At 42.1% G+C, this 237,962-nt stretch overlaps 5 protein-coding genes across 15 annotated transcripts; 1 reads left to right on the forward strand and 4 right to left on the reverse strand.

Annotated features, from left to right (window-relative positions):
* Positions 1-5,969: 5,969 nt before the first annotated feature.
* On the reverse strand, positions 5,970-145,776 carry LOC133462280 (ryanodine receptor 3-like). Of its 9 annotated transcripts, XM_061743437.1 has the most exons (105): positions 145,470-145,776; positions 119,993-120,112; positions 114,919-115,023; positions 114,234-114,254; positions 112,085-112,099; positions 111,545-111,619; positions 111,344-111,422; positions 110,518-110,630; positions 104,260-104,359; positions 104,017-104,110; positions 103,075-103,149; positions 102,470-102,626; positions 101,770-101,934; positions 101,286-101,407; positions 98,631-98,811; positions 97,088-97,223; positions 94,918-95,013; positions 94,535-94,653; positions 90,784-90,917; positions 87,899-88,140; positions 87,503-87,695; positions 81,617-81,833; positions 81,441-81,545; positions 78,288-78,391; positions 76,170-76,253; positions 75,852-76,011; positions 74,558-74,705; positions 74,099-74,301; positions 73,841-74,015; positions 73,262-73,470; positions 72,974-73,173; positions 72,736-72,802; positions 72,492-72,652; positions 72,238-72,403; positions 69,838-69,924; positions 68,748-68,974; positions 66,585-67,389; positions 65,987-66,187; positions 62,762-62,864; positions 60,718-60,849; positions 49,902-50,175; positions 49,669-49,783; positions 49,353-49,485; positions 48,932-49,035; positions 47,860-47,995; positions 47,535-47,721; positions 47,270-47,378; positions 47,057-47,177; positions 46,440-46,609; positions 43,746-43,966; positions 43,398-43,488; positions 42,843-42,983; positions 42,319-42,482; positions 42,081-42,159; positions 41,578-41,667; positions 41,337-41,483; positions 40,240-40,302; positions 40,004-40,079; positions 39,616-39,739; positions 39,372-39,487; positions 39,225-39,292; positions 39,024-39,145; positions 38,850-38,899; positions 37,665-37,725; positions 36,625-36,863; positions 36,134-36,215; positions 35,927-36,057; positions 35,524-35,847; positions 34,477-34,717; positions 34,284-34,371; positions 34,102-34,194; positions 33,468-33,482; positions 32,870-33,040; positions 31,616-31,675; positions 31,401-31,535; positions 30,882-30,994; positions 28,828-28,924; positions 27,900-28,009; positions 27,578-27,629; positions 27,448-27,501; positions 27,096-27,353; positions 26,944-27,020; positions 26,727-26,800; positions 25,711-25,728; positions 25,032-25,112; positions 24,786-24,874; positions 24,575-24,703; positions 23,471-23,575; positions 22,021-22,102; positions 19,831-21,146; positions 19,661-19,719; positions 19,286-19,460; positions 17,906-17,992; positions 17,644-17,838; positions 17,309-17,439; positions 17,176-17,218; positions 16,939-17,066; positions 16,770-16,830; positions 16,491-16,637; positions 13,980-14,114; positions 13,726-13,882; positions 13,468-13,532; positions 9,606-9,706; positions 8,952-9,003; positions 5,970-7,017 (listed from the first exon to the last, which is right to left on the reverse strand). In XM_061743437.1, exons 1-105 carry the CDS (start codon positions 145,515-145,517, stop codon positions 6,922-6,924), a joined length of 14,772 nt encoding a protein of 4,923 aa, XP_061599421.1. In that variant the 5' UTR covers positions 145,518-145,776; the 3' UTR covers positions 5,970-6,921. The 9 variants fall into 9 exon arrangements, with proteins under 9 accessions (XP_061599421.1, XP_061599424.1, XP_061599422.1 ...); XM_061743440.1 differs by lacking the exon at positions 114,234-114,254; XM_061743438.1 differs by lacking the exon at positions 33,468-33,482.
* Positions 145,777-155,523: 9,747 nt separating this feature from the next.
* LOC133462783 (formin-1-like) lies at positions 155,524-214,151 on the forward strand. Of its 2 annotated transcripts, XM_061744223.1 has the most exons (19): positions 155,524-155,599; positions 157,072-158,713; positions 166,167-166,327; positions 171,715-171,835; positions 176,472-176,533; positions 178,008-178,717; positions 180,445-180,586; positions 188,196-188,283; positions 191,505-191,566; positions 191,651-191,739; positions 193,207-193,336; positions 193,428-193,574; positions 193,681-193,740; positions 193,835-193,955; positions 201,317-201,409; positions 206,278-206,329; positions 210,301-210,450; positions 211,792-211,873; positions 211,962-214,151. In XM_061744223.1, the coding sequence occupies exons 2-19, from the start codon at positions 157,186-157,188 to the stop codon at positions 212,004-212,006; spliced, it is 3,843 nt and encodes a 1,280-aa protein (XP_061600207.1). In that variant the 5' UTR covers positions 155,524-155,599; positions 157,072-157,185; the 3' UTR covers positions 212,007-214,151. The 2 variants fall into 2 exon arrangements, with proteins under 2 accessions (XP_061600207.1, XP_061600208.1); XM_061744224.1 differs by lacking the exons at positions 155,524-155,599; positions 157,072-158,713; positions 166,167-166,327 and adding an exon at positions 168,711-170,979.
* Positions 214,152-214,431: 280 nt separating this feature from the next.
* Positions 214,432-217,406, reverse strand: grem1b (gremlin 1b). The gene is made up of 2 exons (XM_061743262.1): positions 217,187-217,406; positions 214,432-216,482 (listed from the first exon to the last, which is right to left on the reverse strand). Exon 2 carries the CDS (start codon positions 216,479-216,481, stop codon positions 215,915-215,917), a length of 567 nt encoding a protein of 188 aa, XP_061599246.1. The 5' UTR covers position 216,482; positions 217,187-217,406; the 3' UTR covers positions 214,432-215,914.
* Positions 217,407-218,690: 1,284 nt separating this feature from the next.
* arhgap11a (Rho GTPase activating protein 11A) lies at positions 218,691-227,548 on the reverse strand. Of its 2 annotated transcripts, XM_061744225.1 has the most exons (12): positions 226,860-227,548; positions 225,421-225,488; positions 225,230-225,326; positions 224,894-225,150; positions 224,577-224,740; positions 224,331-224,471; positions 224,021-224,095; positions 223,519-223,692; positions 223,306-223,435; positions 221,584-221,692; positions 220,814-220,928; positions 218,691-220,718 (listed from the first exon to the last, which is right to left on the reverse strand). In XM_061744225.1, the coding sequence occupies exons 1-12, from the start codon at positions 226,986-226,988 to the stop codon at positions 219,262-219,264; spliced, it is 2,916 nt and encodes a 971-aa protein (XP_061600209.1). In that variant the 5' UTR covers positions 226,989-227,548; the 3' UTR covers positions 218,691-219,261. The 2 variants fall into 2 exon arrangements, with proteins under 2 accessions (XP_061600209.1, XP_061600210.1); XM_061744226.1 differs by lacking the exon at positions 224,021-224,095.
* Positions 227,549-229,519: 1,971 nt separating this feature from the next.
* Positions 229,520-233,639, reverse strand: LOC133461939 (actin, alpha cardiac muscle). Its single transcript, XM_061742966.1, has 9 exons — positions 233,508-233,639; positions 232,252-232,403; positions 232,029-232,157; positions 231,733-231,843; positions 231,550-231,634; positions 230,427-230,588; positions 230,147-230,338; positions 229,855-230,036; positions 229,520-229,764 (listed from the first exon to the last, which is right to left on the reverse strand). Exons 2-9 carry the CDS (start codon positions 232,378-232,380, stop codon positions 229,621-229,623), a joined length of 1,134 nt encoding a protein of 377 aa, XP_061598950.1. The 5' UTR covers positions 232,381-232,403; positions 233,508-233,639; the 3' UTR covers positions 229,520-229,620.
* Between the last annotated feature and the right edge of the window lie 4,323 nt (positions 233,640-237,962).

Consider the following 237,962-nt stretch of genomic DNA (forward strand, 5'->3'; position numbering starts at 1 on the left):
CATTTCATTTCCCACTGTTATTTCTTTCTTGATAATCATGGTGCAGAGGTCTTAAAAATGTATGTGTCAAATATGATACATCTGGCATTATAGGGTTAACTTACTGGGATACATGATGTATTTTAGCTGAAAATTGTTACGCGGCTGTGACAAAGTTTGTACCGTCTTCGTCTCCAGATACGACAGTCCCAGCCGTCGATGGCAGGATCTGGTTCCAACTGCGGCAGCAAAAACATTTCACGTCTTTCTTTCCAGTCCTCGAGGGCTGCTGTCAGACTTGATGACGGGGTGATGATGGTCCACTATTCTAATTCAAGTGTTAGAACAGAGAGACACCTAAGTGCTGCAGGCAGTCGCTGCACTCAGGAACTATAGTGTTCTGCCAAATTTTAACTGAATTTCTTTTTAGTTATAGTTATCTGTTTTCACAGTATAAGCTCTTAAGAGTTTACACAGTGCTTGTAAAAGAGATGAATGTTGAGTATGTACAATAACAAGTTGTGAATTATTTATAATTTTAAGCAACACAAATGTTTTTCTTCATATTAAAATATCTGTTTCAGTTTCATCAGAAAATATTTGTTTACATGTGGGACTCATTGTCTCGCCGATATGGTCTTATGTCTCTGTTATTGGCAAAATAAAGACAAAAAAACAGCCAAAGTAACTTCACAACACTGTCCCAGTTGTCTTTTGGAACAACCGCATATCGCTTACGGCACTATATCACAGATCAACAAAGATTAATTTCGCTCACAGTGCAACAGTGGACATCATGGTAGAGACAGCTAAGAGACTCCAAAAAAGTTGCTAGGGTTTCTTTTGCCACTGATACATCTTCATTTGTGGAAACAATAACAATTGGAGGCACTCTCTAGAGGGGGGGAAAATGTGCTCACTAACTTTTAATGCATGATAGCATTAAAAATAAAGTGAAGACATATTAATGTGAGACAAAGCAGATGTGACGACTAACACAGTCATTAAGTTTGCTAAGCTGACATGCAAAAACTTAAAGCTCACTTGGCTCTGTGTAAAAGTAAGAGCATCCACTGCGGTACAACTAAGAGACAGAAGAGCTGTTAACTCACAAAATTAAGGATTTCTGGGTGGATAGTCCTCTTTTATCCTTAGCAATTTTCAGCAAAGCTAAACCTTCCTAAATGTAGCTACTGATATTTAGTTGATATCTCTGCTGGTTTTGTACTTTTTCTTGTCTAATTCATGGCAAGAAACAGAATATGGAATATATCCACAAAGCATTATTATAATTGAGTCATCAATAATAATAATGAACATATTTCGGTTCTATTTCGATTTTTACACATGAACCAAAACAATGTGTTAATATATCCCTCGAGAAGCAGTTGAGGAGGAAAATGAAAGGCCTAAACTTCGACTGGGCAATAGGAAACAAGAAATTAATGGGTAAAAGTTTGATGGTTTAATTGTTGTTATTATATGCCGAGAACAACTTCCCACAGCTTTCATTATGTGAAATTGCTAGGAATGAACACATGTTTAAAAATGCACATCACTGCCTTCTGCAGCTCTTTTTATGGCCATATAATATGCTAAATAATCCAGGAATGTATTTGCTTGATAGAACTTAGAACATAGTATCTGAAAGTTTACTTGGTTGTCCTTAGTTTTCTTTAGGCAAGGGAAGGCAGTAGTATTAGTATAACACATTTTATGTACAAGACAATTCAAAGTGCTTTAGATTTTTTGCGCATTTTAAAAATTCATTAAAAAGTATAAGAGTTTAAAATCTGAATTAAAGACAGACAGACAGACAGACAGACAAAAGTTAAAAAGAAATAAAGAGAGTTTGTAGTGCCCTGTGTTAAATTACTGAAGTGCAGCAGTAAATAAAAAGGTTTTCAACCTTGACTTAAATCTAGCGAGAGTTTCAGCAGCCCTGATGCATTCTGGGAGTTTGTTCCACAGGTGAGAAGCATAAAAGCTGAACGCTGCCTCACTGTGTTTGGTTCTAACTCTGGGTACAGGAAGTGGCCTTGACCATGAAGACCTGATGGTTCCGGTTGGTTCATAATGGACCAGGAGATCAGAGATGTATTTTGGCCTGCTGCCATTCAGAGATTTATAAACCGACAGCAGGATTTTAAAATCTATTCTGTGACAGACAGGAAGGCAGTGTAAAGACTTAAGCACTGGAGTTATATGGTCTCTTGGTCTTAGTGAGGACTCAGGCAGCAGCGTTCTGGACTAACTGCAGCTGTTTGATGGATTTTTTTAGGGAGACCCGTGAGAGCAGCATTACAGTAGTCCAGTCTACTGAAAATAAAAGCATGGACAGGTTTTTCTAAGTCCTGCTGAGACATCAGTCCCTCAATCCTTGATAAGTCCTTTAAGTGATAATGGGATGACTTCCCTACTGTCTTAAAGGGATTGTGACATGAAAAACAAATTTTTCTTGATTTTTTGTGTTTTGTTGGGTGTCTTGACATCAATTACACCCAAAAAACAACAGACTTTTAACATTCAGTGTATTGTGTGCTTTCTGGGATTTTCCGCATAACTATGCAAAAACGGCGCATGTGTTTTGGTGGCGGATCGTTACGTAACGATCCGCTAAATCACCGCCCCCTCCACCCAGCTCCCTGCCTCCTCTCCTCTCCAGCGCACCATAAAGGCTGATTTATGGTCCGCGTTACACATACGCAGAGCCTACGGCGTAAGGTTACGCGGCGACGCGCACCATACGCTGAACCCTACGGCGTAGGCTCTGCGTCGATTTAACGCGGAACCATAAATGAGGCTTAACAAGGAGCTGTTTAGAGCCTCTTTTGTTCTAATCACCGGAGGAAAACTGCTAAGAAGACCCGCGGCCACTGACTGGACTTAAGATAAGGGGACAGTGCTGCTTGCATGCCTTTATTTTTATGATTGTTTGCTGTGGTTCGCCCTCCTGCTTTTCCGTGCATGCTTCGCCTGTCGCTCCCGGCTTAACTCTCCGACGCCGCTGTGAGCGTATGGCTGGAGGAGGAGGAGGTTTGGAGGAGGAGCGGAGCAATGATTGACAGGAAAGGGGGAAAGGAAGCATTTTTCACGGCGCAAAAAAACACTGTAATAAAAAGCCAGGAAAAGAGTACTAGAGTGAAGTTTTTCTTGTTACACTCTTTTAGACACATTTGAGGGATGTTGGCCAAGACTTTTAATAGTGTTAAAAGCATGTTAAAAATGATGTCACAATACCTTTAATATTGGCAATATGTTCATATTCAGGTCTGAATCTAGAACCACTCCCAGATTTCTGGTTTAGCTATTGACTTAACTTTACTGCTTGAAGCTGAGTGCTGAATTTTAATCTTTCTTCCTTGGCTTCAAACACTATTATTTATGTGTTGTCCTCATTTAACTGAAGAAAATTCTGGCACATCCATTTTTGTATTTTATCAATGCATTTGTTCAATGTTTGAATTGGATTATAGTCTCCTGGTGAGATAGTTATATATATTTTGTGTGTCATCTGCGTAGTTGTGGTAACACTTTTTTTTTCTTCATGATTTTAGCGTGTGGGAGCATATAGATGTTAAAAAACAGAGGCCCAAGAATGGAACCTTGGAGAACTCCACATGTGATTTTTGTTAGCTCTGATTTGTTGTTACCTAAAGACACAAAATAGTCCCTGTCTTTTAGATAGCACTCCAACCAGGCAAGTGCTGTGCCAGGAAGTCCCACCCAGTTCTTCGACTGGTCTATCAAGATCTTATGGTCGACCGTCTCAAATGCAACACTGAGATCCAGTAAGACCAATACTGAAATGTTGCTGCTATTCGTATTGGAGCGGATGTCATTAAGGACCTTTAGAGCGGTCTCAGTGCTGTGATGTGGCCGGAAACCTGACTGGAAGACATCCAAACATCGTTCAGTGTCAGGACAGGAGGTCATACAGCTGTTGAAAAACAGCTTTTTCTAGTATTTTACTAAGAAAGGGGAGGTGTGATACAGGCCTATAGCTGTTCATACGTGGCTAGACTATTCTTTTTTAAAAGTGGCTTAATGACAACTGTTTTTAAGCACTGAGAAAACATACCTGAAAGAAAAGATGCATTTACAATGTCTAGACCAGGGGTCGGCAACCCGCGGCTCCAGAGCCGCATGTGGCTCTTTAGCACCGTCCTAGTGGCTCCCTGGAGCTTTTTCAAAAAATTTTGACCTTTTTTTTCCTTTTTTTCCCCCCTTTTTTTTCTTCTTTTTTTCTTGTTTTTTTCTTTTTTTCCTTTTTTTCTTTTTTCTTCTTTTTTCCTTTTCTCAACATTTTGACTTTTTTCTCGAAATTTTGACTTTTTTCTCAACATTTTGACTTGTTTCTCGACATTTCGACTTTTTTCTCAACATTTTGACTTTTTTCTCGACATTTTGACTTTTTTTCCAACATTTCAACTTTTTCTCGACATTTTGACTTTTTTCTCGAAATTTCAACTTTTTTCTCGAAGTGCATAATGAAAATAAAGCTTCCCCCCAGTTCTTACTAATATAGAAACATGCAGCATGTGTTGTCTTCATTCTAAGGCTGATACAAGACTTTTCATTTTTTGCGGCTCCAGACATATTTGTTTTTTGTGTTTTTGGTCCAATATGGCTCTTTCAACATTTTGGGTTGCCGACCCCTGGACTAGACTCTCTGGACGGCCGTACAACGTGCAATACTTTTAAAAAACCCTGTTGGGAGAGTATCAAGGCAGCAAGTGGTGGAATGCAGGTGATGTATGATGTCATCAAGGTTTTTAAAAGTTAGACAAATTAGACAAAATTGCATTATCGTTTCTCTCAGTGGACACACATATCCTGCGGCTAGCATAGGAGCACTGACTGGCTGTCTGATTTTCAGATTTTTGCCAGTAAACAAAGAGGCAAACTCACTGCAGGGACGGCTGGAAAAAAAAATTCAGGGTCCACTGACTCAGGGGGTTTGTTAACCTGTCAACAGTAGTGAACGAAATGCCTGCATTATTATTGTTTTTGGCAATGATATCAGAAAAATATGATTGCCTTGCATTCCTCCTCAGAGTATCTCTTTATAGATGTCATAATGAACCTGTCATTTAGATTCCTGCCATCTGCATTCAGCTTTTCAACACTTTCAGCTTTTTTTCAGCTCTGACCTGTCCAACATTTCTCCATGGAGGTTTCTTTCTACCAGTGATAACCTGCACCTTGGTGGGAGCAGTGGTATCAAGAATACTAATAATTTTACTATTGGATTTACTCACAAGCCCATTCCCTGAGGTTGAGTGGAGGAGGGGTGAGGAGGAATAGATCCACATAAACATTTCACAGGTATTTCCATCTATGTGCCCTTTTTTTGCACTAAACAAAATGAATATAACTTAGTTTGTTGTTGTTTAATGTTGGTAGCTTTTCTGTGGAAGATTAATGGCACTGGGTCACTTTGGATAAAACATTTTTACTTGCTCTCTGGGACCATCAGAAGCATGGCAGAGGGGCTCTCAGCAGCGAGCTGCAGCACTGTGTGGTGCCTGAGGTGTGGTGACATGATGTGTGCTGACAGCTGGCACCATGGGTAATAGGGCTAAAACTCTCATCACGCTGCCTGTTGAGACCCCGTCCTACCTCTCTGCTCAACCAAACGTGCTCAGCTATTCAACCACTGCTTTTTCATTACGGCATTATTACCAAAGCCTGCAGGAACGCCACGGTCGCGATGCTGCTTTGAGGTTTGGGGTTGAGATTGATTTAGAAAAAGTTAAACTTAAAGGCTGTGTGCACACCGTAGGTATTTTATTGTGATAATATCTAAATTAGCAACCGAAACAGACGTTATATCCTGCTGATTTTTATAGACCATAAATAAATGACTGTCTCAGAGCTTCAAGATGTGTGAAAATCCTCCAGTTCGAGCAGTACGTACGTACCAAGAGCAGAAAACAATGCAGACAAACTGTTCTTCAATTATTTCTTTATTTTTTTTTCCATCAAAAGAAATGCACGGATCAACAAAGCTGTTACATACAAATGGCCATACAATAGCGATTCTCTTTTTTTTTTTTCATTTATCTTTGAAGGGTGTCATTAATGTCATCTATACATTGTATCTTGAACATTTGCAGGTATGCTGTATTCAGCAGCAAAAATTAGAAACATAACAATGCTGTTCTTTCATGTTCAAATAAACATTTTCAGCCACAAACTACATACTGTATCTGGCCGGTTGCGGGCTCCCGCTCCAGTAAGATCTACTGTAAGTACATACAATAAAGAAAAAAACTCAAGTTTTGCATAGCTTCATTGTAATGTAGATACAGTACTGTAAGGCACTTCATGATAAATTATAGGCTTTTTTTCTTCCTTTTAGTCAATTCATTTCACAAACCTTACCTTAATATGCAATGTTACAACATCTGAAGAAAACATTTTTTTTTCTCTTTTTCATAGATCACATTTTTGCGCACTGCATGTCTACTTTACATCGTTGCTTTTCTTTTGGCATTAAGTCTCAAGTTCAACATTCATACATTGTGCATAATATGACTGACACATTGTCTCATGACCCCACACAACCCAGTATTTTTTTTAAAAAGACAAAAAAGAAAAAAAGAAATTGTGCAATGACTTTGGGTTATGTGGAGTTAAAGGCAACACGCTGTCAAAAACAAATCCCGAATCTAAAAAAGAACCGATAAGTCTGAGCAGGTTACAGGTCCTTTTTCTTCGTTGACTGGTACTGTACCGACAGTGACAAGGAGGAGGAAGAGAAATTCCCTTTTTTTTTTCTTCTTTTTGTTTTGATACAAAAGCAGTTTTTGTCATGTTTCTCCTCAAAGAAGTCCAAAGCGATGCTGGGCTGATTCTGTGTTTGTATTGTTGCAGCTATAGGTAGGATGCTTCAGCAGCTCATTTCACGTGGATAGAGGTAAGGAGGATGCGTCTGCTTCATCCAAGCTGATCTTCATACTGCTTACGGAAGCAATCTCCAGCTGGGAAGAAATCCCAACAGCGCTCCTGGTACATCTTCCACACGTAGGACTCCTGGACACAGAGAGATGAAGCTTTGTCTTAGAAATAATATGCTTCCTGAAAGCAAACATATTTAAGTTATCTAAGGACATCTCTTCTTTAGTGTTTATGACTATTATGTTCAAGCAGGTGGTTTGAAAAGTTACTAAGACCATGTGAAGGGGAATAATTCTCTCCCACCAATTACGTTGGTTTATGGACTACCTGAAACAGACGATTGGTTGAGTTTTCATCTACTGTATGAGATGTGAAAGTTACAAAAATCACTTGATAAAATGCACATGACTCGGAAAACAGACGAGCGAAAAGTGGTGTAAAGTGCAATCAGGAATGATAAAGTATTTTATTTTTCACAACACAAAGTTTCCAATCATAATTTCAAGAAAGAGGCCTTAAAAGAGAAAGTAATAAAGATTGTAAAATGGAAGTGATGAAAATACTTGAAGATAAAATATATATGAAATGAAAACATAAATTGAAAAATAATGATACATTTTCACTGACCTTTAATACTGTTCTGCTCTCATAATCTCCTCTAATTTCTTGTTTTTAATCGCTGCAACACTCACTGCTCACTTTATTTATTGTTGCAACACTCTGGTCAATTAACGTCATCACATTTCATTTTTGTTACTGCCGCTCCAAGAAGCACAAAGCAAAAAATAAGCGACATCTTTCTTGAGACGGTAATGGCAACTTTGTGTTGTAAAGGATAAATCACCCATCGTTTTAACAATTAATTTTTTGATCCTTTCACCCTTCATATTTCTTCCACATCGCCATGTAACACATCCTCATAATGTTGTTTCATTTTGTAGCACAATCTGGAGAATCTATTGACATTCCTTTTTCACCTTCACCAACTATAGTTCTGCACAATTGTTGCTACTACTTAATCCAGAAAAGCTGCCATCAATGCTCATTTAAAGTTGACCAAGGGGTAAGTGGAAAACTGGCCTGTGGTCAGAAGGATCAAAACTTCAAATATTTGGGGGATAAATGTGGAGTGTGCGGTGGAGTGAAGAGAGGGTCCATCTGGCTTGTTGAAAAGCCTGCATTACTGATGGTACGGAGGTCTGTTAGCGGCTTTTAAATGTGCTACTTGCACATCTTTAAAAGAAACTTCAGTGCTGAATCTTTACAACAACATGGTGCCAGATGGTTATTTTCATGGACGACCTTGCATCTTTCAGCAAGACAATCCTAAACTGTGCACTACATTCATTTCAAAGTCTTCGCTTCATAGTGGAGGTGACCAGAGTCCAAATCTTTCACCAGTTAAAAACATTTGGCACATTTTGAAATAAAGAGTTGGAAAAAGAAGAACCAGGACAAAAAACACTGGGTTTGTATGTGTATACAGTATATATGTATGTGTATGCGTATATATATGTATATATATTAAATATAGCAACAATGCACATATATATATGCCTTAGGTTTTTACCAGCATGGTAATAACCATTAATATGTGTGCAGACAAGGTGAAAAGGAAAAAAAAAAAGAACATTTGGCACATTTTGAAATAAAGACTTTGAAAAAGAAGAACCAGGACTGTTACGCTGATTGAGTTCTACATCACATTCTACATCAGAAGAATGGGCCTGTATTCCTGGTAACCAGACAGGTAAACATGAACGAGTGTAAACAGAGCCGTCCCACTTTCTTGAGCTTTTTGTTTTTGCTGCTGTCAAAACCACGTCTGGAGTTACTCAGTTTAAACATTTCAAATGTTTACTGTGCTCTGTTGTGAATAAAATATAGATTTGTTAACCATTGCCTACTGTTTCATTTACATCTTACACAGAATCCCAAACATTTTAGAACTGAGATTATAATTCAAATAGTCTTGATTTGAATGAATTATGAATCAATGTATTCAACTATAAATAAATAAAATGATACATTTTTTTAACTCCCCAGATTCTGAAAATCTGATACTCCACCTGGCCAGTGTGCTCTGTTTCATCCTTGTTGATGAGGTACATCAGAAAAAACCTGGGAAAAAAAATGTCATCAGCAAGTTAGTTTCAGTCATTAAAGAATCTAAAATCAAAGTTAAAACACAGAACAGAGAGAGAGAAGCTGTACTGATGCATATTTGATCTCTGCAACACTGCTCACATAAACCTCACGTTGCCTGTCACCAGGAGGTTTCACAGATTCTGACGCAAGTGTCTAAACAAAGTAACATGGGCCCATCTCCATCAACATCTAACCGGTTGTTTCCTAAGTCAAGTGTAAATGGGATCGGGCCTCTGTATCTCTGCCGACATCTCAGAATGCCAAGTCCTGATGAATACTGTATGAGAGTACACAATCATAAACCTACTGGCATTAAACCACGGCATTAAATAGTAATGAAGCAACGTAATGAGGTCATTCGTGTTTCCACCAGCCAACTGACAGCGAGAACAAATGGACCGAGACGTTTCTCCGGGAACACCAGTTAGGCTGGGAGAGGAGGGAAGACCATAGACAGAAAGAAGAAATAGTGGAATCATTACAGCTAAAGCTTTCTATTATCAGGTTGAACTACAAAAAAAAACATGAAACATGACCTCAGTTAAGAGCATTTTGTATTAAATAGTTGTACTTACAGGTAATTGGCCAAGTTGTGCTCTTGTAAGGTGTGGGTTTCGAAGCCGTGGGGCGTTGTGTCAAAGTAATCGTTTCCAATGCCACAAATGAAGCATTTGGTCTGAGGACAGTAAAAAGAAACATGATTAAAGCCTGTAATTTTTTTTCTATATTTTCCACAGATGTGTTGGCCACAGTTTGATTAGAATTTGGACATATGGCCTTATTTATTTGCTATGGTTGGTTGTTGCTACTCAGCCTGTTCACTGAGGTTTAATCAAGCCTGAGGAAATATTGTGTGCATGAAATAAGATGTCATTGGGGGGTTAGCAGGGCTAAGTGAGAGCAGTGCCCTGCCATTTTTTTAAACTCCGGGTTGAATTAATTTATAAAATAGATCCATCCATCTTCATCCGCTTATCCGGAACCAGGTCGCGGGGGCAGCAGTCTGAGAGATGCCCAGACTCCCCTCACCCCTGACACTTCCTCCAGCTCTTCCAGGGGGACTCCTAAGTGTTCCCAGGCCAGTCGAGAGATTCAGTTCTTTCTTCACTACGACGGTCCGGTACACAGACCGCATAACTGCAACCGTTTCATACTTGGCTGCAAACTGCTGCAGGTCCTGGCCTGATGAAGCCAACAAGACATCGTCTGCAAAAAGCAGAGATAAAATCCTGTGGTTCCCAAACTGGATCCCCTCCGGCCACTGGCTATAACTAGAAATCCTGTCCACAAATTTTATGAACAGAATTGGTGACAAAGGGCAGCCCTGCCAAAGTCCAACATGCACTGGGAACAAAACTGACTTACTGCCGGCGAGGAAAACCAAACTCCTACTCTGGTCATACAGAGGCCTAACAGCCCGAACTGCCGGTATCCGTTGACTGCATCAGTGATCTCAAAGGCCAACATGGCCTGATACGACTCCTTCTTCAGCCTAACCGCATCCCTTACTTCTGGTGTCCACAAGTTCTCTCAGAGATGAAAGTTGAAGACTTTCCTGACAGAGGGCTCAGCCAGATGTTCCCAACAGACCCTGACAATATCTTTGGATCTGTCCGGTCTCTCAAACCTCCTCCTCTGCCAGCGCATCCAACTCACCACCAATTGGTAATCAGTTGACAGCTCAGCCCCTCTCTTTATCCAAGTGTCCCAGACATACGGCCGAAGATCAGACGAAACGACAACAAAGTCGATCATTGACCTCCAGCCTTGGGTGTCCTGGTGCCACGTGCACTGATGGACACCCTTATGCTTGAACATGGTGTTCATTATGGACAAACTGTGATTGGCACAGAAGTCCAACAACAAAACACCGTTCAGGTTCAGATGGGGGAAGCCATTTCTCCCAATCACGCCCCTCCAGGTATCACTGTCATTACCCACAGGAACGTTGAAGTCCCCAAGTAGAACAACAAGTAGTCCCTGATCAGAGCACTATCAAGTACTCTTCCCAGGGACTCCAAGAAGGCTGGGTACTCTGTACTGCTGTTTATCCCGTAGACACAAACAAAAGTAAGAGACCTTTCCCGACCCAAAGGCACAAGGAGGCCACACCAGCTCACCCTGGGCAACTCCAGAGTAGTGGAGGGTCCAGCCCCCTTCAAGGAGCTGGTTCCAGAGCTCAAGCTATGTGTGGAGGTGAGCCCGACTATCTCTAGCCGGTATCTCTCAACCTCCCGCACAAGGTCTGGCTCCTTCCCCCCCAGCGAGGTGTCAATCCATGTCCCTATTGCTAGAGTTTTGGTCCAGGGATTGGGTCATCGAGGCACCCTGCCATGACTGCCACCCAAACCACATGGCACCAGCCTATCATGGTCCTTCCTGTGGGTGGTGAGAATACCGGAAGGTGGGTCACGTCTCTTATGAACCGCTCTTAGTCTGGCCCGTCACCTAGGATCTGCTTGCCATGGGAGAGCCTACCAGGGGCGTAATGCCCCCGACAACATAGCAGAATAGTAGAATCATTCGGGCAACACAAACCCTTCCAGGACAATAAGGTGGCGGTTCAAGGAGGTGTTATAAAATAGATTTCACCAAAATAATGATTTAGCCACTCAAATTAAATATATGAGCTGCTAACACTAAAATTATCAGAAAAGTCCACTCTGACATTATCTTGAGATGAAAATATACAAAGATTTAAAGCCATCCTATATTGCAGTACCACATCTGACCACATGGAGGCATATAGCTCTGCTTTGCAGATAGAAGAGCCACAAACAATACTGCATCAATGAGCGGGGATGTTATTCGTTTAGTCTTATGCCCCAGGCTCACACATTACTTTTTCTTGTAATACACTCTCCCTCATGGTTAAATGTAGTATTGCTCCATAGATACAAGATTTTAGAATTTAAAATGTGTCAAAATCAATGAGAAACAGCCTCTTTGATTCCATGTTAGGCACAGATATAATATTTATGCAAGAGCCACCGAAAATACGCTGCTATGGGTGGAGATTGTTCAGTAGGCCATTTAATGCCACTTTATCCCACTAGAGGTGAGTTAAACCACTCCAACATTTGATCCACTGTCTCACATTCAAATGTAGCAGAAGAAGTTACACACTGGTTGAGGGCGTATTCCGCTTGCATGTCAATCGTACAGGGAGTACCAACTAGATAAACCATTTAAATCAGCTTACAGACTATGTACTGTAGTGCCAGACCAGTGAGCAGTCAGCTGTCACCCGTCTGCACATGAACATGATGTAACAAACATAACAGCTTTTACCGCTGTTTCTTCCCTTGGTCCTTTTTTTTTCATGTTTAATTTCCTAATTTTCCGTGCATTAGTTGACAAAAATGATTTAGAGATCATTTAAATAGGTGACCGAGTTGCTGTCAAATGGTGTAACGGGTGACCCCAGTCAGGCTGCAAGGTGGATAAGCAATGCTGAGGGCAAACGGACTGCCTCACCACTACCAGCATCCTCCAACATCGCCATCACTATTACTTTGAGTAAAAAAACGAAATTTAATACAAAACCGGAAAAAATGTCTTCCAGATTGGTAAGTAGGCTTAATTATTGTTGTGTAAATGTGCTAAAATTTTTATTAAAATTTACATGCCAATTGTTTTTAATCACTGTACTCTAAGTATAATGTGCACTTTGTTGCGTATTATCAGAATCAGAATCAGCTTTATTGGCCAGGTTCGAACATTGTCCAACAAGGAATTTGACTCCGGTAATTTCGCTCTTTGGTTGTAAAATAAACAATAAAACAAATGTGGAATTTCTATGATACAGAATAAACAGAATAAACATTTAAGGTGCAGCAGTTTGAGGTAGAGAAAGAAAAGAAAAGGGACAATTCTGTATAAAAATAAAAAATAAAATAAAAATAAAAATAACCTATTTACAATTTTACAAGACAATTATACAAAAAAATACAAAAAGATTATAAAAATTATACAAAGAAGTACAAAGTGAAGGGTGCAGCAGAGTGAGGCAGACATGGTTATCAAGGAAGGTGCTAGATGATTTTCTTTATTTATTTTTTTATTGCACGTGATTGGTTACTATGAGACTATTAGTTATGGGAGTTCATCAGAGCATATAACGTGATATTTAAAAAAAGATTATGTCCCCATTTGGTCTGACGTGTATCACTACGTAAAGTTCCTTTAACAAAGCTGGATAACCTTCAGAAGAGAGCCTCATCACAAAACTCCAGATATTAAATAAAATACTCAATAAAGTAATCCAATCTGTGTGTTATATTGCTGCAGTTTAAAATAAGCACACTACTGTCCATAAAACGTATCATAATCCACTGAAGGTCAAACCCCGTATCTTCTTAATTTCCATCTGCCCCCTTTGAGTCGCCTCTCATCACATCTTGTGCATGTTTGAGTGAAAATGACATGTCCCCTCACCTCCATGTCCTCTTTGACTTGTTCCTGCTGGTCTCTCAGCTCTCCAAAGGCATCAATGATCAAACCTGGAGACAAAAAGAAACTACTCTGAGCACACACACATACAGTACATATATATATATATATATATATATATATATTAGAGAGAGACACTGAGGTTGCAGTATAAGGCTGTTTTATGTAAATGCTGGCAGAGTTCTGTTGATAAAATGTCAAGGGTTTTTGAGAAGAGTGTGTGGTTAAAGTGCACACACTGACCCTGTATGATGGCCAGGAGAATAACAATGACAAAGAAGAAGAAAGTGATGTCAAAAAGGATGCGGTAGAGCTCATAGGGGTCACCAGCTGGGTCCTCGATTTCATCCCCGATGCCACCTCCAGCTCTCACCCCAACGTACATGTGGAATAAGTAGCACTTTGGAAACACAAAAAAAAGATAGTCACCTCTAAAGGGAAGCTGAGAGAAACACAGAGGGTGAACTTAAGTAGAGGGAAAAAGGACTTCCATTTACCGTCATCATGTCATCACACTTCATGTCTGGCTCATCGTCGTCCTCACTCTTGTTGTAGAACTTCCTGAAGAAATTAAAGGCCACCACTGTGTAGAGATAGACCACGACTGCCAGCAGGCCCACTGTTAAAACCAGCTGCGGAGGAACACAGACAGCAGCCCTCATGGACCTCCACTCTCATGTATTTACATATTTTGATAAGAAACACAGCAGACACAGCAGGGACAGAGCTTCTGGTTTTCCATTTGTGTACAGCCCTCAGGAGGAAAATGATGGGATTGCAGATGAGAGAGGATGAGCAGGTTGGTTCAAATGCAAATCTCATGGATTAGTTGTTTTTCCAATAGTAAATAAAGTCAATCACATATTATCACTTTACATCTAATAAATAAAACTCCATAAAGATGAAGTGCAGACTCTTTAGTTATAAACTTAAAGGGCTACAACACTGGAAGCAGCAGTGGACTGCATTTGGATTGACAGCATGATTGATCTGCCCAGAGGCCGCTTGAGTCCGTTAGTTGTCTGCAATTCCTTGCGGCTTTACCATCTTGTATTTTCACCCTCAGAGACTGGGGAGACCTTAAATATATATTTAGCCTGTGGGTAATTTAGATGAGAATTTTAGCAAAAATAGCTTTAAATGAAGACAGTTGAGCCTCTTGAACTCAAACTTCAAGAGATATTTTGCAAGAAACTGAGGTAATCAAGGCCACTGCTAACATAAAAGGTTGATCTATTGCTGATCAAAACAACAACAACAGCAACAACAAACAATGAAAATGAAAAAGAAACACGCTTGAGTACATCCTCTCTTGGGAGAAACCTCAATTAGAACAGACAACTTTAGCACCGATCCCTGAGGACAACCACTCCTGTGACTGCTGTTGTCTTTTTAATAATACTTACTGGGCTAACTGCTTCAAACAAGCTCACACATTCAATTTACTTCACTTCCATTAAGTAAGTCTTTATTAGCCCTGAAAGGAAATTACATTTTTTGTGCAAATGAAAGTCAGTCAGTCTGTATTGTATTCACTTGAAAGAGTCCTTGTAGAAGGTTAGAGTTATCATCTCGACATTAGTGAACCTTAAGAAGCTTCTAACTGAAACCACAGTTATTTAATCACTGTTGTACGGAGGATGTTTTTTTTTTATTTTGTTTTCAAATGTATAAAGCATTCTACTTCGTTAATGGAAAATATAAAAACACTTCCACTTAATGTTTTGAGTTTAGTTTTTTACGGTAACTACTGGGTTTCATAGACTGTTTACCCCCTAACATTTAAGCATTTAAATTTAAACCATTAAAATGCAGATATATACTACTACTGACCACATGGGGAAATACATTTTGTGCTCATTAAGGGGCAACTATTCAATTTCATGGTTGAATCCAATGCAGAACAAAGAAAAGTCACCATTGCTTAAGTGACCACTAGGGGCTCTAAATCCAAGTCTATCTCCATATAATCCAAGCAGAAATAAACATCTACAACCTGGTTCAAAAACTGTTTTGGTCTCCGTAGGTAGATTTTGCACCAATGACCAATTTTACGTACCATATTGTGTAAAATTATATGAATCAACACCTTTATGTATAATTAGGGGGGTGGTTTTTAGATTGACAGTGCGCACAGCCAATGGCGTGCTGACATCATGTTTGCTACTCAGCACTAAGGGTAGCTTCAGAGTGATGAAAAAATGTATTCATTCATCCATCCATATTTCAAATGATCACCTTTTGTTCTGTTTTATTAACAGACTGCTGTGATTGGCTGTGGGTTGGCCTGGGAGGGTCCAAGGATGAAGTCTAGCTAAGCAGCAGGCAGCTTGTGCTAACTGCGCATCAGTTTAATCTAGCAGTAATTCCTGACACCGACATGACATTTAAAATGGGGGTCGCACTTCGAATGTTCACCGGCAGCTCCGCTCCGAGTCACAGCGAATCATATTAGGACCCTTCCAAGCAGAAGTCCGTAACATGCAACATGGCCCTGTGCATTACAACTGAGAAAGAGTCTTAAAAAGCATTCATCAGGCAGTTAGTTCAGTTCCTCTTATACAGTCTATGGTAATTCCTGACACATGCCCCCATGTGGACACAGGTAGTATTGCTACTTTGAGTGGTTTTAAAAACAAATCAAATACATTATTATTTTTTTATTCCCTTATTTTATTAAATATGTATGACCAAAAGAATTGTAGACAAAGATCAAGCCTTTGCGTGTGTTGAAAATATATTTTTTGGAGTTTATTTAAATTCTAAAGCTTTCGCTCACTGCAATCCACTTACTGATTATCGTTCACCCCATCAGTGAAATGTAACATATATTATCAACATGTGGCCCGTGTGACATATCTGTGCTTTTGTTTTCCTGATTGTTGCTTTTGAGGAAAAAGCCTGAAGGGTGAGTCCTCATTTACGCTCAGGAATCCAGCAGCCACCGTCTCCCCTGCACTGCCCCCTGCTGTTTGAATGGAGCCATGTATCCTGCTACTCCCCCTCACCTGTTTGCCGTTATGGGTGACGGAGGAAAGGATGGTGCGGAGGGTCTTGAAGCCCATGGCGATGTCCAACAGGTGGGCAGCAAAGAAGAAGTTATTGTAGTGTCCCAGAATGGACATGGTGGTGTACCAAACCAGATACAGGAAGGACTAATAGAGACACAAAAACAATCAGAATTCATGTGTTCAAAAACATTTTACATTTTCACTTTTGAAAATATTATCTCACCCATTCTAAACATGAAAAGATAGAGATTAGTCAGCAGCTTGTGTCAAACTTACATTGTCTGTAAACACCACCCCCAATTTCCATACGTGATACTTCGTATCGATTGAGCTCAACCTGGCAAAAGAGAAATGTTGACATAATGAGCTCATATTTTCAGTTTGACCTCTATTTTTACTTCAAGCAGTTCCTGCCTGGAGTCTATTTATTGGCTTTATCTCTCACCATGACACCAGTGATGCTTCCTTGGCAACAGCTTCCTCCGTAGGGTTGAAATCCAGGGCACTCTTGTCCAGCCCCAGCAGCTCTGCTATCCTCTCTGCTCCGTACAGGTCTCCATACTTCTTTATCACCTGCGAACAGCAGACGCAAAACCCACAAGAGACAAGGACGCCGTTGCTGATATTTGATTTATGCTTCTACACAATTAAGATTTTACTCATTTTACATCGAGCAAATTACCTTGCGTTTCACAAATTTATCCCAGTAGTTGTTGGGAAAGGAACTGATAAAAACAGCAAAACAGAGCAAAATTAAAAAGTGTTGGTAGGGGATAATGACTCAGAGTCTCATAAAAGTGCTGTCGATGACTCACGGAGTGTTGATGACCAGTCTGTCCCACTGTCCCTTGATGTCGTCGTCTGAAGGTTGATCTGTGATGTAGAGGCCAGCAAACTCTAACTTCCTCGCTATTTCTTTCTCTCGTTTGAACACCACCAGAGGAACCTGGACACAAGGGATTTGCATCAAATGGGATCCGAACATGCAACTTCTAATAAGTATTATTGGCAATAGTTTATATACACAACATTCTTGTAAACTGTGCAAAATAGGTATATACTATAGTGTTCCTATTTAAATTCTAATAAGAAATATGTCCTACACATTGAATAAACCGTATATTTTGACTTTCATTGGATATCAGTTTACCTTCAGATAGTAATACCCCACTACACACAGGAAGGATATGATAGTGTGTAGTATCGCCAAACAGCGAAGCGTTGGGGCCATGTAGCCTGTGCTCTCCTGCAGGACGAAGTACTCAAGCGCCCCTTCGTCTTCCTCCTCTCCAGCTCTGCCTCGACCGTTCCAGGGGTCTTCGTCCTCCGTGTAATCGCCGGTCACCTGAAGCGCAGTTTTAAAAGCGTCGGCTGAAATCGTCACTGTACAAACTCACAACGCAAAAACATACCTTGTAGAAGAGGAGAATGAAGTTGATGGCAAACGCAACGAAAAGTGCCAGGAAGCGGAGGTTGTAGAAGTTCCTGGCCAGGTAGTTCTGAGAGAAACATGATCAGAACGACCTCTGAATGAGTTGATTACAGTACGTGCAACAACAAGAATGTTAATTTACTTGCAATCACTTTGATCAGTTATGGTTTCAGAAGAAGAAAAAAAATATGCATATACTTTAATGTTACGGTCGGTAAATGTATTTTTGTCATATTTGCTGAATTACCACTATTTTCTGATAATATGACATAAACTAAGTAATTTGAGAAACAAACCCGCTCCTTTGGCATCACCTGACCACTCCAAACGCTCTGCTCTGACGCCTCAGGTTTCTATAGTAACGTAACTTTTTAACTTTCCCAACAGTAGCTTCAAGTATAAAACCTCATTTTGACTAAGAAATGTTGCTTCAAACGTAGAAAAGATTAAAGTAAGCATGCACCTTCATAACCTGCAGGTTATGTAGATGTACAGTAAAACTTGCCACAAAACTTACAAACAATATATTGGAGGAAGTGTTGAAGTCACAAATGTTCAAGTCGAGTCTAAGGCTTTTAAGAAAAAGTCCACTACTGATGTGCGTCAGGTCTAAGTTGAGCCCAATCCAGGCGACAAAGCTGTCAGCTTTTAAAACTCATGCAAGACTTTATAAGACAAGCATCTGTAGTCAGACTCTTTCTTGTTACGTTCCAAAAACAACGCTGATTAAGATGTTAGCTAACCTCTACACAGCGCTTCTTCTCTGAATACCTGATAGCTTCCTTGATTATATGTTGACAACATGCTTCTAAGCAGCTGCTTACGTTAACGTACATGTGAACAGTTTACTGACATATAAAAACAGCTTGAGAGTGGCTAGTACCCACTGGCTGAATGGAAAGAAAGCAAGTTTTAGCTCCAGCTCATAGGTCAGCAAGCTCCCTGCTCATGGTTCATCAAATTAAATTAAATTACATTACTGGACTACGAGTCTAGATGCAGTTATTGATTCTGAGTCCAGGCTATTGTTTTTTCTTTGGGTCACACAATTAATTTTTGTATTATCTGCAGCAGTTTGGTCTTTTAGTCCCACCTCATTGATTGCTGTAGTAACACAGTCTCAAGCTGAGTGATTAAAAATGTGCTCATAACCCATGGGGGTTCCTGAGCAGAGCCTCACTTCAGCGGGGATTATGCGAGGTAATATTCGGGAGGATTCACACCTGTGGTCCACAGACCGCAGGTCTGGAAGCTACATGCAGGATTCTTAATAAATCAGACATTGTCAATGGTACAGAAGTCCAAGTCAAGAATATTATATGAATGAGGTGTTGAGAGTGCTCTAGGGGAAACATCTGACCAGCATCTTTGTCTGGTAGATTTCCAAGCCAGCAAAGAAGCTGGCCATGAAGGCCTCTGGTGGCTCTTTCCTGACGCCCAGCCTCTTCTTGGGGGCCTTCTTCTCCTCCACCGCAGCCTCCGGAGGGCCTTCGTCTTTGCCCTTGTCGTGGTCTTTTTTCTCGCCGTCCTCCGAGCTGCCAGCATAAATTCTCTATTAGTGACAGTCTGCAAGGACTATTTTTTTTTTTTTTATGTTAGCAATACGGATAATGTTTATACTTTATATAAAAGGAGTTGCACACACTTGCAAATGTACATGTAGTCAAATTTCCAACATTTTTATAGTCAAAGTCTCTTTTTGAAGAAGTTGAACCACTAAAATCATTCTGCTCACTCTGCTTTCTCTGAGTCAGATTTGTGGTCCCCATTTGCAGCTCTCTTCTTTGCAGCCAACTAGAAAATAGACAGAGAGAAAGAGATATCGGAAAATATTTGGAAGATTTTTTGCATTTAAAGAAAAAAAGCCTTTATTTGTGCTTAGATGTATCTCCATCAGTTACTGACCTGTGCCTTCTTCTGCTTGACGGCGCTGGCTATGGACGGCGCGTCTCCCACCACCACCTCGGCGACGTCCCCCAGACCGGGCTCAGCCCCGTGCTTGCCCTCCCTCTTGGGCTGAATGTTGAGCAGCTCGGCCATCAAGTCGGCCTCTGTTGCGTCACCCTGAGCCATCTGACCCATTGCCGCCAGTGCAGACGCCTCATTCGTCTCCATCTTCTCCGTCTCCAACACATCTCCGTGGATCCCGAACTGAGTCGGGTCCGGCATGTTTCCTAAAATGTCTGTCACCTTCATATTTTTTGCTCCTTCAACGAGGCCACCCCCAAACAAAGTGGTCCATAAGATGTGGAAGAAGCCCCAAATGAGGCTGTAGACGGAGTGGAAGAGGCCTGTGATGATCATCCAGAAGAAGGAAAAGAAGCCCCGCACCATCTCCCTCACATTCATCTTCCTGAATTTCTTGTACTGCCGCCTCACGCTCTTCAGAGTGAGGAGCTGGCGGAAGTGACAGAGGCTCTTCCTCATCGATATGCAGGCCATTGTGAATGCTGAGGAAGACTCCTGAAGTACGCTCTCCTCCTCCTCCTCCTCTTCCTGATTCTCCACCACGCTTTGGCTGTCATCTTCATCCTCCTCTGGACGTTCGACGGGGTCGGGCTCGGAGATCTGGGAGGCCAGCTGCATCTCAAAGATGGTGTCCTCACAGAATTTGACGAACAGTTCCATCTTCTCGCTCTCGCCACCTTCGTTGACCACGTCAAATATGAACTGCCGCTTGGACTCTTTGACCTGAGGCTTTTCCCACTGCGTACGACTCGACTCGCTGATCTCAAAGTAGACTCTCTCGATGCGCTTGGCTCCGCCCATGATCTCGATACGACCCAAGTAAGGCTCGAAGTAGCTCAGGAGGCTCTCCGCCAGGTCGAGGAAGGTGGAGAGGCGGGCGTCGTGAGGCATGTGCTCCGACAGGTTGGTTAACAGCACAGCCACGTTGAAGCCGATGTCCTTTGCCGGTTCGTGAAACCTCTCCACAAACTGCTTGTAGCTGAACATGTCGTTCTCATCGGCCTCAGCACAGGAGAGAAGAAACTCAATCTCAGACTGATTGTACTGTTTCTGGTTCTCCATGGACTTCTGGAAATCCTTCTTGGAGATGACCCCTTTGCTCTCAAGGTCATACTCCTTAAAGTTATCTGAAGTGGTCAAGTCCTTCAGCTTGAGGAACATGTCAAAGAATTTGAGGATCATTTCCACATTACTGGAAGACTCCACCAAGGTGTCCACCATCTGTTTGCCAATAGTTCCATTGACAACATTACCTGCGACGAGTACAAAGACAGAAGCAAAGGTGCTCAGGAACCATATCAACCATTAGGGGTGGGCAAAAATATCGATATGGCAATATATCGCGATACTTTTCCAGCCGATTCAATATCGATATAAAAAATTTGAATATCGTTTTTTTTTTTTTTTTTTTTTATCCCCGATTTTTTTTCCATTATATCACCCAGTGCCCCTACCTGAGTGACAGTCCTGGGCATTGCCACTCTCTACCAACCCTGGGAGGGGCCTGCACTGAGCTCAGGTTTTATTTCACGTTTTATTTCATTTTATAATTTATTTTCTATATAACACAATTGCCTGTCCTTAAAAAATGAAAAAATAATGGACAGAGGTTTATTTATTTATATCTATACTGACTGATCACTGTGCCTGTCCTTGGTTTTAGTACCCATCTTTCTTGTGTTTATATCATTTGCCAAATAATTAAAGCAACCTCATACTAAATTTAATGTTAATTTCATATGATGTAAATAATATGAAAAACATATACAGATATGTTGTAACTTTAGCTTGTATAGTTATAATAAAACATTGTTTTGACTCAGTTTGTCCCATGAATTGTCACTATAATCTGATGAACGTGCAACTCGGATTTTAAGATCCATCACTATCATCTGATGTACATATATACAACTTGGATTTTAAGATGTATAATGCATTTTTAAATTTTTCGGTGAACTATGTAGAATATAATAATCGGGATATCGCATAATCGGGATATCGCAATGTGTATCGTATCGTGGCTCAAGTATCGTGATGCGTATCGTATCGTGAGGTCCTTCCCAATACCCACCCCTATCAACCATACAAGCAAAAAGCAACCAAATCTGTTAGATGAAAGTCTCAAACCTTCAAGGAGGGAGAGCATCATGACGATCATGTCTTTATGCAGGTCCAGCAGCTCCTTCAGTAATTTGATCTGACTAGAGTCCTGATGAGGGAAACAAAACAACGGAAGCTCATGGGGGGCATCACACAGACCCTTGATGCTCTCGCTATGACAGCCCCCCCTCTTTGATAAGCCTGATTTTAGAAGAAAACAAGGCTACTTCAGGTTCTGCTGGGGACAAAAAGGTACCTTTATGTGACATCCATTCATCATCACCAGGGTTGATGTTATTTCACTGTCTGGGAGCAGATGGCTTGGTTGATTTGATTCATTTAGGGTCTCCACAGAGCCTGTACTCAACATGCCATAAATCTAAACCATATTCCGGCAGGCTAAACTCAACCGCTCCACCTGCTCTCCTTTGTCCTGGCTTTAACTGTCACACCTTCGTCAGGACCACGAGACAAGGTTAGATCGATGTTTCCATCCCACCGCTGGCTTGCTAGGAATATTGTAGATTTATTCATTGGAGTTTTGTTTAAAAAACATATAAACTCTGGAGATTTTACTATTTCCATCATGGTCAAGACAGACATGAACTCAGCAGAAAGGTTTTTCCAGGACAAACATGCACAGAAGAGTCACTCATAACATTTACAAGCAGGTCAAATTTGCCTTCAGTACTTCTCAAATTTGACTGCATCTCTTAAATTAGACCAGTTTCTTGGGTGCACGATGAGTAGACTAATGTGTGATTGTGCTGCAGTAGCCTCAGGTCATCCTTGAGGCTGCAGTGACCTCTAGTGGTGTTTTATGAAATGTCAACGCTGCTCAGGTTTCTGGCTCTGAATAAAATCCATTTAAATCAAACATCCCTGTAAATAAAACATCACCTCACACAAAGCTGTAGCAGCGGTTGAGCTGATTAAATGTTTGTCGAGGTTTGGTTAAAGCCGAGATGATGAACGCCACATATGTCTATAAATAGATGTAATTGCAGCAGACCACGTGAGCACACTGACATCAGCAAACATCTGGCTTGTTTTTTCCACATTCTGGAGGTTTTCCAGACAGGAGACTCATTTTGATTTTATAAAAGTACAAGTTTGTGGATGCTGCTTGTTTTTGTACTAATTCCACCGGTAATCAGCAAAGCAAATACAAAAAGCTTGAATAGGGACATCTTTACATTGATAGTGGCCATAATAAATTAAAAGAAATTAAAAAAACACCATGTTTGTTTCCAATGCGGGTAAAAATAGCTAAATATTTTATCATATGTGATAATAAATTTTAAAAGATGACATAATCATCTTCAAAGTTGCAGCCTTTGAATAAAAAAGTAGGCTTTGAGCAGAAATAATTTAAGATGATAACCCAGAGAGCAGTGAGTAAAACAAATCTGTTACTGTCCAACAAATACATGTACATTACAGCCATTAAGCGATATTGCAAACCTGAAGCACTTACCTGAGATAACTTCATCTGCATGTTGGCAAAAACATGCAGGAATCCCACCACTGCATCCCAAAGCCTGCTGTGAGCCAGACTCTGCTGGTTACCGATGCACGGACCCTGAAACACAAAAACAACACCAGGTCTGACATATTTAAGTCTGTTTGGTTCTTTACCAAGGCTGCTTTTTATTATGAATGGACATTATATTAACTTTTAATCTGCACTCTTTTGGGATTATTTGATTTAAAGGGACTCAGGGACAGCTTCTTCCCCAAATCCGTGAACTTTCTCAACCAATAAACTACCTCATACTGTGCAATATTTTCTATTTTCTATCCATAATGTTCCAATATTCTCTACTATCTATGTGCAATACTCTTCCATCCTTTCAAGTGCAATATTATTCTTATTCTTCCATTTCATTCAAGTGCAATATTCCTCCACCCATCCATGTACATTTTCATCCTCCCATTCACTCTTTTTTATAGTGTATATATTTATTTATGTTTCCTGTTTTTCATTTTGTTGTTTATAGTACTTGTTTACTTAGTCTTTGCATGTGTGCACTTTGACGGAGCTGCTGCCTAATTTCATTGTACCAGTAAAATGAAAATAAAGGCTTTCTATTCTATTCTAAATAAACCACAATCAACTGGACCGATTTAGACAGTACTTCATTTTATTGTATTGTTTGTTTTAAGATGACTTTCGTTGAAACTAAAGGGCTTAAAGGAGCTTGAGGCAGGATTTATGAAAAAAATGCATATACGTTTTAAGTTTTCTAGTAATAATGTCAGATGAAGCGTTCCAAACCAAAAAGAATGAGCCCTCTAGCGTATCTCTCCGTTGCCTTGAACAGGCTGTGTGCTGCAAAATGTGCTGCAATTCTGGGCCCGAATTTCCCGCGCTGGGCTGCGGATGTGATGTCAAATGACGCTGCATGCGCGTTCTCCCCGTTCTCCCGTGCCGGCTTCGCTGTTGGCTGCAGTACCCCCGACGGCCGTCGTAGCGCTAATGAGTCTCATTTCTTATTCTTGCCTCATGCTCCTTTAAACATTGTTCCTATCAGCAACATGTGAGATTGTAATTGTAGAGCATTATGGTGTCATAACGTACCTGAATATACTCAGTTAAAGAGTTGAAGACCTGTTTGGCCACTGCTAGTGCTCTGGAGAAGTTCCTCTGCCCCGCCTCATCGATCACATCTTTACCAGAATAGTACCAGTAGAAATCACTGATGGATTCCTAACAGAGGAGCAAACAATTCACGGAAATATATTACTGAACCTTTTGCTAAATAGACGATCAGTGTGGTTCAATGTAATACCTGGAGTCTGAGCAGGTAGTCCACAGTGCTAATGATGATGTTGACTGTGGTTGTATTTCCTGTCTGAGTCCTCAGGAAATTTTGAAAATCTAAAGTGAAAGTAGAGTAATGATTTAGAATAAACATGAGAATTGCTACAGAAGCACCTCACTGAAAAAAAGGGCCTCTGTAACGTTGCTCCTCAGAAACATGCAGCTGGAGGGAACATCGTTGTGAATTTTGTTGTGTGGAGAAGGGTTTACCTACCGTTATTGTGGCCCTCACAGAGAAGCTGCAGAAACCTAAACAGATCCTTAGTGAACTCATCGTTCTGCAGAACCTTGGAACCTGAGAACAGGAAATGAGATTACCTGTCCCTCTTAGTGATGACACGGCAAGATCCATCGTTTTAATGTCTATACAGGCATGTACAGCTTGTTTAACTTTTATCTCCTTATAAAGCTTCTATTTGTCCAAAAGTGAGTCAGGACAGACACAAACAGTCAAGCGGATTATTTAGGAAATAAAAAATGAGGTTAAATATAGGAATAAAACAGAATTTGTTATTTAACACCAGCAAAGCTTTGTTGTTTTGTCTAAACAAAGCTTCGGGGGATTTAGTTCTTAACACACGCTGGTTAGTATCGTCAAAACGTGTATGTATATAGAGACGGGTCTCACAAAAATAACAAGCATTTATAAAATAATAAGTGGGAAGATTTGCGTGGCTTTCAGCAGCCTGACCGTGGACTGATATCGAAAGAGCATGCATGTATTTCTTTTCTTTCTTTCTTTTTTTCAGTCCAGGAGCCAAAGATGGTGGCATTCAGAGGTAGGAAGAAGGGAGGAGGAAAGAGAGGTGGACTGACAGGAAATGAGCGGGACGGAGAGCAATCAAGATGTCAGCATTGCAGAAAAATGAGTAGAATCTAAACCGTGTATTTACCCCGCTCACTCACGTTGACTGCGACCGATGACATAAAAACATGATCAGAAGGAAACAAACAAACAAACAAACAAACAAAACAAAAGCAGACATAAGCAAAGGAGAACACACTGAGATTCAATCAGAAGAAGTAGGAACAGGAGAGAATGATAGGGCTGCAATTATACGCTTTACACACATCGGTCTGCGACGGCAACATACTTGAAGAGCAGCCTGCTCACTCAGCAGGCAGTTTAAAGTTGGACAAAGTCAAATTTACCATCACTTATGCCTGAGCGTATGACGTGGAAATGAGCTGGAGTATGCATGATAAAAACATATTTATATACTGTATGCAACCCATCAGTTTGAATAGAGTTAATAAGCAATTGTGATTTAGTTGTGACTGTGATTTTTGGTTTAGTTTTTTTGGTGAAAGACAAGACCCAGACAGGACTTGGACATACAGTAGCACAGGCTTACCTGCAGGATGACATGACGACATGAAACGAGAGACGCACGTGAAGTGGAGATGGGACTGAGCAACAGCAAACTAAACAGCAAACTCATTCAGCCTTGTTTATTTTGTGGACGTTTCTGTGCCAATATTAAGAGTCAGAATGAGAAACCCCCCCCTTAAAGTGAGGTCGGCCTCTTTGGTAACAGCTGGGGTAAACTGCACCGTGAGCAAGGCCTTGGCTGTCCAAAGTATCCCAAAATGGTGAAATACCCCACATGCTGCACAAATAAAGCTACAAATGTGATCATCTATGTTTGTTCAAAGTCAGTTTATGAAGATACTCATACTGAAACTACAGGGTTTTGTCTGGAGTGCCATTTCTTTTTTTAAACTGTGATATAAGCACATCCTATATTCTCTTGGATTTCATTTTATTCTGCTACATTAAACTGACGAATATACCATTTACTGTGATATTTCCATGAAAATCCTCAAGGATCTCGGAGCTGAGAGGAAATCAAGAAAGAAGAAATAATTAGAGCTGCAGAGATCAGCTACGTTCATCACCCCCACTTACTTGATCCCTCCTCAGTGACCATCCCGAGACCTTCAGCTTTGTTTTGCCTCTCAAAGGCATTCAAGTCCAGGACGCTGTCGGGAAAACAAAGCAACCGGCTGAACAAAACTATCCTGTCTGTATTTCATCAGTAGACAACACCTTCCTGCACATTTCAAGTGTAATTGGAGTCTTCGTTTAAGCTACAGACAGTCATCATCGCTCATGGCTCCTTTACCTGCACGACATCATCAGTCCGGACAAGCTTTTGAAAAATCCAACGTCTCTTTTTTCCTTCAGATAGTCCAGCATTTTCTGCAACAACATAAAAATGAAATGAATAGCGACGCTGGGGCAGTGGAGCCTTCATCACGGAGGGTTTCTTCGTACCTGCTGCACCAGTATGTTTCCCCCGTTGAGAACGGAGATGCCAAGCTTGAGGGTGAAAGTCACAGTCGCGCCGAGACGACCTGACGGACACATGTCAGAGATGCTGACACCTGCGACATCCTTCAGGACCGCCGACAGGCGCTCGTGCGTTTCTCCACCTTTGCTGGCGCTGATCATCTGAAGCACCATCTCTGCAGCCCCTCGGTCGTGCAGCCGGGCTTGCTGATAAAGCATCTTCTGTTTCTCCATCTCCTTTTCCTACAGAGCATCCGAGCGACATTTGGGAAAACATGGTTGAAACTGACACCAAATCAAGCAAATGCAGAAACCTTTTCTTGAAGATAAAAAACACCTCAAAGGTTTTCTCTTTCCCTTCTTCTTCCTCCTCTTCACCCTCAGCGCAACTCTGAAAGACAGTGTGAATGTCAAAAGTGCACGTCATGGCAAGGAAACATACAAGAGGAAAGTCGAGAACTAGGTACCTTCGCCATCATGTCCGCGTAGGCAATATACAAGGGATCTTCTTCCAAGGAGCTAAGTAAGAAAGAACATGAGTTTCTAGCGGTTAAACTTATGGGATTGCCTACAATTTCATTTGAAACTTTGATGATTTGGACTAAGACTACTAACAAATACCAAAAAGCTGCTTGTTTTTCCTTTTTTTTTAATATAATATATGGCTGCAATTTATGCTTAATGTTCTCTTTATTAGCTGAGAAGCACGCCAAAGCAATTATGCAGCACAGATGGCCCGTAACTCTGACGATGCTGGTGCCAAGTGGACAGGGGGATGTGTGTCTTTACCTGCATTCGGTCAGAGCGTTGTGGCTGAAATGCAGAATGAGCTGGTGAAGAGGGTCTGGCTGCGTCATGACCTCTTCCTCCTCCTCCTCCTCCACCTTAGGCTGCGTCTTCTGAACAAAGCCACACGAATCAGCGGTCAAACCGAAGCAGGCGCTTCCAAAATCAGCTACAAGGTGCAGTGACATTTAACCGTGTCCCAACAGAATAAGGTTTCTTAAGGAAAAAAAAAAAGAATGCAAATGACGTGCGTGCAAAAAAATACCCAGGATCACGAGCAGGTGCATGGACACATGATGACAGGCGCTTTCACACACATGCGGATACACACAAGGACACTCCAACACCGTAGATGCATGACGTTTGAGGTTTTTCCAACTTCCTCAAGGAGCATTCTTTTCTAAGATGCTTCTCCATTGCTGTGATCTCTGAGCTCATCTGGTCCAGTGCTCTCCACCTAACTTCGTAGGATGACTATAAGGAAATAAACAGTCCACAAATCTAAATTAAAAAGCTACTTTTTGTCTTTAAAGCAAAACTATTCCTGAAGAACCTTTGGAAAATAGAGTGCATGACTTAAATGTGCAACTGCGAAGCTTGATGACTGTAAAAATTTAGGAAAGACAAAAGAACTTTCATAAATTTCCCTGGTAAGTGAAAGCATTAGGAGAGGATGCTTTCTTACCTATGTGGATGGGACACAGTGGTCGAGTCACTGGCTCTGACATCATCGCTGATGTCATGCTCACCAAAAATAGGTCTGCTTGAAACCCACCCGGTATGGATGACTGACAGTGACTCGAGAGTGGAGTGTGTTTCACACTTTTTTTCACGGACACAAGTAGAGAAGAGGAGTGCGTTGGAGGCTCAGCTCCCTGCGGTATCCGGGTACCGACATGACAACACTTGACGTCGGGGGTGAAGTACTTACTGCAAGATCCTGCACTAGCTTCTCCTCAAAAGAGTACTCTTCTGTTTCTATCCATATTCTCTGATAGGCCAGGAGGAAGAGGTTAATAGAGCGATGCCTAGGGAGGGGTGAGAGGAGATTAGCCCGGGTTAGGTAGGAGAAGTGCAAAGGATGGGAGAAGTCCCTTGGGAGGGGTTAATACCGGTTAGTTCGGGGTAAAGGCACATCCAACTGGTCATCTCAAATGTGCAGACGTCCTGCCAGACGGTTGACTGAGCAAATATTCTTTTTTTTTCTTTCTTTCTTTTAATCTTGTTAATGAGAGTTAATCTTAACTCTCATCATCTGGAGGTGGAGATCCACTCGCTGCTAAGATTGAGAGCTACAGATCTTACATGATTTAGTTATTAATGTGCAGGGATGTTTAACAGTTACAAGGAATAGATTGAGAGCATCTATTGATTATTAGTGGTTAGTTAAGAAGTATCTTCACGGAAAAACACAGCAGATTAGGAAGTTGCTGAACCGGGCCAAGAAACTCAGCACATAACGCCTGCAGAGAAGCGGTTCAATGCTTTTCTTTTTTTGTGCAATACCAACAAAATACGTTAACTATGGAGCTTTTCCAAAGGGACGAAAAAGTACTTTCACAAGTAGTTTTATAAATCTCCTTTCTGGAAAAGTTGGGATGTTTTTCTCTGAGCCGTTATTTACAGCGGCACACAGGCATGTCTGCAGTCAGGAAGTCTCCCGACAGGCATGAAGGTCCAGCCCCTTCTACAACACCGGCTGAGATTTATTCCCGTTCGGTCAGTCTTTCATTCTCCCTCTTTCTCACTACTTTCTCTTGCCTTCAGTGTGCCTGTATATTGAGGCAATCACACGAGTCCTATTAAATGTTATTAAATTGCACAAATAAATGTAATGTGTCCATGACACGGCTGACTTGCAGTTTTGGGATGGCTCCACTGATGCTGAAGTGTATATTGGAATTTCGTAACAATGTGAGGCCATGAATGCAACATCATTTTCTATTTGTAGTTATTTCTGTGTAACAAATGTTCAAATTAATGAACATATTACAAATACTACAATGTTTCTGCTGCCTGTTACAAAACCTCCCATCTTTTCTGGAAATGGGGTTCAGAAGGCCGAGTTTGTTGCATCCCTGCAAACGTGTTGACCAGTGGAGATCCCAGTGAAAATGAGAGTTAAGACCTCTGGCAGAAACACGGGCCCGGAGGAAAGCGAGCAGTACTTAAAGACGGGGGACGGCAAGTCAAAGAGCAGCAACTCTGGGTGGGCTCTACTTTACCGTCAGCACTGAGAGCAGACTGTCATAGTCTGTGTTCTCATGCATTATCTCCAGCCAAATGTGTCGGTAGGCATTCAGGAAGTAATTATTATTTTTGTGCCTGAGGAGATGAGGCAGAGGTACAAAAGAGTGTGACACTGCGGACAGAACAAAGACTGAACAGAGAGACAAAAGAGAACAGATTACATCTGAATGCCACACATTTGTTACCCAGAACCTTCCCATTCTTACCTCTTCATTCAATCTCCAAAAAAAACCCAGTCTGCTCCTGCACTGCGGATCCCGTCTAGTAATTATTAGCTGCGCTTCGTCATATCTCACAGTACCCAACTCTCGGTAAATGAGTCATGCTGGCAGGCAAGCCGGCATCTGCTTGAGCACAAATTGAAGACGGCCACCCCGAGGTTGAGCCACATAATTGTTTTCCACCACACTGAAACACACCCCCAACTTTGTGTGACTCAGTTACAGAGCAGCAGGCCATGAAATTGCCATGTCCTTTCTTTTGTATTCTTATAAATAGATAATAGCTATAGGTCGGACATGTGTCCTACAAATCGAGCCCAGGAAGAACTATAGGAGGTATGTGGGACAGACGCAGGAAGAAAACAGCGTGGTAGCTGATTCTCCCGTACATGCTGGACTTTTTTTCTTTGCGTGTGTTGGTATTATAATAGTCTTCAACTGTAATAATCATAAAACTGTTTGAACTGAGGCTGTGCAAAAAAAAAAAAAAGGGGGTTGACCAAGAACATAATACCTTGGCAAATTATAGAGGGGCGCCATCCTGAAGCAGGCCACAACCGCTCGCTTCCTCTGCTTGGACAGCAGCTTCTGCCACACGCATTTTTTGGATCTGAGCGGCTGCTCCACCTGAGGGCAACAGAAATGTTATTAAGGTTTTATGACCGACACCGTCCACCAGGGAAACCAGAGAAACAAGGGAGCCCTGAGAAACGGCTCTCTCATCGACTGCACGGGCATCTCCTCAGCACTAACGCTTTATATGTTGGTGACTCACGCTGAACCTCACAGGAGCTTAGTCATATCTGATGAAGTAGAAAGTGCATTTTTATTTCTATACCAATAATAAGCTGAGATATTTTTATTCCAAACACCAAAGCAAGATTATAGTTTCCTCTGCTGTCCTGGCTGCATGTTTGAGTGAATGTATGGTTGGAATAAAAGACATCTTCATCAGTAATCCTACACCTTTACTAGTATGATATGCAGAATATGTTGATATCGAGTGCTGCTTTGAACATAAATGAATGTAGACCTGCTCCAGGTTGAAGATGGCCGCAGAGATCCTCTGGATACGATCCACCACTCGTTCGGGGTCAGGAGGCCCCTCGGTCCTCATCACTACGTCCTTGTACAGGTTCAGCTGCCACCTCACAGCAGGGTCCTCCGACTGGGTTAACAAGTCACACATGGATCAGATGGAAGCCGTTACTGAGCCACGACAGATTTACTTCAGTCGGACTTGCTCACCTTTTCCCGGAGGTGGAGGTTCTGGCGAATGTGGTCTTTGACCTCTTCATCTGTATCTTTCTGTTGGGCAATGAAGAAACATATCAACTTTCTATCCCAAACAAAAAAAGAAAAAAAGTTAAGTTTCTATAACTCTACAAGCAAAGGGTACTGTGGTATTTTAGAAGTATTTAAATCCTTTACACAAATAAAAGCCCCATCTGCACACTGTCAAAAATATAGTTATAAAGTAACCTGTACTGGGAATGTTTCTGTTGCTGTTATTCCTTGTTAATTGTAATTTTTAATGCTATCATTGTCATTTGGATCATTTTCCAGTTTTAGTTTTGTGTTGTTTGTAGAGGGCTGTGAAATGTAACCTAGTTTGAAACTACAACTTTTAATTTGAAATGCAGGTATGCCACTAGGTTATGAAGCACACACGATAGAGCTCAACAAAAATAAGTTGAGTTTCTCCTTCCATCATGTTTCCTCCCTATTGTTTACAACACTTTTACAACACTTAAAAAACAAAGGATGCTTGTCACAACACTATACTCAGACGTATCAGATACGGAACGACATGTCGGCTTGGCATTGAAGCTCAAAAACAAACTTCCAAAGTCAGGGAAGACAGCTATAAAGGTGATATGGATTAAAGAGTAGCTATCCTGACAAGCAGCTGTAAAAAAAAATATTTTAGTGCGCTATTTTACACGTCCTTTTCCTCAGAATACGATCTGTTACCATCAGGTAAAAGATACAGGCAGTGAGACACAAAAACAATAGATTTAAATTCTCCTTTGTTCCAGTGAAAGCCACCATACATTGAGAGGGGCTTTCTTATCTTTATATTAGTGGCTTCCATCTTTTCCTGCGGCTGGATTATTATACCAGTGGGGCATCTTTCCACAGGCAGGACAAACATGCTGATGGCTACAACTTTTTTTCTTTCTTTTCAGCTGCTCTTTTGGATTTTTGTAGGTTTTGGTTAAAACTAACTTTCTTGCAGCTTCTTTATGGTTAATATTTGCCCAAGTGACACCAACCTATTTGGAGCTGTCCAAAAAAAGTACTACTGTATATTTGCTTATAAGTTGTAGTGTAGAGGAAGTTAAGTACAAGAAACACTGCTTAACTTCACTAATTAAGTCATTTTTACATTCCAGCAGTTTTTTGTTTTGAAAGTAGTAAGAGTGTAAAGACAATGATTTTCTTATGGCAGCAGTATTCTTATGAATGGTTGCAGGTTTTTCTAAACACATGCTTTCTCACCATGAGGTAGCGTGTCTTGGCTAGAGAGATGAGCTCCTGATCCCCGGGGGTACACATGTTGAGGCCGATTGGCAGCATCTTCTTCAGAGCAGCCACAATCAGCGACGTCTGGATGGAGTAGAACTCACCGCGCCGCTTCTTGTGTTTCCTCTCCTGGTCTTGTCCTCCAGACTGAAAAGTTCACCATAGTAACCTCAGAAAACACACACTGGTGAATAAAACATAGGAACTGCTGCCTGTGCATACATATATATTCAAACGTTGTAGGTGCACACACTCACACACACATTGACCACAACGACATACAGTATAGACGTACTATAACTACCGGCCAAACTGACGAGAATATCACAATCAATCTACTGCAAACACACACAATCACATGTTTGGCTGGGGAACGGCTTGACTGGTCGAGAAGAGACACGTTACACTCATAAGACGGCGACAAATGACCAACGTGACCATGGTAACGTAATATTCAACTATATTAGGAGCTATATAGCACGGTGGCACAAGCTATTGGCTGTGCTGCTTGGCGACTGAAGCATACAAGCCAATAAGCTGGCAAGTCAACGGCTCATGCACTGCATCACTCTACCTTCTCCTTAAAGGACTGTAGATAAATAGGGAGAAAAAGAGAGAGGAGCAAGTAGAGAAAAAAAAAAGGGGTGAGAGGGCAGTTAATGAAGGCGGGGAGTTCCCACATGGTCGTGCACTGGAGTCAAATCCATTTTTATTTTGTTTGTTTAAAGTGATAAATCTGGCAGACAAGAGATTAAATGCTCCGACCATGTGATGACGGCTGAAATATGAGGTTAGTTTGTGTTTTCGGCCCTAACAACCATGCATGTATACATACACATATGTACAACTGAATATTATTTCTATCCTCCAGTCCATTTCAAATTTGAAGAAAAGCATTTAAGGAGGTTTTTTTCTTTCATACAAGTGTGTATGTGTTCATGTATGTGTTCACACATGGGTCCGTGGGAGTAGTCCACATATTAACATATGAGCGCATGTACAAGCAAGTTAAGGAAATGTTGACATGGTTTGTCCAGCTGATCCCATTTATAGGATTTTTTTCATCCATTTCCAAGAAACATGGAGATTCTTAGTTGCCACAATAGGTTTTACTGTTAAGGGTAATTGAAAGATAATTAATCCCCTTCAACATCAGGTGTAGAATAAGTCTGTTGTTGTTGGGTGGGAGGGGATGAGAATAAACCTACCTTGGACATCTTTGTTTTGTTGTCTCCAGTCAAGAAAGAGAGGTTGTTGATTTCATTCTGCACTACAAAGTTCTGCTCTTCTCTTTTAAAATTCTATAAGAACAAAAAAAGAAGGTAATTAATAGTGAATCAGTGATGTTGATGCACTAATTTATTAAAACATTGGAGACGTGATCCCTTACATGTGACTTGCACCAGAGGATGAATATCTCCGCGACCATTCTGAAGAGCTCATTGGAGTCTGAATCTGGTTCTTTGAGCCATCTGGACCTGCAGCACCAGAAAAGAAAATCACTTCTTCTGCAGACGGTAACATTTTCTCCACCATATTCCTGACGCTCAAATATGTCAAATACGGCAGCTCACTCAGCTGACCTGTTGTTGTCCACGTAGCGGATGAGCATGGGGTAAAAGGCGTACAGGTCTCTGCAGAGCACAGCAAACTCGTCCAGGATGAGCAGCTCGGCCTCCTGCGTGTCTCCTTTACCGTCGGCCTTGAGAAGCTCTTCTTCTGCCACCACCTTCACCGTCTTCTTCTTAAGTTTCTCCAGCGTGGGGAGGAAGTGGCTTTTCAGCAGGTCTGCTCGAGCCTTGCTGATGATGGGTTGCACATAGACTAGACGACAAATGATTTAAATAATTATCATCAATATCATCCAGAGGTGTCAAAAGTATTCACATTCATTACTCAGGTAGAAATATAGATACTAGAGTTTAAAAATACTCCTGTAGAAGGTGAAGTATCAACTCAAGTTTTTTACTCAAGTAAAAGTATAAAAGTACTGGTTTCAAAACTACTTAAAGTATAAAAGTAAAAGTAATGTAAGGGGGAAAAAAGCAATTAAGGACAAAAGCCATTGAAAATGAATGCATCTTAGTATAATGCAAATATATTAAAGAACCATATATGTGTACTATTGAGCATTAACATGTGTTTCAGAGAGCAGGAGATATGATGACTAGTTGCCTATAAGTATTGTAATGGTGCAAAAAGTCAAACTTCAGAGGCGTGTTATCATTTATCCTAACCTTTATTGGAATGTACATCCAAGTTTAGTTGCAGGAATCTGAGGCAACGGATGTAAGAACAAAACTGGACAAGAACATCTGAAACAACCACAACCAAATTCACTCTATCCGGATGGAGCAATTTAACTGGATAGTTTTTTTTTAAAGGCCGAAATGAAATAGAGTAACGAGGCTGTTTTTAAAATGTAAGGAGTAAAAAGTACAGATAATTGCGTGAAAATGTAAGGAGTAAAAGTAAAAAGTTGTCTGAAAAATAATTACTCCAGTGAAGTATAGATAACCAAAATTTCTACTTAAGTAAGGTAACAAAGTATTTGTACTTTGTTACTTGACACCTCTGATATCATCATATAAGTAACGTTCCCGACACAGATAAAACTGTCTGCCACCCACCTGCAATTCTCTTCATCCATGAGGCCTCATCAATACCCAGGTTGTTGTTGAGGATCTTCAGGATGTTGCCGAGGATGAGGCTAAGGTGCTCTGAGGTGACGGTGGTGCAGCAGACGCTCCCCCCGCTGGCGGGTTGGTTTTCAGGCCCCCTCTCCCACCAGTAGGAGAGGTAGTTACACAGCATGGGCAGCACCACTTCGATCACATGAGGCATCTCTGTGTACCTCGCGCCAGACTCGGCCATGTCGTTGATGTCCTTCATGAGGCCGTCCAGCCGCGGCATCCCCGGACACATCTCCTCCACGGAGTCTCGTATTCCTAGGACTGAAAAATTACGCAGGGTAACGGTCATGAGGATAAGAGTCTGGTAGCTTTTACTTTGAAAGAACTGGCTGTAACTCACCAGCTCGATCTCTGGCACTCTTGGTGTTGAACACGGAGCAGGGGTTGTACGTGTTTAGCAGAGGTTCCAGGAAGGCTACAGGCATGGCCCCGGCCAGCGTCGCCAGACACTGGCCGATAGCCGGCAGCTGCCTGAGAGACACGAATTGTATTAAATGGGAAAAGGTTTCTTCGCTAAAGTTCTGCACAATTTTAAATCTTCAGATACCTCTCCACATAGATGTTTTTCCCAGTGCCCAATGCGTAGAGACTGGTCAGGATTCGATAACAGGACACTTGGACATCATCCACTGGGAAGATGAAAAGAGAAAATTAGGAAAATGGTTTGACCCTTCGAGCTGGTATCAAGACAAACTTCCAAGCCACAATAAATAGGCAAAAACTTAAAAATGCATCAATCCAGGACTGTGTCTTAAAAAGACATCTGATATGAGGAGAGCAGCTTGTGTATGAGGGATGCCAACCCCTGAGAAATAGTCCAATAGCTTGAGTAAACGTGGCTTGCAGTCACAAGCACTTATATCATCATTACTTCATCAAAAAAAGGCTTTTGATGCCAGCATTTTTGCACACACGTCACCCTCTATGGCAGAGCGGGACTGATTTAAGTGTTGTGGAAACCAGCGTCACACTTCACTCTAGGTTTCCGCAGCCTTTCAAGCAGCTACGTTTGATCATCCCCGTGCTGTTCAGACTCACAGAGCAGGTCTACTCCAAAGTGGTGTTGAGTGATGTGCTCAAACAGAGCAGTTAGGATGGGGAGCAGCGCCACGGTGGTGTAGTTGATATTCTGTGACACGCCTTTCATCTGTGAGCGGGAGTGCGTGAACTTCCCCAGCTTCAGGTTCTCAAAGGTCTTCTCCAGGTCCTCCGCAGCATTTTCAAAGAAAGTCCTGAGCCCCAGCCTCACCTGCTCCGACCCCGACTTCATCACTGTCCTGTTGGAGTGGATGAGAGCATGATAAATGACGGAAAACAAATGAGTATGCAAGCCCAGTGGATATTCCTCGTCACGCAAATATTTAGCGTCTCACAGTCTGGAAACATTTCAGTCATGAGCATCAATGTGACCTTGCAATAAAATATGAAATGCTCATCTAATGAACAAGGAGAACATCTAAATTCAAAGTCAACGCTCAAGCTTAAGGACAATATGAAGCAGCACACTATATTAATATGATTAGTGAGTTTGTTTTCAGCATTTCACAGTTCATAACAGTATAAATGAATTACCTAGTGTTGAGCCCTGATGTATCATGGAAAGGAAGGACAAATGAAAAACAGTCTGCAAGCATCAGCTGGAGCTCTTCAGAACAAACAAGACACAATAATGCACTGTTGATTTGGCCTCATTACAGTATGTGTGCGGCGCTTTCACAAACAGCGCACTGTCTCCAAAGAACACGGCGAGCCTCGGGCAACATGTGCTGCATGAAATCCGTGCTGCATATTTAAAATGCCAGAGGAGGCTTTTTTGTTAATGCCAGTGCATCCCATAAGAATGATGACTGAAAGGAAACACTCACAACTAACAAGTACCTCTTTGGGTTCCAGATGAGGCCCGGACGACTTGACGGCGACGGGGCTGGAAATGGCTTGCAGAAATAGCTCATGTTTGTCTGCCGTTAGCGTCAAACTGAGGGGCACTTGAACTTTTTTATTTAAAAATTAAATAAATCAAAAAACCCAGTCGTGCCAAGTTCCTTGTGTGCACTGGACTCTGCCTAATTTGCACCCACCTGGTGTCCAGAGTGTGTGCCAGGATGTGCAGACAGCTGACCATGGTGGTGGAGTCGCTCCCTACGAAAGACACAGGCACGTCAGTATGACATCAACACTGGTGAAACACAAATCTACTGACTTTCCTGACTTGCATTGATCCTCCCTTATGGCAGATCTGAGCATGCAGCAATGTACCACCCACCGCTGATCAGCATGCAGTCCATCACCTCAGCTGGATATATGATGCAGTATGCAGTCAGGTTACTCACATATGTTTAAACTAACAAGGTCTGTTTCACCAAAGCCTTTATATACATCTCCATCCTTATCGGCTTCTTCTGTGATAAACCTCGACATACAGGTGTCAACAGTACTCGAGTTGTAAAAAAAAAAAAATTAGGGGGGGTGGTGGATTTTATCATATGGGGACAGATAATTTGTGCTGAATATAAATAATATAATATATTACAAATAATAGCACTGACCAAAACACCTGCAGAAATACTGCAGGAATGACATAGCAGCAGTTAAATGCAGCCTTCTGTAAGCTTTAAATATCCACCGGGCTTACATCAAATACATCAAAACACAACAATAAAAAACAGTTTTCTGAACTTATCAATATGACTCTGTCCTTCACAGGATAAGTAAAATGGATCACTGCAAAAACCCAAAACCCAAAAGAATATTTGTCTTATTTCCAGTTAAAATGTCTCATTTTAGTAAAAAAAATCTCATTACACTTAAAACAAGACTCATCACTGGAAAAAACAACAATTTTCATCTATTTCAAGTAGATTTTCACTTGAGATAAGTAGAAAAATCTGCCAGTGGAACAAGAATGTTTTGCTTGTAATAAGAAGATACATCTTGTCGCACTGGCAGATTTTCCTACTTATTTCAAGTGAAAATCTACTTGAAACAGGTGAAAATTGTCAAATAAGTGCATGAATCGCTACATTGCAAAATAGTAGTAATAACACATTCATTGATGAAATGATATAAGGGATGGAAAGGGGGGATGGCAGTTTTACAGGAGGGATGATTTGGACCGTTTTTATTTCAGGGGGGATGATTTGGACTGTTTTTATTTCAGGGGGGATTCCATCCCCTCTCATCCCCCCTCAACTCGAGTACTGGGTGTCAACCTTAAGGCAAGAGCCATACCAACACACATCCCCACACATTCCCGACCTCCTTACCAAAGAGGGAAATCCTATGTCTGACAAGAGCTGCCAGTTTACAAAACAGGCTGGAGACGTGAAGAAGGGAAACAGAGAGGAAATCAGAGTGGGTGCATTCATGAATAGAAGACTTGTTTCTCTAACTTTAGTATCGTGCAGTGTTGCGGTGTGTGTATAGTAGTGAGGTGCTACCTGGTGACCATCTCCTTCTCCTTGTTGGAGGCGTAGCCACTGCTGCTCAGGTTCTTGTTGGGGGATGAGAGGAAGTACAGAGAGTGGTTCTTGAAGTATTGGTCGATGAGAGGGAGGAGAACCTGAAGGAGAGCAAAAAAAAAAGTTTAAGTAAAAGACCAGATCAGGTCAAAGGAGGAAAAACATGTGCCACTTTCTTACTTTGGCAAAAAACTTAATTTCTTGCTCGTGAGGTGACCTGTCTGTTTTTCCACTGGCGGCCATGGCCTCTGGATTGAGAGGAGGGGTTTCGCATTAAGCAACAAGCTTTCTGAAAGTCTATTTTGAGTCTGTGTCATGTTGTTATACCTAAGTGGGCAATGAACTCCTGAGCTGAGTCAACATACTTGAGCAACTTCTTGAGGAATTTATAGGCAAACCTTTTCTCCATGGAAGAGGAGTCCTGCTCCAGGTCCTTCAGACCTCTGCAACATTAGAACATATTATCTTCAAATTAACATCATCCGGGCATAGCATCATTTGATAAAGCACTCCACCAAACACTTATTGAAGGGCTGCATTAACATCAGGAACATGCTCTGCGCGTACTGACCTTGTGATGCTATAGCCGTTAATTTGCAGGAAGCGGAAAAGGTCCTGAGCCTTCTCTCGATCACGGGCTTTCTCCTTGGCTGTCAGCGTGTCGTAGGGAACCAGCAGGTGATGCGTTCCCCCACCTGAAACCACAAACAACCCTGAGCCCAGACATGATTAACTCCGTCTGTCGTCCGAGTGGCCGTGTTGGGGCAGAGATGAAGTGGAAGCACCTCAGCCCATACTATTCAACTCAGACCAGCTGGAGACACACGCATGCATGAAACTTCATTAAAAAGCAGCAACAACACCTATGCTGCTAGCAGTTTATTCCACCCACACGCAAACATAAATAGTCAATGTCTCTGTGCAGTATTCACTCCCGATTGACTTCATTCACCATTCACCTCTGCTTCCGAGGTCACTTTTTTTCTTCTTGGCCCAAATGTTATGGTAATTCTCAGCTACCGCCTCCACCATCCCCTTAGACCAAACACAACAAGAGACAAACTCAGTGAGGAGCGCATCTTACCCACATTACCCATTCATGAAACATCCCCCTTTTATCTTGCATTCACTAGAGAGGCCCTTTGAAATATAAAAAAGAAGGAAGGACAGAGACAACAAATCTACAATCACTCACCTGCAGCTCTCTGGATAGAACAACGCTACTTGTGTCTATCGGGCTCGGATTAAAGCCGTTGGCCTGGGAATGGAAGCAGACTTACGATGAGACACTCCTTGCTCTCAGCTGTGAATCAACACTTTGATAAAACAACATTTCTGGTTCGGCAGCTTTTTTTTTTTGTTCTGCAAAAGATTACGAAGTGTCTTATGAACTTCTGTTCCTTCTGAAAGAAGATTAGCAAGAGAAGTACTTTTTGCTCCAAAATAAAGCAACTACTAACAAGTGGCACTGCTAAAACTCAGAACATGCAAAGCGATAACAGCTGTAAGCTTTGAATGATGATTTTCAGACTCGGCTTAAGCTATTACAAATAAGCTGTGGATAAATACTTGAAAACTGGAATTGTTCTCTCAAAAACATTTTAACAGGGATTCATTTGAGCATGAGAGAATATATTTGTGTGTCTGAACTCAAATACGGTAAAAGTGCAACAGTATCACTTTATTTGGAATCTACATGGTCTGAAGATGTCACATTTGCAGGTTTCTGTCATGCCACAGGCCAGCTTAAGGCAGAATTAATCATTATTCTAATATTATATCTTCAAATCATGCTCCGCTGTAGTATGTAGTAAGTCAGAAGTAAACAAGACTCCTGATTTTATTGAAGTTGGAAATTTAAAAGAAAAAAGCTAAGTATGTTATCATAAATGTTCTATTCCTGCGGGGTGATGCTTGAACTACCTGTGCATGAAGCAGGGAGCCGTAAGAACCTTTTTTTGGCTGAACATCAGCAGGAGAAATCTAGATATTTGAGAATAAACCTTTAAGAAAAGTATATTTCTATCAGTTTAGTGTGTGCTGATGTGAGACCAGTTTGCTGGGTGTACTGTAAGATGCTGGACATGAACTTTACCTACAGCTTACTCGTGCTGAGGATTGCACTCAGTCCTTTGGTAAGACGTCCTCCAGGGGACATGAATAGTAATTTTGGACCGACATACATTTGCATTGTCATGTAAAGCTGGAAACTGATCTCAAAGTTGCCACAACCCCCCTGGAAGAAACTGGAGTAGCACACTGCAACTTTACTGAATACTTTGACTTTCTTACCTGTGAAGCCTGAGATATTTTTCTCATTTTCTCATTCTCCCTCTGCAGAGACATGCTCTCCCCATCCTTTGTCCTGTCCATGCTCCAGCCCATTGCCAGCATGCTCTTCAGGGATTCCCTGATTGGCCATCTGTAAATCTCCTTCTCCTGGAGCCAGTTAACAGAAATGGAAAAGGAACAATAAACTAAGACTTAAATCTTCTATAAATCATCTATTCAGCAGGGCACACAATTACCGTACCTTCTCCGTCAGAGCTTTGTAGGTCCTGAGCTGAGGGTGAGTCTTCGCCTTCTCGTCCACGCAGTCTCCATACCTCCAACCCAGCAGCACCTTAAACACAAGGCGGCAGGGATGCACAACAGTCAAAACTACCCAGAATATTTTGATGCCTCCTGCTTATTGTGTCAAAACCTAAAAATTAGCTCAACGATAAAAAATAAAGGAGTCATGAAAAATGTAGCTTTTGCCCATCTCAGCTCCTGTTATTCTTAAATATCCAAAGACTAATTACTACTTTAGTGATTACTGTATCCCTTTTGGTTATAACATCAAGTAAGCATCACTGAAGGGAGACTTTTTACTGAAATGTCCCCCAGCTGTTTTCATGTGCTGTATTTCTTCAATGCCAGACACTTTTAGTGCCCTGTCCTTTTCTTTCAACACTCATGGCCTGCTATGAGTCTGATACTGCTCCATTTACTACCCACTGTGACCCTGGTGGACGCTTTTATCTTTGACCTTACCTTCTCTGCAGACCATTTCTCATGACAATGCTCAGCATATTTGTTGACAAAATGCTCCAACTTCTCTGGAAGAGCAATACTAAAGGAAGAAGAACAAGAAAAAGGGTGACAGTGACTAAATGCAATTGAGTCCAAATGCACGTTGGTGCAGTCGTATACACATATATTGGGGATTCAATGTATTTTGTCAGGTTAATGGTGCATCTTTCACAGATTTCTGGATCCAAAGGGGTCTTACTTTGCAGTATTGATGGGTTTAGGGTCAAAGTTTCCCTGAGCGTCTATAGAAACAGGCTTTTCCAAGGTGGTCATAATAGAGGCATCAACGTAGTCGGGTGGCAACGCTCCAGCTATGGCACTGAGACAAGGCATGGCCATCTTGAATAGTTCTGGGTCATACTTCTGCATGGGGAGACAAAAAATTGCTGTTAACTATGTAATTGATTCCCTGAGACGTTCTGTATGAGGCATTTTACTCTCAGTGTGATCTGATGCCAATTTAATCAGGATCTCAATAAAGCTGTACAATTATTTTTGCCCACCACTTGTAAAGGGCGAGCATTAACTGCACCGCTTACAAGTTATTTGTGAAAATGATCCCCTTGTGCACAAGTGCATATTCAAATCAATGAGATTTGTGAGTTCTGTAGAACTGTTCACTTCTTTTGAAGCACTGTTGCAGTTATTGCGGCAAGTAAATGAAAATGATTATGCAAAAATGAACCCAGGGGAAAAAAGTGGCAAACTTTCAAGGTGCCTCACCCTCTGGGAAAGAGAATCAAACACGCCCCAGAAAATCCTCTTGGTGAGCAGCAGCTCGTCGTCTGATGCTGTACCGAAGCTGCCCCAGCCCGACGGGAGACAGTAGTACTTCCAATTCTGCTCGTAGTGGTTGGTCAACAGCTAGAAGAGGCAGAAAAGTCATAGGGTAACATTTAAAAACAATAAATATACTGAATTTATGAAATAGACAGTTGGTAACAGGAAATAGCACACCAGATTATCAAGCCCACCACTCTGTTATACTCCATGCACCTCTGAGTGTGGAAGTGTCAAAAAGTAAGGACGCCTGTATTAATATATTACATATTATATATTATAGTGATAACTCCCCATCAAGCTCACAGGAAAAGCAGGAATGAAGAAAATGAAAAACCTGAGACTGAAAGCAGTTAAGAGACATACAGGAAGACACTAAAACGGAGCTGCACAGACATGCGGGGAGGGCAGTATGAGACGCAAGACGATGAATGCTAAAGCAAAGAAGAAAAAAAAACGCATTTAATAAAAGAGAGGAAGGAAGAAATTTCTGCCAACCCTCAGAGGCATCTTGCAGTATTCAGTCAGCAAGGGCACATCAAAGACGAGGCGGCACAGGAGCTGCTGCAGCATAGAGGGACGAAGGTGCCTGCAGATTAGGGTGAAAGGAGATAAGACTGCTAGTGCCCCTGGGCATCGTCAGATCTTCAGACTCTGACCGAGCCTGTCACACTGACTTGAAAGGATATTTAGAGAAATCTGGCTGTGAGTTATATAAGAATGTTCCTCAAAAGCTGATAAAAAATATATAAAAAATGTGCTGTTCATCTTTGCTTTTCCTGCCTGCTGAGATAGAGAAACAAGTTTTATCACTGGCTGTAAAAACTTTAACCCTGTGCTCCTCACATGCAAATAGACAGCAGGCACTCCTCAATGGCGTCTCTCTGCGCCTTGGTCAGCGAGCGGCCCTTGGAGAGGCGGTAGATGGTGTGCAGGGTGGAGTCGATGAGGGTGGCGTGGTGCTCCGTGCCGGCGAAGAGAGGGGCGCAGCGAGTGAGGAGGGAAAGCACGGCCGAGCCGATGTATCGATTCATAGCCAGGGCCGTCTCGGTGGTGCAGAGACCCTCCTGCAGCGTGAGGAAACACAGGTCATACGGCAGTGAGGGAGAATATATGAATGTAAGGGAAATAAAGAAGGTAAAAGAAGACAAAACCCTGCACTGTTGCTACCCTAAAGACTTGTTCACATGACAGGAGTAAATTAAGTGACTGTCAGTGCAATCAGGACGACTTCATGCCTGACAGGAGACACGCTAGCCGCAGGTTGAGTGATATTCTTAGGTGTTGCTGAAATAACACGGTTGCTGAGGCCAGATGACAGCCTCAGGGACTGTCGGATCAGATCAAAGATGAGTCATGTGAGATATCCAAGCAAAGAGTTGTCTTTGCTGTCAAAAAAGACGCAAAGAAACCACAAGTCCCAGAACAAATAGGCCGGAGGAAGAACGTCCATCAGCAACCACATAAAAACCTCATGCACAAACCTGACAGATGAAGTTCATCTTTGATGAATATAAATCTTGGGCTGGGAATCCTTCCGACTCTGATTTAACCACCTGAAGACACCCTTAAAGGACAAGCACACAACACCCACTGACTACAAAACCAACACGGGAACACGACAGACTCCTAATCCTTCAACCAGCTTCCTAAGATCCTCAGATCCCCATCAGATCCAGTGAGCTGCTGATGTGAGGATAACAGGGGGATGACGGGACACTGGCAGACGTCTATGGTGTCTGTTCTGGTGGTGTGGGGGACACCTACAGAATAATGTGCACCGTTTGTCTCACTGTTGGTTCTGATCCTGTTATATTGGTTTTCTATTACAGATTTCCTGAATATAGGATTTCATTTGATTTGATTTTTATTCGTCTCAAACATGCACAAGCATAAAACAAATGGTATATCGGTCAATGACGTGATGCCTATATTTTCTGAAGAACAGATTTTTTTTTTCAATTCAAAAAAGGTTTAAAGGAGCCGTCTGTAAGAAATGGCCAAAACTGGTACTGCAGTCACTTTCAAAATATTGTTGAGCGGCGTGTCCCCCCCCCCCTCCTCCCCCCGACCAGAGGTTGCCAGGTAGGCTGCAGAATGCAGCAGGAACGTAGGCTGCCATGGCTGCGATAATTAGAGCCGAGCTGGCAACCCGGATGCCGAAACAATACTGACTTGGTGATTGGGAGATAGGTGGAGGGTGGAGCTTCAGAAACAATACTGACTTTGTGATTGGGAGATAGGCGGAGGGTGGAGCTTCAGAAACAATACTGACTTGGTGATTGGGAGATAGGTGGAGGGTGGAGCTTCAGGCCAAAACAAAAAATGACAACATAAACATCAGTTGAGGCTGCAACTCCTCTTTTTAAACTGGAATATCCTGGCTTGAGTGCTGTTGTCAGTGACATAAGTATTTGAAATGAACATGATTTTTAAATGTCTGTTGACATATCGGGGTCATTTTATGATTCGTTTTATTATTGCTCTTACATACAGCTCCTTTAACCGGATAAAAAATACCATATATATGAACTACCTGTCCCACATATGGACTCACTTGAATTTTACAAAGAATACTAGTTATTTGGGATTTTGTTGTTGTTTTAAGCGTCAAAATGTCATGTGGCGCGACCGTCCGACCATGACTCTTGTTTTGAAAACTTTTTTTGAAATCACTCTAAATGTTTTTAAATCAATCTTTTGCCCTATCTGGCATGATTTACGAACTGTATTGTAGTGTGTAAGATTGCAACACATTTGTATTTATATTTCCATCATAATATACAAACAAAGTTTGACTGATGATGTCCATTTTATGAAATATCATGTGGCGCGACCATTAAAAAAACAACCATTTTTGTATAACACTGAAAACTTGTAACAAAAAGATGTCAAGATGTTAAGGAAATTAATTTATTTTAATATGAATCATGATTGCACCACATGACCTTTTTTAAGGCTAGTGCCAATTTATCTTGAAAAAAAACTCTGAAATCACTTAATTTAAAATTTGTATACGAATTTATAAAATTGACCTGTTGAAAATCCTTATTCGTCATTGACCCATATATAATAATGTAAAAAAAAAAATAGCACATTGCGATGAAGTGCAAGTTCGAGAAGGAGCTGAAGGAAACAAAGCTTATCAAGTTCAGCCCCCCCTTACATTGTCATATAGTATATAATACAATTATATATAAAATACAATTACACACACACACACACATATATACTGTATATATATATATATATATATATATATATATATATATATATATATATATATATATATATATATATATATATATATATATATATATATATATATATACATACATACATACATAAACATACACATCTATACATATATACGGCTGTGAGTTGCTTCTCCTCAGTTTGTCGTGCAAGTTTCCTGTCTAGCTCAGTTGTAGGCTCTTTGTTATTAAAGGCTTCTTTCAGAGCATTCCTGGGTTTTGTCAAGAAGTTTTAATAGCATGGTCGGCTTTTCCTAGTTGACTCTGTGACGTCAGCTCTACGTACCGTATCCAGGGAGGTGGCTGCCCTCAGGTCGGGGAGGAATCCCACCTCCAGCAGGTGAAGCAGGAAGCTTTGATCTTCGATACCGTACACCCTGTCTAAAAACAGCACTATGGGGCCTTTGTGGTCCGGGCAGAAGCTGGCCGACATGTCTGGCTCGGTCACCGACCCGTCTGAGAAACAGTGAAGCAGACACAGAAAGGCGCAGTGTTTGAACAATGTAATTCCCACAGGTGGGAAATGCCCAGGGAGCCGTCTCGGTACGGTACGGTACATAATGGCAAGTCTTTTCTGATTAGGAGGACCGTGTGTATTCATTAGAGTTCTCTGGTCCCGGGGCCTCAGCTTGCTGCCTTTTTTTTTATCCTTGCCGATAAAGCCGGCGTTGCAATGCTCACAGCAGCAAATTTAAGTGAAGAGTCTTGCCATGCTTATGCAGATCAATCAACAGAGCGGCCCTGTCTTACTCGGAACAGCAAAGCGCTGTGCTTCATAAGAAGGTAAAATGAATGAAATCAATACCTTTCTGTTTGTGAGATATCACAAGTGTGGCATGTAACTAACAAGTATGTGCTATCTGGATGAAGTAAGATACAGAAGAGCGAACATTTGATCATTACCTTTGTTGGTGATGGGCATCTTGAGAGGGATGCTGATAATCCCCACAAGGTCCTCAGTCGGCACCAGAGAGCGAAGGATGGCGCGGATACGCAGAGCTTCACCTTTCCCCTTGTTGATGAGCTAAATCAATGGAAAGCAACATGTATTAAAGAGAAATCAACAAAAAAGTTCTGGAAAAACTACGAAAATGTCCCAGCTTTGGTTAAACATACGTGCATCTCAGGCGCACAGCGCCCCAAAAGGTCAATGAGCGCGGAGTAGAATGACATGATGGCGTTGCCCATGTGGACCACCTCCTCCTCATCGTCACCGTCAGCAGATCTACGGGAGAGAAATAAAGTCCGGGGATGAGGAAGCGGCCAGACGAGTAGAATAACATTTTTAAAGGTCATCCCAGCAAAGATGCAAGCGCAGACGGGTAAACAGGCCGGCCCGCAGCATCAACGAGAGGAGATTAATTTGATTTTTATTGCTTACACATCCGAGCTGAATCCCTGCACGGAGCCCGGCAGGTCCAGCGCAGGCGTCTCCGAGATCTTAATAGCCTCCTTCATGGCAGCCAGCAGGCCGTTGCCTCCCTCGCCTCTCAGAGCAGGTCCGAAGCACTCCGGGCGACGGATGAGCAGCTTGACAACCACGCTGGAGTTCTCCTCCACGCTCTCGCCTGCAACACAGACACAATGGCACACAAGTCCGCCAGTTCAAAACAGTGCAGAATTTCCACACTTGTGAGGTTTTTCTACGTGTTTACATAAAAAAAGAGGGTGAGATGGATACATAGACTGACTTAAACATGACTTACCGTTGACGAAGACAGCAAAACGCAGGAAGGACAGATAGCGTTCTCCTTCTATCGGGTTCCACCCGATGTCTGGGTAGCGTTTAGCCAGAAGCATGGGACAACTCTGAAGGCCACAGCCAGCAAGGTAGGTGACCACCTACAGATACATGACATAGGACAAGGGTCAGCAACCCAAAATGTTGAAAGAGCCATATTGGACCAAAAACACAAAAAACAAATATGTCTGGAGCCGCAAAAAATGAAAAGTCTTGTATAAGCCTTGAATGAAAACAACACATACTGCATGTATCTATATTAGTTATAACTGGGGGAAGATATTTTTTTTCATTATGCACTCGAAATGTCGAGTAAATAGTTGAACTTTTCTGGAAAAAAGTGGAAATGTCGAGTAAATAGTTGAAATTTTCTGGAAAAAAGTGGAAATGTTGAGAAAAAAGTCGAAATGTCGAGAAAAAAAGTCGAAATGTCGAGTAAATAGTTGAAACTTTCTGGAAAAATGTGGAAATGTTGAGAAAAAAGTCGAAATGTCGAGAAAAAAGTTGAAATGTCAAGATTAAAAAGGAAAGGAAAAAGGAAGAAAAAAAGGAGAAAAACATGAAAAAAAGAAAAAGAGAAGAAAAAAAGGGGGAAAAAAAGAAGAAGAAAAGGAAAAAAAAGGTCAAACATTTTTGAAAAAGCTCCAGGGAGCCACTAGGGCGGCGCTAAGGAGCCGCATGCGGTTCTGGAGCCGCGGGTTGCCGACCCCTGACATGGGATATGTCACTTAAAGCTCTTAACAGGACAATTGAATCTTTGGTCACTTTTTTTTTTTTTTTAAGATTTTTTTGGGCTCTAATGGCCCTTTATTGAAGATGCAGACTGGAAAGGGGTAGAGAGAGAGAATGGGGACGACATGCAGCAAAGGTGCGCAGGCCGGGATTCGAACCTGCAACCGCTGCAGGAGGAGGACTGTAGCCTCAGTATATGAGCCGCTGCTTAACCAACTGCGCCACCGAGCGGCCCGAATCTTTGGTCACTTTCAACATCCCATCAAAACACTTTCCTCAAACAGAATAATGCCACGTTGTCCTACCTTATCCAGGTCAGGTTCTTCCAGAGCCAGGGCCAGGCCGTTGTTGTCCATCACGGAGGACGCAGCTACATCCAGAGGGGTGGATCCCCTCATAGCCGGAGAAGCTGCAACACCAATCACACACAGGCTCAGCTGCACGTACATCTGTACGACTACCCAGTAGCAGCGCACGCGCTCCACAAACATCTCAACTAACAGCAGAGGGGGGTATTTCCTCTCCGAAGTTGTTACCGGCAGCTCATTTCCAAACATGTGCCAAAGATTAGCATCAGCACTTTGCTCTGGATGCATTAGTCATTTTAAGCATCAAAAGGGTTCATGTGTGTGTGTTTATAAACCTGATGTTTGGATTACATTTTTGCTGCCAGCTTTAAATCTCCAAGTCCTCAGACGTAGCAGACACAACGCGGGTTTCACCCACCTAGACCCACGCTGCTGTTCTCCAGCAGGTAGCTGAGGTGGTCGAACATGGCTTTCTGGTTCTGGCGGCTGATCCGGCAGAAATAGCACAGGAAGCGACAACAGCTGGCCACCATCTTCGGGAAAGCAATTTCCTGTGGGTTTGAATATATACAAACTAAGTAACAGCTTCCCTTAGGTTTGACTTTAAAGGTTTGCTGCAGTCTGCTCCCATGCTTCCACTTTAATGCAGTTTTACCTTTAATGCAGTTTCATAATTGGGTCAAATGTAATATTTACTCATGTCCAGCTACCAATAGAAAAAACTGTTGTTATACCTGTGACTTGTCTGCTCCGAGCACGTTGACCATGACCTCCATGACGGTCTCATGCATGCCCAGTATCCTCATTAGGTTCGGATGCTGGTAGAACACCTTGTTGTTCATGATGTCACTGGAAAGATAAATAAGAAACTGAATATATTTGTTACAAAATGTGTCATTCATGTTTTGTCGCATTGCAAACGTGACTGGAAAATGAATCCGCGTCGGTGACTCGTCGAGAAGCCTACCCCAGTCCATCAATCATGAGCTTCTCCTCCTCCTTCCCCATGCGGACAGACAGCAGAGATCTGATCTGACCGAGGGAGGCCAGAAGGTTGATGGTGTCCTGGACGGAGGCGGCGCTGATGGTATAAGTCTTCCTCATGGCCCGGAGCAGCTCTCCAATGCTGTCGTACTGCCTCCTCAACAGGCTGAACATCTTGCGGACCAGCTCCGGGTCCTGGATGTGACACTCTTGGGCCCAGCTGATCATGGTCTGAGAGATGAGCTCCTTTAGATTTGCTGAGGAGCAGGTAAAGTAAAGATACGTCAATGTCATCTTATTGATGTAGCATGAGTGAAAGCAAAGTTTTCCAATGTTTGTTTGGCACTGGAGGTAAAATTAGTGAGGAGTGTACATGTTTTCAGTGGACGTCATGTCCTGACTGCAGTCAGGTCCATAAAACAACTGGAATCGTACTGTGGATTTGGCTCAATATTTGCAGAACGCACTCTCAAACACAACAAAACCCAATCAAATTAAAAGCATCAAAATAAAAAAAAAGCAAAACAATTTAGCAGTCTAATTCAAAATGAAAACACACAGCAAAACAATGTGTTCGAGAGGGAACAGGAGGAAGCAGAACGCTTATTTAGTCCTGTTCCTTCCTCACAATATCATATCATATATAACCTATAAAAAATTAAATAAAATTAAAAGAAAAGAAAAGAAACCTGAATACATCATTCAGAAGGACTAGTGCTTTTGAATCTGTCTAGTTTTATATATATACATATATATATACATATATATATATATATATACATATATATATATATATATATATATATATATATATATATATATATATATATATATATATATACATATACATATATACATATATACATATATACAGGGCCGCCGTGTGCGAACCGTGCGACACGGGGCCTCGCGCTATGGGCCGTTTTTTTTTTTTTTTTCTCGTTTTTTCCCTTATAAATATCAACAGTCACGTTCCATTACAGACCTAAATGTGTACTAGTATGTGCATATCAATAAATATATGTGCAATGATGCGCGTGTCTGTTGTTCAATACAACTGATCAGATCAAGTGCAGACACAAGGTGCTCTGATCCAGACGGTTGGAGTGTGGAACAAACTGTCACAACATGTCGAGAGAACGAGACAGATTCAGGAGTTTAATGCCTCTCTGAAAGGCTTGTTTGATAAATTTGTTGGAAAAATCACCGTTCCGACCGGGTCTCAAGCAGCCGTGGGGCGTCGAGGCAAGCCAAATGATGATGAGGCAGGGGAAGGTATCCAGTATTTTGCTAATTGGAGAGTTAAAATTGCGCATATAGACACCCGATCCGACCCGAAAAACCCAAAAGGGCCCCCCCCGGCCAATTCGCACAGGGCCTCGCAAATCTCCCAGACGGCTCTGTACATATATATATATGAAGAAGCCGATAAAGAGCCGATAGAGTCCTTCTTTTCCATTCCATCCCAAGCAAAAACAGTTAAAAAAATGAGCATTCGAGATGATCTGGATGTTCATCACTCCACATGACGTAGACAAATTCAAAATATATATATATACATGTACATACATATATATATTGATTATTTCAAACCAAAGCAAATTGTAAATATTGCTTGTATGAAACACATTACTTAAGACGGACTAAAAATAAGTGTTTTGCTTTCATAATGTGAGGGAGCGGCTAAGTTTTCCCTCCACTAGAGGCTAAAAGGTCAGATCAGTGATTGCTTTAAATGCACATTGTTTATTTTGTTTATGTGGGCATGATTTAACTCCTTTCTGTTTGAGATCTGCTTCCTAGGGGGCAGTTCATGGGTGCACACATGACTGCAGCCAAGGACCCCAACTGGGGGAACCATCATGCTGGGTGGACTTAAGGGGATGGAGGCGTTGTTTTGGTTTGTTTTCTGGAGTTTAGTTTTGATTTGTATGTTAAGTTTGAGTTGTGTTATACTTTTGATGGTTAAATGGGTTTTTGACTTATTGTTTCTAGTTTGTAAATATTGATGTGTAAGGTGTGTATGTGTGATTTGTGGGGTGGTTTGTCCTGCATGTTTATAATGGGAGTAACTGGAGTTGACAGGTGTTAATGTGGGGTCAGGTTTGAGCTACCACTAGTTGTTTTCCAGTTGGTGTTGTGTTTTTGGATTAAAAACAATCAGAGCTCTGGAAATTTTTTGTCCGTGCCTGGCTTGATTTGCTCTTCACCTTTGCTCATCCTGGTCTAAGGGTTTATTGCATTATTTCAACATTACACATAAGAAATAACGTTTCTAAACATTTCGAAAGTACCTGTTGTACTTTTTTAGATAAACATTCGGCTTAATGATTTACAGATAAATGCATTTTGTTCTATTTATATTTTGCATGGCAACCAAAAGTTTGGGAAACTGTTTTCCTATGCTTCTCTGCTTTTGAGTTACTGTTCGAAGAATTAAGAAAAATAAGGTGTTAATTTCGATTTTAGATCTTTCCATGACCTGGATGACTGAGAATCTGTACAAACACACTAAAGAATTCATTTATACTGAATAATTAAAGCCCGTAAATTACCTAAATGAGCCTACATCGTCACGCAGCTTAGGACATGGACAACAACACGAACAACACAATAAGACTCTCACGTCACACTCATGTAAGAGAAAAATAAAAATGACCACATTTAACAAAATCACATAATTAAGATTTCCATTTTGTGTCAAAGCCTCTATAACAAGTTGGCACAATTAACTTGTTGACGCTGGCGTTAGCATGAATTAAGTTTTCTTCTTAGACTGACGGCCAAGTGCAGGGAGAGAGAATCAAAGTAGGAAAGATTTGAGCCATAAAAACATAACGGTAGGTTAGAAGATGCTGAAACGATGGGGGAACAACAGAGCTGGGCCATAACCTTCACAGTGTTATTATAATAAGTTATGTGCTAAACTATATTGCCTATAAAGATCATCAAAAGTGTGCTGGAACCATAAATTGCCTATACTGGACAAATAATACCTGCATGTGACAACACAGTTGCTAAAATTTACAAGCAGGGAAATGGAGAAGATTTGATTTGGTCTTTAAGAGCTGTCCGTATTATCGTGTAATCCTTACTATCTGTTCCTAGTCTTAGGAAGAAAATTAACTGTAACCTTCTCCATTTAGTGAGGTGACATTAAGAGGAAACAACCCTCCTTACGGTGCTTCTGCCATGAACACACACACACACACACACACACACATACACACACACACACACACACACACACACACACACACACACACACACACACACACACACACACACACACACACACACACACACACACACACACACACCATGGAGACATATTTACACACAAGTCTTAAGAGCTATTGGATATTATACTGAGAGGATGTCTACTTGACTGGGTGCTCCTGTTTTTACACACCAAAGCCTGAATACTGATGATAATAACAAAAAAGACATGAGACATTAAGAAAACAAAGAAATCCAGTCGTCATGAACAAAAAGCCCAGCAGCAGGTCGGCGTCGTACAGCTCCACAAGACTTCCCCTTTTAAGGTAGAAAAATATAATATAAAACCTTTTCTACAAAGCTTGCAAGCTCATTCATTAAAAAGATAATAAAAGCTCAGCTTTTGTGGTGACGTGAAGCATTTATTTGAACAGCTTTTATGTATTGAAACTGAATCAATAGTTGGTGTGGGTGAGGGTATAGATAACAACAATGCGAAAAAAAGACATCAATTAAACAATCCTCTACCATTAAAATCCACAGACAAATATAACCCGCAAGTGTGTGTTTTAAGACGAGGTGACAGATTTGTCTGTTTCTTGACCGACAGGAGGAGCCAGCAGAGTGACAGCAGTGAACGATCCTGCAGCCGAGAGGCTCGCAAGAGTCAGAAAAACAATACAAGCCCCAGTCTGATCCAAAATGAGAGGTGACATTTCATCCTCTCAGCCGATGCTTCACAACACCTGACTCTCACGTCACGCCGTAAAACACACTCGCTTGCTAGCTCTCTCATCTTCTGCTTTATGCAAAGTTACACTGATGTAAGCAACCACTCCCACACTTTATCTCACACACGCATTGATTTCTTCAAGGCCAGTCGTCATGGCTAACCATTAAATGCCGCTGCTGGATGACCCTTTCATCCGAGGTAGAAAACCTCTGTGCTGCTTTTATTTCATTTTTATAAAATAAAAGGCCAAGGCAGTGTCGGCGCCTGCATCCTCAGGGTCTCTGGGAGGGACATGATGTGATATGTAGAAGAACCTATAGCTGGAGTTGCAGCACTAGATAAATTATGGTCTTCTTCTCCCACCATCCGGAAACCTCCTAATTTTTAAATAAAAGCGCAAATTATAAATGTTTTATACACAAAAGCTCTTCCAGTTATGATTAAAACACATTTAGTTTAGACTTAAATAACTCAAATATTGTTCTGGTAATTACGTTGTTTGGATCGACTTTGTTAGTTTGCTGATATGCTAACCTTTCTCATTTTATTATCTTAACTACCACAGGATAGATGACTTGAGGCTATTTGGAAAAAACAGCATACAGACCTCTGCATCACAAGCTCCCCCCAACGTGTTTTTAACCAACTACTAAATGTCTGATGATGTATTGCTTTACAGACACGCTTTTCTGTTTTTCCTTCCCTCTTTTCTTCTCTTGTTAACGTTCAGATCTCTTTGAGCTGCTACCGTTGGGCCCGGGGTGCGTACTCAGTAAGAAAGGATAATGTTTAAGTGTGAGGACTAAAACATAGACCCGATTCCGACCTGACTTTAAAATAAAGCAGAGGAAATCCGATCACAAGAGGCCAATGCTGTTGCAAGTGCAACAGGACAGCCACTAAGCGGCTGGATAACAGTGATAATGACTATGTAGGAGGAAATATCTGCATAGTTTTGTCCTTTATTACAACCACAAACTTACAGGAGCACCAAATCTGACACCTAAATACCTTCTTAAATAAAAGAGGTGGCCTTTTATACCTGCTACTAAACGAAAGGTCGGAAACGTTCCCTCCCAAAGAGGTTCACTTTCCCAACAACTTTAAAACAATCCACAAATTATTCAAAGTTTACAATACAGGCATTAGTAAAACCCTAAATTACTAAAAATTGTTGCAATAATAATAAAAAAACGACTGAGATACCAAACACTGACAGCAACAAAGGCTTGTCTTGGAACCTGAAGAGGCTTCAGGCCCTGGGGGGAAGCATTTTGACTGAACACCCTGGAGACGACAAAGGACAGGCGAATGAATCTCACTTACATCCAACACTTGATACCGTCAGTGTGGTTACATGCACATCTAAATCTGCTGTTGGCAACAATCTAGCTAAGAATTAAACTGGAGTTTCAGAGAAATCTGAGTATGCATGCACGAGAAGACAATCGATTATTGAGTGAGGTGCGTTCAACTCCGCAACGCTAGGTGGCGCCACACGCACGTTCACTTTCACGTTGGCATTCTTCCGGTACAATTAGTAAACAAGCAGAAACATGGACGCTAACAATGCAGCAGCTCTGTAAGTTTCGTACATACTAAGCCTGATCATGTTGCAGGTAAGATGCACACAAAGTCTCCCTCTTCTTTTTCTTTTACCTCGGTTGGTTCAGCGTGAGTTGCGTATACATGGCGGAATAACTCGGATTAGGACCGCGTTACCTGGCACTAATAGCTCGATGTCAAGAGCTTCAGTTTGTTTCGACTACAGCCCGACTTAAGTCTATACACGGCTTTTAAAACTTCAATATCAGTCGGATTAATGCAACAATTCGACTTTCTGTTCGGGCATGTAAACATAATAGCTAATCACTGACAGCCGTCAGGCCACCCAACCAGCTGTGAAACCACTGGACGTCAGAACTACATGAAAATTATACCCAATAAATTTTGAATCCTGAGGATCTGTGCAAATGTTTGTCTGTGCACATGTATGTGTGCACTAAAGTGCAGAGTAACTGTAGTGCTGAAAATGCCTTACAGCGCAACATTAAAACACCTCCCAAACACAAAGCTTTGCCACTTCAGTAACGAAGGAGTTCGTTGTTACAGCGAAGTCTGAACACATTCAGATCTGATTATCACTTGTTTTTTATCACTTTTATCACAGGTCTTTGCTTGCATTGTGTGCAGCTTGAATTTTATTATTGTATTATCCTTTGCAGAATAAAGCTGGGAAAAAATGTAGGTTGTGGTGGATTTTCTTCAGTTTGTTATTTCCAGCTTCCTCTTCTGTGTGCGTTTTCTTTCTTTTTTTCCTGCGAGTTACACCTCGTCATTATCAACTTTTGCCAAAATAAAAAATGAATTTCGGAAGCAGAAATGATGTACGTGTTTATCTGCAAACAGACGCGGAAGGTCAGATCTGATCACTCAAGTCACATTTGAGGAATATATTTTAAAGTAAACAGAGTTCGAATATGAACTCAGAGCAGACAAACCTTGAGATTAGAAACTCCAATTTTACAATTCTAGACTGGGATTTTAGCAGTTATGTTGATTCAAGTTAAGTAAATACAGGGCAACTATAAAAACAAATGTCACCACTGCATCATCATTACCATGAATAACCATGGCAACGTCAGCTAAATGGAAGCGATCCTCCTACTTGTTTCTGGCTACAACTATGATCTTTTATTCCTGACAAATTTGACAATATTTGTCTAAGGAAAAGTGGCAAAGCTGCGGTGGTAAAGGAAAGAGGTGGCGTGGGAGGAATTGCAGATAGGTTCAATATTTTATGACTTTTTAAATATGGCATAATTATATGGCATTTGGCATCAAGTACAGTAAGGCCGCGTTCAGACTGCAGGCAAATATCCGATTTTTAGCCCATCCAGATTGAAACTGGATGACTCTTTTGAAGTCTGAACAGTCCCAAACCGCATGATATCCGATTTTTGCAAACCAGATCGAAACCACCTCCGGGAGGTAGTTTCATATCCGATCCATATCGCATTTGGGCAGATGGCTCGCAGTCTGAACAGCTCCAAACACTCAGATCGGATATGACTGTCCCAGATGCTCCAAACCACCCGCCCATTTCCAGTTGTGGAGCTACTCATCCTTTCACAGAGAGCATGTACAATCTCTGATGTCACGTCAAAAACTATTATTTGTAGTTTAAGTGTTGCAAATTCACATTACAAATCATGTTTTAATAGCAGAAAAAAAGACTGCATTTCCACGTAGGTGCGGGTCGCGTACCCTACGCCGTAGGCTCTGCGTCGGTGTAACGCGGAACCATAAATCAGCCTTCAGTCGCGCTGTGAGCCTGAACCTGCAGCCCGTCAGCCCCTCTCCTCCTAGGAGGAGAGGTTACAGAGCGGGGCTGCCAGTTATTAATTGCTGGTTCGTTTTGTTAACTCTGAGCTTTGTTGGTTGGTTTGTTAGTTTTCCTGTGGTTTTGTTCTGAACACTTTTCTCTGTTTCTCATTTTGCTGGGACGTCGGGTCCCTCCGCTGAGACACAACTTTTGCGGTATGCGTTCATTGTTATGTCTAAAAATGATGCGCAGTGCCGACCCAATCAGAAACGGTACAGATATTTTGGGATTTTTTTATATATATAAAAAATTACATGACTTCACACAATACACGCGCTGGGTGACGCCTCCGCTCCGACGTCGTTGCTACGGCAACCCATCAGATCAGTCAATGATGTGGCCCAGTCTGAACAGAGCCAGATCCGATATGGACACTTGCTAAAAACAGTGTGGACAGTCAGCCCTGAAAATCGGATATGAGAAGAAATCAGATATATATCAGATTTGCCTGCAGTCTGAACGCGGCCTAAGGGCACGGACACAATTAGTGTTTTGTGTGACATCCGGAGGGATCAATCGTGTATGAGGGCTGCGGAAGTATGCAGAAAAAAATGATGGCAGTATGGGGATCTGGATAGTTCACCTGGTTGAGCAGTAGCTATAAACGGTCCTCATGCAGCCAGACCAGGTTTGAATCATGGTTTGTTCTTTGCGTCTTCCCCCTGTCTCTGCCAAATTAACTGTCTCACTTCAATGAAGGCCGCCAGAGCTACAAAATTCTAAAGAAAAACGTTTTAAATGCAGCATGCCAAACAAACTATTCTGAGCCTTTCCCGGTACAAATCTGCATTCTGACCGCCGCTACCTCTTCAGTTAATAATAAAAGTACATGTCCTTGTTCAGATGTCTGCAGAATGGGTCTCATCAGTATGATTGTTTCAGCTTTGTGTGAAGAGAAAGAGGGAACAAAACCTACTTTCAACCAGGTTATGTTTCCACAGTAAGTTACCACGGTGACAGACTGAGTTTAAGTTGCCCCAGTTTTCGAAATGGGCTTGAGGTAACCTTCCTTATTAACTCCAGCCTTTTTCCACTTAGATTTCTACCAGAAACAGAAAACCTAGAGTATCCCTCATTTTCAGTTCAACATACTCTCAGGACTTTCAGAAACAGGCCACAGATGTGAATGAACACAAGTGTGACTGGATTTCTGAGGATGCATCTTAATGGCAGGTTTAAATGAGGGAAATCAAATCCCCCTCCTCCTATGTGTGAATCCCTGACACATACATTTAAGTTCCAGTAGATATTATGGACACTTCAAACAGACTCATTTAAAAATGCGTACAGCTTGAGGTTATCACTTGTGGCCAAAAATCTATGAAATCGCTGTTTTATTTACCAATTTTTATTTTACCATTGCTTTGGTCCATCACAAGACACCTGCAAAACCAATGACACCAATTATCCTCAAATGCTGAGCAGATACACAAGTATGTGCAGCGCTTCATGCCCTTAATATCTTGAATTACTGGGACCAGCTGGTGAATGTTGAATCACACACCCTCTGCTAAAACAACTGAAAGGAATAATGAAACTGTCTCCGCCAAGATGAGACAATCAAATACGGCGTCCAAATCATGCATCACAACACAGCTATTCAAATGAAAAGATTCATTTGTAATCATCCCAAGCCATCAGATGATGCAGAGGCAGATACAATGATGCAACGCTCCTGAGCACGTCTGCCACTGAAAATGAGTCTTCTGATCCATCAGCCCCGAGTCGACACCCCCAAGAGACCGCCATTCCCCCTGACCAAAACAATTTGTTCCAGTAAAGATGCTCTATTTCCATCCCGCTCTGCTTCTTAAAATGCGCACAGTGGCTACATAAACTGTCCTGTCAGGGTCGCGGCTAATCCCCGCGGAGACTGCCTCTCCTTTTGTTGTCTGCAGTCAGCAGCAGAGATTTAGGCTTGATATTAATTCTCTATATTTCGAGTGGACCTGGACTCTTGGGACTGTTCCAGAGGAGGTAAAATAAACTATTTCTATGGGTTATCGAACGAATGTGCTGCTTTTAGTGCTGGAACAGGGACATTTATTTGTGTCTGAAAATTCCTGCAGTCGGTGGGAACACATTCTGATGAATGAATCCCATAATATCCAGCTGTGAGCAGCAGTTTTATATAAAACGCTTGCCTTTAATACTGATGGTCACAAGCAGTCACTTAAAAGTCCATGTCAGCTAGCATATTAAAGACATCTTGTTTTGTATTTATGCTTTTGTCGCACCTCAGTAATTGAGAACGGTACCCGGAATGACATCCTCATCCTTACATGTCTTTCCCATCTACAGGTGTGTGTCAATTTTCTCCTCTGTCTTTTTATGAAAATGCTGATAGATGAGCCTCTCCTCCTCTACTGCGCTACAACAGAAATTTAAATGGAAATGACTGCGATGAAGAGGCTAGGTTCATGTGTCGGCCGTCTCTCCGTCTTTCTATTCATCCATCCGTCCATTTTTTTGAGAACGGCTTGATTATGTTCAGAGTATCTTAAAGGGGATGAAGCATATCATTAGATGAAAGGAAGTGTAGAGCCTGGGGGGGTGGCCAGTTCATCAAAAAGGCCATACAAAGACAAATGAGACAAAAAAAAAAAAAATACATTATCACACCAACAGTCATCTTAAAGTCACCAAAAAGCCTTAATTTCATTTTCGGAGACTATAGGAGGAGCAAGGCACAAGGAGAACTTGTAATCTTCCCCATAGAACGGTCGAGCCAAGATTTGAACCAGAAACTTCCAGCATGTAAGGTTAACCGTCACTGTTCACGTGACCCCGCACACAATTACATGCAAGGCTGAAGCCCGGTTCGCACTTTCCATCTAAGCCCACATTTCATATCGCAGTCAAATTTGGGAGGTTGCCGAGGCACATCCGAGTTTGATAGGAAGTCATCAACTGCTGTGTCTGAAAGCTTCAAAGATGTTTGTGAAGCTCACTGGTGCTGCACGCACTCCTCCGGAGACTGCAGGGAGAGGAGCTGCAAAGAGCTACAACAAATTTGCAAAAGACGGAGTGAAGAGAAGCAGCAGCAGCGAAACCTGACGAGGAGCACAACAAACAGACCTGACAGAGAGAGGCTCGCTGAGAAACCGACATTTCTCAGCAACATCCATGTAAACAAAACGGGTTGATTAGCCAGGAGGCTTATATCAAACAAGGATTTAATTGATACCATTAGTTGTTCGATAAAGACCAGACAGTTGGTTCAGGAGGCAAAAAATGCCTTGCTAAAGAGCACAGTTTTGACTTTGAAGCATTTGAATGGCATGGGAAACAAACGTAAAGAAGTAGGTCTGCTATTTCCCAGAGATTCAGCAGAACAGACTGCCGATACGGTTGCCGCGCTCATTCTAAAGAAGGAATACGCCTCATCAGGCTAATCAGGAAACACAGTTTCGACCAGGGTCAGTTAAACTTAACCAGTAGAAAAAGCAGTGACTTCCTCACATGGTGCAGACTGTTCCTTCTCTGTGGGTTCTTCAGCTTTTTGAGGCTGACTTTTGATCTTGTTCACCAGCATGAGGAGGCGGCCTTTAATAGATGTGTCTTGCTCATCTTCATCTTCCTCCATAGGTATTCCTGCACAGCACAAAAAGACAAGCACGCTATATCCATGGAGTACAATAAAACAATCCTACTGTGGTTTCACAGGAAAGTACAGCATGAAAAGCATCCTTTTTTTTAACACATTTTTTTTAATCTTGTTGTCAATTTCAGGTCATTTCTCTTTGTTCTCCGTGAGGAAACTGCCATGACAGGTCGGCTCCACAAGGCTTAGTTGGCCCACCATCCGCTCTGTAGAACCACAGAGGGTTGGGCAATTCAATTATTCATTAAAACATCAGGATGTCAGAGCAAACGTAGAAGCGCTGAACTATAAATCCTCTGCTGGGAGTCCGAGAGAAAGATGGAGAGGGGGAAAAAAGAAGCGCTGGCACCATTCTGCTGATGGTGAAACGTCAGGTTACAAAACTAATTTAAATACCTTTGACTTTTTCTTTGTTTTGGCTTATATCTGTTTCCATGATTTGTGAATCCATCCTTGGTGGAAAACCTATTTCTCAGAAGACCGTTATGCTTTGAAAAAATTGAACATGAACCTCATTTAACATAAACTTACTGAAACTCAATATGGAAGTTTTACAAAGGCTATTTCTTTATCTCTCATTTAATTATGAGTATGCACAACTATCAGAATACTTAACTATAAATGATATAATAAAAAGGAATTGACATCAAGGCAGGTGATGAGTAACGAGTTTTACATCACGTCTACCTCTCCTGGATAACCAAGCTCCTTTTTGGTTGAAAACTAATGGTACAAAACTAACGCGGCAAGTTGGAATTGTGGCCGTTGTCATGCTTAACCAAGCTACGCAGCATTTCGCTCATCAACTGATAAGAAGAACAGAAAAATACACAATATCGTATGCTTTTTCAAAGAGAAGAACAGCAAGACAAAAGATTTGTGGCTTTAGGTAATCCACAGAAAAGATTCAAACAGGAGACTGTAAAACATGCCCAGCTGTCATATATATTCCTTGTTATCTCTTCATCTCAGCGAAGTCAAAAACGAGATCAGATTCTGATGTTTAGCGTCATATAAAGGGCTGGTTCTGAAATAATTATCTGGAGATTCAATAATACGGTAAACTAAAGACAATTATATGTTGTGATATGAACACTTTTGGCCACTTCGTAGCATTGTTCATCCATATTTATTCCTCAATATTAACATGTGATCCTATTTAATCGTGGCAATCATGGCACTGTAAACACATTTTTTAAATGTTTGCCAGGAAGGCAAGATGCTTAAGGCTACAAAGCAGCACTGTCGTCTTATAAAACAACCTTATTTCAGTGATTCAGATTCAAACGCTGTATCTGGGCTGCCCTTCGAATTTAACGGTTTGCTTTCAGGTTTTCACCCCAAAAAGGGTCAGGGACCTTTCACCAACAAAAATCACCTGGACTGGTCGTTCTCACTCACCTATTGATATGAGGTGATGCGGACTCCTACATTACAGTTACAGAGGAAGCTGGTTAGGCTTAGTTCACAGCTTATTTACTTCCAGAGTGTTGTATTGGCCTCAAGATTTAAAAAGGGATGTTTCTTTTCACTTTTTAGAGAAGGTTTCTCCGCCTGCTTCTTTTTTCCTTATTTCCTCCTTTTCATCCGAGAAGAACCGTACTTTGATGATGTGTACTGATTTACAATCAATAAATTTCAAATCTTCTCCTGAGTGAATCTGGATCACGTGAATGGTGAGTATAAACATAATCAGATAAAAATAAAAAAGTCAGTATACTCACAATATATATTTGCATCCATGCGACAAATTTATGATTTTTTTTCTTTCTTTCTTTGTAAAATGTCTCTAATTAACTAAATATTACTGCATAATCTAAAAAGAAATTATATTAATAAGTATATCAAGTATATCGTGTTATTTATTTGATATGAATAACCAATAAAAGATCTCCATCTCACCACAGTGGAGCTGCAGCTGGTGGTGGAAGTCGTAGAGTTCCTCCTGGATGTCTTGAGGACAGGGACAGTCCTCACCCGTACTGAAAGTCAGCAGCATGTTGATCTGAAATATGGATAAATGTAAAAACACACAGCTCTAAGGAATAATTCACTTACAGAAGAACTTAATTAAATGTCCCCTTTTGCTTGAGTGATTTAGTCTCCGATTGGTGTCTGATGTCCTCTTAAGGGACCATGTTGTGAAGAAAGTCTTCGTTAACATAACACAACTCTACCAACCCGACTGTCTGAGTCTAAAAAAAAAGAGCAATTCAAATGTGCATCTTTGTGTGACATCACAGCCTCATCTGATTATTATTATCCTGCTTCCCCGTCTTTTCCTCGACCCAACTTCATCATTAAATGTTAGCTGTTGCTGCATCTCTGTGGTATTTGGAAGCATGTCACAGACATTTAATTAAGACCTCAAGAATATATAAAACTTCTCTCTTTTTGTCTGTTTTTAAGGGCAAAATGCATGTCCTTTAGATTTTAAATGCCATGTGGATCAGGCTTACAGAGTACAGGACGACATGACAAGTCATTAAAATAGCTGTGAAGTGCTGCGTTCCGTCTCCAGCTGTGATCTCACAGAGATGCTGCACTGACTGTGCGAGTGCTTGTAAAGCTGAATGTGCACACTCAGTTCCTCACCGGATTACTTTGACTACAGTCACACACTCACGATGAGGACCTTTCAGGAACATTTGAAACACGTAGATGAAGTCTAACAGCTGGGAGCGTAAAGGTGCTGCATGTAAAGATGCCAAACAAGCATTTCACAGCGTAAATAGCACTTTGGATGTTCTTTTTCATGATAGCTTATTTTCTTTATATAAATTAAGGGACACAAGCGTTAATCTTTATTGTCGATTTGTTTTTGTTTTTTTTTTAATTTGCTTCAGCCTGTACAGTAGTTTGGTCAACTGAAGTTGTACTAAGGGCCTGATTTACTAAAGGTATGCGTGCGTAAAAACGTGTGCAAACTTGACATCACCCGCAAACCAAAGTGCCAGCTGATCTACTAACAGCGTGCAAAGAGGACTGCGCCTCTCAAATGAGCAAAATAGCACACGCTGTTCATTTAGTACTTTTGCCCTGATGAATAATCAATATGGGGCGTACCCGCCAGAAAGCGCTAAATACTGGGAGGGGAAAATGCAAATAGGTTCATTTACTACACGCAATGAGATTTACCAAGCCTGAAAGTAATTGCAGGGGATTATGATTGCGTCTGTATTTAATACGTTCGAAAGGAAGGTGCTAATCTGGCCAGCATTACGCACCGATGGCTGCTGTTATTGTGGCAAGGAGGCGACATCGCCAAAATCAAAGAATACGCAGAGAGAGAGTCTTTATTCTGCTGCATGCTAGTTTAAAAACGGTTGCACAAGTTTTATTAAAGGCCACTTTTTCTTTAGTTCTTCGCCTTATATCTTGCCACCTTCTTTTAACCTCATCTGCCGTTCTTTTTGTCTTACCAACTGCATTTATTCTATCGCAGGTTTTCTCCGATATTGCGTTTCTTTTGGTAATGTTTAAATTTCTTTGCTGTAGTTCATGAATGTGTTTATTTGCCTCTTCCACTAATATCTCTAACTCCAACTCGTCAAAATTTCATTTTGCGCTTGCGACTATCCTGCTTTCCATCCAGACTCTCCATGGCGCAAACCGTAAGACACGCAACACCTCATTTAAATACTGCGTTTTGCACCTGTTATCAATTGCGCAAGCATTCTTAGTTGATCACCCGCAAAACACACAACAACAGCACGCGCAAACTTTTTCAGTGCACACGCAATTTAGTACTCTTTATTTAGGATCTTAGTAAATCAGGCCCTAAGTGCGCTATAGAAATGAACGTGACTTGACTTTATTCCTCTGGGAACTGATTAAAACCATAAAAAGGGACCTCTGTTTAACATACTGTAATTACAAGTTCTATTTTTTTTCTGCTTTATTTCATAACTTTAAATGGAATATATGCAAGTCCGCCTTAACAAGCCTATCACGGTGTAACTCAACTGGACATTCTTGCCTCTGAACTGCTGCACTGAAATTAATCATAACTCTGTGTCACTTTGAAAGTAGTCAGTGTTGTTTCTTTCTTGATACGAAAGTCATCTCATTAGAGTTCTTTGCTCATTTGCATATGGGAAAAAAAACAAAGTCAATAGAGCAATGATTACAAATTATAGGTCCTCCCCGCCCGCGCAGGATACATCCCTTGATTTGAGCATCAGAGCTCTTCAGTGATGTGTGGGGGGGATAAGACTGTAATGGGGGATGAGGAGTCAGAGTTTGTGCACATCTGAGTCGGATGCAGAGTTAATACCAGGGCTGAGTTGACAACTGTGGTACAAGGAAGAGCCAGCGCGGGGGCACTCATGGCTCTAAACACGGTTGTTGTCACTCATTTCTCTCTACATCAGTACCCTATTTGCAAGCACACTGTTGGGCAGCATTACGCCACTTGGGATTTGAGAGCGTGAGCAAGCACAGGTCAGCAAGAGTGTCTTTTAGTGACTTTGTGGGGTGATTTCTGTGTCAAAGGGGCTAAATATATTGCTGAGAGTTGTGTCTGATTACTTATCTTGACATGGTCAGACGGGATAAGTGAATAAGAACCATAGGAGGAAATTTGATTTTAAACATCCGTTTGCACGAACTACTTTAAAACAAATGTGTATTTCAGTATGTGGTGTAAAATTATGGAACTCCTTAACAACTGATTTAAAGGATTGTAAAAATATTCAACAGTTCAAGAAATTGTATAAAGACCACACAATTAGACAATATGAATTTAACGGGTAAAATATATTTTGTTGTTTTTGTTTTTATATTGTTGGTGAGTTAGTGTGTATGTTTTCTTATTTTTTTGTTTTGTTTTTTTCATTATTTATTTTTTTTGGTATTATATAAGTAGTGATTGTTGAACAGACGGACAGACCATCTTCATATGAATTGTTTTATTTTTTTTGAGAAAGGGGCTTGGTATATAAGGCTTTCTTCTTCTTGCCCCTTTTCCATCATGGAATGGAACATATGTGAACTATTTCCATGATATGGAATAAATAAAAATGAAATGAAATGAAATGAAATATACTCAACACATTTATTCTGTTCTGCTCAAAAGTAGAGTATGATCCGAGGCTGTCAAAGCACGTTATTGTACTTTTGCCTCACCTGCTCTTGAGGAGGCGACCTGAACTCCTTGGTCTTCTTCGCTGTAACAGCGGCAGACATGTTGAGGGCTAGCATGAGCTCGTTGTAGCGGAACTTCTGGTTGTACTGAAGTTTGGAGACAAAGCTGTCGGAGAAGGACGCGATGGCCTCGATGCGGTGCTTCAGCTCGCAGTCGCAGAAGTAGTCAAGCAGCTCGCACATCTGGAAAGCAGACAAGGGGGAGGAGACAAACATTTACACAGCTACCGTTGTATCCGCTCTCACCGGCAAAACAGTCCAACCCCTCACGGTTTATCATCATCCCGCTTGTTAAAGAGACATTATCACTCAGGAGATCGTTTATTCAGGGAGAGACAGAGCCATTTCATGTTTGACTGACCTCTGAATGGACCTATTACAGTGACGCAGTTATGGAGCATGTGATTGAGAGGACAGCCGTGTCGCTCTTTAGCTGTAAACTCATAGTTGGGTAAGTAGATGTTCATTGATGTTCCATGTTCGGTCATTTTACCCTCGTTGCTTTACAGTAATGTCTAACACATTTAGGATGCTGCTAATGCTTCCAACCAAGTGTGTGTAATTGTGTTTCAATTATTACCTGGCGTTTGACGGGTTCCGGCAGCCTCTTCTCCAGGAGCCCCTTCATCGGCTGCTTAGCCTCTTTGGCTGCCTCCTCTTCTCCAGCTTCCACTGCCTTCTCCTCTGTCCCTGTAAGTCCTTCTTTGTCTGTGGTTCCCGTGACCGCTTCCTCACGTGTCTCTCTGAACACATTCGGGTCAATGAGCAGTAAAATCTTTTGAACATCCTCGCTGCCTAAAACTCCCATCGTCAGCAAGGTGCTAATGAGCTTCAAGATTGGCACAAACTGGTACTCCACCCCGCCTCCGACGGGATCTCGGATGTGGTGCCCGCCGCCTTGAACAGCCTCTGTCAACATCGTAATTGCTTTCTCCTTCAGGGCGTCCAGTGGGATTTGAGGACTGTACAAATGTTCCCGTTTGGTGCTGATGAAACAGGGTGGGGTGAAGTTGAGACGGGGCTTTAGAGAGGTGCTAAGCCCGACCCCTGGCAGGAGATGCTTCTTACAAGCATCGGAAAAGAGCCGGATGGAGCGCGTCTCCGCAGTAACTGGAATGATGAATTCATCTTTCATCATGAGTCGTGACTCCTTGGCCGTCTCCAGGTGGATGCTGATCAGAATGCTGTAGAAACCTTCACGCAACATGCCGGACAGGTACTGGTTGTCGATGGTGTACAGGAGCTGGGACTGGTCCAGGTGGCTGCAGAGGGCGTGGGCCACACGGGTGTTTCCCAGCGCACACAGGGCACAGTAGAGCTTCAATGTGTGGTAGTGGAACTTCTTCATGTCCTCCTGCTCGGACAGCTCCATGATGTCAACGCACCTTTTAAAGGGGACACATAACCAACATTATTACTCGTTTTTTGTTTAAGATCTGATTTTTGGGTGCCTAAAGTAACTGCTGAATAAAACATTATTGTAACGCAACCCTGCAGCTTAGTGTTGGGGAAGGCTTAGTCTTAAAATAGGTCCCTCAGTGAGCTATTGAGATTTAAAAGGTTCTGCGGCATCACAGGCCCAGATCAGAGGGGACTTATCCAATCACTCTCTCTTTTCATACGCAAGCCATCACAACTTTCAGCACTCATTGCTCCTTTAAAGTGGTTTTCAGAAAGCTGCCACGTAGATTAAAATAAAAACAAAACACAGTCGGTGGAGAAGAGGGGTGGGGTCAAGTGAAGAGGCCGACTAACCCCCTAAAACCAGATGCCATAAACAACAACGTGTTGAAAAGGCCGCTGTCTTACTCTATTTAAGCCAACACATCTCATAGACATGTCATTCAAACCTGAAGAAATGCTGAAGACTTAAAACATAAATTGATCAATAAAAGAGCCAAATATGTCCTTTCAAAGGAAGGAGCACGTGTTTTTCAAAACATTTCAATACCCAACTTTTTTGCATGTTAATGCTTTTCGCACAGCAGACTCTTTCCTCCTATTCAATGGAAACAGTGTGGCACCATAAATAGGCTTCCCATCTAAAAGGGATTTAATTTCTAGAGTGATATCAAACTTGCAAAATCCTCATTTTGTGAAGCTTAAAAAAATTGAGTGCTGCGATAATGATTAGTTCTCAATCCGACTTCTTATGCATCTGCTACCTGGGAAAATCAATTATTGCAACAAGCGCTGATGTTTACACGAAGCTCATCATCTTAGAGAAACTGAAAACTTCGTAATTTATTTTTATTCTCACATCCATCCAGGCAAACAAGACAAACAACCATGCACACCTACAGTAGATTTAGAATCTCCAATGAACCTAACGAGCATGTTTGTGGACTGTGGGAGTAAACAAAAGTATCTCCACAAGCACAACAACTCCACAAACTCCACCAGGAACACACAGCTATTCCGCTCTCATGTCTTTGAGCTAAAAAATATAGCTAGAGTTAGTAGGAAATTAACTGATGTTATCATGAAAAATGGAGACAGGTACTTATCTAATAATCACAGATCTCATTTGTTTCAGACATAAATAAGATAAGTCGTGACTTGGCAGGGAGTTATACAATGTCCTTTTGACTAGCCACTGGTTGCCAACAAATGTGTACAGTCTCCAGCTCCCTGCTGTGATCAAACATCATGTAACAACACATGCTTTGTAAACCATCAACGATCAGATAAAAGCAGACTTCGTGTATCCTGTGCAGAAAACACACTAAACCCCGTTTCATACCTGTTTTCCTCAGGTATATGCACCGCAAGCATCTGTAGGGGCTCCACGCACTGAACCACCCAGCCGTGCCTCTCGTTTACTCTGGCCGTTTCCACTTTGAGGAAGGTGTTGGGCATGCGGCTCCACAGCACAGCATTAATGGTCTGGACATCTAGTCGGGGCGGACACTGGGGAACTGGGTTCTTGTGTTCACTCTTAAAGATCGCTGATGACAGAGGCATTGCATTCTGGGAGGGACAAACACAAACAAATGATGAATGTTCAAGCTCAGGGGTCGGCAACCCAAAATGTTGAAAGAGCCATATTGGACCAAAAACACAAAAAACAAATATGTCTGGAGCCTCAAAAAATGAAAAGTCTTGTAAAAGCCTTAGAATGAAGGCAAATTGCGAAAGTCTATATGTCGAGAAAAAAGTCGAAATGTTGAGAAAAAAGTCGAAATGTTGAGAAAAGTCGAAATTTCAAGAAAAAAGTTGAAAATTCAAGATTAATGTTTAAGTACAATCTTGAGAAAAAAGTTGAAATGTCGATAAAAAAGTCAAAATGTTGAGAACAAAGTCGAAATGTCGAGGAAATAGTCAGAATTTTGTGAAAAAAGTTGAAATGTCGAGATTAAAAAGGAAAGGGAAAAGGAAGAAAAAAAAGAGAAAAAAAGGAAAAAAAGAAGAAAAAAGAGAAAAAAAAGGGAGAAAAAAAAGGAAAAAAGAAAAGAAAAAAAAGTCAAACATTTTTGAAAAAGCTCCAGGGAGCCACTAGGGCGGCACTAAAGAGCCGCATGCGGCTCTAGAGCCGCGGGTTGCCGCCCCCTGTTCTAGCTCTATGACCACAATTTTCAATCACGCTGTAGATTAAAAGGAAAAATCTTTGGAAAAGATTTTTCATGGCAGTTGTGCTTTTTTTTCACCCCTCTCATAAAGATATGACACAAGCACCCATCTTGTTGGTGAAGGTGTCCATATTTCTAGAATGTTAGTTACAATTAAGGAACTACAATACAATGAAATACAACAAAATGTAAAGTTTCTATAGAACTGCAGGCATCATACTGACCAGCAACAAAGTTGTAACAGAAAAGATGATGGGACTCTACCTTTATTTTAGCCAGTTCAAACTGAAAAAGGTTAGGGCTGGTTGGTCGCACAAACACAGCAGGAAACAGCTTTGTATTTGGTTCCACCTGGAGCGAACGAAACAACAGAAAGTCATTTAAGTGCATGAAAAGAAAGTAAACGTCAAAAACTTGAGCAGGAGCAAAAAAGCGTGACTTTGAGAAAGAAGCTTAATGACGTGTCATGAAAACGTTACTACTTAGTGACGGTGTGTGTGTGTGTGTGTGTGTGTGTGTGTGTGTGTGTGTGTGTGTGTGTGTGTGTGTGTGTGTGTGTGTGTGTGTGTGTGTGTGTGTGTGTGTGTGTGTGTGTGTGTGTGTGTGAGATCTTTCGTGACTGTTGGGTGGCAGGATGAGTCAGTGCTGAGAGAAGCCTCAACAGAATTTTAGCGAAGAAAAACGTAAGAAGATTATACTCCTTCAAAGGTTCTTTGAGATTTAGCTCTAAAAGTATATCTGAACATGCAATTTCCAAGTATAAAAAAAAAAAAAAAATCAACAAAACAGATATGCAAGAAAAATATGCAAAGGCATAAAATCAGTTATAAATGCATAAATAAGTACACCATGAGCATACAACCATACATCAGCATTTCTATAAATTAAAACAAAACAAAACCGACCTTAATCTGACAAGCTTTAGCTTGGTGGCACTGCTAGATGTAATCAAGACAACTTGTAACCCAAACATTACATGTAGTCCAAAAACAGCATTTAAATAACTGATGTAGACCAAGAACAGTTTAAGATTAAAGTTTGAAAATATGAAATGGATATGCAAATATTTTGGGATTTTGATGATTTGCCATCCATCCCAGAGTTAGATAAGAAGGTAAATACTGTCCTCATCTCTGTGCATCCAAATGACCCAGTTTGTCAAAATTACCATGTTTATCCCATTTATGTGCATGTTCAGTTTATTTCTGTCTCATTGTGTCTCATGAACAAAATGTGACTCTCATCCGTCGCAGTTTCTGGTTGGCTCAGTATACAGATTGGCCCTGCCTATTGACTATTCATGACTCTACCAACATATACCATGAATTTCTTCTTGTTTCCCTGCAGCCAACTTGAGAACATAAATTACTTAGCTTCTACTTCTTTAATTATATAAACAGTGAGTCTTATTCCTGACTGGATGCCAGACAGTTTCTAAATCTAGACCAGGGTTTCCCAACCCTGGTCCACGGGGCACACTGGCCTGCATGTTTTAGATGTTTCCCTTCATCATCACACCTGATTCTAATTAATGGTCCTAATTAGCTTGTCATCAAGGTCTTGACACTTCTGTTGATGACACAGGTACTTGTATCACGGTGTGCTGAAGCAGGGAAACATCTAAAACATGCAGGACAGTGTTCCTCAAGGACCAGGGTTGGGAAACACTGATCTAGAGGTGGGCAAAAATATCGATATGGCAATATATCGCGATACTTTTCCAGCCGATTCAATATCGATATTAAAAATTTGAATATCGATTTTTTTTATCCCCGATTTTTTCCCATTATATCACCCAGTGCTCCTACTTAAGTGACAGTCCTGGGCATTGCCACTCTCTACCAACCCTGGGAGGGCCCTGCACTGAGCTCAGGTTTTATTTCACGTTTTATTTCATTTTATAATTTATTTTTTATATAACACAATTGCCTGTCCTTAAAAAATGAAAAATAATGGACAGAGGTTTATTTATTTATGGATTTATATCTATACTGACTGATCACTGTGCCTGTCCTTGGATTTAGTACCCATCTTTCTTGTGTTTATTATCATTTGCCACATAATTAAAGCAACCTCATACTAAATTTAATGTTAATTTCATATGATGTAAATAATATGAAAAACATATACAAATAAGTTGTAACTTTAGCTTGTATAGTTATAATAAAACATTGTTTTGACTCAGTTTGTCCCATGAATTGTCACTATAATCTGATGAACGTGCAACTCGGATTTTAAGATCCATCACTATCATCTGATGTACATATATACAACTTGGATTTTAAGATGTGTAATGCATTTTTAAATTTTTCGGTGAACTATGTAGAATATAATAATCGGGATATTGCATAATCGGGATATCGCAATGTGTATCGTATCGTGGCTCAAGTATCGTGATGCGTATCGTATCGTGAGGTCCTTCCCAATACCCACCCCTATAGACCACAGTTAAAAAAATACAGACAATAACACGTGGTATTTATGTCCAGTTCAGGTTTACCAAACACACAATAAACCATGCTTAAAAAAAAAGTGAGGCAGATCATCAATATTAATATGTATTAAGAATTAATATTCTTTAAGATAAGAAGTAGTTGTTTATCTGCATCTTATAAGTAATGGTTTAAAGTTTTCAAGAAGAGACTTGAAAAGACTTTTCAGCACCTGGTAGTTTGTGGACAGCTCCTTGCCGTTGACGGTGAACGTCAGCAGGCCCGTGGCCAGATCTATCAGGCAGCCAATCTCCAGGTCAACGTTGCTGCGATTAGATGTATGGCCGGTGCTGCTCCCCTCACCACACCACACCATATAGCAGTTACTCCGCTTCACACTGTCACAGTTAACAGCAGATGTAGACATTTTCAGCACTTAGAAAGTGGCAGAGTTACAACGCTGAAGATCTGAACAGCAGTTCTCACCTCTCATGGACTCGTCCACGTTCATCACCCAGAGTTATAGTCACTGATCGGTTCTTGCTGAGGTTAAAGTTGCTGCTATAGTAATGGTAATCGGGAGTAACCCATCCAACCCACACACAGGCAGGGTCCTGACCTGCAAAGATTCTCACTGAGTGGAAGTACTGTAACACAAATAGAAAGGTTAGTGAGAAATATATAGGTGTTGCAACTTCAAATGACCATGAAAAAGAAGTGGATTAAGTACCGTGGTGATGCTGCTGTAGTCGACTCGTCTGGCCTCCTCACTGTGCCTCACAGATCTAAGTGGATACCTATGAGAGATCAAATTTAACCAGTTAATTCTATTATTAGGTCAATTTACTTCAAATTCAGTTGGGTACCATAACAAGTCTGATGAAACATAAATGTATCTGCATCAATTTTTGTTTCAACACTGAAATACTGACTGAAACTGACAATCATAACTTTTGGAAGGTCAGTACCTGTGTTTAACTTTTAGGATATCCTCCTCATGCACTCCGTTCATGTCTACGGCAGGATTGGTCTTGAAGATAGAGTGAAACTCAACAGGCATGCTGAGACGACAAAATACCATGTCAGCATTACTGTTCTGGGTGCCAAATGTTTTGTGGGTGACTTTAAGGCACGGAGGGCTGTCAATGGTGCCGTCAATCCTGGTCACCTGCAAACAGGACACAAAATAAAATCCCCGAATCCATAGCATGACTAATTTAGCTAATCATAAGTATTTCACGGCACTGTCATCTTACTGCGATGTGGTTGTGGTCCTTTGGCACATTGACAAATGTAGGAAGACGCTTGCTGAACCACATCGTGACTTCTCGGTTCATGTTGACAGCAAAGGGTTCAAATCCCTCCTGCAGACCACACATGGTGTAGTATTTAAAGGTGCCGGCATCCTTCCCCAGGTTCATGCGGCCCACCTGAGCTAGACTGAGGCTGCACACTGGGATAAAACCTGAAAGACAGCCAAAGGAAGTGAGTGGGAAAGAGACAAGCTGATGGGGGTTGGAATAAAAGCTCTAGGAACAGACGTGGCAAGAAGGGAGGGAGAATCAATCCAGCTTTTGCAAAAAAGCTATTTACAGCTGTCACGTTAAATGAGGGCAGTTTCATTACAGGGAGCTACTTATTTTTAACTTGTATCCTGAGCCTGGTCATTTGAGGTTATGGCTCCCTGCTCCGCATGTGAAGGCTTTATTAAAGTATGAACAGAGGATTGCTTATGTCTAACAACTCTGTACAATCACATTATCTTCCTAACGTTTCCTGACCTTTATCAAGAACACGTCACCCCCATCACATCACATTTACACATGCTCTCTCACCATCCTCAGTTTCAAAGTCAGTGAAGCAGAGTTCAGAGCCCTTGGTGGTAATGAGGATCTCTCCATTAAGAGTGAAGATCATAGACTTGTCCTCCATGTTGATCATGCAGCCCACTACGTCCCCAGCGTGCCAGCAGCGACCAAACAATCGGCCTCCCATGTTCAGACAGTGGCCCTGTGTGCAAGACACGCTTGTAGGAATAACTCAGTATAAACAATACAAGATATGAGACTGGCCCCATCTGCTTGACTGCTTACTCTGAATCCATCAAAAACGAAGGCGAGCTCATCCGTACCAAGCTCCACGTCAGGCTTACATCCAGGTCGGGCCCAGCCAACTCTCATGTCTCCTCCTGTCACAGCCTCAAATTCGAAGTACCACTTTCCAGTCTTCACTGCATATGTCCTCTCCACTCTGAAGAAGCGGATCTTATCAATGCTGAGCCGCTCAACCACTTGTCCTATCAATAGAAAGGGACAGATGCAGGATAAGATGAGCGATCAGTCCCCCACTAAAAAAAAAATTCAAAAACTCTTTAATAGAAATACCGATTGCCCGGTGGGTAGTTAAATGCAACTATATTAAACCCATTTTATTTGACTATAACTGGAAACAGGGTGGGAGGCAGAGTCCCATATTTGGACTGGAAAATTAATACCACATAATTTTTAACTTCAGTGCATTTTAATAAGCATAATTATATAGATGAAACTCACCGCCTTCCTGGTCTGAGGGCTCGATGTTGTACCCGTATCCAATCAGAGTTCGGATTGCCTCCCGCAGGCTGTCCCTGTTCGACTTCTTTGTTCGCTCATCCAGCAGCGCATAAGGAACGAGACGAGGGTTACGCTTACTCTTCAGATCCTGCGCAGAGAGGAGGCAGTCAGAGATAATTTCATGCACTAATCTGATGAGAACCCTTTTCCAAGCATCCCTGTTTGTTTCATCACCATTTGCTGCGACTCTGCTGTCAGTCCCATTAAAACAGAAGTTAATTGATGGGACGATATAGTGCTTTTCAGCTGTTGACTCTTATCTCTTTCCCTAAACGTCTGTGTCACTTTCATTAGCATTATTGCCGCTGGGAACATGGCAAAGTCATGTTAGCATGAGACCACTTGTGTCTACGACACATTCTTCGAAATTTTTAGTTGTTTTTATGTCAGTTGCAGCATTAAAAAGCATAACTGAAAACCTCAGGGAATAAATCAAGTTCTGGCCAGTGACCAGCGACAACTAATCTAGAAAAATTAGTTTTGCTCATACTAAGAGGAAAAGAAAGAGCAGGGAAAGATTAAAGAGGCAATATGTGGTTTACACAACCTTGAATATTTGCATTTTGATTGAATGGCTTGTGCTGGATTTAGTAAACAGAATATGTTTTTATTAATGAGCCTTTACTCACACTGTAGGAAGATTGAGTTTACTCAATTCACCCGCGTTCTGAATGATGAAAGTCTTTTAAATAAAAGAAATATAAGCCATACCCATTAAAGGGATCCTTTATTTGAAAGAGAAAAAAAAGCAATGAACGTGGCATATTTTGCATCCCATTATGGAAGAAAAAAACAATGGAAACATGACTGCAAGACTGCTTATCACATTTGTGAAAACAACAACAAAAATAGAAAAAAATCCTGATTAACAGCTCATTTCATCATGTCTAGGAGCTTATGTATAATTTTACTTCTTTTCATTTCACAAATTATCGACATGTGTTCTGTACACTGTGTTCTTTGACTTGGTGCCTTTTACAGCAGAATATCTTGTCGCATATTAAATAATGTTTTATCATAGCAGTAGTCATACACTCCACATTTCCATACTTAAGTTATACAAAGTTAGTACATTTACAGACCACTCAGGAGAACAGTGGAAATGATAAAAGAAACCAATTATTTTATATTTTAAGAAAACTAAATTGTTTTCTTCCAGCTTTTATACTTTAGATGGCAAGTTTTGGGGTTTTTTTGGTGCCAACATATTAAAGATAAATATATTTGAACACACCTGCTGAATGCCGTAGGTCCATCCCTGCTTGATCCGATCTTTGGCCCACACATTGTGTGCATTCTCCGCCAGTTTGTCTACGAGCAGCTCCTGACCTGGTGTCAGTTTTATGTCAGAGAGGTCCAGAGGGGATGGTTTATAACCGTTGGACATCATATAGCTAAAGGGGAGGGGAAAGAGAGGTTTTGACCATGTTTACAATTAACAGAAATCTTTATGGAATTGCAAATGTATTGATTGATTTATTTGATGGAAGTGTTCTGATGAACTGGGGTTATACGTGTTTAGATTTTTGCTTCTGTATTCATGCTCACTCACTTCTTGGGTAATTTTTTCTTTTTGAGGGAATCCTCAGCATTTGGATTCACCTGAACTATATGGCAGCCTAATGCTACTAAGGTTCTGTAGAGACAGAGAAAAAAAACAGTGTAAAAAATGGAAAACATTCATCGGTAGAAATTGTTTAATATCACACGGACACACACAAATATATACTGTACATCACTACTTATATGACTGTACATTAAAAACACCAGCAGCAATAGATTAAATGAAAGGCACTGATCTGGTCCTACTTCTGAAAAGCCAAACAACGCTAAGAGGAGCGACTAATTTCCTTCTCTCCTTGTCAGAGTACAAAGTGGCAGTAAAAATACGTTTCTTGTCACTCAGAAACTCATCGCAATCACCCCCAAGTGCTCTTTAAAGATTAATCACAGCATGCCTTAATCTCATAGATCATTTATTCAATTAATTACTACCGAAAAAGCTTTTAGGTGACCCACTATCAATGACATTGGCTGGTACCATAATGCATACAACCCAGTATTATATGCAGCACCGAGGTGGACAAGGATCACAGACTATCAGTGTGTATTTGGTATAAACAGATACCGACACAAATATGCACATTCTGATGACAGGACACAGGGAACGGTAACAGGCAGCTTTCTGTTCACAGGCTAACAGTTTTGCTTATGCATAAATAATATAAAGGGGAGTTTTTCCTTGCCACTGTTTGGCTTAAGGCTTTTCTCCCACTAGGGGAGTTTTTACCTGCCATTGTTTATGTAATAATTGCTCGGGGGTCATGTTCTGGGTCTCTGGAAAGCGCCTAGAGACAACTTTTGTTGTATTAGACGCTATACAAATAAAGTTGAATTGAATTGAATGGAATTGAATATAACGGTGAGCAAACACACGTGTAAAACTGGTCTAATCTTACAAACAATCTGGACGCGTTCACTGTTCAGAGTGTGGCCTGACACATGGTCTTTTTTAAGTTTATCAACATGCTGATAATCTTAGAAACATTTCTTGATCTGTATCATTGTTTCTACCTTAGAATAAACTGGTATCAAAATTAAATGGCAGCTAGTCACAGAGGTAACGGAAAATCTCAAGGCCCTGTCACACCTTGATTATTAAGCCGGAGGTGTGTCTCACGTCGGTATTTGAGTGCCATAATTCAGGACAGATTTGGAGTCCTGTGATCAAGGTTTGTAAAGGCTATAAAAAAAACAACAGGAAAACGACATTAGATTTTTTTTCTTGTAAAAAAATACAGAATAAAAATTCCTTAAGTATTATATAGTGTGTTTATTCAACGCCTTTAGTGCATTATTTCATTCAGATGGTGATTTATTATTCGTCCCTAAGAGAGACCGTTTCAGCTACGTAGTGAATGTATATCGAATATCCAACCTAAAACTAACTTCACCACGATGGCCGCCGTCGGCTTTGGCACAATAGACGCTAGCCTCTCGGTATAAATGCACAGCCCATCCAAACTTTAAGACAGTGGGTGACCAGCCTAGGCATGCTAACGCACATCAGAGACAGTAAGCGGTCCAATGAGTCGCTGGGTTCGACCCCAAAATGACCGGCCAAGTAATGTGAGTAGTCACCATCTCAATTGTCGGTGCAGGCCTATCAGTAATCACATCAATAGCTGGCTTCGGATTGAATATAGCCTCCCGAGACAAGGATGTACACACCTGGTCCATCAGGAGCGGGTCGGTACTTGTACTAAATCTTGAATTAACACTGGCAACATCAAAAATATCTCATATTTGATTTAATTTAATTTTTTATACATTGAATAATGTTGTACAATATTCTTCACTTTCTAAGACCAACTATATGTAAAAATGTGACTGTTTTATGACGAAGTCCAAAAACGTGATATAGTTATTATCTTAATAAAGTCGCTCAGTTACAAAAATCTGTGTAGATATATATATATATATATATATATATATATATATATATATATATATATATATATATATATATATATATATATATATATATATATATATATATATATATATATATATATATATATATATATTTTTTTTTTTTTTTTTATCAACATGATATGTCCTCAAAAAAAGAAGTATGGACAATGAAATTGCATCATGATGCTCAACTTACTTCAGAGTTTCTGTTGACATCTGCAGATTGTAGTTCTTTTCAGTTTCTGGCAGTCTGAAGAAATCCACCAGGCATGGATGCTGCCGTTTATTATCATCCCTTATCTGTGGGGGGGGCGGCATTAAAACATATCAACTTTTTCCAGTTGTCATCAGCATTTATCATTGGCACCACATACAAGTACAAACAATTGAAAGCTTTGCTAACAAGGCATATGAAATACACTGGCTTGGAGGTCACTGTGAACTCGTAGATGGCCAGGCATGGGGTCTGAGTACACACTGAAACTACTTGCAGTGATAAAGACAATCTTCTCTAGTGAACATGTCATGGATGAAGAACTTGAGAGCATGTTTTCTTGAGGGAGAGTAAGAAACATATGCAACTGGAATGGTGAGAGCATTTCTTAAGACTGTACTTGCCAAAATAATCCCTTTGGCAATACTGCTGAGAGTAGGCGGCATGGCAATGGCGGATGTTTGTGAAGAAAACATGCAGAGCTGTGTACAGATATGTGTGGGGGGGATCTAAAGAACACCAGCCAGCTCTTTTGTGAATAGTACAAGAACTATGGGAAATCTCTTCTTTGACAGTTCCTCCTCTGACAGAATTAGATTTAGGAAAAAAACAAAAAACATCAACATACGAAAAAGGTATTTATATGCAAACCTCCGGGGTGAAACTGCAATATCACTCTTCCTTTTTACATCCACTGCAATCTTTCAGATTAGAACATTACTATAAATAAAGGTTTGAGTAGGTGATCTTTTCAAGAAGTATTTTTTTTTTCATTAATATCGGTTAATTTATTTTCTATAATCTGATCATTTACAGCATCTTATGCATAGTCAGTGTGTGTGACGGTGTTGTAGGCAAGCAAGTAGAGGAGGCGCTGCCATTGCCAATGGGTCCTACTAGGGATGGTAGTTTCACGGGTTGCTTCATCCTCAGCGTGACCTGAGGGCTCACTAAGAGTATTTCAGAAGCAGAGCACTTCTGACTTTCAAATGTCTTTCTGAAATGTTGAGTTAATCTGAAGTAACCTCCCTCTATATGTGGTAGAAATCATTCCGTTTTATTCTGATCACTAACAGGATTCTCTGCACCATCCTTCTCCATGTATGATATGATGTCTATGTACAATCAAGTGGTTCAGCCACAGCTGGATGCTAAAATGACCGTAGCATGTATCTTGAGCAAAGCAGAGTGGATGGTCCCTTCTGAAACGTGTCAAGTGAATTCTGTTGGGACCAGTATCCCCCTGTACGCATGAAGGGTGGTCCTTCTAACGCAGCTTCATCATACATTAAGCAACCAAAGACATTTTTTTCATGCTTGGTACACAAAAGAGCTGCATACTTTGAAACTGTCCCTCCCTGATGTACAATTTCATTAGCTGACACTCACGTTGAACGGTCCAAAAATAAAAAGTTATCCAACTTTTGACGAAAGGAATGCTCCTTCCATAATGGACTGAACCCACAATTCAGTTCGGTAACATTTCACATCACCCGATCCAAAGTGAGAAGACAGTGATGCTCAAGGCCCTTTCATCATGAACACGTCAGCATTGTTATAACTACAGTATTACCACATTAGTGTCAGAAAGTTCCTTCAGCTGATGAACTCACTACATAGCTCTATTTGTACCACTACTTACGTAGTGACTGTAGACTAGTGGGCTATACTAGGGATGAATTGGGACATAGCAGTGTTTTGTTTTTTTTAAATAAAGATTAGCACGAAGAGGCTCAGCAATTTGTTTGTATGCTTACAAAATATCTCACTCTTGCAAATGCACACTGCACATCGCAGAATGAGCTGAAAGTATTTCCAGCTTATATTGACACTAACACAATCGTACCCTTAGGAAGAGAAAGCCCTTTTGTGAAACCAGTAGTAGTGTTTTGTCCAAGTAGTTGTATCAGTAACAGAGGAAAGATTCTCATATAAATGTTTGTATTATAGACATAAGAGCTGCGTTCCATAGTATTGTTGGTTTTGTTCCTTGAAAAACCAAACAGGTTACTTTGGCATTTATATTATGGCTCATTAACAATAAACCAGAAAGTCTTCAGACATGATCTTCTTCTTTTTTTTTTTTTTACAGTTATTATAAATCATATATATCATACTTGTAATTATTGAGAGTAAGAATCTGTTCTGATGCAAATTTGATATAATAGTTGTTGAATACTTTTGAAAGTTTTGACAAGATTTAGATCGTGAACATTTGGTCCTCATGACAAACTGAGAGCCCTGTTTTCTGCAGGATATATAAATAGTAGAAATAGTTCACATTACATCACTTAAAAATGATCTTTTCATCATTCAGTTTTAAAAGTGTGAGTTTTCTAATTGTGTTATATGTAAGTCAAAAGAAGTCAAGCTAGCTGTTTCTATGCTAAGCTAACCATCTTTACCATCTTATTTTACATTTAACTTGTGTATTTTAAAGAGCTTTTTTCAATTTTCTAATATTTTTAAGAGCAAAAGACAGGGTATTACAGGAGAGTATGTTAATTATTAAATTTGATAGTAAAAAAAAAGACTTGTTTATAAGTACTGTAAATCCAAGTCTTTGTCCCTTGGATTTACAGTTGAAACACAGTGTCAAGTATCAGTAAGACATCCCTTAAGTTTGTTTATTTTTCTTTAATAACAAAAAGAAGTTGATAAAAGGTAGACTTCCTTCTCGGTTTATTGTGGTGTTGAAGTTTCAGGAACATCCTGTTCTGCCCATGGCTGAAAACGACACAAATTCATGACTCTTGCTAAAACACACAATGATACTTTCACTTTTCTACCTACAAACAAACAGGTATGATGCATTGAAATGACTCATATGAAAAGCATTGAACATGACAAATGAGTTTTCTTTCCACTTACCCTCTTTTTGGTGTGAACCGCAAATTATAAAAGAGAAAGCAAGATGACGAAGAGGCCTCTGTGATGGTTAAAGTCTGCTACTACTCATAATTAATGCATTTCAAGCTGACAATAATACTGAGAAAATGTCTAACTATGATGTTTATATCTGCATAAACATGAAAAAAAATGCATGGCTTATGCTTTTTGTCTTTGCATCTACATGTAAATGACGATCTAGTAAGAGATTGATATGAGAAGAGAGCGACGTGACTGGAATCTCACCTTGCCATATGTCCAACCCAGCTCAATCTTATTCATGCCCCACAGTTCGTGGATGTTTTCTGCCAGCTTGTCCCGAACTTTTTCTAAATGAGGTGGCATGACAACCTAAACAGAAAGAATAACACTGAGATGTTTGTCTCAGGAATCAGTGCGTTAAGCTTCTCCTGTGAGCAGACCTGGCTGGTTTCCACCGGCGTGGGAATGAAGGAGGCCTGCGACGTGAACTGGGTGGTGCCCAGCAGATCTCGAACTCCATCTGCGTCTCTCTTGTACTCCTTCACCGGCTCTACTTTCATCTTCTCTTTGGGCAGCAGAGCCTCGTAACACGGAGCATAACTTGATGGAGGCAGGAACTTAAAGTCGCCATGTCGGCCACCGAACAGGAAGCGCACCCTGATGACAGAAAATGTTCGCATCGTTTTGACTTTACACACATACAGTTACACAGACACCTGCTCACTCACCTACATACTCACTCCGCAGTTTTGGGGGACAGATAATCGCAGTAGCCTAGCTTTGATTCAGTCTCAGGGACCTGAAATGGTTGCTGCTTATGTCTCTGCCTGTTCTCGTGTCTGTTTGTTTGTTTTTTCTTTTACAGATCTCCAAGGCTTGTGTGCTCGTTGTGCGTTTCCCTGTGTTTTTCGCGTTTTAGACTAGCAGCGGATGTCACCCCTGACCCCCACCCCGACCTCCCTCCCCTTCACATTTAAAAAATAAATACCGTATCTTCCGCACTATAAGGCTCACCGCATTATAAGGCGCATTAAATACAGGGCCATCTCACACTGGAACAGGTTACCATATACCATAACTAAAGCAACAAGCAGAGACAGTTTCAAAAAGCAACTAAAAAGGTTATTTTTGGGTACAGACACAAACAATGGTTAATATATATGTTTGATATACATTTTGTAATATACATTTCGTGATTTATTGTGTGGAAAATACAGCTCAATGTAGTTGCAGGTTGTGATGATTACCACTACAATGATGTAGCTGGTGTAATGATGTGGGTGGGATGAGGGGGGGGGTTAATGGAGTGATGTAATTGTAATTACTTATGTATTTAGTTAAGTATATATATGTATAATTGTGCTGTTATATGAATGTATTTTAATTTTAATGGACCCCAGGAAGACTAGTTGGCGTTTTGCGTCCGCTAATGGGGATCCAAAATAAAAAAACAAAACAAAACAAATATCTGGTAAAATACGATTACTATAGTGTCCGGGGTTGAGTTACGTATCTACCTGATGGAGCTGCGCTACAGGAAATGCTACAAAATCCTACAGCAAATGCAAAAAAAAAACCAAGAAGAAAAGTACCGTATGTCAAACTTTATTAACAAAAATAAAAACCAGCTTTGCTCCGTCTCGTCATGCGAGTCAGCGTCGCTGCTGTTGTCTTGAACGTCTGTGACGATTCCTGACGTTTTTAGCGCCATTACTTCGGCGACACAAACTACATTACCCACAATCCCCCTGACTACATTACCCACAATCCCCCTGACTACAGTAACAGAAATTACCGTAATGATCATATATAAGGCGCACTGCATTATAAGGCGCACTGCCGGTTTTTGAGAAAATTAAAAGGCTTTTGGGTGCGCCTTATAGTGCGGAAAATACGGTACATATAAATTGTTTTACCAAAATGGTATTAACCATTAATATATATGCAGACAAAAAAAAAGAAAATGTTCGTCATATGTTCAGACTATTCTGTTGGTCCACATTTGAAAAGAGACCAGTACATGTGTGTGAGGGGGAGGTGGGGGCGCTGCATTGTAAATAAGAAAGATATTCAATGAGGTAGTCATCTAAAAAAGAATTAGCCAGTAAAAAGAAAACCAACCATGCGGATAGACAGAACGACTTTTTCCTTCTCCGGATCCCCTTAAATCAGTTCTGCTCTAACAGGGACAAGTTAAGCTCTGAGAGTGGAAAAAAAACCAGCTCTGAGCTCAGGCCATCACTGTGAGAAGGCTCTCCAGAGGCCTCCCAAAATAACTACTCAAGTAGTAGAGGTGACGCAACCCAACCCATTCAGACTGCAGCCCTCAATTATTGAGCAGTGAGGTTGTGTGAGATTGTGTCATTTCCTGGCACATTTAACTCTGTGGAGATGATCATCTGTCCTGTCAGTCAGCTCAACCACAAGGCTGGAGATTTCTAAACCATTTCACACCATTGACAATGCTCATACTACGGTTAGAGATACTTCACCTCAACAGGAACAAGCTGAACAAGCAAGATGAGTCGGAGAACGTTGCCATTTAATGGTCAGAAGTGGTTTAGTTGCCTTTTTTATTTTGAAAATGCAAATCAGTACTTTTCGCATAAAAATGGACAAGAATAATTCATTTAGCACTAAGCACACATGGGTAAACAATGCTGTGCTTCGTTTTAATACATGTAACATCGAAAAGTGATGGTGATTTAAGCGTGGACTCTGAATGGCTTCAGTTGCTCTGAAATAATGTGCTTAAGAGGGACAGAAAGAAACACATGAAGTGGGTCCATTCTCACTGCATATTCGTCTTTTAGAAATGCCAGTTTGTCTGCAGGAAAAGGTAAATCCATGTTGATGGTGTGTAAAAATCTACTATGGATCAGACAGAGGTACCTAAAACCATTTTATGTCTGGGGGCCACAAAAGCAGTTGGTGAGATCCCAGCAGATACGCCGCCTCTCTTTGTGATTCAGTTTGTGAGGTTTATCAGAGCTGCCTTTATGATGTCACTACGTGCCCATAAAACTGCATAATTTGTATTGAGTTGAAAGATAAAAGCATTCAAAGTAGGATATTCCAAGGAAAATGACTGTATGACGGTAAAAAACTCCTATAAAAAATTTTGATGTCCCTAATTTACTGCTGAGTTCTGCAACTGGCTGTCTGTCTCATTGGCTACTGCTCGCTTTCATCCTCTTTAGAGGAGGAGTGGTCAAGTTTGGATGCTGTGGCTGCAGCTGTGAACGTAAATATTGAACTTTAAAGTTACACATGTTTCCAAAAGTGGAAAAGCACGAGGTTACCCTGAAAGCACTGCAAGCCTTTATTTTCTCATTCTGAAACAATTCTAGCTTTTCTATGATCTGTTTCACCCCAAACTATTTACAGTATGAGAGAAGTCTGTGGCCTGTGTAATGTAAGTATAGCAGCATTGTCATGTTTTTAAAAACTATTTAGTTCTAAATTGTATAATTTATAAACGTATCCAGAGTAAAGTTTACCCCACTATGCAAATGTACAATTGATTAGAAAGCATTGCTCTCGCTGCATGAAGCATTTCAAAACTAACATGAGTGAAGGAGCCCATGGCTGTTTTATTCGCGTAGCAGCGACTGAAAATTATTCAATTTGTTGTTTTTCTGACAGTAAAAGGAATAGCAAACTAATCCAACATTTTGACATTCCCTTCTCATCTAACTTTTGTAAAATCATGTATTTCTTTATACATTATTCATGCGTAACATGTAGCAGTACACAGATTTCAACATAAAAATAAAACAAAAATATGTCAAATCATTTCTCGTCTTTTTTTTAATTCCCTTTACTACAGTTTAAAAAAACTAAACAAAAACAATCTAATTAATTTGCGAAAAAAAAAAAAAAACATGATGCTGTATTGTCATGCAACTACCCGCATTATGAGATCCACTTTTACTTATTTATGTATAAGTGAAGCAGTCAGGCAGCAAGTCATTAATTCAGTTTCTGATAGCTTTCATGTCCACATAGAATCACACCAGAGACAGGTTTTGTGTCAAGTGTCTCAGAGTTAAAGCCGTTGATGTAAAATGTGCTCTTCCAAGCACGAGTCAATCATGAAATCGTGGAAAAACCGCTGGAGCTTGAAATTCCATTTTAAAGACTTGTCAATCACACCATCTGTGGTTACCATGACAACACAGTGGAAAATAAAGACATTTTTCCCCCTTGTCTAATGTAAGACTTGGAATATGAGTGTATTGAACAGAATTAAAAACTACAATGAATACTTCTGGAGAGTGCTGGGATAGGCTCCACCCTGTGACCCTGAATAGGAATAAATAACTGATGGATACAGAGATGGTTAACTTTGGTGACTCTTATTTATTGTTTTGTTTTTGTTTTTTATATTTAGCCCCTTCGACCTAAGCCTAAAGACTATGGGTTTAAAATTTAGACTGCAGGTATTCCCATCCCTCCCGAGGGTAGGGCTTAAGAATTACAACTTTTTTATATGCAGAGTTATATTTTAAGAAGCTCAAATGTAATTGTACAACTGCGTTTACCACCTCCTGTCGAGAGCCAACAGCTGCTAAGTTTTTATCAATATAATTTATTATTCTTTGTGAACCGAGAGTTGGTCTAAGCAGGAAGGCAGGCTCACATATCTTGTGGTTGCAACTTTCATACAGATTATCAAAGGGTAAATGTTCAATTCACAGCTGTGGGCCATTCTTCATTCTAGAAAAAATTTGGCACTTTGTGAGAAAAAAATAAAGTACAAAGTGAAAAGGTGTGGGTGTTCACTAAGACGATCGTTATTTCAGAATGCTGTCCAGGTCAAAGAGCACTCCTGTATAACAGTCATCCAAGTGAAGGAAGGAGAAATAAATATTACAATTAAAGTCTACCATGGAAAGAACACTTCATACTGAATAAAGAAGATTTGACAAGATCAAATTAATCTTTTATTTTAAATCCATTTATCTGGGTCTTTCCAACCCTAACCTGACACAGATGGCATGAAACCTGGGTGTCAGACTGAACATTGATACAAAACTTGAGTCACAGATTAAATCAGTAGTCAAATGTTTTCATCTGAGACAACTGACCAAAGTCAAGCCATGTTTGTCTCTGCATCATGTTGAGATTTTAATCCATGCTTTAATCACAACTCTCGAGTCGGGGGCTACTGTCAGCTGATGCAGCTGGTTCAAAACACAGCAGCTCTTATTTTAACTGGTACCAAAAAACATGACATTCACCCCAGTTTTGGTGACATGTCATTGATTCCCAGGTCACTTCCGGGTTGATTTTAAATGTCTTTAACCTGATTTTAAATGCCCGACGGTGCCTGCCTGACCCGCTGCAGCCGTACGGGCCCGCATGTTCTCTCGGGTCAGCCAATTGGTTGCTAATTGTCCTAAAGACAAAGAGGAAGCGGAGAGGCGCTCGGGCATTTTCAGTCATCACCCCAAAACTTTGGAACGAGCTGCCTCTCTACATCAGACAGGCTGACTCACTTCCTGTTTTTAAATCCTCTCTTAAAATTTAGTTATTCTGGTTTTTATCTGTATTTTAATTTGTGGCGTTATTTTGCCCTATGTTATTTAGCTTTTTTGCCATTTTGCTCCAGGCAGGCTGATCAACTCCTGTTAAAGTTACATTTAATCTTTTTATTTTATTGGGTTTTCACTCAGTTTCGAGATGTTGATTTTAATTTCCCACACTTTAATGAGTTTTTCTCTTTCTGTCTTATTCTTTAATTGATTTGTTGTAATTCATCTTATCTCTCTTGGTGTTCAGCTCCTTGGCCAAGTGCGTTGTTTTTTAAGTGCTTTCTAAATAAAATTCAGTCGAGTTGAGTTGAGACACAAAGTGAAAACTATTCATAATCTGTAAGATTAGAATTAGATTCGATTTTTTGTTTTACTGCTAAAATAAAATAAAGCAGCTTTTGGACATAAAATATATTAAGCCTGGACCAGAATAACAGGAACAGTAAAGTATAGAGCAGACTTAGAATCACTCATGATCTGAGGCATAAAACACCATCTATAAAACATCTGTGATGGCATGAACATGTGGGTTTCCGGAGGAACGGGGCTCGCTGCTGTTGATCCCTCAGAAGACGAAAGCAGTTGGACAAATTTACGTTTATAGTAAAATACTCTCTACTCAGGTGCAGCAAAATGTTTCAAAGCTGATTATATCGTGCTTTAAATTACGGATGGACAATGAAGTAAAACACAGACATTTGGGAGATATTGAAAGCAAAAATAAAAAATAAAATAAACGGGGTATCGGTTAAAAACAGCGGTCCCCAGGTGAAAGGAGTCAACACTTACTTGACCCCTGCAGAGAAGCTGACGACTGGGAAGAAGATCCCATCTGTGTTGAAATTCTCAAACATGCCTTGAACAGGCTGTCCGTTGATCCTGAAGGAGATGCTGGGTGCTCCCAGGTCCAGGCAGCAGCTCACCACGTCCTCTGAGGTCAGGATGTGCTGGTTCATGGATGCAACTGCCCGTGGGACACGGCCTGTTCGGGACAAACGTACGCTTGAGAGTGATGCAGGCACATCGCTCATCACTCAACCAAACACGCCAACACATTTACGCTCTGCTGCACCCACTCAGAGTCAGGAGATCCTCCCTGCAGGCTACTCATCGTGTTTAGACACCTGGTGATCTTCAATTTGCCAACTCAGACACACATATATTCCCTGAACGCTGAGCCCTCACCTGACCAGAGGTGGAGTCCATCAAAGCCATATGAATACAGGTCATCTCCGACTCCGTTGCCCCCCCAGCCCTCTCCTCCTCCGGGATAGGGTGCGTACCCTTTGCTGTTGGCCCAGCCCACTCTCAGGTGGGAGGGCTCGCTGGTCACAAAGTGGTCCACCTGATCGATCATCAGCTCGTAGTACCACTTCTTATACTGAGCTGAGCCCTCACTTACCCCGAGGAAGATGTTTGGTCTCATACTAGAAATAAAGTAACAATATGAAATCATGTAATATCCTCCTGAGCAAATAAGATCATGTCAGGTAAGATAATGTCAAGTATTTCATTTTCCAATAAAAACAAAACCAAAAGCTATGAAAATGTGTTTAGGACCATTTATTTGGGCGTTTCAATCACTTTTAACTCATAAACACACTTATAGGACAATCTTGTCACTTTGTTTGAGCAGCTTAAAGGGGACCTATTATGAAAAACAGGTTTTTTCTTGTTTTAACATATTATAAAGTGGTCTCCCCTCACCCTGCCAACACAAGGAAGATAAAATCCCATGAAAATCTGCCGTTCTGAATCTGCGCCCATGGTGACGTCACTATAGGCGCAGAGGTTCGGCCTCCGCTGCTGAAACCACGCCCACAACCAGCTCTCTGCGCCGGCTGGAGCTTCAGCCATTGTTCAGAAGCGCTGGCTGTTTGCACAGCGAAGGACAGTAGAAATGAGGTTTTGCATCGACATTCACCCTCATAAAAGCATCAGTGCCAGCAGTACGGACCCGGCAACTGCACACGAGTCAGCGGTAAGTGACGTTATTTTTTTAGGTTATTTATATTTGTCTATGAGTATGATCTTTGCATGGGTTAAGTATTTAGCTCAGCTCCGGAGTACCGGAGCTGCTCACGGACCGGACTGATGAGGAGCCCCGGCGGGTACCGTAATACATTTATTTCTGTTTATGGTTTTCAGATCTTCCAAGCAATGCACCTGAAGATGTTTAACGACACCTCCAGAAGACGCACGGTCCTTCCTTGAGCCAGCAATAGTGCATACATGTTATTTATATACAACTTATGTTTTATATTTTAACAATAAAGTTGCCATTTGTGAAAATTCAGTGTTGTGATTTCTTTACAGTTAACATGATTCATTTGTCTTGAGGAATTGGAGTAAAGAACTATGGTGTAACTGTTTAGAATTAAATTAAATCTTCCTGTGTGAAGACGATGTGACTTAAGGCTGATTTATGGTTCTGCGTTTCACCAACGCCTACGGCGTAGGGTACGCGTCGATTTAACGCAGAACCGTAATTCAGGCTTTAATAGTGTACGGAGCCGCTGCTCTTCTCCCCGGAGCGAGGCTTTGTTCCCTCCCCTGCTACACGTCATTCAAGCAGCCAACCAGCACAGAGCCTCATTATCATAACCTCCCCGCCTCTCAGGATCACTCACAGAAAAAGGGATTAGAAGCGGTAAAACTAGAGACATGGCCCACAGGCTGAATTTCTGTTTTATGTAGAATAAAAAAGCTTTAGATTGTTTTTAAGACATTCAAGGACTGTTTAAAATATACTAGGGCTGGGCGATATGGACCAAAAGTCATATCTCGATATTTTCTAGCTAAATGGCGATACTCGATATATATCTCGATATTTTTTCTGTGCCTTAATTGGGGTTTCCCCCAAAGCATTATAGCATAGCATCTCTGTTAGCTTCATTTTTTCTGACCCTTAAAAAAACAGTCAGTTTTATACAATGCCTCGTGCCAAATGTCACACAGGTACATTTATTAACAGAGGTCTGCACAATATCAAAATGTATAAAACAAATTAAATAAAAATAAACCGCCTGCATATATAGAATAAAAATGCTTCTTGAATAAAATAAAACAAATATCCCTTTCCTGCATAACAATTAAATTAAAATACACTGTGCAATTAATACAATGTAGACAGTAACAGGCAGACTTTTCCACTGAGGTTGACAGTTGTGCAAATAACAAAACATTTGTGCAAATCTCAAATAAAACATTCAAGTCAATTTGTCACAAAATAAGCTATATCAAAATCATTAAAAAAAAATGTAATTTTTTTTTTTTTTTTTAAATCGATATAAACGATATTGTCTCGTACCATATCATGTTTGAAAATATATCGATATATATTAAAATCTCGATATATCGCCCAGCCCTAAAATATACATTAAATGCCATAATAGGTCCCCTTTAAGTCTGCTGACTACTCATTCAGTGAGCTGTTGCGATCCAAAGGGAACTGTGACATCACAGACCCAAATCAAAGTGGAATTATCCAATTTCCCCAAGTTTTGAGCTCCGCCTAACCACATCGTGTTGCCTCTGGTATACATCAGAGGTGGTTAGTGATTGATTGCAAAAGAGACTACAGATGAAGTGGACTCAAGTGCTAAACTCCGCCCCCCCTAAAACAGGCTTCTGTGAATAGAAGTGCTGTTGTACTGTATCTCAGTGGTATTTTGAGCAAAGTATGTCGCAGGCATTTCATTAAGGCCTCAGTTAATCTTGTCAACTTGCTGATTAAACTGATATGAAATCAAAATGACTCAACACAACACAGTGTTTACAGAGCAGAAAGTAAACATCATTAATTTAAAACAGTTAAAGTATCTTGTGTGCAAACAATGACCTTGGTACAGTTAAGGGGTGAAAGAGTGAATTATTTTCATTACTCTTCTTTACACCATGTTTTTACTATACATTGATGATCTTAATGGTTTTAATAAATAATTATTGTGACTTATATGGTGTGCTAATCATAGGCAGGGACATTATAGAAAAGCAGTAAATTTGTGTAAAAAAAACATCGGACAATTATGATGTTGAAATTGGGCATTGTGGTTGTACAACTTTCTCACCTCTGGACGTCGTTGACCAGCTGCGTTTGTAACAGCAGATCTCTTTTGGGTAACAAGTGGTCACAGATCAGGTTCTGATTTGTCCGCACGGCAACGCCGTTACACACACACAACGAACAGAGTACGTCCAGGATCTGAAAGAGACAGCAAAGACATCAGGGAGGATAATAAGAACCAAGACCACTTCAGCGCCCCAGCAGCCGGTTACACATTGACTTGATTTCGCCCATTAAACGCTGGATATGAATCCATATTTTCCCTGAAATGACTAATTACTTGCGGGCCTAATCACTGTCCAGGTTTAATGAAACCGCTGCAAAATTATTCAGCGATGCTTATGAGGGCAAAACACATTCAATAATATTCTTTTGATATTTGCTTAACAAAACTGTAGAATTAAACAGCCTGGGAGGCTAATCCCTGGCTGACAGGTCACTTTGTCATCGAACCTTTCCTCCTGCGTTTGGTTCATGGACCAGACAAGCTGATTGGCTGTTCCTGGTCTGTTTGTTGCTCCACAGGTAAATTAAGATGTTTGAGTCACTCTACATGTTAAACTCTGGATATTTTTTTAAACCTTAACAAAGATGCAAAAGTGTGGAATATTAACTGTTCCTGATTTAATTTAATCAGTATTCACGATCGGGACTAAAATCAATCAAACCCCTGTGAACTCTCAGTCATGGTTGGAAGTTTCAAAGTTCAGTGGAAACATTTAACAGCTGAAAATGGCATAAAAATTCTCAGTGAAGTGGTTTGGAAATGAATTTGCATTCAATGAATCCTTTCGTTTAGTTTAATATGAGCAGAGCTCAGGATCAGTGGAAGCGGGACTAACATCTATAAAGCACTTTAATGAGATGTTGTGCTCCTTCCTGCTTGATTAGACATTATGAATAGTTCATTTGTGATGTTTCTGTCGGCAGATTTCATGCCAAGAGTTAGATAAGAGAATCAGTGCACCCGTCTGGCTTTATAAAGGTAATATGACACCAGAGACGGGAGCTAGTTATTCACCTTAGCAGAGACATCATATACGATGAAACAGCTAAAAAAGGCTCAGAATGAAATGAAATAACAAAAAACAACTGCTAGTTCATCTCAGTATCACAGGTAAATAAAAAAACATGTAAAAATGACTGTTAAGTGTTCAAACTGCTTCTTCCATTCTGTAAAAACGTAATTAGTTAATCACGTAGAATTGAGTCATCCTTATTTTAAGAGTCTTATTCTGCTAAAACACATATTTAGCTAAGCATACATGCTGAGCTCTAATCTTTTCCTTTATATATTTTCAGTTCAAATTAGGAGCTTCACTTATGTGGATTTCAGTTCTCTGTGAGAGGAAACACCATTCCCTTATCTCGGGTGTCAGGGATCATGGGCGGTAACTTTTTTGCTCCTTGTAAATATTTCTAAAGGTCGAGGTTAACACAGCACGTAGTCTTTAAAGCCTTTTTTATAGCTACGTATTAAACAATAATTGAAGACTGTTGGCTCCAGATCAAATCATGATTAATGTAGCCAACTGTCTGCTTAATAGAGAAAATTACTTTGAATGTTTGACTTTAAAAGGGTAAGGGGGACAATCGGGGGTGAAGGTATCCTGGAACGGCTTGCAGATAAGGTCCAGTGAAAGTCTTGGACAGAAGGCGGTAACAACAGTGCCGCTTTTCACCAGAAAGAAACCTCATCTCTTCTTAAGCTGCTTCTAAGTTGATCCAAATTATGTTTGAATCGCCTGATTCCATGTTGTGATCTGTCATTAGAAGTAGTTAAAGTCAGCATTTATATCTTAATCATGCACCCTAATTCACACAGTCCCAAAATACATGAACTTTTTCTCAAGACCAAGTGCACCAAGTACCTGCCCGAGACTCGTAAGAACCTGTTTTGGAGGCACATATGATATCAGAAAAAAAGTTTCCGCTAGCCTTTATCTTGGAAGCCATAAATTTGAAGTTAGAGGAACTACTTTCTGCCTCGATAACGCCTTAAAACTACATTCCTTAAAAGGAACCCTGGCTATTAAGACATGTAGGTCTTAAAAGATAAATGTTGGTATCAATTATAACAATGTGATATAAAAAACCTTGTTGATGTCTTCGTTTTTATAAAATTTGAAAATATAATTTAACTCGTAGGTCACCATTGTTGTTTACATTCTGGGTAGTGACGTCAGACGGTGGCTCCTGCTGGCCCTCTGGTCTGGTCTGTCATCAAACGGTGGACCCAGCACCAGCACAGAGGCCGGTTTTAGGGGGGGGCAGGGGTGGGCTATGCCCACCCAAACGTGCATCCTCCACCGGCGTCTCCATCCCGGCGGCGGCGAGAGCGGATGGCGGAGCGCTGCAGGCTGTAGAGCCACGGCTACGCCGGCTACGCAGGAGCCCACGCCGTAGCCTACGCCATCTATGGCGTAGGCTACGGCGTAGGCTACGGCGTAGACGGCGTAGACGGCGTATACGGGGTAGACGGCGTAGACGGCGTAGACGGCGTAGACGGCGTAGACGGCGTAGCCTACGCCGTCTACGCCGTTGATGACAGACCAGAGGCTGAGGGGACTGGCCCGGGACTTTGACGAAACGGGAGGCGCAGACTTCGCGTCAAATAGGCAAGAACATCTTTATTTTATTTAATGACGCCAGATCTGGCTGGGGTTTTTATTGTAGCATCGGCTATCTGCTAGTTGAAACGTGTGGTCTGTTAGTCTATCTGAGTTTTATGGTGTTTTTATAGTTCATGCTTCATGGTGCGGTACTTTTTTTTTGTTTTTTTATACTTTTTTGTAGGTGCGCCGTCACCTTAATGTTTAGCTGCGTTTTGATCTGTGTTTCTGGTGCGCCGTCACCTGTTTAGCTGTGTTTTCATCTGTTTCTGGGTGTCAAAACAGTGTACGGGGGTTAGCAGGAGCCACCGTCTGACGTCACTACCCAGAATGTAAACAACAATGGCGACCTACGAGTTAAATTATATTTTCAAATTTTATAAAAACGAAGACATCAACAAGGTTTTTTATATCACATTGTTATAATTGATACCAACATTTATCTTTTAAGACCTACATGTCTTAATAGCCAGGGTTCCTTTTAACACAAGAATAAGCTTGTAACCTTCTCCCCCAACATTACTTCCATTTGGTGATGGGTTACCTTGCCATTTCACGTCTTGCTGGTTACATCCTCAATAAAGTGATCAGGGCAAAAACATATCTATGAAATTCTACCATGATCACTTAGAGACGTACTTCAGCTGCAGCTGAATATGTCTCATAAGTACACCAGTACAGAGGAAAAACAGCTGTTGTCTACATTTAGACCTGAATCAACATAACATAGCATGCCTCTTTGGCAGGAAGCCCAACGTGCATGCACTCTCACTCATGTTAGCATGCGATCTTCCCCTACGCTGAAGCTTTAGTGGCACTCGTGTGAGTAAAGGTAACAACTAGAACAACTTTCAGATTATGAACAATATAAACGATTATCTTAAACTCGTGTCAATAAACACACTGCCATGAGCATGCTGGGAAATTACAACACCATTTACTGTTCATCTAGCTGCATTTTAAGATTTGTTTTCATAAAGACATTAAACAATTAAACAGAGATTCACTTTAATTACTAGGTTATATCCAATGTACATGTGGCTCAACATAATTAGAAACCAAATTAGAGCCCAGAGGTTCGTTTTACACCACAACCTTGTCCTGTATTAAGTCTCGACCACAGCGCCGCTACTTTACGCTCACCTTGTGGTTGCGTCCATGCTTGTAGAGCAGTGATATGATGGACTTTATGTGTCCTCTCTGGATGATATTCAGTGCCTCCGGGCTCTCAATTAGAATGCAGTGCAGAACTTCCAGGATGCCTGAACGGTTGCGAAATTCATCAATTAGTTAACACCAGCAGAAGAGAAAGACACGGCAGAGGACACTCATCAAAGAGGCATCCGGTCCACAAGGAGCAACAGGGAACTGAGTGCTGCCGGTGTGTTCTTAAATATACATAGAAAAAAGCAGGACAAGCTGTGCAGGAACCTACAAATTCCCATGAAAGGGAAACGGATCTTAAAGCGCTTCACTTCAAAAAGAAAAAGAGAAAGGCGCAGCATGTGTGAGACCTTGGCATGTACCTGATGAAGACTCCAGCCTCTCCAGCTTGCTCACCAGCCAGTCCAAGTTGTTGGAGAACTGGGTGCAGTTGTTCCGGTTCCCTCGGATTAGCGCCGCTGCAGTTCACGAGAAAAGAGTCCACGAGTCAAACTTTACACAAAACCATAGAGACCATGGATGGATCTGTTGCACGGCGTTACCTAACATGACACCTTACATAACACCGAGACAAAGTCACCCAGAGGTGAACACCTGAGATTAATGCCAAGCTTCTTTGACGCTCTCACACATATTAACTCTTAAATGTGCCTAAGATAAAAGGAGATGGACACGCGGACAAACTCCAGCTAAAAACGAAGAAAGACAGGGTCATCTAATGTGTAAAGTAGCTGAAGAAAGGAGGGAGATGTCCCAAATCCATTTAATGCTGCGCTGCACCAGGTGTGTGGAGGAGGGATCAGGGGAACAGAGACGTGGCTGGACCGCTAATTTGAAACCAGAAGGTGAATTCAGTGTAAACAAGAGCATGAAGGACATTCTTAAAGGACAAACGGGGCTTCATTCAGGCGTTATGAGACATCATGTCTCAGAAAAGCATCTTTTACATGACAGTCGGTGAATGGATGCTCAAGACAAACATTGTGCTAATCAGATCAAAGAGCAAAATATGCAGACAGGGAGGAAGAGGGAATATACATATATATGTATATATAGCCAGCTCATTTTAGTGAGGTCTGTCTGTGTCTGAGAGAGCGTGCGGTGGCAGTACAAGAGGTTAAAGTGGATTTTAGACAGTAGGGCTGACGGCAATGGGCCGTAGGGAATATAAAGAACGCGGCAGGCAAATGTAAACGGATTACAGGGCGGACAGGGAGGAAAATTGGAATTCAACGAATGAATTGTGCCAATAACAGACCGAGAGGATTTTATGTGCATATTTGCGCAGGGGCGTGAGACAACTGCTGGTTTTGGGCCGATGCCCTCGCCGGAATCAAATCACAAAAATTGGAGGGGCTTTTGTATGCAGGGGGCCACAGGCCCCCCAAATCTTTCCTCAAACAATAAAAGCACGTTTGTAAGCCGTATGTGAGCGTTACAGGTGGGCATTCATTCATTTGGTTCATTTGGAGTTCATACATGAATCTGACTTCTTGGGCGATCCACCATCCTGAAGCAGCTGTTTCTGAATATAACTCTCATAGTGCTTGACAAAGGTTTCCTAAAGCAATCCTTCACCAACTGTTATTGATGCAGTGTTGTGTGTAGGCCTGTGTTGAAAAAAATCGATTTCCTAATTCTAAATCGATTCTCATATTAATTCCTAAAAATCGATTCATATGGGGGGGGGGGTTCTTTTTTTTTCTTTTATTTATTTATGTTGTTTTTTTTTTCATCATTACATTACAACTTTTGGTTATTTTTTTGTTTATCCCCAAAAAAGGAATGTTTTGTTGGACACGAGAATAACTGGTGCCATGTTTTTGCCTTTAAATATGTTTAAAGGTATGAAAACATTAAAGTGTTAGGTTATAATTGCATAAATTGTCTATATTGCATTACTTTATATACTGTCTTGGGGTTACATTTGCAAAAAATGCTAAAAACCAAATGCTCAAGAATTAAAAACCAAAATAGACCGAAAATGGAAAACGGAATGTGGGAAAAAATAAAACCGATTTCATCCGTCTCCGTTTGCTGCCCTGAATCTGTTTGGTAACTGTGACCCACATGATGTTTCTGAAAGCAGTTCTATCAGCATTCTGGGAGCTGATTGGTCCTTACAGCATCATTAGCTGCCAATACTTGCTGTTTAATCTCAATATAATACTAGTAGTAATATTTTGCATAACTACAGACATATAATTCATGCAACAGCTCAAAAAACAGTTTTAATAACACTAAGCCAAATCAATATTGGAATCAAATCAAATCTTGATAATCGATTCTGAATCTTAAGAATCGGAATCGAATCGATTCTTGAATCTTGAATCGATCCCCAGCCCTAGTTGTGTGAGGGGGAGGAGCTCACAGGTGTGCAGTTTAGGCATGTGTCCTACCCTCTCGAGCCACTATCACACCTTGAGAGGTAATAATACCCGTAAATGACTGTCTCTCAGACAGATTGCAACAGAGTTAGTATAAATCTTTGTGCATCTGTGTTTGTGTGTGTAGATGTGTGTGTCCTATTACCCAGAAGCTCATACAGGAGGTTGAGAATGTCTTTCCAGGTTGCTCCGGCCTCCAGCCCAGCGCACTCCCCGAAGTGAGCCGCGCTGTTGTACACGTTGAGACGGTCGATACAGTTGGACACAAGAGTCAGCATTCCCTGAGGAAGCACAGCAACGCAGCACATGAACGTGACTCTAGCAAACAAGTGGAGAAAAGTCTTTGCACTCAGCGCGTACAATTATCAACCACTGGACTTGGACACAGAGAGGAGGAGGACGGGCATCTCTGCTACCATCAACTTTGAGCTTGTTGATCTATTTCAGGTTAAATATGTGCTGAAACTGAAGCACTGAACCTGTTGCAGGTTCTTTAATCTCATTTTTGAAGCAGCGGCATAGGAAGACATCAAAAGCATTCAGGGAGGATGTGATCTTCATGTCCATCCGGGTACGTCACAGTCGGACTAACCAAAGAGGTTCTCACAGACGAGCGAGTGATAACTTCACTTTCTTCTTATCTGACTTAAATCCAACTGAGAATTTGCACCTCATTCTCAAAGGGGGGAGGAAGCACACCTGAATGAACATCGGGTAGAAAACTTTGGCTGCTGCTTCAGCAAAAGTCAGTCACGGCCCGGTCAAGGAAATCACTGACTCGGGAGGAAGTTACAAAAAAAGAAACCAATGCTTTTGAAATACCGGAGCATTTTTAGTTGTCAATTCATTTTGCCTATTTGTTCAACTTGTGTTTTAAAAAAAAAAGGAAACTGCTTTATAATTATGCAGGGTAAAATATTGTGACTTTTCATCTTAATGACAAACTCTCATTAGTATAACAGCTTCACTGGTTCAAATCTTTCCCCATCTTTCAATTAGCTGACTGTCCTGAATGCAGCTCTGTCCTGTCCCATTCGGTGGCCATGTCACGGTGATTTATCCAACAGAGAAATATCTACAGTGATCAGATATGCAAAATGGAGGCTGTTAAAAGACAAAATGGAAATTGCAGGTGATTTATAATACCAAGGAAAATCATGAGTCAGCTGTGTACAGTGACAAATTGACCTTCTGAATGTAATCCACTCAGGATGGGCCTATTACTGTATATTCAAACAGGGTAAAAGACAAATATGACAATACAATATAAGAACATTGCCTTTATTTATTGCATTTACCTAACTTTTGGTAGTACGGTCACGTTGTAGTCTGTGTGTCAGAAGGGTAATTTGGACGGCTGACATCACAGGGCCACTTACTACGCCAGCTGACATATCATTGTTGATGAAAGCGATTTCAGCCCTGGAGGCATAGCAGGAAGGCCCGGTGCACTCAGGCCGCCTCGGGGAAAACTTATAACAGCAAAACTGCTGACACTTCCGCGTGCAGCGCTTCCAGATACTGGATGGCAATGAAACACGCCACTGAGAATCAATTGCTTTGGCCTCTCTCACACGTTTGTCTGCCTCTGCTGTCGGCCCCGCTTGCACATGCAGTCGTTTACTAAATGTTTGTAACGTTTTGCAGCACAGAGAAACGACTGGACCCTCTGTGATGTGGAGCCTCACTTCTTGTTTGAAGAGGTTCTGCCTGTTCTTGAGTGAGCGCAGCTTGATCTGCCTCTCTTCGTGCTCCAGCTCGGCGTCGGGGAGCTGGAAATAGGTGATGAGGTCGTTGAGGGTTTGGAGCACCTCCTCGACGGGCAGGGCGATCATCGCCCGGTTCTTGACGCTCAGGCAGTCGAGGTCTCTGCGATGAGGGAACAGAGACAAAGACACGCTAAACATTTAATTTCATTTCATTTATTCCATTCATGGTATATATTCTTAATAATGTTGTACAAAATTCCATGAAGTACACATTATTACCATGAAAGAAAAGGAGCAGGAAGAAGAAAACTTATGATACCTGCCCCTCTCTGTTAATACAATTACGTTGACTTACTGAACACCAATCTATCTATACACATATTTATAACAAGAAAACAAACAAAAATACCACTTTTCTATCTATTTTTTTCTCTTTCTCCTTCTTCTTTTTTGTAGGCACTTATCTTTTCTTGTTTAAACATTTTCTTAAGCTGATACAAACTTGTGCAACTTTTCAGTTTCTTGCTTTGTCCATGCCATAATTTTACACCTGTAACAGAAATACACATTTGTTTTATGTTTCGCCTTGCAAAAGTATGTTTGAAATCAAGTTTAAATCTGTTGTCCTCATCCTCCAATCTGAACAAATTTTGTAACTGTTCTGGTAACGATCTATTTTTTGCTTTAAACATTATTTTCAAAGTTTGAAGTTCAACTATATCCGCCATTTTCAACAAACCTGCCGAAATAAATAATCTGTTTGATGGACATGGACATTCAGACAACACATCCCACTGAGGCTTGTGTACCTTTAAAAGTCTCCCATTCATAAAGACGCCCGGCACGCTGAACAGACTTGAGGAGAAGTGGTGATGACTAACATTGTGTTTGGCCCACAAGTTAATTCATGCTGAAATACCGATTTCCGCTGGCGTGCTAAAAATAGTTTGTGCCGTATGCGTGGGAGGGAGGGGGAGGGAGGGGGAGCGGGGGGATGTGTGTCACAGCCACAGGGGAGGTCTGACAGCCTCTCACATGTCACCACACTGAGCGCCCCTGAGCTCCACCCAGGGGACATTGGGCCCTCTGATAACAAGTAAAGGTGTCATCCACTTACGTGTGCCACGTCGCTTTTTCATAGCTGGCCGTGCGTAGCTGTGCTGCAGACGCCTGGTCCACTGCGCGAGCCGTCGAGGGCTTTGGAGCCCCACTCAGTAAAAACTCACAGGCCCAGAGCGTGACTCTCTATTTGTCCCACCAACAATACACAACTGGGTTGACTGTGCAAGTGTCTCGGGGGGGTGGGTTGTGAGACATCAATATTTTGGCTTCTGTGATGAGTTGATGATGTGGTGGCATGTGGGACTGGGTTTTATCGTCTTTATTAGTCATGTTCCACCATAATTTGCTTATGTAACTTTTTCTGATGACAGCACATTTCGCAGATTACACTGACGGAGCGTGTCCAGACAAATGTGGACGATAATTTGGCTTAATTGGCCAATTTCTACACTCATGTGTGTGTGTGTGTGTGTGTGTGTGTGTGTGTGTGTGTGTGTGTGTGTGTGTGTGTGTGTGTGTGTGTGTGTGTGTGTGTGTGTGTGTGACAGTTATAAAACAGTAACTCTGAAAAACAATAAGTGAAACTGTTACTGTGAAAATACTTGGCAAAAAAAAGAAGTGTTTTTGTATGACTGTCTGGCTAAATGTAATTTGTTTGATCCGTGATAGTTTCCAGTAAAAGGGAAAGGGAAACAAACCATCATAATGTATTTCTTTATAAGGGATGTTGTCTTCCTTATTACCCATTTGGCATTGTTTTTATAATGTCTCCTTTTTCAAGGAGACATTTCTTTTTTTCCTTTTTCACCGAACGTGTCTCGATTGATCTGCCTGAGTCACGCCGGGGAAACGTGTTGCCTCTGCTCGTCAACATGTCAACTCGTAGCACTAGTAACTAACAGATGAGTAACTACTGAATGTAGAACCTTTAAATAAATGGGGTTCATATGGATGTGAAAGGGAAGCAGAAGGTCCTGGATCAATTTTCTGGTAGGAGTGTCTTTGACAGAACCCGGCTCTAGTACAGTTTATTAACTGATTAACAGATTATATCTTCTATCATTCAGAATTACACCTGAACCACTTTGTTGTATTTAGATTTTTAAGTAAAGTTCTTCAGAGTGAGCACCAGCGTCCTACAATGTACTGGCAGATTTTGTTTCAGAGTGGATATATATATAAAAAAAGGAAAATAAATAAGAGTAATAACCATATAAAATAGAAGAAGCTCTAGAATGAGAGTACTATTTGTCTCCTCCAGAACTACGTTATGTTTGGAGTCACTGAGTCAGGCGGTTCAGAAGCAAAACAAGCGACAGACTTGTTGTGTCAAATACCCAACCTGAAGCTAACTTCCCTATGTTTATTCTGCTTTTCCAAAACCAATCCAGCTAGTACTTTGAACAACAAAACACAGTCCCCCATGAATTGTCATCGTTGGGGTTTTCCATTACTGTCAGTTGAGGTGAACGCCAGCACCGGTCGTCCTGACTCACACAGTTCTCCAGTTCTGTGGGGGTTTTGGCAGGTGGATGTTTTGCAGTAGATGTGGATTCCCTCGTGGTTGCGTACCTGATGAATCGGTTAAAGAGCAGCGTGGTATTGCGGATGATCCGTGCAGCGCGGGACTCTTCATGTTGACAGCGTTGGAGGGTCAAGCCGTCATCCATGTGACCCTCAGAATGTAGACACGCCTTGAAAATGGGAAAAAAACATATGGCACAGAGTGAAATTGGGGAAGGAGAAAAAGGAAGGATTTCATACAGAGACAACCCTATTCACGCTACAAGTTCGTTCTGCCACTGTAGCACCTTTACTCCACCCGTGTGTGGCTGTGTGACTGACGCAGCGGCAGAACGGTGAAACAGTTCATCCCACGGCTGTTACGCCTGTGTGGGAGGCAACATCAGAGGGGTAATGGGGTAGAAGGAGTGCTGCTTGAACTGGCACTGGCCTCAAAAAGGTGGACAGGTAAAAGGAGCTATTTATTCATTTGGTCTCTTTATGTTTGTGATTTGCATCCGTATGATTCGTGCCCCCCTCTGCTGCCACTCACTCGTCTCTTGAGGGGACCCAGCCGAGCCGATTTGACGTCAGGTGCCTGGTAGGAGAGCCACAGGCCCGTGGGAACGTGCATGATGAAGCAGACCGAGTCCCCGTATTTAATCTCCGCCACTCCCATCCCCTCAATGTCTCGCTTGGGGCTCTGCTCCAGCTTCTCCTGCACGGGGGAGGACAGAAATAGGAAAGATGTCATGAAAAAACAGCAGCATGCAAGTTTATTCTTTTTTTTTTTTGCAAGTTTATTCTTAATCAAACCTCCAAGCAAACTTCAGCTGCGTATGCAGTTTACGGCTCCACCCATCCGTGAGTGGCCTGTATTTTTCCTGCTGTTAGGGTCCCATAGTGGCCACGAGGACGCCAGTGACAAATGACCTCAATTATATTGTAATATGCAAGCATTAAATACACTTTTTGAGGGTCACTAATTGGCTCCCAATCAATGCTCATATCTGGAAAGCCATTATGCCAATTACAGCGAAATGGTCAGTTCAGTTGCAATCGACAATTTCAATGCAATTAACCTCTTATTTTCCTGCCTAATGTCTGTTGGTGGTTCCTTTCTAAAGGTTTAGAGGAGATTTTTGTATTTAATGAGGAACCCTGTGGCTGATCCCATATTACACGGATCAATCTGAGGCATAGTGATGATTCTAGTGTGTGCATCTGGGTGTTTTTGTGCGCGGCGTCCTTGCCTTTGATACCCTGAAGCAGAAGGCTGTGGCGACGGTGTCGGACCTCTCCCGGTCCTGCAGAACCAGCCCCCTGTCCTCAGTCAGGGCCAAGTAGTGGCCCGTGGTCAGGTGTCGTAGTCGGAAGGGCTGGCCCCAGCGGATGTGACTTCCACTCCAGCTGTCAAGTTAAAACACCCTCACATTCAAATTAAACATGCAGTCAAACAATCTGAAAGAGACAAATGCACTTGCTTATTTGTTGGATCTAAACATCGCTGCCAGCTGTTAATTATCCGCTTCAAACGTGACTGAAACACAAGGCAAAAAGGTTGTGCGATGCGCTGTGTTTCTGTCCAGGAAGTTTGCAACAAAACCGATGCGACAAGCATCGTGTGCGACAATGAACATCAAGCAGAAGGACGGAATGTAAATGATGGAAGATGACAAATTGCATTAAGTCTTCAGCGGGAAGAAGAAGAAATGTACAAATTGGTGTAGGGAGAAAAAAGGCATCAGGAAAGTACAGATGGTGAGATGAGAAAACATCAGAGTGATGAAAAATATTGAAAACAAATGGAAATTGGACTGTTAGACAGGAAGAAAAGGTCATTTGAAGTGCATCCCACCTGATTCGGAGAGGCTCCAGCCTCCACAAGGACCTCGCCTTGGCACCTGCTTTACCCGTCTCATAGTTGACTATCCTGTGGAGACCAGAGAAGCGCGAGTGGGTGGTCTGTCTGTGGATGCTTTAACTGTCTAGGCACCACTTTCACTGTCAAGGTCATTCATCCTCGCTTAAAAGAATAGCACCTCTTACTGCCGCTTCCATTTGTCACATTGATGTTCACTGACAAGATGTTCGATTCAAACACAAAAACCCACACTAACACGCGGGCTGTATCCACTCTGCCGACCACCGCATCACATCCTTCAAAAAAAACAGACGTGGGCTCTGATAACCCGCAGCTACACTGTCTGTCAGTGATATGGGTGACTGGGTCTGAAGATAAAAGAAAACACTCATCATCCCGCCATGGCAGCCTGGAGCATGTTTGATCTGTCCCAGAAAAATATGAGAACTCCAAAAAGAAAACTCCTTCTGCTGAATTTCAAGGACAACGGCAGGAGAAGAGCCAAAGCTAAAATTAATATCAAATGCCGCCCCCATGTTTCCCATGCTCTGTTCTAAAAATAGATAGTGCGTGTGTGTGTGTAAATGTGTGCGTCCAAGTGGAAGAAGCACATCTCCTGGCACCTGGCTGAATGTGTAGGGGGTGGGTGGCCGCGGTTTTGACCCACTTCAAGACCCGTGTACCATTTTCATTCAGCATAACGTATCAGTGTTGACACCCTGGGGCTATACTGGAGCTAAAAATAGCATCTGCTGCCATTTTGGCTCCCTGGATATCCGAGCGTTACACTGGTCGGAGACATTTCTGATGAGGAACAACAGTTAAGTGAAAGCTCTCTGATGTGCTGTGCGTGTACTGCTGCCCAACACTGCTGCACGTGTGTTGCAGTCTGCAGTCTGCAGTCTGCAGTCTGCAGTCTGCAGCTGCGTTTCGCACCTCTGCTGCTCTTCACTCTGGTCTGATCCCGGGATGGTCACCACCTCGTCGTGACCGTGGAACAAGCGCATCACATGACCACCCAACAGGTAACCTATTGGAGGGGAAAACAAAAAAACAAAACAAAAAACGCAATATTTTGAAAATGATGAATCAGAAGAAGACCGGATATTAAACAATGCTGCATTTCCGATAACCATCTTGATCTGGAAGCTTAATTTATACGAAATCGGTCGCCTCTACCTTCTTCTACATTGCTGCCTGAGCAGATGGGATGGACGTTCCACAGAGTCTGCATGAAGGAAGCATCCACCTGTATGTTGCCATTGGAGATGGATAAGTGCTGCAGGGAAGAACACGTGCCACTTAGTTATCTGTGCCACAGGAGAGTGACTTGACAGTACTGTGAAAAGTCTTAGGCACCCATAATCTTGTTTTATTACAGTTTTAATGACAGAAATGTCAGTCAGTTTTAAGATAGAAACATGGCTCTCTCTCTTGAACCTAAATATTTTGGAGTCCTTGTGGATTACAGTCCAAACATCTTTATGAGATAGTCTTCTTCAGAGGAGACATTTCATGAATGAGGTCAGATATTCAGAACAAAATGACTCTGCAAGTAAAAGTCAGTAGCATTTCAGAACCAAGCACGAATTTGAATGTGTTTCGACATGTCTGAAAATGTTGAAATTGTGGAAGGTAAGAACGAAACCTAGTCCTGGCTCAGACCTTAGACCTAGGAACGAATGAAGATATCACTTGTCGAAATCAGACTTTACAACATGAATGCATTTTGGTCATTTTTACAGTAAGCAAATGGTTTAAAAAACACATTTAAAAAAATTTTGGACAGTTCTTTTTTTACCAAAAACAGCTGAAAGGACAGTTGCTTCCAACTTAAAGCAACTTAAAGATTTACGTTGGAAGCTACATCAAGAGTAATACGTTTGTGGTTCAACATGCTTTAATTACGGTAAGCTACGATTAAGGGAAGGACTGTTGTTATTCCTTGAATGTTTGTGAGTTTCTTTAAATGCTGACTATCTCCCAGATTGTGCACTTACTTTTACTGTCTTGAGTGCATACAAGCATTTATACTCAGGGCTGCACATAAGTGGGCCGCCAGAGCGCATGCGCCGTCAAAATCCACAGTGCGCTGTCAATCTTGTGCTGCGAAGCGCTTTTGCGTACCAACAGCTGGGGCTCATATTATTGGTTGTAGCCAGACCAGAATACTAATATTAAAAAATCTATTGGGAGAGCTTTTCCCCAGAACTGCCACTCAAAGTTGGTACTGGCCAATCACAGCGCGTCCTTACTCCCCCTCCATACTCGTTGCGGCGGTGGGTGGGGAGGAAGAAAGGTAAGGATCAGCTTTACTGAACAAACCCTGACACGTCTCGTCAAAATGTCCAAGAAGCAAGCGCCATTAAGTAATTATTTTGGCGTTCCACCACCACCAACTACAAAGAGACGCCAAACTGAACCACTACCCGTGGATAGAAACAGAAAACGTGTGTTCGCCGAGAAGTGGCTGCAAGATGTTACGCGGCGACGCGTACCGTACGTTCGCGGTCCCGCGTATCCTACCCCGTAAGCTCTGCGTTGGTGCAACGCGGAACCATAAATCAGCCAGCGTCTTTCACTGCATGCAGCAGCAGCGTGCAGCACCAGCGAGACGTTGCTCTCTGATTATGGCTCACAGTTTATGAAAACCCCAAATAAAAAATAAATTAGAGAAAATATTTTATGAAATCAATAAACAATTCCATCATCAAAATTATAACAAATAAAAGGTTCAACATATCTTGCTTTGCATGTAATAAGACTAGGTAATATATTAGTTTCACCTTTTAAGTTGAATTATTGAAATAGATTAACTTTTACACCATATTCTAGTTGAATTATTGAAATAAATTAACTTTTACACCATATTCTAGTTGAATTATTGAAATAAGTTAACTTTTACACCATATTCTAGTTGAATTATTGAAATAAGTTAACTTTTACACCATATTCTATTTGAATTATTGAAATAAATTAACTTTTACACCATATTCTAGTTGAATTATGGAAATAAATTAACTTTGTAAAGGACCATATTGAGCCATTCATCTTTATAAGTGAATAAATATCGTTTTGCCTATAACTTATTCCTGCATCCCTCTTTTATCGATCCGGCGAGACGGGTCACCGCGTTTTTGGAGGCCCAAGTCACATATCCAGGGGCTCCTCTGAGCACCAGACCAAAATAATTATGTGCAGCCCTGTTTATACTGACACTTCTTCTTTCAGCCACGATCAAAGCAAGCCGACGACTCTTTTATATCAGATACTTGGCCTCCATGATTCTGCCTCCGAGCAGGAAAGCGGTGAAAAGTTAAACCACTAGCGATCTTTTCCCCACGTCTGTTATGTGTGGAGCTGCTGCACCCCACAACACAGCAACGGGTTACCATGGTTTATAGAATAACGGAAAGTAACGATTACAAGTACCGGTAGGCTAAGACAAAATGAAGAGGGAGCACGTCTGTACACAGTGCGCAGTGGTCCGAAGAGCAGCCAAGGTAGCTTCCAACATGGCGGCCCCGCCAGGTGATGACATCAAGACGACCAAGCCCTATGCAACACATTCTCCCGTTCACTCTGAATACGTCACCTTGTGCTTTGCTCTAATTGATTGCAGCGCTAACCAAGTGCCTGCAAAGGCAGTGTGATGAGCAACCCTGGGATGTGGAGACCCTATGGATCGTTTCCAGACCCTACATCTTCCTAGATGTGATCTATCGGGCTTCCCATCACAGGAAGACTGGGTTATTATTTTTGGAGTTTATGATCAACAAACATGAAGTCTAATCGTGACGGTAATATGGCTATCGTCTAGTGCTGTCAAGAAATTGAGAGATAATTAAATAAGATAAATGTATTAACAATGCACATATATATGCCGACAAAAGAGAAAATTGAGAGATTAATTCATTAAGATCTGTAATTAATAAATCGAATTAAACTCTTTTTTAATGTCACCTAAAATTGCTAAGAAAAGCCCTCAAATTGAGGAGTTTTCCTTTAAATTCATTAAATTATTGTGGCAGATCAAACGATTGGTATATAACAACAAAAAAGTGGCTTTATAAAGTTATTTTTTAATTTATTTAACAGACTTGAAGATGCCGTCCTCCTAGCCATTTACATACACTTGGCAAGAACATTCGCCAGCCCCTCGGTCGCAGACGTGCGCATGCGCGGGCTGCTTTCCTCGAGTCTAGTTTGGGGAAGAGCGTTGCTGTGGCAACATCGTTGCTGCGACCGGGTGCTTTGCGTTTATGTGGTAGCGAAATTTGAGCTGGTAAGCAAATTCCTTTCCACAAAGAACACATTTCACTCTACCTTTATCAATGGTTCCGTCGGGGCGTTTTAGAAACGTAAATTCCCCGTTCACTGGACCGACAACTTTCACATGCTCCTCCATTTTCCCGTCCCTTCTCCGCTATTCATCCCCCCCGCCCCCACCAGCGTCTGCTAACCACGCCCACACACAGTGACAGCCAATCAACGTCCACTTCAAGGTGTGACTGACAGTTGTTTCCGCCCCTAATAACTCATACAGAAGCTCACCTCACAAACACAGATTTCAAAATAAAGGCAACTTGCAAACAGAAAAAGTAAAGATAGAGATTAAAAAATAACATAACGTGCTAAATGTCTGTCTGTCTGTCTGAATGAATGAATGAATGAATTAATTTTATTTTTGTGTCATGTCCGAAGACCCATCCCTTACAGGATTATAAGACACAAGAAACAGAAAATCATCAATACACAATATCACACGTACTTAATTGGGAGCTGAACAATGTACACCGGAAAAACATAATAAATAAATCAAAACCAGAATGGATATTTTTACATATATGTTACTTTTCTTCGCCTATCCCACGCTTTCTCCAAATAGTCAGCAAGTGCAAATACTTTATGATCAAAAATCCATTTGAGTCTCTCAGCATTGCTTACCCACATCAAATCCAAATTCTTACACCTATCAAATAATTTTTGACTCAGCTCATGATACAGAGGACAATAAAATAAAAAAATGGAACTCATTTTCAATGTCATTAAAGAGAAAGTTCGGTTTTTTACAACCTGGACGTTATTTCTGGCATTTTTTTATGGTTGTATACTCACCCAGAGGTGTTTGGTGTCATTTGGAGTCCTTCGGAAGATATTAGGAGTTTTTTGCGAGCCTCTTCTCCAAATAACGGTAGTGAACGGGGGCACTCGCGGGACACAGACGTTGCAGCGTCTAAATAACACATGATTGTCGCAAAACTCTTCATTTCTTTTATGAATCACTAGATCTGCTTCCAGGACCTGTTGTAACATTGTGGCGCTGTCTGTGTAATAAATAAAATAAATAAATCCGTTTGTAAACAAGACCTCTGAACTCATGACGTCATCTCTGTGCGCGCACTCTGTCCTCCGTTCAGTGAGCTCTTCAGCCGTAAACTCCGGCTCAAAACGGTAAGGACGTCCATCATATTCAAAGTCATCGTCCACAACCTCAGAATTTGACAAATATTCAGACATGTTTCAAATAACTATCAGTAAACTAACAGTAGCGAACTCCAGCTGTACACGGAGCTGTGTCTGGGATGCGCGCACAGAGATGACGTCATGAGTTCAGAGGTCTTGTTTACAAACGGATTTGTTTAATACACAGACAGCGCCACAATGTTACAACAGGTCCTGAAAGCAGATCTAGTGATTCATAAAAGAAATGAAGAGTTTCGCGGCAATCATGTGTTATTTAGACGCTGCATCGTCTGTGTCCCGCGAGTGCCCTATGCGCTACCGTTATATGGAGAAGAGGCTCGCAAAAAACTCCTAATATCTTCCGAAGGACTCCAAATGACACCAAACACCTCTGGGTGAGTATAGGACCATAAAAAATGCCAGAAATAAGGTCCAGGTTGTAAAAAACCGAACTTTCCCTTTAATGTCACAGTAAGGACAAATCCGCTCTTCTTCTGGGACCCCTCGATAACGTCCCGTCTCAAGGTGCAAAGGCAAGATTCCACAACGGATTTGGGCACATAGTGATCGTTGTATTTTAGATAACGAGGCACAAACATACTTTTCACAGCTATAACAACTTATTATCATACTAAATAGTCTATAATTAATTAATCGCAATTAACGCCCTAATTTGACACCCCTACTATCGTAATTTCCGGTACTTTTCCACTGAGACAGGCTCATTCACACATCCGGTGCAGGTAAGTACTGTATAGCCTACTCTACAATACACTGTTTGAGTGTACTCATGAAAGTGTGGCATTGTCTTGTGTCTCATTTCTGCCTGGTTGTTTTGTTGTCATTTATTTAGCCTTGCTCCATGTGCTCCTTCCTTGATGGGTTTTCTTTATTTTTTGGAATATCCTTCCTTTAAATATACTCCTGATCCCCTGTATTTTAAGGTTAATCACCTCCAAACCCTAACATATGAAGACTGAAAAATAAACATGGTTGATCATTTGAACTTTGGCCGAACAACACGACTTCACACAGGATTATATAAAGAACCAGCAGGCAAAATGAACCCTTCACAGGTTGATATTGTCAGTGTGACACAGTTGAATCAACAAGAAAAGTGATGATGAGGAGCTCAGCTGGAATCTGAGACCGAGTAACTGCTGATCCAGAAGAACACTTTATTATTGAGTGTTGAGGGATGCGTGAAACTGATCGGCAGACGCCCTCGAGTCGTCAGAGATTTCTTCGTATCAGGAGCTGTAAGCGCCAGAAATGTGTTGCTGCTGTGTTTAACTCAGTGTTCAAAACAGATAATGTCATGGCAGCTGCATCCTGGTCATCCCTGCTCCCCGGAGTGTCTCTGCATCCCTCAGGTGCCTCACGCCCCCACGTTCTACCTTATGGGTGACAGATAGGACGGACTACCAGACTGACATAAAGGACCGCGAGGCAACAGAGGTCATCCGTCCGTGCCCCTGCCACAGTAGGGGAGTAAACGCTGCCACCAAATTCAACCCTTACAGGGGGCATGTTTGCAGTATTAACATAACACTATATTTTGATGCTAAACTCATGACAAGGTTGGACAAAATGTTTTTAAAAAGTAATTTCAGAGGTGCACTAACAACAGTCTTTATCTACGGGGGAGGAACAGAGGACGCATGGTGACCTAAGATCAGGCGCTGGCAGTAGTCTAAAATAGTAGTAGTTTCCAGTGCAGATTCAATTTTGTTGAATGTAATTGCAAGTCATCTTGCAGTCATGCAGGAAGAAAAAGTTGCTGCTTTTAATGCTGAGCCTCCTGCTGGAGAGAGGTCAAGGGAAGAACGCAGCATGTGGTAACATGAATTTGTCTCATCAGGGGGAAGCAGAGTATTCTGCTACCTAGACTTCTGCATTATACACACACATACACACACACACACAAAGCTAGAGGAGCTTCAAGGATCAAAGAGTAAACAGCATACTTACGAGGTATCGCTCTGAGGACACACTGACGAGAATGAGGTCATCGCCGATGCGAACTTTCTCCCCCTCCGATCGCTGTTTTGATGCGGGGTGGATCGTCCACCAACAGGGCTCACCTGCAATCATGAACACACACAAACACTCGCACATGTCGGCTGAGTTTTCTGTTGTCATGCATTACACCGCAATCGTTCCAGATGGTGCATTCAGGACTGTTAGAAAATTGAATGTGGAACGCTGGACTCATTGGCAGCCGCTGAGCGCGTCAAGTGTCGTGAAGTGCTCGGATTTCCTCTTCTGATGAACTGATGATGAACCGGAATATGAAAAGTCTTCAAGAATCAAGAAGCTTTTGATGATTACATTGATCCGGAGGACTGAGAATCTACACGACAATGATCCAGTATCACCGCTGATCACATCTGGATGCACAAGGCAACAATAAGGGGACTCCTCATTTCCTCCAATGCACGGTTTGGATTGAATAAGAGCAGCAAGACAAAAAGTTAGTCCAATTATCAGGATAACACAACAAGACTATCAATTATGTTGCCCTGATGTAATCATTACTGACAATGGAGGCACATTGAGCGTCTACAGGGCTCCACGGGGAATATCAACCGAGATGTAGAAAAGAAACACAGGGAGATTCAGTTGTGAGCAAATGAAGTGCAGAGAGAAAGATAAAGATGCTGCTTGGAGACAGCGAAGAGAGTGAAACAACCAAACTGAGACAGAACAAAGACGGGGAGAGAGATAGCAGGAAATAAAAGATGGAAAGGGTGGAGATAAAAGGAAACCGTTTCACAGCTCTTTTCTTTTTTTTTACCTGTTGAATCCTCCTGCAGGCCGACATCAAAGGACAGCTTATCCGTTTGTGACCTCGATGTCTTCAAACAGGCCAGGTACTGTGGTCGACACACACACATTTATGCACAAGAGACATAAGCGCTCATAAACTGTCTTTGTCAGGTGACCTTCTCGTGTCAGAAATTTCAGCGACTCGTTTCCGTTGCATGCAATTTCTCACCATAGAGCTAAAAGAATGCCGCAGGAGGATGGCGTGTCCATAGAGCAGCGTCTTGTGTCCACCGCTCTGCGCTGCCTGTAGAGGAAAATTCACAAAAACACACACAAAAAAAGCAGGCAAACACGTCAGCACAAGTTTCTCACACGACAGCCCCAACGGTCATCGTTCAGTTGCTGCAAACTCCACCCGACCTCTGACACTGAATGTTGACCTGACCGAAGGCCTCCGTGTCGACGATGATGACCTCAACTAAGGGGGTGCGCATCTCCTGGGGATGGCCTGTCACCTCATCTCGCCAATGAAGACATGCAGTCTAATTTTCCACAAGAAGATGGTTTTGCCGGCTCTTGTATCCATAAGCAAACCGGATACAAGTTCATCGCTGTCGACTACAGGAATGCAGGAGGGATGAACAACTATAGTCAGCCTCGAGCAAGGGGGGGAGGGGGACTCCATAGCTTTGGGGTTGGGTTAAGATGCAGGAGGATAAAGAGGAGATTTTGTGGATCCTCTTCTGCAGGCAGCTCCGATGTTACTCACCTTCCTTATGAGCCTCTAGGAAGCATTAAGGTAAGAAAGAGTGTCATTATTCAGAGAGAACCATTGTTCTCCTGCGCCTTTCTGACGTCTTGAGGACACGCATGATTGTCAAAAGGTTATGCAAAGGGATGAAGGGACACCATTTGACTTGTTTTGACATTTTAGACAGCAATGTCATTAGTGTGGTATTTAGAAATTAGTTGTGGAACAATGTGAGACTAAACGAAAACTATAAGCAGGAGACAAGTGATAAAGATCTGCTGAAAGTTCTTCCAAAATCATAGTCACCTGACATCTTAGAGATGTAGCTATACTATGTGTACCTTTCTCTCTTCTCTGCTCTATTTGCCTTCATTGGCTGCTGGGACAATAGCCCGCCTGTGATTTGATGCAGTTGTGTTGTGCAGACTGCAGCACTGGCTTGGAGGTTTCTTCTGCTGCTGGCTACTGCTATATGCTGGCTGAGGTACTGAGCTTAATGCGGCGAGGCACATCGAGCCGCAATCACCCCCAACCAATAAACCCAGGCCTCACACTCACTTCCAGCACTGGGCAGTGCGTCATCGATATGAAACAGAAGCTTCCAAAGGGGGAAACACATTGCAGCAAAAATCCAATACAAGCCAAAGGAGCAAAACTGTAGCACCCCTTGGCTCAATGAACCGAAAAAGACTGTTAAAAGAGAAGGAAAAAAAAAGAGTATGTGTATCTTTAGCCCAGCTGTCGGCCAAAGATGACACCCATCTTTCAATTTAGATGTGTGACATTTAGCAGGACGCTGGCTCCCGGAGTGTGAGCCCTGCAGCGGCTTGTGCTTGGCGGCTGTGTTTTGGCGTGAAGTAAACAAGGTGGTGGGTGCAAGGGAGAGATAGAAAGCCAAGAAAAAACACTAGCCCACCAGAGGCCATCGCAGCTGATTGACTGCATCACGTGGCCTTCTTGACCTGCACCCTGCCAAACGGGTCATCCCTGGTGGACACTGTGTTAAATGTAGCTGGCACTTACACCAGTTGTTGTGTAATATTTTTGCCGCTCCTCGACGTGTCTCACTGCCTCCCAGATAAAGAAAACTGCCAGAACGACCCTTTTGCTCTGGCAACTGCCTATTGATAAGCCCATCTATTCAAAAAGGTATTGATTTCGGAGCCTTGGCCAAGGCGTATTCAACCTCCACTTCCTCTTTAATGGTGCTTTTCTTTCCTCAGCATTTCATCGCAGGCGAAGAATGAAGAATAGGTGTAGAGATTATATTGAAAACAGATGAATGCGAGTGGAAAGAATGCAATAAAGTCACTGTAAAGAGGTCCAATCTAAACCATCTAAAGGCCCTGTGTGGTTTTGTACTTTTTACCGTAAAATCTCATTTAGCCATCCACTTTACATAGACATTTCATGTGATCATCCTAAGCTCCCTTTTCTATACTTTCCTGCCAGCTGACGCCTGACAACAGCAGTGGAACTAATGGTCTTGGCGTCCATCATTCTGCAGTGCATAGATATACATCCCCTGTGGCAAAAGACCTCCATAAATATTGAACCGCTACAAAAGAGTTGTGCTGAGACTCTTTTTTTTTGTTTTTGACTGTATCACTATCACTATGGCAGTTTTTGTCACAGAAATGTTTGTGTTAGCTGAGCTATTTGCATCATCTCATTGTATCTCATGCAGCCGCTCTGATTAGATGAAAACACTGTGACAAATGAGAGCTTATTCTATGTGGGGGGGATGTGCAAAATTAAATAATACTGCAATGAACGTCCATCTGAATCCCCCGAGGACAGCACATATGCTAATCTGATGCTAATCCAGCAGTGGAGGCACTCGAGCTCTTCAGCATTAAAAAGTGAGATGAGTGAAGAGTGATATTTGAGGAGAATCTTATTAGGATGTCTGTATAAAACCCTATTATACAACATCTACTATAAAATAATCCATATAATCATCAGAGACTGGACAACATTAGCTCTGGCACATGATAATTGATTATTCCTAATGATTCCTGATGTAAATGTTCAGTAGTGGCAATGTTGAGGGGAGAACCTAGGGGAGAGCAGTGAGGACAGAGCAGATGAGTAAACAGTGCATTCGAACTTATCTGCTGTCATGCGATGAGGGATGGGAGGGGAATGGCGCGAATGGTGAACGTACCCATCGATCCGGGCCTCGTGTCTATCATGCGGAGGATGGAGATTACACACAGAAAACAGAAGATAAAGATGGGAGAATCTGTTACGGAAGGGTGAACGAGAAGGAAGCATACTTGCAAGAAGACAACTGACAAAACGTCCGGAGCACAGAGTACGCTGAAGAATGAGAGGTAATCACCAATAAACAGAGCCAGATAATATTGATTACATGTGCAGAGTTCCTCCAGTTCTCTTTATTCTTTACTGAATATGCAGTTATTAAAAAGATAAAAGTAGAAAGACCTCACAAATGGACATCGGAATTGTTGGATTCTTGATTTGAAATGAAATTAATTAGCTTAAGTAGTGCCTTTTTTTTTCTTCCTCAGCCGTTGATGTTATCTAAAGGGCCACAAGTGCATGAGGCAGTTGAAGAAAAGCTGCAGTGATGGCAGGACACCCCTCATCCTGATCCGTATTCATAGTAACCTGGACTTCCATGCAGTCAGGTGGCCCAGGCCACTGTAATGGGCTTATTTAGCCTTTTAATCTCTCTGCAGCGGCTGAACAAGCTTGGGATCTTCAACTCAGCTGTCTGCATTCATCACAGCCGCCTCTTTAGAGTCTCAGAAACAAACATGGTTGAGCAATGACTTACACTGTGTTGAGGTATGGGCTTGGCGTTTGTGCGTTCGTCCATCACTCACCCCTTCGCTGTTCTGTCCACTCTTAGCCAGCATCTCCTGCAGAGCCCGCACCGACAGAGACTGCTCCAGCACGAACGTACATATGCACAGGTCTGGAGGCACATACTGCAAGGACAGTTGGGATCTGGTTAGAGATCAAAGTGGCTTAATGATCTCATTAAGAAGTTTCTTTAGGCTTCTTTGATTCTCAGCATCATGTTCAGTTTTACGCAGTCTTGTTTTCATTTCTACACGAGTCCTAAAGCTTATTTGTGGCGTAAATGAAAAGTGTGCATCGATGTTGTGAGATGCTGGATCGGCTCAGCCAGTGGGACGATCCGCTGTGAATGGTTGATGTGTTGTCAGGCAACTGGCGATGATCAGTGGCTGTTGGTCGTGCGAAATTACTCCACTGTTAAGCCTTTTCTTTTTTATTAACCTTCCTTTCACATTTTTGTTTTCAGATTTGTGTCAGAAATATTGGTCAATCACGCTTTGAGCAGGAATGGGTAGAGTAAAAGGTAACACCGAGAGGTTAAACATACTAGAGGAAGAGACAGGAAACACAGTCTGAAATAGAAACTGAAAATAAAGTCATCAACTAATCAACTCTCCATTCGTCGATATGCATGCGTGTAAGCGGTCTAGTGCTTATTGCAAGATAAGCAAAACATGTTCATAAGTCAGAGGAAGAAAACGGCTCCCTGACTAACAGGCATGTTATGAATAGCTGCCTGCTCATAAAAACACTGCTGACTGTGACGTTTTGCCCCGCTTCAACCGTGCTCATCTAACCTGAGTGGGTGATATTCATTAGACACTACTTTAAAAAGATGAGCATTCAGAGCCGTCAGGTCAGATCAGGTCATAAATAAACTGTTTATAACAGAGCATTATCAGAAAGCGGAAAGGTTGCCCACTCATCTTCCAAATCAGGACAGCACCATTCAGGACAGGAAGTTCACTGACAGAATGAGGAAGACGCGATGGGGGGCATTGGGGCTAAAAGATAAATGATACTAACCTGAGCACCTCAGCTGCCTCATCCCTGAGCATCTCAACTTTTAAAGTGGATCATTCACAAAGGTGAATCTAACCTCATTTGAAAACTTCCCATAGCCCAGTTTCATATTAAGTATGGCAGCCTTTTTGTTTTATTATTATTATTTATTTTATTTTATTATGAAGCGTAGCTGTCGTGTTGCTTGTGGTCCAGCCGGCTTTCATGTTTCAACCCTTGTTGGAACGCTTGATTCCTGCCACCTGTGTGTGCATGCGTGTGTGTGAGACTTGTCCTCCCGGTCTATTTACTGTTAAATGAACCGTTATAGGATGTTATAAGTCACACCCACCATTTGACTCACCTTGTCCCATGAAATTCTTTTACTCCATTTCCCCCCATAATTCCTCCATCCGTTAGCATGTAGCTTGATTAGCTATGCTTTAACACAATAATAAATCTAGAAGATTCTGAATTCAAAGGTCCTATCTGATGTTATTCCACAGTTTCAAAGGTCAACATTCACTTACACTATATCATACCCAGTTTTCAGGCCATCCAGCTGTCATTTTAAGAGAGGCTTGATTGATTAGGCAATGAATAAAATATTGATTAATATGCCTAGTGATCAAAATTGCATAATATGAGATTATGCTGTGATCTCAGTTAAATGTTATTGCAGTGTCACAACAAGCATGAGTTTATAATTTACAATTTACCTGTTTGGAAATCGAGCAGCAAATAGCTGTAATAAATAAAGAACATCTATTGGAACCTGTTGTCGTTAAAGTGGTTGAAAAGGAGCTGATGGGATAGGTTTGATTTTCATCGATCTTAACTGCTTAATCTGACTTGCGCTTGACTTATCACTATTACTATGATCTGACACTAAAAGGGTCAATTTTAAGTCACACAGATTGATAAGGAATGAGAGGGCTTTGCAAGAGCCTCTGTGAGCACTGTTTTCCTCAGCCAAGACTTTGCACTGAAAACTTAAGCAGTAATATGGTAACTGACGGTGCTGGCAGTGCTTTTCACCAAGCCATCACTGTCAGCTTTCATTTTTAGCCTGGATAACGTGTGTGTGTGTGTGTGTGTGTGTGTGTCTACGCTGAGTAAACAATGCTATAAAGATAGCATTGTTTATTCAATAGTCTCATAGAGCTGATCAAATCTGTTGCCTGATATTGCAGTTTAATAAGATCAAGTTAACCTTCATGCAGGTTAAAATGTCAGAACAAAGAAGCCACATGACTTCTTATGTCAAATTGACACACAGAGGTTTAACATTGGGTTAAAAGCTGAGCTAGAAACTTTCCAATACCATTTTCTTACTTTCCGATGCCAATAGTGATACCTGGGCTTTGTTTTGCCCCTAATACTGAGTATCGATCAGATACCAGTAGAGAAAAAAAAATAAAAAGCTGATTGCCTGCACTTCTTATTGCTTACATGAGATATGTTCAATCAAAGTCATACAGTTTGGGGAGAGGAGTTTCATATTTCAGACCCGACCAACCGTACCGTGAGTCTAAAAGTTGAAATTGAGCAGTAAAATCTGACAGTTTTGACGATCAAAGGCATGAATTCCAATTTTTTTTGTCCCATTATTGCTGATAGTTTCAGGCTTTATTTGGGGAATTCCTTTCATTTGCGAGACGCTCACTCCAGGGCCGACTGCTGCACTGCTCTTTCACCTGACGGCTGCTTAAATACTTAAAAAATGTTACTCATTTTACATTTAGCAACATGTGTGCGACCTCTGGAAATTGTTTATTTGCATAATGAGAATTCCAGTGCAAAATAAATTCATACTGCCCGGATTATGCTAATGTCGGGTGGCTAGCTCAGTCCAATAACTCACACTTTGACCTCAGCTAAGCTGGTAGCAGTGCATTTAGCTCAACATGGTCCAAGATATGACAAAACCTTTCTAAAAGGTTGTGTTTTGGGTTCATTGTGTCTCCTTTTTTATCTGTTGTCGAAAGTGGGTATTTTTTCGTGTTATCTAAAATTTTGTTGTTTATTTGAGTTTTGGATTGTTGAGGTGTTTTGTCTAATGTTGCCGTGTTTCATACCTCGGGGGCATTGTGCTTTTGGCCAGAATGAATAAAGAATAACATCGACCACTTCATCTATTTCTGAACACGAATAATGTAATTTCACAAAATGTCAATCTGCTGATGTCCCTTTGCCAAGCTGGCCTTTTCTTTCCAACCCTACCCGCCTCTCTCTGCATGACCAGCAACTGGCCGGTGCCCTGCTCAGTGATGTGTACCTTCAGAGACCAGAGAAGTGTATTGAAGGTATAATAAAGCTGAAAAGGATGAGGAGTATCCATCCCTGCCAGGATGCTTTCTCCCGTGGCAGATCCCTGAGACAGCTTTACAGCAGGCTGGGCATGCCCAGACAGTTGGTGTACGGCCAATCATGTGATGTGGGAAAGAGTGTCACTGGATGGTGGGTAACAATAGATCACATCTTTGTTTCACTCTTCACGCTGTGGTTCAAAATAGGTCCTGGAGGGGTGTTTTTTTTTTTACTCTGCTCTTCATTTCAGGATTAAATAAAGGGCTGATAAGGCTTTTGATAAGTAAAGAAATTAAATTAAAATACTCAGACACCGTACACACAATGAAGACACAGCATCACTGCTGTAATGGTGAGCGGGCGTCCCTCCAATAGTCATAATATTGAATGTCTGACAGGAGAGAGCTGCTGGTTGTATATCATAATCAAGCAGCTTTTCACAGGCTGATTGATGTTGCCATTTAAACTGTGCACCCTTTAAATCAACCTCAGGCCACCATTTGATTCTCTGCACCATTACTGGACTGGTTTACCAAGAAAAGGAAGCAACCTATTGAGTTGTCCACTTCTAAATGGCTCTGTTGGGGTCTTTTTCCTTTTTTTCCCCCACAAAATTGTTGTTCTTCTTAAATGTGAGGTGATACCTTATCATAAAAACAATAGGCAGTGAAGACAAAGTGCCTTATAGAGAGAATATCTATCACACCTGTCAGGTGTAATTACCGTCCATTATGAGGTGAAGGCATGGCGCTATTTGGGAAAGCTGAAGAAGAGAAAACACAAAATGCCAGCGGTACAAGGATCCTCGCTGGCATGTAAATCCTAATGATTATTATTTCCTCTTTGCTTTTCCTCAATATTCTCATCTTTTCTCTCTCTCTCTCTATCGCTATCTTTTGTTTACAGACACTGCAAATGCCAGTTCGAACAGGCTTAATCACAGAAAATCCTAACGGATCAGGATTAATAGATAATCAATGAGAGCCAAATATTGCCTGATGTCATCTGCAGATTTGTTCCTGGAAAGCGTTAACACACCAGGTGAGCTGCAGATCAGCGGCCAGTGAAAGGTAGGAGTGTCGATTTAAATCTTTCCTGCAGCCATCATCGTTGGGATAGTTCTGACTAATGGGAGCGCTGTAGGAGGATAAGCTCCATAATGCTGATGCCTTCCTTGGTAAGTGCTGATTTCAGAGTCAAACAACTACATTTCGCTCATTAAAGTCATGGACTTAGTTGCACAACTCACTAAATGTGCAGAGAGCTACAATAAAGCGGTAGGCAATTATAGCTAACAACACCGCTGCTTATGAAGTAGTCCATCAAACATATCCAGGGGTGTAATTTCAGAGTATTATCATCTAACAACAGGCCCACGGAGATGTGACGTTGTCGTCTAACCCTTTTTGAGAGAAGCTCATGGAGGTTTTGTTCTCGCTTTGATGAAACAACGAGCTGCCTCTCTAAAAACATCTGAAGCTCCTCCGATTGTTTTTCTGGACGAGAACAAAGTAGCCGGTCGTCTCTCGTCAGGATGGACGCATCCTGTCTGCAAACTCCTTCATGTGGCATCTGGCTGATTACATCAGTGTCTGACTGCGTGTGCGAGGACAATCTTGATTACACAGTGGAACTACACCCAAAACAAATTAAGTCAAATAAAGTGTATGAAGGTGACTTTTGATCAAGAAGCAGGGCAGAGGCGCTCCACATCAGTAGCACGCGTTCCACTAAATGTTTTTCAGATATGACAGAATCAATGTGAACCCGGGAGACGGGGCCTACCTTTGCCTCAGATGTGGGCTCCAGGTAACACAGACGATTGCCCAGCCCCTCGGCGGCCAGGCAGAACTTACGATTCTCCTTCTGGATGCACGCCACGCACTGGAGCACCACTTCATCATCCTGTCAGAGCAAAACTGACTTCAGTTTGTGTGTTTGCAGAAGTATAGACACATAGATTGTGTGTGTGTGTGTGTGTGTGTGTGTGTGTGTGTGTGTGTGTGTGTGTGTGTGTGTGTGTGTGTGTGTGTGTGTGTGTGTGTGTGTCCTGGGAGAACTCCAATTCAGCCCCACACATGCCCATTCAGGTCTACTGGGGAGGATCCTGTAAAGTGTTTCTTCACCGGTCGGTACCCCCCCCCCCCCCACTTCCACATCAACTCTGTTCGGTTGGAACAAACAACAGAGATGTCTTCTTAGAGTGATGTCTGTGTGAAAATTGTTATTATTCGTGTAATTGCACTACTTTTCGGCTGTTTCTCTGCATCTCTTTTCACTGCTTTTGAGGACCGTGTTTGTGGCATCTTGCCTGTAATTTTAGCATCACGCTGGGTTCAGACGATCTCGCCAAAGAGCTGCTGCTCAAAATTAGCCTGCTGTTTCACGCTGGCACATCTCAAGAAATGGGTTATTGTGCATCCCCCTCATGAAGAGATTAAGGAAAATATCCTTGAGTTAGACTAAATGTAAAATTAATGCTTTTCTGTATTATTCAAATTTCATACGAGGCAGTGTACACGAGGCACACGTAAAACATCCCAATGAACATGTTTGTCCTTCCAAACAACTTATCTTTTTCTTCCATCCTTTTTCTCTTTTATTTTGCAACCGTGAGGGAAGAGAGAAGGGGTGGCTGGTGGGTTTCCCCTCTAAATGTGAATAAAAAATAACGTCTACAACTGATCCCTTTGTGTCCACTCAATCTCCTTTAAGCTCTACAAATGAGGATGAGAAAAGGCTGCAGTATTTTGTTCTTTAAGAGGAAATAATGGGCTGGTTATAGGAATGCATCTTAATATATAGAAGAGGCATTGGAAGGGTTTCATGACCCTAATTAACAGTCTGCAATATGTTTATGGTTATTAATCATCTGCATCGTGAAGTGTTGTGTCAGTTTTGCAGCATTTGTCTGAATGTGAGCAACGAGTGCAGCCGTTGTTATAGACTCCCTGTATTCACATCCATGGAGGAGTCTCTCGACTGTAGGCGTTGACAACGATATACATGCTTCTCCAGAGTATTCCTGATGATGTCGTGGAGGGATTTTTCTTCATCAAGCAAAAGGATTCTGCGATTATTCATTTTAATTGCCATCTGTGGTCTTCCAGGCCTGTGGTGCAGCTGCTGAGCTCACCACCAGTTTCTTCCCTTGTGAAATATACCTCATGTCTGTTTGCTCGACCACGCAGAATGTTTGTACTGTCTCTCGTCTACAGTTACATTGTCTTTTTTTCTTTTCTTCCATTTCACTTGCGTTGAGATTTTCGTGAACTTCAGTCAAAATATCATCTTAATTCCAGACTTTTAACTTCTTTTCAAACAATCGTTCCAAAGCCTTTGCCGTACTTTGCTAAAAAATGGCTGTGATACCTAACCGGTATATTAAAACTGAAAGTTTACGCTTTAATCACAGCTTGGTGGTCAATAAACACAAGATCATAAAAACTCTATCAACTTCATCTACAACTTTTCAGCACAGTTTTCAGGTTAAAGACTTCCAATTAGATGAGTTAAACCTATGAAATCAGTTTTGCTTGTTGTCTGTTACGAGCATATCGTTGTCTTTGATAGAAACTGTAGTCTCGCAAAATACATCTTTTGGGATCCTGAAGTGCTGAAAAGAGACATGTGATGCCACTGCTGCGTAAATGAGTCGATTGTGTTTATGGCATTGGCCTTGTAAATGTTGAACTGGACAAAGTTCCTCTTTATGGCTGCAGAGCAGGAGGAAATTTGCTGATAGTGGCTGCAGCGGGACAACAAGGGGCGGGGGGCTTCTGCACAATTTGCCAGCTCTCCCATTTAATGCAAAGGGGATCGTGCTGAGCCCAGAGTGCAGCAGCAGTAGTTGTAACAGTGAAACACTCCATTACAATGCAGCAGTGACACAGAAATAAAGCAAGCATCTGCAAGGAAACCCAGTGTCTGTTATTTCTTTCTTTTTTTTTATGTTTGTACCTAAAATCCCTTTGACAAGCCATCGCAGCCACACGGGACCTTTTTATGTTTGTATTAATGCCCACTTGCTGGTCATACATGGCTCAAGGTGAGGCTGCAATTGGGAGCATCTTTAAATACATTAAAAGATTATCCCTCTTCATCTTTAGCTCTTTTGAGTTAATAACTAGTAAATCATTGAAAGCAGTTTCCATTGTTCAACTGACGTTCTAGTCTGTTGTGCTGTACATGCAGTAAGAAGCAGATACACTTGAGCCAATACCGACTGTTGGAATTGATGATGTCAATCAAGTGTGTTATGGGAAGGACTTTAGGCAGTTCTAACGGTCTCAGATCAATATGAAAATGTTATTCAGCTCAGATGCAGATTGAAATTAATAGGCCTTTATGGCAACCCAACACTTGGCTGGGTCAGGACAAACCATCAGTCTCCTCGTTGAGAGTGAAAGCAGAGAGCTGATTTGGGCCACATCAGGACGGTATTGATCCATGCTTTGCATCTCTGCCTGACCGAGTGCCAAGATTCTCACACAAACGTTCAGAATCATCTCTTTAATCACCGCAGGCAGTTTTCATGTCTCAGCCTCCATCTGGCCCACAACTGACCTTCTTCTCCTGTGTCACACCTGCCCCCAAGTATCTATCTCAGACCTTCTGTCACCACCACATCCGTCTCACTCAGCCTGTGTTATACCTGACTGATACACAGGGGAGGGGGGTGGTGGGGGCATCTGCTGTTATCAATCATTCAAGAGAAGCACTAAGGCAGGAGGGAGAAGAAGAAGATGATGTTCTCCTTAATTTGAGATGGGGCAGTGTGCTAAATGTGAGAACAAAACATCTGACTGAAGGAGAGTCTGCTGCCTTCTTCTAAAATCTTCTTTGAAATGAAGACAGAATATCTGTAGATTTGCTAGAAGTTTAGTGGTTTTGAATACATGCTGTGATGATGGGAATGCAAACATAGGTTCCTGTAAAATGGCCTACAGTAGCCGTTTCCTCCATGCTTGCATTTTTGTTGTAAAAACAAAACCTGCTTGAAATGTATAGCCTGCTCTGATTGGTCAGCTCTGGTGACCTGAGCAGGCATCACCTGTTCTTCTGCATGGGCTCAGATGAACGAAGACAAAATTAAATCCATTATTTCATTAGCTGTTTAACTAAAAAGGAATTACTTTTTTCCCCCATAAGATGTCACATTTTAAAATGAACATTCACAGAATATATAACATTACTCTTCACCGGGGTATTATAGTGCCAGCATTCCAAGTTCCGGTTCACAAACTGCAGTCCCTCGACTGACCATCAGGACCAGACTCCAAAAGCGAGTCACTCTCTATTCATCCCATCTTTAAATGTTCAACTTTGCAGCAGAAATAAACCTATTTACAGCCTGGTCAAACAATGTTTGTTTTTTTGTCTCCATAGGTAGATATGGAAACCTGATGCCAGTGGGCTTTCCTAACTGCAACGGGTCTGACCCTGCAAACACCGGGCCGGGCAACAGGGGGGTCCCAGAGTTGAGCTAGTCCTCGTTTCAGCTCCGACAGCACTCATTTCCGATGGCGTTTTGGTAGCAAGACTTGAATTGAGGAAGTATGGATGGATTTGATCTGAATTATTGCAAAGTCATATAAATAATCATCTGAGATTAGCATAAGCAAAGCCAGCCAAGCTAAAATAGCTAACTGTGACTGAAATAATGTGGGCGTCTTCCACTGTTTCCAGGCTACTCGTTCCACCCATTTTTAACTTGGTGCCAGACAGTTCAAGGAAAAACAGGCTCCAAACGCACTCTTCAGAAGCTCTTTGAGTGATCACATAGAAGGTATTCTCCAGTTCTTCTTATATATTATATGCAGCACTCGAGTTGAGGGGGGATGAGGGGGGATGGCATCCCCCCTGAAATAAAAACAGTCCAAATCATCCCCCCTGTAAAACTGCCATCTCCCCTTTCCATCCCTTATGTCATTTCATCAATGAATGTGGTTTTACTGCTATTTCAACATTTAGAAACATCACCAGAAAAATAACACCAGAAAAATAACACCAGAAAAATAACTTATGTGACAATTTTCACCTGTTTCAGGTAAATTTTCACTTGTAATAAGTAGGAAAATCTGCCAGTGGGACAAGATTTATCTTCTCATTACATGCAAAAAAATCTTGTTCCACTGGCAGATTTTTCTACTTATTTCAAGTGAAAATTTACTTGAAACAGGTGAAAATTGTTGTTTTTTTCCAGTGATGAGTCTTGTTTTAAGTGTAATGAGATTTTTTTTACTAAAATGAGACATTTTAACTAGAAATAAGACAAATATTCTTGTTAAGATTTTGAGTTTTTGCAGTGATCCATTTTACTAATCCTGTGAAGGACAGTCATATTGATAAGTAAAGAAAACTGTTTTTTATAGTTGTGTTTTGATGTATTTGATGTAAGCCCAGTGGATATTCAAATCTTACAGAAGGCTGCATTTAACTGCTGCTATGTCATTCTTGCAGTGTTTCTGCAGGTGTTTTGGTCAGTGCTATTATTTGTAATATATTATATTATTTGTAATCAGCACAAATTATTTGTCCCCATATGATAAAATCCACCACCCCCCCTGATTTTTTTTTACAACTCGAGTACTGATTATATGGTATCGTAAAGACATATAAAATAAAATAATTTTGATACCATGATATGAAACATGCAAAATGTTTACTGTATTCTCTGTGATAATTAGCATGCGAGCATTTTCAATGTTTTAGTTGCCAATCCACTGCAGGGCCACACAGGAAGAAACAAACATGCACACCTACACTGATGGACAGTTTTGAAAAATGCATGCTTGCTGGAGGAAATTGGATTACCCTGAGAGAACCCACACAGGCCCAGAAAATCCCACAAAGTCCACATCCTTACACCAGCCAAGATTTGAACCAGAAATATTGTTACTGCAAGGCGGCAGCGATAACCACCACATCACCATGCTGCCCTCATTAGCATCCACCCCCTGCAAACCAAGTGGTTGTTGAGATATTTCATTCTGCACTAAAATATCTACTGACAAACGGCATCCTGAATATGATATCCTGAAGTACATTTAAGATAACTGAACAACGGGAGTTAAATGATTCCCTGATGCCATTAAAGAAAATACAATTTATTCAAATATCTTCAAGACAAGTGGGAGGTGAGCTGATTCCTCCAAGGGCACCTTGGGATTCAGTTGACTCAATCCTACTGCTCCCTCCCGTACACTGCATGGCTTTGTCATCTCCACTGTGTGCATGTTGTTTGGTGTGTGCGCGCGCGTGTGTGTGTGTGTATGCACGCACGACAACAATGGCATGAAATTCCTCCTTTTTCTGTGTCAGTAGAGCTTTAACAAGTCAGTGAGCATACTCTGATTGCAACTCTTCTTATTTTCCCATTTCAACCAATCACAGTGCCCTTGTGCATATGGGAATAATGACATTGGTGGAGAAAAGTGCATAGAAACAGGGTGGCAAAACCAGTGTGACCTTGACAAGGTTACAGTGAGTCAATAAGGATTCTGAACATTATGTATAGTCAGAGTAACATGAAAGACATTGATTATATATGCTTCACTAACTATGCATCTTTTCATTGATGATTAAAGCAATGTGAAATTTTGTGAAATAATCCTGACAATGTGCAGTTGGTTGAATGGCTTATCTTTTCCCTGTTTTCCAATCACCTCATTCCTCTCCAACCTTTCTGTACCCTGCTGCAAATATCTTTTTTTCTCTTTTCTTTTTCTTCTCTTAAGTACTATAACGAGTGGAGGCAATCTAAATCAAAATGCTCTCAGCAGAAGTCAAAGTAGATAAGCCTTTGGCTCAAAGAAGTGATTACAGTATTTCGGCAGGTATAATGCAGTCTAGTGCATGCCATCAGTGCATGAAAAGGAGCTCTTACAAGTTTATCATATGTGGCAGAGGCACGAGGCTGCACTGCTCTGGCAGTAAATTTGCTTGTACATCCTGGAGGTACAACTAACAGCTACTGTTCAGCTGGAGTCACAAAATATCTGGCAAAGTCACGAACAAGTCGGAGCAAGAAGGGAAAAAGGGCTCAGAGGGCTGTTTGTGAGCACAAGGTGCAATGACATGTATTGCTTCAGTATTTCATGTTATGCCTCAGTGACTCCTGTAAGGCTTGTATTTCTAGCGCTTCTACGATGTTACACCCTTGCTGTCACCTTCTCTCTACTTATTTACCTCTTTTTTGTAAAGCTGAAATGGCTTGCAGAAAGAAAGTTCCGTGTAAAAGTTCTGGTGCAACAGGGTATGTAAATACCTACGGGGAGATCATAAAGAAAAGTATTTTACACATACTTTGAAGAGGAATTCACCATTATTTAATATATGCCATGAAAAGTAAAGTAATGTGGTGATAAAATCCTGCTCTCTGCCTCAGTCTGCCTCGCTCTTTGAGGTAAGAGTCGATCTGTCCTCTTTAACTTGATCCTGTGCCAAGACACCTGGTGAATCAACAGCAAGCTGGCCCAAGGGGTGGGACCAAGGCGTCCCCTGGGCGGCGGCTGGAGCGCAGACACACATACGCAATAGGAAAGGGAAACTGCTAATGGAAAACCATCCCAACTAAATAAAACAACAACAGGGCACACCATAATTCTTTCCTCCACTTGCCTTTTTCCCCATGTGGTATTATTTCACAAGGTATTGGGTAATAAATCTCCATCATCACCTGGACAAGCACCCACTGAATGTTGTTTAGAGACCGGCTCACACGCTGAAACCTGGTGGTGGACAGATTGATCCTATTGCCTGGACACTGCAGAACAAAATGCAGTTGGGCAGCACCTGTGATCCCTGCAAAGCACACTCTCCTGCCATGACTTTGTCCTTTCACACACACACAGAAACACACACACAGGTCCAGAGAATGTTGTAACAAAGAAGACCTAGTGTTTCTCTGGCACATTATAAATGTTTTAATTCAGAGTGATTTTTCAGATCACTGTCATGTAATCAGGAGTCTTTAAAGTCACTTTATCGCTCACATTAAGTGATTGATCAACAAGTAAGGGTCACACTACAGGATTTGACAGTGACTCAAGTGGTCTCTCAAACCTCATTTTGGAAATAAGACAGACAAGGCTATAGGGGGTCAGCACATAAAAAAACACAACTGATCTTTTGAAAATAAACTGAGGAAGGAATCAAGTGGTGCAAGCTGTTTGGGCTGTTTTCTAAGAACACTATTGAAAAAAGAAGAGACAAAGAGCTGTGGATGAAGGAATGGATCGATTAGGGCCGATACACATAAACATTAGGGTAGCACAGATTGTCTACACAGAGACTTGAAAGTGTGTGAAAAGTCTTTTGTTTATTTAAAAAGGGCCTGCTAATGCCCCTCTGGGATTCCCTTCCAATACTTACTGTGATCCCACTCGAAGCCTTGCTGGCTGTATCCTGAATATGGGATCCTCAAGATGGCTCCGTATATTAGGCTTGTTGAATTGATAATGGCTTGCTGGTGAAAGTCTTTCACAAATCTTTGATTTGTTCACACATGATGATCGAGTGGCAAATCCCGTCAGTTAACTGCCTGCCAATCTGTGACTGTTCAACCGGGTCTAATATCATCTATTCTAAAAGAGCAATAACTGGACATAAAGAGACTTTTTCAGTTTCTATCTCAGAGGTTTCCCTATAGGCATGGACGTTAAGTCGCTTTAAAACACCATCAACTTTGTCTGGTTTTCGCAATAGCAGGGATAGGAGACAGTGAAAACTAGATGACGCTTGTTACAACCAAAAACGTAATAATGGCCAATAACGTAATAATTTTGGCCATTTCAAATGTAATAAGGCCAATAGTGTAATAATGTGCCAATAATGTAACTTTTGAGCCAATAACGTAATAACTTTTTGACGATAATGTAATAAGGCATTACATTATTGGCTGGTTATTACGTTATTGGCCTGGTATTAAAAAATTATTACAAAATTATTACATTATCGGCAAAACGTTATTACATTATTGACTCAAAAGTTTTATTACATTATTGGCACATTATTACACTATTGGCTTTATTACATTTGAAATGGCCAAAATTATTACATTATTGGCAGTTATTACGTTATTGGCCGTTATTACGTTTTTGGTTGTAACAACGCTTCATAGAAATAAGTAAATACAGCTTCAAATTACATTTAAACTGATATTTTAACATGAACAAACATTTTCACACAATCACAATCTAAAGTATTACATAAATAGTACTTAAAATGGTAAAACTGTACCTCATATGGCATAATATAAGCACATTTGAACAAAGAAAAAGAAATAAATCTATTCACCACTGCGTTTTCTGTTGCTAGTGACTCACTGCATGACAAAAATTGAAAAACAAGGTGCTATATTTTCCCATGATGGTGCTCCACAATCAGAGAAAGCCCTTAGAGGCAAGAAATGTTTGTTCCACAACAGTCTGATAGAGATTACGGCTCTCTGCTGCTTTGCTGTAGGAGTGATTCACAGGCTTATAGCATAATGCTTTCGCACACTGTGGTGTGACAGAGCTGAAGATGGAAAGAGAACAAGAACAAACAAAGTTTGGACCAGAGGAGCGAATCTTTGTTCTCATGACTTAGTGTTACTGTGTAAATGGGAGTGCTAATGCTCATATCGGAGCAAACTGCTGAACATGCTCCCCCCCGATGCACAGACAGAACGTGAGGAAAAGAGAGCCAGAAAAGCAAACAGAGCCATGGAGAGCACAAAGACCTCACACACAGACAGACACCTCATTAAAATCCCCAAGTCAGGGTGACACAACAAATTAATCTGGACGTCTGCTGAAATTTTAGCCTTCTTTAAGGGCTTTGCTGAGCATGACAGCCTTGTTACTGAGCAGTGTCAGAGGCCAGAAGCCGGCAGAAAATACATGCAGCTGCAGCAGAGACTGCACTCTGTGAATGCACGATGTTTAAAGAATTATTGAACACGTTTTCTAAAGTCTGTGCTCTACATCTGACACTACGATGCAGAACATAAGGTCACGTGTGTCAAGTTTATCCATAGTTACAACATTTTAATGAGTGTTACAAACCAGATCAATCGCTCAGTTCAGCTGAAATGTAGAGGATGATAAAAAACCGTCAAGCCCTTGGAAGATAATCTAATCTGAGGGTTATGAGTTGTCCCACCCATATATGATGCTCCGAGGTTTTGTTTTTGTGCATGTGTGATTCTAAAAGTCATCTGGCGCATATTTTGCATCAGACTTGGACTATCTAATCACTGTGGGCAATCTAATTACCCAATCACCATCCACTCACAGTATACAGCTGTGAACAGCATCAGCCATATGGGCCGAGGCCATCCATCTTCAGGATGGGACAGGTAACGATGATCACAGCGACGTAAATAGCTTGGAGCGAAACACAGCTACATTTTACATGACGGCAAATGTAGCTGCAATTGCAGTGTAAAACTTTGTCACAGTATAGAGTAGATCAGGGGTATTCAACTAGATTCGGCCGGGGGCCACATCTGCAAAAGGACTGTATGGAGAGAGCCGCACAATTTGAAAATGTGGGGGTTTTCAAAATGTATTTTGCACTCAAAGACGAAGACTTGTGTAAATATAATACATTTGTATTATACATTTGAATATATCTAGTTTACATATGAATTATGTATTAATTGTCTACAGATTTAGTCATTGTGAATGTTAAATATAATATTCAAATAAAGAAATATTATTTTAAATGCAAGTTCATTTTGAAACCATGCATTGTGCAAACTTAATGAAGTTGATATTGACCTACTTTTAATAAAACACGGCATAATGACAAAACACCACTTTCCACCAAAATTTCCTTATTTGAATATTATATTAAGCATTGGGCACAAGCATTTCAGTCCATAGTAGCCAGTTTGATGTTATAAATAAGCAACTAAAATATTAACCATAAGCTCCTTTATTAATGACACATCTGTGCATTATATCAGCAAAACAAAACAATCACATGAAATTATAGGAGGCTTAGAAGTTCCATCTGAAATGCAAAGTCCTCACTTATTCAAATGAAAAAAATGTCAGGCCAATCCTAGAAGCCTAATGATGTCAACAAGTCCTCTGTACAACGAAGGTTAATAATAATGTGACAAACATTAACACTGTGCAACACTGGCAAAAAATCTGAAATAAAAAAAAAATGTATTTATTTTTTTTTTCAACAAACAACCCCTTTTTTTAAATATGACCAGGGGCCACATAAAAGCTCCTGGCGGGCCGCATGTGGCCCGCGGGCCGCCAATTGAATAGCCCTGCAGTAGATACTAACAAACAAGTCAAAGTCAATTAATGGAGGGAGCTGCTGTACACCAGGTCACCTGAGGAGGAATTTTATACAGCTTATAAGTGTACCCTGCTGGCAGATTGAATCCCTCCCCGGTCTGGAGGTAGTAAGCCAAGCTGCATTTCTCAATACTAAAGGGGTGAAGCAGGGAAGCTGTAAAGTGTTTCATTGCACCTTCCAGCACCACTATGCCTTGGAGCTGAGGCAATACAGTGACAGTGGAAAAAGATTGCTGTGCTGTTGCTCTTTTCCCCTGACTACGGAAAGACACAGGGGATGCTCAGAGGCAATATGTGATAACACTATAGCTAGTGTAGGCCCTTGCACCAAAGAACCTTAAGAGCTAATTATTTCCCTCTTTTTGGACAGGAAGCAGCAGTTGAGGAGAGACATCAACAGAGGGAACTGAGACTCTTTGTGGCATAGAGGAATGAAAATAGGCTGCTTCTACCTCCTGATGAGAAGTGTAATGTACGTTTTTAGGGAAAAGCTACTTCAAAAGGTCCAAAGGGAGAGCAGGACTAGCAGATGCAGTATGTGTTCCCGTATTCAGGAAGTTAAATATGATTTCTGACTCACTTCCTTGACTGTGTGACGCCAGAGGAAGTCCCAGGTGGAACAGTAATGGAAATTACACTTTTTCTTTCAGGTCAAGGAAGCGGGAGTACCGGATATGTGACCCAGAACATAAGTGCAAGCAGTGACTGCGGTTAATTCAGTAATTCCACAGCCTGCACTTAATCCGTAGAGAAAAAGGATGTGCTCGATAAAAATACAACAAATCAAGCTATAAACCTGTCCACCTATCATTACTTTGACATTTTGGGAGATATTAATTCACTTATTATATATATTGATTAACCAAAAAACATTATGACTGTATTAAGGCTGAGTCGGTCGTCCTTGAGGTCCGATGTTAGCAGTAGATCATTTAGGTTGTGGCATGGGGACTGTTATGGCTTCAAGTCACCTCCAAATGTTCTGCGATTCAAAACCGAAAACCTGAGAACCAAAACCCAGAATCCATAACGGAGAAATCAAAATCTGTAACAAAGGGCACAATTATGTTTGTCGGTAACATTTTTCCTTTCTCGCCATTGGTTCTTAAATCATCTTTCCCTTTTTCGAACCATCTTTCTCGGTTGTACTCTTTCTTTTTGCGGTTGCGGTTCTGAAACAGATGTCAATCTGCAGTGCAGCAGCAGGAGACAAGGAGCTCATCTTGTTTTCTGGTTACGCATGGTACCACATTGATAATATTTGATAGAGAGAGGACTAACATTACCAACTCATCTCCACATGCTGGTTCTCCATGACCAAAACAAAGTAGTTTTGGTCACTCTGATGTTCATGCAACATGTTAGGTGATTCAGTAGCCACTGAGCTAATAGATCTCAGTCCCTCAGCTCATTCTCTAATATGTGTCCAGGGTAAAGTCAGGGCATGGCTGAAATATAGAGAAAAATACCACAAATTTAAAGATAAAATACCAAAACAGTGGGAATGTTTGGTTTGTGGCTAACTGAGGTGACCCTGAGAGATACAAAATGAAAAAGCAAATAGTCATACAGTGTTCATACTTTGAAGGAAGCGATCAATAACAGCCTGAGGGACAGTTGATGTGTCAGATCCTGACCTATTGTGTCATAATTACCTATTGTGCCGGGTTGATGAAAATTGAGCAATTCTGCAGTGGTGATACATCTTCAAAAAATTGATTTAAAAAAACAAATCTTTATCTGCTTCCTCACCTGTATGGCAAAATATCAAGATATCTATAGAAGGAGTCTGGTGGGGGGACGCCCTGCTCGCCTCTCATTGCAATATATATATTAGAATTGGTAATATATACCAATTCTATGTTATGAGATCTCATGGGATGTTAAACTATTACTATTATTATATTGTTATAATATAGTATGGTGATATAATTTTGTTATATGTTATAATATTATACAAATTATTATGTTATATTAGGATATTATTATATTATTATATGCTATTATAGTATATTACTTTATATTATATCGTGCTATACTATATCACTCTATATGATACTTATTTATTTGTTTATTTATTAATTTATTTTCAAATTAATATTCTTAATTTACTTATCTACTTTCATTATATTATTTACACACACACGCACACACACACACACACCTAGATACATATAATTGTAACTCGATGTCGTCTTTTGTTGTTGTTTGTACTGTATGTTAATAAAATAAAAATTACATTTTTTTTAAATATATATATCTCTATATCTATAGATGTTTCCTCAGCAGTAGCTACCAAAATTTACGTGAATAGCAATAAAACCCTATTCAGTTGAAAACAAAAAGAATGTATTGATGTTATTAAAGCTTTAGCACACATGTGTGCAGCTGTCCCTGCTGCAAATGCAACACTCGTGAATCTACCGTCCAGCATGCTGGTGTGTGCATTTTTTCCCAACATGCTTTGTTGACTCTGCAGTAACAAAGCCCAGTAAAGACGGTGAAATTGTCTCCTGTATGTGCTGCCGTGGTGCAGTCTTGAATATTTTATAAGTGACGCCACCCCCCTGTCAGATGGAAATCTTTGACAACTCTTGAATTTCTTGGTAAGTAGCTGATGTTGAGCCTTGATGCAGCTGCTGTTAATATCTTGCTGCAACACCACAGTGGAGTCAATTACAATCACCACAAACAATCACTAAGGAACATCAGGGACAGTAGAAGAGCTTTTTTCAACAGCATAACGATCCAGCATTAAAATCTTTGCGAGCTGAACATTTCATCAAAGAAGTAACCTTACTTTCTCTTAAGAGAGCCTCAACTGCAGCAGATTGAATTAATAGATGCTTTTCTAAGTAGCTTATTAGAGGCTCCCTGGGGAGACTGAATTTTGGACATAATGGTGACAGACACCAGAGTTGTTTTATGTAAGAGAATGATTCACATGCAGGGCCACTAATAGTTTTCCTAATGACTTTTGTTTCTGTGGTTACAAGGATCCCAGCTGCAGATCCTGAAAGTACTGTCTGCCATTTAAATGAGGGGGTTTTAAAAAGTGATTGTGCTTCCCACTTGTGATGTGTCGTGGTTTTGGGTTTCTGTTTTATTTTGAAATCCCAGATTTTCAAGAGTCTCAGTCTGGTTTGCCTCCTATATTTGATTATTTTCCTTAACTTTTAAGTATTGCTGAGTCCACTAATCTAATTAGTTGTAGCGATCCTACTTAATTTATTAAAGGTATTGTGACATCATTTTTAACATGCTTTTAACACTATTAAAAGTCTTGGCCAACATCCCTCAAATGTGTCTAAAATAGTGTAACAAAAAAAACTTCACTCTTAGTACTCTTTTCCTGGCTTTTTATTACAGTGTTTTTTTGCGCCGTGAAAAATGCTTCCTTTCCCCCCTTTCCTGTCAATCATTGCTCCGCTCCTCCTCCAAACCTCCTCCTCCTCCAGCCATACGCTCACAGCGGCGTCGGAGCGACAGGCGAAGCATGCACGGAAGAGCAGCAGGGAGAACCACAGCAAACAATCATAAAAATAAAGGCATGCAAGCAGCACTGTCCCCTTATCTTAAGTCCAGTCAGTGGCCGCGGGTCTTCTTAGCAGTTTTCCTCCGGTGATTAGAACAGAAGAGGCTCTAAACAGCTCCGTGTTAAGCCTCATTTATGGTTCCGCGTTAAATCGACGCAGAGCCTACGCCGTAGGGTTCAGCGTATGGTGCGCGTCGCAGCGTAACCCTACACCGTAGGCTCTGCGTCGGTGTAACGCGGAACCATAAATCCGCCTTTATGGTGCGCTGGAGAGGAGCGGAGGCAGGGAGCTGGGTGGAGGGGGCGGTGATTTAGCGGGCCGTTACGTAACGGCCCGCCACCAAACCACATGCGCCGTTTTTGCACAGTTATGCGGAAAATCCCAGAAAGCACACAATACACTGAATGTTAAAAGTTCGTTGTTTTTTGGGTGTAATTGATGTCAAGACACCCAACAAAACACAAAAAATCAAGAAAAATTTGTTTTTCATGTCACAATCCCTTTAAATATAATTCTGCATCCAGTACAACAAGCCTACTTCTGTCCATTCCCAGAAATCGTCTGTCGACAACGTGGTAATATTGCAATTGGTCCTGCCAACTGTGCCCTTAGGATGAATGCGGCCTGCGTAGGTCTCTCGTCTTGCCTTCGAATGTTAGATGAGCGGGTCTGGAAGATTCTCGTTGGACAAACAAATTTAGACCCAAAGTTACTCCTTGCTGGGTGGTGAACTGTGCAAACCAAAAAGGAAAAACTCGAACTTAGCTCAAAAATGTATAAGAAAAATCAAAACTCTCTCAAAAAGGTCAAAATAAGTGAACAGAAGTGTAAAAAGCCAAAAAGTGTAAGGAGGAGCAAAAGAGAGTTGTAGAAAAAGTAGATGGAGCAAAAAAAGATGTAGAAAAGTGAGAGTGAGAGGAGACAGCAGCTTTTTCCTTCAATCGGTTATCACGCCCATTACGGGCGAGACTTTTAATCAGTTTTATGACTTTACCACTTTGCTCCCCAACTCGTGCCAGGCATTCTAGGTACCTTTTCAAGTACTTCTTTGTTTGGTTTGACCCGATGTGTATTTGTTAGTGGTGGACCATGACGGTCAGTTACTCCTTTCGTGTCACCTCGAAAAATGTTCATGTGTATTTCACTCTCCTTGGTTTGGGAGACTCTGTAACTCAAGACGTCGTAAACCAGGCTTGGATCACTACATAGTCATGTACAGTCATTACCAGGTGTCCAGTTATGTAAATACAACATTGCATGAACGATAACACATGGCATATTCTGCATGTCACCATTTACTGAACACAAACTACACAACAATACACAAGCAGGGTGTTAAAAAATAATCAAATGATGCTCTATACTTCCTGAGTGCTTCCATAGGAATTAAGAGGGTAAGTAGCAGCCAGTAATGCCGCATTCCATTTGTCCTTGGAAGTAGGAATTTCCGAGTTCAGAGTCGGAATTTTCAACTGGAACGTCCCTCGAAGTGGGATTTCCTACTCGGAAAGTCGGAGAATCTTCACCACCCCCGAGTTAACATTCCAAGATGGCTGCCCCGGCTGTAAACAGTAAGTAAAAGAGAGCTGTGCTCCTTTCTGTTTCCTCTTCATCCACCGTGTTGGAAAGTTGCAGAAGGACTGCATATTTGTCCAGAAGTTGCTTGTATTCGGACAAGGCAAGCACTAGAACAGCTTTTGTGGACGTGGCCATCTTGTTTTCCGACTTTGTAACTGGAACCCCGATAACTCGGCTGTGGCGCCATTCCCAGTTCCGAGTTCCGATTTCCGAGATAAATGGAACGCAGCATAAGTCCCGCCCTCCTTAGTAACTGTTGCTAACTTGGACAAATACCTTTGTTTACAGTTTTACAATGGCAACTTTTGAACTGCCAGTAAGAAAACCTCATACAAACCATACATCCATCCATTATCTATTGCCGCTTCAACCTATTCAGACTTGTGAGAATATCCTTCAGCCTATCCCAACTGTCTTCAGGCAAAAGGTGGACAAGTTATATTTTAGACTCTACAGGCCTCAAACAACAAGACTTCTAGAGCAATTTTGATGGACGAGACTAAGGTGTAGATTCACGGTCATATGGGCCAAAGCACTGAGCACAACATAAAATATATGCTAAAAATAGTCTTATCTAATAAACCAAACCCGCGGTGATGGTTTGGTCGCAGGACCTCGCCATCTCAAGTCATAAATTCCTCTGACGTTATTTATTCTACAGGGAACTTGACACCAATATATCAGTTGTAGATACACCTCCCTTTGTTTTTGCCAAATTGCTGTAGCACTCCAGACATTTTCTGATTTATTTCTGAGTCATATGTGATCTTTATAATATTTTGGGATTTTCTTTCTTACTGTATTTTGGGGGGTTTTAATTGTTTTTTTTCTTTTGTCTTACCTTCCTAATTGCATGTGCCAAGCTGCTGGAAAAATGGCAGAGAATGCAGCCCTGGAGGATTTCACTGAAGGGATGCTGTAGATCTTTTAGTGCAATGAAAGAGTGGGAAGAACAATAAAAATGAAAAAGCCTGATTACGCTGAAAAGACTCATTAACAGATATTTGCCAGGTTCATTTTTTATTTGTTTTCTTGATGAAGAGCAGTACGCCTTCTCTTGTTTTCTTATGGGGGATTGGATCAATAGAAACACATAATTGTAATCGCAATAACAGTTTTACTGAACAGAACTGATATATATTTGGCTTTTTCAAACATTTAACATTTCAACAATGCTTATTTTTCAAAATACATAATAGTTTTCAGTGTACAAATTTTACTTTAAATGGTGTTACTGTAGCAATTGATGCCACATCTCTTGCATATTTTGTTATAGCTCATCAGAGATATATTTTTAATATCACAGATGTCACAGTATGGATGGAGAAATGTTAAAGGGATCATAAAAGTGGCACTGTGTCTGTGATCGTTTTGCTTTTCTGCAGCTACACCTCACAGCTCACCACAAAGAGAACACCAATCTGGACAGTACATGGAATACAATATAAGATCTAACTGAGTATTCATATTATATAGGTTAAGAAATATTATGGACCCATGACGAGAGAGTTAGAAATATGCAATAACAAACATGTTTTCTTTTCATCACCAAGGAAGGTGCCATTGATTTTCCAATACAGTGTACAGTCAGGCTACTGATGTTTCAGAGCCGTAGTACATGCATAAGTCATGTAACCGATCAAACTGGATTAATGGTGCACGACCCGTTCCCCCTCAACCTCCATCACATGTACTGGTTCAAAAAAGAGCCGCTATTCCTCTTTTTTCTAGTGTAGGATCACAGAAGTTCTTACACACTGTCGGAGACTGAAATTCTCGCTGATGCGACTCAGGTGCTCAAGGTGATGTACTGTAAGATGTGAATGTCCACATCGCTTCAGTCCAACAATGTAGCTGCAAGTAATGTTACTTAGTGTTAATTGTTAACTTTCTAGTAGATGAGTTGGCAGCAGGCCACTGAGGCTCCAGATACAAAGCGGATTAGCCCCCGGAGTGTGTGTGTGTGGGGGGGGTTGATCCCTGATTATTCCAGTCAAAAAGCCCTTTGGGAAGATAATGAACCCTAAAGCTGCCTCCATTTGTTGATTTATATGTTATAGAAATAGTTACATATGCTGAAAAAAAAATGTATCACATATGACAGTGTGTTAATAGACAGCTCTAACAGTTAAAGTTGCTAAATTCTGAGAAATTTCAACGATAGAAGCCTTCCATATAAATTAGAGGAATTTAATGAAAATAAACTGTAAATTGCAGTTTAGTTTATTATACAGGACTTAAATAGAGCTTTAAAAAAAAGAAAGGAAAACACCTATTAGCATAAATCTTGGCCAAAATAATTAGATTACATTTTCATTCCTCAGTCACATGCACCAATAAATCAGGAGCATTGATGCCACACAGTCTGAACCACAGGAATACATCTAGTCATGAAGGATTTGATGATAGTATACCAGTTAGTAGCCCTCCAACCGGAAGGTTGCCAGTGAGACAATGAAACCTGCATCGTCACCGTTGGCCCAACTATTTCTGCAGTCCCAAGCCTGGATAAACAGATTGTGCCAAGAAGGGCATCTGATATAAAACTTATGCTAGATCAATACGTGGAATTGGATGAGCCAATGTGGCAACCCTACTACGGGAAAAAGCCAACAAAAATAAACTAATTACTGTCATGTTGTTTCTTTAATCTTCTGTTAACACCCAAGAACGTAAGCACATTGATGAATGAGGGATGCTCGTTGCCTTGTCTGTTCATTTGGCTGGCATCAGCTGTAAAGTATTTCATCCACTCAAGAATATTTAAATTGTTTAGCCAAATATACATCTGTATATGACCCTCCCTGCAGCTGCTAGTGTGTGGAAATCATACCTTACTTTTTCTATTTTTAAACAGAACCTTTAACTAACTTATTCTGAGAAAATTAGAAAGACTTCGTTAACAGCCCTGGAACTACAGAACAGAGAAGAAGAGCCAAAGATGTCTGATGAGAGACGGCTCTGCAGGTTTGGGAGGAGGCAACAGACAGCAAAGCAGGACCTACAGTATATGGCAACTGTACTTGCTGCCTTATAGTGTTTGGGGTTCTCAGTTTAAATACAGTGGATTGTTGTGGGTCCTAAACCAACATTAAAGCATTGAAGCAAGAAGCAGTGACGGTCAAAACAAGAGGACTGAACGGAAGGCTTCGACATCACTGTTGCTGCTGTAAATAAGAGACTAAAATATATTTGTTTCTGTTCAGGGAAGTTTTTTTTAGTTTTTAGTTTTTCACACAGCACTGTCATTGTCTTAGTGTGCTTGGTGAAATAAGCAATACACTGTATACATTTATTCAATAACATTTAATATTACTGCCAATTACAGAAGCACTTCAAGATAAAATATTAAGATAATTGTTGCGCTTGTTACACATTACATGTTTTCCAGGTGTGTTGCAGTGTGATACAACACATCTTTAGCACTTTTGTCAGCACTGTCACATCAAGACCCTCTGATTTAATGACCTGAGACGCGAGCGACAGGTGACCTGGACTGCGGTCCTTAACCACAGGTGAAAAAGGTCTTTCTATTGGAAGGAAGTTTCCAACGCTGCGTGGTTAAATATTCATTCTCTAGCACACCTGATCAATCAGGCCCACTTACAGCACGCCATTGACATTACTAAGGAAATTTCTTCATTTAGTACCACGATCAATATCTCATTACAGCAGCTTTATACTAGGTTGTCTCTGGGCAGATGCGCCAGCTTAATTCCCAGTAGATAACAGGCCTATCTGATCTGCCCATCTTCATCACATACAAGCATCCTGCTGAACAACACTTCTATTCTCAAACCTACATATGCACTCACTTTTTCTGAAAGTTCACTTGTTCAATGTGTGCCTTTGAGACTTTTAATGATTCATTCAACCTGGTTGTGAGCATGGGTTTCTGTATTTACGTGTGCAGCACAGAAAAGACTCTCAATGGGATTTGATGAATAACATCCCTCATGCATGGTGCACAGTCACACCAAAAATAAACTACACTCTCTTTTAAATCCAAAGTTCTATTCATCAGGACGTTGAAAAATCATGTGGTCCTCCCCAGGCCCCCTTGATGACTGATATATGAAATAATACATGGAAATGTATTATATAGAAATATTTTTTATTTCAAGTGTTCATTATATATTGAAATAAAATCACGTCTAATTTTGTCTTTAACAGTTTCTTTTTTTTTGTATCCCTATGAATACATTGGAAAATTGTATCTATTTCTCTATTTAATCTTTAGAATTTTTTAAGGTATAAATCTTTTGTTGGTTGTTTTGATTCTGGGAGTTGTGCAGACGTCTCAGAAGGGTATGTATCAAATATGTGCCATTAGGCATCTAGTGGTTAAAATGAAATGAATACAATGTAAATGAACAGCAATGCGTGACATGTGACAGTCAGAACGACTGCCTTTGTTTTTTCACTTGTGGTTAATGTTTCTCATGGATGAATGATGAGCTCCAGACTCTTTGGAAATGGTATTTTGCCCCTTCCCAGATTGGTTGACAGCAACAATTACTTCTCTAAGATGTCTGTCCTCATTAGCATTGTGTTTACACACACCTGAATGCTCCAGATTAGAAAACAGCCAAAACGTCTGTTTTATAAAAGGTGCTCACAATTACTGTTGATCCATTATTTATTCACTTGTTTTCTAAACCCATTTCATCCCATTCAAGGTTGTCCCTGGTATCACCGAGCAAGAGGCTGGATACACCCTGGAAAGGTCGATACTTAGAACCTTAAAACTCAACAACTGTGTACTTTTTTCAGATGCGACTGTCCTCGTTAAAAGGAAGCTCATGAAAAAAACACAAGTCAGTCAGATTTTACACATCTCCAAAGCAGTATGTAAGACATAAATACAAATTTTAAATAAAAATTAGAAAAATTGAGTGTTCAGCATTTGCGTTTTAAATCTAAATTGTGAATGTAACAGCTGGCAGAACCGCATGAGACAGCAGCAGGGAAGTTAATACTCCCTGTGACCGTTTGCAAACCAGCAGAACAACACTTCTTGGTTTCATGGATTCCTTTTCTCCACACTTGACCTTACACCGCGATGCTCACAAAGCTTTTTCACTTGCTGGCGAAACAGAGCTATTACTTTTTATAACTCAACCATGAAATGACAGCTGACCTCATCATAATGACATTAAAGCTATCTCTCTTTGTTTCAGCTGGAATGCAGCGATGTGCTCAACTGAATTCCCATCTAGGGGAACAATTTCATGCTAATCTCTAATAATTATACGCAGGGCCAGTAAGAGAGCAACAGGAGGAGCCAAGTGTAAAGTGAGTCAGACGTACGTGGGACGAGAATCCTGCACAAAAAACTGTAAACATATGAGTGTGATGAGTGATTCGTAAGTACTGGTCCAGCGCTGAAGTTACAGTGCCAAAATGAAAATGTTTCCATATAGATTTGTGACGGGGAATCAACGTTGGTGTCCTCTGGGTCACGCTACTGGCACCTCTCTTAATACTACCCCAAATTGCAGGTAACATCATGCAAAGCCACTGCATCTCAAAAGATAAAAGAGGAAATCGGGACAACTGAGCTGAGTGAATGCAGATTATGACAAAAGTGAAAAAAGAGAAGAAAAGCACGAGAGCAGCAGAAGAATACATAAGAGAGATACCCAGCAAGGGTCCACACAAGCTCCTGCTCTGAGGCCGAAGGCAGAGCCAAATTTGATGCCTCACTGTGCTTTACTGCTCTTCCAGTCTTTCTCCTGAAGCAGCTCGTCTTGGATCATTGCATTATACCTCTGTGTTGCTGCATCGACAGTCATCGCATGGATGCAAAGTGAGGTCTGTGCCTTCACATAAACAAGCCATGTGCTGCCACACTGCATTAGTCACAGCCTTAGTCTGGCATTTTCAAAGTCGGTACACCCACTGAAACTGCTAATAGATCCCCAGAATTTGATATTCGCCTAGCAGGGATCCTCGCAACGGAGGAGCCGTGTGTATGCCTGTGTGTGTGTGTGTGTGTGTGTTGCATGCTGCACTCTGTATTTAATAAGTGGCCTTCTGTCAGTATGATTTTAAATAAAAGGAAAGAAAAGCAAAGTGCACGAAGAACAAAAGTTTGACATGATTGTCTCGTTCTCTCCTGCTTTAGTCACAGCAATCACAAAAAAATCTATTCATTTAGAAAAGTACCCTTTCACAATGAGCGCCCAGAGCAAAGTAACCATAAACTGATATTTTATTCACTATACAGCTTGTTATGAAGCTCCTGCTAATGGACATGGTGCATTCGAGGACATTTGCAAACCGAAAATAACAGAATCTGCAGGCTTATTAAACCTTCTGCACAGCCCCTTTCCCCCTCTGACATTAAAGAGCAGTTTGTGGGAGAAGCTCTTCTCTGCGTCTTCTGCCTAACAATCAGCACCGTTCCTCTTCCTGCAACATCAAATTACCCGTGGCTAAGAGATATCCTCTCTCTCTCTTCCCTCCCATCCTCTCCCTTTCTCCCGCTGAGCTGGGTTTATAGGCAGCGGTCCGGCAGGGGTAATTTCTGCTACCACTCCAGGGAAATTACTTTGTGTTGTTAGAGAAAAAGAAGTTTGCAAACTGCTTTATCAAGCTCCTTGACTCCAATAACAGTCAACATTTGGATGCCGGGAAGAAATACAGTCTATAGATATCCAAATAAAACACTTCTGGTGATACCGGCGCACAGTGGGGGTAAAGAGCGTGCATGTGTGTTAGATCCCAAAATATTCATTTGACAGAGCCTTTATTTCTGCAGGAGTGACATTAGCCATGCACCATAGGAAAAAGATCACGTTTTCGAACATAAGCGTGTGCATGCATACACTCAAGCTCGTATCTGTTCTGCTCCTCCACGCTGAATAGTTCAGCTGTGCGTCTTGCTTGGCTGATGAATAATTTCTGCACTGTGCTCTGTTGTGGCACGTCTAGTGCAGCCTGACTGCACCACACAGCTAGAGCTCTGCATTTGCATTCTCCACACAACGCACACTAACGTACGCACACATTTAGTCGCGTGAACACCAATCTTGCAAACTGCCCCCCCTTCCCCCCATACCAGCACCATGCAGCCTTTCAGCTGCTTTGGTGTGGAGGAAGGCAACAAGCTGTTAAGACTGTTTTAAAAAGCAACAGCAGTTTCCTATTAGTCATTGTCTTTGCACGTGTTCTCCCAGAGTAACATCTGAGAAAAAGATTGTCGCTGCGACTCCAACAAATTGGATTAAATGGACGAACAAGCTAAATATACTAAATCCACAACTGTCGAAGAAGGTTGCGTGTTCAAATCTAGACTGCGTAGTGGTGGCATTTAAGTTCAAGGCCCATAAAGAGAAGAAATGGTGTTAAAATGTCAGCTGTGTTTTGAAGTGGTAGGCATGCTGATGTGGCGACCTCTTTGAGCTGTGGTTAAAAGGTTACTAAAGATTAGTAGAAGGTATTGCCGAGTATAGTCAGAGTAAGAGGCATTTTTAAGATGATCTGCACTGGCTTAGTCAAGGTTCCATCAAATCTGTTGCTTATCACTCTCTGGAGGAGTGGCTGAACAGTTTCCCTCACATCGTGGGGCTTTACACAGGAAAAATAAAGATGCTATATTGCACTCATGCTTTTTTAAATGTAAAACATGTACATCCTTACTGCTTTCATTGGAATTCAAATGCCAACTACCAGCTAGATTTGTCTAATCAAAGCACTTATTAATTGATTGCCAGCAAATGTGTCCTCATCTATAAGGAAAAAAAAAAACTAAAATGTCACAGTTTGTGGATAGTTCAGGTCTAACACAATGCCATAAAGAAAGGCAGCAGCACTGAGTTTAGAGGAGCAATTGTTTCTGCCCTCAGTTATGAGGGATATAATGGTGTGCTCCATTGACACACCTGAGTTGACTGTACTCCAAGTCAGAAAATTAATCTTTTTAAACAAATATGGCCGCTGCTAGCCATAATTAGCAATATCAATTCATAACTAAACTGTAAGCAATATTTAGCACAAAAGTGTGACAACATGTCCACTGATGAAAAGCAAACAGTATGTATGTCTGATTTCATGTAAAACATTAAGATAATGCTATTATTAGTCCAATTTACAGTGTTTATTTCGTTGAAAGAAGCAGCCATATCGGATACTGAAATCGGGGGAGGTGAGGTTTCTCTGACTTTCTGAGTTGGCATACCGACTTCAGGGGGCGCTCCAATTGAAATATCTGACTTGCAACTCAGAAATTCCAACGGATTACACTACAAGGCCATTTCCAAACAATGAGGAGTTCATCATTCTTCAATAAAAAAATATTATTCACAACTGGAAAAGATTTAATACAGTCACTAATATACCTGCAAGTGAGCATCCCAGGATGTTCACCCCAAGGTCAAACACTGAATTACGAGTAGACAAAAAATGTTCACAGGGATGTGGGACACTTCCTCCAGAACATTATGATTTCAAGTCATTGCTGCAACATTTTTTTTTCCCACACTACTTCTCCATTTTGGCTTAAATAAATAATGAAGTGTAAATCATGTGTTTCATTTAAGGTTGTATTTATCTAATGTAAAGACCTGCTTTGGACCAGATCATTTACGTATTATTTATAGATATGTAGAACCTTCTGAGTGAAAGTTGCTTTACTTCCTTTTTCCACCTAGTTATAAAGACACTTTATGGAAATCAATTTAAAACTTCTGCTTTTCACTGTCAAAAAGATTAAGGAGGTGATTTCAACAACACAATTAATACTGTTGCTAGAATTGATATAAAAACCGAGGCATTGATGCTGTGTTTGCCTCACTGTACAGCAGGTTGTGGATTTGAGAGCAGCTTAATAAAGTGAAACCACAAGCAGCAGTGCGAAGGATACGTGCAACCAAACACCTCCTACTGTCTGGGGGCTTGCTGGAAGACAGCGCTCCGCTCCTTCATCTATTCTGGACGAGTGGGTATTTTCCAACGTGATGGGACTCTAAATGCATTTGACCATAGATGAGAAGATCATGTCATCATCTATCACTGTCAACGGTAGAAAGTGATATTCCACAGTGTGCGACCGTGGATGGCTATTTTCAAGCTCAAACAAGCTGAGCTGGAGGTGTACATTTAAATAGAGCAGAAAATATTTTTATTGTGGGGTAGTGCTACACCTGAAAGGAGCCAAATAATCTCCAGATTGTCTTTTACATGCATCTTATTACAGGCATCTATTACAGTCTAAATTGGGTTTGTATCCAACAAGTTAAGCTGGTTTCGGCTCAACAGCATTGCATTAATTACAAAATATTGTCATTATCTTATTTGCAAAGACCTCTGTTGCTGCACAGGAATCCTGGGGTGACTGCCTGAACTGGCAGCTTGTCCTGCCAGCCTAGCATCTTTGGAAAAAAAAAAAAACTGATTCAGAACTCCCTTCTTCCTCAAACATATTTAAGAGATGCAGATAGAACAATAAAGCCTTTATTATGGGAGTCGTTTTAAGTGAAATTTCAATAATTTTTACACTAAATTCAGGTAAAATTGTAGATGAAACAAGGATGCATTAAGGCACAAAGCTAAGTTTTCCACAGCAGGGACATTGCTGCTGTTAAGTTCCTGAGATAGATACTGCAGAAAAACACAATAGCTGTCAGTGAGCGATGCGCAAAATAACAGAGCAGCGGCTTGTAGTAAGATCTGCAACAAGGCAGAGGGGTACCAGTGGCTGCACGGCGAAAACAGCGTGTCTGCAAAGGAAATAAGTGGCAAGGCAATCGGCAGAAATCAATTCATGAAAGAGAAAGCTCCTCATATTCCCTCAAGCAGCAGAGCAACAATTCAAATACAAGCGGCCGGAAATGTACTTACAGTTCTGAGGAACTGAATCTCATCCTCGCCTTCTCCACCTTCAGCCATGGCTGCAAAGGAGCCCGTTCAGACCCCGCTGGCTCCTCTCTCCTGTCGATTTTTAGCATATAGCTAATCCACGGCCATACAGAGGGGACGATACCGCAGCATGGACCAGTCAAGCCCCGTTGCTCACGCCCCGCTGGCCGCCCGGAGGAGGTGTGAGTGTCAGCAGCATCGGTGGGCTGGAGCGACTGGGGACGCTGTGGCACAGATACAGATACACATACAGATACAGATACAGATACAGCGGGGTCTTTATCCTCGACGTCACCGCCAGGGCTTATTCATACAAACTTGCAAGCGCCAATTTTCCAATAATGAGTGTGTCGAATGCCGATGATGATGACTATGCTGTGTTGGAGAGTCTCTCGGGCAGCATGTTGAAGCGTAAAAGCCTGAATTATGGTACCGCGTTAAATCGACGCAGAGCGTACGCCGTAGGGTTACGGCGGAGCCTACGCCGTAGACTCTGCGTCGGTGTAACGCAGGACCATAAATCAGCCTTAAGCGGCGCGTCACCGGAGGAAACACCGCCACGTACTGCGCTGATCCCGGTCAGCACCATGGCCAGCGCCCGCCGCCGCCTCACGGCTCTTCTGCAGCAACTTCTACCAGCAGCCTGTTTGCTGGCTGCTACACTCATACAAATATTGTGCTTGATCTACTTAAAAAAAAAATCAACTTTTTGCATGAGATTAGGCCTATTGGTGTCATTATTGACTCAGACCTGAACTTCAACAGCCATCTAAAGTTTATCACCAAATCTGCCTATTACCACCTAAAAAACATTGCTAGAATTAAGGGGATTCTGTCTAAACAAGACATGGAAAAACTTATTCATGCATTCATTTTCAGTAGGTTGGATTATTGCAATGGCATCTTTACAGGCCTTAACAAGAAATCAATCAGGCAGCTGCAGCTGATCCAGAACGCTGCCGCCAGAGTCCTTACAAACACCAGGAAACTGGACCACATTACACCAGTCATGAAATCACTACACTGGCTTCCAGTGAGTCAAAGGATAGAGTTTAAAATCTTACTGCTGGTCTACAAAGACCTGAATGGTCTTGGACCAAAATACATGGTTGATCTGTTAGTTCCTATGAAGCTCCCAGACCCCTTAGGTCTTCTGGATCTGGTTTGTTGTGTGTCCCAAGAACCAGAACCAAGCAAGGTGAGGCAGCGTTCAGTTATTCTGCTCCTCACCGGTGGAACAAACTTCCTGTAGACCTGAGGTCTGCTCCAACTGTCAGCTCCTTTAAATCAGGGTTAAAAACATTACTGTTTACTGAAGTGTACTCTTAAATTAAACCTGCTGTACTCTACTGTTCTTATTTTTTTTAACAGCTTGTGCTTTTTATTATTTTACTTCTTTTCTTATTCTTACCTATTTGTTATTATGTCTTGCTGCTTTTAATGTCAATGTAAAGCACTTTGAATTACCTTGTGTTGAATTGTGCTATATAAATAAATTTGCCTTGCCTTGCCTTGCCTATTATGTAGATCAAGAAAGACTAGTCTTTGTATAAACTACTTAATTTTATGTATGTAAATAATACATTTTGCAAGTACAGTCAACTTAATTGTAAAATAATTTAAGTTTAGTTTATTCATCAAAATTAAGTTGACTTTACTTGCAAAAATTAAGTTGACTTTGCTTGCAAATGAATTTTGTACATACTAAAAATTAAGTAGTTTATACAAAGACTAGTCTTTCTTGATCTACATAAAAATCTCATGCGAAAAAGTTGCCTTAATTTTTTTTAAATAGATCAAGCAAGATATTTTTTATTGTGGTGTTCTACTTAAACAAATAAAGCATGTTTCATCTAAACATTGGTCAATCTGCCCAATAGATTAAAATTGTTAAAGGAAAAGTATACAGCAAGATCAGTGCTTCTTGTTTGTGTGTAAATGAAAAGATTGCCTGGGATTACATAAATACTGCTTGTTAAGGAAAAAATGCACAATGTCTTATTTTTTGAACAAATGCAGATTAAGTTGAAAACTAGACGTATTCATGTAAAGCAACAAGCTTCATTTTTAATTGTTAATATCACAGATTTAAATATGTTATATTTACATGCGCTTAGATTTATTTTTTTCAGTGTACCAGCAGACTGTTTGATGGCTTCTAGGTGTTTCCTCACCTTTAATGAAGGTCAGGAATATTACTTTTTGCTGGCTGCATAAGTGTCCACATACTTCTGGACATATAATGCATAATTTCCACTGCTTAAATGCAAGCACTTTATAATAGCAACACAAAATATCCTAATCTACATTGTCCACAATCATTTACTTCGAAATATATAATGTGGGTTTTATTTATATTCATTCATATTAATGTTAAATGTTCTGAATTTTTTTAGATTGCATTGATTTATGGACTATGAATATTCTTATGGAATTGAAATTTGTATGAATGTGTGTCTGTATATATATATATATACATACATAAACCTATACAACCTATATATATATATATATATATATATGGCTGCATATATATATATATATATATATATATATATATATATATATATATATATAGGTTGTATAGGTTTATGTATGTATATATATTATTTGACAATGTAAGGGGGGGCTGAACTTGATAAGCTTTGCTTCCTTCAGCTCCTTCTCGAACTTGCACTTTTAAAACAAATAAAAATCAAATCAAATCAAATAAGAAAAAATACATTTTATTCAAAGTACCTTGGACGTGACAAAATAAATGTTGTTATTTAAAGGTTAAATAATTATTTTAGTCTGGTGTTATTTCACTTTTCGAAGAAATCTCATTAAAAAGCCATTCTGTAGAAGTGACGTGTAATTGTACATGTACTTAACTATTTAAAACAATGAGCCATGGTTGAATTATTCATCAAACAAGATTAAATGCGATTAAACATTAATGAATACATATAAAGGCTTAATCTTTCTGCGATAACAGATATCATACTGATATCTAACCACTGGTTGTCCACGTTGTCTGAGCATGATGAAGCTCACTCATCTTCACAATTACAATTAATTCGCTTACTGGATGTTCCCTTTAACATGATACAATGCTGCTCTCTAATGCCAGAACGGAGAAGTGCGGAAAAATGTCCTATTTGGTTTACTTGGAGTCATTTTTCCTTCTTCCTCGACACTTCCACATTGATCCCTTCTAAGTATCCTTAGCCATACTCCACTCCTCTCCAGTCATGTCATGTATTCTTGGTTTGAATTGGCATCTGAAACTGTTTGTCAAATACTTACTTTATCAGATTCTGTTTTTTTTGTTTGTTTGATGTTTTTTTTTTAAAGCTTGGATATGTATTGGAGACAACTTAAGAGAGGCAATAGTGAGAAGGTTTTGGACAAATAAAGCAGAGGGATAGTAATTTATTGGTTGAAGGATGCTGGATTTTTTTTTTTTTAAAGGGAAAGGACAAAAAAAGACCAATACATTTCTGGATTTGGTGAAGGAGGATATAGTGTTGGCTGGTGTGAGAGAAAAAAGATGCAAAAGACAGGGTACGCTGGAAACATGTCGCAATCTGTCAAGGGAAAATATGTATATAATCATCGCTACATATATGTTATCCACACAACTGTTTCTACACAACAAAATCTATCACATTTGATACAGGACCTTCTGAGACATCTGCATCAACCATATAATCAAAATAATCTTTAAAACCTTTCTTTAAATCAGTTGTACACAGTCTAAAAATAAACATTGTTGTGATCAGAAAATTGTCTGCATTGATGCTCCTTCATCCAAGGTTCAACTATCAGCCGAATCCTCCTCTCCAGTACCTTGGCGTAGACTTTCCCAGGGAGGCTGAGAAGTGTGATCCCCCTATAGTTGAAACACTTTCTGGTCCCCCTTTTTAAAAATAGGGACCACCACCCCAGTTTGCCACTCCAGCTGCCGATTCCCAACCTCCATGCAATGTTGCAGAGGGGTGTCACCCAAGACAGCCCCATAACATCCAAAAACTTGAGGAACAGGGTGGATCTCGTCCACCCCTGGAGTTTTGCCACTAAGGAGCTTGCAAACTACCTCAGTGACTTTGGCTTGGGTGATGGAAGATTACGCACGATAGTCCCGAACCTCTGCTTTGGCATGTCAGTGGGACTGAGGTGATGATCCAAGTATTACTTTCACTGTCTGACAATATCCCCCGTTGAGGCGTTGGATGTTTTGCCAGAATTTCTTCAAGGCTGACTGATAGTCCTCCTCCATGGACCTCACCTAACTCCTCCCAGACCAAAGTTTCCCCTCCAGGATTGCCCGGGCTGTGGCTTGCTTGGCCTGCCTATACCTGTCAACTGTATCAGGAGTCCCACAAGCCAACATGGCCTGATAAAACTCCTTCTTTAGCCTGACAGCATCCCTTACTTCCAGTCCACCACCAGGTTCGGGGGTTCCTGCCACTACAGGCACCAGAGACCTTGCGTCCACAACTTCAGGCGTGTTGACAATACAGGCAGACAACATGGTCCTCTCGGACTCAAGTTCTTCTGGGGGTGCGAGTTGAAGACATCCCTGACAGAGGGCTTGGACAGGTGTTCCCAACAGACTCTCACAATACGTTTCGGTCTGCCAGGTCTGTCAGACTTCCTCCTCCACCAGTGTATCCAACTCATCACCAGGTGGTGATCAGTTGACAGCTCAGCCCCTCTCTTCACCCGAGTGTCCAAGACATACGGCCGAAGATCAGATGAAATAACAACAACTTTGACCTCTGGCCTAGGGTGCCACGTGCAACATGATGTTTATTATGGACAAACTGTGACTACCATAGACATTCCATGTCCCTATTACCATAATTTTGGTCAAGGGATTTGGTTGTTGAGCAGTTATTCAGTTTATCGTCTTAGAGGCATCTTTGTAGAGTCTCGACCTGGGGGTCTCGTCTGATGTGGTAGACCTTGGCCTCTACTGATCACGGCCTGTTCTTGTGCTCCTATGATTAATGCATCTACTCTTTCCTTTCAGACCAGCCTTTTCTATCCACTGGCCTTCTAGTTATTTAATCGGCTAGTGACTCATGCCCTTTCTACCATCGGCGATATTCACTTAGTACTTCATCACTGGAGGCCATCTTCTAGATGTATATATGGATCTTAGTTGTTTCATCCTGGATGGTGGCTTAAACTCTCACTAGTCCCCTTCCTTACTTTCATAGTGTTTAGTCTTAGGCCCAATCCCAATTCAACTTCACTCGCCCTTCTTTTCTCCACTCGCCCTTCTTTTCTTCCCTAACCCCTAAAAAAGAAGGGGGAGATTTTAGGGCACTTGAAATCTAGGGCACTTGGCCCAGGTGCCTGTCCCAATTTTACTACTCCCCTTCCTTTTCATCCCTACCCTGTTCAGGAAGCTGAGAGCCAAAAGCTGTTTTAATTTCAGCTGTAGCGCTGTTAATATTAGACCCTCCAGAAAAACGCGGGCAAAAATCCTTGATTCTGCGGGCTAAAATCCTTGATTTTGCGGGCTAAAATCATTGATTATGCGCTTAAATGTGCGGGTTTTTTATGTGCTTTTATGCGGTGAAATTGCGGAATAGGCGGGAAGTTGCAAAATATGCGAAATATGCAGGAAGTTGCGGATTCGGCGCTGAGCTCTTCCCTCTTAAATTCAGCGGGCTGTCTCGTCTGATCTGAGGTCGAGGAGAAAAAAAAAGGAGAGCGCAGGTGGAGAGGGGCGGTGGCAGCCCGGGGGCCGGCCGTCTCTCTCCTTCCAGCCCGCGGCTCAGTGCTCGGGTGATTGCCGGGCGCACCGGCGCAACGAGGGGACGACCCAGAGCTCAGTCACCCCACGCGTCCGCCGTCAAGATCCCCCAAGTGGATGGGAGCTTGGCCGGCGCATGCGTCCGCCTCCGCAGGCGCAGTGGTACGCGGTCAGCACGGATCCTGAGTCCCCCGGCAGCCGCGCCCCCCGCGCAACGGCACTCTCTTTTTCCCCTCACCCCTGCGGGTGAGAGCTGCTGTTTGGGGGGTGGCGAGGGGTGCGGAGGTCCCCGGGCGGGTCCCGCAAGTCGCAACCAGGCGTCCCGACATGTCACTCACAACACTCCCCCCTTTTTCCAAACTTTATGCGAGAATGTGCGGCGATGATGCGGTGAAATCAAGCGAGCCCCGCATAATCCCCGCATAATTTGCATATTCAGCGCGGACATATGCGATCATCGCGGGAAATATGCGCCCTTTCAGGAATAAATTTATCCCCGCGTAATCTGCGCCATTTGGTTGATTATGCAATGAATTCTGCGATCGCGTAATCGCGTTTTTCTGGAGGGCCTATAATATGGCACTTTATTAAGTTTTAATATTTTTTCAGGCTCAAAAGTAACCGTTAAGATCCCCAACCTGGGCTCAGTTTATCCAAATAACGCCTGTTAAGAAATTTGACTCGACGTTTTCGGAGATGAGAAGAGCCCCCGGCCCCGGGGAGCAGCAGCAGCAGCTCACAGCCGGGGGGACAGACGTGTCCGCCGGGTCAACCCAGCGCCGTCGTCCCGGGAGAGAAACCTGCAGCTCTGTTGAGAATTACGCTGAAATAAATCATTTAGGAAGATGTTGGTTTAATAGATGAAATCTAACAGTTGTAGTTACGCCTGTTAAGAAATTTGCTACGAAATTTCGAGATTTCTGTCTGCCGGCCCTGGAGCTTATGGGTCTGCGTTAAATCGACGCAGAGCCTACGGCGTAGGGTACAGCGTACGGCGCGCGTCGCCGCGTACATCGACGCAGAACTTACGGCGAAGGTTACGTAACCTACGCCATAGGCTCTGCGTTGGTGTAACGCAGAACCATAAATCCTTTTATTCTGGCGTGATCTTCGGCAACTTTATCTGAAAGTGTGTAAATTACCCAGATAACAGCTGGATTACTTGGTGGTTTCTGAAAACTAACCTATATCAGAAACATCCAAAACAAATCTGACGAGTCACAGGATTATTTCTCTCTATTTCTCACAAAAAAATGGTCACAATCTGAGACAACTCTGCCTGTTTCTCGGTTGGCGAGTCAAATCGACGCAGAGCCTACGGCGTAATTTACGTAGCATTCTGGGAAATTTTCATACCCCCTTGCTCGCGAAGTCAGCATGTGAAAACCCTCGATTTGAAGGGGATATTCTCAGCCCCTCGCCCTCGTTATGTCCCCTCCCCTAGGTGAAAAGAGGAATTGGGACACCACTACCCTCACGGGAAGGCGCAAAATTTAGGGGAAGTGAAGAAAACGAGGGCGAGGGGGTCAATTGGGACGCAGCCTTAGTATGCTGGACTGAAAGGGAAAACCCTCCATGCCTTATGTGGAGCTTTGTTTTCTTGACATAAGTGATTTCCACGTTGAAGAAAAATCTCAGGAACCCCTTAGACTAGTTGTTTCATCAAAGTGTTGCTCCATATTTGCTTTTTAGTCTTTTAAAAAAAAACTGAAACAGCAAAAACGGGCAGCACGGTGGCTTGGTGGTTAGCACTGTTGCCTCACAGCGAGAAGGTCCCCGGTTCGACTCCCAGGCCCGGCAGGGGCCTTTCTGTGTGGAGTTTGCATGTTCTCCCCGTGCTTGCGTGGGTTTTCTCCGGGTACTCCGGTTTCCTCCCACAGTCCAAAAACATGCATACTAGGTTAATTGGTGATTCTAAATTCCCCGTAGGTGTGAGTGTGCATGGTTGTGTGTTTATATGTGGCCCTGCGATGGACTGGTGACCTGTCCAGGGTGTAACCCCTACCTCTCACCTGAAATGAGCTGGGATAGGCTCCAGCAGACCCCCGTGACCCTGCAAAGGATAAAGCGGTTATAGATAATGGATGGATCGATGGATGGATGAAACAGCAAATACATTGATAATATTGCATGTAAACCCTTTGAGCAGCTGTTTAATGACTGAATTTTTTTTTAATAATCTGCATTAGCCACAGAAAAACCCACATTGGTAAGATTTAAGATGTTATGTACAGAAAACAAAACCAAACAAAGTGACTGAAAATGTAAATATTTTCTATGATCTCCAACCAAGAACAAGTTTAGGCCAAGTTGAAGATCTATACACTGTTTAAAAAAAACCAGGACTGACCAAAGTGCCATACAGATAGACAATAAAAGAATACACATGTACATTTAAACAAATGGAGTAAAAACACAACTAAAAATAATATAAAGTGAGAAGTGGGAACTGCTTGGTGGTTAGCACTGTCAAAGATCCTCTATACACTATAGATATAGTTATAGAACGTCTCTGGCACTGTTGCCTCACAGCAAGAAGGTTCCTAGTTCAACTCCCTGGCCCGGCAGAGGTCTGTGTGGAGTTTGCATAGGTGTGAGTGTGAGTGTGCGTGGTTGTTCGTCTGTATACGGGGCCCTGCGATAGACTGGGGTATAGAAAATGTATGGATGGAGAAGTGAAAACCCAAATTAAAGGCCAGTGAATAAAAATGGGTTTCAGCAGCGATTTAAATGTACCAACAGTTTGAGTTTTCTTTATTTTTCAAAGTTAGCTCTTTTTAAGGAGACTGTCCCACGCAGAAGTTTGCAATATCAATTTTTATACCACGGTCTGTGTGAATACTGAATACTGTTTGGCAGGCAGGTGTAGGTTAAAAGTGATAACCTACACCTAGAAAACAAGTTCGGTCAAATTGCCTGATAACTTTAATATCATTGCGCTGGATCAACTGTCAGGTGGTTACCACGGCAACGGAGATTCAGAGTAGCCGGCTACCGCAGGACGGCGACATGAGTGATTTTGTAATTTCTTTTAATTTATTTGGTGAATTTAACCATTTTGATGATGGGGATGCAGAATAGGAGAGAAAAGAAAATAGCAGAGCGAAGCTTAGTGGACTACAATATCTCTGGTTACCAAGGGAACTGAGTTATGGCTTGTTAAAAAAACTGTAATTTACCAGGTTACAACGGCTGCAGACGAGAGATTAAATAGTCTGTTCAGCCACTGAGCTGTGGCTTGTTATAAAATTAATGATTTCAACTGAAAACACATTAAAGCATGAATAACTTATTTAATATTTATGTTTTTTGGTAAGTGACCGTGGTATAAGCGGGATAATGCCCTTCGAGGTGTACATTATCAGAAATATATGGACGACGCGGGGGCGTGAACCGTTTGCCTCGTCCGGCATTATCCCTTACATATTGGGTCAAATAAAATACTGTTGAGTTGTCCGTTTTCTGGATTTTGCTAAATGTTGTAATTTTTAAACACTATATTTTTTCTTTTCACTGGGATTTAACCAGTATTGTAAGCTACTTTCTGCTGTTCTAGTGTTTTTATGAAATGATGTCCTAGACTTCCCACAATTTTTATTTTAATCAGGTTGCTTTTTTCCTGCTTGTTGTATAAGGAACAAATATTGTATAAGGTGAAAAGATTTTTTTTATATTGTTGTGTTTGGTATATTCTTGTATTTCTCTAAATATTGGTATGGTTTCTTAAACACTGCTGTTTTGCAAAATGTTTTTCTCCTTGGCATTACCATGCAGTTTTTCTTAATTTCACATCTGTTACTATTATTTAATTATTTTTATTTATTCTATTTATTGATTGTATTATTTGTGATTTCCCAGCCGAGTAAAACACATTACAGGTTATTAAATATAAATAAAAAATATATATATATTTTTTAACGTGGAATAAAAGGAATTCACACATTTGCCACTAGATGGCTCTGTTTTGTGAGATAAAGTGGGACATCGGCCTGTAAATAACAAGCACCCTTATCTTTCTGTAGGATTACATACATTACGAAGCTGGGAACCGTTTAAGAAACAGTAAAAGATGAAAGGACGGTGACAACAACTTAAACACAATCATACTTTCCACTGCCTGTGCAGCAGCCACCGACTGAAACCATCACATGTCCCACCTGCAAAGTGCAGCTGCACTGAATCAAGCTGTGGGCGGGGCTTCACTACCAACCAGCCAATGGAAGAAGAGGAAACAAGCGGAGCCTTTTCCTATTGGTCCAAACTCCTGTCGATCAGGCCAGAGGAGCGCAGTGAAGCGGCGGTGAGTCCTGGCTGGCTGCAGCACAGAGATGAGGGGGGATTTCTCGCCTTTACACCGAATTGGGTGAGTAACTGTTTATTTTTTTTGCGCACTTCTGCTGCTGCATTTCACCTGCTGCAAGTGCAACGAACTATAAAACGCTGTCAGCTCCTAGGTTAGGAATACAAGCTCATAATCTCGAAGCGTGTAATAGGAACAGAAACAGTTCATATATTACATTTTAAATGATAATGCATGTAAAAACAAAATAGTCCTCGGTTGCACTTGTAGTGGTCATCAGCAACTCGAAAGCATGAATGTTAGTGTTACTCTGCTGCCATCTTAACACAGACACATTCACTCGTGGTTGTTGCAAGGTGACAGTACTTACCCCCACGAGATGATGTTATGACACAAACAGCTGCAGAGTTTAACGTTTGAAGCACTTGTAAAACTGTTTCCCTGTTGTGCTTGTAAACATCTTGGACGACAAACCGACTTGGACACGTCACGTGTCGTCACCCTCTGTGACACTGGCTGCAGCAGCTTGAAATGTTGATCAAATCTGGGTTAGAAATCTCTGCTGCACTTATAGACAGGTGCTGTAGAGGAGAATGGATGTGAATGGCCTGGGAGGTAAGTGTGCCTAGGTTTGCATGGTTTAGTTTCTGCAGTTTGGGGTTTTATGTGCTCTAGCTGAGACATCTGGAGGGCCCAGTGTTGTGAAGAACAGCGTGCAGTAGGGCTGCACGATTCTGGACAAAATGAGAATCACGATTTTTTTGCTTAGAATTGAGATCACGATTCTCTCACGATTTTTTTCCAATATAAAATTTATTGCACTTATTACTTTAACTTTGCAACAGCTGAACAAAAATATAATAACAATAAACATCTCTTGTCTTCTTTACACAAACCTTTGAATAATTTAAACAATAATAACAATTTTGAACAATATTTGTTCCTCCCTGAGTTGAACACCCTTTCAGAAAGGGGACTTGTAACAGATCCTGTAGTTCTGAGGCAACAAATTATTCCTCTGGCTGGGATGAACCCCCCATTGCCTTTTGCTGCTATTAAGAAGCTGCCGATACAAAAGGTAAACGTTACAAAAAATATGATGGTGCCTGATAAAAGACTGGCATCAACTTTGTAACAGCTGACATTGAACATAAAAACAATAAACATAAAAAAAAAAAAAATTAAATCGTCGTCATTTGGAAATGAGATTGCGTTCAAGCATGAATCGAGATCACGATTTTTTTAACGATTAATCGTGCAGCCCTACTGGGAGGTAAGTGTGCCTAGGTTTGCATGGTTTAGTTTCTGCAGTTTTGGGTTTTATGTGCTCTAGCTGAGACATCTGGAGGGCCCAGTGTTGTGAGGAACAGCATGCAGTGAGGAAATTAAAAGATGCTCTTTAATTTAAAGGGTAAATGTAAACAAACAGCACAGGGAAATCTGGGATTAGGAGGGGATGGATGTCTCCAGCAGCACTAATATACTTTGTGTGTCCAGTCAGATTTATCTCTGTGTACTACTTTTTTCTTTGGCAGCATCTGTCCAGGTGATGAATAGCCTGAGATTGTCCTCAGCGGTACGAGTCCCCTCATCCGCCTGCAGGCTGACCACTTACTCACAGTGCTCAATGGATTAACATAGCACCCATCATGGAGGGCAGACACACCATCTTAACTCTGCACGCACCCATCCGTGAGCTAAGCAACATCAGCCTCTACTTCCCCAAGAGGCGGGCCCCGAGCTTCAAATACAAGAGCCGCACCTCTCACTCAGAAAGAACCGGTAATGACCATGACCGGAGGAAGGAGGATCTCACGGCGTCCGGACAAAGAGGTCAGTCTTTCGACTCCTCGGGAAAACTCTTCAACTCACAACGTGCAACAAAGGAAGCAGTTGCAGAAATCTGCATTCTGGCGGTTGAGCACCACCAGTTGCTGGCGGACCTGTTGTCGCTCTGTCGGGATTGTGCGGACAAAGTCAGGATGGGTAACCAGGATGGGAAACTCCAGGATTACATGGAGGCTCGGGAGGTTCAGCTCGGAGGTCCGGTTCTCAGCAGTGTCTCCATCACGGAGCCTAAGAGAGGTGCACCCAAGAGCAAAAAGCTGAAGAAGCTGGGAAGCAAAAGGCTGGAATTCGCTGAGGATTTGCTCCACAATAAGATGAAAAAGAAAGTTCCCAAAGGACATGTATATGTGGAGCTTCCAAATGAGAACAAGATGACCTTATCTTTGGCTTCAGCGGCTGAGCAGATCCCAAGGTTAACAGTCTCTGACCATATTGCTGAAGGCCCAGCTGCCAGCTCTTATGTCAGTGAGCCCATCTTGCCGATGGAGGTACCTCCCCAGCTTGCCTGCGAGAACTGGGACCTAACAGAGGACACACAGACATTTGACCCTGACGTGGATTTCTGTAATGACTTTTCCGACTACGACGGGGAGCTGGGTTATGAATCATCTTCTTGCAGCCTGCTGGAGGGTCTGAAAAGACGAGACAGTGGCAGCAACCTCCGACCAATTAAAGGACTTGATTCTTCCATCGAAAGTGCATCGACGGTCAAGTCTGCTCAACAGCTTTTAAGTGAAACCAGGCAAAGCAACACAGTGGTCAGAGTTGTTGCCAAAGTGCAGGACGTGGAAGGCAGAGTCCACCATGTCAGCCACACAAGTCCAGACAGGACCGGACCAAATCCAGCTACTAGTAAATGTCAGAAGGAGAATGGGAAGCGGACGGGGTCAAATGGAAACCATCTGCTGGGAGGCGGTAAGGAAAAGGCATTAAACAAACTCTCTGATGGGCTATGGCTGGCTCTGTCCCACACTACGGAGCCCTCGGCCCCTGCCAGATCCCACGCTAAAAGCCCCTCTTCACCTTCTCTTGCTGGGGTCTTCAACACATCCTTCCCAGCTTCAAACAGTCTCCAGAGCATGTCCCCGGGGCTGTGTCCTCTGTCTTATAAGCAGAGGAGCCCACAGCTCAACCACCGCATCGTGCTGCTCTCAGATAAGGACGAAGACCCGGATCGAGACAGCTCCAGTAACGCAGATGAACCCAAAATCTTTACAGAGGACGTCGACAAGAATGGCAACAAGCGGGCTGTCACTCGTCTGGACCTGGACCTCAGCAGCCGGCCGAGTAACTCCAAGTGGAACTCCTCCAGTAACTCCGCAACAACAGGTGAGTCTTTACAGATCCTCCTTTCATGTTTAGACTTGGTTCCTTGATCTGAATGAAGACATCAGTGCTTTTATCACCATGGTAGGATGAAATGCTCATCAGTAGATGTCCTTCATCTGCCATCAATGATGCTGGATTTCAAAGAACAAAACATGAATAGAGATGACTTGAAAGAGATGAAGTTGTGTGTGTGTGTTTGTGTGCCTATTAGATTTAGTTTTTGAGCTTTCTTGAGGTGGTCTCTATTTGTTGAAATTATACAGGGATCGCTCTGCAGTATGTGTCTGACCTGCATTTTCTGCACGGTACTTTTGCTCAGTAACTCCATCAAATAAACAGGTCCGTTCAACAAATGAGGGCTATTTCCCAGGATCTTTTTTCTCAGACTGTCACTACTGTCGTTTTGTGTTTTACACGTGACCACAAATTAAAAACTCTCCAACAGAGTTGTGCACAGGGCGAGCAGGGCCTGAGAAGGGGTCTCACTGATGATCCATTGTAACTCAAGCAGCGCTGCAGGGAAGGTAGAGATTAGTGGGAATGTTCCAGATCAAAGGCTCAGAGTTGACTCCGAGTTCGACCTGACCACCGTTCTCGTGAACACAATGGGAACTGAAGCATTGCCAGTTTGAATTCTTACCGATCTGCTGTCTGTTCATCCCCTTATTCCATATTTCACCCAGTTCACAGGGAAGCTAAACATTGAGGAAAATCCCAGATCCTGTAATCAAAAAGGAAAAAAAATGAAAAGAATTCTCTTTTTATTCTTTTCATTATCTTGTCAGCTTCATACAAATCAGACAATGGTGAATATGAACCATCACAATGTGCTCTATGTAATCTGTGCCGTGCCATAATGACGGTATAAGCTTAGCTGCATGATGTCAGAGTAGCTTTTCATCAATGAGCAGCAGAAAGGCTCTGTCCTGCTTCCTGGCTTTTATTCAGCGCACTTGGTCATGCCCTCCTGTGACATTTTCCCCTTTAGATCAGAAGACGATGTTTCTCCGTTGGTTTGAAGTTAATTCACATTCTTCTGAGCCAATCACAGTTAAATAATCCAAGCTGGTGGTACTACTCCAAGAGTTCATCATGATTCTTTGGTCTCGTCTTCCGTGCTTCCTCTTTTATTCTACCCCAGACATGTCTGGTGACTGGGCTGGCCAGTCCTGGAGCACCTTGATCTTATTCTCCTTGAGGAACTTTGATGTAGAGATGGAAGTATGTGATGGAGCACCATCCTGCTCCAAAATGTAATGCCTTTTATGGTTGGGAATGTAAGAGGTAGCTAATACTTCTTGATATTAAGCTATTGATGTTGCCTTCCACCCTGCAAATCTCTGGATGTAACCCCATACCATCATTTTTCCGTCACCAAACTTAACTGCTGGGTGAATCTCGGATCCATGCAGGCTCCGGTAATGTACATTCCTAACCATAACGGGTCAAATTTTGCAACAGGATGGTACTCCTGTCTTCTGTCTCTACATCAAAGTTCAGGTTATAAGTTGTTGTTTCTAACCCCCAATCAACACAAACACTATATACTGGATACACTTATCACAAGTAACCGTTTCCGCATCTTTAACATCATTAACAGCCTATTAATGACTCTTTCTGTCATCCAGAACCATCTTGTACTGTTTTTCAACAAAGCAGCTCCACAGTATGATAGGAGCTCTGCTATGTTTATCTGTGGAAAGGCTGTACCTTTCCATGTGGGCTTGATGTCAAGGACGTTAATCAAACTGATGGATTGCAGTGCAAAAGAGTGTTAGTTTTGTCTGTTCATGGCATATGATCCCAGAGAGACGGTTACCTACCTGTGAGAGAGTTGGGATTCGGGAATTACTTTTTGTGCTATTGTTTCAGTTTTGGTGTTCTCCTTTGGCTTTGCCTACTAAACACCATTTCATTCAATGTGCTGTGTTTGGTATGAGCCCCGACACACAGCAGTTTGAAGGTGGGATATGCATGTAAGACCCCAAGATGGAACAGCAGGAAATGTTTAGCCTCCTGCACACAAATTATATAGTTGCAAAAAGCTTGTCTCCCTCCATTTAACCTCTGCGACTTCCTCTCAGGGTGGAACAGAGATGTTACAAAATGCCCTGTTGTTCCTCCTCTGGATCGTAGAATTGTACAGCGGGGAGGAATATGGCAGAAAATGTATCACCTTAAATGTGCTGTGTGTGCAGGAGCTGTTGTTGCCCCACTGTTAAGCCTTGGCAGGTTGTAACAGGGTGGGAGACGAGTGCTGTGTGTCACATGACTTGAGATGGCTTTATGTCTGGCTGGAGCTGCAACTTTGTGGACAATTTATGACATTCAAAAATGTCTCGATTAGACAAAAAATTCTGAGTTTTAAAGTTTAGTGGCATTTACCTCCTAACTCGAGCAAAGTAAGCAGTAAAATCATCAATTTTGTTACTCCAGGTCATGTGAACATTGTATATCTGTCTTCTACATAAAATCATATATATATATATATATATATATATATATATGTGTGTGTGTGTGTGTGTGTGTGTGTGTGTGTGTGTGTGTGTGTGTGTGTGTGTGTGTGTGTGTGTGTGTGTTCATTAATATTGTACAAAAAAACTTAAAACAAAAGCAGCTTTTTTTTTGCATTTATTTATGAATACATTTTTGATGCATGCTAGCATGTTTGTTAGAACTAGTCTGCTACTTCAAAGTGAGGATGCTCAGTGTTGGGATCCTGCCAACACTTGTCATTTTGCCATTTTATTTGGGACTTCAGTCAAGATATTTATTTGGCCATTTCAACATTTATCATGTCTGTGTAATGGATTTGACCCTTTAAGAGAAAATGCTAGAGCATTTCAGTTGTTACATCACAGACCATCATGTAACACTGAGCAACTCGGCAACAGTTGAGGGAAGAAAGCCACTTTAAGGTGATCAGAGCTGCTGTGGCCCAGGTCTACTCCCACGGCGAACTGGAAGGCACGCAGATGCCACTTGGATGTCCTGTATTCTGTGAAGCCTCGCTTGCGTCTTTTATTTATCAAGCGCGACACCCCAGATAACCAGAGTTGTCTCTTACGTCATACTGTCCTCTAGCAATGTGCTGTAAATCCCCAGAGTAAAAGCCTGGACTTTTAATCCTAAACAAATTCCCTTTTTCAGTTTAGCTGAATCGTAGTTGTTTAATCGATTGCCCTGGTAATATTTGATCATTTGATGTACTTCAGATGCTACATGGAGATAAATGAACATCACAGGGCCCGGCTAAAAAGAAATGGGGCAGTGTGAAGCTTGGCCCTTCATGATTTGAAAAAGGTCGAATTAATTATCACTGGGGCCCTTTCATCTTGGCTCTATTGTGGAAGCTCAATCTTTATTAATGAGTATGATAATGCAGACAGTGATGGGGATTTTGAAGTACCAAATTCTCTTGTTTATTTAATATGCTAATGTATTTGAACAGCACTCTGCAGAACAAAGGCCTCATGCATTTGTCTAAGGTGTGTATGCCGTTCCTGAGTATGTTTCAGTGCTTTGACAAGGACTGTCAACCAAAAATACAATTTATTATCCACATAAAAGAATGTAAACACTATTTGCAGTCTGCATCTCCACTGCATGGAGTCAAACATGAAAAGATACTAAAAGGAAACAATTCAAAGCTCTATAGAGTTGAATGAAACTGCAGCATCTGACTGATAATGTTCCGTATGCATCTGCAAGGGACTCTTTTTACATTACGCCGTCATATGATTCATAGGTATTATGATGAGATTATGATCATGATGAGATTACTTTATACCGCCCCTGATATCTCTCTGGAGTAGCAAGGACATCTAAACTATTTTGCATTTACTTTGTAAGCTGCTTAAAAAAACAAAACAAAAAAAAACACTTGAAAACATACAACATAGGATTGGGAAACCTTACCCCAATTACTGCACAGGAAATTATCTAATTATTAATTGAATATCTGAAAGTTTTTAGTGTTAATCAAATGCACCTTTACTCAGTCTCCCTATAAACTTACTGCTTATAAGCGGCTTACGTATTGAAATCGATACCTTAATCAGATTAGGTAACATCTTCCTGCAAGGTCATGTAGGGCTGGTCATTGCCTCATCCCATCTCTCCCCGGCAGCTGTCATTCAACACAAAGCCGTGCAACATTGTTCCAACCAGTGAAGACAATGATCAGCTGTATTCAGATAATGAAGTCTACTCATTAGACAGACTGAGAGCTTCTCTCTCCGTCTGTCTCCCACTGTTGCTCTACGCTGCAAACAGGAAAACAAGGCACAAAGGTTCTTCTCTCATAATATGTAACTTGTCTTTTTTTAATAAATAACTTTCCTCCACGAACATCTTGGAAAATGCCAGCTATGTTCCAACTCGTGCTTTAGGAAATTGTGCAGCTTCAGATAGCCTCTCCTCAGTGCTCCTGGTAGTTCAATCTCCCAAGTGGAAGTCGACCACAGTCCCCGTCTTCTGATTCATTCATGGCCCGCCAGGTGCAATAAGAGCACTCTTAATTCACGTGAGGTCTGTACATCCCCTTAGCCTCAAAACTGCATCTTAAATAGATAATGGCGTTTCAACAAGCATGACGTCAGACTGTTTCTGTTTTGGCTTTAATGCAGGGCACTGCAGTGCTGCTAGTCGGTTTCCACTTATGGCTGCCTTTTCATGAAACTCAGGACAAACCAATTAATCAGCCAGCCTGACATTTGTGTTTTGCCACCCAGCCTGCGTTGTAGAAAGATGATTTAGGAACCATTTATTCTTAAAAGTCAAACCTGCCCTCCTTGATTTAAGGTGATGGAAGGGGCGGAGGCCGCCAGAAGTTCAGTATATGCCCAAATCTATTCATCAAGATATAGTTTATGTTATGAAAATGATCGGGGTCACTATTTTGTCCTATTTCTAACCAAACAAGATGTCTTTGAGGGCGATCAACCTCTGATGGGGCTGGCAGACTGACCCAACTGACGGCATTTCCCACCTTCCACATTCAGCCCCAGGATGGCCTTAGATCCAACCACAATACACATAGGTTTACTGTTAAAAGTAAAGTTACACTTACATTTGCACAGACATGTACGGAGGCGTATTGTATTCACTTGAAAAAAAAAAAAACATTGTTTTTCGGGATAATTTTTTTCAGTTTTTCGTGGTATTTTATTTTTTTGGCCCTGTTTTTTGGGATAATATTTTCCGCCCTGGCTTAAGAAATATTTTTTTGTTTTTTGTAGTAATTTATTCCGCCCTGTTTTAGGTATAAGTTTTTCTGTTTTTCGAGGTCATTTTTTCCGCTCATATGCCGCCAAAGGCGATTCCGTCTACTTAGTACAACTTGGGGATCCAATATTTTCAGCAGTATCCTGAAACATTGCTATGTAGAGGAGATCTGAATGGGCTTTCCGTCTGAACAACTGTAGTCCTCAGGTGTCTGCGTAAAGTCGACAAACTAATGGTAATACCATCTATATGGCTTAAAGACAGGACTATCTCCCATTGTCTTAAATCCAGATGAAAGTACAACTTGATTAAACTAAACAAGTCGTCCTGTTTACTTCCATTAAATCACGCTCTCAATAAAGGGGGGGGGGGGGGTGTTAAACTGAAAAACGGGGGTGGAAAAACAAATGCCACAAAAAACTGAAAATAATTACACCGAAACACAGGGCGGAAAAAATTACCATGAAAACAGAAAACAATTATAGCGAAAGACGGAGCTTTTTTTATTTTTTTTTTCCAAGTGAATGCAATACGCTTCGTAGAAATGTCAAACGGATTGTTTTTGGCAGGTGGTCAGTCATGCAGTCAACACCTGCAGATCTGGTTTGTGGAAACACCTGGATTTACCACAGCTGTCGGAGAGATGTAATTCAGCATAATGATTCTTAGGCCCTCTTTAAGTTGTTTTTTTTTTGGTTAGTTTTTTTTTGGGGGGGGGGTGAAGAAATACGAGGGAAAGCTGACATATATCAAATAATGTTTGGGTTTTTTTCGCCTGCAGCTGGGGGATGGACTTTTGGCCATAAGTGCATTACAGGAGAGGAGCTGTGCAGAGAGCAGTTCCTGATCAGTGGTTTTGCTTCTTGGCCCAGACCAGGCTTAAATCTGCATTTGGACTCATCCCAGAATACAGTCAGCAGTTTTGTACTGCGGGACCATGCAGCGCTGCATTATCATAATGAATAGTTATTAATCAAATCTTTATTCTCTCTCTCTCTCTCTCTCTCTCTCTCTCTCTCTCTCTCTCTCCTGCTGTCATAGGCTTAGATAACTGCAGAGAGCCAATGCTTTGCTGTTTTATGATGAGTGATGGTGCAGGGATGCTGAATGTCACTGCTTTCTTTTTTCCGTGCTGAGACTCATTCAGACTTGTTGGGTTCCCTCTGGATATCAGCTCAAGGAGTCTTTAGAAGTGAGGTTTGCTGTGTCATGTAACACTGTATGTCCTATCCAGGGATCCTTATTACATGCTGGAGTTGTGGGATATTTTAGCTGCTTATTGAACAGGAAATGAGATGCATTTCCCGACGTCTACCTCATAAAACAGGTCGAGGTGTTGTCTTACAGCTGCAGGAAATTGAGCTCATCAAAATCTGCACCCCCTTCAGTGAACACTCTGAAGGGGATGCAGATTAAATCCAACATTTTATTAAACTAACAACCTGATGCTTGCATAAGTAATATGGACATTTAAGCACGATGCATCACGTTTCTGTGTCTGTAACAACGATATAATAGGGTTTCTGTTAAAGGAAATCAAATTCACTGGGTTAATGCTGTGCCTGCTGTCTTTTCTTTTCTTTTTTCTATGCCTGCTGTCTTTGTCCCTGCAGCAGTCCTCAGGATCCTGCAGTCACCATGCTGCATGGGCAGGAGAGGGCACTGTTTCCCTCTGTAAATTGAAGGTGGCTCCTGTACTTCCACTTCCTCGGTAGAAGTAAACCAGCAGGCCTGTGCTCATAACCAAAACACTTACCTGCAGAGCGGCAGCTCTCAGTAATGCTTCGTCATGTCTGTTTACAGGGAGAATGTCATGAGTGCAAATTAAGATCACAAAGAAGCACTTTTAAAAAAACAACAACATTGTTCTATATTTGTCTTTTCTTATTATCATGATGATGACGTGAACAAGGTTGATGAAGGGCAGATAAAAGTATCTGTGTTGCCTCTGCTGGGCCTGTGTGATGGTTAGAGGTTCTGATGAAGGCTTTGTTGCTTTCTGCCACGCAGCATTGTTGCTCATGAAAGAAAAAGGAAAAAAACAACTTGCTTCAGCCAGGAGTGTTTAGTTGGCTCTGTTACAGACAGCCGTACCTGCTATGTTAGCATACTTGGTAATTAATTCAGGTTTTGTTGTTTTGTGTAACACACAGTGTAGCCATAATTACCCTGAAGTCTTTTCTTTTCTTTGTTTTTCTCTGTGTGTGTGTGTGTGTGTTTTGTGTAGATGACTCGCTCTTGCGTCAGGATGATATTTGGATGTTGGATGATCCTCAGGAGCCTTTTTCCCGGGTGCCACGCCCCGATCACCTGGACTTCCTACGCATCACACCACCCGAGGATGACATCATCGGGGATACACCATACTACCCCAAGCTAGAGGGCACGGTGAGAGCCCTCAAATATCAGCAGCAGGCTGAAGCTAGCTGTAAACCTTTTTCTTTTTTTCCCCAGCTAGTGCAGTGTGGTTCTCTGTTCTTTCACCCCGTGAGGCTTAGGGGGATTTCTTTCCATTTGGTCATTTAATCACCTGATCGTGCTTAGAAATGGATTAGCAGGTCCGGGATTATCATCTGCGGACCAGGGTCCTTCACCAAAAGTGACAGATAATTCCAAGAAAACTCTGGAGATTCAGTGCAAATAAAAAAGGAAATCTTCCCTTTTTCTTGTAACGTTTTAAAATCCCACAGTAGGTACGGCATTCTGAATAAACAATAAAAAATGTTTGTTAATGATGGAAAAAAGCTGCAACACAAGATTTCTCACATAAATGTAATGTATTTATTTATTTATTTCAGATCCCCATTAGTTGCTGCCTCAGCAGCAACTATTCTTCCTGGGGTCCAACAGTACAAATATACATTTCTAAAAAACGTTTACAGTACAATATAAAATGTTAGTTAAACAGAATAAAACAAAGTAAATAACAAGTACAAAGAACAACAACTAAAAAGAAAAACAAGACAAAAAACAAAAACTAATAAAAACTAAAGATAATAAGAAAACAATGAAAAAAAAGAAAATGAATTTTCCTAAATGAAAAAACGAAAATGAAAAAAACAAATAACAACCAAAAACAGATAGATTAAAGATAAATCCAAGTACAATTAAAGATAAATAAGTGCATACTAAATGAGGCAAATACAAAAACAAGAAAATGGCTAAAACCATTAGACACGATCTAAAACAACCAGTTTCTTTTGAACTTCCTTTCTTAGTCTCCTCTTGAAGCCAAATCTGCCACTAGTTGAAATAAGATTTTCTGGAAGTCTATTCCAGTAAGTAACTGCCCTGTACATTACTGTTCTTTTTAGTGCATGGGTTTTAGGTTTGGGCAGGGTGAAATGACCTCTCGTGGCATGTCTAGTATGATAGCTGTGGCTATCATTAGCCATCATGTACTGTTCTACGGAGAACAACCTACGATCCCTCTGTCGCTCAATTCAATTCGAAATACGTATTAATCCCACAAGGGAAATAGAAATTCTGATTATTATCTGTCTTACAAACTTTGCAGACACTATGAAAGAATCTGGCTTTGTGTCAGAAACATTTACGCTTCTTCTGTAGGTAACAATAAGCTGTTTCAAAGTATTTAAGTTATCTAGTATTAAAAATAGATGAGTGACAAAACCCTGAATGATGAAAATGATTTGGAGAAATGGTTCACATTCCATCACGCTTTGTGGTTTGAGCCTTTCATTCCTGCGCTCATTGAGGTAGATTATCTGGGTGTGGATTAGGGCGGGTGGTGTCAGCGCCAGTTATGCATTGTTTTTCGGGCATCTGAATTCCCTTGGGTGTGATCACTTCACAACACAAAGGACATGCTGTACAGAAATACTTACAACTGTAACCTTTACAATAGTCATGTGACTATAGCAATAATGTGTATGAAATATCAATTACATGTATATGAAGTTACACTGATTCACTTTGTATGGATAATTAGGTTTGAGCCTAATTCCTCAGTCAGAGAAGGTCACTTTTTAGTAAAACACAAGCAGCAGCTGGTCTAACTTGCACTGTGTGAATCCAGGCAATCTGAATGTTTGCTTTCAAGAATTTCAACTTCTGTTGCTAAGGGCAACCAGTTTGAATCTTCCCTTCAGTTGCTCTGTCCTTGACATGTATCAAAAAGTCTATCAAACTATTTCAGAGCAGAGCAGGAAGTTAAGGCTGACTGTAAAATCTTTTTTTTCCCCTTTTCACTAAATCATAGAATATAAACCTCTGCGGTTATTAGCATACAAGTCTGTGAACCCTCTTTAGAAACGGCCTCCTTACAGCCGCATTTCCAGTTGAAATGTGAAAGTTAGAGTATGGAAAACAGGTTGACTGTCATAATTCAGGTAGGTGAAGCAAAATATCATTTGTGCCACTGAATTCAGCCCTGCTCTCTGTTTCTGCCAGTTGCCAGTCCCACGTTAGTGACTTAGCATATTAGCTCCTGCTGGCTATGGCCAGGCTGCCTAATCACCTCGTCTTAAGCCCAGTGTTGCAGCAGCTCACCACTTTATGATGCAATGCTGCTGTGGAGGACCTCCACACCTCTCTCCCTACCTGATCACTGACTGACTGCTCCTGCACACGTGCCCCGTTCCCTGCGCAGCCCGTTCACGGAAGTGAGCGGAGGTAATTGGACACCTGAGGTTTCTGGCTCTGCCGGTCCCCTCCCAAGAAGGGAGGGACCCGGGGAAAGGCGTCTCCAGACTGGGCAGACCAGGGAAAGTTTTTTTTTTTTTTTTTTCCTTTTCAACCTAAGGAGATTTTCTCACACTCCAGCACACAAGATTTTCCTGCAACCTGAGACAGACACACTCAGGAATGAAGACAGACTCTACGAGTCGAGGATTCCAGGCTTCACACCGACCTGTTAAGAAATACCACCAACAACTTACTGCCTGCGTATTGGAAAGGGTTGGAGAGGCTTTTGTGAGAGGCAGGTGAACTCTGGTCTCCCGGGAGATTACAGGACATGCTTCCAGCCACTGAGCGGCATGGATTCATGGGAAGCTTGCTCACTGGGAGAAGACTAAACCACTGAAAACATTCAGGCCGAAGTCCTCTTTAAGTGATGTTGTGAAATTCCACCATATTCAACCTGTTTGTGAGTCATTAAACACGAGGATGTTTATTTTCTTTTTCCTTTTTACCACCAGCCTAACGCAGAAGGTAAGAGAAGTGGGGGAGATTTAGTCCACATAAAGGCTTTTTGTTCCACCGGCAGAAGTGAAACAGGAGCAGCTTGGGTAACTGGGAATGGGGGTATGGACCTTTTGTGACTTTGTCAATGGACACTGAAAGTACTATCGGTTTTGGTTCGCTCTTCAGCTGGAGTGACACTGAGCGTAAAAATGGACAGTGCAAGTAACGACTCAAATGAGCCGGGGAAGCAGCCCACTGGCTCCATCCTGAATGCTTTGACCGGTTTCTTCACACGGGATCAAGCCGTATCTAAAGATGCGCAGCATCCGGCCGTGTTGACGTCTTACAAGGAGCTGACGGATGAAGTTGTGCCTGAAGATGGTCCCGTTACCGGTGAAAACGACCTCCAGGGGAATCAGGTTCATCAGGATGATGAGAGAGTGCCAACGGGTGAACAAGAGGGAGTAGCGGCAGGAGCCGCGGTCGACCCAGATCTGGTGCAGGTCACGAGGGTGGAAACCTATAGTGACCCGGAAAATGATGAGGAGGAGACGTCCCTCAGTAGCACGGGTCTGCAGGAGAAACTTGGCAGCTCTCGGGGGTCTCCCGTACCCGAGGGGGAGGAGAAGGCAGCTGAACACGGCGACAGTGAGGAGCCAGAAGTGCCTTGGTTTAGGACCCACAAACTCAGAGGAAGGTCACGTGTAGAGGCTCTGTTATTCTCCAGCAGATTCTCCAGTAAGAGTTCCCTGGTCTCCCCTGGGTCGAAACAGGGCGACGACTGCAGTCCGGAGGGGAGTACTGCAGCAACATCAGGTGCTGAAGGGAACGCGGGGCTGGATGTGAGCACAGATCAGAAGGAGGAGGACACTGGCATCGATTGTTCTCTGCCTGTTCCCTCAGTCAGATCTGGGCAACTGATTTCGGAGGCTCCAGATCATAACAGCAACGTAGTCTCTCCATTAAAACTAACACGAAACAATGAGACGCACGAGGAACAAGCTGAGGCAGGGACTGAGGAGACTTGCTCCACTCAGACGTCTACGGACGCTCCTTCCAGCCCCAACACTCCTCAAGTCTTAAACCAATCACCTTCAGGGGCTGAGCTGCATAAATCTACGGTATCTACACCTGAAGAGTCCCTAAATGACAGCCATCCACGCGCTAGCCCGGCTGACCAGCGCACTGCAGATACAAAGACACCAGAAACAAGTAAAACACCACCAGTCTCATCGGCTGCCGCCGCCTCCTCCAGCTCATCCTCGTCCACCGGGACAGCGTTCTCCTCCCCCCCTTCCTTCCAGATGCCGGCTCTCTTCAGTGGTTTACGGGTGCTGAAGAAGGGGGCGGTGGGAGAAGACAGGGAAGTGGTGTCAGAGATAAAGCAGAGGCAGAAGGATGCAGATCTGGCCCTGCTCAACCTCAAGAAGACGGTTCACAAAGCCAAGCTCTCCCCCGAGCAGAAGGCAAGCACTCCTGTTAAGAAGCAGTTGGAGCCCAAATCAGTCTCAGAATGTAATGCAGTGGGGCAACTCAGTCAGATGCTCAACCTGGACAACCATGACAACACTACTAAGTCAAATAATGAGCAGGAGGGTGAGTCTTTTCATGGCAAAGAAGCGTGTGAGCAGAGAGAAGACGCTGCGGGAGAGAAAACTCCCCTCTCTGAATCCCCCAAATCCTCTCCTGAGAAGAAGAAAACGACAGACATGGCCTACGAAGCCTTCAAGAACATTTTTGGCCCTAAAACTGTCAAAAAGGAAAAGTCTGAGAATGTGGATCTGGAAACGGTGAAAAAGAGAATCAAGAATGACAAGGAAAGTCTGCGGCTGATATTTGAGAGAACCTCCAAATCTCCTGGCAAGGACTTGACACCTCCCAAAGAGACAGCTGTATGTATATGTGTGTGTGTGTGTGTGTGTGTGTGTGTGTTAGGGCTGGGCGATATGGACCAAAAGTCATATCTCGACATTTTCTAGCCGAATGGCGATATATATCGATATTTTTTCTGTGCCATAATTGGGGTTTCCCCCAAAGCATTATAGCATAGCATCTCTGTTAGCTTCATTTTTTCTGAGGCAAACCCTTAAAAAAACAGTCAGTTTTAATACAAAGCCTCGTGCCAAATGTCACACAGGTACCTTTATTAACAGAGGTCTGCACAATATGAAAATGTATAAAACAAATGAAATAAAAATAAACTGCCTGCATATATAGAATAAAAATGCTTCTTGAATAAAATAAAACAAATATCCCTTTCCTGCATAACAATTAAATTAAAATACACTGTGCAATTAATACAATGTAGACAGTAACAGGCAGACTTTTCCACTGAGGTTGACAGTTGTGCAAATAACAAAACATTTGTGCAAATCTCAAATAAAACATTCAAGTCAATTTGTCACAAAATAAGCTATATCAAAATCATACATTTTTTATTTTTTTTTAAATCGATATAAACGATATTGTCTCGTACCATATCGCGTTTGAAAATATATCGATATATATTAAAATCTCGATTTATCGCCCAGCCCTAGTGTGTGTGTGTGTGTGTGTGTTGTGTGAAATACGATTTAAATGAAATGATCCTCCACATTAATATTGGCGTGTGTGTTTTCTACCTACAGACGGAGGTCACGACCCCTACGGACAGTGAGGACAGGACTCCAGGGCGGCTGCAGGCCGTGTGGCCGCCACCCAAACCCAAGGATGAGGAGGAGAAGGTTGGGCTCAGGTACACCGAGGCCGGTAAGAACTTCAAGCTTGTAGTTTTCAACAACGCAGCCTGTGTTTACATTTGAAACAATGAATGCTGACAGAGGATCATGACGGATAAGCTTACTGAGACTCTTCAGGCTGATTGGCTTAGTGGATGAACCATCGTCTAGTTCTTCAGATGCCCAGACATTTTACAACTAAATAAAAAAACAACGTGATGATTTGCAAATGTCAAAAATCCACATTTTATTCACTCTAGAGCTTGGAACACGGGGTTGGATGTCAGCAAAGTTGGGATAGGGGTTTTTCTTGTCATTTTGTTTTCTTATTTCATGATGTGCCAGATGTTTTCGGTTAGTGAAAGGTCTGGACCTGGTCTGAAAGTATACCAGTTCAGCTCGGGGACATTTCTAGTGCCAAGCCAAGCTGTTTTTGTCATGGATGCAGTGTGCATGACGGAGCTTTAACCAGGGTTTGTGGATGGCAGAGCAGACGGTGTCTGTAGTGATTTCTGGAAGTGTTGGGGAACGTGTCCAGGGATTTCCATTACAGAATCATCTGTTCTGCTCCCTGAGGACCCAAAGATTACAGGTATCCACTAGTGATGCATGATAGTGTGCACATTTACGTCAAAATCAGGTTAAATTAAAGCAGCACTATGTAACTTTTCCACCTTAATATCATATTAAGAGTCATTGTGATGGTACATCAACTTCCAACAGGTTTAATGACACCTCTGTCATGATCTGAGGGGTCTGTATCGCCCTCACTGGCACTATGTAACTTTGAGGAGCATGGTAGGAACCCTTCCACACTAAAAAACTACACATTTTTACGGCTTTGACTGCTTTACGGCATATGTCACTTCCCCCTCCTTCCCGATTCGTAGTCGAGACGAAAATGGGCGGGGCGTGGAGCGCAGAGCTCCGCAGAAGCTGGTGTTGAGCTGAACGCAGAGCTGGTATCATGGCCGAAGCAGCGAAAAATCAGAAGAAAATAAAAGTTTTATTGGAGGAGGCTAAACAAAAAGAAAGAGGGAGAGTAACAAGCTAAATGCCCGGACAACAATAAACATTGGCCCGGTGTCGTGCCAAAAAGTGATTGCGTGCCAGAATCTGATTTGTGGCCGCGGGAGCGCGCACAGCAGCCCATTGAGCAATAGCGCTTAAACGTCAGATTTTCAGATTATGAAGCTCAAGAATGAGATCAAGTCATATTTAGGCAGAAACAACTTTTCATTAACTGTATTTGGCCTTCAATCAATTTTTGGCAGGTGAAAATGCCTATTTTGTGTTGTAAAAGAGTTCAAAGCAATCCTGTGAGCTCTAGTGTTTTATATTATGAATCTCAAGAATGAGATCAAATCATATTTAGGTAGAAACAACCTTTCATTGACTGTATTTGGCCTTCAATCATTTTTTAGCAGGTAAAAAGACCCATTTTCAGGGGAGAAATCAGATTCTGGCAGGCAATCACTTTTTGGAACGACACCGGCGTTCACTCGCTGGCATGAGCTGTAAGACGAGGAGGGATGTCCGAGCGATGGGGATTTATGGGGATAAAACAAGACACAGAATTATTATGATACAAATGTAAATGTAGAGTTCTATGTTCAATAAGAATAAAAATTAGAATATTTTCACATTCGTTTTGGTAATTCTAAAATGAATGACTATATCAACAACAGACACAGAATAATAATAGTGATCATAAAATGTTGTAATTGGCAATAAGGAAACTTTATAAAATAATAATACAATTGAATAGAATTACAGCACTAGAAGAAAGAAAGAATGCAATGCAAAGAAAATGTATAGAACATTTCTATTTTTCCTGAGAACTGTAAAATTGTGCAGGGCTGATCTGCAAAACATTCAGTTATTCACAGGTTATTTTTTTTTTTTTTGTCAGTAAGTATGTTGGACTACTAATTTATGACGAAGTCCCTCTAAAAAACGTGACAGGAAAAAAGGTGCCGTAGAACAAAACCAGGGCGCATTATCAAATGCACGCGACGGGGACAGGAGTTTTCCGGCAGTACGCGTTGGTGCTCATGGGAAACGTCGTGTTCTTTCTGGTAAAGCACTACCGCTTTTGTCCAAAGGAGCTGCCAAACTCAACAAAAGCTGAAAGTTACATTGTGCTGCTTTAAGTCAATGTAATAATTGATAAATGTAAAGGTTTTTAATGGCAGATGCAGATAAGTTCATACTTCCATATTTAATATAATATTCTCATAAATGGCAAATTTGTTCACCCGAGAGAATAAAACATCAAATATGCAGTGATGAAAACCTAATATTGTAGGACTTTTGACAGACCTTAAGAGCGAACAATAATCCTGGCTAAGTGCTGCTTCATATTGTTTCTGATTCAGCTTTGACGCATCGAAAGCCTTTCAGGTCAGAAACAAGACTGGTTGTGTTCGAACCTGCCGTCTCCTTTACTCATCTCTGACTCCTCGCTGAACGTGCTTTGAAAGCAGGAGCAGTGACGACGCTGCTGCCCTCCAGAAAAAGAACAAGTCTGGCGCGTTAGCTCCAGCGTTGTGCTGCTAGCACTCGTTTCCAGTCAGGCAGACACAGAGCCACACTTTGGTCCTGCCAGTAAGGGTCAGCAGATGACATAATGACCACAACATGAACTGTTTTAAAGGTGGTTCCCAACTGCAATCTATTTAATTGATTATCATTGATTTATCACTGCTATTTATTGGGTTTAAAAATGACATCCTTTTCCTCTCGTATTGACCGATAATTAATCTCTCTAACTATTTTGCATCCTTTGTATCCAGCACTAATTGTGAGAGATTTTTCCAGATTCTTCCAGATGATATTAAGCATTTTAGTTGATCGCAAATTCTGTTTGAACAAATTTAACTCCAAGAGATATTAGTCTGAAATGCGTTCACATTTTGTGGCCACAGTTTTTTGCAGATTGGTGAGCCTCTGCCTATCTTCACATCTGAGAGGCTCTTTATACCCATTCCTGTCACCCATTCCTGTCAAATCATCTGATCATTTGCAACTGTTCCTCCTGATGGTTTTTTTTTTTTTTTTTAGTGCTACTTACTTTTACGGAGTTCAGTTGATCATGTAACAACAATTTTCGAGGCATGGCGCTAATATTTTTCATAAAATGGTAGCATTTCTTCCTTTTGAATGTCTTTGAATCAGAATGAATAGAATATATTTTAGAGCGCCTTGCGTCCGTAAAGGTTCCTGCTTCATGGCACGACAGCGTGGCCCTTGATGGTGTTAGCGGGAGAAAACATTTAATGGAATCAGTTTCTCTGGCCAGTCTTGTATTCTGGGGCTATAATGCACACAAATGGACTACAACCACACGGTAGATTGAATTACCACGTTAAAAGCTTTTCTTTCATGCTCTGGGTCTTGTGTATCTAAACATACAGTGGTGCAGCAGCAGCTGCATGTTCCCTGTGGTGCAGATTTTCAGGAGAATAGATTAAGATGAGCTAATGTGGATTTGTTCAGTGATCTCTGCTCCATGTGTCGAAGGTGGAAAGCAGAGATTGTGTGCCATAAAGACTTAAGGGAGCACGATCCTCTGACCCTACATTCTCGTTTGCGTTACTTGCATGGTGGTTATTAAGAATACATCTGAAAGTAGATTTTTTTTTTTTTAAACCTTTTGACTTGCAATAATCATTACGAGAGCACGACATTAATCATCTTCTGAAACTGCCCGTATAGTCTGCCCTGGGGCGTCTGTTTCTAACAGGATCACATGAGAAGATGGACAGTCTGTAAGTTTTTATCGTAAATGGAAGTGAACAGTGTTGGATGCAAAAATGAGAGACACGTTTATACTGTCAAATCCTCAGGATGCACACAGGGGTCGCAATAGACAACATGAACCAATGCACACAGGAAAAATGGTTGCATTAAGAATACAAATATCACATACGTGTTGCAAATGTACACAATGCATACAAACCCTGACGTGCACTGCAAATGGCACAAATGATAAGCAGAAGTTTTCCAAAGATGAAAACAGACAGGGACATGATGACATCTCTCAGATGTTGTTGATGGCATAATGTTATTGCAGATATGTGATCTTATTATTGTTGTTATCATGTAAAAATACTTGTTAAAAGACACTGCAAATCTCTGATGTAGTTATTGAAATATAAGCCGGTTGATACTGTGCTAATCTGTTTTATCAACTCTCAAAATTAGCGTTGATTTGTTTTGGATTAAATCTTACTTTCCTTGTGAAAAACAATTTACACCAACAGATCAGCATTTCTGGTTGGTGCTTTGACCTTTACAAATGGTTTTGTTTCCATTCAGCTCGGAGTGTAATTTAAAAACTGGTTGGTTTAGTTGTGACTTTGCCTGCACTCACGGCGACCCAACGCTCTGCAGCATTAACCATTGAAGACAGGTTGATGACGTCCCTCCGACACTGCACAGCAACTCAATAGTAGATGAATATTTCACAAAATGATGTGTGGAAACATATCTTTTTTGCATGTGTGAAACCATACAAGTGCAAAACACTACTGATGAGTTGTGATGAACTGAAAACTGAAAACACTTGCTCCATTGTATATCAAGTGTATATGGAGTCAATCGGTGGTGTCTGCAGAGCGAGCTTGTGTTCTCATACAATTGTCTTGCTTTGGGTTGTTTTCCAGAGCACCAGGCCGCTCTCCTGCAGCTCAAGAGAAAGTGCAAAGAAGATCTGGAAAAGATGCACGTAAGTTGACTGTAGCAGCTTTGGATCGCCTGCTGTTTTTCTCAGCATAGACTCGTTGCAGAGCTTCAAAAATAAAAGTAAAGAAGGAAGTATGAAGAATAGAAAAGAAGACTAAAGGAGTCCTTTTTTTTTGATTGACCTGAACATCAAAGTTGCAACTGGTGGCTGTGGCCACAGGGTGGCGCTCAGCGCACATATAAAGTGCAGGTGAAGGAGCTGATGAAGGAGCTCCAGTAGTGCAAAGTTCAGGCACAGAATTGTAACTTTACAGATATTACTTTGTTTTGGGATTTTTTTGTTTGTTTTTTTTTCTTTTAAAAAAGGGGAACATTACATTCATTAGACAGGGCTATAATTCAACTTGGATCAGTACATGAGAGGAGAATTGCAAATGAAATGAAATGTAGTTAAACTCTCATATTACTGCGATGAAAAAAATGACTGCATTCGACCAAAATATAAAAATCTAACAATTAAACCACTTGAAAAGTCTATATTTCCTGATTAGATAATGTCCTTAGCCTTATCTGTGTGTTATTGTTTTTTTTTTAGCATTTTGGTTTCATCATATGTTTGATTTTAAATATGTAGATAAATAATACATAAATAAAATAAGAGTCTGGAGACTGAATTGGGCTTTAAAAAAGTGATATGAAAAAAACTCCCAGGGATTGCTTCTCCGGTTCTACCTCATATCTTAAAGTTGATTCCAGCTTTGACTCTAATTATGGGCTGCGTGCCTTCCTCGCTCACACGGTGACATCAAGAGCTTTGCTTCTCAGGTGTTTGACATGTCAAGAATCGATTCGATTCCGATTCTTAAGATTCAGAATCGATTATCATGAGTCATTTTAATTCAATCTGATATTGATTTGGGTTAGTGTTATTAAAAATGTTTTTTGAGCTGTTAACTGAATTACATGACTGTGTTGTTATGCAACATATTAATACTACTATTAAACTTGACCATGTTCATTGTTCGATAGTTTCACACCACATGCATGTATGAATTAAATGATGCGACTACTGGGCTTAAAGTTCACCGGGCGAAAGTATAATGATAAAAAAAAAGAAGATCTTTAGACATACGAATCGATTTTCAGTAATTATTATGAGAATCGATTTAGAATCAGAGAATCGATTTATCTTTTTTTCCAACACAGGCCTAGCAGTCAGCTCTTGAGAAAGGAGGGGACCACCATCTATTTTCTGATCCTAAAATGAAAAGAGTTCAGAAGGAAAAGATTTATTTCCAGATAACATCCTCTTTATTGCGAATGAATACTACGCTCAGGTTGGTTTGTTTTTCACTGCTGCTAAAGTCACATGGAACACTTGAGCATCGGATTTTACTGTAAGAGATGCAGATTAGAGAAAATGACAACCATCCCTGTTACTGTTTAGTAAATAACTCCTCAGATGAATAATAATGCACATGAAAACATTTTTACACCGGTCCTTTTCCCCTCCACAGGCTGACTATGAGGTCAGGATCTTCCAGCTGCGCGGCGAGCACGCCGTCTCCACTTCGAGCCTGGAGGCCGTCATCGCCAAGCTGCAGACGGATAAGCGGCCCAGCAAGGGCCCGGAGAGCGCTGAGGTCCGCGACGTGGCCGTGTCCACGTGGGACGACCTGGCTCAGAGGACGTACCGCACCGTGGGCATCCAGACGGACCGGGACACCTTCATCAGGAGCCCCGAGGGGGACGGGGGCCACGGCGCCCAAAGCCCCGGCCAGAACCCGCCCAAGAAGCTCAACTTGGACTCCATCGGACTGACTCTCAAAGCTGAGACGGCCCCTGGTCCTCCTGGACCGCCCCCGCCCCCGCCACCACCTCCTCCACCTCCCCTCCCCCCACCAGGCCACTCAGGACCACCCCCACCCCCTCCTCCTCCGCCTTTACCAGGCCACGCCGGACTACCGCCGCCGCCACCACCTCCACCTCCACCTCCACTGCCAGGAATGGCTCCACCACCGCCGCCACCTCCACCTCCTCCACCTGGCCTACCTGGAGCTTGTCCACCTCCTCCCCCTCCTCCTCCTCCAGGCGGCGGCCCCCCTCCTCCTCCCCCCATGGGTGGATTCGGCCTGAAAGTGGATACGGCCCCGAGGAAGCTCGCCATCGAGCCCGCCTGCCCCATGAAGCCCCTGTACTGGACCAGGATCCAGATACACGACAACAAGTACGTACCAGTCGCTGCAGAAAACTCTGCAACGTCAACGTCTTTTGATGCTCTCGAATTATACGTTCTGTTTCTACCTCAGAACCAGCAGCCAAGGCTGACAGATTTTCGACGTCACCCAACGAAGCCTGAAGCTTCTTGGCTGCAGGTTAATGGGATCAAACACACATTCGCTGCCTGCGCCGCAATTTAACCTCAACTTAAGGCCCCGTTGAGGTTCTTTTACAAAAGAGAAAAGTGGATTATCCAGACCATTTACAGTGGCTGTGGTCGTTGCCTGCGAGTGCCAGGCCTCCAGCTTTATGGCCTTGTATTTCCATGGCTGGCTTAGTGGAGGAAGCCGAGCTGTGCTTCTCGCCAGTGCTGGAGGACAGACCGACTACACATCAGCAGTTTCATGTCAGCTATAAATTAAACTCTAAAGGGCCAAGTTAAGGCACGTTAAATGGGTCAGATGTTTAACTATATCTGGATCAGCTGTGTGATCTGCGTTAATGGCGTGAGAGTCTGAGTTATGAGGGAGGGCAGTGAAAGGGTGGAAATGATGCCGGGATGTCTGAGTATAAGCTGGAACACAAAGTACAGTTTGCATCGTGAAGGAGAGGCTTTTTTTCTTCTTTTTTTTTTCTTCTTTTTTGGGGGAAGCTGCATATGTTGAATTTTGAGGGGTTGATTTGAATTAAATTACAGTCATAATCCAGCCAGTTACAAAGCCACCAAAATCTTTCAGTGGATTTGGATGTAATTTTTCTTTTCCAGGCCAGTTTCCTGGGCCGTAGCTCTCGGAGCTGAGGGACTTGAGTAAAAGCTTAATCAAAGATTTTACTTTTTTCTCTCAATATCACCATGTTCTCAGCAGAAAGCCTTCTCTGCCTCCCCGGCTCAGCCTTGTCTCCCTGCTGCAACGGGAGGAACACTGCGTTGGTTTACATGACCCTAATGGACCCGCTGCAGCACTTCACTTAATCGTTTTGGCATTGAAAACGTCACGAGCTCTTGCGTTAGATTGTTATGTCTGGGCTGCCTTTTTTTTTTTTCCCCGTGTAAATGAGTCTTGACAGATGAGCTGTAAGGTCACTAAACAATGACCTGCCAGAGGAACTGCAAAGTGTGAAAAAAGATAAGAGGAAATCATGGACATCATCATTCCAGAGCCTTTGTTTGGGTTTAGTTTATTTGATTTCAAGCCTGTTGAGTGGGCCGTTAATGACCATTTGTTAAACAGACTTTGGGAGGGAAAGCCCAGCCAGATGCCTGGACCGAAGATGTGTTTGTACCAGCAAATTGTTGAACATCCTCTCGACTTTAGCCCCCCACCTCCCCCATGTTCTTGTTTCTGCCTCTGTTTGTTTTTTTTCCACGTTACTCAGCAACTTCAGAGACACGGCTTTTGCCTCCCCTTATTTTTGTCCTTGCGGGAAATGGCCCTATATTACAGAAACAAGCGTGTTCCTTAAGCGTTTGTTATTTTATCACCTCGCTCATAAACAGTGCGTTTGAAAGTCGAGATTGCAGGAATTCCTGCCAAGTTTTTGTCGCGCTGCAAAATGGAAAACAGGTCGATACGCATCAAATAAACTTCCACGAATAGAGCGCTCCGTTTGTCGAGCTCCCGCAACCCCCTTTGTTTTGGCCTTCCATCTAAGCTGCTGTGAAAAAAAAAAAAAAAGCTTTGATGCATCCGTTTTGTGTTAATATATATTTGTGTGTATGACTTTCTTTTGTAGTAACAACACGCTGTGGGGGTCTTTGAAGGAGCCTGACATTGTCAACACCAATGAATTTGAGGATCTTTTCTCCAAAGCCACACTGCAGCAGAAAAAGAAGCCCCTGTCAGACACCTTTGAAAAGAAAACCAAAACTAAGAAGGTAAAGTCAGCCGGCTTTTACAGAGAACTGTTATTTTTGTTTATTTTGTTGTTGGTTTCGGGGCTTTTCTTTCATTTTAGTTGCCGTCATTTCTCTCTTAACTTCCTTGATAGAGGTTGCTCCGTACAGTTTGTCGATTGGAGTCGTGCTCCTTTGTTTAGTTTTGTTCGACGGAGGCTTTTTGTGTGCCGGTATCTTCAATCAGGACTCCCGCAAACGTGTATCAAACAGTGAAGAAATGGATTGTGAGTCTCATCAGATCTTCCTCCAGACGGCCTGCGGTTGCCAGGTCTCGCACTTGCTGGCAAAACCCGGTCTTTCAAGTTCACTCCCACATGTGTGTGTGTTTGCTCTTTTGCAGAAATGTGTTACAGAAAAGTCTTCACATTTTTTTTGTCTTCTTTTAATGCAAGCTTTTGTCAATATGGAGCAAGTACAGGAAAAATTATCAATTCTGTGCTTTCTGCCAGATTGATCCACTGTTCCTTCCAACCCACCAAACACTCAGACTCACTTGTTGATTACCTTTAAAATGCTGCAACTCGGCACTTCTTGTGCAGCCTGCGCTGCGTCAGCGTCCAGCTGCCTCTTGGTCTTCACCGTGGCGTCCAGGCGGTTGAAAATCGGCCACTGCCCCAGACTCCCCCCACTCAATCCATAGACATCCCCTATTCTGATCAATTTGCAAAGGCTCCACTGTGCTCCAGGGGGGGTCACAGGGTGTATGTGTCTGTATGTCTGTGTCCGTGCGTGTGTGTGTGTGCGTGTGTGTGTGTGTGTGTGTGTGTTTTTCTGTCCCTGCTCTACATCCCAACAGCTCTCTACTCAGTCTGGTCACTCAAATATTTGATCCAACTCAGACGACTGTCTCTTGTCTTTGCTTACATCAGCCTGGAGGACGTTTGACCACTCGAACGGCAACTACTACTAGAAGAAAATCATATCTCAGAAGAGTCCATATCCAGTAGTCTAACATTTTGTTTTTAAAAATGATCTCTATGACGCACTGGCCAGGGTTGTTATCTCTGTTTAGGCAAGGAAGAGTTTATTTATGAAGCACGTTTCAAACACAGAGACAGTTTGAAGAGCTTTTTATGTGCTAAGGTTTGCATCAGAACATTGGAGACAAAGAACAGTGAAAGAAAAGATAAAATCCATGAAGACAAAAGAAGATCAGATAATTGGAATATGGAACAATAAAAAACATGATACAAATACATGGATCAAGACGTACACAAAGATCAGAATACAGTAGGTGACACATGACAGAGTGCAGGAATAGTTGGAGCAAAAATGTAATTCAGCAAAGGAAAGAAAAGCTTTCAGTTTAACTTTAAAAGTAGGTGCTGGAGAATATTTAATACCAAGAGGAAGTTTATTGGACGCATTTTCCTTCTGTTTGGTTCCTAATAGATGTTTTACGAGCTGATTAGCCTACATTGTCAACAAGAGGATCAGAAATGTATCCATATTCATGACCAATTTGTGGACCTGCCAGTTCCATATTTACCTCTTAGTCAGTGTCAAGACTTAAGAACAGCTCATTGGCCCTGGTTTTAGTTAGATCCCCGTCAGCATCCTTCTCAATGAGCGGAAGCTCTCTAAAAGTCTCTTTTTGGAAATAACGCTCACCAGAACATTATAGTGGTCAGTCTGATGAAGGTAAAGGCATGGGTGAGCTGCTCCGAATCTTGTTTGGACCTGTGATTTCTGAACCACAAGGAGATCAGAACTAAATTAGGAGCATCCGGCTTTTCACTCGCTCTATTCGCTGACAGAGGAAGTCTAAATCACCATAGTTGTTTGGTGAAAGAGCTACGTAGATAAGAGTATCATCTGCATAGCTGTGGTACCATGACGCGTGGGTAGGTGTAGAAATGACCCGCGATCGCCCAACGTTTTCAGCCAACCTGACCGCAACTGGAACTGCAAATTTTGATAAACACAAAATAATACATGACCTGCAGTCTTTTTCTTTCAAAAATACAATGAATAAAGGTAAGCTCTTGATGCATCATTGCCTTAATATTTATATGAGCAGCAAATACAAGTGTTCATGTTATGACATGACATCCTGCTCCGGTGTTATTAGGGCTACAGACTATTGCCTAGACCAGTGGTTCTCAAATGGGGGTACGCGTACCCCTGGGTGTACGTGAAGACACTCCAGGGGGTACGTGAGATTTTAAAATATGCATATATTTAAAAAGTAGCATCCATGCAAAAATCCTTTAAAAATAATTATTTCATAAATAATTGAGGAAAATATAAGTCTAAATTCATAAAATGAATTTTATCTTCAGGAGTAGGCTATTCAACTTATTATCCAGAGTATCCCCCACACCAGGATGGTTCCACCTAACCTGTCAAATGCCACCTGGCTTCACCTGTCAATCCCTTGGACCAACAATGGAGTCGTGGTTGAAGCGTAGCAGCAATATTTTTATGTTTAATAAATCAGTTACTGATGGCACAGTGCTGTTTTAGGTCTTTTTTTTTTTTACAACCAAAAGTGCTTTGCGCTGGTTAGGGGGTACCTGGCTGAAAAAATATTTCACAGGGGGAACATCACTGAAAAAAGGTTGAGGACCACTGGCCTAGACTAAAAAAGGGCCTTCCCATCCGTGACAAATTCTTGGATATATTTGAAACATATTGTTGCTGTTACTGATATTTGATTTTAAAAGAAAAGAAAAGAGCCCTTGCACTAGGAATATTCATGGTCGGTCTCAACCTAAATGTTCAAACACTGATGATCCATCAGACCAACAAATATGTGTATTTTTTTGTTTTCAATTCTCGCGTCTTCAACTTTTTCCCGACCGTCTCCTACGCTTGCCTTTTGTCACGCTCACCGTGGGGAAAGCTCGTGCTGCAAGGATGTCGTAGTATTGATGATTTTTATAGTGTTTGCATTTCTATATGCTGTAATTGTGTTAAAATATTAATTTCAATCAAAGTGGAATAATTCTTCCAACCAGCCCGACCGAAACCCGATCTGAATATCATTGTGCATATTTTTGTCTGACTATCACTGCATGTGACCGCTCAGTCCGGATCAGCCGGAGCATCACTACTGTTGTGGACATGGTCATGTTTTATTCACAATAGAACCTAAACAAACGTAACCAGGGTTTAAATTAACAATATGTATCATTTTACGAAAAAAAGAAAGTACATTTAACGAAAAAGGGTGGTATTTACCAGTGTGTAGCAAAGGCGTCCGCGTTTCTTTCGAGAATAGTCCATGTACGTCTGGAGTCCAGTTGCTGGAGTTTTGGAAGGGAAACGTTTTCCCAGGCTTGACTGACATTGGATTTGAGCTGCTGACGAGACGTGGGTCTTCTTTTTTGTATTTTCTATTTCATGATGTTCCAAATGTTTTAACTTTGCCGACGGTCCAGACGCCACTCTTTTACTTTGAAGCTATGCTTTTGTAATGAGTAAAGTGTGTGGATTAGCATGGGCTTACTGAAGGATGCAAAGCCTTCCCTGAAGAAGAACCTGCATATAAAACATCAACGTTACCTTTCCAGATGTGCAGGCTGTGCGCTTCGTCGACACTAATGCACCTTGCATCAGAGATGCAGGCTTTTGACGGAGCTGGAAGGTCTGTCTTCTCCTCAAACCAGAAGACGAGGCATCCATCCAGCCATCCATTTTTATTTTTTTTGTACCTGTTTAACCCTGTACAGGGTGACGGGGGTCTGCTGGAGCCTATCCTTCCGTATTTTACGGGACGGGTGGCAACCCTACCTAACATACATGTTTTTGGACTGTGGGAGGAAGCCGGAGTAACCGGAGAGTACCCACGAGAACATGCAAACATGCCTTGTCATTTTTGCGCAAGGATTTATTCCCCAGAACTTTTGATAATATTATCTATTTTAGATTATGAGTTATTCAAAGTCTTCACTATTTAAGACCAAGGAACAGGGTTTTGAAATAGTTTTAAAATCTGTGGTGGCATTTTTTTTTCAAGATGCTCTTTTTATACAAAGTCACACAACTGATCTTTTGCCAGTTAGCCTAATTAGTTGGTTGTAACCCAACTGACATTCAAATAAATATGATTTAAGGCCGTAATCAGTGCCGTCTCAGCGCTATGGTCAGTCTGAAGCCAGGCTAAAATCTGCTTTAAAAGGAACCCTGGCTACGCAGTTGATGCAGTTGCTGGGATTTTGTCCCACTCTCGCCTCATCCCGTCTTTTTTGGTCTTCATTTGGCTCGTTTTGAGATATGTTTTCAGTGTTGTCCTCCTCCTCGACCTTGTTCTCGGGTTCAAATTGAAATGGCTGAACAGATGACATGTTTATCCTCTGGATTATCTCGTTGAGCAGTCAAAGCAGTGTACGGGGGCCAGCATGTGCCACCGTCTGACGTCACTACCCAGAATGCATTGCGGTGTAAACAACAATGGCGACCTACGAGTTAAATTATATTTTCAAATTTTATAAAAACGAAGACATCAAAAAGGTTTTTTTATATCACATTGTTATAATTGATACCAACATTTATCTTTTAAGACCTACATGTCTTAATAGCCAGGGTTCCTTTTAAAGGATATTGGCGATCCATGCTGCTCTGCTTTTGTAGTGGCCAATTTAAGAAAAAGGGTCTTTACAGTTTTCCTGTGATTATTACAGCGTTTTTAATTGTGAAGTAAATGTTATCCCAAAATGTTATTTGAGGATTAAAGAGAAAAATAGAGTTCATGACGGCATGGTTGTTTTTTTGGGGGGTTTTTTTTCAGCCAGCTCAGAAGTTCAACTTCCTGGAAAGCTTGTCAAAGTAAGAGAGACTTGTTTACGTGATCATTTTTTAATCCTTGAAAGTTTATATTCTGAGTGGAAAGGAGAGAAATGATCTGAATCACCAGCTGATGAGGACTTCCAAGAAGTTCAGCATGGGAAGGACGGGGGAAAGGGCAGGGGGTACGGGTAGGAGGGGTGACCGAGTACTAGCTGCTTCTGAGGTCTGGGATCACGGAGATGGACCGTTGGGAATGGTCTTTAGTTTTAGTTACTTCCAGGTGTTAACCGATCCTGCTAATATTGAGGGTTTAACCATTAAACTAGATGTAAAGTGTGCTGAGTGGTCCTTTCCCCTTCAGTGGTGGAGCGAGCGCGCGCCAAGGCCACGGGCTTTCTCAACATGTTTTGCTCTGCAGAATCTGAACCAGACGGCGGTGTGTGTCCTTCTGTGTGAACACCAATACCAGTCGCCTCGCAGCCAGACTCCCTGCCTCTCGTCTCTGTCGACACACCCCTCGCGGTCTGATGTTGCCAGAGAATCTGTGTTTTTGTCTGGATTAGGAGCGTGTGTTTCAGTCACCTCTTGTGTGTGTTTCCTTGTTTTAGTTTGTTTGCCTATGCATGGACATGTGTATGTTTTACTGTGTGTGTGTGTGTGCACGCGTGGGTGTGTGTGTGTGTGTGTGTGTGTTGACAGCACATCCCCACAAGTCATTATGCACTTGCTCAGAAAGTGTTGCCAGATCGTGCTCACGCTACGGCCCGGGGCTCCGCGCGGCAAGAGGAGATGAGTGGGTGGGAATGGAATGCGTGTGTGCATTATGCAGATGAGCCATTTCCCCGCTTTCCGACAACTCCACACACCAAAAGTAAAAACTCGGGGGATGCAGCCCATGCCTACGTGAGCGAGTTAATCTTTATCATGTGTGCCAACGAAAAAATCAAAGGTTTTGTTTACTCTGGAGCCCATCGCTCTGCGCTGATTAACATATCAAAGCCGCGGAGATGACATGGAGGAGAGCTCTCCCACCAGAGCAGACCGCACCGGACCGGACCGGACCGGGGTTGTAATTGCATGCATGTGTCCCTCCACTGACTCGGAGAAGAAATGAAGACGGGGCACCTATCAGAGTTGGAGGGGAGGGGGGGGGCACGGATGGGCATGTCGAGGCATTCTTTAAGGATGAGAGCTGGATGGAGATGAAGAAATCCTTCCAGCTAAACATGCTGTGGAGCTCGTCTGTGTGCAAATATGCGCATCAGTAAACACAACTTCCTATACACACATAAATCAAAGCTGGATCCAGTTTATACGAGGCAGATCTCCTTAAACAAACAGTAGTTTTATCCAGTTTATCATTTATGAGCAATCCGTTTATTAAAGACATATTTGAAGTCGTGGCTATGACGTGAGCGCAAGATTAACACCGGAGTAAGTATTGGTGGGAAGGCTTGATTCAGTTGTTATTGTAACATCTGCTGGGATGGTTCCACAGTGATTGTGAGGTCGGAGAGCCGGCCAGCGGCGGGCCGGCCGCTCGGCCAGTGTAAACTATCTGCTCTGCTTTGATTCTGCATCCCGCACCGCTTAACATCAGCCACCTGCTTCGGCTCAGAGCTCCGACGCTCCCACTCTCTACTTCCATCACTGTATTTATTTTCTCAGCCCGCTTAGCTCGGTCTGTCTTTATTCGAGCGTTCCAAAACCAGTTTCAGGTGAAAGGCGGCCTTCAGTTCTTGGTTCCTCCAGAGGAGGGAGCCATCGGCTCTCGGTGTCCGGCTGCCTCAGCATCAGCATCGCCCCGCTGCCTCCACCTCCCCAAAGCCTGTCTGAGAGCAAGCATCCAACATCAGTTGTCTTTCCTCATTAACTTAACTGTTCAGGCTAATTGGCGAGTCCTGCAGCCGCCGTGAGCGGGACGGGTTTCCTGCGTGTCGCTTTTAGTGCGGCCCATCCAGAGCGCTTAATTAGAGGTGTTGGGGAAAGCCTGGTCCTCGGCTGTCTCAAGTCCCCAGAGTGGGAGATCCCCAGCCATCCAGGTAAACGAGCTGGAAGCAGCATGGCACCCACTAACGCCCTGTAACGCTATACCCACTTCTAAAGGCTCCTGCTCTGCAGCTCCCACTGGACAAACGCCATAATACCTAATGAAGAAGCCCGACGCATTAACTTTTAGAGCAGGGCTTTACCTTGCCAAAACTTTCTCTGGCTTTACGGCTAATTCGGTCATTAGTAATTGTGACCATGTGTAGGCACAAATAAAAATCCTGTGAATTTATAGTTTGTTATAAAAACCTTACTTCTTCTCGTCACCGTGCTCTTCGAGACTGTCCTTTTATGGAGCCACTGTTGCCTTTGTACTTTCACTGCCACTTGATATTTGTGATTATGTCACACGTGTGCTTTTCTAAACTAGATGTGGTGCTTTTTCTTGTGTGTAAATGTATTTATTCATTTCTGAAGTGGGTCACAGCTGTGTGTGTGTGTGTGTGTTTGTCACTATGATGGGTTACAGCAGAGAGAGCCTTTATAACTTTGGTCATCAGAGTAAATCCAGTGATTCACAGTTCTGCTGAGACTAAGTGGCTCATCATCTGATGTCTGTTTCCACGGCTTCAAAAGAGACAATATAATTTTTTACCATCCTCTCATTACTTAAATGAGCTTTTTATTCACTCTTCCTCAGTGTTTAATGCATGCGTCTCAGATGAAGCAACTTTATTCGTTGTAATTTGAAGTTTCTGCCTTCGGCAGAGCGAGTAGAGTGCATTCATGTGTTGCACTGAGTGTTTCTAACTGTTGCACATATCGTGCGGCTTGTTCTCAACACGATGAATTACATCTGTTTTTCTAGATCATCAAGCTGCTGGACGGAAAGCGTTCGCAGACAGTTGGGATCCTCATATCCAGTCTGCACCTGGAGATGAAGGACATCCAGCAAGGTGAGCAACACAGCCCCCAATATGTTCGGCATCATTAGAAGCCTGGGAGCATTATCTTCACCTTCAAGAATCTGATTTACTTTGCGCAGCAACGGCTTAAATTTGCTTTCCTGTCTGACAATAAACTGAGGATGACTCCTGATGAAACGCATATGGAGTTATTTTTAGAGATGAGATCGTGAGCTATGCGGCGGAGGATAAATTCCTACCCCCTTTGACAAGTTAATTTGTAACTTTAGATACTTCTTTTGGAATCGCTCGGGACTGGAGTGGAACTGGGATGGTTTTTCCAGTTGCCACAGTTGGGAAGGAAAATGCCTCAATTAGTCAAAACAAGAGATGGGACAGAGGGATGAAAGCAGCTTTCCAGCTTTTTCTGTCAGGCCTTCTGTGCTGGTTAAGATCAAATTGCCATCTCCTTAATTCGAAGAGCTGCACAGATTGATTGCACGCTTGGTTCCTCAGTGGAAAATGCAGGCACGCGCGCATGCGGCCTCGCGGGTGCGTAAACGCGCAGTGTGAGTGTGTGTGTGAGTGTGTGTGTTGGGGACATCGTAGATGGGCCAGGAATTAGTCCCGTCCTGGGACTGTGGTGGAGAGTGCCTGCCGCCTGCTAGTCTGAGCATGCGGCCAGCAGATCTGTTTATTGTAGCCAGTGACGGTTTCCACAAGCCTAATGGGACTGACACCCCACTAATGATCTAAGCATGTACAAAACCACCTTCCACAGTTAGCAGACACTGTGTTACCACATAAAACTGCCTCTAACGCAGGCCAAAAAAGCACATACACCAGTGCAACCATCTTGTTTAGATTTTTTTTTTTTTTTTTTCTCTCTCCCCCACCCCACCTTTTCCCCTTCAGTGCCTTTCTGTCTGTTCCAGTGTCAGTTTGTGGAGGTGGCTTGGTAAAGAGGCCTGTTCCCACCCAGCATGAGGCTGCTTCCTTGGGCCTTAATGGGAGGTGTATGTGAAATGGACAATTTGAATTTCACAATAAAGGACAGCACCTTGAAAAGCACTTCTAAAGGCCGGCCCTGCCGCTTTGCCTCCCCTTTGTTGCCAAATTAAAAGGACATGGTACATGTAATGTAATTACAGCTACGAGAGCGGTGGGGGGGGCTGAAGGGAAGGCAGCGCTCTGGTTAGGAGAGAGGGGGTCAAAGGCACCCGTTGAAGTGACTGGGGGACCTCAAGGGCCACCATGGTTCAAGGGCAACCCCCCCCCACCTTTACACAGACACACACATACACAGCACCTCACCTCTCTCACACACACACACACACACACACACACACACACAGAGGAGTGAAAAGTGGAAGGAGAGGGTGTGAGGCCGTTGGCAGGCAGGCTTTGATCTGTCGCTGTGGAGAGATATCCGGCTCCCCTCGGATCAGAGTGCTTCTGTGCACACAGGGCCAGGCCCCCCTTTGGTGTGTGATTGACGGCTGCATGGCTGAGGGACTGAATAATCCACTCTAATAAGATGTAGGAAATGGACCTCCAGCGTTTCTTCTCTGATCAGGGGACCACATTGACAGCTTTTCTGATACAGACCAGGTGCAAACCAGAATGCAGTTTGGTTAGCTTGTTAGGTTGCACATCAGGGTGCGATTGGGAAGATTTGATTGCTGAAATGATTGCGTGTCACTGTATTGATATCAGTAATAGCACGTTTTTCATATCAGTGTGATGGTTTATGTATTAGAAGAATGTGTTGTATGACACGTTCACTGACTTTGATTTTGACTTGTATATCTGTGAATAACAAGTGTCTACAGAGTGGGTTTTGTTGTTGCTGTTCTTTTAGAAGTCCTGTAAAGGCCTTTTGAGGTTTTCTTTCTTCTTTCTTTTTTTATTTGTTTGTCACACCAAGTGTCTGATTTAAGAGCAGAGCTCGGCGTGCAGCGCTTCTTAGCTGACACCGACCAGACAGCTGTCAGCTGATCCAGGATCAGTGGAGCCATCCCTCCCATCTCCTCCTCCTCCCCCTCCTTCCATTAGAAAGCAGTAAACCCACAAGACCTCTCCCGGTCTGAACAGGAGCAATGTTTCCTTTTTTCATGTCCATATTTTCTCTTTTTTTTTTTTAATCCTTGCTTTTTTTGCTTTTTTTTTTGCACTTGTTGGCAAAGACAACATCCTGCGCCCTGTTCCTGCACAACTCACCTTCGACTGCCTCCCCTCACCCCCATGCCCCCCCACCACCACCACCACCACCATAATCATTAGTTGGCTGCGGTGGTTCTAGCTGCGGGCTCAGAGGTTAAGCAGTTTCAGGCTTTCTTCTCTGAGCCATGCCGAGGGGTTTCGTCCCCCAGTTCGCTGCCCTGAGAGAGAGGGAGGGGAGGAGAGAAGAGGCTTCTGTGGCTGCAGCATCCACGGCCTGGCCGCGCTGCCAGCTTCACCCCATGTGCCAATATTCAAGGACTGGGGTTTCTATATTGTGCATTTGGATTTGTGGGACAGATGTGGTTCAGTTTACAAGTAGCCCCCAACTTTCGTTTCAATATTCTTTTTTGTTGTTGTCGTTTATGCATTCTTTCTTTCCATTTTTTTTTTTTTTTCACTCAGACGCGAGCATAGGTGCAATATCAATGGCATTACATCTTCAGAAATTGTATTTTTACTGAATTTACCAGCTATGTGTTAATACCTGCAGCTGGTCAGGAGTCTGCTTTAATATTGCTGGAAGATTTTACTTTTGTTACCACTGAAACCAAATTCAAAACAGTGTGACTGCAAAATGGAGTCATTTGTTTGGAAAAATTCAAAGATTCAATGCAATTAGAAATGACCAAGTCATAAAGTTGAGAAATTGCAGTTTAATTTATTTGAAGTTCCTTAATGTCAGATGACTGCAGTTTATGTACCGTTTTGTAATTAAAACATTACAGTACTTTTCCATTTTTCTATGGTTAGTTGTTTATTGAATGTATTTGTTGAAATCATCTTCGTCCTTAACTGAGTTTATTGAACTTGTGTTAATAGCAAAAAAAATCTTTCCATTTTCTTTGATACATACAGTTTGCCACATGCATAACTTTGTGCTGTCAAACTCTTGGCAATAATACGGGGATCTATCTTATCAGCTCACGTCTCTGCTCAGGCTCGTTCGTCACCGTCGGCACCTCAAAGGCGGCTCGCTCGGCCCGACGTTTCTGCCCATTTTCATAAGACTGACTGTTTACAATCACTCTCTTTACTCTTCTCCTTGTCAGCCGTGCTTAACGTGGACAACTCTGTGGTGGATTTGGAGACCGTTGAGGCCTTGTTTGAAAATGTAAGTAACCGTGTCATGATTGTTAGTAAGCGCTGACTGAGGAGGGCGAAGCTTTGTGAACGTTTTGTTTGGTGTCCTTCGCAGAGGGCCACCAGTGATGAGATGGAGAAAATAACGAGGCATTATCAGACCTCCAAAGAAGATGAAGTGAAACTGCTGGACAAACCTGAACAGTAAGATTATTTTTCTGATTTTTTTTGCTTCAATAATGGGGATGCTCTGGTGTTAAAGGTTCAGTGGTATCATAATACATTTGCTGCTGATCCTTATTTATCATTAATTCAGCTAGATATGCATGTAATTACATGTAGCTCAAGCTCAGTGACTCTATAGTTATGTACTAGAAAAGGAGTGATATTTGTATCAGGACCACGTTTGTATTAGGAATGGGTGATATTTTACCGTTCACGATAAACTGTCAAAAACAATCCTCACAATAAGAATTTGTCATCTCAAGGAAGGAAGGAAGGAAGGAAGGAAGGAAGGAAGGAAGGAAGGAAGGAAGGAAGGAAGGAAGGAAGGAAGGAAGGAAGGAAGGAAGGAAGGAAGGAAGGAAGGAAGGAAGGAAGGAAGGAAGGAAGGAAGGAAGGAAGGAAGGAAGGAAGGAAGGAAGGAAGGAAGGAAGGAAGGAAGGAAGGAAGGAAGGAAGGAAGGAAGGAAGGAAGGAAGGAAGGGAGGGAGGGAGGGAGGGAGGGAGGGAGGGAGGGAGGGAGGGAGGGAGGGAGGGAGGGAGGGAGGGAGGGAGGGAGGGAGGGAGGGAGGGAGGGAGGGAGGGAGGGAGGGAGGGAGGAAGGAAGGGAAAAAAAGGGAGGAAGGAAGGAAACAAAGAAAGGAGGAAGGAAGGGAGAAAAGAGGAAGGGAAGAACGAAGGAGAGAGCAGGAGGAAAGAAGGAAGGGAAGAAAGGTAGGAAGGAAATGAGCCAGAAAGAAAGAAAGAAAGATAGATAAATTCCTGTTGATGACGTTTTTGTGTAACAAACATGGCGGATCTGAGAGCGAGATAGATTCATAGTTAAAAAGGTGGAGTTGAATTGGTATTTTTTTTATCGTCATTTTTATCGTTATCGGGATAAATGCCGGAAATTATCGTGATACATTTTTTAGTCCATACCACCCATCCCTAGTTTGTATTTGTACCTAGTTTTTACGACGTGTCTGCAAACTCCAAGCCGGCTGACCCAGCGGTGCCGAGCGTCCCGGCCTTCCCATCTCCATGTTTGACCAGAGCTGTCACTAGAGCGGCCTGAGTCATCCTTACTCAGTGTCTGCCTCCATCAGCGGGGGCTAATCACACAGGATGTTACCGCTCAGCTCCCCTCCGACACGGCACTGTTTACATAAGTCGTCCCGCATCAGGCCAGAGCTACCTTTGATCAGTCTCCATGCGCCGCTCGCTGCTTTCCCTCCACCCGACCCCGCGGACCTTTCAAACCCAGCCGAGCAAGCACCGCTCATGACTATCAGCTGCCCGGCCGCCTGTGAAAAAGCAACATTGACTCAGCCGGGCCGCTCGGGGAAGCTCGGCCTGCCAAGGCCCCTAGATAGTTCTTCCTGTGAGACGTTTTGTTTAATTCTGTCATAACACATCACACCCCATTCCTCCTCCCTCGGCTCCTCCTGCCCCTTTTTTCCTTTTCCAGGTTTCTCTACGAGCTCTCCCGGATTCCTGACTTCGCAGGCCGAGCCCACTGCATCATCTTCCAGTCGGTGTTCCTCGATACCATGTCCTCTTTACGTCGCAAGGTGGAGATCATCTCCAATCTCTGCAAAGTAAGGAAGTCACGTAAACAAGCATGCTTTCACAGGCGACAATAAGCCAGCTGAAGGGTTACAAACAGAACCGTGTGTGTTTTTACCTTAGGAGCTGCTCGAATGCAGTAACCTGCGGGATGTAATGAGTCTAGTCCTGGCCTTCGGGAACTACATGAACGGAGGGAACAGGACAAGGGGTCAAGCTGACGGCTTTGGTTTGGAGATCCTCCCTAAGCTAAAGGATGTCAAGAGCAGGGTAAACGTCACTTAAAAGCTTACTACGGTGCCTCATTCTGGTGAGTGTTACAGTAATGGGCTCCGACATCTTCTTTTATCTTGATTGTCCATCATGTCTCCTTCAGGACAATCGCACCAACCTGGTGGATTATGTTGTTTTATACTACTTGCGCAATTACGATAAAGTAAGTAAGATCAGTTGCATCAAAAAGGTTTTTTTTTCCCCACTGTTTAATCAGCTCAAGACTCCACTTTCATATGTTTTTTTGTTTTCTCCAGCACGCTGGCACAGATAAGAGCGTGTTCCCTCTGCCGGAGCCTCAAGACTTCTTCCAGGGTGCTCAGGTCAAGTTTGACGACCTCGCCAAAGACGTCAGGAAGCTGAAGAGGGATCTAGCCGGTGAGCGGAGCCCTGCTGGATACGCGCTTTCATGTTCACGCACAAGACAAAGGGCTTAGGAACGAAACCAGATTGAGTTTTACTGCTCTGGTCGTCTTCGCTTTATTCCCAATCAGGCGCCGTAATTGTATACACTCGCATCTTTCACCAGAGCAGTTTGAAAAATAAATGCGTCTCCCGCGGAGCCGTCCCGCCCCCTCGCCCGGGAAGGTTTTGACGACGTTTTCAAGGACCTTCAGCAGATTTCTTATTTCCAACTTTCCTAAACATTGTATCCCGACTGCAATCTCGTCATAACACCGAGGCTCTCCTGTTTTGGCACCGATGGCAAAATATTTAGAAACATCATTATGTATTTGCCTCAGGAGATTTTTCTCTTTCTTTTATAAAAGGACTAACAAGCTCCAAACGAAACGATGGCGTTCCATCATCACAGCGACGGTTAGCAGACTTATAAATAAATAAAGTTCGATGAAACGTTCTCGCTGCACCCGAGCCGCGGTGCCGCTCAGCAGCCCAGGCAGCCACTTAGTCTTCGGCAGGGCCGTGCAGAGGTTAAAGGCGATGCCCCGCAGTCCCCGGGTGTCTGTGGTTATTTAAATCAAGCAATAATACGGCATATGAAAGCAATTAGATATGCTCCACGTTGCTGTTAAAGCCCCTCTCTTCTCTGACCTGAGGGAGAAATACAAAGAGTCTACTAAAGTACCCAGACCCACCTCAAGCTGTCACTCATTTATTAGGAAAAATGGAAGACCTGAAGACAATAAATGCAACATAAGGGCTTTCGTATTTGATCTCTGCTGCAGCGCAGTCTGGCACGGGAGTCCTCGGGGGTGTTGGCGTCGCAGGGCCGGCGCTGGGGATTCTGGACGTTTGCTGAGCTCCACCTATGACTCCGACCATTTTTATCCTCTCCAGCCGCCTGGAATAAATATTTATGCCTGGCTATTATAAACCGGCCTAAAGAAGCCAACTGGTCTTAATTATAACGCTAACACAGATCACTTCCATCCGCTACGTGAACGCTGTCTGACACCGAGAAGCGAGCACTGAATCACACTTCGGTTTACATGCGCTGTTTGACTTTGGCGAGCGAGGCGGCCCGCCCCTCACCTGATCCCGCGCTGATCGGCAGCGTCTCGCCCTCCAGACTCGGGTCAAAGGTCAGGAGACTCATTGCCAGCAGTGAGAAAAAGTCACCTTTTCCAGCACATTTCCCCCCAAACTTCACGTTTCCACACGTGCATCCAGCACAGATCTCCTGCAGATACTGTATTTATCTGTGCACGCGGGTGCAGGAGCAGGAGTGGTGACCCGCTCTGCTCGGCTGGTCCCCGGCGATGCTCAGGGGCGGGTCGCCGTCCGCTTGGCTGCCCTCTTCTTCACTGGCCTGTGCAGAAACATGATCCTCTTTTGATGGGGCTTCCTGTTTGGGGAGAGGGTGATGACCTCTCTGCGGGCTCCACTCGGGGGAGAGGGATGAGCGAGAGGCCAGGAGGACCTACTGTAGCACTTTGCACTTTAGACAAATGTCTCACGTTTGGTTTTTACGTCGCATTAAATACGAGCGTTCCATTGCTAAATCCCGTCCAAATTAAAGCTACATATTATTCTTTATGTCAGATATTTAAATGGCCGCGTTAAGACCGGTAACGACATATGAAAAGATTCCTTCAGCTGCTGCGTAATTGGAGCAGACAGACGGGCAGGGATGCAACTGAAATGAAATAGGATCAAATAAAAAGGAACAGTCAGAGCTCATTTGCTGCTCAGGGGAGTTTAGTGTTTCACAGAAGGCCTGGCCCGGGTTAGGCATTCATCGCTCTAGCAAATCAGACAGTGTTCTGATTTTAAATGGCCTTTAATGTCAGGTTCAGGCAGGGCCTTTAGCCTGAGGTCTGTTTTACGACGGGGGCTCCTCTCAGAGCCGCTCGTGTGAAGTCGGCCTGCAGAGGTGCCGTCACCTCCGCTGAGACCGAGCTGCACAAAAGCCATGCAAAGTCGTGAAACTGCGGGACCAATCTGTCCAAAATGATGGTGCAAGAAAAGGACTGCTATTTTTTTTTTTTTAATTTGGAATAGATCTGTGAATCTTTTTTATAAGTTTGTAAATTTTTCCTGAATTGTTGTCATCAGAAAACATGTTTTTACTCATCCTTGGCTCCATTCTTTCAACTAATGTGTGAATTTTGAAGTCATGGTTGGAGCTTCAGTAGAAACCTGAAGGGAGAGTTGTAGTTATTTGTCTGATTTAAGGGGGACGGACAGCAGAGGGAGAGAGACTTACTTTTTCCTTGCTGAGGCAATTCTTGGCTGGCTGGGCCGAGGGGATATAGTTTTTTTTTATCCCTCAGAAAGGAGAGTTCAGACTTTCTGCTGGAACTGAAGACTATTGGGGGATCAGTGAGAGGATTCAGTTTCCAGGTATAAATAACTCTGCTGGGACTTGAGCCCTTTACTGGTTTAACATCTGAAAATTTGCCCCAACAGATGACGTGTGGTACGTCCCCTCTCCTCCCCTCTAGGTAGCTGTCGTTTGTTTACCCTCTCACTGATGCATAGCTTCAGGGATCGGAGGTTATTGCTACGTTTGGCTGCTAAATCCATCCATCAAATAGCTGGAGTGGAGATTTTTGTGGTGTCTTTATGCATTTTTGACAGTTTTCTTTAAATCACGCTTTAATTTGCCGGTAGCTGCAGCAGGGGCCTCCTGCTTCCTGCCTGATATGTTGAGAACATATTAAAACGCCAGTGGCACAGGCAGCAGAAATGTTTGGCGTCCTTGCTTCTTTATCTTCCCTTTAATTCCGCTTTTACCCTCAATCGTTGACGTGTGGCTTCAAACTTCACACAGCCGATACACTACGGTGTTTTTTTTTCAGCGTTGGTCAACGTTTGCAAGTCTCTGCTGACTGTTTTGGGACATTTGCCACGCGCATTTATCTGCTCAGAGTTTTCCTGTACACTGTAATTCAAATCGCTCTCAAGGGACAGACAAAGAAAAAACAACGAATATGAACGATTTTCTCTGGTTTAGTTGTTTTAGCGCAACCCATAAAACTTTAGCTGGTTTTCTTAATGATTTAGTCACGAATGAAACAGAAACCCTCTGTTTACTGATGTCAGCGATCCGTTATTATGGACTTTATTAGCAGTAGCCGTTCCAGAACTGCTGATTGTGTTGGTCCTCCGCTGTAACCCAGGAAGGGCTTTAAAGATTGGAGCCGGGGCTCCCGTTATGATCCCGACCGTGGTGATAAACGGCTCCCCTGTGGCTCCGTGAGTGGACGGGCCGGGCCATCAGCAGGCCGCAGCTGCTGCACTTGTGTAGGTTTTGATTTATCTTTTTGATTTTTTGGATGTACTGTAATGAAGTCTAGTCGGTTTGCTATCACGTGACCGCCTTAGATGCTTTGTTTTGCTCGGTGAGTTTAGATTTTTTTTTTTTTTTTTCCGGCTTTCAATGATTTTCATTGATTTTATGCATCTCTGAATTATTAATTACACTTTAATTGAATGTTTTAATGACAAAATCACAAGATTTTCTTTATTTTAAAAGCGTTAGGGTCGATTCCTCTGAAAGACGTTAAAACTGACATTTGACTACGACAACAGATTAAAGCAAACATTTTTACTGTCTAACTGTCCCTTTTGTCCTTCATCTAGTTTTGACAGTATTTATATTGACTCACTGCTCCGCTTATGCACTTTACTTGCATAAAACAAAAGCCTCTTTTCATCAAAGGCCTGTAGTATTTCAGGTTTTTCTGTCTGTCCTGATGGCGTCACTCGGGCACTAACAGGAGAATCCTCCCTGTGAACACACTTTTTGAAAAAAAAAAAAAAAAGAGACAATGTCTCAAATTGAAGCTTTTAGTTTTTATTCTCAACAGCTGTTGCGTTTTTGTGGGCTTCCTCTTTGCGGCCTTCGCTGTCTGGACCACATTTGGAAGCGAGCTGCGTCTAAATTGTAGCCTTGCTGTTTTGAACACTGTTTTAATAGGTCCGTTTGAGTCGGGGGATTTCTGCTGAGGAAACGTGGTTTATCCAAACAGAATATTTTGAATGCTGTGTTTATATGGTTGCTGATTTCTGTTTTTTATTTGGCAACTGCCAGCTCTCGCCGTATTTAAAGGGTCCTGGCATCCAGACCGCGAGGCTGTACCTAATTACTTCTCGATTATAATGCTTGCGTGTCATGTTTCCTCCTTAATTTGAAAAGACATCTAATAAATAAAAGATGTAACAGCTGAGGTATAGTCTGTTGCAGGTGCAGCAGCTCTCCTGCAAACAAAGCCAGAGACAAACTGGCATGTTAAAGCAGCGACACGAGCAGCAAAGCGAGACGGCGGCCAGACCTGTTAACGTTGTTGTTCTGTTGTGGATGCAGTCATAGGCAAGGCGAGGTATTTATAGCAGCCATTAATGACTTACAGGTTGGAGGATTGTGCCAAAGTTCTTTCACCAGGCGCCTGTGTGTATTTGAACCTTGGGCTTACAGTGGAGAGGAAATGGGGAAATGTTCGACTGGAGCTCACTCGGTCACGGCTGTTTCCTCTAAGCTCGTGTGAGTTGGATCATTTGGCACGGCAGCGGAAAAAAAGCCATCCTAGTACCGCGAACACATCTGCCGCACTCACGTGCTCAGAGAGGACTGGAGGATGGAGCACGACGCCGCTTTACTGCAGCGCAGCGCAAAATGATTTCATTTATTAGACCGTAAAGAGCCGTAGAGAAATCAGAAACTGGAGCAACATGTTACACAACTTATTAGGTGGAAGTGGTTTAAAGTTTCAGACCTGTTAGTAGCAGGTGAAATGAGCAGATTACCGGGAAAAAAAGTGTAACATCAGTTTAACCTTTCTAATTTACACAGAAAAACAATCATTCACTGTGTGAGGAAATTAAAGGCACATAAATAAAGTAAGCTTATAGACAGAGTATAGAATAAAACAGCCATACTGAAGATCCATTAATTATTTTTTTAATGTATTTTAGCCCTGAATAAGTAACTTTTCTACCAAAACCTTTCAGATTTAACAAAAATGTGAAGAAGCGAGCGCTCTGAGACGACATCTGTGTTTGATGTTGCAGGCGTATGACTCGAAACGAACGTTCAGCAACCGGTGAATCGAGTCCATTTGCATCAGTTTGTTTGGAAAGAATAAATTTGCTGGTGTAGTAACAATGAGAAGTGGTGGTGCGGGCTGTAAAACAGAGCGGAAAATAGGAAACAGGCAAATAAACACAAAAGAGAACAGTCCAATGCTGCATACTTCATTCAAGGCTGAATAAGAAAAATAAAAATAAAAACCTGTATCCAGATTTGGATTTAAAACCTCAGGCAAAGAATCTAGTGTTACCGCTGTTGGAGGATGTTCATTGAGCTGTTTCATTTTGTTGGAAAAGAAAACATTCAAGACTTGTGAAATATGCCTTCAATAAAATCATATGAATGGCATTTGTTTCTGATAGAAATGAGGAAGATGTTGGAGACTCGCGTAAGTTTCCGCTGCTACTTTTTGTCACAGCTTGAGCTCATCCAGGCATCGACTTCACTAATAAAAAGCAATCATCTTCATTAGTCGGGTTCCAGCTTTGTTGTAAAGCCGCTCGCAGACACTCGCTTGGGTCTAGATGTGGACTGCATCTCCGGCCGAGATTAGTCTTTTTCTAAACGAAAGTTCAGATGCGAGATGCATCATCATCATCGTCATCGTCACCAAGCCTCGTTCAGTTTGATGTGTTGAGGAAAGTAAAGTGCAGCCACTGCAAATCCCTTTTTCCATGCAGCAGTCTTCACAAAGCCCACTGGACATGCACCAAATAAAGTTTTACTGCATACTGTTGCCCATTGCAGATTTATAATTCATCACTGAATGTTACTATTGTAATAATGATGATTTACATTTGGCTTTTCTCTGTATAAATATTTTCTTCGGCCAGTTTCTTGCAGCTCAGTTGTGACAGCGACTCCCGTTTCTTCTTATTTGTTTTTCATTTCTTTTGTCGTACCTTTTCTAATGTCAGCGCACAATGCTCCAAGTTTTCCATCCTGACAAACAGGCGAGATCTGTTTGTTTCTTTTTTCTTCTTTTCCATTTTTCCATCTTCTTTCGACTCGCTCCGAATGTCGAACCGAGCTGACGGGGAACAGCCAACATCTTTAGCCGCAGCCCGTGCTGAATGACCTCCTGTCCTTCAGCTTTACCTGACAGCTCTCTTGTCAAGTTTCCCGTCCGTCAGCGAGGCGGAGCAGCTAATAAAGATCTGCAGCCGCGTTCGCTTAACTGCCCACTCGTTTGCATGCTGACATTTGCAGCTATTGCATGTACAAGTGCAAATTAAAAGATGATTCCGTTGTTTTTTTCCCTTCAACTCGATTCAAAGTTTGCCATAAATGACAGCTTTATTTTTTGCGGTGTGTTTCCCCAAGAAGATTCAGCTATTTCAGTTAAATATTTAATTTATTTATTCATTCCATTCACGTCAAAATTGTTGGAGAGAGCATAACAACGCAACACTACTATGAATCTATGTATCTAGATATAAATAGATATAAATACACATACATTTTGAACATGTAGAACCCCTTGTAAATCTATATACATAAGTGAATCTGTTTTCAATGAATGTACACAAAATAAATGAATCTAAACCGAATGTGCAAATATATATATATATATATATATATATATATATTTGTGTGTGTAAAGCTGATTTAGTCCTAACCCTTCTTAAGTAATCCATAATTACAAGTTACATTCAGCCAGTTTACTGAGTCTTATGAATATATGAAAAAAAATCCTAAAATCATTTGTTATGATTTGCATATTTTCTATAAAACAAAATGTCTAGTACCTATCAAAGTGTAGCGAGTCCATATTTTTTGCCAGCTGTTGAAGGAAACAAACAAAGAAAACAAGCTGCAAAAAAACAAAAAGGTTTGTCTGCTTGTTTTTCCTCTTGAGCCAGATGAAGTTGGCCAGTCATGTCCTTTTTGATTTACACATGTTGATTCCACAACGGCAACAATAATTAAGATGTTATTTAGTGTTACTGTGGACCGTCGGTCTCTGGTCTGCGTGTCGTTGGACACGGCTTACAAAGTCCCGTTGGCCGGCTACCGGCGTCGGCCAGCAGGGAATTTCAATCTGGTGGGATGTGTCCGTATATCCATGTCACATACATAAGTACCACAGATACACGTCCATAAATCACGATTAGTGCCTTCACCACCCCAGAAATAGCAAGCAATAACTCACTACACCCTTTTCTACTCTTTGCACCTTCATTCCTGCGGTTTCTGCAGACCAATAATCATTTCTCTCACTTTTTTATTTTTCCCCCTTTACCAGCTTGTGAGAAGGAAGTGCAGAAAGTGTGCGCCAACTCCTCCGAGGAACACCTGCAGCCATTCAAGGAAAAGATGGAGGCCTTCGTATCTACTGGTACGTCTGGCGGCGTCATAAATGTCACTGCTTGAACATTACTCATCATTTGTTCTTCATTTTGTGGGCTTTATTTTTGTCACTTAAGTTATGGAGGAAAAAAAAATTGATTTTCTCATAAAACACTTGACATATGTTATTTTCTTGTGCATGAAAGCTGAAGCCGTCGCACCACAGAGCTGCCAACAGAAACAGAAGTCAGACATTACCACGGAAACTCGACGCATTAAATCACTGCTGTAGCTACAAGCTGCCAAAATGACTTGTCACCTAGTTTTAAAATAAAAACTTTTGCGTAATCTGGCTCGTTTTAACTGATCGTCGTCACTAAATAATCACTCCCACTGAGAGCGCTGGAGGAACGTCAGTCACAGTGAGGGATGAGCTGCTTTAATCTCTCCCACTCCCCCCAAATCATGCACAATGACACTCTTGCGTCCGCGCCGTCAGATAGGAGTAATGGATGCTTGCGCTCAGCCCCGGCTTGTCTTCTGTGGTGTTAAGAAAATTCTCAGTGTCTTCAAAGATTCGTTTGGACGGAGGATTTGATGAAACGGGCGGTGCGGAGCTGGAAAGGCCCCGTTTCCACCCAGACTCGCAGTGTGAAACCTTTTATGATGAAGAAGGAGACGTCATTGTTTTAGGCGGAGCTCTGTTTGGTGGAGAAGGTTGTTCTCGCTGAGCGAGGGCATCTCTGCGCAGTGAAAGACGGCACGAGGACGGGGAACCTTACAGGCCTGTAGAAAGGATCACATTGCCCCTAACGTGGTTCTCACGTACTCGCAGCTTCCATAAAGCTGGCGGGGCATCTCTGGCCGCGGCCTTGTAAAGCCCGGCTGGCCCTGGCCTGGTCACCGCCGGGGACCACCGTGACGGGAGCGGAGATTCCCCAAGATGCTGATCGTCTCACTGACTGTCCGCTTTCTGACCCGGACACCGGCGGCCCCCTGCTGCTCCGGTGGTTTCCCACAGTAAACGTGCAACACACTGTTAAACTGCGTTGCAGGTTGAGTCATGGTTTCTTTCTTTGCTTTTATCACGTCTTCAAATAGCTCTCGGGTTCATGACATGTCTGAAAACCCACCAAAACCTTCAGAGTCAATTAAACTAGGGATTAAAAGGCAGGGCCTGTGTTGGTGCGTGCATGTGCCACCATGGGTTGTGGCTCACGCGGCATCAATGTGACGGTCAAGCAGGATTTGTGGCTCAACAGCCTTCAGGTTTTAGTTTTTTTGTGGCTCTAGTGGCCCTTTATTCAAGTTGCAGACAGGAAGGGGGTAGGGATGGGCGGTATGGACTAAAAAATGTATCACGATAATTTCTGGCATTTATCCCGATAACGATAAAAATGACGATTAAAAAAAAATACCAATTCAACTCCACCTTTTTAACTATAAATCTATCTCACTCTCAGATCCGCCATGTTTGTTACACAAAAACGTCATCAACGGGAATTTATCCTTTTTTCTTTCTTTCTTTCTTTCTTTCTTTCTTTTTCTTTCTTTCCTTCTGGCTCATTTCCTTCCTTCCTTCCTTCTTTTTCCCTTCCTTCCTTCCTTCCTTCTTTCCTCCTGCTCTCTCCTTCCTTCTCCCCTTCCTCTTTTCTCCCTTCCTTCCTCCTTTCCTTGTTTTCTCCCTTCTTTCTCCCCTTTCCTTCCTTGTTTTTTTCCCTTCCTTCCTTCTTTCCTCCTGCTCTCTCCTTCCTTCTTCCCTTCCTCTTTTCTCCCTTCCTTCCTTGTTTCCTTCCTTCCTTCCTTCCTTCCTTCCTTCCTTCCTTCCTTTCTTCCTTCCTCCCTTCCTCCTGCTGCTGCTCTCTCCTTCCTTCTTCCCTCCCTCCCTCCTTCCTTCCTTCCTTCCTTCCTTCCTTCCTTCCTTCCTTCCTTCCTTCCTTCCTTCCTTCCTTCCTTCACGTACGTTGTGCGTGGATTTAACACAGAACCATAAATCCGACTTTACACAAAAACGTCATCAACGGGAATTTATCGTTTTTATCGCGAGATACAAATTCTTACCGTGGGGAATTATTTTGACGGTTTATCGTGAACGGTAAAATATCGCCCATTCCTAGTAGAGAGAGAGAATGGGGATGACATTGATGATTCGAACCTGCGACCGCTGCAGGAGGACTGTAGCCTCGGTATATGAGCCACTTGCTTAACCCACTGCACCACCAAGCAGCACAGCCTTCAGGTTTAACCCCGGCTGGATGGAGCTTCACCTCTTACCTAGTATCCATCGCCACTCACCCTGCTGCTGGACGAAGGTCACGAGAGGTCGTCAGTGTCCTCGTGTAACGCCAGTAGTTCCCTCGACAGTAACAGCACCTTCGTCTTCACATGACTGAGACGCGTTGTGTACAGATCTATCTACTGACGCTATGAACAGAAACAGACCTCCAGTTTGTTGAATTCGCATCAAAGTGCAGGCCACAATTTGAGAAAGTGGTACCAGAAACCGTCAGTCAACGTGGTTCTGCTGCCTCCGCCGCTCCCACATGTTTTTCCACTTGTGACTTTGGGGGAAGGAACTCTTTAGCATTTTGTGCTCGAGTTGCCGATCCGTTTGGACCCGGGGTCCCTCGGCACTTTAAATCGGGAGGCGTTTGTTGCCAAAACAGCTACTGCAAACCAACATTGTTTGTTACTCTCTCACCCGTTAACTTCGGTCGGTGTCTCGGTCCATTTGAGAGGCTTTAAAACCATCGTGGCCGCCGTTGTCTACGGGACCACAACGGCAATCCGGAGGAGAGGGGGGTACATGCAAGAAGAGTTTTTCATAAGTGAAATTCCCTGAGCTGTCACACCTTGCTTTGGCATAAGCGGCGTATTATGAACATTTATAACGGCTTCATTACTTCAAAAGATAAAAAAGAAAAGCACCTCTCTTACATCAAAGAGCTGCTGAGGCTGTTAAACTCTGGCTCATCATTGGACGCTCTGATTCATGTGTCATGCACATGATTTTACATATTGAAATGAACCTCTAAGAGGGGAAAAAAATCTCTCCGGTCTCCGGTTAAACAAACAAAAGCTGAAGTCTGTCCTCGGCACCGTCTCTCGGGGTCCTGCGAGTGAACCCAAACACCCTGCTCTCCGCCTCTTAAACGTGCCTGCGTGATCTCTCCCAGATCTAGATCCAGTGATCTGTCCTCTCGTTCGGCAGCTCCCGCTTCTTTCCCGTCACCGTGTTTGCCTAGATACAGTACACCCCTCCGGGATTGGCCTTTTCTCTCGTGTTTGATTTGTTTTCCGCGGATCCGCTCTAAACTCATTGTTTATCTGATTGTCTGGACTGCATCATCTCTTCGGCAGTTTGTTTCTCATAACACTCTTTATTCTGCACATTCTCCAAAGTCGGGACAAAAAAACCCCAAAGCTCCCAGATGACAACATCATTTTTAACACGTCCCATCAGCCACCTTTCACTCTCTGAAACATCTGGGGACACTTGTAAGTTTTTCATGTTGAATATACGCCATGACTAATTGGGAGCAAAAAAAAAACAAAAATCCTGCTTTTAATCTCAACCTTGTCACATTTCACTGACTTTCCGCGGAAAATACTTGTGCATCATCACACATCCGTGCGCTTTCATTGTTGCCAGTGAGTCAGAACAAGCAACCGAACTTCCACTTATTTAGATGACCGGGAATGACGTACGCGAGGTAGAATGTGCGCATAATAAGTATGCAAAGGAAGCTGTTTTTGATAAAGCCTTTAAAAGGCATCTGCGTTCAAAAAGAGATGAATGAGGCTGGGCTTTTTTTTTTTTTTTTTTTTGTTTTGTTTTATGGAAATGTTCAGCATCCCTCATAGACGGCTCCTCATCTCTTTGTTATCTGGCTGCCGGGGAAAGCGGCAGTTTGGAAAAGAGTGACAGGGTTTAAGAGCCCTAATTTATTGTCCCGCTCAGCATGCACGTCTCATAACTTTCTAGTTAGCGACTAGTGGTTTCATGTTTACACGTGGAGCGGAGGAAGAGGAAACTTCACACACTCTCTATCTGGAGCGGTCTCTTTTCTCGGAGCCTCTCGGCTCCTGTGCCACCTCTGCAGTCACACCAGAGGGACCTCAGGCGCCAGCCCGACCCCCACTGAGACTAACACCATTGGTCACGCCCCCCCCCCTTTTTTTTTATTCCAGACGTGGCCACCCCCCCGCCTCCTCCACCTTCATTAGGTTTACCCAACAAAAACGTGTAAAAAAAAAAAAAAAAAGGAGTAAAAGTAAAAGGGGTTGTTGATCGCAGGCTTTTCGCTCACCTTCTCCCAAAAGACCCCCAAACCTGCCTTTGAACAATTTTTTGGAGACTTCCCCCTCTTAAATCTTCAAGTAGGAAAGGTCCCCCATCATTGTAAAAAAAAGGATGAATCTGGAAAAATGCAATAAATCTGAGATCACAGGCACTCTCTGGCCCTAGATAAATTCTTGCACCTCAGCCTGGCCCGCCACACACATCTGCCTTGCATTTAGACACTTTTACATGGCAGAGGTCCACGGAGCCTCCAGTTCCCAAGCCCCTCTGCCTCGGCCGCAACACTCGCATGTATGTCAACACTCCCGCGGCTCCGCGAGCGGACCGCCGCTGCCCGCCCGCCCCCCCGAAAGCCCGGGGCGTCACACGCTCCGCACTCCGGAGCATCAACACGCAGAGGCACGTCAAACTTTACAACGTGCTTAACGGTCACTTGAGTGACGTGTTGAACGTGTCTCATCCCCGAGCTCCTCTTCTGCGACCCCCCCCCCCATCGACTGATAACTGACCCGTTGAACACGGCGCCCTCCTGTGGAGCCGGAGAGGCCGTCGTTTCAAGCATCATTATCTTATCCATCAGGTGTCTTGATGTGTTTTTGTGTTCTGTGTTGCAGCCCAGAAGGACCACTCTGCCGAGGACGACCGTCTCCAAGCGGCTCAGAAAAGGTAGGAAGCCAACGGCGTCGAGAGCACGCCAACAAGTGCAGGAGGAAGATGTTTGTTTTTTCTCGCATGTTTCCGAGAGATAACGCGGCTGCTATCAGATAACACTGATGTGAACTGTTTGCGTGGCCGATATTGACAGCAGCTGATAACGTCTCCAGAAGGATGAAGGAGCGTTTGTCTGCTTTGGTGAAAGAGCGAGCCGGTGACCGGGCGGGATGGTTTAAATCTCCCGGCTCGGGCAAGAATACATCTCTGCTAACATCTAGGCCCTTTTTTAAATGTACAATTAAGGCAAACAAATGTCCTGGGAGCTCAGCAGAGACAGCAGCGGGCTTCCACGTCGGCGCGTAAACCTGGACGCCCCCGAGTCTCCTCCCCTGCGGCTCCGATCACTCTTATCTGCCATGTTTTGTGCAGAAGACTCCCAGGAGGTTTTCTGAGAGGCAACGTGATTTACGGGCGAGACGCGCTGGCAGCCGCCGAGCTCGCTGTCCAAGCGGAGTCATATCTGGAACGCCTCATATTGGAAAAAGATGGTGGAGCAGACAAACAAAGCAAATAGATTATTTTTTTGCCTTGTTTAGATAAAGAGCAGAGTTGTTTGCTTTATGTCGAAACGCTCCAACTTCCACAATAAATCATGCGAGCGCATAAAGGAGAGGGCCCAAAGACAGCGGACACAAGAAAAATGAAAGCCATAAACAGTTAAAAAGCTGATTGTTTGAGACAACGGCGTAGCTCGGCGAGTGGTTCTGATCCGCTCTGCTTTCCGTTTGAGCCAAGAGAATCGCTGCAGGTTTTCATTGTCGGCCTTAGTCCCTCCCCAACCGTGGAGTGGTATATTTCCATCCACCAAAGCCGGCATGCATCGTTCATGAGCGACGCCGCCACAGCGGAGGTGTTGAGCTCGGAGGAGAGTATTGATCAAAAGGCCCCCAGCTGACAGCACCTTCACCTTTGATGGAGTCTTCCTTCAGTTTCACCTAAACAGGGAGGCTGCTTGAGCGGCGCTAGGTAACGCAGGAGGGAGGCGGAGGGGGGGGGGTTCTCCCGCTCAGGTTCCCACAGAGCCACCTCATAAAAGTGACACGCTGTTGATGAATATGGGCGTCGGCGGGCTCGCCGGGCCCTGGGTGGGCTCTGACATCTGTGCTGGATGAGGGATGCTCGCACAAATAGCAATGGCAAGAATAATGCTGAAAGAAATGAGCAGCCCTAGCAGATACTTCCACCTCCACCCGCTCGCCCAAGGCTCTCGCTGAGCCACAGCGGCCGGCGCGGATCAGGACGATTCACAAGAACTCAACCTCAAGATCTTTATCCCACTGTGGCTGCACTTAGCAGTTATTCAATTATTGCTTTTTTGATTAATGTATAAAAAAACAAAAGAGCATTATTTGATTTTAAAGAGTTGCACAAAAAGATTAAAAAGAAATCACATCCATAAAAGTCTGACATGAAAATGATACAAGTGAACCAAACGTCAATATCGAAATAGCTGCAGAATCCTTTCCTGGTCATTAAATTATAATAAAAAGATTGTTTTCACCTTTAATATCAAGAGCTGAAAGGTTTAACAGTATCTCAATAGATGTTTTGACGTTGACCTTGATTTTATTAACTTTTCATTTGAAATCAAGTCAGATTTCACACTTTATTTAATCCATTTTGATAATTTAGTTTATTCTTGATGGTTTTAATGTTGAAGGTTTTTCTTTACAGGTTTAGTTGGCAGGAGGCCCGATATATACGAAGGATCACCTTTCAAAGACTGCTAGTCTTGTTTTCTTTGTTTTTATTCAACAATTCTCAACATAAAATTGTTAAGAGTTTAGGGATTTCATAATTTAGCCTCCCGCGCTGGGATAGACGGGGCGTGAAACCTGCAGCTTAAGCATCATATTAAAACTTCTGGAAATCCCTGATCAGACGTAGGAACACATTTGAATTCATCACTTGCCCGTTGCGGGATTAATGAGGTATTCTTGAATTAAAAGCCCCAGTTCATCACAGGCTTCACAAAGTTAAATGGAGCCTGTTTAACATTGACTTAGCTCCAGTTATCCTCGTACCACAGTTTAAATTATGTACACCTCATTGAACTCTGATCCTTTTTCCAACAGATCATTGCCAAAAACTTTAAGGGAAGTGTGTAAAAGTATTTCTGTTTCTGATTAAACCTCATGACAGTTTTTACAGTGGAAGTGTGATGAAGCAACTCTGCTGTGTACGTGAGGCTGTTTGGAGATTTTATGAACTGTGACATAGCTACATAAGCAAACGGCTAACATAAGACTCCCACATTTATTTCTTCTGAGTTGGACTGTGAAGCATTTACAGAAAACATGCAACGGTGTCCAATTAAAACAAGATAGAGCAGTGAGAGGGAAAAAAAAGAAACGCAGGAATCTCTCCTATGGAATATCGTAAAGCGTCTGAAGCGGCGTCGAGCACGTAAAGGAGAGGGCTGCACGTGCAGCCGCTTTGATCTTTACCTGGCCTCTTCCTCACCGTGCACACTTCATTTGTCTGCTTCGTGTTTGGGTTCCACCGAGGATTCTTGGTTCTGTCTCATTAAGTTTTCTTCTCCCCCAGCACGCTCAATTTCATTTAACCCGAGTGCCCCGCGTGCAGCCGCCCCTGCAGTCGGGCCTCGCCGGGCCTTTGCCGGGCCTCGCTCGCTCGCTGCAGAACTGCTGTGTCGTACTCTAAAAACCGGCCGCATCAGCCAACAACATGCACTCCGCTCCTGTAATATTTCTACTTGGGAAACACAGGAATGCAGAGTTGCTTGTCCAAAATATTCCTACGATTCTCACGGCTGTTCATGGTTTGGTAATGGCTCTTTTTTTTTTCCTACTTTCTTATAGCTGTCAGTGAGGAATGCTGGCCGTGGGTGCTGCAGTAAACCCTCTCACGCCAATGGCATCATAACCTTGATTACAGAAGTGGAGGTGTTTGCGTGCGTGCGAGCGCGACCGCTCTGCGCTCGCAAATGAAGAGAGAGGGCAGCTTGATTTGTGTGCGTCCGGGCGGCATCTGTTTCGAGTGATGCTCGGTGTATCTGCTTGTTTCACATGCTCGGAAAGGCCGAGAGGAGAAAGTTTGCGGCTTGATTTGTGCAAGCTCTGACATGATGACCCAGGGTCAGCAGAGGGAGCTGACGGAGGAGAGTCTCCCCGTTCGTCATGCCAGACCCCGCGGGCAGCTGCAGCAGAGCTATCTGTGACGGCACGTCTGGCCCGCCCGATCCAAACATCTCAGTCCTCTCCCTCTGACTTCTGCAGCGTACAAGAATGATCTACGGCACGCTCCTGTTTTGAGCGCCCCGGCAATATGACACATCGCCTGGGAGATGAGAAGCAGGCTTGTTTTTTCTCTGTTCAAGCTGGCCGTCTGAGCACCGTTCACTTCCACGTGAACGTGTCTTCGATTAGCGCTGCAAGAAGCCACCTAGCATCTGGAGGTCAGAGCCTATCTGGGTGTCAATGGGACGGAGAGACGGAGAGCATCCCGTGAATCATGGCCCCCTTTTATCAACTTTCTGACAGGCTCGGCCAGAAAATGTCTTTCATGTTTGGGTTCTATGCTCTTTGAGCTGTATATTTGTGTGTGTGTGCGTGTGTGTGTGTGCGTGTTACGGAGGGTTTGGAGCAGCAGCTGCCTTGCTCCTGGCCGTCTCCGTCTCCTCTGGCAGGGTTTCCCCTTGTAGGTTGTGGAGGTCAACGTGATAATGGAGTCGCCGCTACTGGCGGCCCAGCGGGGTGGACTCTCTCCTTCCAGCTCCGTTTCTCGCCTCTTACTCTACGATGTCCATCAATTTCTATGCTTGTCCACATTTAGATTTATTCATCCGGCGTTCATCTGCGTATATCGGGCCTCCGTGTGCTCATTGATGCAGTTTAAAACCCCAAGGCTGCTCACCAACATACACTCTGACTGTGAGTCTCTGCTGTGCTTTCTCCCTCCAGCTTCCAGGACGTGGCGGGCTACTTCGGTATAAGGCCAAAGTCCGGGGAGAAAGAAGTCACCCCGAATCACGTCTTCATGCTCTGGTACGAGTTCTGCAACGACTTCAAGAACACCTGGATACGGCAAAGCAAGAATATCTCCAAGGAAAGGTGAGCTGGATTGGAGCACAGGTCCAGCATTAATTTCTCTGTCATGGAGGTTTAGTTTACTCCTCAGGAGGAATAAGCATCACAGTTATCTGAAATTCTTTAGTCGAAATGAAGAAAGATTGATTTTGGCAATAGAAAATGGATGATTCAGTACTTTTGGAGCTTGAACCCACACTGGGGCTCTAAAATTGGCCTATTTTGGCCTCAGCTGTGCGAAATTCAATACTTCTTTTTTCAGACGTTTCTCTCGTCGTTGTTCGGACGTCAAGTCGAAGCTTCTGAACTGTTGACTTGTTGCTTTAATGGCCTCCTCTCTTCAGAGTGTGTAAACGTAAACCGAGGCCCGAAACGGTCTAAAGCTACATTTCTTGTCTTTGTCAGCTCGGATAGGTCCTTAACACCTCTGGACATCATGTCAAATTAGCACTAAGTGCACAGAGGTGATGTGCAGATGCTGGGCTGTAATTAAAGCAAAGAGGGAGGCCATCAAAGAGGAGGCAGATGGGGAGTAGCTGAAGCCGTGCTCCTGTTTCTGAGGGACTGGGGGCCTGAATTTATGGTCTTTCCTCTGACCTGAGGCGTCACGTTGGGGGGGAGGCATTCCTCCGAGGGACTGCAGACCCTCCTGGCGGCCGCCTGGCTTTACAGGCGAGCGGACAGGGGCCCGTGGCTGTTTTTAAGAGGCTGCGCATCAAGGAAGGACTGATGAACACGATAATGATGCTGGACGTGCAGCCCGACGTGCACGGACGACTTGCGGCTCCGGGAAATGCTGCAGAAATCCGTCGATGTCCAAACAGACATTTTGCCTCTGTGGCCCATCGTCGCACTCTGGGAAAGAAAAAAGAAAGTTCTTTGTCTCGGTCTGGGACCCCGCGCGCATCTCCACGCACATGCTCAGTAGCTCTCAGGAGTTTCACTGCCTGCCGAGGATCCATGTGTTGTCTCTTAATTGTAATCTTGTCTCACGTTACTCACAGCTGATTGTGTTTATGTACAATTAACTTTATTTTAAATGGCCTTTGCGCCGTCATAAAAACCAAGTGTTTTTTAAAAGCTCCCTCATTATCTCATCAAGCCACTGTCCTTCTCTGCTGCTTCTCACTTAAGAGGCGTTCGCTGACCGCAAACTGCAGAGGATCTGCGTGAGTGCGTGAGTGCGTGCATGTGTGCGTGTTACTCCAGTGAGATACTTAAATGTCTTACTCTTGCAAACAGCTCAACTCACACACTTTAAAGGGAGGATTATCTCTATATCTGCGTTACATAAGCACTTTTTCCCATGTGTTCTTGTGGTTTTCTAATGCAAAGTCCTTGTGGGTGTTTTTTTTATTTGCATAGGTTGAAAGAAGCTCAAGAAAACATCAAAAAGATCACGGCGGAGAAGAGAGTTGAGACTAAGAAGATCAATGCCAACAGTCTGGTGAGGAGCGGCTCCACGTTCTGCTTCTCTGGATAATTTCAGCATTTTGAGTTACTTTTTTTAATTGTTTTGTGGTTGTTGCCAACAGAAAGAGAGGCTGAGGCAGAAGGAAGCCGGCGTGTCCTCCAGCTGAGCTAGACGGAGACTGACAAAGCGGAAGGAGGATAAGAAGAAGGTGAAGAAGCTCGCAGGCCCCGTCCCCGCCGCATTCACCACCTGCCACACGATAACATAATAAATCCTCACCAGACTCGTCATATCTCCGCTTAACTAACAGCCCCGGACACCCCCCCCTCCTCCCCATTACCCCACACTCCACCACCTTTTCTTCCCAACCCCTGCAGTGAGGATGCATGGCTGACACGGCCCCAGTGATGGGAGTCTTAAAGGCCAAAGGTTGACCTCATTCATCCAGCGTGGCGTGACCTCTAAGTGCCCAGCTTGTGAAAGGTCTCTGGGGTTCAGCGGGATTCTCAGCGGTGCCAGCTGACGCGTCAACAAGGCTCCCGCTGGATCGTTAGGGCGCTGAAAATCGCTCCTTTCCCCCGAAGTTCATCGGACAGGATACAGTACGTGCTGAGCACACCCCGAAATAGTCGCGCTCGGAAACGCCGGAGTTGTTGCGGGAACAGATACGGCTTCCTGGCGGCGTCTGCTGAAAGGCAAATCCCTGTTGACAAAACAGATCTCTGCCTTAAAGCCGGAAGTTAGCAGCTCCCAGTGTCCTCCTGCTGCAGCGAAAAGCTTTTCATTCACCACGGCTCATTAGAAGTCTTGTAAATATGTCATGCAGTCAGATCGGAGGAGCACGATAAATGACCCAAAGTTCGCTTCATGCGCTGATGAAGACATGTTGAGTTTGAACTGCTGTATATATTAGTTGTGTGTGAATGCGTGGAGGTTTATCTGGTGTGTGTGTGTGTGTGTGAGTGTGTGAGAGACCTCTCGTGGGTGACGGCCACAGGAGAGCAGACACCAGTGGAGCCCAGCAGGCGGGGGAGCATGTGCTCTGTGATTTAAAAAAAAAAAAAAAAAGAAAGTAATTGCACTGTTTGCCTTCTCGTGTCTCGCCGAGTTTTAAGCACCTTCCCACTCTTGTGGTAGCCGTACGCCGTTAACCACGCCGTTAACCACGCTGTCCCGGTAACCATTACCGCGTGCACTCCTCCTCCAGCCGTCCTGCACTTTCTTTCTTTCTTTTTTTTTACACTGCTTTTCCTATGCAAGAATATATTTACTAAAAGATGTGTATCAATTGTATTGCATGATGCAATCCTGTTAGTTTTATTTTAAAGAGCGAATAATAAAGTTGAGTTTTATGTACTAATGGGCAAATGTAACTGTCATCCAGCCAGTCTATCTATGTAAAAAAAAAAACAGAAAAAAAACTTTAAGCTGAAAGCATTACTTCTGTTGCTTTTTTTTCCTTTTTTTTGAGGTTTGCTGAATTGTAACTGAACCGACTGGAGAGCGTTCTGATGAAATGTACATGTTGCTCACGGTGTTACGTGAGTGTTTGAAGATTTGAAATGGAAATGTATAAAGTGCGAGAGTTGCCTTTTTGAGCTGTTTTAGGTAGTGAGAAGAAGCCATGTAAGATGTAATACCTCAGACGGACGACACTGCAATATTATCCATAAAACTGCACCTTGAATAGCTTTTTTTACCCTCTAAAGTTCTTCGCTGGTGCCATTTATTTTTTTATAAAAGTCAAAAACTGCTCTATTTTCCTTCGAAAAAGATAGACGAACAGAACTGAGCTGATATTGACCATGGAATTGTTGCGGCCTCTCGTGTGTGTGTGTGTGTGTGTGTGTGTGTGTGTGTGTGTGTGTGTGTGTGTGTGTGTGTGTGTGTGTGTGTGTGTGTGTGTGTGTGTGTGTGTGTGTGTGTGTGTGTGTGTGTGTGTGTGTGTGTGTGTGTGTGTGTGTGTGTGTGTGTGTGTGTGTGTGTGTGTGTGTCCTCAGTAGCGCTTACGTAGGTGCTCTGTGATTTTATGGAATAGTTTTACATTTCAGAAATAAACTACTGGGTGCTGAAACAGCCATTTGGGTAAATGTTGGCACTTTGAAAGATGTTTGACCACTTCTGTTAGGCCTGCATCGTGTAAACCTGATATTTATGTTCAAAGTCTGATGTGTCAAAAGGGGTTTGAGGATTCCTAAAGCTGCTGGGCAGCTCCCTAAACTAAACACCAGAATGAAATATGACTGTCGAGCCTTGTTTTTTGGACATCTAAGCTTGTGTCTGGAAATCTCCTGAAATAAAACTGATCATTTTAACATGAGGAACTTCTCGTGGTATTGCTTTCACAAAACAAAGTACTAAATGAATGAATTTGCTGCATCATAAAAGATACTGACAGGCATTCATTTTCTTTTTGGACGAAGAAAAAACCTTTGAATTTCTTCAAGAGACTTAATGGTCTCTTAAACCTGTGGCGTTTGGGTAATAACAAAATAAATCCTACAAGTAAGGCTAGAACAGTTTTTGTACTTTGTTGGGTACCAATATATTTACTCAAAACGGACTACTTTTTGGATACATTTTTTTGTTCCAAGCTTTTAATACACAATCAGTTCCAGATATGCACAATATTCCAGCATCAGTTTATTAAGCGTTCAGATATAATTTAAGGAATGAAAATCAAAGATCATTTTACATTTCAAAACAGTTCATTACATCTCCACACTAAACCAGCTCTGTACATTGTCTATAAAGTAACTAAGGAATCTTTTTCTCTCTTTAGGCTATTTAGAGTAAAAAATAAAATAAACATCAACAAAAAAAAAAACATTTTACTGATCAGTTTCGAAATTCACAGAAATCAGTGAGGTTAACCTTGAAACGATTCTTGAAACATCGCAATAAAAATCACATTTTTTTTTGTTTTCCATTTTCAAATGTTCATTCATAAAATTCCACACGGTGGAAACGTCCAGTTCTACAAACAAATGCGTTAAATACAGCATCGGACAGGACAGGAGGGGTTCCCATTCACACGGGGTTCGGTCGGAGCAGTGACTTGTGTCATGAAACCGGGGCTCAGGTCTGTCTCTCTGCGTCGGTGGTGTGGGTTGCGAAGCCGTGCGTAAAACTGTGCCAGTTCCAACTCTGCGTTTCCGTGCAGTGATGAGTGTGTTTGGTTCACACGTCGAGTAAGTTAAGAAGCGTGTTTGTGTTTTTGCGGTGCACATCTCCAGATGGAGACGGACACGTGTTTCCTGGGACGCTCACTCTCTAGCAACGAGCCTGTCCAAGAACCAGTACTGGAGTTGAGGAGGGATGAGGGGGGATGGCATCCCCCCTGAAATAAAAACCAAATCCAAATCATCCCCCCTGTAAAACTGCCATCCCCCCTTTCCATCCCTTATGTCATTTCATCAATGAATGTGGTTTTACTGCTATTTCAACATTTAGAAACATCACCAGAAAAATAACACCAGAAAAATGTGACAATTCTCCCCTGTTTCAAGTACATTTTCACTTGAAATAAGTAGGAAAATCTGCCAGTGGGACAAGATTTATCTTCTCATTACAAGCAAAAAAATCTTATTTTAAGTGAAAATCTACTTGAAACAGGTGAAAATTGTTTTTTCCAGTGATGAGTCTTGTTTTAAGTGTAATGAGATTTTTTTTAACTAAAATGAGACATTTTAACTAGAAATAAGACAAATATTCTTGTTAAGATTTTGAGTTTTTGAAGTGATCCATATTAATTATCCTGTGAAGGACAGTCATATTGATAAGTTCAGAAAACTGTTTTTTATTGTTGTTTTTATGTATTTGATGTAAGCCCAGTGGATATTTAACTGCTGCTATGTCATCCCTGCAGTATTTCTGCAGGTGTTTTGGTCAGTGCTATTATTTGTAATATATTATATTATTTGTAATCAGCACAAATTATCTGTCCCCATATGATAAAATCCACCACCCCCCCTGATTTTCTTTTACAACTCGAGTACTGCCAAGAACGATAAGAATACAGGCACACGCACACACGCACACACTCTCTGCATGGTGGGTGTTGTAATGCGTGTGTTAATCCAGATCTATGGAAATACAGCGGCACTGCTTCACGCGCTGGATGCGCTTCTTCTTGGTGGGCGGCTGCTGGTCCGGACAGTTCAAAGTAAAAGTCATGGTGGTAAAGCGTTTCGGTTTGCAAAACGAGCAGGACTGGAAGGCGCCCTCCTCCCTTCGGATGTGTCTGGGGATGTAAAACGAGTTGCACTGTCCGTAACAGAAGCGGTTGATGATGGTGCGGCTCACGCAGCCCTCCTCGTGGATCGTCTGCTTGAGCGGCTGCGTTTTGCACCAGTCCCGTTTCAAATACTGGCGCTCCGTCACATGCAGCGCTTCCTGGCTGGACTCCAGCACCTCGTCTGCGGGCGAGGACGAGCCCGGCCTCTGCACGGACCCGGAGCCCCCCACCTGCGGGGGCTGCGGCTGCTGTGGCTGCTGCTGCTCCGATTCGTTCGGGTTGCTTTTGTCTGGATGAGGAATGGCCCCTTGTGTGCCTCGGTTTCGTTTGGAATCCACGTCACAGGACAGCAGGCTGATGATGATGAAAACCATACCGCAGACAATGCGCGCCGAGGTGGCCATCCTTAGGGGAGAAATAACAGAATGAATCACCTGTGCAGCTCTCATCTCCGGTAGGGCGCACTTTTACGCAGCGTAAAAACGCGCAGGTTTTTACTTTGAAACTGCATTAAAATTGGATTAAACTGACAAACTTGTGTTTCAATTGAATCAAACAATTCACTTTAAGCCAGTTTTGCTTCAAAATTGTATCCATTAACCCAATAGTAAAACAAATTTACAGAATGATCCACGGCACGCTCCTGTTTTGAGGAGAACGCGTATAGGTAAAAACGCGTCTATAGGCTACTGCATTACAATTGGATTAAATTTGAACCAAACAATTCACTTTCAACTAGTTTTGCTCCGAAATTGTATCCATTAACCCAAAAGTAAAACAAATTTACAGAATTATCTAAGGCACGCTTCTGTTTTGAGGAGAACGCGTATAGGTAAAAACGCGTCTATAGGCTACTGCATTATCCTACAATTGGATTAAAATTTGAACCAAACAAATCACTTTAAACCAGTTTTGCTCCAAAAGTGTATCCAAAATAAAACTACACAAGCAAAAATGCATGCATATTTTCTGCAAGGACGCGCGTCGTCGCAGAAAATATGCATGCATTTTTGTGATGCACATTTCTAAATCTCAAATTGCACAGTTCCGACGTAAACTGTCAGAGATTAAAAAAAAAAAGACATCATAAGAATCCAAATTCACTCAACTGTTCGAGTGTCCACTCCTACAAGCGGGATGATGGGATGCTGTCAGTCCTCTCGTCACCTGTGGAGGTGATGCAGCTACGGCAGTGTGTTCGCTGGCGGGGCTGCGGATGGGTGGGAGACTGCGCGCTCCATAGACAGGGGGCAGGCCAGGGGTTTAATACAAATTGCTTCAGCGCCGGACTGTCTCCCCTTTTAAATGCCTGAGATGTGCACAATAGTTATTGGCTAAGCACGATGTCGAGAAAATCAAGACTATCCGCCCCCTCAACACTTCCCTGAACTCACTTGAAGAAAGCAGACAGGCGAGGAACAGCGAGGTTACGCAGGAAGGGAGGAGGAGGAGGAGGAGGAGGAGGAGGAGGAGGAGGAAGGGGCCAGACGGACTCGGGGTGAACAAGCCCTAAATTGTTGCGCACGTGGAAAAGGGGAAAGTTATTCTATTAAGGCTGTCATATCGCAGCTTAAGAATGGTAAATTTGCCACTTTAATTACTGAATTATGGTTCTGCGTTAAATCGACGCAGAGCCTACGCCGTAGGGTACGCGGCGTCACGGTCCGTACGGTGTGCGTCGCCGCGTATCCTACGCCGTAGGCTCTGCGTCGATTTAACGCGGGACCATAAATCATGCTTAAGGGGGTCGCAAAGATCAGGAGAGGACAGCGCATGCGCAAACCACCTATGGAAGTCATTGTGTTACACTTTAAAGTTTCCTAATCGCACAGATGTGTTGATCCTATCAACTATTGCATAAATTCACAAATATTTATCTGGAGAAACTGATCTTTGCTGATGGTTTTCTAAAGAATAAATACATTCATTCATGGAAGGGGGGCTGGCAGCCCAAATGACCTTAATGGCTTACAATGGATGCATGGATCCTGTTTGATCCTTTTTGAATATAGAATATATGAGCTCATACGTCATCTCAAACTCGGTGTTCCTCATCAGCCAAAGCAAAAAGTCAGCATGCTCCCATCTGTGCGGCAACAGAAGATCTAAGAGGATGCTCTGTTCCAAGTCCAATTTATCCTCAAGCTTCTGTTTGAAAGAAGGGAATAAATCTGTACAACTTGTCTAATATTTATATATCAGATGTTTATCACATGCTCAAAGGCAGTTGGGTTGTTTATTTTACCACCGTTTGGTCTAGTTTTTTCATGTGTACAGGAAAGTTTGTTTTAAAAAGGATCTTTTGCTAAATGTATCAGCATTCAGAATTGTGTTCAAAGACATGCTGCAAATATTTAAGCTTTTGTTTTTTTATTTTCCTTTCTTTTTCCATCCAGCAGCTGATGGCAAACAGATTATACCTGAATAAAAGGGATCTAGTCTGAACATTGAACTTGGCGTGGAGTTTACAGTATGGATTACTGGCCTTGTTACAGTTTAAACCTGAGCCTAAATAAACGAGCAGCGCCGCCAGGAGCAGCTCCAGGGCGCCCCCTTGTGGCTCCACGCGGTCACGCATTCACCCAAAGAAGATCCAACCACAAAACTTCAACTGCAGGCCACTTTATTTAGTCTGAGGCACTTTCACCAGGCAAAGCATTTTCCTGACTGGACGTTTTGAAATTAAAGGATTGCGATAGATGACATACTCACATTGTTTAGCTCTTTCTGTTCCATAAAAATCTATTAAAAAAGGTGCTTTTTTTCTTCATGTTCATGTTGCAAGGCAGGAAAATATTCAGTATTTCAAAAAAAAAAAAAAGAAAAGGCAATGGCTTTTATTTTCAATTCTACTTTTTCTCTAAACATCTATCAGAAATGCATAAATAAAAACACAAAGCATTGCCAGTCACACCTCCAATCGCATTGAACATAATTTGGCCTTTACACCAGTCTAACAAGACCAGTTATGTCACATTACAGGCCGATGCGTCTTATGCAAAGCGTTTCAACAACGCCCAATTAGGTCTCAAAACATCACGCACAGCATCTAATGTTGCTAAATAATAAATTAAGACCCTGAAAATGTACGAGTTGGAATGTTTAATATCTTGTAGTCTGACCAGAAAGAAGCTGCTTAGCAAGAGAAAAGATTAAAAGGGGGAAAAAAAGGAAGGAATATCCACTACAAGTCAATGGGTTTGGTGGCAGACAGCAGTCTTCCTTGGTTGAGAGGGTTTCTGGGAGAACCTCTGTAATGGCTCATGTCTTTCTCTGTAACCTGCTGCACAACACACTTCTGGGCTCCTGGTGGTTCTGCAGCAGAGAAGTCCATTTTGCTCTTTGGTTGGACCTTGTTGGTCACGTCGCCCAAAGCACACAAGCTGAGTTTTGAAGCCATGGTGCTTTGCTTCCTCGGTGGGACCGGAGGGGGGTTCTTCTTAGGGAGCGTGCCGCTGCGTAGTTCCACGTGCGTCCGTCCCGGTTGAGGCTGGAGCTTCGGCAGAGGGGACAGGCCGCTCTCCAGACTCACAGCCTTCGCCACATGGCCGCCGCGGGAGGCCGTGGAGTCCGTTCTCCTGACGGGCCTGCTGCTCTCTCCCATGAGGGAGTTGATCCTGCGGACAGTCTGCCGCACGGGGGTGCGCTGAAACTTGAGGGGCTGCCTGATTTGGTGGGGTTTGGATCCTGAGGGAGAACGAAGGGTGAGCTTGTTGAAGCGTTGGATGTGTTCTGCCACCCGGGGTTCTTCGGTTTTCTGGCCGCACGGTGAAGGGAACGGTTGGCTTTGGACTTTGGTAGGAATATCCGGGGAGGATTCTAACATCTCATGTAATTCTTTGACTGGAGTAGTCATTTTAGTCGGCGTTACGAGCTGATCTTTGACTTGGACCCGCGGTTTTCCTGGAGTTGACTGCAGTCTGGGGCGGACTCCGGGTTTGAATTGAGCCGGACTCTGGATGTCCAGAGCATCAATAAGCTGGCTGCAGTTTCCCAGCATGCTGCCGTTAATGCTACTGAAGGGGGAAGTTTGACCACTTTTACCAACCGGAGTACAGTTACCACTCGACTCAAAGATTACACTATCAATATGCAAAGGAGAGAGCGCAGCAGTTTCAGTTTGGCCGAAAGTAACGGTCTGTTCACTGACAATAAAACTCTGCACAGTTGGGTAGCAGATTTCGGCAGCCACATTCAACACTCTGACTGTGGGAGTCTCGAGTGGACAACAATGGATGCTGGCTGATGCTTTTAGTACATTCTCCTCTATGAAGCTACCAGAGTCTGGAAAGTCAGCCTGGAGGTCGGCGCCGGGCGCCGTTGAGGCCTTCCTGTTCTCCATCAGAGCTGGACTGGCTCGTCTCAGATTTTCAGTGATGGAGTGCTCGCTCTCAAGGCTCTCGGCACTAGAAGCACAACACAGCTTCATTGGCAGGCTGCTCACGCCTGGAGACTTGGATACGACAGGCTCCGACACGTAGCCACTCTTCAGACACGTGTCCACGGGGGTGTCTGTGAAGGACCCTCCGCTGGAAGACTTGGCTCTTACAGGGGTGTCCCCACCCCACGAGGTCCGATGGGCACTTCGGTCACACTGGGGCGACAGCAAGTTGTCTTCAGACTTGCTGATGTACTTGGAGCCTAGAAAACCAAGGACCATTAGTATGCATCTCCATTTAAAAGATAACATTCGTAACAAACGGCGGGGACGTACGGTTACTATACTCGGTACTCACCCTTGGATTCAGTTTTTCCTGCGTACACTGATGGACTGAACTCCATCTCTTTGGTGAATAAGAAGCTGGTGGTGCTCTCCTGTGTGGCAAGCCGCAAGCCGATGGACCCAGTTCCCTTTACCAGTAGCATGAAAGGAGAAATGAAAGATGAAAGACCCTTCCAGGAGGATTAAACTTAAGTGTCATCTTGTTAAAAAGGACCCAACAGAAGTAACCCAAGGAGTCATATTAATATGTTAATATTGAGTTAGTTCCTTATAGGATGATAGTAATCACTAAGAAATGAGAAAATCATTTTTAAAACACTTTATTAAGCAAGTGACATACATGAAGGTACCTTGCATCTCAAATAGCTCGTTCATCTACCCAGAGACACCAGTATTTTTTGCACTTAATGCTAATATATGAAGATACTTGCACTTGCTCAGTGTAGTAAACAATAAAAATACACACGGGAAATATCATATGCCTTTGTGCCATAAGGATATATTTAGATATAGTTTATTTAGAAACATTACATAATAATAAAAAGTAGAACAGATTACCTTTAAAACCCTGCACGTATTTCTTTAAATGCACTGAATAAAAGTAAATGTAAGACTGTTATGCAATAACAAAGTGCTGCCGTGTACCATTCATCTCATTACACTGCTCGTGAAAACACGTTTTTAAAACTGTTCATTGCATCGCAAGGCTACATGCACTTAGCGGTTCTGTTTTATATATCGATCCAGATAAGTGGTCGGGTTTTATCGGGCCTCCACACTTACAGCGTCTTTGCTGCTCCTCCCCAGGCTGAACCGCAGGCGCAGAGACTTGCGCGGAGCTTCTTTTTTGTTGACTTTCGGAGAAAAGCAGCCAGATCGTCCAGATTCAACTCTGAAAAGGAAACCATTTTTTTTTTTAAACCAATTAGAAAAATAAACCTGGGGGTTTCTTAAACATTGAAAGTTATTATTTTAGCAAAACGTTTCTCTTTCTTTAAATGAACCCTTCAAAATCAAATGCAGAATGCAGGGATTAAAGTAAAAAAAAAAAATTTTTGAATGAAATTTTTTTTTCAGGCCAGTTCATATTCCCCCGCCATCTATGCACTGCACCTATTATGAAAAACAAGTTTTTTTCTTGCTTTAACATATATAAAGTGGTCTCCCCTCAGCCTGCCAACTCAGAGAAGGAGGAAAGCAACCAAATTCTGCAGTGTCTGTACAGCCGCCCGGATGAGCCGTCCAGTGTCATGTGGCTTCTACGAGCCGTTCAGATTCTGCGCCCGTCGTTATGTAACGACGGGAGTGATTTACATAGGTTGACCTCACGCCCACAACTAACTCCGCCGGCCGGAGCTTCCGACATTTTTTCGTAGCAGTGTAATAAAAAATCTAAAAAAAATTAGAATATTTTATGAAATCAATAAACAATTCAATCATCAAAATGATAAATAAAGTTTTAACATGTCTTGCTTTGCATGTATTGAGACTATGTAATATATTAGTTTCACCTTTTAAATTGAATTATTGACATAAATTAACTTTTACACCATATTCTAATTTTCCGACCTTCACCTGTAGCTATATTCTACATCTGGGCTGATGTGGACGTACAGTAGCATAGGAGCATAGGCTATTTCAGTTGCTATATGGTTGTCTGTCTGTACAGTCGTGCAAGTTCAATGCTATTAAAGCACTTTAGTGAATTTAGTTTTTCCATATAAAATAAATACATTTCTATGCCGTTTAGAAGTTTTGGCTTTTTTGGCGACTGTGCTGCTGAAATCAGGCGTTCCTTATTTCTATTTCTGAAAGGTGGCGACCCGAGAGGCGACCCGCCGGGGGGCGCCGCAGCTGGTGGGATCCGCGAGAAGGGCCCGGCACGCGTCCAGAGTCGCCGCCACCGACCGCCGTACCTGATCCCCCTCGCCGGTCCGCCTTCCACGCAGCGCCGGACACCGCCCCGCAAAAACCCCCGCCCGACAAAGACCCCGCGCTCGTCTATTTCTGATTGGCTAATACCAAGGCTCTGGCTCGCTTAATTGGTTTACAACAGCGTCAGTTTAATGCCTAAAGGTTGATTTATGGTTCCGCATTACACCAACACAGAGCCTACGGCGTAGGGTACGCAGCATCGCGCCCCGTACGGTGCGTCTCGCTGCAGGTTTCTGCATCGATTTAACGCAGAACCATAATTCAGGCTTAACATGATAACGCACGTGCAAATGTTTTTTTGTTCTTTCTTTTTTTTTTCCTAATTTTCAAACTGACGGAAATCCGTCTACAGACGGAGAACTTTAATCCCTGAGAATGTGTGGGAAGTACTTCAACCTGTAGCACACTATGTTTTTATCTGTTTTTTACATGTGTGTGTGTGTTTGCACAGGGAATGTGCGTCATTGCACTGAACTTTCAGTGGAAGTCTGTGAAAATGTTCTGTTACACTTCCAGAGGAGAGAAACTTTAGAAAAATGGTGAATTCTGAATGTTGGAAAACAGCGTTACCTGTTGATAACATGTCTGTTGCTCTGTCTTTTGCTCTTCCTCCTCACGGAGGTAGCGGGTTGCCTTCTAGACGTCCCCGCTGACGACAGGGTATTTCGGGAAGAGTCCAAGACCCCTGAAGCGCTGTGGACTGGAATACACAGGAAGAAAATGTGTAAACTTAAAGAGATTTACAGAAACCAAAAAAACAATGGATCAAACTGTCACCAGTACCTGATCCTGGAGTGGAGGTCCCGCTGAACAAGGCGCTGGGGAGTAATTCTAACCCGAGGTTCTTTTTGATGGATCGACGCTTCTTGTTTGAAAACCCAAAAGAGTGGACGGATTCCGAGGGAAGTTTTCTCTTGGTGGATGGAGTTGCAATCACAGGAGTTGCAGAGGAAAAGACTGACAGAATTACGAAACCATTAATCTCTTCAAACACGTAGAAACAAAGAAACAGTCCAAACTGATTTTGGGGTTGATCATTCATGCAAATGACAGAAAAAAACCGACAAAAGAAAACAGAAGCCAAGATGGCAGGCACGACTTCATTCCTCAGAAGACAGTTTTCCTTTGTTCATTATCAAAGTCATGTGAGGAGAGTTCACTTGAATCACAATAAATTATCAATTAAGTGAAAAAGAGCTGGAGGTTTTTCTGTAGCACACAAGATATGCTCAGTCTCATCATGCTTTTTGACATAAATCCCGTCTCCTGTGTCCAGGATACCTACCAAGACCGTCTTCCTGGGGGACATTTGTGGGTGTTCTATTAGTTTTGATCTTACTCAGTGCACCACTGACCACATCTGAAATTTGAGACAAACCCAAGCATACAAACAGTATTTACCCTTTTGTTTTTAACCTGGTTTTAAGGTTACGTTATTCATTTATGGTCACAGTCCTTTTTCTTTCTTTTTTTTTTTTTAACTTGGATATATTTGATGCTGGTGCCAGCCCAGTCTCTCCAGTCAGCATCTGGTTTAAAAATGTGTACACTGCAACTTTAAATCAAGCAAATCAGTTGTTTCGTGATAGCGTTACCTCCAAAGCTGCGTCTCTGTTTCCTCTTCACCCCTACGTTTGGATCGAGCTCTTCAAGGTCATCGTGAGTGAGAGACGGAACGCCTGGCTCACAGCCCATCATGGCGGGAATCTTCTCCTGAAGAAACTGTGGTAGCACGCCTGTAAAATACACCGAGATGTGGATTCAGCGTAACAGTTTAGATTCAGCATAAGAGTTTAGACAGACACGCGGACAAAGAACGGGCGAGACGCCTCAAGTCCTACCGAAGTTGGAAGCGTTCTCTATGAGGCACTGCACCGTGGCTGCCTGGAGTTTGAGCCGTTTCTCTGTGGCGGCGTTTATCTTCTCTGTCATATCTCCACAGTGGAGGAGGTTTGGTGCCAAGATTACTGACAAGTTGCTGCTGTCCATTTTATTTTCTGCACTCCTGTAATCAAGCGAGGGAAACAACATCCATACAAATATTATTTAATTATGATAACATGTAAACGGATAGTTAGAAATATCTATGTTGAGTCCGAATAATCTGAAGATAATATAGAAAGTGTAAAAATAAAGCACTCAAATGAAAAGTAAATACCTCAGAGACACATTGTGAAGAAAGTCAAAAAAGTAAGTTAAGACACAAATGTTTTTGTCTGGCAGCACACAAGACAGCAGGACAGTGGCAGACGTCCTCTCCTCCTCCGTGGGGAGCTGCTGGGCCTTGAGGAAGGCGTCCTGCAGGTCTGTGGGTAGCGCCGGCTCTGGAAGCTCTCTGAAGAACTGCTTCACCAGACCCGCCACATCGCAGGGGAGAGCGGTCGACAAGCACTCCTCTCCCACCTCCAGCTTCCCCTGGAGAGACAGAATAAAACCGTTGGCGCAAAGAACCACCACCCACTGCAAAGCATCATCAGCTTCAGCAAACACTCACCCTGAGGGCTTTCAAGCGAACGACGGAGCCCGATTTTCTGAATAGGCCCTCTGTGTCAACATGTGCCAGCAGCTTCATACATGCATCAACCAGAAAGCTGAGGAAACAGTCAAATACCATTAAATATGAAACGTACAACAGGGACAAGAAATGACTTGTCAGCCAGGGGAAAAACTACAACTACTACTTACCTTGGCACCTTTCCACATTCCATATTATAGTACGGTAAGCTGTCCAAGGACACACCAAAAACCTTTGCCTGGGGAAATTATTTAAAATAAGACATTATTGTTCAATTTAAAAAAAAACTAAGATGCTACAAATCATAAGAAATACCTTCAAGGTGTTAATCTGTCATAACCTATTAGCACAACTATATAACTTGTGTATTTATCAGTTATTTTCCTTTCACCTTTCTTAACTATAATTTGATACAACTAGAATTCACAAGCATATCTTTCATAACCGGTTGCCAAGCATTCCTCCGCTTGAGCAAGGTTGTTATTTTGGCTTTCAACCTCAACAACCCTCAGTGCTTGTTTTCTTCACAGTTTGGGCCAAAGTTTGAGGCAGTTTGTTTTCACTCTGTAGATTTTCAACAGGACCTTTTTCTCTTGTGAAGTTTATTCAAAAAAGCAGAAGTTCAACAGTCCTTACAGAGGAGAGTCTGTTGCAACAAATCTTGTGACTCCTATGCCACAATTTCAATGTTAGGAAGGAAAGAATTTCCAACTATTTTATATTTTTTACTTTTTATTCCTCTTTCGTTGCATGTGTGTGTTGTGTGTACTGCTGCTGCACAAAGCAAATTTCCCCACTTAGGGAGGAATAAAGGACAATCTAATCTAATCTAAGAAAGAAAAAAAACAGGGACATTAGTGCTTAAATTCAGATAAAAAAATAAATAAAATCCACCTACTCAACACTGCAAAATATCCAAGTTCAATTTTGCTGTCTACAGGACTGTCTCAGAAAATTAGAATATTGTGATTTTCTGTAATGCAATTACAAAAACAAAAATGTCATACATTCTGGATTCATTACAAATCAACTGAAATATTGCAAGCCTTTTATTATTTTAATATTGCTGATCATGGCTTACGGCTTAAGAAAACTCAAATATCCTATCTCAAAAAATTTGAATATTCTGGGAATCTTAATCTTAAACTATAAGACATAATCAGCAATATTAAAATAATAAAAGGCTTGCAATTTTTCAGTTGATTTGTAATGAATCCACAATTATGACATTTTTGTTTTTTTAAATTGCATTACAGAAAATAAAGAACTTTATCACAATATTCTAATTTTCTGAGACAGTCCTGTACATGTCAGCTTTGTATTGACAACCCTTGAGTTTCATGGGACACCGTTCCCCTTTTGTGGCTTGTTGAATGTTGCTTTATTTTGCTCACAAAGAAGTTTATAGTGTGAATAAACAGCCACACAAAGCGCCCGCAGCAGCTGACTCTTTTGTGAGGGCGATGCTGTCAGGAAAATGTTAATTTACCAGCAGACAAAAGCACACTCGAGTATAATGTTGATGCAAAAAGTGCAAAGCGTCAGAATCAATGCAAAATGCGAGGCCAATACATGCTGATCACAGGTAATCGATTTGCAGCAGACTCACCGAGTACGTGGCTGTTGGTTTGCAGCTGGCTGCTTTGTTTTTGTTCCAGTTCTTTGTCTTGATGCCATATGCTGCACGGAGCTGCTGCACGGCCGCCAGGCGAGTCACATTTTTCTCCAACACTTTCATTTTATTTTTCAAACCTGCCCTGCACTTTCAAAAAAAAAAAAAAAAAACAACTCCACTATCCTTTTCTGTCAGACTTGTCTACGGTTTTCTGCCAGGGATGGTGTAAAAGGACATTCCCGGACACTTGAGCCTGCAGCCCAGCCTGTTTAATCACTCTTTACAAAAACCTTCTCATCCTCCCGTGAAACCTATTATATTATTATATTATCTGCTCACGGGTCACTCCAGCACAGCAACCGGTTAACGGATCCAGGATAAGTCCACTACCCAAATAAATTGACGACTTGACTGAAGCTACATTATGTACCGATCATCTACAATATTTAATCTTTCCGCATCTGCAGCGTTAGCCACCTACGCTAACAAGTTACATTAGTTTGTTAACAAGTCCTACTCGGAAAAAAAAACAACCACAAACTAGATCCGTGCTATTTCCGGACTTCAAATCGTTGCTTAACAACCTGAGTCGGAAAATGTACAAATTAGGCTGATTTAAATCGTTAACTATCTAACTGCATTGTGCCGAGTCTCGCTGGTTTACTGGTAGACTGTTTCCGGAGTGAGATTCAAACAGCGGCGCTGCCGCGTCCTGCGCGCTGATTGGACGAAACGCTACCCAGGGTGTGTGTTTGTTTTAACCCCCAGGCTCGCCTGACGGGGCGGTGCGATGTTGGAATGCGGCGTTGTAAGTCTGACCTTTTAAAAAAAAAAAAAAAATGTATGCGTCAATCATTTCCAACAGTCCTTACAAAAGTCAATACAGTACGGTTTACCTTTTGTTTGGTTCCAAGTGCACCATTCTAAATGATGGCCTGATGATATAACATCAAAAAAATCAGGGGGGTTGGTGGATTTTATCATATGGGGACAGATAATTTGTGCTGATTACAAATAATATAATATATTACAAATAATAGCACTGACCAAAACACCTGCAGAAATACTGCAGGAATGACATAGCAGCAGTTAAATGCAGACTTCTGTAAGCTTTAAATATCCACTGGGCTTACATCAAATACATCCAAACACAACAATAAAGAACAGTTTTCTGAACTTATCAATATGACTCTGTCCTTCACAGGATAAGTAAAATGGATCACTGCAAAAACTCAAAATTTTAACAAGAAAATTTGTCTTATTTCTAGTTAAAATGTCTAATTTTAGTAAAAAAATCTCATTACACTTAAAACAAGACTCATCACTGGAAAAAAACCAACAATTTTCACCTGTTTCAAATAGATTTTCACTTAAAATAAGTAAAAAAAATCTGCCAGTGGAACAAGATTTTTTTGCTTGTAATAAGAAGATAAATCTTGTCCCACTGGCAGATTTTTCTACTTATTTTAAGTGAAAATTTACTTGAAAAAACTTGAAAGGTGAAAATTGTCAAATTTGAAATAGCAGTAAAACCATGATTTGGACTGTTTTTATTTCAGGGGGGATGCCATCCCCCCTCAAATCGAGTACTGATTATAACTAGAACCAAAATGTTAAGTAAAAAGAAAGAAACCCTTAAAGATAGAACATGATGGAATGGCATAATGTCAACTAATAAATGACTCAGGTATTTAAAGAAAAGTCACATCACTCCAAAATTTTTGTTCGAGGCATTTGTTCATTGATGTGAATTAATGGGTTTTTGCTGTGATTTGAAAAGAAGAAATTAAATACTGAAAGAACAATCTGTTAAAAGCCACCTGTGGACAAGTGTTGCCAATTAGAAAATGGGTTAACACTCAAACAATGCACCTGGTTTGTCCAATGTATTTGGGATGTCCACATCAAATAAACAGAGCTAAAAAAGACATACCTCTGCAGCTCTCATCAGTAAACCTCATGTGATATTCTACAAATGACAAAGTTTAATGTGAGGTTTCCACAAGTTTCCTCATGTGTGTTATGCTTTGGTCAAAATAAAATTTATACATGCCCTTTCAAGAATGTATTTACAACCTTTGACATAGCAACAGGTTTTGCATATGGCATTAGCCAAGTCGACCCATTATCCTCACTTTTGCAGGGTGTCACTCATTTAAGATTTGTACTACAGCTTTGTGCTGCAATGCAAATGTGGATCTGGACACAAGTTATACTTAATAACCTCTGAAGTATATTTTTGCTCCATGAAAGTATCTGCAGTAACTAAATAGTACATGGTCTACACTTAAGCCTCTCGTGAGCTCAAACGACACACAAATCTGACTGTAAAATACTTGAACTTGGGCATTTTCTTTCTTTCTGTTTACCTTTGTAATAACATTTTGTAATATTGTGCCTCATACCATTCATGATGTCTCTGTCTATATGTGCTGGTGTGTGCATCATCATACCCATTTCATGCCATTTCATTCATATTCCGCTTCTTGTTGAATTTAATTTAATCTTACTCAGAGGCCATCTGCTCCTGCAATATCAAATCATCCAGACCATGTACAGTTTCGTTGGAATCTACTTCTGAATGGTCAAATGTTCATTTTCCACGTTCCCTTGCTCATGTTTCATGTTTTTCAGTCACAAAACAGTCCGTGAGATGTTCTCACAAAGGCTTATCTTTATTACAGTAGGGCATATACATATATACACAGGAGACACAGACATCCAAATGCATGGTTGACTACAGATGGCTGTGTGTTTAGAAGCATTTCCTGTGGACGATGGAGGGACCGGCTTCATCGTACTCCTGTTTGCTGATCCACATCTGCTGGAAGGTGGACAAGGAAGCCAAGATGGAGCCACCGATCCAGACGGAGTACTTCCTCTCAGGTGGAGCAATGATCTAGGGAGGGAATAAGCATGATTTAAGTGTTATTGACATTATATACGCTTCATTAAATGTGATAACTTAAACCCATTGCCACTCTCTCACCTTGATCTTCATGGTGCTTGGGGCCAGAGCTGTAATCTCCTTCTGCATACGGTCAGCGATACCAGGGTACATAGTGGTGCCACCAGACAGCACATTGTTGGCGTACAGGTCCTTACGGATGTCAATGTCACATTTCATGATGCTGTTGTAGGCGGTCTCATGGATGCCTGCAGACTCCATACCTAGTGGAGAACAAGCAAAGAACTTGATGATTTTGTAACTGAGAGAAATATTATAGTGGGGAGGCAAACAAATAAAATGTAAATGTAGTCAAAGCAGATGCTGAACTCACCGATGAAAGAAGGCTGGAAAAGGGTCTCTGGGCAACGGAAACGCTCGTTACCGATAGTGATGACCTGTCCGTCGGGCAGCTCATAGCTCTTTTCCAGGGAGGAAGAGGAGGCAGCAGTGGCCATCTCATTCTCAAAGTCAAGAGCCACGTAGCACAGCTTCTCCTTGATGTCACGCACAATCTCACGCTCAGCTGAGGGGGCACAATGGTCGATTATTCTCAAAATACTACATCCACACCAATATCTCAAACAGTCAAAAGAATGGTGCTATCACCCTACCTGTTGTGACAAAGGAATAGCCACGCTCAGTCAGGATCTTCATCAGATAGTCGGTCAGGTCGCGACCGGCCAGATCCAGACGCATGATGGCGTGTGGCAGAGCATAACCCTCATAGATGGGGACGTTGTGGGTCACACCATCTCCAGAGTCCAGCACAATACCTTCGCAAAGCAGATAAGACCAAGAGTGGGTCAGGTGTGAATGCTCCAGAGGCCAAGGAAACGTGAGTCATCTTCAAGTATTTCTGATATCACAAACTGCATTTTGCTGCTGCCGTCATTGTGTCCATACTAGGAATGGGCGATATTTTACCGTTCACGATAAACCGTCAAAAAAATTCCCCACGGTAAGAATTTGTCATCTCGCGGTAAAAACGATAAATTCCCGTTAATGACGTTTTTGTGTGAAGATGATTTATGGAAGGAAGGAAGGAAGGAAGGAAGGAAGGAAGGAAGGAAGGAAGGAAGGAAGGAAGGAAGGAAGGAAGGAAAGAAAGAAAGAAAGAAAGAAAGAAAGAAAGAAAGAAAGAAAGAAAGAAAGGAAGGAAGGAAGGAAGGAAGGAAGAAAGAAAGAAAGAAAGAAAGAAAGAAAGAAAGAAAGAAAGAAAGAAAGAAAGAAAGAAAGAAAGAGAGGGAGGGAGGGAGGGAGGGAGGGAGGGAGGGAGGGAGGGAGGAAGGAAGGAAGGAAGGAAGGAAGGAAGGAAGGAAGGAAGGAAGGAAGGAAGGAAGGAAGGAAGGACGGACGGACGGACGAAAGAAAGAAAGAAAGAAAGAAAGAAAGAAAGAAAGAAAGAAAGAAAGAAAGAAAGAAAGAAAGAAAGAAAGAAAGAAAGAAAGAAAGAAAGAAAGAAAGAAAGAAAAAAGGATAAATTCCCGTTGATGAGGTTTTTGTGTAACAAACATGGCGGATCTGAGAGCGAGATAGATTTATAGTTACAAAGGTGGAGTTGAATTGGTATTTTTTTTATCGTCATTTTTATCGTTACCGGGATAAATGCCAGAAATGATCGTGATACATTTTTTAGTCCATACCGCCCATCCCTAGTCCATACTGTTCAGAAGAGGGCCTGAGTGTATTGCAATTACACAAATTCAGGGTATTATACATGAAACAGTTACTGACCGGTGGTACGGCCAGAGGCGTACAGAGACAGCACAGCCTGGATGGCCACATACATGGCAGGAACGTTAAAGGTCTCAAACATAATCTGCAAGAAGAAAAAAAACAAGCAGAATGATTAAATAAAAAAGATCTTGACTCCACCCAAGCATGTGTTAGAAATGAAATTCACGAGGCTCAAAGTACCTGAGTCATCTTCTCCCTGTTGGCTTTGGGGTTCAGGGGGGCCTCAGTGAGCAGGGTTGGGTGCTCCTCTGGGGCCACGCGCAGCTCGTTGTAAAAGGTGTGGTGCCAGATCTGACGGACGACAAAAGAACAGCTGATGTCAGGCCAGAAACATAACAGGCAGGTCTCGAGAAATAAAGCCACCGATCTAAAAATAAATCATCTGGTTATGATTGTTAGTCAGGTTGTAAATTCAAAAGAATGCAGAAGGTCAGCTGCCATGAATGGTGCAAATGAGTCTCCCTGTCAACACAGACCTTCTCCATGTCGTCCCAGTTGGTGATGATGCCATGCTCGATGGGGTACTTCAAAGTCAAGATACCCCTCTTGCTCTGAGCCTCGTCACCTACGTAGCTGTCCTTCTGACCCATACCCACCATCACACCCTGAGGAAGGAAGCATCAGAAAAAACATTAGAAACCCTTTTTTAACTTTTATCACACATGCCTCATTTAGGATGGCGTTGGGTTTAGAGCGTACCTGGTGGCGGGGCCTTCCAACAATGGAGGGGAAGACAGCACGGGGAGCGTCATCTCCGGCAAACCCAGCCTTGACCAAGCCAGAGCCGTTGTCGCACACGAGTGCGGTAGTCTCATCGTCGTCACACATGGTTAGGTCTTACTGGTGGTGGTCTAAAATTTGAGCAGTGTAGGATGGACGCACAAAGAAAAGAGTGTTAAGGCTGGAGAGCAGAAGCAGCTGTGGAACATGTCACAAATGCCTGTTGTTGTTACAAAGTCCCAGGCCTTTTCCGTGGAGGTGCTGCAAACTTGATATAATGACCTGTCATTTCAACACCCAAGTGACTGACGTGCATTAAGTGTTATCCAAAAAGCTTTGGCAGACCTGCCAACAATATCTGACATCTCTTCTGAAGGCATTATCCCCTGCAGACACTATCACAACCCACCTCCGTGGAAGCCATTTATCTCGTGCTAATTAAACATGCCATTGGGTGCTATTCTGGTCCTAAACTTGTACAATCACTGATAGCATATCTCTACTGCCAGGATTGTTCCTGCGACTTCTCAGAGCTGCTGAGGTAGCACCAAAAACGGACATAACAGAGAGATCTGAGATCTATTTTAGGGTTCTAGACCCACAATGTGCTTAACAGGATCAAATAAGTGCCACAGGGATCTCCAGCTATTTCAGGTCAGAAGCGCCAGACCAGCACCCGTCTGTCTGCATGGTGACACTTTTGTTTACAACTGGGCTCTCTGCCCCAGCTGCTTGTTAACTTCATGCTGTTCATTACTCATAAATATTCCTTTTATCCCCTCAGATTTCCTACTCTACTCTGAGAAAAGCAAGAGCAAGAAAGTTAAATGTTACCATGATCATTTCTTAGGGTCACTCTCAAAACTGCAGTTTTTTCACAGGAAAAGTGCTTTAAGTCTAGTTATCACTACCAGCAACAGCAGCTTTAACTCTCTCCTGCATAGCAGGACACCAAATACAATTTCTTAGACATGAATGCATATAAAACTACAGTCGTTGATTATTGCAATACAATTTTTTAGACATGAATGCATATAAAACTACAGTCGTTGATTATTGCAATACAATTTCTTAGACATGAATGCATATAAAACTACAGTCGTTGATTATTGCAATACAATTTCTTAGACATGAATGCATATAAAACTACAGTCGTTGATTATTGCAAAGCAATCAGCAGCCACTGCAAGACTAATCTCAGTGATCCAGAAGGAAGAGGTGTGCAGCGTACTCACCAAGGTGCGCTGGTGCAGAGATGCTTCCACTGGGACGAAGGCTCGAGGTGAGGGAAGCCCCTTAAATAAGACCCACGCTGGGTCTGGGGCACCGGCGGGGGGTGGAGTCAAAGGTTCAGACACGACCAAATAAGAGCTTCCAACATAAATCAACAAGCCCCATGAAAAGTTTGTTTTACATACATGGATGGTGTTATTGCTCTAAGAGGAATCTAATAAATTAATTGAAGGTTTTGGCTTATTTTTGGAAACAGAAAATGCAAAGTCATGTTTTGTTAAATCAACTTTTTGCCTCTATTATAATATGAAATATTATTTTATAGTATATTCAACTATGTCTGAAAGAACCAAGAGCAACTTCATGCTTTAGGACATGTGCATGATTAAATATGTTCTTTTAAGTAATCATTTGTCCCTTTTTGATATGCATATATTTGTCTTAAACCATATTTGACCCCACAGCAGGAAGGAAGACATAAGCCACAACCCATAGAGGCATTAGCATTCCCATAGCCACCTAGAAAGCCTACTAAGTCGGCCCACTTAATGCAGTGTCACTGGTGTCTTGTTAAGGAGATGAGAACATCGTATATCCCTGTAAACCTGCTGGCATGTGCAGTGAGCCCCTTCAGCGTGGGGAACAGCTGATGGCAACGCCAGGCATGTGTCTCTGATCTGAACGTCTGAGTGGTTCCCCTGTGTGGGTGCCTCGTCCTGATTGGCCCAGCCGTCTCCATTTAGGGTTATGGGGAGCACCCGAGTCATTTATGAGCAGCCACTGAGGTTCCCAAGCTGTGAGTTTGAAAAGAGGAGCTCCATATTTGTGCCACTTGCACAGTATTTTCCCTTCGTGTGCTCTGTACCTTATGAGGCAATTCTGTCATTTCTGGAGGGATTGCACAAATATCTTGATGCATAAAGTTTTGCAAAAGTTCTCAAAACAGTTTGGTCAGATCTTTCAGAAAAGACTGCTTGTGTCTGATGAAAAAAAAAAAACCTTGAGTCATGCCTTCATGTAAGGAAGGGTGAGGTATAAATGGTTGTATCACAGCTAAAGGAATGTGAGGACATTCTTTTGCGTCACGGTGCCGCACGGTATCCTTCTATTTATAGCTGTATCTCCAAAGAGAGCACTCAGATGCAACATTTCAGACTTATTTGAATGACAAAGAGACTTTTCACAGATATACATAAGAGGATACTTGATTCATTACCAGCCTTTTCTATTAAACAGCAGTAACAAACAGCATTCAAGCTCAGACATAACAGATTATGAAATGGTTGTTTGCAGTATTATAGTTAAATTATGTTAACATGAGTTTAGTATGTACATTGAGGGACTCAAGCTGTCCTGGGAAAACACTGGGTCATGTTTTGCTGGCATTTGTGTAAACTTGATGCACTTCAAAGTGCTGCAAGAGTTTCCTTAGTGACACCCTTGCAGGAAGTAAACACACATTTAATTTACTGATGTGTCAAATTAAAGAAAAATAAATGTGTGGAGACACAGAAAAATGCATCTGCATGCACACAGATGCACCTAATCAGTTAATATCCATTTTGCTCTGCACATGCTTGGGAACACTGAACATTTGATTCTGTTTTGATAGATGCTTCACTCCTGAGCCATGGATGGCAGGAGAATAGGTCACTAAAGCAATAACTGATATCTGTACTCATATCTATAGAAAATGTTTCAGTGAAGGTCAGAAAATATATCAAAAGCACATTTGACCATAGTTTGTTTATTAATCTTACATGTGAGGAAAAAAAAGGAGAGCAGCACTTATGTCCAGCAAGTGAGAATGCTAGTACATGAGCAGAGTGAATGCCTTAATTGAGAGTGTAATGTAGAAAAAAAACACATTTGGTTGAAAAACTTGCTGTCTAAACATGATGATGGTTAAATTAAAGCTTGATCTAACTTCATGCAAAATGTCAAATAAAGTGCATATAGATAACATGCAACCAACTGTTCAAGTAGAATGGTTTCACTTTGAATTAAGGTTTGAATCTTTCTAAATTTCATCTAACTAAATCAACTTTTTTTTAATAGCAAGCACTTACAAGTAATTGAGCTTACAAAGAAAGACTGGAATGAAATTAGAGATTTCAAGACACTTTGGGAAAATGTCCTTTGTGATCCGTGCTTGAATGACTCCTGTGTTCATATACATTATTATCATATTATTATTATTAATATTTATTTTTATTGTTATTACTATTATTATGATTATTATTATTGGTAGTAGTAGTATATTAGTAAATATTATGTAAATACTGTAAATATTCAAGTTTAGTTTATGTATTTTTAATTACTGTGGACTGTTTATTTATTTATTTTTATTATTCTGTATTCTTTATTTTTATTCTATTACTTGTATTTTGCACCGTGTGTCAGAGAGGACTGTAATTCCATTGTGCCGTATGTTGAATATACAGCATCTGACAATAAAACTTTGAAACTTTGAAACTTTTGAAACTGAAACTATTAATTCTGACACTTGTAAAAGTGACCACAACACAGTCCTCCATCACCCCTTTTGTTTAACATTTAAGGTACAATCAATCAGTGGCATAAGTCAAACTTGAAACACGTCATACCCAAAAGTAAAATTGGGAAAATGTTAAAAGTTAGTTTTTTGTCCACTATTGTGACCCTTTTGCACAATTTTCCATTTCATCTTTAAACACGTTCAGACGCTGTTTCAGCACCAGTTTTTTTTTTTCTTCTTTATGGATCTGGTTTGTTGTGTGTCCCAAGGACCAGAACCAAGCAAGGTGAGGCAGCGTTCAGTTATTCTGCTCCTCACCGGTGGAACAAACTTCCTGTAAACCTGAGGTCTGCTCCAACTGTCAGCTCCTTTAAAGGGGACCTATTATGGCATTTAATGTATATTTTAAACAGGCCTTGAATCTCTTTAAAACAATCTAAAGCTTGTTTTTTCAACATAAAACAGAAAGTCAGCCTGTGGGCCATGTCTCTAGTTTTATCGATTCTAACCTCATTAGACACTGTGAGTGATTCTGATGGGAGGGGAGGCTATGATAATGAGGCTCTGCGCTGATTGGCTGCTTGAATGACGTGTAGCAGGGGAGGACACAAAGCCTCTCCGGGCAGAAGAGCCGGCTGTGTAACCCAAAGCGTGTCCCATGCGAGGGAGCTTCTGCGACAAAATAAATTCCATTGCTTTATTTTTTTGTATTGGACTGTCCTAACTGGCCGCGAGTTTAACGGTTTCAGTGTGGACAGAGAGCGTCCGATGTCATGCAGCTCGACGCGATAGTCGGACGCTCTCATGCAGTTACACGGTGTAAACGGATCTTAAGCCTGAATTATGGTTCTGTGTTAAATCGACGCGTACCCTACGCCGTAGGCTCTGCGTTGTAACGCGGAACCATATATCAGCCTTTAGTTACCTGAAGAGGGATCCGGGTCACCTCGTCTTCACACAGGAAGATTTAATTGAATTCTAAACAGGGACACCACCACAGTTATTTACTCCGATTCCTCATCATTTCATTTCTTATGTTACAAGACAAATTAATCATGTTAACTGTAAAGAAATCACAACACTGAATGTTCACAAATGACAACGTTATTGTTAAAAAAATAAAAGAACATAACTGGTATATAAATAACATGTATGCACTATTGCTGGCTCAAGGAAGGACCGTGCGTCTTCTGAAGGTTTCGTTGAACAGTTTCAGGTGCATTGCTTGGAAGATCTGAAACCATAAACAGAAGAAAAATGTATTACTAATAGAGCTCTGGTGTTACCTAACGAGTGAGTGGCTCCGTTAGGTAACACTCACCGGTCCGGTCTGGTGAGTGGCTCCGGTGCTGCAGGGCTGAGCTAAATACTTAGCCCATGCAAAGATCATACTTGTAGACAAATATGAAAAACATAAAAAAATAACATCACTTACCGCTGACTCGTGTGTAGTTGCCGGGTTCGTACCTTGGGTACTGATCCTTTTATGAGGGTAAGTGTCGATGCAAAAACTGTCCCTCGCTGTGGAAACAGCCACACGATTCACCGCTTCTAAACAATGGCGGACGCTCCAGCCGGCGGAGTTAGTATTTTGTGCTTTTCATAATAGGTCCCCCTTAATTGTTTTTTCTATATAGCTCTATATTTGACAGCATCTCATATTATGTCTACTAAGTATACTATCATCCTTACGAGAAGATGTTAATTACTGTTCTATGTTGTTTTATTGTGTTCAATAAAGGCAAGGCAAGTTTATTTATATAGCACAATTCAACACAAGGTAATTCAAAGTGCTTTACATCAACATTAAAAGCGGCAAGACACAATTAAACAGTAAATAACAAATAAAATGAAATACAATTATGAGAAAAGAAGGTAAAATAATAAAAAGCACAAGTTGCTGAAAACTAAGGGCAGTAGAGTACCTCAGCTACACATCTCATTCGCGGTTTTCAGAAAG

The sequence above is a fragment of the Cololabis saira genome, chromosome 16, assembly GCF_033807715.1.
Source record: "Cololabis saira isolate AMF1-May2022 chromosome 16, fColSai1.1, whole genome shotgun sequence".
NCBI classification, from domain to species: domain Eukaryota; kingdom Metazoa; phylum Chordata; class Actinopteri; order Beloniformes; family Belonidae; genus Cololabis; species Cololabis saira.

Excerpts from the sequence above, each read along its gene's own strand:
- LOC133462280 (XM_061743437.1), bottom strand. The coding sequence starts at position 145,517 with ATGGCTGAAGGTGGAGAAGGCGAGGATGAGATTCAGTTCCTCAGAACT. Across the intron at positions 27,502-27,577 it reads ACGCGGACATGATGGCGAAG|AGTTGCGCTGAGGGTGAAGA; the intron begins GTACCTAGTTCT and ends ACTGTCTTTCAG. Across the intron at positions 16,831-16,938 it reads GAAGCATCACTGGTGTCATG|GTTGAGCTCAATCGATACGA; the intron begins GTGAGAGATAAA and ends CTCTTTTGCCAG.
- LOC133462783 (XM_061744223.1), top strand. The coding sequence starts at position 157,186 with ATGGAGGGCAGACACACCATCTTAACTCTGCACGCACCCATCCGTGAG. Across the intron at positions 201,410-206,277 it reads GGAGGCCTTCGTATCTACTG|CCCAGAAGGACCACTCTGCC; the intron begins GTACGTCTGGCG and ends TCTGTGTTGCAG. Across the intron at positions 211,874-211,961 it reads AGATCAATGCCAACAGTCTG|AAAGAGAGGCTGAGGCAGAA; the intron begins GTGAGGAGCGGC and ends TGTTGCCAACAG.
- grem1b (XM_061743262.1), bottom strand. The coding sequence starts at position 216,481 with ATGGCCACCTCGGCGCGCATTGTCTGCGGTATGGTTTTCATCATCATC.
- arhgap11a (XM_061744225.1), bottom strand. The coding sequence starts at position 226,988 with ATGAAAGTGTTGGAGAAAAATGTGACTCGCCTGGCGGCCGTGCAGCAG. Across the intron at positions 225,327-225,420 it reads GAATGTGGAAAGGTGCCAAG|CTTTCTGGTTGATGCATGTA; the intron begins GTAAGTAGTAGT and ends CTGTTTCCTCAG. Across the intron at positions 220,929-221,583 it reads GGAGGAGCAGCAAAGACGCT|GGAACTGGGTCCATCGGCTT; the intron begins GTAAGTGTGGAG and ends CTACTGGTAAAG.
- LOC133461939 (XM_061742966.1), bottom strand. The coding sequence starts at position 232,380 with ATGTGTGACGACGATGAGACTACCGCACTCGTGTGCGACAACGGCTCT. Across the intron at positions 230,339-230,426 it reads CTATTCCTTTGTCACAACAG|CTGAGCGTGAGATTGTGCGT; the intron begins GTAGGGTGATAG and ends GTGCCCCCTCAG. Across the intron at positions 230,037-230,146 it reads TTTCCAGCCTTCTTTCATCG|GTATGGAGTCTGCAGGCATC; the intron begins GTGAGTTCAGCA and ends GTTCTCCACTAG.